The 240,747-nt window shown below is 47.5% G+C and overlaps 6 protein-coding genes and 1 long non-coding RNA gene across 15 annotated transcripts; 3 read left to right on the forward strand and 4 right to left on the reverse strand.

Moving 5' to 3' along the window:
• Positions 1–15,827: 15,827 nt before the first annotated feature.
• Positions 15,828–31,692, reverse strand: SLC16A1 (solute carrier family 16 member 1). The gene is made up of 5 exons (XM_052814843.1): positions 31,599–31,692; positions 21,751–22,008; positions 18,422–18,565; positions 17,011–17,874; positions 15,828–16,713 (listed from the first exon to the last, which is right to left on the reverse strand). The coding sequence occupies exons 2-5, from the start codon at positions 21,965–21,967 to the stop codon at positions 16,436–16,438; spliced, it is 1,503 nt and encodes a 500-aa protein (XP_052670803.1). The 5' UTR covers positions 21,968–22,008; positions 31,599–31,692; the 3' UTR covers positions 15,828–16,435.
• Positions 31,693–52,299: 20,607 nt separating this feature from the next.
• LRIG2 (leucine rich repeats and immunoglobulin like domains 2) lies at positions 52,300–78,752 on the forward strand. The gene is made up of 18 exons (XM_052814604.1): positions 52,300–52,528; positions 59,079–59,150; positions 59,649–59,723; positions 60,222–60,356; positions 60,883–61,026; positions 61,161–61,304; positions 61,915–62,058; positions 62,321–62,464; positions 65,233–65,313; positions 66,157–66,228; positions 66,368–66,436; positions 67,858–68,021; positions 69,225–69,545; positions 70,476–70,757; positions 71,384–71,833; positions 72,917–73,066; positions 74,365–74,646; positions 75,297–78,752. Exons 3-18 carry the CDS (start codon positions 59,653–59,655, stop codon positions 75,524–75,526), a joined length of 2,883 nt encoding a protein of 960 aa, XP_052670564.1. The 5' UTR covers positions 52,300–52,528; positions 59,079–59,150; positions 59,649–59,652; the 3' UTR covers positions 75,527–78,752.
• Positions 78,753–88,109: 9,357 nt separating this feature from the next.
• Positions 88,110–97,416, forward strand: LOC128154461 (uncharacterized). Of its 2 annotated transcripts, XR_008239345.1 has the most exons (4): positions 88,110–89,217; positions 90,338–91,043; positions 95,029–95,316; positions 97,085–97,416. It is a non-coding gene; the product is annotated as an uncharacterized LOC128154461 (long non-coding RNA). The 2 variants fall into 2 exon arrangements; XR_008239346.1 differs by lacking the exon at positions 88,110–89,217 and having other exon boundaries at positions 90,122–91,043.
• A 14,820-nt stretch (positions 97,417–112,236) lies between these two features.
• MAGI3 (membrane associated guanylate kinase, WW and PDZ domain containing 3) lies at positions 112,237–187,390 on the forward strand. 2 transcript variants are annotated; one of them, XM_052815693.1, is made up of 21 exons: positions 112,237–112,654; positions 150,394–150,510; positions 152,294–152,413; positions 154,615–154,824; positions 156,135–156,306; positions 157,165–157,244; positions 159,386–159,443; positions 160,428–160,522; positions 161,159–161,347; positions 162,814–163,422; positions 164,478–164,509; positions 166,651–166,804; positions 167,404–167,495; positions 169,738–169,930; positions 171,154–171,339; positions 174,914–175,099; positions 178,613–178,715; positions 178,824–178,956; positions 179,463–179,606; positions 181,869–182,007; positions 184,227–187,390. In XM_052815693.1, the coding sequence occupies exons 1-21, from the start codon at positions 112,333–112,335 to the stop codon at positions 185,324–185,326; spliced, it is 4,434 nt and encodes a 1,477-aa protein (XP_052671653.1). In that variant the 5' UTR covers positions 112,237–112,332; the 3' UTR covers positions 185,327–187,390. The 2 variants fall into 2 exon arrangements, with proteins under 2 accessions (XP_052671653.1, XP_052671654.1); XM_052815694.1 differs by having other exon boundaries at positions 178,824–178,950.
• A 202-nt stretch (positions 187,391–187,592) lies between these two features.
• Positions 187,593–199,904, reverse strand: PHTF1 (putative homeodomain transcription factor 1). 7 transcript variants are annotated; one of them, XM_052815684.1, is made up of 18 exons: positions 199,737–199,903; positions 199,616–199,672; positions 199,471–199,540; positions 198,823–198,981; positions 198,427–198,586; positions 197,508–197,633; positions 196,518–196,677; positions 195,258–195,425; positions 195,101–195,178; positions 194,087–194,296; positions 193,551–193,679; positions 192,843–193,115; positions 192,011–192,142; positions 191,726–191,812; positions 190,675–190,830; positions 190,171–190,266; positions 189,382–189,507; positions 187,593–188,964 (listed from the first exon to the last, which is right to left on the reverse strand). In XM_052815684.1, exons 1-18 carry the CDS (start codon positions 199,779–199,781, stop codon positions 188,944–188,946), a joined length of 2,253 nt encoding a protein of 750 aa, XP_052671644.1. In that variant the 5' UTR covers positions 199,782–199,903; the 3' UTR covers positions 187,593–188,943. The 7 variants fall into 7 exon arrangements, with proteins under 7 accessions (XP_052671644.1, XP_052671648.1, XP_052671645.1 ...); XM_052815688.1 differs by lacking the exon at positions 197,508–197,633 and having other exon boundaries at positions 199,737–199,904; XM_052815685.1 differs by having other exon boundaries at positions 198,427–198,481; positions 199,471–199,672; positions 199,737–199,904.
• A 119-nt stretch (positions 199,905–200,023) lies between these two features.
• On the reverse strand, positions 200,024–219,858 carry RSBN1 (round spermatid basic protein 1). The gene is given in 8 exon segments (XM_052815692.1): positions 200,024–204,748; positions 205,376–205,484; positions 206,454–206,621; positions 207,497–207,639; positions 208,078–208,215; positions 215,058–215,728; positions 219,403–219,706; positions 219,708–219,858. Coding segments are annotated over 8 exon segments (2,109 nt in total). The 5' UTR covers positions 219,825–219,858; the 3' UTR covers positions 200,024–204,289.
• A 241-nt stretch (positions 219,859–220,099) lies between these two features.
• Positions 220,100–239,617, reverse strand: PTPN22 (protein tyrosine phosphatase non-receptor type 22). Its single transcript, XM_052815715.1, has 21 exons — positions 239,425–239,617; positions 235,390–235,498; positions 234,465–234,541; positions 233,429–233,524; positions 232,986–233,024; positions 232,587–232,658; positions 232,433–232,492; positions 231,824–231,966; positions 231,240–231,306; positions 230,302–230,379; positions 229,664–229,756; positions 228,164–228,240; positions 226,571–227,331; positions 225,498–225,581; positions 225,224–225,354; positions 224,658–224,685; positions 224,159–224,239; positions 223,758–223,864; positions 223,066–223,096; positions 222,239–222,316; positions 220,100–221,601 (listed from the first exon to the last, which is right to left on the reverse strand). The coding sequence occupies exons 1-21, from the start codon at positions 239,509–239,511 to the stop codon at positions 221,537–221,539; spliced, it is 2,364 nt and encodes a 787-aa protein (XP_052671675.1). The 5' UTR covers positions 239,512–239,617; the 3' UTR covers positions 220,100–221,536.
• Between the last annotated feature and the right edge of the window lie 1,130 nt (positions 239,618–240,747).

Raw genomic sequence — 240,747 nt, forward strand, 5'->3', positions numbered from 1 at the left:
TCCTGGGAAGAAGTAGTTCATTGAAAGTACAAAGCATAAAAGAGCAAACACAAGCTGTGACATTTTAAATGAGGAGGCAGGAACCCGTCTCTGCAAGCGATTATGGAATTATAGTACTGCCGCAGTTATCCGTTAGCCAGGGATGTGCCGGGAATGCAAAGCCGGGGCGGCATGTACGGCTTCCCAGCGCTGGGGGCTGCCTCGTGCCGGGGGGGCACAGCGCCGACAAGGAGGGCTGCCCACAGGGGCAGGTTCCTGCCAGTCAGACCTGACGCCCCAGAGAGCCAAACCTCCCAGACCCACAGGGTGCCCTGAGTGATGCTCCACAGCTGGGGGGGTCCAGGGGGCTGGCTGCATTGCTGCCTGCCCGTATGCCTTCCTTTCCCAGCCAGCACTAGGGAGCCCGCAACTGCCTGAGGTCTCAGTGCCTGTGCGCTTCTCCATGCCTACATATCGATCCTCCCACCTTCCTGGCACCTGGAGCCTTGAAGCCGCAACTGGGGAACGTGATGAGGGGATGCCATCCCCGTGGGTGGGCACTTGCCTCCCTTTGGGGCACGGCTGCTCAGAGAGCAGTGCTGGGCTGCCTGCCCTGCTCCCCAGGACTGAGCTCCCTCCTTAGCCCAGCACAGAAGCCGGTGTCACTTTGGCCCACAAATGTTCTCTGGAGTCTGCAATTTCTGCCCCTCCCATCACAAGCCATCACCTCGTGGGCTGCCAAATCACATCGTGCCATGCCGTGTCAGTATGAGCAGCTTCTTGACCTTTCTTTCCTTCTCAGGCTTCAGGCGTGCGTGTTCGCCTGCAGACAGGCACCCATGCGCTCCCCCTCCCTGCAAGGCTGCAGCCCTGATCCTAAGAGGAAACGTGCCAAAAACCGGTGGTCCGGCAGCCTCGGGGAGGGGGGCTGCAGGCTGGAGCGGGACCCCGCCTCACCTCCGCTCGCTGGATGGGGCACAAGGAGGGAGGTGAGAAACACTCAGGGGTACCCGCAGAAGCCTCCCAGACCCGCAGAAGTCTTGCCCCGTGCCCATGGCAGCCGGGGGACGCAGTGCCCACCAGCCGTGCTGTGGGGCCGGGGATGCTCCATGGGGCAAGGGAGACACGGTGATAATCCAGCGTGTACCAAACCTGCTGGAGGGCCACGGCGGGGAAGAAGGTTTAAATGCTTTCATTAGATTAATGTGCTGTGGCATTTTAAATTAGGAAATATTAATGTGGAAATAATAGGGATGTGCGTGGGTTATTTTTCATTCCCCTCAGCAGGCCATAAGAAAAGAGAGGGTTGAGGGAGAGCTGCTGTCAGAGGAGTTTCCACTGCCCTGGGTTAATGCTCCCTCGAGGCTGCCGGCTGAGAGCTGTCAGGGTGGGCGGCTGGGGGAGCCGTGCAGAGGTGGAGGCACACGCTGGCACCAGAGGGACACTAGATTTGGGGGTCAGTGCCTAAGCTGTCACTCCTGGAGATTAGGAGCCTTCCCGACGGCCCCTGTCTGCCCACAGAGCCTCCCCTGCCCCTTTGGCAGAGGGTCTCTGGCTGCCCTGGGACCCCGCGCTGCCCTGCAGCCCCCTGCCACCCACCCTGCCCACCCACAGGAGTGCTGCCGAAGTTTACACCTTCCTCTTTTATTTATGACTTTCATTCCACTTTCTGCTGACTCTCTGATGGCACCACTCCAATTTAATTAAGTAAATAAATAAAGTGATTAATTTAGATGCCATGGACTCTTCTGTGTGAGCCCTGATAGCACTCCTGGCTGCAGGCGGGGCAGGAGACGTCCTGGTCCAGCCCGCCCCGTGGTCCTCCCCAGGTCCCCCCCCCCCATGTCAGACTGTGTGTCCCATGGGCTCAGCAAGGTTCTGGACCCACAGAGACCCACATGCTCCCACGGTGTGGCCAGGACTGTGGGTAATGGAGAGGGGGTTCAGGACATCCCGCATGCAAATGGCCATCCAGCATCCCAGGCTCCACCAACAGGTAGAGAAGCTGGACTGTGAGGACAGGAGCAAATAGAGTCAGTTTGTGGCTTTGTGGATACAAAAAAGACTAAGCAGCATTCTTCCACTTAGTTTTGATGCAGAGTGTTTCTTTAATACAATTCAGAGGACAATGTGGAATAACTCTGTTAGTATCTAATTATCTTTGCTATTGACCCAGCACTCCCAAATAGTTTGGCACAGTATGGGATTTTTCCCTTGATGTGTTATTTCCAAGTAGCCATGAAATTGCACAGGATTACAAACTTCCCCGCTTTGATGGAAACTCTTCCTACTCGGAGGGTTTCTGTGGGGAATAGAGACAAAATGCTTTAGTGTGTCAGTGAATTAGGAAGAATATTCCTTAGTCCAAAGAGTAAATTCATTTATTGCCTACCTCTCATGGGGCTGAAGAGGATGGTCTTTGCAAAGAGCACACACAGCCCAGGAGTATGGCAAGAGATCAGTCTCTGAGGCGCAGAAAAAGAGATAAAGCAGGTATATGGAGATAAAGCTAATTAAATTGAGATTCATGGATGCAAAAAAAGACTAAAGAAGGTACCTTTTATCTGGTGATGAGGGCAGAGGAGAGGGACTGAGGACACCTGGCTTCTAATCTCAAGCCTCCCCTTAATGTGTTATGTAGCCTAGGGCGAGTCACTTAATTCCCTTTTTTTGCCATTTAACCCTGCACTAAGATAAACCATCCAGCTATTTACATGCTCTGCAGCATTTCTGAAACTTGGAAATGTTTGGAAATGTTTTGAGATCCCACGTCATTGTACAGGCACTGGACAGCCAGGACCACTAAGTCCAGCTGTAGGCACATCCTCATCCCAGCGTGCCCAAGCACTCACACCCTTGTCCCCAGCACCGGGAGCAAACAGGAGCCTCCACCTCCCGCTCCGCCAGTTCTCTGCAGTGAAGAGATTTGGATTTGACTGCTGAGACACCTTGCATTTCTGCACCTCCTCTTGCCCTTTTGGCAGCAGAACCGTCACTAGCAGCTGTGATTTCATCCCGCGGAAGGATGGAGAGGGGAATGTCCTTTACAGCTGGGGACAGGCAGTGCGGAGCAAACCCAAACGATGCTCACTGCAGGTGCAGGTGCAGGTTCATCAGCAGGGTTTCAGGGAGAGATGCAATAATATTTATGATATTAAACTAACCTGAGGCCCACAGCTAGTGGTGAAGGTAGCAAAAAGAAGATCAATATGATGGCTAATGGATACAGAAGGGCAATTTAATTGGGTGTTCTGTTTGATAAATTATTTGTAAAGTTAAACACACAATGAAAGTATTGCAGGCCTGCCTGCTCAGGAGGTAAATGAGTCAGCCGGCACAAATTGAGCCCAGATGATTAATGGTTATAAGTGCCATTGTTTGCTAAACTGACAAGTCACCAAGAGTAAAAACAAAGCTGGAATATTTTTAATTGGGTTTTTATGTATGCCTCCCTGCTTGGAACCAGTTTGGGAGCAGGTCTTTACTTGAGCCGGGGAGTCAGCGTGCCGGGCTGTGATCCCTGCGGCACATCGCACAGTGCCCAGCACCCCGCTCGCCCGGGGAAGCTGCCACTCCTGCAGCTCCAGCACCGGCGTGAGGGCGTTGGTTCCCTCCGACCTGGCCTGACAGAGGAACAGGACAAGTCACTGCCCCTGCAAGGCTTAAAATGGAAGTATTATAACAGATTAAGTGAGCCTACGTTGCAGCGAGCATTATGCTCATATAGTTGGATTAGTGCACAAAGAACAACTATATGGATTTAGATTTCAAATTAACTTTGGAAAAAGTATGGTAGTCTGTTGATTGCCTAAAATACATAACTCACATTTAAGCCCATAAAAATGCTGCCATTACTAAAAAATGGCTACTTTGGGAATTTGAGCCCCACATAAGCCAATTAAGTTTAAATACTGACACCGTTTCCTTGCAGCTTTTCCTATAATTTAAAAATTACTCCTTCAGTTCATCTAACTGGCATTTGAACAGTGGCCACAGACACGCTGGGGCTGGACAATGCGTGATGGGCAGCCTCGTGCTGCTGCACACGGACATGTGTGCAGATGAAAGTGATGTTGATTTAGCAAATCAACAAATGAAACAAATGAAAGTGATGTTGATTTAGCAAATGATTTTTAAAAAATGCAAAAGATTCTTTCTCAGTAAGGACCAGGCAGAAGACAAGAGATGGCAGCTTTCTCCACCCTGCTTTGCTTATGTCCTAGGCCAGGACGGGAGTCCCTGGATATGCTCCTTAGCCTGTATTCTAAGCCTTATTTATGTAAATCTATCACGAAAGCATGTGTGATGATGGTGGAGAACTTGTAGGCATAAGTAATGCAGCTGCATTTTCTTTCCTCCTCTGTTTCCTGCAGCAGCAGCCACGCTTCTGCATCACAAAACCATCACCTGGAGTTGTCTCTCCATCACCTTTGGCTGCTCTTTCTTCTCCGTCCTCCTCCTTTCCTCCGCACGAGCCTCTCGTACACGCCAGCTGGGTGCTCTTCAGACACAACTGCGCCTTACCACTTCTCCGGGCGTGGGATCCAGGCCGTTGTGGTCCCGAGCAAATCAAGTGGGGGTAAAAAAGCAGTTTTACATGAGCGCCTTCTGCAGATACTCGGAAGAGGTCAGCCACCACCCTGCCTGGGACCCGGTAATTACAGCCAAAGAGTCTGGAACTAATGAAAGAAGTGACGAGGTCTCACAATGACCAAGTCTGAATGGAGTGGTTTCTGGCACCCTTTCAAATTGATTTTAAATATGAACTCCCTTTAATCCACCTCCCTATCTCATTCCCTACATCGCTGATTCCTCATCAAAGAGTTTAAATTAATTTGAGCCTGCCGTTCTCTGCCCTGTTATCTTTCCCCCCCTCATTTATGAATTTTAAATCAACTTGTTAACATCCTACTTAGTTGCATAATTTTGCTATAATAATCCATGCCCCTGGCCGATTGCATATTAATTCTGAAGATAACACATTCTGCGACCGATGACGCGACAAGCTCACGGCTGTGCTCTTACTGCCAGTGGTGGCTGCGGTGCCAGGAAAACGCCTTTTTACAGACCGGTAGCCCGGTGGCTGCCAGGACCCGGGCTACTGGTGCTTTGCCTCCCGCTCTTGCCCGCTGCTCTCCAGCCCAGACCATTCCCCACCGTGCTGGGGGCCGCAGCCCCCCACACAGCCGGCGTAGGCAGGAGTGGGGGGGGCCGTGGCGTGGTGCTGCGCAGGGACACCAGGGCCTGGGATGTCTTCATTGCTGGGCCGGCAGCCATGCTGTCCCTTCCCCTCCGAGCTGGCACACACTATCTCTATTCATCCTCACAGCCCAGAGGCTCTAGAGCAAGCTGTGATGCAGACAAGTACTGTTTCCAAGACGGAAACTGAAGACACAATCCATAAATCATTTCCTAAGGGTTATGATAATGGGTTATTGATTAATAGGGGAGGGTAGAGAAAACATGGGAAGCACTGGAGGTCATAAATCCTGTAAATTAGGTAACCCTGCATGTGCCAAGCAATGCGAGCTGCGTGCTCAGGTCCTCGCGTGGCAGCGGCTGGATGTCCTGCCTTGGTGAAGTTTTCGTTCTCACCAGCACCAGGGCCAGGTGCAGCACGGCCATCCCTGTCCTGCGGCACAGGGCACTTGCCCCGGGCTCCTGAGGAGAGGCTGCAGGAACAGCAATGTTGAGTCCCATGGGTTTTCCCACCCCGGCTCCACAGGTGAAGGTCACTTCAGCGAGATGGTCAGAGGAGCCCTTGCTCTCAGCTCCTCTGCTTTCCGACCCGGTGAGATTTAATTCCCCTCCCCTCCCACGCTTTTCTTTCATTCCTTTTTTCTTGTGCCTTTATTCGACCATGCCGTGCATTAATCCTACTTGTTCTACTTCCATGGAGATGTGCCGAGAGTGCTGGCACTTACTTTTCCTGCTTTTTGCTGGTTTTCTTCCAAATTTCGTGGCTAAAGAAAAGCTGTCCGTTACCTCCAACCCCAACAAATCGGCCAGAGGACTGCAACGAGCCGTGCGTTCCGGCAGGACAGCGTTGCACCTCCGTTGCGGAACGCACCCGCTCTTTTCCGAGGACCCGGTGCCCCGCGGCTGGCTGTGCCAGTACGGGACCAGCGACCGCCCAGCCCCGGCCCTCGCTCCGGCGGCTGCCCCGGCCCCGTCCTGCGGCCCCCCCCACGCCGAGGAGCCCGCCGGGGCCGCCGGTCAGCGCCGGGCGGTCGCCGGTACCCGGCCCCGGGAGCCGCCGCGGCGCCGGCCGCGCAGTGCCCTCTCGCGACTCCGCTGCGAAGGACCGCGGCGAGGAAGAGGAGCTGGGGCCGCCTGGGCCTGGCCCCTGCTGCCGGGGGCTGCCCCTGCCCCGGCCAGCCCCCCCCCGGGGGAAAGCAGGGGCTGGGAGAGGAGCTGGAGGGAAGTGGGGATGAGGGGCCGCGGGACCCGAGGCAGGGGCTGGGCGCCCACCTGCCCCGGCCGGAGCCTGCCTGGTCCCCGGCTCCGGCCAGCACCCGCCTGAACGGTCAACACAGCAAATGAGACCTTTTCCTTTCCCCCACCCGGCTGAAAAGCAGCTGGCCGATGCAGGGGCCGTTCACTTTGCCACCGATGTGGCGACATCATCAAGGAGCAATTTCTGGGGGTCTCGTGCCCTTCTTGCCGTTACCTCTTACCCCCTGGCACCGTGGAGATGCCGCTCTGCCCACTCACACGGGGACACGCGACCTGCCGGTCGCGGGGGCAAACAGCCCCAAGCACCGTCCTGGGACTCCAGCGCTAACCGGGCTTCCCAGGGTGCAGAACGATGGGCAGGAGATACTCCGGTGACAAAGAGCTTAAGGTTCTGCGAGGACACAGAAATGCAGGGCAGCAGGTCGAGCATCGGGGAGGGCTGGTGGCCACGATGGGCTCTGCACCTGCCGCACACACCCACGGCAGGAACATCCACAGACTGGCAGACGGGGTGTGCAGCTGCTCCCCCCAAACTGCTGCTGTTCTCCCACGCAGCTGCCTCGTAAATGCACAAGCACACCCTTCCCAGAATTGACGGCTCTTCAGCCCCTGGCACATGTGCCCAGAGGGGACAGGTCTGCTGCAGCTGCTGGGCAATACCCCGTCCCGCTGCTTCCCCTGGCCCTGGGGGAACAGGGCCCTTCATGCCGCCGTACCCTTCAGGCTGCACTGGGGGAAGCTGTGGGTGCACAGCCAGCGCCTGGCGGATCACACGGAGAAAAAGAAGCAAAAGCTGTTCCTGCCGTGGCAGTGTCCTTGCAGAACAGGGACCTCTGAGCCTGCTGGATCATAAAATGAGGCAGTGTTAACTCGGGAGAAACGGTGCCTGGCCACAGGAAAGTGCTATGAGCTGCAGCTGCCCGCGGCAACTGTCAGTGCCCTGTCCAGGAGATTATAACATGCATTCAGAAATCATTATAAATAATTAGTAAGCTGGTATTCCAGGGTGATATCCCATAATTAAACATAATGATTTCATAGTGTTTGGCTGAGTGAGAGCTAGACATTTCAAGATAATGGCTTGCTTTGCCTTTTACTTGGCATGTATTAGATCCCCATATGGTCTCAAAAGCCGTTATTAGTACAAGTGTATTTCATAACTGGGTTTGTTCTGACTTGAATGCTATTCATTACATACTTAAAGTCAAACCTGGCAAGATCTCGTTTTTAGGACAGGACAAAACTATAGCTTCAACTAATGGGAGATCTTACCGGTTTTGACACCAGATGCATCACAGAGCAGTGACGGCCACCTCAGTATCTGCCACCTGTCCTCGAAGGACGGGGCCGTGTCGCAGTGCCCGGCGCAGGACAGTGCAGACCCAAGACAGCCACGGGGAAGGGTTCAAAGGCAGCACTGCTCCTTCAAAAGCAGCGATGGCCAAGGCTGAGGCCTGGGAAACGTGTCCGCAGATCTGCACCTCATCCCGATGGCAAAGCTGAGCGGTCCTGGCTGCCCCGAGCAGCGGGCAGTGCCAATGGGAATCCCATTTCCCAGCGAGGCACTGCTCCTGCCTGCATAGGCTGGGACGAGTTCTGGGTCTTCACTGCTGCTGAGCAAATCGCCCCATTTTACTGTTTCTTCCCTTTGTGTTGGAAGAAACTTGGAAGAGAAGCTCCTAAATTATTTTACAGACATTTTCAACTGTTCCCGTAGCTCCTGTGTGTGATCTGGCCAGCACAGGCTGTTCAGAGCCATGGAGCTGCACATTTGGTGAGGATGCACTTTGAAGTGGCTGATGCACTGTAAACGTGTCTGCACATTGTGGTTGGGCTTGGAGCTGGGGCTGCCTGAGCACTTCTGCGGGGGGCTGGGACTGTGGCCAGATGTGGCTTTTCCCCCTTTAGCTTTGCAGAGGATAGAAGTGGTTTGGGATGGCGTCCAGCACCAGGCCAGGGTTTGTGCCGGGACATGGTGCTCTCACTGGCTTTTCAGCCATTTCCTAAGCTTGGGGCTGACGTGATGTAGTAGCAGAAATTGTTCTGGGTGAGACCAAGTGTTTTATTTTAAAATGTTGCTAACGTATTAGTCCCTCACTGCTCTGCTCTCTGGCGCTGGTCCCGGCCCCAGCCCATAGCCTCATCACCCGCTGCGATGTCCCGCACAGCCCCAGAAAGAATTCCCCCTGGCCTTGCAGGGAGCCCAGCGCTGCTCTTGGCTCTGCCCAGGCCATGCTCCCGCTGGCAAACGGTTCCAAAGCGTGCTGGGTGCCCCTCGGGCTGCTCCGGCCACCCTGCCACGGGCACCGGTGCCAGGCTGCATGTACATGCTGGGCAGAGCTGGGGCCCCGCAGCTGGGGTTGGCTGGTGATGCTCCTGCAGCACCTGCTGACAGTGCAGGACCGAGCTCTCCGCCGGCAGCTTCTCCTCCTGCCCCGGTGCGCTGGGTGGATCAAGGGATTAACCTCCGGGATGTCTCTGGGAAGGGGATAATCACCAGCCCGTTTGCTGCAGTTTCAGTTGAAAGCTGGGTAAATCTGCTCCCTCCATGCAGATAAAAGCAATGAAGATATCAGAGATGTGACACACCGCAGTGTGGGACTTGACTCTTCATTACTGAGTCATCTGACTGCAGAATTGATTCCATTTTCGCACGGTTTATTGCAGTTCAAAGCCTGGTTAGCTTTACCGTTTCATTGTCAGCGGGCTGCGGGCGCTCCTGAGACACACATCAAAGGAAGGGGAGCGCCGGAGGGGTCAGCGGGGCGCTCGGGCTCTGCACCCACGCGTGGGAGCAGCTCGGGCTCTTGGCCGAGGAGCTGCCGTGTCACCGCTCTGCTCCCCCGCGGCTCAGCTGCCCCACACCGGCGGCAAGGGACGGGGTGGAGGGGAGGTGGGAGACCAGCACCGCTGGAGGAGGGATGCAGCTCACTGCCTGACGGGGAGGGGATGAAAACGAGACACTGATCTGTAATTGCAAACAATTAAATTCACAAAAACAGGCTCATTCTTATGCACAACATGCAGCCTCTAATTAAATTTTAAACATGTTTCATTTTCTGTCTTTTCCCCCCCTAATTTTCCATAGAAGGTAATTAGCTATCTTTTTTTCTGCGGGTATGTAATTAATTAATACTTTGTTAATCGTGGCCAGGATCATACTGTTTTGATTTACTCGGTGTTAATCTTTTCCCAGCGCAATTACTCCCATCTCTCACGCCCGGAGTCACAGGTGCAGGCAGGCCGGGTTAACTCAGCACAGCCCTGCCCGCACCCCGGCCTGCAGCCCCCCGGGGATGCTCGTGGCTCACGGGCTGTGGGGCACGGTGGGGTGCAGGGTGCGGGTGCTGGGGGGGGCCGGTGGGGGGGTTGCCACGAGAGGGTGCTCATGCAGCTGGATCTGACGCCGGACTGCCTGTGCAGCACTGTGCATGGCGAGGCAAGGGCCTCCCGGCAGCCTCCTGCCTGCAAGCCGCTCCTGCCTGCAAGCTGCCTCCTGCCTGCACGCCTCGCAGCAGCCCACGGCCCCACAAAGGCCACCTCCCTGCAGCGATTTGGGTGGCAGGCTTGCCCCTTCCTCGGGCCGGCTCCCGCCTGCCCGGGAGCATTGCAGCGCGGGTGCGGGAGCCCGGCTGGCTCCTGTCTGCAGCACCGGCTGCCCCATGCCTCCGTGAGCCCAGAGGGGCTCCCAGCATGGCACTGGCCCCAGGCCCGCAGCCCCATCCCTCCGCTCTGGGGCTGACGGACCCACCCCAGCCCCTACCCCCCACTCCCACCACACCAGGGTTGGTTCCTGCCCGCTGCAGCACTGACACTTCGCCAGCTCTCACGCAGGAAATGTTTCTCCCAGTCTCCGGGGCCGTGTCCTGAAATGGGCACATCTTGGCACCGTACAATATCCATCATACGGGAAGCGGGGCTGGTGGCAGGCCTGGCTCGGAGCTCCTGGAAGAGCAGGGGCTTGTGCTGCGCCGTGCTGGGACCAAGCCTTTGCCCTTGCTGTGGCAGACAGCGGTCCCGAGGCAGCCGAGCCCTGAGCCGTCCCTGGCACAGGTCACCGATGCTCTGCCCCAGCTTTAATTCTACCAGCAACTGGCCCCTCTGGCTGTAAATCTTGGTGGCTGGCTCTGCAACCCACCAGCACAGCCCCTTCTCATGACGAATAGTAATAATTAAATTCATGTCAAGCCACAGAGAAACGTCACAGGGCAGCACAGCAATAAAAGCCACTGTTAAGACCCTGACAGCCCAAGAGGGATGAGCAGGCGATGCACTGCAGCCCCCAGGTGGCTCTGCTGATTTACAGTGGGGTAAATCAGCTTGTCCTGCTGCACCGGGGGAAGACGGCCTTGCGGGTCCCTCCTGCCAGGCCGGGCAGCATCCAGGGTGGCCGCGAGTATCTCATCCTCCCTCCACTGCACACCGGGGTGCAGGACAGGCAGGGTGGCAGGCACGGCTCCAGGCACAGATGGGCATTTGGCCGAAGCACCGGCCCCAGCGGCTGCGGGCACCTCCCGGCTGCCAGCGCAGCAGAAAGCCTGGGGTGCTCGGGACACGTCCAGGCCCATCATGGGGCCAGTGCAGCCTCTTCCCACCATGCACACTCACGGCACACAGTGCAGACAGGACTAGCCTGCCCACTGTGTGCCTCCAGTCGGCTTTTTGCACAAACACCTTCTTTGCCTCATTGGCCCAGAGCTACCCCAAGCACCCAGCAGGCACGCCGGCTGCAGCTCCCCAGCCCCTGCCCAGGCAACACCGCATGCCCCCAGACCTCAGGGCTATTCTCCAAGGCTGCACCTGAGTAACATGAGGACATCACAATTTGCATGAAGCAGAGCAAAGGTCTCGGGTCCACCCAGGGAAAAAGCCCAGGCAAAGTCCAGCAGAGACTGTCCTTGACAGTGTTTGCAGTGAACACAGCCCATCCGCCCCACGGGAACCACCCCGGGGCACGTGCTGCGCCCTGCAGTCACCGTGCAGCAGTGGAGCATTGCTCACCTCCCCTGTAATGGCTCCATGACACCAGTAAAGGGCTCTCATTAACAGAATATAATGTGCAGTGAAAATAATTAACGATCATCTTGTAGCAATTGATTATCTGTCTCCCATAATGCTGCTTTGCTCGTATGTTAAGGGGCTGTTGCTTTTCCCCCCAGAGTCCAGACCAGGCAGCAGAGGCTGAGCACACAACCACGGCCGTGGCCGTCTGCTCGGTCCTGCCCATCTCCCCCATGCCGCAGGCAGGGCTGGCCAACCTCAGGGCTGAACCGGGGTGCTCGCTGCACGAGTGCAGGCAGCGGTCATTCCCATGCACCCGCCTGCAGTGAGCAGGCGGCAGCCGGCAGCGGCCACGTGGACGGCACCGGCCACCCCGCCGCTTCTCCTTGCCCCTGTCCCAGCCAGGGTGGGCACCCGCTGCCTCCTGCCCAGCCGGGCAGTGCCGGCCGTGGGACAGGCTGGCCTTTCCCCGCAGCTGCCCTCCCTTCCCGGCACAGCGCTCGCCTCAGCATCGCCCAGGCCAGCACCTTCGCGGGTGGCTGGGAACGGCAGCGGTTGTTTGCAGAGCAGCAGCCCTGACTGCTTGGCCGGAGCTGCACACTCAGCAGAACCCAAATCTCCCGAAAAAACTGAATAAACTCCCCGGGCGGAGGGGGAGCCGGGCAGGGACCCAGATCCCCTCCTCATGCTTGTCACATGAATGAGCTCTGCGGCCGGGCTCCCCCCTCACCGGGAAGGGGATTGTGCCGCATTGTGGGGAGGATTAGGCCGTTTCAGGAGGTGGGGAGCATCTGTGCATGCGGGGCTGCTGCGGGGCTGCCTTCTCCCCCGCCTGCCCTGGCCCCTCACGGTACCACGGGCATCACGGCAGGAGCCTCCTGCCCCACAGAAAGGGGGAATGGGCCCAGGGCACCCGCGGGGCTGGGGTGCACTTGGGCAGCCCCCAGAGAGGCGGTGGGTGGGCGGGCGGAGGATGCCCCAACACCAGGGCAGAGGCAGCAGCAGCTCCCCAGCCCCTGCCGCTGCGTCCTCAGGGGATCACCCATTGAGCTCCCCCCACATCCCCCAAATCCCCTAAAACAGGGAAGAAGGGAAGGAAGGAGGGCAGCCCGCAGCGTGGGTCTGCCTGGCTCACCCCGGTTCCCACCGGCAGCACCGCTGTACCGTCAGCCGGCCAGGGCTGCGGCCGGCAGCGGCTCCCGGCCGGCAGCTGGAGCAACCGCCCGCTCCTCTGGGAGCCCCCGACCCCCCCCCCCCAGCCACTGCCGAGCATTTCTGGCCGGCGACCTCAGATGTTTGGGAAAACAAACTGCACGGGAATTAGCTCCCAAGTATTTCCTCAATTCTGCCCGCTATGAAGAGAATTTTATTTTGCTACCCCCCAGGAGGAAGGAAGGCGGCCTGGCCGAGTGCGCAAAGGAAATCTGTGCAATAACTCAGGGGGGCTGGCTTCGCAGCACTGCAGTCAGCGGGGGCTGGCCTGCAATACCCATACTGCTCACCCACTGCCACCAGGACCTCCTGGCCTGGGGAGTGGGGAAGCACCCATGTCCACACGGGCTTTCTGTGGCCCTTTGCAGAAGTGTCGTCTCAGCAGTTCCCAGACTGCGCTGGTCAAGCAGTCCCATGGATGGCTTCAGCCCGCAGGGTGGCCCTGGGACATGGGGTGTCCCAGGGCGGCACCTCCCTGAAGGCACCAAGGGCTGGTTTGAGCATCCACCACCTGCTCGCCCATCAGCATGGCAAAAGCAAGGGCTCCCACCAGTTACACCACACCCTATGGCTTATTTTAGCTCCTGTTCCACGGGTAGGTGACAGCGAGGGACTCTGGGAGCTGAGCACAGCTCTTCTACTTCCCAGCACTGCAGATACCTTTGTTCACAGAAATAATGTGACTAAATATAGCCCTGCTCCTTCTGCAAGCTGAGCCGTGAGGGAGGAACAGGCACAGAGACAGCCCCTGCCCAGCCAGGCTGTGGCAGGAGGAGAGGCTTGCTGCAGGGCAGAGCCTGCGCCCTGCTGCAGTGCCAGCCCTGCCACGGCGCGCAGCAAAGGCCCCCGTGCTCTGCCCTTACAAGCAGGGCAATTATACCACTTCTAGACTGAGTCACTTTATAGCCTAGTACAGGGCAAGAGCAAGTTTCTCCTCCTGAACCCACACACACCCCTTCCTCCTTCACCTGCACTTCCACAGCAGTGGATTCTAGGAGCAGTCCCACAGGAGGTCCCGGAGAGGGCACGGAGCCGAGACAGGGCTGACACCCAGCTCCAGTCAGCACAGAGGGGACAGGGCATGGAGGCCGCCCTTATAAAACAACCGAGGATTTACTACTGAAGTGTTCCCAGCCAGCCAAGTCCAAGCAGCAGGAAATTGTCTAAACATTTTTTTTTTCCTTAGAAGAGGGGTTGGCACCCTGCCCCAGCTGCGCAAGCCTGTCCCAGACGACGCTGGTTACGGTAAAGCCTGCGTGAGCTGCGGTGGTACCACAGCCCAGGGCGGACAGGAGCCCCACTGCCCCGGGGGAGGTCGGGCACCAGCAGAGCAGGGGCTGAGCACAGCCCTTGCTGCAGGGGACGACAGATGCTTTTCTCAACAGAGCACAGCCGGTGCTCGGTGGCCATCACCTGCACACCCAGAGCCCGGCAGTGCAGCCCAGGCTACATCCAAGCCTCCTCCTGCAGCCCCCACTGCTGCAGCCCCCCACCCAGGTGGGCCTGCCTGACCGGAGACCACCCCGCGTGCAGAGGGGAGCAGGCAGGGCTGGCAGCTGGTCTGTCCGTACCTACAGGGACAACAGGGGCAGCTCCTCAGGGCTGGTTTATTGCGACATGAACCTGTTGCTGCAGCTGCAGCAGACATGCCATTTATGAAAATAGAATTACTTGGCTTTACAGTATCACAGCTCAGCACTGTACAACAAAATCCTTTTGTACAAAACGCTCCGTTGGCTTTATAAAGTTACTCTACAGTATGAAAAAAACCTGGCCTGCTTTCTGTGAGGTTTCAACCAAAACAAAGCCCAAAGTGGCCCTGCAGCTGAGGGAGCGTAAAGAGAGCAGCGGCAGTGCAGGACCTGACCCTGCCAGGGGCTCCAGGGACCCTGGGACAGCTCCATCAGGAAGACCTTCGTTTATGCCCTCGTTAGGTTTCAGCTGCCATCAGTGCCAGGCCAGCAGGCAGGAGGGCCCTTGGCTGCACACAGCAGTGGCCCCGCTCAGCTCACAGAGACAGTACAGACGGCAGGAGAGTCTGCCCATCACTCCTGAAACAGACATTGAAGTGTGTGGCCACCCCCCCTAGCAATAAAGAGGGATCTCAAGGCTTTCACAGGCATCCAGTAGGGAAGGGCAGGGGAACAGAAATGTCTCTAAAACCAGAGCGCACGGGGACACTCACCTGTAGCCATCCCAAACCCCAACCAAAGCCTCCTCCTGCAGCTGAAGAGGTGGGAAAGGGGCATCTCACCCCCGCTGGAGGGGGACGAGCTTCCACAGCCAGCAGGACCTGCTCAGTGGGAGCCTTGGGGTGCTGGAGCAGTGGGTGGACACCCAGGCTCTGCCACAGCCCTGCTCACCTCTCCCCAAAACTGACCCTAAATACACATCATCTGGCACACAGAAGTGTGATTCTAGAAAAGAAGTTCAACATTTGATGAGTAAATTGTAAAAAAACCAAGTTTATTTGAAAAAAAAAAAAAAAAACCAACAAACCAACAGCCTCTTACATGATTTCTGATCAACATTTACTAGAACTTTGAGAGCCATTAACCTGCTCCACGTACGTTGAGATATTTTCCAGCACTAAAAAATAAAAAATAAATACGTACAAATTCTTTCCTCCCCCTTACGTGTCCTAGATGCGAGTAGTTAAGGCATCCACTGCCTTAAGATCTCAGTTGAACAGAAGCAAGTAAAAGAGGTTTCTCTAAGAGATAAAAGAGCAAAAGCAGAAGGCCTGTCTCAGGGATGTACCATCTCCACCCGGCCCACCCGGCCCCTCCGCTCTGCCCAGGGTCAGGCACCCAAAACACCCGTCTGGGTGAACAGAACAGCGCAGGGATGCTCCAGTGGAAACCCACCCCAAGGGGGGGACGGGCAGCACAGCCCAATGGCAGGACTGAGGCCGGCACCCCGACCCGGCACCGCCAGCTGAGCCCCCCGCGTCCGCACCCGTTCCACATCACCCAGTATTGGGCTGAGAAGAGGCACTGCCAGGGTAGAGTCGGGGGGCGGGGGGGGACCCCAGCCCTTCCCACGGGGGGCTCGGCTGCAGGGGCCGGGTGCACAGGGACTGCTGCGGCCCCGGAGCGGGCAACGCTGCCCAACGTGAAGCGCGGCCGTCCTTCTCCAACCCCAATATCCCGTGAGAGCACAGCTACAAAAGAGGGATCTTAAAGAACTACAGTAGCTAAAGTGTTTTCAAAACATACCTAAAGACCACCTACAGAGCCAGGAGGCACCGGGCACGGGAGCCGAAGACCACCCTGCCCCATGCCCGGATCTCCCCCTCCGCGGAGGGCCTGCGGTAAGAAGCGTGTGAAGCAGTATTCATCCAGGGCTGGCCCTGAAGCCCATCGTGCTTCAACAAATCCAGTATCCTGCTTTTTATGGCTTTTTAACAACAAAACTCCCTCAAACACACGCATACACCCCCCCACCCCCACCCCAAGCAGAATACAGAGCTAAAGCACGGTTTAGAGTTAAGGCTCATCCAGATTCAGCTAGATATGAAGACTGTAAGGCACGTATTAGTACATTCGTGTTACTGTTAAAAAGCCAGCCTATAAAAAGCCCCCCTGCCCCCCGACACACGAGGATACTGTGTGCGTAGCCCTGTTACCTTTGTTGAACACAGATGGAAAGACAATTCAGAGCCTGGTTAAAAATGAACACCTGGTTTAAACACTTCTCACGGCCGCCCAGCGCCAGCGGAGCACTGCCCCAGCCCCGCGCCAGGGCAGCGGCGCTTCCCCGACACTCCGGGATTGAGACCGGTCCCTCACATGTGGCTCTCCTCCTCTTTGACACCATCCTCCGCGCTCTTCTGAGGCGAGGGGGCCACGTCGTTGTTTGCCTCTTTCTGCTTCTCGGCCTCATCGATGTTGGTCTCCTCCTCCTTCCCTTCGTTCCTCGCCTTCTCCTCCGCCTTCTGCTCCTTTGCCACCAGGCGGTAGTTGATGCCCATCCCGATGAAGAGGTAGATCCCAGAGACAATGAGGATGATCCCACAGGCCCAGTACGTGTACTTGTAGTCACCGTACATGTCGTTGAGCTTCCCTGAGGGACAGAGAGGGGACAGCTTAGCGAGATACCCCCCGAACCGCTCCAGGTTGTGGAGATGCTCCCAAGAGCAGCCCGTGCCCATCACCCTCAGCTTCGGTCCTTTATTCCTCCAGCCCCCGCTCGCCCACCCGGTGCCAGGGGCTCAGCCCCCACCTCCTCAGATGCTGGGGCAGCCTCAGGGCCAGCGCTCGCCCCCCCTCGCCCCAGCCCCGAGGGCTGCCCCGCCACTCAGAGGGACCTGCCACCGCTCGGTGAGGCCGGGCAGAGCTCCCCGGGCACAGCACGCCCTACCTAGCAGAGGGGGTCCCAGAAGCACGGGGCAGCACTCCACGATGGTCACCAGGCCGACGGCGCTGGAGAACCGCTGCGCTCCCACCAGGTCCATCAGGGTCTCAAACAGGACCGAGCTCAGCCAGCCGAAGGCAAAGCCGAAGAAGCCGGCGTAAATGCAGAAGCCGGCGTAGGTGGTGGACATGGGGGCCAAGAGGTGGCACACCCCGTTGTAAATGACAGAGATGGCGAAGAAATACTGGACTCTGGGTCTGATCCACTTGGTGTTTGCCACCAGTCCCATGGAAGGCCTGGCCACCATGTCTACGAAGGCCAGGATGGAGAGCAGGAAGGCTGCAGACTCATTAGCAATCTTCTTGCTCTTTGCGTAATTGCTGAGGAAGACCAAGGGAGTGAATAGCCCGAAGAACATGATCACGTTGCCCGACAGATAGAGCAGGAAGCCCCTGTGCGTGAACAGGGAAAGGTCCAAGAACTTGTTGATGGTCTGGAAAAACGTGCTCTTCTGTTTCTTGGCCTTCCCACCGATGAGGTCTGTGCCGGTGTCACCGTCGTCCTTTTTCACCGCCTTCCCAGCTTCCTGCAGCACCTCCTTAGCAGCCTCTTTCTTCAGCTGATCTGGCTTGGGGCCTATGGGCCGCATCAGGGATCCGGCGACGCAGCAGTTCAGCAGGAGACCGCCAAGGATGAGGAAGCTGCCGCGCCAGCCAAATATGCCGAAGAAGAGCTGGTTCACGGGTGCCAAGGTGGAGAGGAACACAGGGCTGCCTGCCATCGCCAGCCCGTTAGCCAGGGGACGCTTCTTGAAGAAGTACTTGCCGATCATGGTTAAGGCTGGGTTCAAGTTAAACGCGAGTCCAAGGCCTGAAGGAGAGGAGAGACGAGGGGCTCAGAGCTCGACCACCCCCACAAGCCAGCAGCACCGGCAGAAGGGCTGGTGGGACGAGCCGGAGCGTGGGCTTTCAGTTCTGGGGGTTTCACAGCTCCATTTCGGCTGTATTGACTTCCCAATTGCACGAGCAGCACTCGGTCCCCGCTGCCGACTTGGGAGGAGGCACCAGGGCAGCAGAGAAGCCGCGTGCAGGAATTCAGGAGCCAGAAGGGGAGAACCGCCCCGGCTCGTGACAAACCTTATGTCGACTGGCAGGGCACAGGCCTAACCCAGGGCAGGAACAACAGATGCTCTCTATTCTCAGTACCAAATACTAGTCCCGTGTAGAGTCACTAGTACAGTCTCCCCATGTTATGTCACCAGGGCCATCTCTTATTAGAATATGGAACAGGAATCAGGATTTATGCAAATTCACCACAGACATGCCCTAATAATTACTGGGTCTAAGTTGCTCCTCTTGCTGCCTCAGGAGAGGACTTACCTCCATTGCAGCCCCCCTAGGGCAGAGTCATCACTTACCCCCTACGACCCCAACGCAGAAGTAGAGCTCCTCCACCGTGTTGCAGAAAGAGGCTGCTATCAGCCCGCACCCGGAGAGGCAGCCGCCAGCGATCATGATGGGCCGGCTGCCGTATTTGTTCACCAGGATGCTGCTGATGGGACCTAGGGTGTTGAAGGAGATACGCCCAGAGATGAGTTATCTTTGCACGAGAGACAAAACAGATGCATGCAAGCACACTGGAGGTTTATTGCCACAGGCTTCTAGCTTTCGCAGAGTGACACTTCACCCAGCGAGGGAATTGGGGTAAGGGGAAAGGACAGGAGGTTCAGAGGCAGCTGGAGATAAGAGAGCGACATGTGGTTAGAGCACAGAAAGCTGAGGCTTCTCCTCTGAGCAAGCTGCCTTCTGTGGGCTAAGCCAGGAGCTGCCTGGACACCAGCTGCCGCCCAGGGACAGGGGTTTGGGATGGGGTAAAGCCACCTGCCCCACGCAGTGCTCTCCTTTGGACTGGGGGCTCTGCCCTGGCCGTGGCCACCTGCCCAGCACAGGCTGGAGTCTGGGCAGCAAAGCAAGCACACAGCAATTGCCTGTCTCCAGTGAGAGGTTTCTGATCAAGACCAAAGCTGTGAAAAAAACCAGCTTCGAGGGGTGCAGGCAAAGCCCCCAAGGGCTCGCGGGAGGAGTGGCACCGTGCCGCCCCGGGGAGAAGGGGTGCTTCTGTTTTCACTGCTACCCCTGAGGCGGGACAAGCCCAATTGCTCTGCACACCCACCTTTTAAGTGCTTCATTATCAGCTTTAATCCAAAGCAAACAGTGATTAGATACTGGAAGCATGCTCGACAGATACTAAAATGTATTTAAATAAACTGAATGAACATCCATTGAATATTAACAGACCTAGTTTTGCCATTAACAGATAGCAAGGTTGTCAACATGTTATTCATGGGTCCTCAGACTCTACTTGACCTTTCTGCCCAGTTTAAACAAAGCCTGGAGAAGGTTACAGAAGCCCTGCTGCCAGACACTGCCCCCAGCCCCGTGGCATCCCACTCTCCGCAGCCGGCATGGTGCCTATGTGCCAGCCAGAGCAGCCTGTGCCAGCGGCTCCAACCTGATGCCACCAGCAGTCATGAAGGGGCCATGTCCCTGGTGCCAGTAGAGGCAGCAGCAGGTCCCAGAGGCTGTCACATCACCCCAAGCCCCACACTCTTCCCCGCAGAGTACTCAGCACTTTGCAAAACCTGTACCTTGAACCCAGCAAACATGATGCCCCTGGACAGAGTCTACAGGCAGCAGCAGCCTTTCCTCCAGGAGATCCAGTCTCGAGCAGCAGGCTCCAAGGGCAGCTAGCAGGAAGCTACCTGGCTGGGCAGCATCATGTACCCTGGTGGCAATTTCCCCCCCCGCCTTTTTTTTTTTTTTTTTTTAATTAAAAAAAAAAAAATTTCACACCCACTCCTATCTTACAGATCTGCACGAAGCACTTCTGACCAAATGTTAGCAGATCTATTTTGATTATTCATGCTGTGAAATAAGTGTAAGTAAGTAATGGAACCAGAGTCCTCCCTAATCCTAAATGTGGAGTTGAGCAAAGGGCATGAGATCATTACATCCATGTACCCTGATGGTGACTGCATGGGGCGGCTGCATGGGGCTGCAGGACATGCCGCTCCACCACCGCCAGCCCTGCCCAGGACAGGAGCTACCCCAGCTCTGCAAGATACCATCAGCCCAGCATGTTTTGCCAAAGCATAAGCGACTTTTTTTGCCTCCAAGCAAGCCCACGGGTCCCGCAGGAAGGTGACCTGGAGGACAGGGAGAATAGGATGCGCACTGTGACCGCTCCAGTGCGATTCAGACCCTGCAAAGGGTCTGGGCTCAGGCTGCAGGAGCCCTAGAACGAGTGAGTGGGGCAGCAGCATGTTCCCATGCTCCGGCAGCTGGGGGATGCACCTGGGCAGGTCTGGGGTACCTTCAGCATCCCTGCCACCATCTTACGGGCAAGCGGTTTCCAGACTGGCGAGCTGCTGGGATTTAATGGCAACAGTTCAAAGGGAGCAGGAGAGACAGTGTCAGCGTGGAGGGAGGGGGACAGGGGGACGACCCCAAGACTGGAGGAGGGAGCTCTCACCCCAGCTGCTGGGCAGCTCCAGGCAGAGCTGCCCCTGGGGCACCCAGAGGAATCAGCTCTGAGCTATTAGGAGAGGAGGAATGGCCCAGATTGAGTCTCATTAAGGCAGTTACACGGTTTACAAGCTTGTTATAACATCGGAGCAGGGAAATGTGCTGGTCGCTTCGCTAGCTGAGCGAGGACAAAGCGGAGCCTGTTTCCCCAAAGGAAAAGCCTCGTGCTTAGCCGGGCGCTGACGTCAGCTCCTTTCGATGCACAAATGCAACGAGGACGCGGGCAGTTCGCCAGCTGGGGATGGCAGCAGTACAAGCTCCGATTTGCCTCTGAAGTGGACACAACAGCAGGCTCCCAATAAGAGTTTCTTTCAGCCGAGTGACCCAGTGCAAAGCTGCGTTTGCAGGTGGGTACAAGACACCAGGGTTTGGAGACCAGCGAGGCGAGGACTGGGAATGCATCACCCTGCGGGGAGCACTCTGCCTGCTCCTCACTGGTTACAGACAACCATAAAGCACACAGCTTGGGGATTAAAAGACTCCAAGAAGCAGTTTCTGAAGGATGGGGGAGGGGAGCTGCTTCAGTTTAAGTAGTTTTGCTTTATTCTGCTCATGTCTCTACTTCCAGTGCACACTGCCACCCTCAAACAGCACAAGCTGCCTACGGCGCTGCTCGGCACCAGTGAGGAAGAACAGGCAGCGCCAGGTTTCAGAGCACTCCAGAACACAGAGCTGACCAGAAAGAAACTGGGGACAGATCCCTGGATACGGACACTGTTTGCTGGAAACAAACAAAATAAAAAAATCGATGTCTTATCTAAAAGAAAAAGACCCCGTGAGCGGGGCTCCTACATATGGCCCAGCACCTCCCCTGGCCTTCAGGCAGGCGCTGGAAGCAGACAGAGCCCGCAGCGCACTGTAACAAGGACAAGGGCAGAATTACACAAGTCATAATTCCCCGGAAAGATTTTACTTACAGCTTTGCAGAGGAGGACAGATTAACCCGGTTTTTGCATTCTGGGCATTAAATAGAATTTTTTGAGCAACTTCCGTCAAGCAAACTCATGAAGGGAAGTTTTGCTCTCAAGGAGAGAATTCCAACTTTTAACAAAGTTTCAGTTGTTGTCACTATAGCAAGGTGCAAATAATCAGACCCAGCAGGAGAGCTGCATCCTGTACTGCGACATACAAGCACGTGTACTGCTGCCTCCGGTCCACTTACCTCCTGCATACATAACAGCCAGCATGATGGAGGAGATCCACGAGACTTTGCTGCTGGACGCATTGAAGATGACCTCAATCTCTTTGAAAAACACGGTGATGGATTTGGGGAAGGCATAGGAAAACCCAATGGAGATGAAGGCTCCGATGACCACAGCCCATCCCCATCCTCCTTCAGGAGGAGTGTATCCCACAGGGCCTCCGATGGCCGGTGGCATCTTGAACCAAGTTGGCGAAGACTCAGTTGGGGTTCAAAGATCTGCAAAGGACAAAGTATTGCCTCAGCTGAAAGAATATGGCTGCATCCCAGCTCCCCGGCATGCAACGGCACAGCTCGAGCCCTGCTCTCGAGGCTGGCATGGCACCAGTGCCCCAGACCATCTCTGGGAGAGCTCATCCGAGAGCCGAGCACTCGGGGCTCACCAGCACACCGGCCTCATAACGCTGTCCCAAAACACATGCTCAGGTTGCGGCTGGCCTTTAAGAGCCCTGGCCAGCAGGTATTTATCAGCAACAAAGACGGGATACCCTGTCCTAAGCTGAAAAGGGCAGGCAACGTCCTAGCCAGCAGCAGCCAGAGCAGAGCGGTGAAGCGGGCAGGGCTACCGGCAGCACAGGGCTGGACCTGCGGAGGGTTGAGCAGGGCAGCGGCCAGTCTGGTCAGGGCTCGCCTGCCTGGGGCAGAGCCCCTGCAGCTCCTCCAGGAGCGCGATCCCAGCACCACCCCGGCACACCGTGGAATCTTGGCAAGCCCCGGGCCACCCGGAGCAGGAGCAGCACACCCAGGTTATTAAATGCAGGCACACCACGGGGAAATAAGTCCACGTGCACGAGCCAGGACACCTCCATTTCTGCAAAGAAAGAGCAGGCAGGCAGGTGTCACAGCACACCTGCCAGCCCTGAAGGTCCACGGGCTGCGGCTAAACCTAGCCTGAGGTGACCGGGGAAGGCTCCCACACACTGCCAGCGCTGCCCAGGGAGGGGAGGTGGGTCTGCCCGGAGCAGCCCCAGCCCCGGCAGAGCCCAGCTCCCCAGGGGCTTGGCCCCAGCACGGTATCCCCGACCCAGCTGCGGCCAAACCCTCCTCCCCTACCGAAAAGGCTACGGTGGGTTTCACAAAAGCACCCCAAGTGTAAAAAACAATTTGCCTTAAAAGCTCAAAACCAGAAGGGATTAGAAAACAAAATAAATGGGGAAATGTCATCCAGGCTTGCTAAAGTGTGGAATCCCCTTAGAGAGGCCGATTCGGAGCAATTCGGAGACCGGCAGGGTCAGGCTGCTCCCGCCTGCCCCATGCTGCAGCTGCCGCACGCCTGGCTCACACGCTGGAGCTGCAGTTACTCAGAAAGTAAGGCTGCTTCAGGCAGCAGAGAGCAGCACAAGCCGTCCCAGGGAGGAAACGCAACCAGAGCAGCTGCTCACATACGTGGTTTACAATATGCAAAGCAACAGGAATCACTACAGTCCCCGGAACTCCTGTGTGCCCCCGCAGATTTTAGAACACACTTTCTGAAGCCCCGTGGCCCTCCCTGGCCTCACAGCCACAGACACCCCGCCCCCCCCCCCCCCCCATATTAAGAACCATCAGCCAAGGTGGGAACATGGGGCTCCTTTTCCAGAGCCCACCCCTCGCTCTGCAGTTCTCTGCTCTGGTTTCCACTGGAATAAAAAGCCGCCTCCGAGCAGGAGAGCTGTCTCCAGAGCTCCCACGGGTCACACCAGGCACAGTGACAACTTCAAAGCAGCGTGCTGGCTCAGAGAGGTGCAACCTCCTATTTATAGCAAGCATCCATTCAGGCTCACAGCGATTACCATCTCATCCACAGCTGCTGACATGCCAGCATCTACCTGGCACGTCCCCTCGTGCCCTCGGCACACCACACAGTACCATGGGCGCCCGCCTTGTTTTCACTTGCTCCGTGTCACTTCGGTGCACATCCGAGGCCAGGATCCAGGTGTCCCCGCTGAAGCGCCGCTGGTGGCCCCGAGCCACGGGGAGCCCCCGCTCCCGCCTGGCACCGGAGGCAAAGGCGGCAAAGTTACCTGATACGGCACCGGGTCTGCCAGAGCCACCCGACACCCGGACGAGCTCAGGTGATGCCTCAGACCCACACGAGGCAAGAGGAACCAAAGCACGGGAGGCTGGTTTCTGTAAGCCGCTAAGACTGGTTTAGCCCGACCCAGACACCGATTTTTTTTCACTGGCAGAGTATTTTCCTGCATCCCAGCCAGTGGGACACATGACCATCACGAGCAGATCCCAGCCACCCTGCTGCTCCAACAAAGGAATCATTTACAAGACGCTGCCCCGGGCACGTCCACGGCTGAACTATGCCCAGGAGCCAGCGGAGCCGATTTCCTCTCTCGGACCCCCAGGCACCGCAGCCGGGCTGAGCGGCCGGTTCAACGCCGGGCCAAGCCCGCACCAGCGGGGTCCGGCTGCAGGCAAGCCCCCGCGGCAGAGCCTGCAGCCAGCACACACCCGCAGGCACCAGCCTGGCATCGGCAGTCGGAGAGGAAAGTGCCAGGCTCTGCAGAGGCTCACCAGGTACCTCCGGCCTCTCGGTCTGGGCAGCAGCCCACCCACCCATCATGCTCTTTCTGAAAAGCCATTATGAACACTGGGTTTTGCTTAACATCACTTCCCCACGTGGGCTGCACACTGGAGTTTCCAGCCACCTCTTGCTTTGAGTCATACTGAGCTTTCACAGCTTTCAGTGAACTTCAAAGTATCATCTAACTACACTGGCTTGTCCGAAACATTTTTAAAAGATGAGACTACCAGGTGTTGGCAATAAAAATGACCAGCAAGGAATACAATCTACTTGTTAGCGCTAATGAAAACTACTGGCAATAAAAGCTATCCGAAGCAAAAGCTGGGGGGTGCTGATGAGGTGTTGGGGATTTTTCCCTTTTGCTCCTGAGACACACAAACAGGTTTAATTCTTCCACCGCTCCCGAGGAGCTCGACTGCACCAAAATTACTGTGGCTTGGTTCATCTATTTGTTCTTTCCCTGCAAGCAGCATTTCTCCTCCTGCGGGTGCTCAGGTGGCATCTCTCTATAAAAGACTTTTGGCGGGTTAGACATGACCTCTCTTGCATTGCTGAGGCACAGTGAAAAACCTTGAACTGAACAAGGTTTGAGACCATGAAGCAAGATTCCCAAAGACTGACGCCAGAGGGTTTACATGATGAGTTCTGCATGCCACAACATTTTTCCCTGACTCATTGAAAATCCTTATTAAGAAAGACCAGTTTTAGAAAGCTCTTCCTTCAACCGCATTAAGGCTTCTTGCCGATTTCCTCCTTGCCCCCACACAGAAGTAGTTTCAAATGAGAGAGGAAAAAAAAAAAAAAAGCACATGTAAGGCAGCCAGTTCAATTGGAAAGCTTCCCTTCCCTTTGCAAAAAGGAAAAAAAAAACAAAACAAAAAACACCCCAGAACATAGTTATGACATTTACAGCTCTGTTTTGGAAGAGCTGCAACGTGTAAGACGTGTTTGGAAATCAAATTCACAGCTGCCAGGCAGCCAGCTACAGTTTGCCCTATTAGGAAATAAAATAACCATATTTGCAGTAATTAAGACTGATGAGACCAAATAATGACTGCAAGTATCACATCTGCTCCCCGTAAACGTCTTGACTAATCTGCAGGAATGGGTAGCCTACAGCAACCCTTCTCTGCACAGCAATGGCCAGAGCAGGAACTGAGGCTTCTCAGGCAATGAGGACTGTATCGTCTCGAAACAGATCCCACAGAAGACTAAAACCCTTTCCATCTCCTAGGTCCTATGCACAAGCACTGTTATCCCTTCTCCAGAAGGTCCCGGAATAGGAAGATTTCAAGACTTCTAGTTACATAATGCGGCAAATTGCTGCGCTTTTAAAAGCCCCGGATTGGCAGGACTCCAGAGCAGAAAGACAGAGGCTCACATTTATAAAGTGCTGCAAATGCCGCAAAATATTTCTGGGGCAAACCCTTTATGAAAGTGTCCTCACGCTGCTCCTTTTTGGGGTCAGAGGAAGACAGGACGTCCCCTGCCCACGCAGGGGGCTGTACCCGGGCACCACGTGCCTCTGCCTCCCCTCGCACATCCCTCCAGCTCAAGGCTCTCCTATGCCGGGCATACACTCACCTGGCATTTGCTGCTGTGTGAGCTTGCAAAACCCTTCCCATGGAGCAGGGCACTCGGGAGAGGCTGGCAGAGCTGAGGCTGGAGAAGGGCAGGCTTCCTCGCTCGGCTGCAGGGCAGGTGGCAGAGCCCCAGGTTCTGCTCCCACAGCCCATCACCGCCGTGGAGCCTGCACAGGCTGGCAGGGCTGTCCTGTGCCGCTGCAGGCAAAGGCTCACCCGGCACCTCGGCACGCTCCTCCTCGGCGGGCATGAAGTCCCTGGCAGCTCGTTCCAGCACTGCTGCAGCCAGGCTGCCTCCACTCCCGGCCATCTGCTCCTCCTGCGCTCTCCCAGCTCCAGAGAGGGATGTGGCGATGTCTGGAGCGGGATCTCAGCAGCCGCAAGATCCCCAGGGAGGTCTCTGCTGTACGACAGCCATTTGGGCTCCTCGTGCCTTTGTCAGCTGGACCCGGCCTTTGGCCAGTGAATGCCAACTCTGAAACACCCAGGCCAGGCAGGACGGGCACAAGGCAGCACGAAGCTGCCCCTTGCCAGCAGCACCAGACCCCGCTCCCCAAGGGGGCTCCCGCCACGAGCCCCCAGCAGAGGGGAGGGACACGGGATGGGGACACTGCTTCCCGGCAGCCTGGCAAGCACCCGTTCCCACCAGCCCTGTCCCAAAGCATTATCCAAACAAGAGCCTGAAACACATCTACCCCTCCCCACCCCAGCCTCCCAAACTCAGTTCACAGCGACAGGCTCTTCCAGTGCTCAACACGCGGTGGGGATAGCACAGGGCCATAAACACCCCCGTGGGAGACTTGTCTGCGTGGGAAGCCAGCGGACCCTGAGCATCTCTCCTGATCCCTGAAACTAAACTGAGATCTCGTACTTACTGCTGGGGAAATAAATGGAGGTGTTGGCAATCGCGAGCTGTTTACAGCCAGTAACACTTTATAGCTTCAAATTTGGCCTTTTTTTGGCCAGAAGCAAGATGAAATAGAGATTGTTATGAGCTAATGAGACACCACTTTCACCAGTTTTAAGCGGGTTTATAGCATTAAGCGCGGAGCTGTAATTCCAGCGAGCACCCATAGCCCGGGTTTAACCTGGCGGCACATGGCCTACGTGACTCCCCAGCACTTGCAAGGGCTCTGCACCAAGACAATAGTCGATTGAGGTCCTGCTCGGCCGCAGCGTTTGCTGGTGGGGTGAGGCGAGGTCAGCAGCACCGGCGGGGTTTGCTCGAGGCCGGCAGCCCGCACGGGTTGAGCTCAAGGTTTTTGTCAGAAGCGGCCCAGCCCGCTCATCACCTCTCCCCACCGGGGACGGCCAGCGCACCCTCAGACGTGCCCCGCTCTGCCAGCCCGGTGAGCTAACCCGGGCACGCAGACAGGCAGACGCCACAGGGCACGGCGGCCGCGCTGGCAGAGGCAGCATCGGCAGCTGCCCTCCTCCCGCTCCCAGCTGCACCCCGCCGCCGGCACGAGCCCCAGCCTGCAGAGGCACGGAGCGGCCCACTCACCCCGCCGGCGGCCGGCGCTCCCCGGGGAGGGCCAGAGGCCTTCCCTGGACACTGGCCACGGGTCTCTCCGGCGGCCAGAGCCCCCCCGGCCACCCGAGGATGGCTCCCAGCGCGGCAGCCGCGGTGCACGGGCTGCGAAAGGCTGCGAGCCACCTTGTGAAGCGGGATGTTGGGACGGTTTGTCAGGAGCTTTGTCGGGGAACAACCCACCAAACAGAAAGACGGGCAGCTATTTCTGCCTACCGGACAGATACCAGGCAAGGTCCCACCCTGGGCGGCCGTGCCTGGTTATTAGCACCAGTGATGCTCAGCCTGTCAGAGCAAGGACCAAGCATCTTACTGGTATGAGAAAGCGTCAAGTTTAAGCAAGCTATGAACAAGACCAAGGCAGAAAGCCTGGCTTACTTCTGTACCAGAAACTGGCTGTGGCAATGGCTCTCCCAGAGCCCTCTGACCCAAAACCCTGCAGGCGGACCTGGAGGGGTTTGCAGGTGGGTTACAAGAACGTTGTGTGAAGTAGCTCTTACAGGCATCCTCTGGGCTCAGGTCGGCTTCAACCCCAGGCACAGCACCCGGAGCCCCCTCTCTAATCAGCCCCACGAGAGGACGGCTCATCCCTGGGCAGCCGGGGCTGGCGGCTGCCCACCCTGTGCTCACAGCCCATCTCACTGCCGGCGCTTCAGCCCGGGGAGCTGCAGGGCTGTGGAAAGGCTCGGCCTTGCTGGGGGGTTTCCCACGCAGGTTTGAAGGGACTCACCCAAAAGGCACAAGTTTAAGAAGTGCAGCCCTTACAGTACAAGACACCTGCCCTCCAGCTCAGAGGTACTGGGGACAGAGCAAAGGCACTGCTGGCGATACAGCCCCAGACTCCGCTCAAGCCTCTGTCCCTCGGGGAAGGGCTTCCCGCAGCACTGGCTGTCAGCCCCCCAGCAAGCCAAGCCCCCCAGTCTCAGGAGGGGACAGGGGCCTCTCAGCCCCCGCGCAGGGTTTCAGTCCCACCCCGAGCACAAGCCATGCTCTGCCAGGGAGCAGAGCCAATCCTCCCCACACCAGTGGTGCTCGGGAACGCTCCCAGGACGTCCCGTGCCCGCCAGGAAATCCTCAGAATGAGAAAAATGTGGTACAGAATAGCATCGGCATTCTTTCACTTGCACCGCCAGCCAGGGACGCAGCCACTCCAGGTTTCAGGGCAGAGCAGCGTAGTGTGAGGCTGCAAAACCCCAGAAAGTCACAGCCATTACAATCAAACCACAACTGCCACACTCTTCCCCAAGAGCAAGAGTCTGAGCTGTCTGCTCCCAGCCACCGCCATATTATCGCTCTGTTAAAGGCCTCAAACCAGGGCTGAGGCAGTACTGGTTAAGGAGGTAGGAGACTCTCACCAACGCCCCAGCAGCACTCGGGTGACTGCGGTTTCAGGAATTAACTACAGCCCCACATGAATCTTCTTTGGCTACAGTACAACTACACTGCAGCAGCTTTAAGGGCACATTTGAAAGTGAGTCATACAGACACTACTGGTGAGAGGCTCCCACTTTCTTAAAAGTTGGTATTACAGGCTGATTCCACAGAAGGAAATAGGAAAAGCCATAAAAGTGCAACAATGAGATTAGCACTATGGTGCTTAATGGGATGCAACTCGCCTCCCTTAGCCTACGTGCAGCTTTTCAACTCCTCATAAAGGTTATACGAAATAATAGCGTGCAAGTCACTGGGTATTTTCCACCTTAGCTGCCAGATAATCAGGCCAATTGCGAGAGATAGGAGCCAACAAAAAGCACATGCAACCATTTGCACCTTTTTCAGGAACCACCTTCTGGGAAGGGGACGATGCTTCACACCTTCCCCCCCCCCCCCCCCCCCCCCCCCCGAGGGGCCAGGACGGGGCACAGGCACCCCTGTGACTTTGGGGCAGGGAGGTTTGTGGTACATTACCAAACCACTTATTTGTAATTAAGAGATCCATCACCCCAGTGATTAATCTGAGATTGATAAAGCCCCTTCTCACAAAGCCAGGGGCTCTGGGGGTTTCTCTGTGCCTGGAGGCCGAGCCCGTCCCCCACTCCCAGCACACACCAGCTATTCCGTGCACTGGCCCATTTCTCAGCCCTGCTCCTTTCCTTCTAGACACAGCCAAGAAAACCTCAGAGCAAAGACACCCAGGAGAATCAGCCAGCACTAAATTACCTCACTTAGCATGAAAATAGGATGCTTGTGCACCACAAAAAGGCTTAAGGCTCACAGAAAAGCACAAAACCAGTATCATTAGATTTCAGGTTTCTTGTGATGCAACTAAAAAAAAACCCCATCTTTTCTCCTCAGAAGAAACTTAAAGTCCAGAAACATCGGCAAGCCTTGTGCAAGGTGCCCAACCTCACAGGGCATGGTGGGAGCCGGGCAGAAGGGGCCATGCAGCAGTCGGGCAACGTGCTGTCACAGGGAAGGACACAAATCCCACCGCTCCCACTGCAGGCACAAGTTATCCGCAATTTCCTTCTGATCCTCCTGTGCCCGCTCATCCCCTTTTCTCAGGTCAACTTCCAACCCTGCAAGCACCGCTCACCTTTTTGTGACGCATTCGCGCACCCCTCGCCTGCGGGACCCCGGCCCGAGCCAGGGCACCCACCCTGGGCGAAGCACCCCGCCAGCATGTCCGCTGGGGCCCACTCACCCTCCGCAGGAGCCCAGCTGCCACCCGGCCCCGCTCAGCTCCCCGAGCACCTCATCCTGGGGCTAGCAAATACCTGCCAGTGGCCACCGGGCTTCAAACAGCACGGTCCCCGGACCCCAGGCCGCGGCGAGCGGGAGCCCCTTGCCACCGAGGGCCAGCTCGCACCGGCTGCCGGCGAGCTCCAGCGGTCCCGGCTTCCCGCAGCCCATCACCGCAGGATTGGGCCGGCCGGGCGGCAGCCTGCCTGCACTGCGGAGGGCGGCTGCGGGCTGGGGGGGCAAAAACGGGCATCAGAAGCCACCCCTCCCGGGGCTTGGTCCCGCGGGTTCCTCCCTGCAAGCGCCGACCCCAGCAGCCGGTCACGTCGCTGGAAGGACTGCGGCAACTCGCCCACCCGAGTGACTTCGAGCGCCGGAGGTCCAGCTCCTGCTAAGGGGAAACACGCGAGGGCCGGTGCGAGGACCCGAGTGGGCAGCGGCGTCACGGAGCGATCCCCACGCAGTGGCAGAGGGCTCCAGCAGCGCTCCGCACGACGGCTGCCCGGGGGGGGGGAAGGGAAGAGAGCCCCCTCCCAGCCCCTGTGTTGCAGACCCACCCTCGCCCGCAGGGCGCACTTCCCACGCGGTTCCCGGGGACCTCGGCCGGAGCCGCATCCCCGGAGCTCCCCTTCTCTTATCGGGTGCCAGACACTCAGGTTAATCGCCTCTTCCCCCTGCACCCCACCTCTATCGGGGGCCTGCAAGACGGTGCGGATGGACCCTCCCGCGCAGCCCCCCCAAAACAAGCCGGCCGTGCCTCCGGTGGGGAGCGGTCAAGAGCGGCCGGGTCCCCTCCCCGCCGGCCGCGCCGGGGACGAGACTCGCCACGGCGGAGGGACGAGCAACCCAGCGGGACAGGACAACCCCCCGCCGGCCCTGAACCCCCCCCCCCCCGGGACCCCCGAGGCCACCAGCCGCCCCCCGCTGCCCCCGGCCCATCACCCCTCAGGGCCCGCGCCCCACCGAGGGAGGTCACCGGGACAAGGGCGCGGGGCGGGCGGCCCTGCCCGCGGCGGGACCCGGCCATGGGGGGCTGCTGCCGGCGATGGCGGGGGGGGGGGGGGGGGGGGGGAGGCTGGGGGGACGAGACTCGTCCCGCAAACGGGGTCGCTCCGGGCAGGGCGCGCGTGGGACCCTCAGCCACGCGGCTGGGTCAGCGCAGGAACAAAACGCGGTCCGCCGCGCACCCCCGGGCTGGGGGCGCCGGAAGGCCCGGCCCGGCCAGACCCGCCGCCGGCGGGAAATTCCCCGGTCCGCCGAGCCCGGCGGCGCCGCCGGCTGCGCCCACGCGCGACCGGCTACAGGTACGGACCCGAGACCCAGCGCCGGCACGGCCCCGCCGCAGCCCCGCCTGCCCGGGACCCCCACGGCTGGGCCGGGAGCGGCGGCGGCCCCGGGCTGCGCGGAGCCGGAGAGCGCCGGAGCCCCGGCCCGACCCCGCGCCCCCGCCCGTCCCGGCCCGTCCCGCCACGTGGGCCGCCGCGGCGCCGGGCCCTACCTGCGCGTGCCGCCGCCGGCCGAGTGCCGCCGCCCCCGCCCCCGCCGCTATAAGGGCGGAGGGGCCGCGCCGCGCCGCGGAGGGCGGAGAGCGGAGAGCGGGTCGGGCCGGGCCGCCGCCGAGCGCCGCCCCCACCCCCACCCCCCCCTCCCCTCCCCGCCCCGCCACGTGCGCGCCGCCCCGACCCGCGCCGCCACGGCAGCCCCCGCGGGCCCCCGGGATCGGCGGCCGCGCCGCGCCGCGCCGTGCGCCCCGGCACGTACCGCCCCGCCGGGCCGGCGGGGGGAAAAGGCGGCGGCGGGAGGGAGGGAGCGCAGCCCGCCCCGGTTGCCGCCGCCCCAGCCCCTCCGGTCCCCCCGCGGGTCCCGGCCCCCGCCGGTCCCGCGCGTGTCCAGGGGCCCTTGGTGGCGGCGGGGTCGCTGGCGGGAGGCCGGGCCGGAGGCAGCCGGGGCTTGGCGCGGCGCAGCGTGGGCTCGGGGGCTTCGTGTCCCGCAAGAGTGACTCCGTGGCCCCGTACGGGTGTTCAGCCGTGGGGGGCCCCGCGGGGGGAGCAGGGTGTCCCGTCCCCCCCGCGCCCTGCCCTCCGGCTCGGCCGGGGAGCTGCTCGTCGCGCTGCCCGGCCCTGCCGCGTCCCGGCTCCCGAGGAGTCCCGGCCTGCCGCGGGAGCAGCTCCCTTTGGGTGGAGGATGCTGCAGAGGGTCTTCGTTAAAAACCATCAGCTCTCCGGTTGCCTGACTACAGTGCTTCACGTGTTCACCACAAAATTTCTGACTGTTGCTAGCCTGAGCTGGCATCCTGCTTTTCCACGGAAAAGTGACGTGCGCTGCCTGTGGGGGATGTTTCTGGTGTATCTGCGATTATTTCAGCCGGAGCAAGCCCCGTGCAGCCTCTGCTACAGACGGCTACTGCTCGCTGCCCCAAGCAGCCGGGTGCCGCGGTCAAGCTGGATGCTGTTGGCATTCCCCCCAATTGCGGGAGAAAACAGGCTCGGGCTCGGTGCCCCTTGGTGTGCGCAGGAGGCCCTTGCTGGAAGCGCATCCCCATCCTAAGCAGAGCTCCTCACCCTCCAAATGCAAAACTACCTGTGGCACCCATGCAGCGAGTCCTCTTCATTCCCCACGTGTACCAAATGCTGCACAAAAGGACTGTTACCTGGGAATGTTTTTCCTAAGCTGCTGCCTCCCACAGCCTAATGACACTAATTGTCTTCTGGGTCGCATGTCTGATGCTCTAATTTGTTTTAGAGCTGAAAGAAGTGTGGTGTAGTTCAACTCAGAGCCAAGACAGGGAAAGAAGGGAAAAAGCAGTGACACTCCGCAGATGGAGACTGGAGCAGCTGCAGAGGAGGTACGAGCCCGTTCGTATCAAAGGAAACCACTGCTCCTTGCCGTCACAGCGAGCGTGTTTACGGGTGTGCTCTGTGCATGTCAAGGCACTTAATGGACCAGGTGCACTCGATAAAAGAAGACCAGGGACTACAACAAACTCATTCACCCACTTCTGAGGCAAGACACTGTAAACCAAAGAGTGAGTGGGTGGGAGGTTTTCTTCATACGTCTGTTGCTGTGTGACTTAACAGGGAGAGGTCTGCACTCTGTTTTGCTTAGACAACAAGATGAATAATAATTCAAAGGGGCAATTTTGGATCAAACTCAAAGTGCCACTTCGCTTTGCCATTTTTTAACATCCCATCTAGGATCAAGTGCTCTGCACGGCCCGGGCTGAGTGCCACGGGGGGATCCCAGCCAGGACACGGGCTTCCTTTGAGTACCTTTGAGGAGACCCAGCGCTGCTGGGATGAATGAAGCTGTATGACAGCCGGAGACCGTGTCCTTTCTCTGGCGCTGCTGTACAATGCCCTGAGCTTGGCTGTTTTTTAGAGAAATGCAGAAAACGAGAGGGCAGGGATAGCAGAGCTCAGGTGAGCAGGGAGCTGCCGGAGCAGCGATGGGCTGGAAGGGCAGGTGTGAAGCCGTAGGACAGCACCGCTGCTGCTGCTGCTGCTGCTGTTTCTCCATCTTGTGGAAAGTGGAAAGGAGTCCCTTCTGTTCTGTGTCACTGCATTTTTGTCTCCTTTAAAAGACGGATTTAATATTAATCCCATTAGGAATTTTTTTCTTGTGAAGAAAACAGGATACTGTTTCAGGATATTGGGCAACAAAGCTGTCCTTGAAAAGCAACTCTAAGCAGCCTTGCAGTCTTGCTACTGGCTGCGCTTGTTGTAGACGCTAATCAAGTTCAAAGTCGGGTACAGCCAAACCGTTTTACTTCCAGAGTGCAAGAGGCCACAGCAGAGCAATTCACGTTCAGGTTTTCTGTGTCCTGTTGTAAACACCAAGGACCTGTAGTAATCTTAAAATACAATCACTAGCTCTGGGTTCTCTTGGAATTAATGTCTCTAGCAGGCGTAAAGCTCTAGCCCTCTCATCTGTCATGAATACGCATGTCCTGCTTGATAAGAAAGGTAACAACATGAGTCCAAATCCAGGAATTACTGGAAATCTCTTGGGAAAGTCTGTTCTTTTGAGATATCCATCCTAGCTTCCTGACTCGGCTTTGGGAAAAGGTTTTCTGAACTTTTGCATTCACATTTCACTTCAACTGAGCTTCAAGGCTTTGAGTTTACCCATCATAGCGACCTCATGACAACGGATGGGGAAGAGAAGGCGTCGGAGTGCTGTCCTCAGGGAACGTGCAGGTTCTGCCCCCGTCGGATGATAAAGGCACAATATTGTTCAGGGGTATGTTGGCGTAATGACCTCTGTCATTGTTTAGAAAATAATGTGTCTTAGGAAGAAAGTGTCTGCTGATAAGATGTTCAGAATGGCCACTAATACACCACAGAAAACCTTTGCACTTCTGGTCGTCTTTACGCTCATTTAGGTCAACACTTCTTGTCCCCCATTTGGGCTCCTTCCGCTTTTCTGTCCTCCGCCTGCCGTCAGGCTCACACACATGTCCCCCCGGGGACGCAGACCATCCCTTAGCAAGGTCGTGTCTCTGCAAAGTGGTCGCAAGTCCCCTGGGTCCAGACACTAGTGACTGCATCAGCAAGACCGGCATCTGCTGGCATAAAGAGGAGCTGAGGTTTATCTTACACTTGCTCAGCACACTAGTTGCACCCAATACATGTTACCCAATGGTAGCGGAGCTAATTCCTTGTCCAAATCAGTTGTAGGAGCACAGTGTGACCAGTGAGTGGTGAGACAAATACAGTGATTTGGGGCATGAGATGATGTGCGGCCAGCAGAGAGAGGATAATCTCACGTAGTCTCTCCCAGGAGCCCTGACCAAAGGATGACTGCCACCTCCACGTGAGCCCTGGGGAAGTGGGAGCCGAGGAGGACGGCGTGGGGTGGTGGCAGTCAGAGGCACGTGGCAGCAGGTCAGCTTGCCCCTCTCTTGCTAGATGGGAAGAGGGTAACCGTGCTCTGTGGAGAACTTTGCCTGGTGCAGTTGCTTTGGCCTGGCTTTTCTGCATCTTGCCTAAGAAAAACAAGGCTGTACCATGCTGCACGCCTGGCTCCAGCCCGCACCCCAGCAGCTGTCATAGCTGATCTTCACTGCCAGGGGAAGGATGCTTTCCTTGGCAAGCTTGCCTAGAAATAAGGGATCCTTGACTGCATGGGGACCACATAGCAAACATTAAGAGATGTCACATATATGCTGTGGTTCTCCCTTGACCCTTGCACTGTGCTTCTTCCTCATCTTCTGGGGTGAGTGCTCTCTGGCTCCTTTCTGTGGGCCCCTCGTGCTGCAGCATACACCCGCGTGTCACCTTTTACCAAGGAGCTTATCTGGCACAAGAAATAGTATCTCTGTTCCTCCTCCCTGGAGCCAGAGGAAAGTGATGCTGTTCGATGTGCTTTCCAATGCTAATTCGCTGCTCTGTAAGGACTCGGGAGGGTCTCTGCTCGCTCTTCAGGGAGCGTGGGCGCTGCCGTCCTTCCCTGCAGATTGCCATCCCTTATGTTCCCAGTGCAGTGACTCGTTCCTTCCACGCTCTCCTTCTTCATTTCCCGAGTGCTGGCCGCCTGACAAGCACATCTTGGCAGCGCCAGTCCTGTGCTCAAGTAAGCAGCCCATCCTATAGGGGCTATAGCAGGTGCTGTCGGCACCTCTGCGCAGGCAGGGGAGGGGGCTGACGTCCCCCCTGGCAGGAGGGGTTCAGTCCTCTGCCTGGAGGCAGATCTCACCCCAGGGAGCGACTGCGCCTTCGCAAGTGTGCAGGCTGCTGGGACGGGGCATCACCATGTGCTGTAGGTGACACAGAGGCCCTGTCCTCAGGGTGACGCTGGTGGATGAAGACCCAACTGCAGCCCAGCCACACTGCTGTCCTCTTCGAGCTGGGGTCACCCAAACCAGTCTGACCAGCATGAGATCCTGTTCTGCTACATACACCAGATGCTGGGATCATCTTCTTCAAAAACCTTTCTGGCGGAGCTGGGGACACCTGAGGAAACAGGCAGGGCTATCGGGTCAGGCTACGGCGGTGGGTGTACTTCTCACTGTGTCCAGCTCTCCCATGGGATCACCACTGTCCCAGAACATGCTGTTTTAATGACTCTATTCCTGTTCTTGGGGTGGGGAGGAAAAGGTGGGGGTTCTGCAAATAATTTAACTATATCTTGCACCAAATAACTTCATATGCCAATAAGACTGCCTCATCTGCATTTTTCTCTCCCTTGTATCCCTGCCCAGGGAGCCTGTTTCCACCTTATTTCACAGCCTGCCTTGCGTGATCCCCAGCTGTCAGAGGCTGGTGGCATTCATGGCCATGTCTCTTGATCTTCAAATAAGATGCAGCACCTCTCCCTCTCCACAGGATGCATCTTTAGGATCGGTTTCCACTGCTGGTGGGGCTGGTGACTGGGCTGCTTCTGGGAGGACAGCACCTTCAGTGGTCTCAGGGTAGCATCACCACGGGGATAAGCTGGAGCTCCAGGCTGCTCTCCAGCTCTGGTCCTGCTTTGCAGCGTCTGTAGCAGCTGTTTCCTTGGGATGTTGCACAAAGCCCGGCTCCTCTCTGTAGTACTTGAAATTTTTGGTCCTGCGTCATCTTGGGGGAGCTTGGGGCACTCTCAGAGGTGTGAAAAGGAAGGGAGAGGACTGCAGGCAGCCTGAGGGCCAAGAGGATTGTAGGCAGCCTGCCTTCCTCCAGGCACAGGGCTTGCCCAGCTGCCTCTGACGCCTCTCGGCCCCCGGGGTGCACTGCTCCCACCGCCCAGTTGCCCAGGGTTGCCCGCAGCACTGGGGCAGCTGTTCCTGCTGCCTCCAGTGGCCGCCAGCCCCCAGTGCTCCCCAGATGGGTGGCATCACGGGGGAGGCCCAGTGCGCTCCGTGCTTTGGCATGTGAGCGTGCGGGGTCCGGGGAGCCGCGGGGCAGGGCGGCAGGGCCAGCAGACTCCAGGGCTCTGCCGAGCGCTGCTTACGGAGGAGGAGGCTGAAGCAGAGGGCGAGCAGTGGCCAGGGCGAGTGCCACGGACCTGGGCATGAAACGCCGCACTCCCAAACCCCGCAGACGGCCTCAGCCGCTGTCAGGCCACTCCTGGCTGATAAGCGGGGCTGAGCGCTCCCGCCCTGCGGTGCGCAGTGGACGTCTTGCCTGGCGCGCTCCGCTCCCGAGCCGCGACATGGCCGAGGACTGCCACCAAGACGTCACGGCTGCACGAGTCCCCGGGGAGGCAGCGAGCGCTGAGCCAAGTGCCTGCCGAGAACAGACAAAACACAGCCCCCAGTATTTGTTCTGAAACCTGCCCAGAATTGCTTTGGCCTCAATGAGACCGGAGGATTATTTTCCTTAAGTATTTTTAAACCTGGAGCCTGGCAAGTACCAGAGGGCTGGGATTTCCTGGCTTGAGTGCACAGGTCATGGACGGCAAGGAGCCTGCTCCCGCCACTCCACCTGGGAAGCGCGGACTGCCAGCGCGCGGCTGAACCAGGACGACCAGGCTGGCAGGCGCTTGGGAAGGAAGCCACCTGCAGAGCGGCCGTGCCTGCTGCCCCGGGGCTCCATGTGTGCAGCCCCGAGGGGCTGAGCACCCGTCTGTCCGCGGAGGAGGCACCGAGCCCTTTCCCTCAGCACCAGTGCCAGCACCAGCGCAGAGCCCCGTGCCGCAGCCACTGCCCAGCCCGGGCTGCTTTGTGTCTGGGCGACTGCCAGGAAGGAAAGGCAGAAGCTGCAGGGAGGAGGTCAGGGATGTGCTCGCTTTCTCCTGCACCAGTAAAGGGGATGCAGAGCCCTCAGGTGAGCTCCTGATGGTTCAGATTGGGTGTCCAAGCAGGAGCTCCTCTGGAGCCGTATTCATGCCTGCTGAGTGAATGTGACCCTGCTCGGGGGGCCGCAGGGAGGCAGGGCGGACATTAGTCCGTGTGTCTGTTCCCTGGCAGCCCTACCCAGGTCCCCCCACCCAGCACCCTGCAGAGCCTCTTGCCCACAGGGATGGCAGCAGTGTGGGACCATCTAGCCCTACTCTCCCTCTCTGGGCTGGCTCAATACCTGTAAGTCCCCACAAAATAACCTGCCAGAGCCCATCAGGTAACGAAAAGGGAGGGAAAGGCAGCACCTGCGCCATGCCATGCCAGCAACGCCCCAGCTGGAGCAGCCGCCTGCCCCCTTCTCTGCAGCCACTGCTTTCCTGGCAGCGTCCCAAGCATGGCTGCACCAAGAGGTGTCCCAGGGCATGCTGGCACTGAGCACTGCTGTGCTCTGTGTCCCCGAGATTACTGGGCACGGGGGAGAGTAGAGCACAGCTTGGAGGAGCGGTGAGGCTGCTCTAATGCAGGTGCGTTTTTAAAATACCCTGCCATTCGCCCACAACCCCGCAAGCTGCATGAAGGCGAGCATGGGTGAAAGGAAAGCAAATGCAGGCTCTGCGTGCTGGCAGTTTCTTCGTGGCTGAGTTTATTGGTGCTGCTGTTTCAGTCTTTCCCTTGCTGGCAGGACCCGGCAGCAGAACAGCCGTGGTTTGCTCCCATTCAGCGCTGGTGAGCACACGACCTATTGTGTGCACATGTAAATACACATTTGTGCTGCTTGTTCCAAAACCCCACTTGTTCCGTTCCCAAAGAGCCAGGACTGACAATGTCAGGAAAGCCTCTGTCCCCCCAGCTTTGTTCGACTGTGCTTGTTTGGAGGAAAGATCCCCGGAGAGGAGCTCGCAGCCGCTGCATGCCCTGACAGGCTTGCTGTTGACAAGGAGCAGCCCCTGGTTGCAGGCAGAGGTGGGGGAGCCCGTGGGCTCTGCTCCCTCCCAGGGCCCAGTTCAGCATCGTTCCGGCGGAGCGGGGAGAGGAGGCGATGGGGCCCCGGGCGCTGGCCGGAGCCCATCCCAAAGGCTCGCTTGGAGCCGGTTCCTTCTGAAGTGAGTCAGGTCCCTTCCCTGCACAAACACAGGCCTAAGTCCGGCACCGCCAAAGTACACTGAAAGCTGGAGGCAGTCCTGGCCCCAGTACAGGCTTTTGGGACTTTGCCTTTTGCTGCCGCGGAGGCTGGGATTTCTTGCCCTGCCAGCAGCGAGGGTCGGAGCGGGATGCAGGTGGCTTTTCCCTGGGAAGCGGCTGCTGCTTCATCAGGGACCTGCCTGCTGCCGCGTCCACCGCTTGGCCGACCCTCCTCTCGCCTCTGCCCCGCCGGGATGCTCTGCCCGCTCTGCCCGCTCTGCCCGCTCTGCCCGTGGCCTCTCCCACTCTGCAGGTCCTAATCCTCTGTCTTCACCCACAGCCCCCTCACCAAACGCCCTCGGCATTTCTGCTGCTGCATGGCCGGCTGCACAGCCAGTCTCCAGGAGACAGTGCTGTCCGTAGTGGTGAGCAGCAAGAAGACTGAAAACACATTTAAGGAGAAAACAGAAAAAGGAGAAAACGCATTGACAGACCCCGAGTCTTTCCAATCCCTTACAGACTTCCAAGTCCACGTTACCAGGGATAAGGTTTGGGTAAATACTGCAAAGTGTCTGTTAAAATTAGCTCTTGCTGGCAAATTCAGTTCTGCTTTCTTCATGTGCTTTTTTTGTTTGGTTTACACAAACTCTGGTGGCTGAGCCATACAGGCAGGAGAAGTTGCATAAAACAATTTAATCACTCCTACGTGCAAGCCAGAACTGCTTCCTCACCCAGGCAGGTGCCCCATGAAATGTCTTTTGACCTACCTACCCACCACGGCGGCACAACAGCCCATGGCATGAATGCCGGCATAGGTGCAGGGCGCGTGCACACTCTGTCTCCAAAAAGCCTCAGAAGAAAATCCTTGCAACAACCACAGCTACCATCTAAACAAATCCCAGATCTTCCGTAAACAGAGAATGGGGTTAAATGTGCCTAATAAGCTGCTCATTCTGAATTATCATCCCTGCTCTAATAATAGCCGATAAACTAGTCTTTTGTGGGACAACAAACATTTCTGTTATTCCCCAAGTCCAGCTTCGGGATAAATAAAGCCAGCCCTTGTTTTTAAGCAGGAGGTCATGCTCCATCTTAGGATAAAGGCGCTGCTACCCTTTCCCTGGTTTACAGGCTTAAAAGAACAAAATGTATTGAGTGATACAAAAAGTCAGAGAAAATTAGAGCAGGAGCAGCTAAAGACAAGTCACACATGCTGGCATTAAGCTCCCTTCACATGTGTGTTTAGCAGATAATTTGTTATCATCCCAGTCCAAAGTTAACCTGCTGGAAAGCTGCTGTGGGAGAGTTGGCTGCATCTGCAATGGTTCAGATTTCAGTGTTTCAGCTGGGTGCAAACAAACCAAAAAACGCTATAAAAGCTTGTTTTTGATTAAACCTGTTGCTGCTGGGTACAAATACTTATTTTCTGGGTGGAAGTTCATTGGGGCACAAACACCAAAGATCATTAATCCCCGGTAAAACACAGACTATGCCCAGTGCCATGGCTCGGCAAGCAGCAGCTCTCGTGGTGACACTGCCCCACGGTTTCCACTTCCCCATCCCAAACTGGAGGGGCGAGGGAGGAGGAGGAGGAGGAGGGTGCCGGGGTTTCCTACCGCCCTCCGGCAGCCCCGGGCTCGGGGGATCTGGGCACAGGCCCCGGTGGGCCAGGGTCTCGCACCGTGGTGCTGGCTGGACGGCTGCCCTCCGCTCCCAGCAGCGCTCCCGACCCCCCGTGCGGCTCCGGGTGCCCCAGCGCAGGGGCGGCCTCCATCATCTCCATCTCCTTGGGGCTGCAGGGCCACGGCAGGAAGCTGTGGTCACGGCTGTTTTTCTGCCTTAGCTCATCTGCTATTCTTACACACCTCGGGAGGGCGAGCTGTATTTTCACTGCCTCAGAGATGGGATTTGCCTCCGTTATGCCTTGGAAAAGCAGCCGACTGTGTTGCAGGGAGCCGAGGGAGCGGAGGCGGAGGCGCATGGTCTGGGCTTACAGGAGACATTTGTCACAGGGCCAGCAGCAGCCGCAGACCCCGCTTCCAAGTCCCACGCAGCATCCCAGGCGCCAGCCCCCCCCTGCCTCCGCGGGGTGCCCTGATGGTGCTCCCCCAGCATATCTGGGGCTCAGCTCTCCCAGAACGGGCACTTTCCCTCTCGGGGTCTGGGCTCTGCCGAAACCAGCCCACACGGGGGGAGCCCAGCACCAGGGGCAGGCGGTGGGCAGCTGGCTCCCGAGTGCTGCGTGCCGGCCAGGCGATGCTGCGTGCCAGGCTGCACAGCCGCCTCTCCCCTCTACCCGGGGGGGCCATCCCCAGGCGAGAGCCCAGCCCCAGTGCCGCCGGGGCAGGAATGGCCACGCCGCCACCTGCCAAGACCCCTCACGCCCCCAGGGTCTCTGCGCCCTGCCGCAAAGCCCGGGCACCGCGTCCCAGCCTCTTGTGTGCCTCAGATAGCCCCAGGTCCCAAATGGCACCAGCCACCCTTGGCTAACTGACCCCCCCCCCCCCGCCGTCTGGTCTCAGACCAAGCTTCAGCAAAGGGACATCATCCCGGGCAGGTCCCCATGTGTCGCCAGCCATGGGCATGCCGGGGCTGCGCGTGCATGTGGCTGTGTAATGCCGTAACAAGATTACCCTGTGACATGATGGCTGTGAAATAATCCATGGTATCATTCAGTAAATCCTGGGATCCAATTACCCTTCCACATGACACCCCTTCCCAGGCACGGGGAGGCCGGGGGCCCGCAGCCCAGCGCCCTGCCCCTCCGGCAGCCGCCTGCTCGGCTCCTCCGCTCCCCTGCACCTCTCTGCCTCGGTGTCATTTAAGATTAGCAAAGTTTGCGTTGCCCTGCGGGAGCCCCGACCCTCTGCAAGGCTCTGTTGTGTTTTCTCGCCTGGCTGCGTGCTCCCCAGCATCATGCTGACCTCCCTGCCCAGCCAGCCTCGCACTCCCTTGCTGCCCTGGCAGCACCAGACCTGGTTGAGCTGGTGTTCGGATGGCTCAGGCGGCGATGCCAGCCTGCGTGGGATGGTAAGGGAGCCAGCCTGGCCAGCCGGGAGGTCCGTGGGATGTGGGAGAGGTGAGCAACACCACCCTGTTGAACCTGGCTGTGCGGAGAGCCCTGGCGCACACCCTGCCTCCCACAGCAGCACAGTTGTTTGCAAACAGTTTTCCAGGGCATTTTCCTTGTCCCAGCAGCTGCTCCCTGCAGCCAGCATATCCCTTTCTGTGAGAATAAAGCCCGGGGCACGGGTACACCAGCACTCCCCGGCCCCGGCAGCGGTGCCAGGGCACGCACGATGCCCTGCGGCCGGTTCGGCGCGCTCCACTGCAGGCGCCACAGTTGCTCTGGGCCCTGGCAGGTGTTCAGACACCAGCGCTGCTGCCAAACCAGGCAGGGAGTGTGGCCAGCTGCAAATTTCGGCTTCGTTTTTGGAGCCTTTGAATCGCTGGCCAGCTGCCAGGTTTGTTATTTGTTAGTCTAAGTATTTTTTTCCCAAGTGAATTTCAAGCTGGCGAGAGGAGCCGGGTAGAGGGAACTTGGCGGGGGCCCTTGGCATCCGCAGCGCCGGGGGAGCGGGGGCGAGGGCAGGATGCTGTGGCATGGTCCGCCCGGCCTGGGAGACCCCAGGCAGCAGGGCAGCGGGCTGCGGTGGTGCCAGCAGAGCCCTCACGCCAGGAAACCTTGAATTGCACCTCAGCTGCAGAGGGAATACAGCCGAAACTCCCACGCACGGGGCAGAGTTCATGGACCAGCCTGTCTGGAGCAGGGTCTGCACCTCTGCAGATCCCTAAGGAGGCAAGAGCCTCAGTGAGGTGTCAGAGGCTTGCGGCCCCAGGCATGGAGCCCCAGGGCGAGCAGGAGATTCGTAACACCCATTTCTGTCTGAAAAACTCCAGGGTCCCACCTGAACCAGGGCTAAGGCCATGCCGAGGCTGAGGTCTGTGTCCCGGCTGGGTCTGCTCAGCTGGATGCTGGAGCCCACGAAGGTGCACCCTGGCCCTGCACTCGGACCCCACGCTGCCCGGCCGCCCTCTGGCACGGGGGGGGGGCTGCTGTGCAGCTGCAGCTTTGTGCTCAGCCAGTTTGCACTTGCTGAGCCCAGGGGTGCAGGCAGCTCCCCTGGAAAGGCACCCGGCTCCCGCTCCCAGCCACGCAGCCACAGAGGCACGGGCAGAGCTCACGGGTGGCTCGCGCTCGCCGGGGTGGCCCTGGGAGCCAGTGGGCAGCCACCGGTGCCCTACGGGCTGCACCGGCACGCAGCTGCCCCGGCCTCCCAGCCTGTGCGAGCAGAGTCAGTGGGGATCAGGAAACAAAACAAAGCAGGGGCAATTTGCAGGGGAAGAAATTGCTCTTCCACCTTGGAAACCTGAGCCTCAGATCCATTTCGCTCCAGAGAAGGGAAACAAAAGCTTTGGGAGGGAAGGGCCAGGAGGATTCCTCCAAGGCCAGGGAGCCATGGGGCAGGGAGCTGTGGGACCAGGGATGGGACTGCAGCAGGGAGGCAAGTGTCAGCAGGAGGGAGCCTGCCGGGCTCTGGCAGGAGCAGGGCGCAGGCGACTGGAGCGTGTCCTGTTGTGTCCCCCGCACTTCCCAGCTCCCTGCTGCCTTCCCTGCCATTGTTCATCAGCCCCGGGCGTGAGGCACGGCGTGGAGACTGGCTGCCCTTCCTCCCTGCCTCCCGCCCTGGCTCCCGCCCCACCACCTTGCAGGCGATGCCCGTGCCCAGCTGCCAGGGCACGTGCCACCGGCTCCCCAGGAACGTGGGGCCGGGGCACCCTCCCCTCCTGCCTGGCCCGACACCCAGCTGCTGTGGGGAACAGCAACTGGCTCATCCCAGGATGGGGTGGCAGCAACCAGCACCTCCCCAGGAGCCAGCCCAAGGCCAGGATCTGGCCCCACACAGCCAGGGATGCTCACAGCAGTCAGGGCAAGCAGGCAAGGGGCTCTGGCGATCCCCTGGTGCCCCACTGGCCTCTCTGTTTAGACGGGTAAGCCTCCATGATCCCATCCGCAGGCAAAGCCATTTCTGTCACATTACTTCATTCCCCTGACACAAATGTGGTGGATTTTGGAAGGAGACCTTTCCGCAGAGTTGCCTGGGTGTTATTCCTGTGGCTCAGCAGCTGCCACTCGCTGGCCAGCGCAGCCATGCCAATGCGTCTCTCGAAAAGTCAAACCAAGCCCGTCTGTTGACTGTGCCTCGTAGGTTGCAAGGTTGCTCCTGCTGATGGAGCGGGAAGGATGTCAGTACCCCAGTGCACGGCGCAGTGGCCTGCAGCTCTCTTCTGGGCAGACGGTCCAGATCCCTGGAGATCACTCCCTGTGCAGGGACCCTACTAACACTCCCAGCGCAGAGCTGGCAGCTCGCGGGCTGGGCCAGCCTCACGCACAGCACAGATATCGGGCAGAGGGGTACATGGGAGACCCCAGTGCCACGGCTCCAAGTCCCAGACCAGCTTGAAAGATTAATGACCTTTTTTCAGTGTTTGCTTTAGGCAGAGCGGTCACTGCAAACCGGAGGGCTCGTGCTCCAGGGCTTCGTTCAGATAACGGTCTTGGTATGAGAATGATCTCCCCTGGTGAGGTGCAATTTGCAGAACTTGAATGGGGGCTCCAAAACTGGCTGCAAAGAAAGAGATTAAGATCAGTATTTGTCCTTTTTTTTCCCTTTTTCCTTCCTACTGGAGCAAAAATATTCCTGTTTATTGCTATAAACCCTTGGGGGCTGTACGGTAAACTCCCAGTGGGAATTACTGTCTCAAGAGATCAGAGATCCCGAGAACATCCCCTTGCCAAATTTACAGTTACTGTTAGCTCTAATCAGCCTTGTTTATCTCTCCCTGCGGTGGTATTTGGGAAACTAGCACAGGTCAAACATGGGACAGTTCCCTCATTGTTACCAGGTATCTGAAATCTCCCTTCAGGCCACACCAAATCCCTCACTGTGTGGACACCTTCCTCACGCCTTCTCCTGGAGCCTGGCTCTGGGCTCCTGCATGCCTGAGCCCAGCGAGCGTATGTGCTGCTCCTGCTCAAACAGCACCGCCGGGCAGGGGCCAGGCGAGGAAGAGCCCCCGGCTGCTCCCGGCACAGGCCGCCACGCTCAGCTCCTGCCGTCCCAACTGCGGCACAGCTCCCGCAGCCACCGGCGACCCCGGCCCGGTCCCACTCGTGGAGCGGCAGGACCCTGCACGAAGCGAGCGCCAGCGCTGGCTGCAGCCCCCGGCTGCCGCAGCCGCTCAGCCCCTGCCTGCTCCCGAGAGCACGGACGGCTGCGACGCCCGTGCGCTCACACCCTCCCTACTGTATATTCTTCCTAAGAAAATAAAGCATCACTGTCCTATTAATTATGTGAGTTCTGGAGCAATATTTTTCCCAGAGTCACCTACTGGTTCACATATTCGTTTTCCAGGCAGCTTAGCCAGTAGCCTGGCAACACGGTGACCTTATGCTCTGCTCAGCTTTGAGCATTTTATTAGCCACACTGGACTCTCTCCACCGCTCCATATTGCTGAGCCCCTCATTAGTACAATTAATAAGCCGCTTCTGTCAATTCAATCAAATGCCAGGCTCGACAGCAGGAGAAAGCTTTGGCAGATCAAGTAGGGGAGATTCTGGGTAGCACTGGGAAATTGCAGGAAACCTTTCATCTCCCCCAAGGAGCCGAACAAGAATGGAATTGTGGGATTGGGATTCTCTCAGGTCATGTTTATTTATCGCCGGCTCGTTAGTATAATAAATCAGGTCCCCTGTCACTTTGAATGAAGTCATAGGTTTGCTGGAAGGAACTTGGCAGAACACCTTGATATTATTAGTGATGGTGCGGACAAAGCCTCGTGAAAGGCGATGCCCTGGCCGGGGTGCACAGGCACCCTCACACGCACCCGCTCGTCCCTGCACCACACCGGCAGAAGGCCACCACCGGCCTGGCGAGGTCATCCCAGGGCAGAGCCCGGGGACCAGGATGGTCTCGGGACACACCGTGCAGCGCAGCTGCGAGGCGCTGGCAGCATGGCTGCAGTGCAGCATGTCCCAGGTACCTGATAGCCATGGGAAGAGATGCTTCTCCCTGCTCCTGCTGCCTGCTCCAGGAGACATGCCTGGTGGGAGACATCCCTCTCCTGGCCCTGCTCTCCTCCTGCCTGCGCATGTTGCCAGGAGGTGGCCGGGCCAGTGCAGAGCACCGGGCGGGCAGCGCAGGCGCTGGTCCTCCGCCGGCAGTCACGTGTATCAGGCACATGTGACAGCGCTTTGCCTTTCACACCTCTCTGCGTCCTGCCAGACTTTGCCCTGGCTCTGACATCGGCATGCTCTTTGGATCCCACGCTGGCTCCGGGAGTTCCCGCAGCCACAGTGCCGGAGGTGCTGGGCAGGATGCGGCTGCCGCTGCAGGATGGCCAGGCAGCAGGCAAAGACCCGGTGCGGCGCGACTGTGGTTCCTGAACGTGATCGGTCCCTGCGTCCTCTGAGCAGGACCTGCCAGCAGCAGGGGACCAAGAAGTGGCTCTGCAGAGCCTTTGGCATGACACCTCCCTCTGAACCAGGCACCCCGGCCGGGGTGAGCGGGGTGCGGTGGTCTGCTGGAGATGCTGGGGAGGTCACGGTCTCCTTGCCTGGATCCGGTGCTTTTCCACACCTGAGAGCAGGTCTGCAGGGTGGTTCCTATCCTGTCGCTGGAAGTAATGCTGGTGGCGACGAGGAAGAGCTGTGACTGGTCTGTCATAGTCTGAGTGCCCCAAACAGAGCAACATCACAGGTGTACGTCCCAAAAACGTTCCTAGAATAAACTTCCCCAGGAAATCCTTTGATCTGGTCTGATGATGAAAACGTAAATCTGAATAAAGTCAGATTTTTTAAAAGATTAATTTCCATTTAGCTTAAATATAGCTTAAAGGTTATAAAATAACAGCTCTATTTTATTGTTCAGTTTATCACAGTATTTGGTCTCCACACTGGGATAAATATTAAACTGTTCCTAATTTATTGCTCATGGACCCACTTTAGGGAGACAGTTAACTCCCGATTTTATAGTCTCTGAGCTGAGCCTGCACCACTGTTGAAATGCAGGGTCGCCCAATCCAAGTGTGTGCGACAGGAGCCTTCCCCAGGCCAACCCATCGTCCCTGTCCCATCCCCTGTGCAGCATTCCATCGGTAAAGGCCTGGGAAGCGCCTGGGGCCATGCTCACACTCATTAGCTCTCTTGACTCCAGCTGACCCATAAAAGTTGAAGGAAACAAACAAACCACCCGGAGGGGAGGGAGAGGAAGGGCTGTAGAGAGGAAGGGCTGTAGGTGTTGGCCACACGTCTGCAGAGCCAGAGTAGTGCTCCAGCTGAAGATGCTATTGTGTTGCAGTGATTTCCCAGGAAAAACAGGCCTGGAGATCTCCTTAGCATTCCTGGGCAGTGCTTGGTGACCGGGAGGGCGTGGATTCAGGGCGGGGGCAGCCCGAAGGCTGCGGGGGTGTTTGGGGCTTTTGCTGTTACTTTATGACTATGCCAGGAATGACACCACAAGCAGAGATGATTGCAAAACCGCAGCTCTGCTTCTCCAGGCTGCACTGCAGCAGCACTGCACGACGCGCCGGTGCCCAGCTCCAGCACACATGCCATGGGACCACCAATAGCCGGCAGTGCTGGGGCTTGGCTCTGGCTCCTGGCCGAACAACGGGTGTTTGAGGCCGTGCAGGGGCTGCACTTGGGGAGGCGCGCTCACACAGGCACAGCAGCTCCTTGGCCGCCGCACGTCAGCAGCTGCGGGGTTGTGTTCCTGTAGCCACCAAACCAAATGGACCTGGGGCCGGGGAGGAGACCGTGGCGGTGGGGTGTCTCTGTGCATGCTCCAAGCAAGACCTGCGAGCCCTGGCCAGGCCCATGGCCGCTGTTCTTTGGACTTTGCCACCCCTTTGAAGGGCTGTTTGCAGGCAGGGTGGCTGTGGGAACATCGGTGCCCAGCTCCCGGAGTGGGTGTGTAGCAGCCTGCTGCATCCCGGTGGTGCTCGGGGGAGGCAGCGGCGCGGCCAGTCCCCCAGCGCTCGCCCCTTCCTGCCAACCAAGCCTCACTTCTTGAGCAGTCCCGTGCCATCAGGAGGGAGGGTCTGCGGGTGAGTGAGTCCTCCCCCACAGTGCCAGGCCTCTTCAGGGCTTCTCGGGCAAATCACTTGCAACTTTTGCAAAGTCTGACCTAAATAAACCACCACCTGAGCATCCCGTGGATCCCCAGTCGCTGCCCGCTGTCTGCGTGGTAGCATGGCAGGCTGTCTGGGGACACAATGCCCTTCCTCTCATGCGCTGCAGGGGACCCTACTGCATCCGCCACCCCTGGAAAGCCAGTAAATGCCCCCTCCCTCCTTATCTCTCCTTTAGCAGCGGGGGTCTTGGCATCTCCTTAGCCCCCGCTTCCTTTTCCAGCTCTTGTTGACACAGCGGCCGTGGGAGAACAATGGGGCCAAGGGCAGCAGAGCGACACCCTGCCCCTTCCTCTGGCTGCCCACTCACCTTCCCGGGCACAGCCGGGGCACCCAGGCTCCAGCGGCACGGCCAACAAGGTGGCAGCACCAGGATGAAGCCGGGGCAGGCTGACCGCGCAGGGGAGCCACAGCCTGGGCAGTCTGGTGCTGCCCTGTCCCAGCAGCCCAGCATCAGGCATCCCACACTGCCGGGATGCTGGTGGGAGCCGTCCCAGTGAGGGGAGGGATGCAGAGGTAGCTCTGTGCTGGTGAGGAGCCTGTGGAGCCAGAACAGGGCCGAGAGGGCGACAGGGGCAGATGGAGAAGGGGCTTGTCAGGGAGTCAGGGGAGAGGGAGGTTTTTGTTGTGAGTTATTGGCCAGGCTGACTCCCTCCACCTTCCACGATAGTCGTTGGCAAGAGGGACGATATTAAATAAAGAGCTCGTTTCAGCCTGTGCTTGTGAAGGCTGGCAGGTTAAAAGACCTCCCTGATTCTCCGGCCTGCGAGGAGCAGAGGTGAGCTCGCTCTTATCTGGAGGGATTGCTGATCGGGAAGAGCCTTGCACGCTCCCAAGGAGCGGCCGGGCGCGCAGCTGGAGGTGCGGCAGATAGCGTCCGGCCAAGGTCAGAGTCCCGCTCCGAACGAGCCAGCGACGCTCCCAAGGGCTGCGAGGAGGGAGCGGAGCTGCGGGGCTGGGAGCCCAGCACCTCCCAGTACCCTCCGGCATCTCCCAGCACCTCCCAGTACCCTCCGGCATCTCCCAGCACCCCTCAGCACTCGCCGGCACCCCCAGCCCGGAGCAGCCGGGCGTTTGCACGGCCACCCCAAGACCACCCGGGCTCCTCCGCCGGGGCTCGTGTGCCATCCAGTGGCGAAGGCCCGGCCCCGGCGCAGGCTGAGCCTTCCCGCTCCGCAGCTCGGCGCCGGGAAGGAGGGAGCCGTGCCGGGCTGGAGCCTGGGGAGCATCCTCCCCGGCAGGACCCTCCGCAGAGGCTGCAGACGGCGAGGGGATGCGCTGAGCCCGCAGCGCTGCCCAGCCAGGGAGGCTGCCCAGGCCCGGGCTGTGCCTGGGGGGCCGCGGGGGCTCCGGCAGATGCCGCGGCAGGAGCCCAGGCCTCCACCCGGGGTGCTCGAGGAGGAGAGCAGCCCAGGCGCTGCGAGAGGAGAGCAGCCCGAGGGGGCCGAGCAGGGCTGGGCTGCGGCAGAGCCTCCTGCCCCTGCCATGGGGATCCAGGAGCAACCTGTGCTGAGGAGGAGAGACTCCTCATCTCAGGGACCGGGAGCTGTGCAAGTCCTTCCCTGGCCAGGAAAGTGATCAAGGGCCTCCCCCATGCTAGACCACACTGGCACTGCTGGCCGGGCTGGAAGTACCTCGAGCAGGACGGTTTCAGCTGGTGCCAGGTGTGCCACTTCTACCTATTCCGCAAGGGCTTGTGCGCCCGCTTCGGCACGGTCGGCGGGGCTCGGCCTTGGGGTACCTGGAGGGAGGCACGGGCAATCCCGGGCACGCAGGAGGTGCACTGCGTACAGCATCGGCCGTGTGTGTGCAGCTGGCTCCCAGCAGGCAGGGTGGGAGCCCGGGCTTTCACTCCTAAATTGACGCTGTGGGCGACTGCGCAGATCTCACGAGAGCTGCGCCAAACCGGGGCTGGCAGAGGGAGTAGCAGGGAGAGCTTTAAGGAACTTGGCTGGGAAAGCAGGGCCTCCAGCAGCGGCAGTTGCAGCTTGGTGAAACACAGCAGGCTCCTTTCTGCTCCGAGACATTAGAAGCAGCTCAACAATTAGGACTGGTTTCTATTAATATGCAAATTTCTGCTGCCATGGCAATACTCTTATAAATGCAAATTGCAGTGGGAGCCATTGTTGGAGAGACCTGTGCTGGGCCCTGCACTTTGTCTGAGCAGATGCTCCTAATTGAGCTCCCCCGGAGCCTGTGGCCGGGCCCTGGGCAGCCGGGGACAGCACTGCCAGTGGCCACCGTGACGTGGGCAGCAGTTTCCCCAGTGGCAGCACCACTGCGGTGCTCCTGTCCCTGCACAGAGCTCGGGCCTGTTTGCACAGATGCTGGCATGCCTGCAGCAACAGGCAGTGCAGCCTGGCCCTGCTGTTCCGTGGGAATCTCCTTCCACCTGTCACTGGCATCTGATTCCAGTTTCCACAGCAGAAGCTGTGCCCTGAGCTGCTCTGAGAAGCAGGGATGTGTGCAGCTCCCTTGGCTGGGGAGCTGGGGAGAGCACATGCAGCCAGACTTGACTTCCCCATGCAGCCAGACTTGGCCCGCAGCAGGACCTGGCTGCTGCCCAGCCTCACTGCAGGCCGCCCGGGGAAGCTGGGGCTGGCCCAGGACCGCAGGCACTGCAAGTGCCAGCACCGGCTTGCCCTGCTCACAGGCACTGCTGAGCCGCAGATCCCGACCCGAGGCGAGGCGGGATGTTTTCTCCTGAGCCTGCTTGGGACAGAGCCTCCGGCAGCCCCACACTGACTGGGCGGTCTGGGTTGGCCACCAGCTACCAGCCCGGCTGCCACAGCACCGAGGGCTGCGTGCAGCTGCACGTGCAGGGCTGCGTCAGGGAGCACGGTGCCCGTGCCTGGCCCACCCAAAGCCTGATGCGGTGGGCAGCCAGACCCTGGGAGAGCAGGGACGTCCTGCAGACGTGTCCCTTCCAGGCTGTGGCCAGGACCACGAGGTGGCTGTGTGTGAATGGCATGAACAGTGCCCGGGGCTCCCATCACTGCCCAGGCACAGAGACCCCTCAGACCCCTGCCTCTTGGGAGCAGCCAAGCGCTTCCCACCGAATCATGGGGTGGACCCACCAGGTGCCTGCGGTCCTGCTCCCCAGAGCCCTTGGCCATCCTCAGTGGCTCAGCATGGAGCCACGGCCATGGCAGCGAGCCGCTGCCTCCGGCAGCGGGGTGCGGGGGTAGCCTGGGCCCCTCGGCGGGACGCAGATGGGATGGATGGGTTGCAGAGGGCACGCAGCGACAGGCTGCAGGTGCCCAGTGGTTCGGCTGCTCCAGGCTGTGACCAGGTGTTGGGAGCAGGGCTGGGCGCTGGCGGTGCTCCGGTGTGTGCCAGCAACCGCCAGCACTGCAGAGACCGCTGCCGGGGGGGTGAGGCCCCGCAGGCCCGGCCGCCCTCGCGCTGGCTGTGGGACCGCAGCTACCGGCAGGGCAGAGCCGGGGGCCAGGGGTCTCTCCAGGCAGTGCCCCTCCACCAGTGCACGCTGGCCCGGCAGCCGCTGAGCGGAGGCGCGTGGCCTCGGGAGCCACCGACAGGCGCCCTGTGAGGAAAGGCCTCCCCTCTCGCGCAGGTTCTCCTCAGCACAAGCAGCGCGGTCAGCCGTTCGCTCACAACCCAAGCGAGCGGGGCCTGCGGACAGAGGCCCAAGCACCGGGTGAAAACATTCGGCACGCGGGGCCACGGCAAGCCTCCGCGGCGCCCTCCGTGAGCCCCACGCCCCCCCCAGAGAAGGTCCTGCCCTGAGCGATGCTGACGGCACCGCCCCGAGCGCGGAGCCGACCCCACGGCGGGGCTGCGGGGGGCGGCGGGAGGCGAGACGAGGCGAGGCGAGGCGAGGCGAGACGAGGCGAGGCGAGGCGAGGCGAGGCGAGACGGCGCGGCCCGCGGCAAAGGCGAGGCGGCAACCGCCCGCACCGCCACCGCCCGCCCGCCGCTCTGAGGCGGGGACGGGGCGGGGCAAGCACGAGTCCCACCCCCCACCATGGGCGGCCCCGCCCCCGCAGAGCTCGGCCCCGCCCCTAGCCGCCTGCGCGCTGAGGGGGCGGGGCGGGGCGGGGCGCGGCGGCCGGGCCGGGCCGGGCCGGGCCGGGCGGGCGGCGCGGGGCCGGGCCGGGCCGCGGGATGCGGGGAGCGGGGCCGGGCGTGCGGGCCGCCCGCGGGGCGCTGCCGCGGACCCTGCTGGTGGTGCTGCTGGCGGCGGCGGCGGCGCTGTGGGCGCGGGCGGCCGCCGCCGAGCCCTGCGCCGCGCCCTGCTCCTGCCGCCGCGGCCTGCTGGACTGCAGCCGGCACCGCCTGCCCGGCGGGCCGGGCCCGCGGAGGATCCCGCCGCTGCCCGCCGGCACCACGGGCCTGTGAGTGAGCGCAGCGGGCGGGCGGCGGGGCGCGGCGTGGGCCGCGGGGCCTAGCGGGCGGCGGGCTGTGCGCTAGGCCGCGGCCTAACGGGCGGCGGCGGAGGGGTGGGCGTGCGGGGCCGGGGCCTGGGCCTAGCGGCGTCCCGGCGGGGGCGTGCGGGGCCCGGCGGCGGAGGGCTGTACGAGGCCGGGGCCTGCGGGAGGCCTCCGGCCGCCGCGGTGTGGCTCTGGGGCGGGCGCGGCCCGCCGCAGTGGCCGGCGGTGCCGGCGCTCGGTGTCTGTGGGCTGTTCTCACGGGCCCGGGGCGCCGTGGGCAGTGCTGCGGCGGCGGGGGAGGAAACAAGCAGCCGCCGGCTCCGGAGCCTGGCTCGCAGGAGCAGCGGCAGCGGCCGAGTCAAAACCGCAGTAGCGGAGGAGGGTCTGGCCCCGCTGCGCCAGCAAGCGCCCGAAGGAAGGCTCCGTGCTTCGGGGTCGCCGAGGCACAGCTTTCCTGCCTTTCGTATCCTGGTACGCTACGGTAACATTTGAGAGGAGCGTGAAGCAGAAGCAGGCTGTGGTTAGTAAGACTTTTGGCAACGCCAGTCAAGCCAGGACTTAACGTTTATTTCAGGTCAGGCTGTAGGACGCAGTCCCTTATGATTGTCCTTGGAAGTACTCCTTCTGGCTCCTGACTTCGGCTGGGTGCTGTGGCAGTTCCTACTGCTTCTGATTTCCTCTGCATCCCTTTGCTGCTTTGCGACTCTGTGACTCTTTCTTTCTCCCTCAGGAAAACCATTCTGGACTCCCCTTGATGTTTACTGCCATTGTTTTTCTGAAAAAACCGACAAAAGAACTAAGAGCCACCCTTCATCTCTGCTCCCAAGACTTTAATTAGACTGTGCTAAATAGTGTTCACACGGGGTCGAGTGCGGTACGCCTTTATCTTTCCTTGGCCGTTACTGTTACAGTCACCATTGCGTTTGTTACCTTTGGCTACAGCGTACTCGGGTGGAAGAGGTGCTGAAGTATGAGGGATATCAAATCCCTCTTTTGTGCACAGGGGAGTTCTCAGGCCGTCGTGGAGTGATCGTCTTTCCCGGTTGATAGAAGTAACATTATTCCAGACCAAGAGGAAAAAAAAGCCTCTTTGGAAGATAGTATAAACATACAAACCACTGTTCAGTTAACTCCAGGCATTCCTCTAGCAGGACTCAACAGTCTGATCTGTATTAAAAACTGGGCATGTCTAAGGAAGCTTGTCACCTTCTTGCCCCTTTGTGGTTCTGTAGTTCTTTTCTTTCCCTGCATGGTAAGCAACTGGAAATGTTTAAGAGAAAATGTGTATTTCAGCACAGAAATACCACTAACTTGTCTGTGAAACTGTTCAAGTTTAGAAAGGTACGAGGATATCTTAACATTAGCACTTGTCAGGGAGGGTGTCAGTGCCTGGAAAAGTGAGTTGGCAGTTCATCAGGTGGCTAATAAGCAAAATGATATCCGTGCTGTTTGGAGAGCAAGTTTTCAAGCTTCAACAAATACTTGTATCTTTCTCCAAGCTGATAGAGGGTGCGTTTAAAACTGCTTGGCACAAAACGCAATGGGAAGAAGTGGTGCTGGCGCTGTGCTATGTTATGCAATCTGACATGCGCTGCAAACAATAATTAAGTGTATCATAGAATGGTTTGGATTGGAAGGGACCTTAAAGATCAGCTCATTCCAACCCCCCGCCATGGTCAGGGACGCCTTCTGCTAGACCAGGTTGCTCAAAGCCCCATCCTACCTGGCCTTGAACACTGCCAGGGATGGGGCATCCACAGTTTCTCCAGGCAACCTGTTCCAGTGCCTCACCACCCTCACAGTGAAGAATTTCTTCCTTACATCTAATCTAAATCTACCCTTTTTCAGTTTAAAGCCGTTACCCCTTGTCCTATCACTTCATGCCCTTGTGAAAAGTCCCTCTCCGGCTTTCTTGTAGGCCCCTTTAGGTACTGGCAGGCTGCTGGAGCCTTCTCTTCTCCAGGCTGAACAACCGTAACTCCCTCAGCCTTTCCTCACAGGAGAGGTGTTCCAGCCCTCGGATCATCTTTGTGGCCCCCCCTCTGGACCCGCTCCAACAGGTCCTTGTCTTTCCTGTGCTGAGGACCTCAGAGCTGGGGGCAGAACTGCAGGTGGGGTCTCACCAGAGTGGAGTAGAGGGGGAGAACCCCTCCCTCGACCTGCTGGTCATGCTTCTTTGGATGCAGCCCAGGATATGGTTGGCTTTCTGGGCTGTGAGCACACATCGCCGGGTCATGTTGAGCTTCTCGTCAACCAACACCCCCAAGTCCTTCTCCTCAGGGCTGCTCTCAGTCCATTCTGTGTATGTTCTCTGTTGTGGCTTTCAGGATTTTGGCACACGAAGTGTGTGTGTGTGTGACATTTTTTCTTCACTAGGACTATTCTAGCAGTTCTGAATCTAAATGAGCTATAATGCATACAAGCTGTTTAAAATTAGTCAAAGCTTAATTTGTCTCGCATGAAAAAGTCCTTCATGTGCTTTTCCCTCTTAGTTCTGTGATATCATTTCACATAACTTTGAGGACTAAAAATTCTTGTTTTTCCTAACTCTTTCAAACTACTTGCAGGTGATGCTTCCAGTGTGTGGGGTTTTTGGTTTTGTTTGGGGTTTTTGTTTTTAATAAGGCCAGGAGAGTACCTTCAGAACTTGTTTTCATGATAGAAGTATTCAGGCAACTGTAACTTCATTTTTCCTGCTGAATTACATATGTTTTGTGGATAACCTGGTGGGTGTTGAAAAGGGTAGGGAAGTCAAGGAGTTACTGAATATTTTTTGATATGTATCTTAACATTACATTCTTTAGAACAAGGGATGCAAGCCCTGTTTGTAGGGCAGTCATCTGTAGGGGGAAAGGGAAGCACAATGCTGGTGGTCGCTGCCTTCCAGTCCTGTACTAGTGCCTGACAGTGTGTTTATGTATCCTGGTAACTAGGGAGACGATGAATAAAAGTAGAATAGGTATCAGTTAATTAGTTCAGCAGGTTCCATTCGCAACAGGTTTTTTGGGTGAGCTTATGTATTTTCAGCTCAAATGGCTGGCTGCCTTGCTGCATCAACACCTTTACCAGCACAGTGCCACAGGGAGGAAGTGGGTATTCTCAGTTGGGCTGAATTAAGATCGTTCTCCAGGACTAAGTATACAGTAATCAGTTTGGTGTGTGCATTCTGTTTTATTTACTTGAGATGAATACCACTTAAGCTCATAATGAATGTTTAGATGATTTTATATACAATACCAGATGAATCTCTAAAATACAAGTTTTGCATGTTTGCTCTGTATCTTGCATAACATGGGCCTCAGCAAAAATGCAAGTGTTTCTAAAATGACGGGTTCTTGGGTTTTGGCTTTTTCAGAGCAAGGGAATTATATCTGGTTCTGCATGACAGCAGGAATCTTAGCTGTGTGATTGAACTATAAACGCAGAAAATGAGGCAATGTATTTCACTTTGTATTTAGTGATCAGTCAGTCTATTTCAAAAAGCATCAGTAACAGTAACTAGGTATAAATAATGTCAGAACTGTTTTATGTATGAACTATACCCAACTTCTTGAATGAGGACTTACTGTTAATGAAATCTTTGTTGTAGTCCAAATCTGAGTAATAATAGAAAAATACTTGCCTGGGCTTTCTAAATTAAAATCTTAATTTCTAACTTAGTTGTAAGACAGTAGGCTGGGGGTGGGGGATAGCTTAATGTTAGCAGATCCTCATCACCCAGGCCCCATGCCTGTCAGTGTTTAAGAGGCATTTGGACAATGCCTTTAATAATTTGCTGTAACTTTTGGTCAGCCCTGAAGTGGTCAGGCAGTTGGACTAGGTGATCATTGTAGGTCCCTTCCAACTGAAATATTCTTCCTGAAAGCCTTAGAAAAATCAAGTTTCTGTTTTCTTTGCATATTAATCTGACTCCTGAGATCTTTGTCAGTGCCCGCTAACCATGCCTGACACACAGGTTGGTCTGGCTCAGCACCCACGGCATGGTTTTGCTCATCAGCGTATTATCTGGACACCCTGAGGAGTGTGTTACTGTCTTCTGTGTCCATTGTCTCATCCTTCCTCCATGTTGCGCTCAGGTCCTTTGGAAATAGTGTGGCTTAGTACTCCCGGTCTGGTTAAGCCCACTGCTACCAAGATTAGTCTCCTCAGCACTGGCTGGGTGCCTGCATGTTTGAAAGATCCAGGAAAGAGTCTTCCTCTGGGATTTGGGATCAGCGCTGTCCCCGCCGCTGTGCGTGTCTGATGGCTCCCACGGGCCGTGCCGGGCTCCTTCGGCATGCCCAGAGCCCCGGGGCTGAGCCGGGCTCCAGCTGCGGTGGGCAGGGTGGATCCAGACAGACTGAGAGGGTGTCCTGAGCGCTCTGCCTCTCCTGACATGGGAATGCTGCTCAAGGAGCAGTTCATACTCGGTTGGTTTTATGTGTTATTGGCATTTAGGATGGGTTAATTACTACGTATATTGAGGGAGCAGGCCTGCAGAGTAGCGTTCAGCGGCTGCATGTGCAATGTTCTCTTGATTTTTATTTTTTTTAAATTGTAGGAACGAATAATTGTTTGCAAACCTGTTTGCTGCTGTATCTGTGTAATTTACGTCTTGATGTAATTAAAAGAATACATTAACAACCATCTGACTTGCCATGACACCCAGGATTTTAATAATTCATTGCTAGAACGGTATCTTTATTGCTGAGCCTGAGTGGAAGTTAACAACAAATAGTCTGTCAAGTCCTTGCTCTCTCCCAATAGATTCTGGTCTTACAGATCAAAAGTATATCTGGTGCCATGAGCACTGGGGTGAATAAAACCAGGTCCTGCTCAGGTTGTCTTCTGGTTAGCGGCAAGTCTTCCCTGCATGGATGGTTCTTGTGGCAGCATTAACACCCACCGATGGATGCTTGCTGGTACTTGGCAAGGGTTAAATTTGTCCTGCAACCCCTTCTTCAGTCAGGGCATCAGTACAATTTCTTTTCTTTCCCTAGTCATGGTTTTTGGGCAGCTTCGTGCCTGTACAGGTTTGACCCTTGGGGTAGTTGAAGTCGACCACAGGCCCAAAGCTGTTGCAAGAGTAGACAAGTGTGTGGGTGCCCTGGCTGCCTGAGCCTGGTTGTCAACAGAAATATTTTTAACTGTGATCAATTACACTTTACTATTCTTTTTAACAGATACATAGTAGTTTTGTTCTTAAAGGATAATTTTGTCTCCTGTGTCAGCAGAGCTGCAGCCTGCCTTATAATCTGAAGACTAGCTGTAGTAAATACGTACTGTGCTACGTCTGTAATCATTAAAGAGAATCAGTGATACAGGACCTTATCAGAGAAGCTCATCAGGAGGTGAACAGCTTTTGCTGAAAATAGCTCATTATACCTCTGTCTTTGACATCAGAATTGGAAATGGAGTGAGAAGTGTGATGCCTTGCTGACAGACAGGCACAACTAGCTAGCAGAGACAGACTTTTTGATTTAATAGGCAGTGTCCAGTTATATATGCACCTATCAGCAGTTTTCTGACTGTGGTGAGGATATCAGTCATGTTTCACGAGCTCGGTGGCAGTGACAGGCCTGTTTCAACACACGACAGCATGAGCTTTGGGGATTCGTCTCTGTTCTGCACTTGTGCCAGAAAGGCATCAAAAAGATGAGTTGGTTTCACCCTTTGGACTGATGTCTGTCCGTCCTCACTGGTATGGCTAGAACCAGGTTTCCATCACAAACATGATTTTTTTTTTTTTTTTTTTTTTGGTCATGCTTTGACTCATGTCACAAAACAGAGATAGTTCCTGCCCAAAGAGTTAGCTCTCAGAAGTGGACCTTTTTTTTTCCCCCCCTTCCTGTAACACTTTATGCACCAAGTCCAAGGCAAAAGTAAAATACTGCTTTAAAGTTAAAGCAATCGGAATAGCATCAACATCCAGTATGGGCTTTAAAACCAGATTTAACGACTCTCTTGCCCATTTAATACTCCAACTCCTGCATTTGTTTCCTATAAGCAAAACCAACTGGCACTAAAGCATGCCGTCTGTAAGCTTCCCAGCCTCATGTTTCTCTCCCCTCCAGCTTGTTTGGTAATTGTGTGTAGTGTGTATGTTGTTCCTTTAAAATAAGCCTGCCTTGACTAGTCAGCGTCTTTGAAAAGCTGGGCAGGCGGACAAAATGGGGATCGTTGCTACAGGAAACAGTTCAATAACAGGCATTTTGTAAGAAAGATAGGCAAGTATTGTCTGTAAAGGTATGATTTAAAGGAAAAATGTTTTGGTCAGGTATGATCTTTCTTTCAAGAAGCCTTTTTAACAAGAAGTTATTTGATTCAAGTAGAGAAATATAACTGTCTAGACTTTTATTGTGAGTGACCACTAGAAGAAGCTAGGAGGATTCTCTTCTTCCTTTGGTGAAGGAGGAATTGTATGTATCATAAATGTGGTTTAAAACTTTTAGGTTGAATAAAGCATACATGTTTGTGGGTTTTTTTTTTTTATTATTATTCCAGGAGTAGAATAACTTTTCTCTCTGTTCTCTAGGGATTTAAGTCATAATCATTTATTGTCATCCAACTGGAGCATTGATTTGTCTGTTCATACACTACAAGAAGTGTAAGTTGTTTTTTATGAGGATAAACTCTAAAGATATCCTACCTAATTCTAATTAGTGCGTTTCATTGCATGTCTAGATATCTGGTCTGACTTGTAGAAATATTCAGTGCCGGTTAATTAAAAATGGATGCTCTATGTTGGCAACACATTTTATGTGTAAAACTGATGCTTTGTGAGCAGAAAACTTTTTCATTAAAGATTAGAAGACCGATATTTTTAAAAAGAAATGAGAAGTGTTTGTTTTGACTAAATCGGATTCTAAATTAAAGAGAAGTAATAGTATCCACAAAAATGGTAAAAACTAGTATACTTTGCTATTAAATTGTTCAAATGATTAGTATTTAAGCTTTTAGGGAATCTCTTTTTGTCAACTACTAAGTATTATTAACATAACAAAATTGTTAAATGCATTCTGTGATATGAGTTATTTCTGCTGTGTGCAGAAGGGGGTTGCTTCTCTTTGAAGTGCCAGTAATCTTTTTTGTTTTTATTTTTAAGGAAAATGAATTACAATGAGCTAAGTGAAATTCCGTATTTTGGAGAAACAACTTCTAATATAACTCTTCTCTCATTGTAAGTAATAGCTTGTCTGCCTTTTTCTTGTTTAACAAATGGGAGAATTTTATTAGAGTTCTGCTATCAAGTTGTAGGAAAACATAGCTTCTTTTGTCTTGAAATACTACTCATCTAAAGTGCTTTAGGGAATATGTAAGCACTCTCTAAAGAAATACAAATCAGTTAGACAATCAAGTCACCCTAAATTACCAATAAAATGCAGTCAACCAAGGCAGGCAGCTTTGAAGGGGAGGGATTCAGCCCAGGGGTGACAGTTCCCACAAGGAACAGCCCAGCTACAGGCCCCAGAATTTGAATCTATTCATATGTCAAGGTGGCAAATAGCTCTTGGATTTTCAGTGTTGCTTTAGGAATCAACACTTTGAAGTGTGTGTTACATGTCCCATTTAAGAGGCTTGTAATAATGTTGATACACGGAATCCTGTAACTGTTTCAGCTGTGCAACTTGAAGGATGGGATGTTTTGATAATTGTATTTGTTGCTGGTATTTTTCAGGGTACACAACACCATTCCAGAAATAAATGCTGAGCAACTCCAAGTTTACCTTTCATTGGAAAATCTAGATCTTAGTTCTAATCTTATCTCAGAAATTAAAGCTTCTTCTTTTCCACGGATGCAGCTGAAGTACCTGTAAGTATGAGTGATCTGTTATGTCTGGGATTCCTGGCTCTACGACAGTAATGTTGAAGACCTCATCTACTCTAAGTTACTGTCTTAAAGTAGGCAGTCTTGCATGGCTTTGAACTGATAGCAGTGCCTTAACATAGCTCCAAATGTGCTTGAAATAAAATACTTTTCATACCGATCTGTATTGCATTTTCTCAAATAGTATGGAAAACAGTAACTGCTGTTGTCAAAGCGCAGGTACTTCACCCAGCAGGGACATGGAATGATTTCTGCCCATTTTGTGTAGATCACTGTTGACGCTGTCTTAACCATGTCTAACTGAAACGTGGGCATGCAGTAAAAATCAGCTCCTAGCACTGATTCCTTTGGGAAAAATGATTTAGTTTGGTATACCACCATTCAGATTTGTGATGTGACTTAACAGGGAACTTGAGTTCTAATAATAAGTGGTAGCTCTGAAGTGCTTGTGCAGCTGTGTTCATAAAATTCTCCATGTTCTGAAAGGCCTCTTTTCCTCTTTCTTTCCTAGGAATCTCAGTAACAACAGAATAACTACTCTAGAAGCAGGCTGTCTTGATAACTTATCTAGCTCACTAATGGTGGTAAAGCTGAACAGAAATAGGATTAGTGTGATTCCACCAAAGATCTTCAAATTGCCTCATGTGCAGTTTCTGTAAGTAGCAGTCTTGAAAGTTTAAAAACATGGTGTTTGCAGCTGTGTCGTTCATCTCAGTATGTGTTCTTGACTTTCACAAAGTGGTGCTTATTGAAAGATGTCTTAATATTTGAATGTCATCTTTATAAAAGGGAACTGAAAAGGAACCGGATTAAAATAGTGGAAAGCCTTACATTCCAAGGATTGGAGTCCTTAAAATCCTTGAAAATGCAGCGCAATGGGATTAGCAGACTAATGGATGGAGCATTCTTTGGCCTGGGTAATATAGAAGAATTGTGAGTATGCCTAGTCATGGAATTTCTTTTAGGGACTCTAGCTGTGGAGGGTTGTGTCCTGTATGGCTTCCCTTACATCAAGGCTGTACTGAGATATTGATGAGCTTCACAGGAAATACAGATCTGTATTTCCCCATTATTTTGGTATCATGTCTGGTTATTTCAGAGGTGGAAAGATGTTGGCTCTCTCCCGAACTTCTTCGCACTTGGTGATCAAGAATGCTTTGACTCTGTAGGTTGCTTTTTGGTGGTTTTCGTTTGCACTCCCCATAACATGGGATGGTTCTTTGCTGTGTGACTGTTCGACAGAGATAGCGCAAGGGTGTGCCATGCAGTGTTAGCAAGAGATTTTTAAAAAAGTATTCATTGAGAACAAAGATTACAGTTTTGCTTCTGCCACTGGATCTTTGCAGCTGTTGTTGAGTTACTCAGTTCTTCATATACTTTAGTTCGTTCTTTTGATTTCAGTGGAATGAATATAATAATGTATTTCAGGTTGCCTAAGGCTTAGTGTTAGTAAATAATTTTGAGATCCACAAGATAAAATTTTTGTAAATATATGTTTCATTGATTATCTATTTGGCAAATGTTTTTCCTTCTAATTCCTTAGAGAACTGGAACATAATAACTTAACAGAAGTAAACAAGGGCTGGCTGTATGGTCTGCGGACATTGCAACAACTCTATGTTAGCCAGAATGCCATTAACAGCATCAGTCCAGATGCATGGGAGTTCTGCCAAAGACTTTCTGAGCTGTAAGTCCTGGGCTGCTTTTCATTGGGGATTTTGTAATATTGCAATAACAGATTGGATAGCACATATGTAGGAAGAATGAATTACCAAAGGAAGTACTTAATTTCCTTGTTAGGCCCATGGTAATGCTGTGTATTTTACTTATATTTGTAAGTGTTCTGTTAGAGAAATTAATCAAAATGCAATAGTTAATTAAGTTCAATAGTATCTTCATAATTAATCCCCCTCTACTTGCCTTTAAAAGTGCATGTTCAATGTTTCTAGAGACTTGTCGTACAACCAGCTAACTCGCCTCAAGGAGTCTGCCTTTGTGGGACTTGGTTTATTGGAGAAACTAAACCTGGGTGACAATCGCATTAGTCACATTGCTGATGGTGTGTTTAGAGGTCTGACAAATCTTCGAACCTTGTAAGTACAGAAAACTTCTAGTGAAATCTCAGTTTAATGCAGTGAAGCTTTTGGAAATAAAGACAATGAATATTGCACCGTGCAAGCCTGAGATCAGTGTTTTGGCATCGTTGTGTGCTGTCCTGCCTGCCTGCAGGTATGGCAGGGCTGATAATCTTTTGGTCTGCTGAGATAACAGAATTCTGGCCCAGCTAAAACAAACCAACCACTTAATTCTAGTGGTGATAACAAACAGTGGCTTGGTGACGTTGAGTGCCCAGTTGCATGTCATACCAGTTCTGAGAAGGTGTGGATAGTATAAATGCCAGTTGTGGAGTGAATGGTCAGCCTGGACCTCTCTTTATTCCAGAGGGTTTTGTTAGGGTTGGAACCTCAGAAGCCAAGCGGTGAACCCTTTTGGTTGCAGAAGGTACGGTTTAGCCCACCCTGCTTGTGTGCTGAAGTCATAGGCATAGCGTATAGGAGGGGTGTAGGATTACTTCTTGCTGCCAGAGGCACAGCTCTGCACTTGCCAGGACTTTTGGTAGCAGCTGCAGCTATTGGGCATTTCTGACAAGAAAAGACGCAATCCTAGCTCTTCATAAAAAAAAAAAAGTGTCCCAAGTAGATCTGAACAGTTGTAATCATCCTAAACAATGGTAGTTGAGAAAGGAGTGAAAGTTTATAACCCCTCTGTCAGTTCATTAAATAAATGCTTAAGTAAGCAAACTTACCAGAGAGATTTATGTAAGCAGTCATATTCTGTTAACCTTAATGCAACCTTTTAATGAAATAATTAAAACTAATTTCTTAGATTTAGAGTAGCATGAAAAAGAACAAGAGCAGATTAATTAGTAGGTTTTCCTGGGCTCCTCAGGGGCGTCAACAGCTGAGAGGCTGGCCATTTGCTTCGGGGTTGGAATGTGCGGGACAGAGGGCGGTGGTGATTAACAAGGCTCCAAGCATTTGTGCCCAGCCAAGCATGAGGAGCCAACTCCTCAGCTCACACAATGAGGGGCTTTTCTTTTGGGTTGCTCACTCATTTTGCTAAGTGGTCTGAGTAGTGGAGTGTAAAAATACTTCAAACAACAGGAGATACCGTGTTGCTGTCAGATTAGTTCCATTGTTGTTTGTATAGTGGTTGTTTCAATGCTAAGGCTGACATAAATATTTCTCTGTATGTTCAGCTCCTGCCTCTATTCTGCAATGTAGCTTTAATTAACGAGAATAAACCATAAAACTGTATATTAACTACAAGGTAATAAGAGCAAAGTGGGATTAAAGGTGTATCTAAGAATAGCACTGAAGTTTTACATCTTGCTGCATTATTTACTTCATAATACTGTGAGCAGTTTGGCATTGAGACCCCTCCAGCATTCACAATCTAAAATTCTGAAGCAGACCTGGAGATAATTCTAGAAACAAGTTTCATAATCACAAGAATTAGCAATCTGGGAATAAATTTGGCATATTATTCATCTAGCCGTTCTTCTCATTAGATCACATCCATGTCAAGTACCTTAGCTTGGATAATTTTCAAAGAGGAAAATACTTAATGCGAGCAAGTATCAAGGTCATATTTGTTAAGACCTTGTGATGCATGAATCATGAAATTCTTTTCTTTTTGTCCTAAACTTTAAAGTGTATATATATTAATTGTGGAAATGATTGCTGCATGGTGTTAAGAACAAGACTTCCGTATTTCAAAGTAAGAAAAATAAGAAAATAATGTGTTACCACTGACAATGTCCTGGAGGTTGATCCCAGTCTCTTCCAGGATGTTTCTACGCTATTTACAGTCTTGCCTAAGGGAAAGTAGATACTTCATTTTTCTGCCATTAGCACAAGGAAAGAAGTGTTTATATGAGATGATGCATACAATTGCCTGTATATGTAGCTAGCCTTCTGTGTCACTTGACTTGCTTGGAAGCTCCATCAAGCTGATGCATATAATATCTGGTAAAATGCTGTACAGACTATTTTTCATTGGTCTATTTTCCTTTAAACACACTCCCGTCTGCAGGGACTTCTGTGCACAATGGTATCAAAACAGATGAAAACTGTGGCTTTGACAGAAACTCTTGGCTCAGTCCATGCCTTTTGGGCTAAAAATGCAGCTGAATTTATTTTTCCTTCTCTCTAAAAAGCATTTAATCCTCTCTGAACCATATTGCTGGATTGCTTTTGCTGTTTAGACTGCTCTTCTATGTGAGGGGCCGAAGTGCTGTGCAGAGGTCAAACAGAAATCCCATTAGCTGGTAACAAGATTTGTAAGCAGAATATCAACTTCATTCTGAAAATCTACTGCTTTGTGCCTGGCAGCTTTACACTGTAACCTGTGTGTAATCTCTTAATATGCTAATGCTATTATAAGCCTGTTACTCAGGAAGACTAATGCTGCTAGTGTATTGGTTAATTCACTTACATGAACCAACTTGCTTCAGGAGCCTCTCCCAGCTTCTGGTAAATAGTCCATCACATGACAAGTGCTAGTCAGACTGGGTCTTTCCTTAAATACCACATCAAGAAGTTGTACTGCAGAATTTGTTTGTGGTGTTGCCTGCAGCACTGATCTTGAACAATTCTGTTTTCCCTTGCATCTCTGAAATGGGATATTCATCTTCTGACAAGCTTAGTTTTATAAAAGATTTTTGAGACCTTCCAGGTGATGCTGTGCCAGAACACCATAGCTGGCCTGTACAACAGTAAGTTCTCTTCCCTAGCTCACCACTAGCAGTGGTCATGATGATGTTACAAGGCTTCTTTATAAGAAAGCTCTTCTCCTGCAGGGACTTGCGGAACAATGAAATCTCCTGGGCCATAGAAGATGCAAATGAAGCATTTGTGGGACTTGGCAGGCTGGATAAACTGTATGTATTACAAACCATTGAGATGGCAGTACTTCCCAGGCACGCGGAGTAGAGGGAGAGTGCAAAATATTGAGTAATAGTAAATCAGTGGCATGAGGCAGAAAGCCTTTCTAGTTGGCAGCTGTATTCAGTGTGTTTCCACTTGTGTGCTACAACCTCTTGATAGGGGTTTGGGTTCCATGTTCAGGAGCGTTGGATCTGTGTAGCACTGGATCACCTAGCAGCACCAATTTGAAGAAATTAAGAATAAGTATTTGACTGCATTTATTATTGAATAGCCCAGTCCTGCTGTGTGATGATTGTCACTTTCTGTGGTTCTTTAGTTTGGGTAAAAGTTATTGCTTACCAAAAAAAAAAAGCAGACCAAAGTATTTTTGAGCAAATATGAAACACTATTGAATTAACAGCTTTTTGGTACTTAGACTGCACTTTTCATCCAGTGCCATGTGCTTTGTGGAAGGCTCCATCCTGTGGAGCTACAGTCATTGCTTATAACAAACAGCTTGGTATGAGTGTGCAGTCTCAGGAACTAATGTGATTGTGACTGATTTAGGAAGTTATTGCTCCACTCCCAAGTTCTACTTATCACTGTTTCATTCTGCTGTCTTAAATTACCTTCTGACACATCTCTAACCCAGATCTCTAAGTTGAGAATGGAAAAGAAACCCTGTTCTTGGGAAAATTAGTTGAGCCTTTAAGCTCAAAAAATAGTATTGATCTTTTAGCGCAGCTAGAATTAGAAAATACTTAGTTAAACTTCATAGGGAACTTCTTTTGGGTCTTATTTGTGATCATATTGACATTCAGACTGGTTTCTGGGTTTGGGGGGGCTTTGTCTTTCAGAATCTTGCAAGGAAACCAGATTAAGTCTATTACCAAAAAAGCATTCTCTGGTCTTGAAGGACTTGAACATCTGTAAGTACTTTACTTTGTAGAACTTCTGACTATTTGTCAACTTCAGTCTTGTATTCTCTGTCAAATTTTCAAAAATTTAACTGAAGGTAGCATATGAAATCATACTTAACCATTATTGTTCTCTTTGTTTAACTTACAGAGATTTAAGCAACAATGCGGTAATGTCCATCCAAGAAAATGCATTTGCCCAGGCTCACCTGAAGGAGCTGTAAGTTCATGACAATTATTTACAGATTCTTTACAAGTCCTACCTTGTAAAGAATCCTTCAGCCATTGTAGGGTTGGCTGAAGTTGACTGAAGTGTGTCTGCTTTCATCATGAAATATTTAAAGCAATGCTGGTAAATTATCGATTCAAAGTCGGTAGCAGTATACTTAGATTTAAGGTTTGATAAAATCTGCACCTCTATTTCCTTAGTTGCAATTAGTAGAAAATAATATTTTTTTTGCAGTGCTGAACCGTTCTGTTTTTCATATCTTAAGGGTTTGCAGCAAGCTGAGCACATGCTGGCATGTAGACAGTGAACAAAAGAAATAATTAATCAGGAATCTTTCAGAGGGGTTAGCAAGACCTACATTTTGTCTTCCCATTTTTGGGGCTAGGGAAAGACTTTAAAATTCACAACTAGACAAGAATTTTTACTTGCTCAGCAGATGCTTAAGCTGCTAGAGCCTCTTGTGATCTTCAGACATTTAAAGTATTATAATGTGAAGTGACCTTCACACCCGAGACTAATCCTACTGTAACGCAGTCATCTCTCTGAGATAAAGTCTCTGAATATCGTGTAATCTGTTTTAAAACTGTTACTCAATTAGTTAATTTTGGCCAGATGGACTAAGTCTGCAAGATCTGCCAGTTTGAGGAGACACGTTTTAGGTGTTAAAGACTTTCGTTGCCTTCTCTAATGTATCTTAAAAGTGAGGAATTGTTGGTATGCATGGGCAAACAGCAGGATAGAATTGTGGCTTGTTTGCATGCCTCTCCTCTCTCACTACTGGATTCATCTAGTGGCAGATCACTTGTTAAAATGCTGGACTTTCTTCAGTCAGTCATACTTGTACATAATATTTAGGAAGCTTTGAAATCAGATGGTGGGGGAAAAAGTGACCCATCATTGTTGCCTGTTTGCAGTTCTTCTGTGGAGCAGAGAAAACAATCTGCAGTACATACCTGTATAAAACAAATCACTTTCATTCTTAAATATTTATTATCTGGCATGAAAATGAGTATTGAGGCTTGTACTCATTTCCTAATGGCAAGTATGTTTAGTTTGAGACGTAGAGCTGCTCTGCAGTGTTATGTTCCTTTTAATTGCTTTAAAGAGGGATGGGATAATTGTAAAGACAGGCTTAATATTTTTTTTAGAAGTTGAAAATCCAAGGTTATTTTCTTCAGAATTAAAAACAAATGTAAGGTTTTAATGCTGACATGGAGGGAAGGTTTTTCTGGATTGTTTATAGCCCATGTAACTAACATTTTATAATAAATACCCGTAGGCGTAAAAGAATACTGGAAATCTTGAAATTACTGAACGTATGTGCTTTAAGTTGTTTTGCTGCATGAAATCACATGTAGGAATGTGAAATACATAAACTTTAATCACACTTTTGTTTTGCCTTGTTTCTGCAGAATTTTGAACACTAGCAGCTTGCTTTGTGATTGCCAGTTGAAATGGCTGCCACAGTGGCTCACTGACAGCCATTTACAGCAGGCTGTAAATGTTAGCTGTGCTCATCCTGAATGGTTAGCAGGACAAAGCCTTCTCAGTGTGGACCCTGATGACTTTGTCTGTGGTTTGTATTTTTAATGACTTTTGATATAAAAACATGGTAACACAAGTCTGTGCAGGTGCCTTTCTGAAATCTGGCTGTAGCACTGCTGGAGGTACTTGGTCTTGGCCATGATGCATATGTGGGCCTGTGTACATCACGGGGTCTGCTTTGGAGTTCGGGATTTAGTTCTGTTTCTCTTTGCTCTGTTTTGTTGTATTTGAGCACTGAAGCTAACCTGAGGGAGTAATTCTGTGAGACTGCATTGGTTTTCATTTAGGTTACTGTTAAAAACTGGTTATGCTTCCATTCTCCCTGCTTATGAATGCCTTTAGCTTTGGAAGGGCTGTTTGACACTTCCTTATTGGTTCTTGTCCATACCAGCAAGGCTAGAGTAGTTAATACTCTTGCACATTTTCTGATGCTCCATATCTGTAATGTTTATCTGGTCTCTGCCACCACAGTTTCAGACATAAGCCTGTTTATTTTTGTAACCAAACTGTGAGATGGAAAACTGAGGGACTCTTTGCCCAGAGTCATGTGTGAAGTCTGTGGCAGGCCTGGAAATAGTCTGGTGTTCCGTTTTCCGGGTGAGCAGTCTGATAAGCGTTACTTGTGTGTATGCAATTCTTTCATTCTTTTGGTGGTAAAGGCTACAATAATCATCATGTAGGCACAAGCACCCACTTCTCCATTCTAATATTACCACCATGGTGCCTGACACTGAATGCTGTGTGTGCCTACAAAAATGTCTTTGCTGAAATAATAGGTATTGGAAGTAACTCTCATCGAGTGGGATGAGATAGAGGGAACTGCCAGCTTGCTATGCTTTGTATTTGTAGAACTTAAAGGCTCTTCAAGATACCTAAACTATCTGAAAATAAGTCTCAGTCCTCTGTAAAATAGCCTAGCTCTTCAGCTGACCATGGCTTTTGTGTGTGATCTAAATATAGCAAGTTCCAGACAGTTGTACAAAACGCAGGGCACTCCTCAAGACATGCTTCTACGCTGCTTGTTTTCAATGCTTATTCTGTACGGCTATCTGTGGTTCTAATCCTCTTTCACAGCTTGATTTCCAACTGAAAACAGCTGAATATGTGCACCTCAAGCAGGACATCTGTTCCCAAAGCTTTCTTTCTGCTTACATTGTCTTTTGAGTGAGTTTTCTTGCAATATTTATTGCAAGTTGAAGAGGAAAGTAACTAATCTTGGTGCTTTTATTTTCAGATAATTTCCCTAAACCGCAGATAAGAGTGCATCCTGAGACCACCTTTGCTCTGCGAGGCATGAATGTGACTCTGACTTGCACTGCTGTGAGCAGCAGTGATTCACCCATGTCCACTGCCTGGCGTAAAGACAGTGAAGTATTGTATGATGCAGAGGTTGAGAATTTTGCCAGATATCAGCAGCAAAGTGGTGAGGTGGTCGAGTATACCACTGTCCTGCACCTTTTCAATGTGAATTTCACTGATGAAGGAAGGTATCAGTGCATTGTCACCAATCACTTTGGCTCTAATTATTCCAACAAAGCCAAGCTGACTGTCAATGGTAAGCAATAATGGTAACAAAGGAGGAACACTTTTAACCTAAAGCTTTACCTGAATAGCTACAAGTCTATTTTTCACTAGAGCTGGCCCAAAATAGTCTTGCAAGACTGTCTTACTGGTATTTAGAAGTATCAAATATCTTTTTATAAAGCAGGAAAGAAATGTTTGGGGGTTGTTTGGGGTTTTTTTGTGGGTGAAAAGCCTTCCATTCACTTTTCAAAAGGGGCAGATATCTCCCATGCTTTCATTATAACACAATTAGTCGTTCACCTGGTTAAATGGAGGTAGAATTCTCTTAAACTAAAAGCTCCCTCTGCTGTCTCTTCAGAACTAAGCACCTTTCCCATGTGTTTGTAAAGCTAGGGAAGATTCAACTAAAAATAACCGGTGGGACTGGAAACAAACTCTGAAAAATCAGTTATGAAGTCCTTTGTTTTTAGCCATAATGATTCTATTTATTTTGGCTTGACGGAAGGGAGGTAAGAAGACAGTGTTCACATCAGTAAGTAGACCGCTGATCCCTGTTGTATCTGAGAGCGGAGGTACCTGTGTTGCTCTTGCTTGCCCAGAACAGATAATGCAGACTTGGACTGACGAGATGGAAGTTCACCTTCCCTATTACCAGGGAAGAAAAAGCATGACAAAGGGCTTAAGAAGGCTAAACCTTTTCCCTGTCTTTTCCCCATGAGAAATGTTGTCCTTCAGATCATCTTAAATGAACACTGTAGGTACTATATTTAAATTTGGAGGATAGGCTCTTAGAAATGACCGCTGAAAACTTGTGCAGTTCTTCAGAAGAATCTGCCCCTCTCTTGGGGAGAGCTATAGGTGTGTTTCGGATTTGTTTGTTTTCAGATATTCTGTGCTGTGGAGCTTTTGCTGCTTTTTCCCTGGTGCTGAAAATACTGAAACTGTGTCTCCTTTGATCCAGAGCTACCTTCTTTCCTGAAAACCCCCATGGATCTTACTATCCGCACTGGGGCAATGGCCCGGCTGGAGTGTGCTGCAGAGGGCCACCCTACTCCACAGATCTCCTGGCAGAAAGATGGTGGCACGGACTTCCCTGCTGCAAGAGAGAGAAGGATGCACGTCATGCCTGAGGATGATGTGTTCTTTATTGCAAATGTGAAAATAGAAGACATGGGAATCTATAGCTGTATGGCACAAAACACTGCAGGTGGTTTGTCAGCAAATGCCACGCTGACTGTGTTAGGTAAGTGGTGTGCTAATCTGTGCTTGCATATGGATCCCTTCGCTTCTGCAGTGGTAGTGTAGCTTATCTGTAAGTAGCAAGCTTAAGTCCTAAAGAGTGAAGTTATAGTACAAAGAGCAGCACTTGACATGATTTTTGAACAGTGAAGCTTTAGAAGCTAAGCTACTGTGTTGACCAGTGAAGTTAGTATTATCTTTGCAGGAGAGAACTGAGGGGCATATCTCAATCCAGCAGTGTAGACTAGATAGACAATTTGTGTTGCCTTGCAACAAATTTAGTCACACTTAACATGAACTATGCTGAGTAATAATGGAAGGATAGTTCCTTCTAGAGTGCAGTAATTTTTGAAGACACTGACTTGTAACTTTATGGTCATATGCAAATATAGAATTGGAATACATAAAGCAGACTGTGGCTAGCATAATTTTGGGGATGTTTGCTGTACCTGCGTTTGCTGCAGTGATCCATAGAAGAGCTGAACTCATAGGATTTCCTGAATCCTGTGTTTCATTGCTCAAGTTTAGGTTCAGGTTGTAAGAACAGATTTTTAAATATCATGGAGTGCACACTGGTGTTGCACAATGAAGTTACCTTACAATTTATTTTTTTTTCCTCCACTGTCACAGAAACTCCTTCCTTCGTTAGGCCCCTGGAAGACAGAACGGTAACCCGAGGTGAAACTGCTGTCTTGCAGTGCATAGCTGGTGGCAGTCCTGCCCCTCGCCTCAACTGGACTAAAGACGATGGCCCTTTGACCGTCACAGAACGGCATTTTTTTGCTGCAGCAAATCAACTCCTTATCATTGTGGATGCTGGACTAGAGGATGCTGGGAAGTACACATGCATTATGTCCAACACACTGGGCACCGAGCGTGGCCACATTTACCTAAATGTCCTGGCTTCTCCAAATTGTGATTCTTCCCAGAGTGGCATTGTCCATGAGGAGGATGGCTGGACAACAATAGGCATTGTGATTATTGTCGTGGTGTGCTGTGTTGTGGGAACATCCCTGGTATGGGTTATTGTGATCTACCACATGAGAAGAAAGAGTGAAGATTACAGCATCACTAACACAGGTAAGGTGCAAAAGCAACAGTCTTCAGCCCTGTTTTTAAACCAAAACACTTGTTAAGAGTGGTGAAATATCTGGATTCATTACAGATGGATAAGATTGAAGAACTGAAGATTTCCTTCTAAAATTCCTTCAGGGATTTGCTCAAATTTCTTCATTTTAGAGTTGTTTTTTTTTTTTAAATATCAAAAGTGTGTTGATTTTATTCCTAACACACTAGATTTGCTCTACATTGAGGGAAAACAGTGAAGTTTGGAAATAAATATTTGAATAACTTACAGATGTTTTCAGGACCTGGAATAATGCATGTAAATTGCTGTTCTGGCCCTGTTAGTTTTGAAATAGTGTTGTGGTTTAACCCCAGCCAGCAACTAAACACCACGCAGCCGCTCACTCACTCCCCCCCACGCAGTGGGATGGGGGAGAAAATCAGGAAAAGAAGCAAAACCCGTGGGTTGAGATAAGAACGGTTTAATAGAACAGAAAAAGAAGAAACTAATAATGATAATGATAACACTAATAAAATGACAACAGCAATAATGAAAGGATTGGAATGTACAAATGATGCGCAGTGCAATTGCTCACCACCCGCCGACCGACACCCCGCCAGTCCCCGAGCGGCGAAACCCTGCCCCCACTTCCCCGTTCCTATACTGGATGGGACGTCCCATGGTATGGAATACACCGTTGGCCAGTTTGGGTCAGGTGCCCTGGCTGTGTCCTGTGCCAACTTCTTGTGCCCCTCCAGCTTTCTCACTGGCTGGGCATGAGAAGCTGAAAAATCCTTGACATTAGTCTAAACACTACTGAGCAACAACTGAAAACATCAGTGTTATCAACATTCTTCGCATACTGAACTCAAAACATAGCACTGTACCAGCTACTAGGAAGACAGTTAACTCTATCCCAGCTGAAACCAGGACAAATAGCTATATGGATTTTTAGTCACTGAGGTAGGAAAAAAGATAACTCTATGCGAGTTGAAATTCTGGATGACATTTTTGTTAATGTGGGTAATAGTGTTGGTACTACCTTGAAATCTTCACACTTAGCTGTTAATGGCATCGATATTAATTATGCCTTGCAGAGGAGATGAACCTACCTGCAGACATTCCCAGCTATCTGTCCTCCCAAGGAACTCTGTCAGAGCCTCAGGAAGGCTACAGTAACTCAGAGGCAGGAAGCCATCAGCAGCTTATGCCTCCAGCCGGTAGCTACGTGCATAAAGGCACAGATGGTAAGCAAAGCCCTCACGTGTATTACTTGTGTTTCAGCAGGATGCCAGTGCACAGTCTAGTCCTCGTAGCTGGCGGCAGTATTGCACAATGCAGCGTAATACTGCATATTAACATCAAAGGTGACTTGTCCTAGAGTAGAATTCAGGGTAATCTGAAAATTTCCATTGATCGTTCCGAGTTTGAGGCATCTCCTGGTTTTGTTCTAGTGTTTGTTTATATTGTGCTATCAAGGCTTCTGCATTCCATGCGTATCATTTAATCTTTGGTCCAGCAATGTCTGGGCTCACATCTGCTATGAGTGCCTTTGCGTGTAGATGTCATGACTGCTGTCCTTCACGTGCCAGAGTAATATAGTTCCCTCCAGAGGCTCTTTGCTTCAGGCTTTGTGATCTGTTCAGCAAGGCAGGGATGCCATTAGAGAATTCCTAGGTTAAATGTCAAGGTAGATTTTTATGCTGTTTCTCTCCTTTGGCATCTCAAGAGTCCAAGCAATAGAGGTGGAAATAAAGTTCGCTTGGAAGATGACTTGCTGTACCTTTTGTCCTTGGCATAAAATTACTGCCTCTGCGAGACATACACTTGCTACAATTACAACTAAAGGGTCTACACTGTGTCCCTATCTTGTTTGGATGCTTTTTAAGATATTTGTGTCACTGAGTCTACAGAGACGCTATTTTTTACCATCCAAATGCTGAGGAGCCATCCAGTCCTTATATAGGCTATCTTTCAAAAGTGATCCTTCAGTGTAAGTTTTTCACATCTGTCCTGTGATCCGTTCCCTCTAGTCTGTAGTCCTACTACACTAGCATCTGTATCAGGAAGGGGTTGAGAAGCAGCTCGTCTCAATGACCACTCTACCATCTGCTCTCAGGTGTGTGGGCATGCAGGGTACAAGTCTGGTATAAGAGTGTAAGCCTATGTGGATAGGTATTCTAGTTTGATTCCAGGGCTGTTTCAGCTTGGTGCCCAAGCTGGTTGGACCTGCGTGGAACCCCTTTGCCCTTGAAACAGGAGAGCAAACATGAGATTGTTCTTGCTCATGTCCATGGTTTTCCCCTGGTCAGCCTCAGAAGGGCAGTGCTATTGAGAATTTGGATGGTGGGGACCTAGAGCATTTGTCATGTGACTTCTTCAGTAAACAGTCAAGCTGAGTACTCTGTTACCACGCTAATTGTATAAAAGCCCTTCAAACTGTACTGGTGTAATACATGATCATGCTAAGATGTGAAAGAGTCTATGGAAATCAAGCATCCTTATCCTCTTTGAGAGTATTTCGTTTTTCCATCGTGTTTATCAGGTGGTACAGCGCCATTGGTGATCTGCTCAGACTGTTACGACAACGCTAACATCTACTCCAGGACACGAGAGTACTGTCCATATGCCTACATCACAGAAGAGGACCCCCTGGATCAAACTCTCCCCAATCTCATGGTGCAGATGCCTAAGGAAACATATACAGCACGCACCCAGCATGAAACCAGTACTCTTGATAATCTCTTAGCAGACAGAGACATGTCTGTCTTCCTTACCAACCATGACAAAATAAGTGAAAAGAAAATCTCCTCCCAGCAGATTAATGGTGAGTGTCCCCTTTTCCCTTTTGTTGCTTTGTATTCCCTGATAACTCTGGCTTTCCTTGTGCTGCCCTTCACTATGGACACACAGCTAATTCTTCAAGTAACTTTAGTTTGTGGAGTAACTCATCTGTTTATTAACCACCTGTTCTCAGAACTAGCCCTCAGTTTGCATCCAGTACCCAAGAGTTGAAGAGGGTGATGTTAAAAAGATGGTCTGTCTTAATCTGCAATTCATCTCTTAAAGCTTGTGGAATGTGATCCTTTGCATGTACTTCAAGGACATCTATTAGCTAAGAGTTAAAGCTTCACATAAGAAATTCCAATAGCCCTGCCGTTGGAGCTGGCCTGAGTCTCAAAGAACTCCAAAAGATTTTTTTTTTTTTTTTTATTTTTTTTTTTGTAGATTGATTGTTTTTATATTGACTTCCTTCCAGGTAGCCTTTTTAAAAATTCACACTGAAACTGTGTGTGTTGTTTCTGGTTACTGTAACAGATTGCTGAAAAGGGAGAGCATCCAGTAAAATATGCTCTCAAAAATAGAGAAAACCTCAGACTGTTATTGCTGAGTCGCACAACTCAAAATACCTGTCTAAAATTTGAGTGTGTTTATCATGAACTCACTCCTGTTCATCTTCTAATTTTTCTTCCTCAGAACCTTTTCAGCTTCCTTTGTGGGGAGTAAACAAAGACCTAGCGCGCTCTCACTCACACTTTCTGCATCATCAGCCAGCCCGTGAGACCCCACGACCTCTTCGAAGCGAAGGCATTATTGACAGTGACCGGGAACAAGCTGCTTCACCCAGACCTTGCCACAGGTTACGTGAACATAACTTTGATTTTAATAGGACACGGAACGTTCATGACTATAGTGAAACCACGTAAGACACTAAAATGAAGTCTTGAAAGCAAATCCGTATCAACTGACTTTTTGTATTTACTACCTCAGGACTAACCCCAAGGCCAAAGATGCTTGTGTATGTGTGTCTACAATTACAGGCTGACTAAACAGAGTCAGAGTCCCTAGGAGGAGGTGGCACATGCCCTTTTTCCTTGGATTTCTGTGTATTAGAAAATGGGAATGTGCAACAGAGAACACATGGAAGATTAGTGATATCTAGAAGAATAGCATTAAAACATGCATTTTCTGATGTTGGAAGCAGCCTTTGTGTTGGTGTATGCTTTGAAAATCTCTCAAGAATGCATAGCTATTTCACACTGCATTGTCTGCTTGAAAACAAATGTTCAGGGCCTCCTCACGGAATTCCCCAGTAACTGTAAGCATAAAACTCTTGGCCAGCTTTTTGTTCCTTAGACTGTTGGCAGGCATCTGTGACCAGTCTAACTTTGGGGCTTGTTTTCTCCTATGAATAATGGACTCTAGTTGTAAATAAATTTGCATTTATAAATATTTTGTATACACTACGCATATAAATGTGTTGGCTGTAATGTAAATATATTTTTATTATGCCAAAGTATGTATCATACTGTTAGTCTTGACAGCTGCATATCAAGCCATATGGGGGTTTTTTTGGTGGGACTGAAAGCTTGTTTCTGAGGGGATAGAGTTGTCTTTGTATTGGAAAGAAGTGAATTTACTATAGGTATGTGGTGAAATTGCGCTATTGATTAATTTCATTGTTACATACAACTCTGTATGCATTAAGCCTGGCTGACCTGATTGCAAGCTGATCTGTTTCATGACATTAGCAGAATTCCAAGTTTGACCCATTTAGGTGTTGAGAGGGTCCTTAAATCTCTGTATTAGGCACCTGTCTTGTCCAGGAGAGCATAAAGCCCAACAGACCCTGCATTAACAAGCAGTGGTAACCTGTATTCGAGGCTATAGGATCCAACTTCCCAGAAGTTCTTGTAAATAGCAAACAAAAAGAACAATACAGAAAATGTTTCCTTCTGGTCATCTGGTAAAATAGCTATAAGGTGGGAGTTTTGAGGGGTTTGTTTCAGAAGTTTATCTAAGCTTTTATCTTTAAGAAGAGCCTTGTGTATGTTGCAGAGAGGTCTCCATGTATTTTTCCTAGCTGACAGTTAAGTGAACTTATAAAAAGAATGTGATGAAAAGCATTGGATAAATTGGGAGAGCATTTGATAAATGCTTAGTGAACTATACTGTGGACTTTCTGTTTCTTCTGCACAGGCAAGAGGCATATGTAGTTTGAAACACTTGTGTCCTTTTCTGTTGTAAAATATCAGGCAAAATTGTTGCCCTGTTGAACTCTCTAATAGTTCCCTAGACCTTGGCATGGCCAAAATGTTTAAATATTTGACAGGTGAGAAATGAAACGGTATGCAGGGAACCATTCAATACTGAAAATCAGTATTTGCTGAGACAGAGGAAGCGCAAACTTCATTAGTTAGTGGGATGTGCCTGACAAAATTAGGAGGAAGAACATTATAAAGACTTCCTGAAAAGTTTGTTCTCCTGGGAAAATGCACCATTGTGTAGAAGGGGTTAAAGACTCATCAGTGATGGGTTTTCAGCAAATATGTTGTGCTCAGCGCTAGAGTTCTTCAACATTATGCTGTATACTCATGCCTGAAGAGCAAGGGGCTTTCTTCCTAGTCATTGTTGCATTTTTTCCAAGCTGTAGGATATGTACTAAAATGAAAACAGCTGTGTGGTATATTTTTATAAAGACAGAAAAACCTTTTTGGACCAGCCCAAGAGAGGTATGTAAGACTTCCCATTGATCCATTCCTAGATAGAAGGGGGTGTGACTGAAGTATCAGATGCAGTCATGCAGAATCACAGCTGAAACTTTTGAGACTGTGGATTATTTGAGTAAATGAGTGAGGAAATGCTGGGAATAATGATTATTTTCCCACAGCTCTTTGGGCATGAATAATAGATCTATGCAAATGAGCAAATATTATCAAGGGCTCTTTACCATGCTCTCAAAGCAACCATGGTTGCTTTGGAAGCCAGCAGCTTTAGTAGGAAGAGGATCCAATTGTCCTTGATCTTTGGGTAAAGTAGAAAAAACACAGGTGTGAAACTCTTTTTGGGCTCTGACATCTGAAATGTTTTAATAACATACGTGCTAAAAGAAGAATCTTAAGTTCATTCCTTTCTGTTTTTATTTCCTCCAGGCTTTTCCTTTCCAGGCAGGATTTAAGACATGGTGCTTATTTTCAATCCAAAGTTATCTGTGTTGCAGGAACCCAGTACTGTCTGTTTAAATCCAGATGAGAAAGGTCATGTCATGAAACTACAGCAGCAGCAAAGTCTCATCCTTTTGGGCTGCTTGCTGCTTTCTCCAGATACTCACACAGGCTGCTGTGGCAGAGTGCCTCTTGGCACATGGAGACCCACAATTTCCCACTAGTGGGAAAATAGCACCCCTCCTGCTGCTCTGTCTCCCATCGCCATTTGGCAAATGCTTGTTACTTTCTTTCATCTCTTCTGTGGAGTTGAGCTAATACAGATTTGTCAGAGTACAGCTGTGGATGTCTAGACTTTAGGTGTACTTTGGGCACAACTCCCTAGTGCGATTGAATTCCCTTTAGGTATGTAAGATGTGCTTGGCCAGGACCAAGGCTTTAAAATTCATGCTGACTGCACCAGAACAAACTGAAGTGCTAGCTCTTGAAGCCATTTAGGAGCTAAAGCTGCACTGATTTCTGTGAGATATTGGCCTATAAAAGCTGCCATTATGAATTAGGACATTTGCATCCTTCCATGAACAATGGTATCTCTTTAAAGTCCATAAGCTGGTTGTAAATAGCTGAAGCTTGTAAGTAGGTGAACACCTTGCTGTGCTTAGCATTGTGGAAAAACTTCCGAGGTAGACTTGCAGAAAAAATCAGGTCTCTTCTTTCCCCTTTCCTCCAGGAGGTGCAGATAGGACAGAGTGGCCATTCTGCCTTCAGTAAACACAAATAGTTTCTTCAATCAATGCCAAAGTACTAACAGTACAGGAACTGGGGGTTCATAAGACAGCGTGGGCAAAACTGCTCTTGTTCCCTATTGCTATTTCCTAGTGTCTATTTATATTTTTCTCACATAAGAATGTATATTTTGTATAGCATGTGTAATATATGTTTGTCTATTGTAATATACCTTCATTCAATAAAATGCTATATACATTGAGCATCCAGTGTAACTTAGTTTGCAGATTAAATAATTCATTTTTGTTCTATGATATTTAATTTTTGTAGGGAAAAAAATACAGTAAACTTTGCTATCTGGACATGTTCCTGGGCAGCTGGCTTCAGGTGTCCCTGCTTTTGAGCAGAGGGTTGGATGAGGTGACCTCCAGAGGTCCCTTCCAACCTCAACCATTCTCTGATACTGTGATTCTTATTTCAGTTTTCCAGTAGGAAACACCCTGTACACTCTTCTGAAAATGTGCGGGTACTTCTCCCATGGTGCTGTTGACTTTGGGCCAGGAGACTCGCAGATCACTGTGCTCCCAACGCTGTCGTTCCGCTACTCAGATCCTTTGAAGTACCAAAGAGATTTTCTTTCTGGCAACAAACTGTCAGCATAAATGAGTTGGTGAGAGCATGCCCCTGCATATCTGCTGCAGGAGGGGAGGGGTGCGTGCCTCCAACCCTACCAGCTACCATCCCTCCTAAAAGCCAGCGTAAGTTTTTTTATTCCTTTGAATAACTTTATTTCTATTGCTGTATTCTTGTGCTGGTTCATGTTCTGCTAATTAATCACCTTTGCTCTTCTGCGCTCTGTTTTGTATTCTTCACCATTTTACCTGTCCACAGCTCTCAGCACTGTGTAGCTTTTCCCAAGTTAACCCGAGCTCCTGTAGCTGCCTCATCCTCTGTTCCTGCTGACAAGTGAAGTTTGCATCCTAGGAAAAGGTTCGTGAGAGCTGGGTGTACACGCAGCCTGACATGCGGGAGTTAGTCACCCGGCTTGGCGCGCTGCTGTTGATGAAGCACAGCACAAGACAGCCTCCGGCGCAGGGCTCTCCTCTCCCGGCCGTAGCAGCCAGGGGCTGCCCAGGGGACCAGTCTGGCAGAGAACGTCCCCAGATGCGGCTCCCGGGAGCACCAGCCAGCCTGCGCAGAGGCTCCCGCCTTGCCGGCAGCTGTAGGAGCCGGCTCTGCGGCAGAGGCCGGGGCAGCCGCTGGCAGCCTCGCCTTGGGTCCCTGCCTGGTTTTCTGTGGCAACGTGCGATGCGTTTGGCAGCGCTGCCTGAGTCCTCATGGCCTGTCTCTACTCCCACACGCAGGGGAGCGTGTCGTGTCTGTAGGACCTACGCTGAAACATCCAAAAAGCAAAGCCAGGCTGTAAGCAATTGTCGTTACTTCTGTTGTCTCCCTTCATAGCAAGAGCTAAAGGGCTGCCCTTTCTCTGTGTGCAGGCTCTTGACTTTTGTATTCATCAGCTCACCTGCCTGATAACCAGGGATTCCTGCAGTGCCGATACCTGGCCTTGGGTGTATCTGGCTGGTGGGGACCAGCAGAGCTGCCTGCCAGCTCAGGAGGCTCCCCTCGTATTTATAAACTGGGTTGGGGTTTCCCAGGGGACTGGAGCTGAAGCATTCATAGAGTGTCCGCAGCATTCCCCACATGCCAGCTTTTTGTATTTTCAAGCCACTGCAATTGCGGGGGGATGGCCTCAATGATGCAAGCCTGCCCCACAAGCCTTGATTTATCCAGGAGCATGAGTGTGTGAAACCCCATCCCATCCTGTGATCGTTTCAACAAGATGCTCAGGAAAAACCAGCTATTGCCTTCCCTGGTAAGTTCAGCTCTCCCTGGTTCATTATGTACATCTCAACCCTGGCACGGTGTCAGAGAACCAACAGCTATTGAAGATAAGATCATGAATAGTTAATGTTCTCAGTTACCCAAGCATATTTAAAAATTAACACTGAAGCCTGGTGCTGATGAGATTATAGAACTGGGTCATCAAAGAGAGGAAAAAACAGAAAACAATTGCATCTACCCTCGGGCTTCACTAATGACTGAGTTTTTGTGGAAGATCCTATCCCTTCCTTGCTTTAATCCTTCAGTGGTTTAAAATACTGGATACTTCATTAAGTCACCTTCCCTCCTGCCTGCCAGATTCTCCTCTTCTCCTCCCTCCCCGCAGGAGTTTGTGGCCCCTTCAGATGCGTCTCCAGGGTCTGGTCGGGCCGTGAGCACCTGCCCCAGGCACGTCTCCGCATGCAGTGTGAGAGCCTGGGCACCGCGGAGCAGCAGAGCTGATGGGCATGTCGGTGTGACAGCTTTGGTGACGCAGCGTGGCGGTCAGGGTGCGCGTCCCGGGGCGGCGGGCAGAGGGCTGTGGCTGGGTGCAGCCCTCCGAGCTGCCGCAGCCCTGATGACGTGTTCCCCCTCCAGGATCAGCCCCGTCTGTCCCTGGGGTCCCTCCAGGCTCCCGCCTGGAAAGGTCACCTCCTCTTCTGCCAGATCGAGCCCAGTGTTTCAGGTCCTTCAGGGTATGTGCTTAACAAGGGAATAAGCGAATAGCTGAGATGGAAAGAGAAGACAGTCCTTCGGTCTGTGGGAGCCCCAGCCTTGGCAGGGCTTTGGCAGGGCAGACCGGTGCCAAGGCAGCCGCGGCTGTCGCCTGTGCTGGGAGCTCTCCCTGAGCTCTGGGCTGCTGTTCCCCACACATAGGAAGCTGGAAGAGACACAGGATCCTTTTTCAGAATGACGCTAGGCATTCATAGGCAGACAAGAGTATAGGGAACAAATAAACTCTAAATCCTGATTTTTATGGCTTTTGCCCTGAGGTAGCTAACTGGGAAAACCAGCAGCAGGGAGCCGGGTTACCTCACCATGGAAAGCAGGCAGGTGCCTGCAGCCAGACGTTGGCAGCGTGGGAGTGCCGGGTCCCGACGGCACGGACCGTGCATGGGTGTCTGTCAGTGCGGGCAGCGTTGAGCATGCGAACGGGCTGTGACCACTTGCCTGGGGATCCCCAGGTGAGCGAAGACGGTTGTTGGCTCCTGTTGTGCATCTGCCTGCATGTTGGAGATGAGGTTTCCAACACCCTTTAGGAGAGCAGGTGAGCCCGTACCCTCCAGGTTACGGATGCCGAGGGAGGAGGGGAGCAGCCTCCCGGAGACCCAGCACGCGCCAGGCAAAGCCGGGCCCTGGGCTCCCACCACCCGACGTGGCTGCCGCCTTCTTTTCCTTCCCGCGTCTTGCTCAGCTCTCTGGATCTGTTCGTCCTCGCTGCACCGAGCCGGTCAGGATGGGAAATGGGATGAAACGCAGCATGGCAGAGAAGGGGCAACCTCGGAGCGTGCCCTTTAATCAAGGGCCTTTTTTTCCTGCGCCTGGGAGGCAGGTCCAGATTGGGGTTCCCATTTGCAGGGAAATGGAGCGCTATTAAGGCTTCCGTTTATCTCATTTTCTCCCAATGAGATGCTATCGATTTGCTCTGTGGAGGGACACACGCTGATTAAACTGTGAGCGTTTATTGACAGGCCCTGATGGCTGCTGTGCTTGGCCGCGTGCTGGGGGGAGCTGCCGCTGCTGCAGGGTCACTCCTGCTCTGCTTCCACTGTCTGCTGATAATGTTTCATATCAGGGTTTATCTTGCAAGCTGACAGCTGCTTCATCCTGCAGAGGGGAAGCACACCGCAATCTGTTCCCGGCAGAGCAGGGGTGGGAGAACCTTCCCACCCCCTCGGGAAGAAGCCGCGTCCTAGAGCGGGATCCTGATGCTGCACCGGACCAGGGGCCGCTCCTGTTCAGTGCCCACGAGCAGCACTGCGGCTACTGGGCCGGTGCCGTCCCCTCACTGCTCCCACCGCCCACGTCTCCCACCGCCCGGCCTCGTGGCTCAGGCTGCTCTGGGTAGGTCTCCCCCTGCATGAGCATGAGTCCGGGCGGCCGGCTCGTGCGAGGTGCGGTTCAGCAACCAGCAGCTTTTTGCAGCCGGCGGGGGCCCTGCTCCGTGCCCGGGGTAGGGGTTCTGTGGGAGGCAGCGGCATGGGGCAGAGCTGGGCCAAGGGAAGGGTTAAAGCTCTGTCCCTGGAGCCCTGACGCATGGATCACGGCTCCGTGCTCTCGATTCCAGCTCATCTCTCTTGGCAAAGGCAGATTTTCTCTAAATGAGATCCTTTTGCACATAACTCGCATGTAACACAGGGGATAACTGCTCCGCTCATCACTTTGAAGGTTCAATTTCACATTAGGTTTAATGTCTCTTCTGAAGACTTATATACGTAATTCACCCCAGCATTTAGAAAAATCTCTCACGTCCTTGCTCAGATTTATTGTTGATACCGTTTTGCCTGACGCTGGATGTTGCAGGCGCATCTATCGAACAGTGGGCTATGATTTGTGACTCGCCAAAGGGGATTTCAGGATGCAGAAATAAATGTGCCCTACTCGGTTAATAGCTAATAGCCTGCTGAGAGCGTCCCTGGCAGCATGCTTGGCTTAGGAAAGGACTGGCTGAACAGAGTGAGGAGCTGCAGAGCAGGACAGATCTCTTTCTGAAAAATTTTAATTAACTTAAAACAAATGCACAGGAAAGGGCTAGCCATTAGCTGCCTTTGCTTCCTGAGACTCATCCCTGCTAATTAAGCAGTGTGTCAGTGCAAGTGACCTACAGATAACACAGCATCCAATTTGCATTTAAATTAAAAAACATATTTTTAAAATAAAGGTTTCATTAAGCCCTGTTTGTTTGTCTTTCCAGGCATACACATTATCAAACCCTTCACTGATTTTTATTGACTGGCTTTTGGACTGGCAGCAGCTCTAGGGGTCTGGGTAGCATGGGCAGGTGCAGGCCCTCCCTGCCCTTGGATGCTCCGACACAGCTGGATCTGGAGAAGTTTTCGGCAGAGCCTCTGCTACCGTACAATGTGATGAGCTCTGCCGGCCAGAGCCCCAGCGTCCCCATCTGGGCTGTTCATCCTCGGGACTGCTTCGGATGGTGAGGGGCTCTCATGTCACTTTTCTGCCTGGTGTTTTTCCTCCCTGTGTTGTCGTTACCTACAGGAGCAGCATCAGCCACAGAGGTCTGCGGTTCCCTTGTGGTGTTCAGGCTGGGGCTGCGCCAGTGGTTTTACGGAGAGGTTTTCCCTTCACTGCTCCCAAAATGCGGCACCCGCCCGGCCAGTCTGGCTGCCCAAAGCCTTACCCTGTCTGCTGCTGCAATATTAATGAGCAGGTCATGTAATGAGTGTCACGGCCCTGCAGTGACTTATGCTAAACTGAGGGCCCGCAGCTGGAGGAAGCAGGGGCATCCAGCCTGCGAGAAAAGAGCGTTTGTCCGTCCTGCAGAACAGCGTCGTCTCTGCAGGGGCCCGGCTCCAGGGGGGACAGGGGTTTTGCACGGTTGTTTGCTCGGTGCGTGCACCATCCCGCAGGCATCAGCGCAGCAGGGATGGGGAGGGGAACCTCAGACAGACAGCAGGACGTGTTGTTCCTGCATGGCTTCATGATGCCTTCCCTGGTGAGGAGGTGTTGGGTATTACAGGCTTCACGCAGCATCCCGCAGAACCTCGCACTGAGCCGTCTGCCTGCAGCCCCCCCCCACCGCAGGGCAGCACCACCCGTCCCGCTGTCGGTCGGACCCTCATCCCGACCACTGCCCGGCCGCCTGGCCAACGCTGAGGCTCAGGGACGCCCTGTCTGGAGGTGAGGGTCCTTGCAAGGGGGTGGGGAGGGAATCACTTCTAGCACAGAAGCTGGTTGCTGGGAATCCTTCACTCGATGGAGGCCAATAGTGCACGGAAACGCTCTGGCAGCGCTGCCTCTTTACGGGCAGGCCCTTATCCAGGGGCTTAGAGTCATGTTTCTGTGTTTCTTGTGTTAATGTGGTTCATAAAACGCAGCCCGTATTCAAAAGGGGATCTGGTCTTTGCTGGGGCCTTTCTCTTTCTTACCCTCATTTTTTAATTATAAGTATTGAGGCATAATAGACATTAATGACATCTCGTCTGGCCTGAGCCAGGCCGTGCTCTGTGCGGATGATGCCCGTGGGCCGACGTTCCCATGGACAGCAGCAGTGCCGCTCGGCTCCTCTCTGGTGAGGAGCTGGGAGCTTTGGCTGCGCTGAGCAGGTTTCTCCCCGGCGGCGGCATTAATGGGATTTGAACTTCTGTGAGCAAACTTGAATTACTGAGCGTGGGCTTGAATGACATGTGGGGGACACACAAGCATCCATAAATCCAGTGACCTCGTTAAAGGGAAGATCGCCCTGCCAGCCTAACCTGGGCAGGTCTCAGTGGCTCGAGCCGTGCGGCGTTATTAGCAGTGACCTATCTGCCACGGCCCGGGAGGAGAGTGGGCTCTGGAAACTGCCCGCCAGACACCAGGAATCATTGCTGCATCCCGCTCGGCTCTCGTGGCTGCGCTGAGGTCTGGGGGCCGCCGGCGCTGCCTGCCGAGACGTGTCCCCTCTTCCCCCGGTGTCGGCTGTGCCGTCCCCACGGGGTTGGAGGTTCCCCCCTCTCCTGTGGGTTCCCCCAGGACCGCTGCCCTGTGCCTGAGTCCTTGCTGTGAGCTCCTGGCCTGCAGACCTCAGGTCGTTGAGCTGGCACAACCTGGTGGAGCCGACTCCTCTGGATACCTTTCATCTCTGTCTTTCAACGCCATCAGATGTCCTCTGGCTCGTTTTCATAGAGACTGACACAAAAGCGTCTGGCCGGTCTCCATCCCCCTCTGCAGCCAGCCTGGGCGACAGGCCCCAGCCCCTGCAGCGGCCACGGCACGCGGGGCGGCGGTGCGCAGCTCTGCGCGCGGTGCAGACCGGCGGGCGTGCGGCACCGGGTCCTGCTGCCCCCGTGATGGACGTGCAGCGTTACTTGCCTGCCCCGCTCCTGGTGCACGACGGTGCTTCTCCCTCCCCGGGCTCCATGGCCATGGAGCCAGCGCGTTGCCGAGCTGGCTGTGGTGACGCCGGGGTCTCCGTTGGGTTGGTGCCGCGGTGGGTTCTCTTGTCCTCCCTGTCCCCCCGGCCCGGAGATGAGCTCCCTCGGTGGCTGGGTCCCCGCACGGGCAGTGGTACCTGGCTGCCCGCTGCGGTCCTGCCCTCCCTTTCGGCTGCCCTTCGCTCCTCTACTGGGACCCGACAGCTTCGATTTCTTTCTCCTGGTTAGAGAACATGAGGTTTTTGACAGCTGCCTTTGCCATTATTCTTCCCTTAATGCTGTTGTTGTTTTGCATTACTGTCAAATCACATCTTATTAAAGTTCTTCCCATCCTGTCAGCGGCAGATGAGGAGCACTAAGGGATGCGTAATCTCCTGGGCCTGTCTGGGGAAATTGCCTTTTATTATTGATAAGGCAGCACCGCCTTTGGAGGACACAACTCCACCGCGTGCCGGAGCGGGAGCAGGAGAGCAGCACCCTTGGCCCTGCTGGTGCCGCAGTGCCGGCGAGTGCTCCCGGGGAGGTCAGCCTGCCCCTGGCCTGGGCAGGCGGGGAGAAGAGCCAAGGACTGCCGGGGCGAGGCGGGTGCTGAGGCCGGGATGCTCTCGATGGACACCTCTCCCGGGGGAGCTCCCTGCCACGGGAAAGGGGCTGATCCTGCCTGGAGCATCCCAGCTGCTCCTCCCGTGCATCGGAGGGGAGCGGGGCATCCGCCTCCTGCCTCTGTGCTCGCTCCCATCGCAGATCGGGATCGTGGCACCTGCAGACGTGCGTCCACCTCGACTCAAACAGGAGCCCTGAGAGGAGCGGGCACCAGGCAGGGAAGATGTGCTGTCCTGGCTTATTTGGGCTGGGGGCTGCTATGAGCAGCAGGGGGGTTGTGTATGTCAGTGGCCGTGCTCCTGCCCCAAGCAATCCCCTTGGGTCCCAGCGGGGTGTCTGGGGGAAAGAAATCTAGGTCATCGCAAAACCTCTCTCTGAATATTAAATATTTATCTGTGTTTACAGCATGTTCCAGCTCCCGGCTGCAGAGGAGGGGCAGCGACGGCAGGAGCAGCGCACGTGCGTGCGCACGTGTCCGTGAGCGAAGGCGCAGGTGTGATGGAAGGGGCAATGAGCCCCTCGGCGATTTTTGAGCCAGACACGGCTGTCCCTGGCCTGCGTGCCTGTGGCTCTGCTGCTGCGTTCAGAGGGTCTTAGCCATGCTGTGGTTTGCTCCCGCCCAAAAGTAGTGCTGGTTAATAGCCCATGGGGTAACTGGTCCCGGGAGCTGGAGGCGGAGGGGTTGAGTGGGGGGTACTGGCTGGGAAGGGAACACACAGGGAGAGGACACTGGTCCTCTGAGAGCTGATATCCCATTTCCAGGGTGGATCTTGATCTGTCGATGAGCTCCAGTTACGCTTCGCTCTATGAACAGTCGCACCTTTGCAAAGCGACTGACGCTTCCCACGGCTTGCTAAAAATTCCTTGGCACCAGAACCGTTCCTCCGGCTTTGTTCAGCTGGAGGGAGCCGTTTCTACCCACAAAGCACCATACAAAAGACCGGGCGCTGCTCGGCTACCGCAGGGCTGGCCGGCCGGAGGAGCAGGGCAGACCCAGCTCCCGGGCGTGGGAAGAGGCAGCTCCGAGAGCCGACGGGTCCAGGCGCAGGGCAGGGGGGTCCAGCAGGCGGGGGCTACCACCGGGATGGAGGCTTTGCAGGAAACACCTGTACCTTCTTCCTATGCACATTTAATACCCTCCCTTGTCAGGTAATGGCGTGATGAATGCTCATCCGTTTCCTCGGCCTCCCTCTGAGGCAGCCTCGCAGAGACCTGACGGCGGTGGGCATGGGGCTGGCACCCCTCGCAGCCCCTATGCTGCACCCCAGGACCCTCTGCAGGAGCCCCAGGACCTGCTGCTGCCCCTCATGTGTGTTGCAAGCTGTTCCCCTGCTTCGTGGGCACCGTGGAGCAGGACGGGCTGACGGTCCCTTGGGCTCATCCTCCGGCTGCCCAAAAAGGATTTGGTGGCATGATCCAGGCTCTTCACTGGCACTGAACTCGCTGTGATGCCATGAAGGTCATTCCCTTGGCGTGAGCCTCCTTCTGCTTGGCTTTGTTGAAATCCGAAGTCCAACGTGGGCCATGTCCTGGTGGCGCTGCAAGCGGGGCTGAGACGTGCCGACTCCCGGCAGGCTGTGGGGCCAGGGCTCTGCTGCCAGCGCCCTTTGGTGATGGATTGGGCAGGAATCTGCAGATTCAGCACAAGCCCAGCGAAACACTCTACTGTGCTTGTTGGAAGCCACCATAGCAAGCACTACTTTTTGCTGATAAATCTTGTTTTTAAATTAGCTGCATGTCAGACTGGTAAATAATGCATCTTATAAATGAAAAGAGCATTCAAACCCAGGCTGGAACAAACAGCCTGTGCTGCAGGTGCGGCAAGTCCTGTGCAGCAGGGAGAACAAGCGGCAGCAGTACCTGGAAGCAGATTGCCTCCTGGACTGCTTTTCAAATTGCCTTTTTAAATCTTTAGTTCCCACAACATATTCCATGAGCTTTTCCCATAAGCATAAATCCAGGAGTAGCTTTGATGGGAACATAAAGGTTTTATATGTATGAACTCAGAGAGTAGTAGGGAAAGCAGGAGGCTCCAGAGGTATCAGCCCTCAGGAGAGCCAGGTCTCTTTCCTTTCAGGAGCATTTGCAGCCATGTCAGAGCTGTCCCAGTAGGTGCCTTGCGTCCAGACCCCAGCAGACGGCTTTCACTAGACCCTTACCACCGAGATTTGAGTAGAACCGATTTTAAACTACTATTAAGAGTCCCAGGAGCTACACAGTACCACATGGTGCCTGCCTGCATGGAACAGATGGGGTTGAAGCTCCTTGAGATCTTGGATGCAGGTGGTATTACACTGGATAAAACCTCCTGTGACCCCCAGCTTTTTCTGGGGGAAACCCAGTCCTGAATGGGACATGCTGGGGAGGTCAGTCCTGAGTGCTGGAGCCCTGGCAGTGCTGGGTGCAGCCACGAGCCTCACTGCTGCGATCTGAAGGGCAAGAGCATCACTTCACCTTGGCTGCTCAGCCTTGAAAGTCACATAAAGCACTTGCGCAAAAGGCTGTCACCAGAGCTGTTTGTGGCACATCTCTGCCGCATGTGTTGGTCATACAAAGCCCTGAAGCTGTCCTGTTTGGTTTCCAGCACCCCAGCAGATGCTCTGGGTTGCTTTGGGCACACACAGCCGCAGAGCAGACCTCTTCAAGTGAAGAATTTGAAGTCAGAAAGTGGCTTGGACTCCGGAAGAGCTGGCGTGTTGCCCTACGGACAGATTTCCTCACGGCTGCAGGAGAGTAAACCTGGGGCAGATCCCAGTTTGGTTTGTGAGTCCTGTCACCATCATGTGTGCTGGGGACCTGGGACCCTTCGTGCAGCGGGAGCACCCCACGGCAGTTGGCGCAGGGCAGCGCCTTAAGCAAACACCCCGGGCGTGGGGCTGGGGCACAGGCTGGGGCTCGGTGGTTTGGTGGCAAATCTGTGCAATGCTCTGGAGGACCCGTGTCTTTCCAGGAAGGCTGGTAATGGGGGTTTCGGCCCATCCGCAGAGCTGCTGCCCATCTGTGAGCAGGCTGCAACGAGGAGAGTTTGTCAGTGATGATATTGGAAGCAATTACTGATCAGCAAGGTGCCGTGAGGCAGTATGCAGGAGCCTGCGGGATGGATGTGAAAACAGTACGATAGATTCCTTCAATACTGCTAAATGGGTAGGGAATAGTTAAGGGCTAATTCAAAATCTGAATGGTTTCCAGGAATAAACAAAATGGGATAGTCAAGGTGCTTGTGAACTGTTGTTAAAAGACAAGTTCTTCAGATCGGAGGTTGAGATGACACAGCTGCAGCTGCACAGCATCCTCCTGCCTGGCTGTCCCTCCTTGTCCAAGAGCAGTGTGAGCGAGTGGTCGTGGCCAAGTCTATGGCTAAAGGGTGGTGCAGGTGGGATGCAGACCCCACTGTGGTGCCTGGGGTCCTGCCCGGCTGGCATGGGGCTCATGGCTTGGCTGGAAACAGGGAGGAGGAGAAGCAGCGCTGAACCTCGTGGTGCCCATCCAGCCACTGCTGCTGGTTCGGTTTAAACTCTGGAGCTGATTCCCCATGAAGGTAATTTTCTGCTTCTCTGACTCAATTCTGTTCGTCTTTTAGAGGGTAATTAGCATCACTTTGGTGTTCTTTTATGCCCAACTAATTGCACCTTGTTTCAGGAGTGAAAATTAATGCCTCTCCATTTAGGTTAGTGCAGCAATTTATGATTACGGATGAGGCCAGGCAGAAACGTGTACCAGGAGTAGTGCTGCCTGGCTGGCTGGCTTGAGACTTGCTGCTTGCACTGGTGGAAAGATTTCCCATTTTATGTTTGAGCTGCTCCTCAATGCTACAGCTGCGTAGCAATGAGCCTGCAGTGGTAAAGCCGCATGCGGCAGCCTCTGCACCTCAGGCAGTGGCCAGAGGAGTGCGGATCAGACCCCAGCTCTCAGCCGGGCTGCGGGTGCTGGCAGCCACGCTGGCTCGCCTTTAGCGTCTGCGGGTGGCAGCAGGAGAGGGGTGTCAAGGGCACGCTGCAGCTGCACCCGGTTTCGGAGCCAAACAGAACGAATAGCCGTATGGGGGACAGTGACGGGGCTGTCGCCTGCCACGCAGCCGGAGGGGCTCAGTCGGGACCTGCTTTGGTGCCACCAGCAAAGCAGAAGGGGCTGGACTGGGGGTGGTGGGGGTCAGCACAGCGGGGTCCTCCTCTGGGACAGGTCACTGTGCGGCGATATGTGCTGGTCAGGTCTCCCACTGTGGTGGCATTTATCTAACATATGGCTAATTGTTCTTTACTTTTAGACAGCTTGACCAAACAAATTGTACCCACGCCCCAGACCCAGGCGCTCGGCTGTCGCCCCGCTGCAGGTCTCGCTGTGACTCCCTTCCAAAGGACGGCTGATCGACCTCCTTTCCCCGCAACGGCAAAGGCGTTTTCTGCCGTTCCTGTGCTGCTCACGAGTGCTGAAATCGCAGCCCAGCCAAACCCAACACCGAAGCCTCAGGGGACCGGAGCCCCTGGGAGTGTGCCTGGCTCTGGACGGGTGCTGGGCTGTCATCGGCAGGGCTTCAGCCTGCAAATGGTGCCCGGCAAATGCCAGCCAGACTGCGTATTTGGAGGCCTCGTTTAAGGGGCTGCTGATCAGGCATCAGTGACTTTGATAGCGTCAAGGACTAGAAAGCAAATACTTCCACTATAAGTCTTGTCTGCTTTAAAGTAGGTTATATTTTCAAAGCGCTTTAGTTCTTAGGAATTTAATATTGCGATGTCAATTGTAAGACAAGTAATTGGATGGGGAGAAGGTTGTTACTGGAACCTGAGATTAAAGGCAGGATTTGAAACGCTGTGTTGCGTGCGGGTGGGTGTTTTTGTTCACTGCAAATATGACTCTGGAGGTTTCGCGGGCAGCATTTCTGTTTGAAGTCAGCTCTGCTGCTCCGTGAGGTTTCCTGCGCCTGTGCCGTGTCCCACCGTGGCTTGAACACGAGATGACTCGCAGAGCCAAAGGTAGGATGAGAATGCATTTCCTTGCAAAAGCAGCCATGCAGCAAAGCTCTTGCACGAGGCTTCTCCAGCGCCGCCTCCCCACCAGGACCCCAAAGGGCCACTGCGCCGGTGGGGCAAGGAGCTGCGGGCCCCTGCTGCCCCCAGGTTTGCAGGGGGGTTCCCATGCACAGGGGGTCCCGGGCTCCTCTCGGCGGGTGCTCTTGGGGCGCAGCTCCCCGTGCTCCCACAGCCGTCCCCCCTGGGTGCTGTGGTTGGGGTGGCAGTGGTCGGAGGGTGGATGGGAGGTGTGAGCAGGATGCTTTCGGGGCTGGGGCTGGCTCTCCCGGCTGGCTTTCAGCCCTGCCGGCTCCCTGCTCATCCTGCGACACGAGGTGAGCATATGAGACACAGCAAGAGGCCAAGGTGGCCACTGGCCCAAAGTCTGGGCACGGGTCCTAGGGTGAACCACTTCTGTGGGAAGGGGCAGGGGCAACCGGAGCAGGCAGAGACCGAACCTCCCTCCTGCTGAACCGGCACGGCGAAAGCCCGTCAGCACACAGCACAAGGCCAAATCCCTGCAGGGACCGGGGTCTCGTCCAGTGTGCATGCTGGGGGCGATTCCCACTGGGGCTGTGCCTGCAGGATGGCTCCAGCAGAGGAGATGGCTCTGCCTGCGTGCTGCCGTGCCCAGGATGCTCATCCACAGGAGTGGTGTGTCCATGTGAGGGCGAAGCTCCAGACCTGTGCTTAATCCTCCCCATGAGTGGGTTGCTTTAATCTCACCGAGCCATTTGTATTGTGGGTTATTAAAAGCACTTGTGCCCACGCTGGGAGAGACCCAGGCTGCTCCCAGGAAAGCCTCTGCCTCCCCGCCACCCTCCCTGACTCGCTCCTGCCTAGGGATGGAGTTTCTGACATCCCGTGAACAATGTTTTCCTGGTCTGTTCCTTTCCCAATCACGAGCTGCACTAGCGTGAGCCAGCATCAAGTTTTTGAGCGGAGCAGGAGCTGGCTGAACCGCAGCTCTCCCCGCCGGGCACCCGCCAGGCCGAGCCGACGCTCCCCAGAGCCCCCAGCCATGGAGCACGGCTGCGATCCCGCAGCCACGGACCTTCTCGAAGGGGCAAAGCAGTGCCAGTGGAAGTCCCGGAGCATGGGGAATCACGCGCCTGGTGCAGTGCTCCCACCCACGGGAGCCTCATCCTGCAGCCCTGTAATCTCCCAGTGCCCCTTTGCCCAGCCCAGCTGAGCTAAGAAGAAAATGTGCTTGGTTAATGACAAGACTTTGATATTTCCAGTCCTAACCTTTCTGTAAAACAGTGGCTACCAGACAGGTGAGCTGGTCAGCTGTGTCTAATGTAGATTGATAGCGGATCAGCTTTTCTGTCTTAATTTGCTTATGACCTAGAGAATTAGCGGAGAGGATCTGTTATCCTGCCAGTGCACTAATGACTCCTGCAAGAGAAGGGCTCCCCAGGGAAGGAGTGGTATTTGCTAACCTTTCCCTGGCTCACTTTACATAATAGCACACTCCTCCAAATGTCCTCAGCGTGACTGGCTATTCCCCTTCTCCTTCATTCTGCATGGTATTTTACTTTTTAAATTTCAAGAATACTGCACAGTAAGAAAAGGTGCTGAATTCCTTGTGTCACTCATCTTCCCTCTCCGAGGCTATTCTTCAAGACGCATTGGTTTAGGAATTCAAAGGGAGGCACTTTTCATCTTCAAGGTCTCGAAAGATTTCCTGTATCCATATGTCCAGATAGAAAAGAAAAACAACCTGAAATCTGCCTGCCAATCTGCTCTTACAATACACTGGTTTTCTTCAAAATACATTGCAAGACTGTGTGCAGAGGAGAGAGACCCTTTCCAGGGGGCATTTCTGAAGGCAATTGAAACAAAGGAGCACCACGTCATGCTGAGGACCAGGCAGGACACTCGCCATCCAAATGAACAACACAACACCACAAAATATCGTGGATATCCAGGAAGTCAATGCTGGGGTTTCACTAATAAAAACTGACTTCTGGCTTTACTTGTGAAAGGAACTTGAAAATTCTCCATGATATTTCAGAAACCCTGTTTTTAGTGTAATAAACAAACAGTATTTTGCAAGCTTACAATATTTCTTAGGCTAAGGTTTAGTCACCGCAAGTGCATTTCAGCCAAGCAAATTATCTAAGAAGAAATGAATGTGAGGGCCATGGCTCCAGGTGCAGCAATCGCATGTCCTGAAGTCAAAGCCTGGCAGGAGCGGGAGGTGTCAGGATGCTTTCGGATGTCAGTCACCTTCTCGGCACAGCAGGAGAGGAGCCCTGCAGCCAGAGCTGGCCACTGAGGCAGCCGTGCACGGATCCGGGACAAAGCAGGGCTCGTGGCCGGGGGCTGCCCTGCACCTCCCGGAGCACTGGCAGGGCTCGCCTGTCCTCAGCCTCCCCCAGGAGCCCCGCAGGAAACAGGGGAGCCACAGCCAGCGATTCCTTCTGCACAGAGCCGGCCCAGAGAGCTCCTCGCTGTCGCCGGCACGTCGCCAGGGCTGGTCTGTCCTGAGCCAGGCACGATGGTCCGACGTACGGCCGATACCGACGGCTGCCATCCCAGAGCCCCGGCACCTGCCCTGCTCCTGCTGCCAGCGGTGCAGCTAAAGAGTTTGAGGGAAAGTGCTGGGGAAGGTCTTTCCTAGGATGTGATGTTGATAAATGACCCGCAGGAACCTCTGAAAAGGTTTGTAACATTCATCTTGAGGACAAAATCCGTGCTTCCCCAGGCTGTGAGTGTTGTTGCTGCATTTGTTTCAACACAGTGGTATTTGGGTTTGGGGTTGTTTTTTTAATGACAGACTTAACCTTTTGCATATTTGATTTCATGCACCGCTCAAATACCTCACCAGGAAAAATAATGTCCCTCTTCAGCTGAGTGTAAATAGGTAGCGCTGAGATTTTCTGAATTATGTTAAGTACCTTTGGTAATTCAAGAATAAACCCAAGCTGGGCCAGGACAGTGGGTTACCCAGCAAATGCTGGAAAAGAAGTGGAGTCTCATAGTCTGCAGTCACGAGACCAGGAATCCAATCTGAAATTGTACCATCTCAATTGTTTGGGCACGACTTCATGTTCCCAGGATATGCAGGTTAATGCACAGCTGGAGAGCAAGAACTGTCATGCCGGCATAAATCTGAAAGTAAATAAAACCTGGTTCTGATCTATTTTTGGTTTATGCTTTGCAGAAGCCGTGCCCGCACCATCACAGGTTATGGCAGGAGCCGGCAGACCCCTCCTGCTGACGGGTGCCCCAGGGGAGGCTCTGCCAGCGTCAGCCGGGGAGAGATGGGGTCACTCCTCCCCTGCTGCTCCTGCCGAGCCTCTGCCCCCAGCACCTCTGCATTTATCCGTGTGGCTACACATGAGCGCAAGAGCGAAGCCCGTGTCTCTGCATGTGCATGGCTCGCTTGCTGCCCATGCATGGTTCTCCATGTGGCAGCTGTCGGGAGTCTCCCACCTGCCGTGTCTTGGTGTGGGAGCCCGGAGGATGGAGCATCTGCGCTGCTGAGGATGGTGATGCAGTGAGGAAGGCCTGCAGGCATCAGCCTTCAGCTCGGGCTTCCATTGCTGGGGCTTTTTTACCTGCTAATCAGGCAGGTATTATTCTCCAGCGAGTTCAATCCTGTTTCTCTGAGGGCTGTGTGCATCCAGCAATAGGACAAAGTGGGTGATTACTTTTTGTGCTCTCAGAGATAAGAAAGAGCCTGTGAGAGGCACACAGCCTTGCTCAGAAAGGATGAAGCCATTCACAGGTTGAAGTTAAAAGAGTGTGAAGAAAGATAAGGAGCTAAAATGAGAATAAAATGAAGGTAGCAGATGCAGCGCAGACAAGTAATCAACGGAAATTCATTAGTTTGTCGGGCACAGGCAATGGGAGTGGAGTCAGGAGCCCAAAAGGTTGAATGCAATTGCTAGTGCTGAACCAGAGCAAATGGAAATTAATTCTCCTCTGCATGTCTTTGCAGAAGAGGGAACTGCTGCCCATCCGCTGTGAAGCAGAGACCGGTGTCGGTCCTCTGCTCGGAAATGGCCCTGCCCGATGTCCCAGCGCCCACGGACTAGACTCCGTGCCCCTGCGAGGAGGCGCGTGCCGCGGGAGGCGGCAGGTCAGATCCCGTCGCCGCGGGGAGCCCCATGCCCTGGCACCATCGGACCCGCCAGTGGAGCGGGCGCAGCAGACCGGGCTCCCTGCGAGCTGGTCCACGGCAAACCCTCCTCCAGGGATGCAGCACTCACGTCAGCGCTCCAGTCAGGTAGGACAAAATGATGAGAAATGAATTAACTAATTATGCTGCAGCACTGACCTGGCCATGGCCAGAGCTGGTGGGAGTTGGCTCTGCCGCAGTCCGAGGCGTTTGCCTGGGCGAGCGTGGGGGCTGGCAGTGGGGGACGGGCAGGCTGCAGAAATACAGGTGGCACAGCCTGTGCCGGGGAGGAGCAGGGAGAGCACCGGCTGATGAAGATACCAACGTGCCGCAGTGCCCGGCAGATCGCACCGGCACAAGCTCCCGCTCCCCTCCCTCCAACGCAGCTGTTCTCCGCTCGCTGCAGCAAAGCCCCCGCGTTTTGTACCCGTGGGGTGGATGCTGTATAAATGGGGATGCTGAACCGAGTTTGTCCAAGCTGCCACCATCGCTTCATGCGACAGGCATGTGCGTACATGTTCCTCAGCCAGCCAGTCTCCCTGCAAACCCACCACTCTCCTCGCCTTCAGCAGGAATCAATGTGTTAATTACCCTGACAACACAGTAGAAGTGCTAGCAGGTGCAGCTATCACCATTATAAGCTGCCATTTACGTGTGTTTTTATTTCTACAGCTTCTTGCCATTAAAAGCCTGTAATTAAGATAATTAGAACAAAGACATTTGCCTTGTAATCAGCATATATTTCAATAAGATATTTTAATTTACAGACAAAAGATGTTAACTTATTATTTAAATAATGTTATATATATTGACAGTATGCTAGTGGTGCCAGGGAAGTGTTTATAGATCCAACTCATTTAGGGTATTTATGATATTAATTTCTTTTTTAATCCCTTTCAATTTGATGAACACATATCAAACCTCTAGGAAATTACAGAGTAGATTTCGGATAGTCCCTGATGCCCAGGTAAGCCAGGGCTGAGCTGTGGGGAGCTGAGCCATGCCATGGCAAAGTGCTGCATTTGTGGTGGCTGGGATCGCCCTTGCAGGGGCCGTGGGAAGGCTCTTTACAGAGGTAGGGCTTGGTCAAGGCACTGCGTGATAACCTACAGCATGAGCTTGGGTGGCCTCAAATCTCTCCAAAACGCTAGAGAGAGAAATTCTGGCTCTGGGAATTGATTTCTCACTTTACCGTGTCAGAGGCTGTTCAAAATAGCTGCTGTCAGCATCCGAGAGTTAATGTGTGCTGGCGATGGGGCGGGAGGTGGGAAGGGACTGGCTGCCCATCCTGCCCTCGTCTTCCCCTGCTGAAGGAGCTGCAGCATCTTGCGGCGTTTCCCACACGGCTCTCCATCCCCAGCACCCAGGGCCAGCCCGGCAGGCAGCTGCCCTCGCCCAGCCTCCAGCCTCGTGCTTGCAAAGCCGTCCTGCCCGAGCGTGCCTCCGTACCGCTGGACGGGGCCACGTGAAACAGGCGGCACCACACGGCAGGCTTTGCCACGCTCCTCCTCTCGTCCCAGAAACTGCCTTTTTTCCCCCAGCAGTGTTTTTGGGAAGGTTTTTTGCAGTGACATTGTCCCCCTGAAGGTTGGTGTCACTCCAACAGCGGGTGCATGGAGCCACCTGCCTGGGCAGCGCCTGCGGCCGGGCTCCTGCCAGGGAAGGGGAGGGATGGCGTCACCGACCTCCCCATGCCGGCTGCTGGTACCAAGTGTCCGCTTCTGTTCACCTGACAGTGATATATAACACAATGCACCTACCCTCAAGGGCTCTCTGCAGCTAGCAGCCCTTCATTTCCCAGGTTTAAAAATAGTTACAGGCATTATAAACAACCTTGCACAGAACATGACTTAAAACTTGTTTTTCATCCTATCAGTGTTCCTCGTGGGAATGAACGCTCTTATCTCTTCCTTTCTATGCTTGGTTTGCTGCTCTGTGCAGGAGAGGAACACGAATAATACGGCACATCCAGCACCCAGCCTCGCATAAAGGAAACGATCTATTTATTTATTTCTGCTTCTACAATGCTCCAAGTTCTTCGGGGGCCCCAAGATGAATCAGCAGCTCAGCAGCCACCAGCGAATCGCTTGGAGCCTGTTACCTACCAGGCAGTAGCTTTCAAAAAAAATCTGCTTACAGAGGACAGAATTTGGCTCTTTCTCAAGAGCTCCTTCCAAATCCAAGGTCTGTCTGGCAGTCTCCACGTTAATAAACGCTTGCACATTAGCAGTTGTGAAGTTTTTATCTTCTGCTAAAAAGGTATGAATTATGCAGCAGGGAAGTACATGAGTTAGCGGTGTATAAATCGTTCAGCGGCACCAGCGCCAGCTCGCCCGCAGGTACGCCGTGCAGAGCTGCAACAAACCCCGGGGTGCTCCTGCTTCTGCCAGCCCAACTCCGGCTGCCTGCAAGTCGGCGCACGGGCTCCTGCTCCGGTTTGGTGCCTCCCGGTTCCCAGGCGCTGGCCTGTGAAGTCCGTGGGCACGTCTGGCTCTGCTCTTCCCTGGGAAGGGCACGGCTGCCCTGCGGCTCTGCGCCGGTGCGGAGCGCAGGTGCTGCCGGGCGCTGGCTCTGCCCTTGCCGTGCCAACCGGCCTCGCTGTGCCTGCTCGCGGGGTTTTCCCCAGCGAGAGGTAAATGATGAAATCCAGAGTCGCATGATTTTGCTGTAATAAGGCGTTTTCTGGAGCGCTTCAGATGCCTTCACTTCATCGCTGCACGTGAAAGCTCTCCAGTGATGGCTTGAAGCCTGGAAATAGGTTCTGGGTTTGAGGTCTCACCTGTGCACTGCTCGCCGGAGTGTTCTGCCCGCTCTCACCCGCGTGCTACGGCTATCAGCAGCGCTGCCTTCCCAACCTTATTTCTTAATCTTAAATCAGCTGCAATTTAGGCTTTGTTTAAAGCTCTCTGCAATAAGCTGAATGTCGCAGCGTAAAGGCTTCTTATTTATTATTTGGCAGACAGTAGGAGTCTGTTAAAAGTCCAGTTGCAAATGAGATGTGGGAAGATTGGGCTATTAGCAGAAGCCTTCCTCCTGAACAGATGAGACAGGACCAGGGAGAGAGGACTCCTGCACACCAGGGCACTGCCCCGGGGCCTGAGGGACGACAATTATCCAAATTAACTTCAGTAACATACAGGACTCTGTGCCACATCTCCCAGGTCCTGTTACACTGCTCACACCCACGCTACTCTCCTGCTTTATGCACCCAGTAAATCCTGAGAGATTTGCTTTCTTTTTTTTCTTCCTTCTTTTTACATACAGACCCTAAACAGCTACCTACCTGGCTACTGCTCTGTAAGGGATTTTTACTTGTGTAATGCATATTTTTTCAGGGACCGTGAAGGCCTGAGAGTGACTGAGATATCAACTGACACACTGAATTTTCCACTCTTGTCATTAGAAGAAATCTTCCCATGAAATAATTCACGAGTGGAAGAGGTGGTAAAGAAACTGCTTTTACAGAACAGCCCTGGCCACTGTCTCCAGGCTGCTGTGAGTTGAAGGAGAGAGTTACAAATGAGCAACAGGCAAACAGTTTTACATAGTTTTATTTTATTCTAGTGCCACTATGATCTATGAGCCATAAGAGGCAGATCTTTCCAAAGCACCTATAATAACTCATAAATATTTATGGTGCTTAATCATGAGGCAGCAATGGTGCAGAAGTGATAATACCCGACGCAGTTTCAATGCACTGGGCTCGCGTCCCTGATGCAGCCAGGACGGGTCTGTTACTTGTCCTGTACTGGGGAGTCTCCTGCTTTCCTGCCCCTTGTCCTCATCCTTCCCACAGCTGCCGAGCGAGTGTGGGAGCGGTGGGAGTAAGACCACGTGTGTGAGAGCAAGAGCAAGCATGGGCTGGGCAGGAGGAACGTCCTGGGGACACCGGTGGGTCCCCAAATCGCTCCCCAAAGAAGGGCAGGGAGAGGAGCTACCCCTGAGGACGGCTCCTCAGGCACTGCTGCCAACCTGGCTGATGGCCGGGCTGTTCGGTCCCAGTCTCCAACTGAGGTGATACGAGAGTAAGGCGCTAGCTTTGTTGCATCCCAACAGAATCTGCAGCTTTCATCTGGCTTCTCCTCCTTTGGTCCTGGCAAAACACTGCCTTCAGCAGCGAGGGAGGCCCTGCGTGTGGACACTGCCTGGGTAAGGGGCGATGATAGAGGTGTCGGTGCATCCACGGCTGGGGGCTTCCTCGCAAGGGCTTCTCAGAATCCACCATCTGCAACCGGGTGCTCTCACAGCCCTGGTTCCTGCAGCTCCCGCTATGGAGCATTGACTGTGCTTGGTTATGCAGAGCAGCAGGGCTACACAGGTCCTCCTCCCATGTAAGAAAATTAGCCTTGAATCTGCACTGTCGGCTGAGGCTGAAATGTCTTTGTTGAAATGGCAATTGAGCAGCAGTTTGGAAGTGATGAGGATGATTTGGCAACCAGTTCTTTCTGGTTACCAAGCGAGTATTCAGTTAGGAAAGCACTTTAAGGGTTTTCACGATGTCATAAACGTGCACATCCTACCCCTTTCCTCTGCTGGTCTCCGTAAGTATGGTGTGGGCCAGTTTGTAAGAGCAGTTAGCTGAACAGCAAGTTCCTCTTCTGCCTCCTCTCACCTGAAGTCATTCCCAGGAGCTCGTGTCAGTGCCAGCAGCATTGCCTCATCCTTCATGTGCTTTCCACACGTGTTACTGTACATGGCTTTTGAGAATCATGCCTTCAGCAGTAAAGAGCCTTGTCTATTTTGGGGTGTCTGAAGCCCTCTCTCAGGAAGAGGCTCTGTCCCCGTCAGCCGGGCTGCCAGGTGACAGACAAGATGCTCTGCTCATCTCGTCTCACTCAGGCTTGTCTCCCACAAAACAAACCACCGCTGCCTGCCTGCCTGTTCTTTCCCGTTAGCCTGCCATGTGCCAGCCAGGAGGCTGTGCTCTGAGAAGAAACCCACTGCTGTGTTTTCCTGTGCAAGCCAATCCTCTGAATCTGATTCATGGCACCAGGCAGCATTTGACGTGAACCTGCAGTTAATTACATGTTCTTGCTAAAAATAATTGAGTAGCCTAAGTTCTGATCGCTGTAATTGCATCCTAATGAATTTATGTGTCAACTTGTTATGTGCAACTTCGGTGTGTTCTGTAAATACCAAATTAAGTTCATCATTCAGTCTCCAGGCACCCGAAGCGCAGGTACTCCGCAGCCGACTTCACAAGCCGAGAAGAATGCAGAGCCGTCGCCGGCTGTCCTGCTCCTCGGCAGCGTTCCAGCCCCAGGACAGGCACAGCTGCCTCGCCGAAAAAACCCCGAGCAGTGGTACAAATGTGCGGGAGGTATAAACAGCACAACAAACTGCCCGTTATGGACAGCCGCGCGGAGACGGCTCAGGCTCCTCGCTGTGGGTTCATCCTTGTCCCAACTACTCAGCTGAGAGGAGGGCTCAGTGCCAGACCTCGCCAGGGACAGATCTGGGCTCTGCTGGGCAAACAGCGGGACGTGGGCTCTAGTCCCAGCCCTGCACTGGGCACGCTCTGCCACCTGCCCCGGCTGCTAACAGCTGGCGGCTGCTAGCAAAACGCTGCTGGTGCTCTACCGGCATGTAGAAGGGTTTCCCTGGACAACCAGAGAAAAAGCTACAAAATCAGAAATTAACCCAGAGAACAGAAACGTGTAATCCTATTGACTTCAGTGAGAGTTACAAGCAAATAGTGCTGTTCATTATTAATTGTTATGATTGAACAAGACCACAACCCCTACCTGTGCTCCTTGAAGGAAAAAGAAGCTTTGGCAAAAGTTACCAAAATGATGCCATGCTCCCATAATGGCTCTTTACAGAACATTACTTATTGTCATTGTTTTTCATGTTTCCACCAACTACAGCTCCCCTACAAAGCTGTGCATGTTAGTTAACCTCATTAAATCCTAAAGGATTAGTCAGCTGTTCCTCAACCACAGAACTGTTAGGAAACATCTAAAGCTCAAAGTTATGTGGCTTGGAAAGTGATTTTCTAATGCGCAAACTTCAAAGGAATTTTGAAATCCTGCAGCGTAAGGGAGAGAGACTAATGTTAATCCACTGGAGTGCTGCTTAATGGCCTGTTTAATTTTTGTCTTGATAGGTCTTTATAAGCAGCTGAGCATGAAGGCTGCCTTGTGATAAGCAGGGGTTCAGCTTCACCTCCAGGTGCCACATCCCCCTCATACTATCCCGCTCATCACACATGCATGTCCTCGTCCCCATGGATGTAACTTCGTCCCCATGGATGTAACCTCGTCCCCATGGATGACAGCACCTGCAGGTACTGGGGGCTGTGCTGCTGTGGCCTCTCCCCACCCTGTGGCTTGTAGGCAAGCAGGGATACAGACCCACCTGGGGAGGGTCTCCCCCGGGATGCTGGTGGGTGATGGGGAATACGGGGAGCCTGTGCCTGTCGTAGCTGCAGAGACGCTGGCTCGCGGTCGGAGCAGGTCCGTGTCCTGCTCAGCGAGGTCCGTGTGCTGCCAGTGCCGGTGAGTGCCCAGGGACCGTGGGGAGCTGTGCTGGGACAGGCAGGCGGCCCCTGGAGAGAGAGCACTGGGGAGCCCGGACCTCGCTGCAGGAGGGGATTAACCCGCAGGGACAGGCGCTGCCTCATGGCTTCGCACCTCCAGCTGCAGCTGGACATGCTGGGGGAGCTGCCTGCACCTCCTGAGCCCACCCAGACCCCCTGCGCCAGGGACACTCGTCCCGCTGCCCGGGCACCGCATGGCATCAGGAACCTGTCGTTGCACAGGCTTTGTGGGGACCACCCTAACTCAAATAAATAATGCTATTAACTGTGAAGTAATGAAGGAATTAAACACACTGCATTTTGAGAGCACAAAGCTCCGAAACCCACAAATTAATTAAGCTTCATGGCCCCCCTGTGAGATGCAAAGGTAATTGCTATGTTCACGGTACACGTGGGAAAAGCGAGGAAGGGATTTGTTGTAGCAGTAGAGGCTCTGTAATGTAACAGCAGAAGCACAAGTGGCACTTCAGCCCTGAGAAGCCCCTCCTGCCCTCACCTTTATCTCCTGGGGCTGACAGGGAGCTGGAGGAGCGGGGCTTGTGCGCTCCTGTGCTGTGCTGAGCCAGGACAGGGGTCCCTGGCTCTGGCCCCATCCCGCCGCCTCTCCCCGCTGAGCCCCGCTGGGCTGGGCAGAGCTGCTGCAGCCCACTCTGCCCCCACGGCGTTGGCCATGCTCTGCCGGGGCACTCGGATGCAGCAGAGTGAATCCTGCGTTCCCCGCTCGTAAGTGTTGGAGAATGTCGGTGTAATGGATACAGCCAGCAGTGCAGTCAATGAGCCAGACTGAATAATGTATTTGCTGGTGTGTTATCAGCTGAGAAACCTGTTAGTAATAAAAATACATGAGAAGAAGCAAGAGGACATGAATGTTTAACTGGACGAGGGCATCCTCTAGGATACCCACATCTCTGCCACTTAGGCTGGCCCAGCATGAGTGGAGAGGAAGAGTGCTCCCTGGGCATCAGATGCACCGAAACGCTGCCATTAGGCACGTCTGACGCCCGGAGAGCGCTCCTCCTCTCTGGCGTGCAGCCCTCGCAGCGTCTCTGAAGCACGGCTCTGCAGCCTTGCAGTGCGTGCACCGCCTCGCCAGCGTGCGCCTTGTCTTTGCACCTTTAGTGAGTCCTTGAGCTGCTTCTGCGTGTCCTTGCTATATCTTATTTCATTCACCTAAAAATGAAAGGCACCATATCATGCTGTGGAGTCCAGCAAAAGACCCTGGCAGTTGGACTCGATGATCTTAAAGGTCTTTTCCAACCTAAATGACTCTCAATGTTTCTATGATTCTATGATTCCCGACCCTTATGTTGATAACAGACAGTGCCTGAGCCAGCACGGGCCACCTACCAACAGATCACTCTCTTTTTTCTTTTCTTTCTTACTGAAACTGGTTTTGAGGGCTGACACTGAAAAATGGAGAACCATGTACTCCAGCACACTGTCCTTCACAGTGAGGTCGAGCTGAGCGTGGAAGCTGAGAATTGATATCTGTAAAACAGATCCATCAGCAAAGAAAGAAAAGTTCCTGCTTTCTGAGAGGGAAATTAATTTTGACATCTTAATTATAAGTCAGAGGAAAGGTTGGTGCTGGAATGGTGAGCTTTGAAGATTATTATATTGTCATTATTCATTAATGACTACAAAAGAAACTAGCTCTAAATGATAATGGTAAAGTATCATGGCAAAACTATGAAGATCCTATTATATTCCATTTACTCCAAAAGAGTCCTTTGCTATTAACTTGATAACAAAAACCAGAAGTACTAATCGGGTTTTGTTCTACAGTGACATGTACTGCTGTATAAACACTGCTAGGAAAAAAAGAATCTAGAAAATCTGTCTCTCTGTGTTTAGAGTAATAATTTTTAAATTGAAATAAAATAGAACAGGACTTCCAGAATTATGGATGTCATAACATAGTGGTGTTATTTTCATCTGGCCAATATGACTGGGCATAGGGAGGAAGGGAGTAAAAAAAAAACCTTAGAGAAAGGTGTCTTGCCAGTGCTCTTCAAGGAACAGTGACATTTGTAAATGGCCTCTGATTCTGACACTGCCACTTAAACATGCTGAAGACTATGGGGAAATGGAGAAACCCAATCTGGGAACTGAACATGGTGCAGTGGAAAGATGACACTTTATTTTTCAGTGTTGCACTTCACAGCAAGATTGCCATGGTAGCCATGGAAAATAAGGAGATCTTTATTTCTCGAGTGTGGGGAGGTCTAGGCGAGCTGCAGCAGCAGTCGTTTACAGCCCCACTCTGAGGGGCAGGAGGTGGCTGGGACGGGGTCCCCTGGGCGCTGCTGGCAGCACCCGCTCGGGAGCTGGATCCCCAAGAGCCCTGAAGCACGGCAGAGAGCCGCTGCCTCTCTCAGAGGGTTTTGCTGGGGCGAGCTCTCTTGCGCTCAAGCTGTGCTGGCCGTCCGGGGTGGCAGCCTGGGGAGGGCTTTGCTGGTATAATCCTTGGAGTCCCTTTTCCAGCGCCTTATGGTCCTGCCATTTGCTGAGGAGCAAAACAGAGGGCCAGAAGACTCTCTAGAGATCTCCTCTGAACCCTAGGTGTATTTTTTGCCAAGCTCTTCATCTATGTAGCAATACCTGGATGACCCCTCCCTTGAGGTGAAGTCTGTTCTGTCAGAGTGCGTTATTTGATTTCTTGTACTAAAATGTAAATTACCTTAAGCCCACAGTAAGAAGCTTATTTCAATATGAGCTGTAATTACTGCTGGGGCTGTAAAAAAAGCTTTCTTTAAAACTTTTATCAAAGTTATTTTGTGTTATTATGGCTTTCTGTGATGTGTCTGGATTTTCCAAACAGCAAATAATTCTGCACTTATCTTGGTTCCTTTGATAATATTTTTTATGACAGATCTACTGAGACTCTAACTACATTATTAACATTAAAAAAGGAAGAATGGGGACAGTCTTTTCTAAATAAGTCTGTAAAAACCTTGCATGCCATTGCTGCTGCTTAAATACTAATCATGGGAAGACAAGAAATGTATTAATCATATAGCTTTGTATAGTGTAATGTAATCAGATATGAATTATCATGTTGCTAGGAATAACAAATGCAGCCATCCTTCTTCAGCTGGGCAAGGTTTATTTGCTCAAATGAGGTTTTCTGAAATGTTAGTGCAGTTGGAAGAGATCCTCGAAGTGACAAAGCCAGCTACGTCTACAATAGCAGCAAAACAAAAGGCCAGTTGTGTTAGTCTGAAATCGCACCTCAGACACCAGGGAGCGACCCCCCGGAGAAGGCTGATGCGCATGCTGCAGCTCACAGGCAGGCAACCAGTTCTCCTTCCAAGCGCAGGAGGAACAGGAGGGGAAGGATGTGTGTTTTTCTGGTCCCAACGCTCCACTGCTCCTCCTTCGTCCTATTTTCTAGAAATAAAGAAAATTGTCAGTGTGTTGTTGCAGCTCAAATCCCCTCTCCTCCCTGATGGCTCCTCTTTCAGTAGGATTGGTGTAACTGGAGAGGGCAGGACAGCACCTCAGCCCTCCATCACTGGTTCAAATCCACCTTAGTTGCTGTCATAGAAACAGTTTCTCTCTGAAAGAGCAGGTTGTAGTAGGGCCAGCAAATAACTGTAGGACTCTCGGTGTCCTGGAAGGCAATGACTTACGGGAGTGGGCATCTACTCTCAAGAAGCTGGATTTTCCTTCTGTGTTCTCCAGGGAAGTTTGACTGTGTACAGACAGAGTGCTTTTAGTGCTGCTCCACGAGTTTGGTCTGCTCCTCCTTGTTTCCCCAGATGCTCATGCAGCTGATAGCTGTTTAGGAGAGAGAAAGTGACTGGGGAAAAGGAGCAGGAATCAGAGAGGAGCTGGGGATTACATTTATCAGGCAGATACTGGGTAGGGTTTTGGACCATGTCAGCTATCCCAAATCCCTGTGAATGGGGCTATGAAACTTGACAAGGCTGCTACAGATATTTCAGATCCTATTAAAGATGTAAAACCACTGACAGAGCTGAACCGCTTACAGATGCTAACTCAGCTGCTGGTGAAGTAGGCTGACACCAAGGAGAGAGTTCAAGCAAGGGATTTTAGTGGGTGATGATCAGAAACACACCCAAATGGAGAGAAATGGCTGAATTGATGAACATGGTAAAACATCATCAAACCAATAGCTTCTGCTGTTTCTGATAAATGGTCTCAATAGTGTACCAGAAGTAGTAGTTCAAACTGTGGTTGAATTTGATTTATTTTAGGTAAGCTCTTAAGTGGAAACATTTGCAACAGGCAATTCTGTTCCTATGAGTGCTTATGGATTCACAGACAAAAAGCCCTCCCTCCAATATGCAAGTAGACAAACAAACAAGTCTAGCTTGAAAAAGCAAGAAACCAATCCTTTGTCTCAATTCCTAAGTTGTGTGGTTCAAGTCAAAAGGTTCAACTCCTGAGCTGGCAGTAGCCTAAACAATACAGCGTACAGAAGTGCTGTAAGGAGTAAAGATTTGCCTCAGTAAACCCAGGATGCTGCAGACTTTGGAAGTGTTTGGATCTGAAGGCACACACTGCAAACCGCCTGGTCTTTGCCAGTAAGTCTCATACGCGGAGGAGAGTTGGCCTGTGACACCCACTAGCCGAGGCTGCATCCTATTACCAGCACAGGCGATTTCCAGTTAATGAATTCAGTAGGATCCATCCTCCGCACCGATGCAGGAGAAGGTGAGGAGGACTAAAGGCCTACAGTAAAAGCCTTGTGGCTACTTGTGAAATGGTCCCAGTGCCTCAGCACAGCAAAGGGGGGACATGTCCCCTTAGTGATGCAGAAGGGAGAACACCAAATGATGGTACCAGTGGAGATCGGGTCAGTTATCCCTGAGAGCTGGCATGTGCATTCATTTCCTGAGTGTGCCCTGACTGCATATACCCAGATGAATTTATGAGCAGCCTGCCACTACAGCTCCCTGCAAACACTCCCTTGGCCCTGCCGCACCTGCATCCTTACTGTCCAAACCCCTCAGTCCTGCTTGCCTCACTGAGCCAGGTCAGAGCATCCCACTGGTTTTCTCCAGCCTTGATTTTTTCTGCAAAGCACTAAGCTCTAGATCTAGACTAAAACACTCCATTACTACTTTTAGGCTTAGCTGTGCTTCTGTATGACTGCGTGACTCTCAGTTCACTGTTTGACTGGGCCTTTATCCCCACTTTGCATTCATTGGCATCTGCAGTGCTTGATCACATCACATTGCAGACGTTTCGTGTGTCCCAGAGCGAGCGGCTGAGGGGTATTTGCATAGGCTGCTTCTTTATTCACTTTGACAAGTCCTCTTAGTTCATCTTGTTAACTCTTACACAGAAAGCTACAGCAGCAACTAACTGCACTTGCAGCAGGCATATGTGGAGCAATCTCTGTAGTTACTTTTTTTTTTTATTCTGGAAGTTTTGACTCTTGAGGGTGAGCTGCACAGTAAACAGCAAAGTAGATTAAAAGTGCTTGAGAGCATATTACGGTGTGCTCCGTACATATCTGCATTACACCTGCTGATGGAAATTATTTCCTCTCTTTCAGCAGTGCCTTGTTTGTTGTTCTCCCCCCCATGCCCCCCCCTTTTTTTTCCCCCAGTTTGAGGATAACTAAACACTGCTGTCATTGTGCAAAGCAAGTACAACACAGGTCGGGGGCAGACTCATCAGTTGTCCAAGCTTTTAACCTGTTGGCAGATGCTTGGATCAAGCAAGCAAACTGTTTGGTGTCATTTTTTTTTCATGTTCTCCGTTACAGGGGTCTGCCTATACACAGCCTTTTTCAGCCTCAAGGGTGGGGTTTTTTATTTGTGGAAGGGGGGCAGAGAGAGAAGGATATAATGCTGTGTGAATGCTATTCTTGCTGGTATTGCCTCTCATTTGCGTGCTGTGGCAAAGTGTGTATTAAATACAGGCAGATTTATGGAGCGGCTTTGTATCGGTGAAGCATTCATTGATACTGATCTACACCCTGCTGGGGCTGATACATTTTCCATTCCCAGGTAAGGAGTCCAGATACCAGGGCTTAGTCAGCCCCGGTTGACACAGATCTCTATTAAGACTTGGGTTTATTCTCTAAGCTTTTTTTGAGCTTGATGAAATTCCATGCTAAGATCTGCTTGCATGGCAGCTTTTGTTCCTGTACAAGTTAATTTATGACGTGTTTAAAAGTTTGCCTTCAGATAACTGTATCTTAGGGTCACACAGTTTTCAAATAGATGATCCTGGATAAGTCTGTCCACAGAATAGCAAGTGCCCGACTTTGAGCCACTCTTATCCAACCGCGATTTGTTTATGCTTCCTTAGAGGCATGTAGCTTACTGAATAATTTGTTAACCCAGTGTGTGAGATGAGTGCTTCGGTTAGGGAGGAACGCTGTGCCTACTGCTCCTCCCTGGCAACTATTTTTGTTTTCAGTTAATGCAGTGCAGTCACCCATCACCGCTGCTTCTCCCAAAAGCTGTAACAGCATTGTGGTCAGGTAGTATCCTTGTGAGACAGCCGGAGCTCCTGTATGCCCAGTCACTGGGAGGATGGAAAATAACACACTTCTCCACATACAAATGTCTGCATGTTGCTCTGTGCTGGTGCAACTTGCTTTCATTTCACCCTTGCTGAGGATGGAATTGTTCTTATTTTGTGTGTGTAGGTGTTGCATGAGTATTTTGCCTCTGTCTGGATCTCTTCCCTTTAAGCACAGGAGGACTGATGAACTGCAGGTAGCACAGACAGTTGCATTGCAAGTGTTGGGTACTAGGAGAAGGACTTCAGAGGAGTCCAAATGTAACACCACAATTGCCTTTCTGTCCTCTCGGAGAAAGTGTGTCTTCATGCCCTAATTAAACAGCAGTCTGACATGTTTTCGCTATTTTGACTGCCTTTGAACTTTGGCAGTGTGATAAACAAACTTTTCTTCCCTGCCTACCAAGAAGTTGCCCTGCCTTGAAGCAGTTTATTTCCGTAGTTCTGATGTGGCGGAGCTCAGCACCCTGTTTTCATGGCATCTGTACATGTGCTGATGCCAACAGCAGAGACGGATGGCCGCTGCCATGGCATGACAGGTGATGAACTGCAGATGCTGGAGCACTGATGTCTCTTTGATGGCCCCTTTTAGCTCGCTGAGATTTCAAATGCTAGTGCGCAGTAAACACACAATTCTTCACACCTTGGTAGGCTGGGGCTGGTGGCGGTGCAGAGCACGTTCCTTCTGATCACTGCAAGGCTGTGCAGACACTTTACGTGTCTGTGAGCTGCAGTTAGTAATCAGAAGGGAGGAAGGAAAGCAGGATGAACGTACTCATTGTCGTGTGACATAAATGAGAATTAAAATTGTCCGTCAGTTCCCAAGCAGTTTGTTCATGACAGAACAATAAAGCAGGTCCTGTGGAGTGAGATGTGTTGTGTGGGGTGGGCTACCGCAGCAGGGTGGCCGGGGGGGGCTGCCCCGATCTCCCGCAGTGTCCACCCCTGAAGGGTGCAGCGAACCCAGCAGAGGTGACACCGGGGACCCCAGGACAGGGCCCCAGGGAGCCCTGCAGGCTGCGGTCACCGTCTGAGGGAAGCTTCACACATCTGCTGGATTTGCACGTGGTGCCAGTGCATCCACACCCCGGGTATTGAGGAGGAGACAGGGGATTAGCAAATGATGCTGAGAAAATAAATACATTCAACAACACTATTTACTCTCTCAAAATACAATGAGGCTGAAAGGTAAACACACAGCTCCAGAAGAGGATTCTTGTTCATACAATGTACAACTAACCTGCACAACTTACTGGCATTGTGGAGATGGGGAGCTTCAGAAAATTCACAAAGGACTAGGCAGCTTGCTTTGGCTTTCAAATTTATATTGAAGCATACTGTTAAAGACAACAGGACTTCCACTGAAGGAACAGCAGCTTCACAACTTGCTTTTTTTATTGGTGTTACTAGCTAGCATGTCAAGCTCAGCATTTCTGAAGCTATCCCCCATTTCAGGTGTGTAAACACAGTGGGGATCTCACTCAAGGTTTGAAAGTCTCAGCCTTCCTGAGACTCTGAAAAGACTGAGTTGCATTTTCATAAGATAAGGGACAGACAAGCCTTCTGTTTAGGGGGATGGATAAACTGCTAACCCTAGAGCCAAAAGGACACTCATCTCCTCCTTGAGATGTCCATGCTGTCTACATACGATTGCATGTATTCTCTGGAACGTCTGGCGCAGGCCACTGTCGGCAGCTCATAAATTACAGATCATGCCTGGTGTCACAATTCCTGTGTAAAATATTGAAGGTTGGTTTTAAATGATGTGACAGTGTCCCTTTTAATGTCCAGATCACGAACACCACAAAGCTGTCAGCCTTCTTGCTTCCATTCTGCAAGTGTGAAAGAAAATCTATCCCTGGCAGTTTTTTGCATGCCCATTGGCAGATAGCCCAATGTACCTCAAATAGCACCGAACACAATGAGCTAAACCTGTGCTTGTTGCAACTCCATTAAAGCCGGGGGCATTACACCTCAGATGTATTGGGAGCATTTGGTTAATGTCCTCAAACAGGTTTAGATTACATTGTTTCACCCCAGCAAGCATGGCTTTATTACAAGATTGGCATTCTTCTAACTTCTTTGGAAGCATTCTTGCTTTTTTGGTAATAGCTACGATGTAAGTCATAGACTAACAGGCCTTAGAGGTAGAGGAATCTGTAAGAACTGGAAAACATCTAGTAGCAGAAGTTATTGGTATTTGTTATGAGCAGGTTTCTTAGTGGTTTCTGTACTATGCAGAAATTAACCACTTGCTGCTATTTACCATTGCAAAACATTGCATGTTGAAATGTGATACTTCTAATGCCCTCTGTTGTGCAAACTGAGGTGAACACAGGGACACAGCAATGGAAACAAAAATCCATTGTTTTACAACTCAGCAAACATTCTTTGGACTCCGCTGATACCGTCGTCTTCATTTCCTCCTATGGAATGGAAAGAAGTATCCGAGTTATGCAAAGTCACACCTCTCTATTTGCAAACAATGGCAATGCTACACCTTCTCAGGACTCCGTTTTTTAACGCAGCCCCACTGCTCAGCAAGGACTCCAGCCCACAGGGCACAGCTGGAGCCTTCGAGACACTCCTAAAACATTGTAGATGTCAAAAAAGATTTGCAGTGGAAATTCAGCCTCTGAGTAAGAGAAAAACAATTTAAGAGGACTGGGCAGAGAAATTTGCAAATTTGAACCATAAAGCTTTCAAAGGATTAATTTTCAGCTTTTACAGTGGTGACATTGATTGTGAATGAACTTTCCTGTGGTTAGTAGTTTTTAATGTTTCATTTGTTAAACAGCTGTGCTGTGCTCCTAAATGCTGTGACTTTCATGGTGTGTACCTGGTGTGTAATCCGTACCTGGCATGAGCTAATTGCCACTGAAATCTTTGATACACAGCTAAATAAAAAAAGCTCATGCGGAGAGCAAACGCACTGGATTTGTGTTTTCCAGTCGAAAAAATGTCTTCGCGGGAATATCTAAATTGTAGCCATCGTTTTGACCTCCGCTTTGGCCCAACGTGCTCAAGCCAGCTTTGAACCAGGCGGCTCCAGTGAGGGCGGCCGTGTGGAGGGTGGTGTTCTGCCCCCGTTTAGTTGTGCAGGCAGTAAATGCAAGCGGGAAAGGTAGCCCGGAGCGAGGTGCATGGACACCCCGCTTGAGCACCAAGTGAAGGACGGTGTGAAGCACTGGGGCTGATGCAGGGAGGTACCTGCAGAGCAGCAGAGGGGAAGGCAGCCCTCCCTGCAGCGGAGGTTCTCCAGACTGCCGCCACACAGCACAGCCCGGCCGGGCCGAGGTGGGCCCTGGCTGAGGGGAGAGCCTGGCTGAGGGGGGCTCCTGGTTGAGGGGAGAGCCTGGCTGAGGCAGGTGTTGGCTGGGGGACTCCTGGCTGAGGGGGGCTCCTGGCTGAGAAGAGGTCCTGGCTGAGGGGAGATCTTGGTTGAGGGGAGAGCCTGGCTGAGGCAGGTGTTGGCTGGGGGACTCCTGGCTAAGAAGAGGTCCTGGCTGAGGGGGGCTCCTGGCTGAGAAGAGGTCCTGGTTGAGGGGAGAGCCTGGCTGAGGCAGGGGTTGCCTGGGGGGACTCCTGGCCGAGGCGAGGGCCCGGCTGAGGCGGGCCCTGACTGAGGGGCTGTTCCTGGGCAAGAGTCCACACCCAGCCCGCGGCGCGGCGCGGCCCTGGGGGGGGGCCCTGGCGGGGCCGGGGCCGAGGCGCCCAGCACGGCCGGGGGCGGAGGACACCCGTCCCGCCCGCCGCGCTGCCCGTGACGGACGGCGCAAGCCCCGCCCCGGGGGGGGCCGGCGGCGCGGTGGCCGGGGGCGTGGCCAGCGCGGCCGACAGGGCGCGGCGGGGGCGTGGCGGGGCCGTGGGCGCGCGGCGGGGCCGTGGCCGGGGTCCGGGGGCGCGCGCGGCGCGGCGCGGCGGGGCGGGGTGCGCGCGGCGGGGCGGGGCGCGGCGGGGCCGGGCAGGCGGGCGGGCGGGGCGCCGCCGCGGCGGGGCGGCAGTCGGGCGGCAGCCGCGGCCGGGGTGGGAGCGGCGGCGCGGCGCGGCGCGGGGCGGGCAGCGGCGCCCCGTGGTGCGGCATGTCCAAGACGCTGCGGAAGAAGCGGCACTGGCTGAGCAAGGTGCAGGAGTGCGTGGTCTCCTGGGGCGGCCCGGCGGGCCCCGACCCCGACCTCCTGCGCGGCGGCGCCGAGCGCGGCGAGTTCCCCTACCTGGCGGGCCGCCTGCCGCCGGGCGGCGAGGGCGCGCCGGGCCCCGCGCTGCTCTCGGGCAAGGCGCCGGCGCCGGGCGACGTGCTGCTGGAGGTGAACGGCACCCCCGTCAGCGGCCTCACGCACCGCGACACGCTGGCCGTCGTCCGGCACTTCAGGGAGCCCGTGCGCCTCAAGACCGTGCGCCCAGGTGAGCCGGCGGCCGCAGGCCGCGCCGCGCCGGACCCGCGGCCCGGCCCGCCCCGCCGCCGCGGAGCCGGCCGCGGGTAGGCCCAGCCGCGCCGGCGCCCTGCGGGGCGGCGGGAGGGCCGCGGCGGGGTGCGGGAGCGCCCGCCCGCCCGGCGGCGGCGGGGCCCGGGGAGCGGGTGCCGGGTTGGGAAAGTTTCCTCGGCTGCGGGAGGGCGCCTCCGCCGAACGGGGCGGCCGGGGGAGGGAACGGGGGGGGGGGGGGGGCGGCCCCGCTGCCGCGTGGGGCGGCGGGCGGCGCGGGGCCCCGGAGTCCCGCCCCGGCGCGGCGCCGGCGGGCGGCGCTCGCTTCCCCCGGCCCGTCGGGGACCGCGGGCCGCCGGCTCGGTCCCGGCGCCGCGGCCCGAGCCCGGGGGCGGGCGGCCCGTCCCGTCCCGTCCCGGTGGGCTCGGACGGGGGCGCCGCTGGGTGTGCGCGCCGGTCCCGGCGGGGCGAGGGCCCGCTCCCCGGCCGGCCGCCCGCCCCTGCGGCACCCGAGCGCAGCCCGGGGGCGAGGAGGCCGCCTGGTTTCACGCTGCTGTATTTCGGGTGGTTTTGGGGGGGGGGGTGACACCCGTGCGGGGCTCGGCGGAGCGGGCGGTGGTCGCCTGACGGGGCCGAGCGGAGGTTTCGGGTGACTCCGTCGCTCCCGGGAGGGTCCCTGCCCGCCGCCCTGCCCGTGTGTGCGTGCGCGGCACCGGCCGTCCGGTGAGTTCGGGGTCCGCAACTTGGAGGAACGGTCTTTCGTGGGTTTTCGTGGTATTTGTATGATGGGCTGCTCGGAGCCGGGTGAAGGGTGGGTGTTAGGTGGTCAGCACTGGGGAGGGTGGGAGCGTGGCTTGTGAGAATGCCATTGCTGTGTCCTGTTGGTTTCTAATTTGCCAAAGACCAACACCGAGAACAAGCTCTGGGTGTTCTTTTTACATAGATTTGGATTAATTTCGAGTACACTTTAATTAACTAATGATACCAGATCGTCGTGGTAAAATCTTCTTCACCGATGTGCTTGCCAAGTGTCAGGTTAATGCTGAATAGTGGTACCTGCAGTCACGTGAGCTAATGATTCATGGTGTAACGAGCTTCAGGTTTACCGCTTTCCTGGTCAGGCAATCCAGGTGTGAGCGTGATGTGTTACAAAGAAACTGTCTTTGGTAAAACCCTTTTTCCCTGAATTCCAACTGACGCCAGTATTTCTATGACCAAAGTCTATAATATTTCTTACACAGCTTCTTTGTTTAACACCTGTCTTATACTCTTTTCATCATAACTGCTGGGTTGCTATTTGACTTTTGGTAATAGATATTTAAAATCAGATTTTCCTCATTTGACCAATCATGAAAAGTCATCTTCTATATAGAAACTGTGCAGTTGGCCCTGACGCATGTCACCTATTAAACAATTTAAAAAACAAACTCACACCTTAAAAGCACCCACAGAAGCCTGGCAGGTTTTGAAACACATCTTTATTTCCAAAATTGGAAATCCCATCTGAATGAAGAAAGTAAAAAAGAACAAACAGCTGCAAGTTAAATGTAAAATAAGAGGATTAAAAAAACCTGAGGAACAAATTGTTTAAGATATAGAAAATAATAATAAATCTCTTTTTTAAAAGAGAAAGCTTTTGGAAGGTGAAACTATAGTTAGAAGATCCAAGAAATTTCTTGTGTTTACTATGGAGGGGGATAGGGGTATTCCTGCACTGGGACTTTCCATAACAGAGAGATGTCTCAAACTGTCAAGTTAAAACTGGCAGAAATGATTTAGAAGAAATTGATACAATGAATAGTAGAAAATGGCCAGAGCCACATGATGTTCGTTAGGAGTTCCAAATATGAGGTACTAAACAGCAGTGTGTTGTCTGTTCCTTAAGTCATCGGTGGTGTGGAAGGGGTGGGAGGTAGGGAATACAGCACCAATAGGAAAAGGGTCCAGAAGATCAATAGGACTGACTTCTGATGCCAGCAAGTTGGTTAAAACTATAGTTAAGAATGAAAATATTGGGCATGTGAATAAATACCATCTAATGAGGAGAGTGGGTTGCTTTTCAGAAGAAAGTCTGTTAGTTTTTGAAGGTTCTCCAGTTGGTTTAATAAAATCCAAGTATTTTGGTGTAGTGCATTTTCAAACGGACTTTCAGCAAGGTATGAACAGACTTTGAATAAGGCTCTTGCCGAGTGAGCGTTGTGCGGTAGCGTAGCTGCTGAGAGATTAAGAGCAGAATTCTCCTGTGGGTTAGTAACTGGTTAAAATACAGGAACAGTTTTCTCAACAGAAGGAAACTACCGCTGGAGTCTTGCAAAGACCTGTGCTGTTTAGCATAGTCATCCAGAACTTGTAAACTGAAGGCTAGGTTGAGTTGTAAAAAGAGAACTAGGATTTTTGTGCTGATTTTGTATAACTTTTGGAACAAATAAAACTGAAGCTTCAGATCCAGCAATTTTTCCCATACTGGAACATATTGCAAGCTTATTTACCACATCAGATGATTTTGCAGTAATTTTCTGTGTTAGACTTGGTGTCCTTAAATACAGTATTTTAAAGCATACTGTTTTTCTTGGTTGTTTTTTTTTATAAGACTGCCACAGTAGTGCTCAGTGGCAGAATTCCTGTTAGAGTATATGTAATTAGGAAAGTTGTTGACAAGGCGTTCCCTGTGAAGACCTGTGACTTTGAATTTGGCTTCCCTTCTACCTCTTGTGATCCAGAGCAAGCCAGACTTGCTGACCTTGGGAAGGCAGCTGGGAAGGTGCGAGGGGCTGTGCGGGTGGTGGTGGTGGTGATGGGAGCGAGGACTGGGGAGCCAGCAGTTTGTGGTGCGCTCATAACATGTCTGAAATTCTGAGACACCCGTAATTGCATTACTGGTTTTTAAGGTCCTGTGTTTCATGTTTTTCTGCAGTCAAAACTGTTCTCTCAGATGAACTGTTGTGTTGAAAGGCATGGAGTGCCTCTGCTAGCAGGCCTTCGTGTGCCTGATGGCTCTTCAGATTTGAGTGCTATTGGGACAGAAGTCTGAGGGGATCCAACTTGAGGGGTCTTTACCACAACACTGAGGAATTTGTCGCCTTGTCTCTGAATTTTAGGGTGTGTTTAAGGCCTTGACGCTCATGGTCTGCTGCTGCATTTTAGAAGGACAACTTTGGTGTTTAAGAGCTGGCTGCGTCTTCAAGGTGAAGTCTGTGCAGGTGTCCCAATGGCCTTGAACAGCATGTTGGGGGACTGGACTGGTTTATTTCAAGTAGCGATGTAGTCCTTCATTAAAGGCAGCAACAGCTTTAGTTGACAGCAGTAAAATCTGTCTGTGATACTTCTAGCAAGCTCATAGAAGATTTAAAATGGAAATTTCAAGATGCTGTTTAGTCTTGTTTGATAAGACACTTGAAAGATATGAATGTTAATTTGAACGCCATCTGTTAACTGCACATCGCAAATGATGGACCATTTTGTTGATGAAGAAATTTGTCCTTCCCTTTCTTGCTCTGTCCTTACTTGCTGAGGAGGGAGAACAAGACCAGTGTGCCACAGGCTGGGGGTGAGTGTCATCAGTGCCACAGCCATGTCCCAGAGGTCTGGCTCAGGTGCGTGCAGGCTAGCTGGGAAATCTTCGGTTCTGGAATCGGTAGGGGTTAACATAGCAAAGTCTGCAGAAGGCTGGTCTCAAGCTCTCTGCCAGTACACCTGGACTGATGCTGGGGATCTGAGTTGTCTAAAAGTTAGACATCCCTTTGTTCTAGTTGATGTTTGAGATTATAACCATACTTCTATTTTTGTGTAATTCATCATCCTCTTGATCAGATGAGCAAAACACCAGTACAGAGAAATAAGGCTTTTTGTGCAATGTGATATTTGTATGTATTTGCATGCATGCTAACGTAGGCCAGCTCGTCATAATGAGTGTATCTGTATTTTAGCCACACTTGGTGAGCGCTGGTTTCAAGCTAATCGCCCGCTTACATGCATCCAAACGACAGCTGCCATGTGGCTCCGGGACCTTCCCTGTCCAGTGTTGCTCGGGTTAGTACATTAGCCTTGTAACTAGCTGGCACTGCTGCAGGTTCTTTTCTTTCCGTTAAGGAAAAACTAAAGCATTTTGCTTTAGTCAAATCCATTGTCTTTGAGTGCTAAGTTCATCCTCTGAAGGTACCTACTAGTTGCATACGGCATTCAGATTTAGCCAGAAAGATGTTTGTATGTGCCCACGAGCCTGCTTGCTAGCATACTCATCGATGTAACTTTGAATGCCTTCTTTCTTCATAGCAGCATGGTAGCCAAAATACATCAAAACTAGGTTGCAGACTTAAAGTAAGAAAAATTACTGATGATCTGCAAGTTCCTTTTTCTGCAGCTTGAGTTGCCAGATACTATGTAGGAAGGAATGTGTTTTCCTTCCAAACTAAGGAGCTTTGATGAATACAGCCACTTTGTGGCAATTATTATGGTTTCATGGCCACTATAACTAGCATTTGGGAAGAAAAGGGCAGAGTCTTGCAGCTCTTCCCCTTGAGAAACACCTCCAGAGCGCATAGTTTTGTTCCTTGATTATCGAGAGAATGCATGTTGGCTCCATTGTGTCAAAACTGATCTTTAATCAAAAAATGCAGCAAGATGTAAAATGATGAAAAGTCCCCTTCAGACTAAATTTTTTTTTTATTAGTCTCAGTGCTCTTGAAACTATTAAACCTTGTTTTCCTGTGTATTTGTTTCATAGCTGACTTCCACAGTTGTGGCTGGAGCTCTTCCCTGACTGAGGCATTTATCCGTTACCTCCGGTCTGCATTGCCTGGCCTGCAGGAAGTTGCCAGTTTGTGCTTTGATGTTTTTTTTTTTCCTGGCTGGGGCACGTGGAGGACTTCCTAGCTCATACTCACAGAACTCATAGGATCTTTATTTTTTCAGTCCTTCATGCCATTTACAATACATACAGTACACCCCAGTCCGAAGCTGATGCATGTTGCTGCTTTGTGTGCGCTCAACCATAGTCTGCAGCCTTTGGACGTGACTACCTACTTCAGATCTATTGCTTTATTTGAATTATGATGCATTAGTACAGAGAATGAGATGATTGACAGGTGGATGTAGTACTCTGAAGTTCTCAGTACCAAACTAATTTTTTCGAGTCAGTATCTTTCACTAAATCAGGTAATGCTCTTGGAACTTGAGGATCTTGATGCTAGCAAGGCCTTATCTTACCAAATGCTCTCCTGATCAAAATCTAGTACAAGCTTACAAGAAGACAACTTACTGCTGGATGCGTTTCTCCTGTGACTCTAAAATTTCATGGTGATCGATCCCGAATGCCTCTGTTACCGACAGGAGTTAATGGAAATGTTTAGAAGTCGGCTTCTGCAGGGGGTCCCTTCTCTGAAGCAGAATGAATGAAAATGGTGATGACAAATACGGTGACTCAGATCAGGATTCAGCACTTGAGACATAATACTCGAAGCTGAGTATATAAGGTTCATTTACATTTTCTCTTGTGCTTGAGGTAGGTACAAAGCCTCCATGTGGGGGTAAACATTTGCATGTTTGGCAATTAAGGCAGAGAGGAGGGCATGCCGCACTCCGAGGCTGTTTTCGCAAAATCAGATGAATTCTAAATGTGCCGTGTTAAAACAGAGATCAGAGTACACACTAGGATAATTTTGCCTCTCGGAGGAAAGGCATTACCCTAATTCTGTGTTTCTCTGGAAGCTGGCAGTAGGCCAGCTCGGTGATTAAACAGACTAATGTGTTACTCTGCTTGTCTGAGGAGTTGAGGCAGCCAGCTCAGGTCCTTCAGTCCTTGATGCGTGTTAGGTGGAGGGCTGCTGGATCCCGGCATGGAAAGCTGCCCTCCGCGCTTGAGAGTGCATGGGGAACTGATCCATTTTTATACAAAAGAAGGAAAGGTTGATTCATTTTAACACACTAAGAAAAGCCTATAACATATAGGGTTGCTGTAATGAACGTGTAAGTTATTCCAGTTTCATGAAACTGGGCAGGAGACAGATGTGCAGTCTTGAAAAAGAAAACTGAACAAGAAATGCTTTCTGCTGGAGGCTGTGATTTCTCTAAAGCATTGGCAGTAGCAGTGGTGTGTCCTACAGCAGTTTGAGAGAGCTGCCTTGCACAAAAAGCTATTAGCTTGCATCTCAGATGTGTGGATGCAGAGGACTGTCAAGAACTTGCCAAGGGATGGGTATTAGTATGTGCATGTAATTTATAATCTTGTTTCTCATATTCATCTTTATATAAACATATTATTCTTGGCATAGAACATACTGCCTTTCCTTTTCACATACTCCTTTGTTTAAATTTTACTGTGATGAGTACTGTGTTAATGACTTCACCATAAATGCGCTCTAATTATTCTATTCTTTCTTGGCGTGTTAGTTTCAGATGATAACGAGGCCTCATGTGGCTTTTGCTACTGTGCTGCTTAACACCATGGTTTTAATTTGTACTTTTTTGTTCCCTTCAGGAGAGCCATTCTCTTCCCTGTACCATTTGTTGATGTGTCTCAGGAGAGATCCAGTAGAATAGTGCAGAGTAAGGCTGGCATTTACCTGCAGCTGGTGGCAGAGCAGGTAATGCAGTCAGTGTTCTTCTCCAAACCCACCTCCTCTGTGTCTGGGTCCCCTGCTTTAGGGGAGTGGGATTTTCACTAGGACTGAATGATCAAGCACTTGTATTCCAGTTATTCCTGGAAGGAAATATTTCCGATTCAGGTAGACAGTTTTGATTGAAATTCTTGCATATATGTTTATGTTGCTTTTCTATTTAAAAAAAAAAAAAAAAAAAAGCTTAGGTTTACATGCCAGCATAGAACTTGTTTAAAATCTTTGAAACTGTAATTTTGCCACTACTCTGCAATGGCAGGAGGCTTTCTCTTCTATGTGAATGAAGCCAAGAATGAAATAAACATGAACCTTTATTAGAAGCCATGATTTCAACAGCAGATTTCATCTTCATAATTTTTGTCTAGGTATTGCTTTTGAATTCTTGGCTGGCTTTAATGAAATGCTATTCAGTTGTAGAAAATAGCTGGTTTTTATTGCTCTTAGAAGATAAAATTTCCTTAATTTTTTTACAAGAATTTTCATTTTCCTTTTATAAAACAAAGACACTTTAAAACTAAACTGTCTTTTTAGAAAATTCCTGAAGTAAACAAGCTGTGCTTGTATAACTTGCTATGCACCATGCTCCTTTATTATTGAAACATCTGCTTCAAGATACTTTTCAGCTGATAATTCTTTAAAAAAAATCTTAAAATATAACAAGGATTGTGCATTCAGATTGACAGCTGAGAAAATTACGTTAGTTTTGATTGTTGCTCTGTTTTAAGGTCTTTGAATTAATTCTTCTGTTTCTTGTTTTTAATTCATGATGCATCCTTTTAAGAAATATCTTGTCGCATTCATGGGCTGTTAGTTAAATCACATCTTATTCCCTGAACAGGAACAATTTTCTTCTTCAAAGTAATAGTATTCCTGAGAGTACTAGATTTGGATTAAGAAAAATATGAGCTCTTTCTATTTGAGAATGAATTCCTTATTTAGTTCTGCTGAACAGAAGGTGGGGGGAAGATGCAGTATGAAGATTGCAGATTTGTATTGATCTGTTACACCATCATCGAAACCAGAATCCTAAGTAATTAATCTTCTCAGTTGCTAATTAGTATTTCAATCTTTGTTAAATTAATCTTTTTTTCGGCCCTCAGCGTGTCACAGTGGGAACAGGAGCGGCTCCCAGGTGACATACCAGCAGTAGTTGAATACTATGGGCTGGCTTCCAAGCTAATCATTTTTAAAAGCAAGAGCATATACTTTTGGTGAAAAGGGGAGTATCCTAGGAAGGGCATTTGTCAGCGTAGTATCAAGGAGACTGTAAAGGCACTAATGGAGAAAAGGGGATTGCCACTGTGGGTGCAACAAGTCGAGGGATGCTGTGGTTTACGTAAGTTTTTCCATACTGGCTGTTAAAACCTATGTACAAGCTGTCCCTCAGTGCTGCTGTTTAAGATGCAGATATGGGTGGTTGCATGTAGCTGTGCTCTGTGATTAGTTTAGGTGTAGCTTTCAGTGTGAAGTACAATCATAGCAATCTTTTGTTCATACTTATGTTGCTGTTCTTTTTTTGTCATGTGCAAATGCTTTGTGTTAAAGTAATGATCTTATGTGGAAACGTACTTTCATTTGCAAAGCACACCAAGGTTGTTAGACATAACCCTGGGCTTTCTCTAATGGTGAGCTTTTAAAGTGTGTTTTCATAGCTACCTTTAAAATGGTTGCTTAAAGGTACTTTTCAATATATGTGTTTCTCAAGCCTGTAATTTTTCATGAATTGGTTGTTCTCAGCTGAATGTAGCTTCTTCAAATTGAAAATCACTAGCGTGTTTACTGTCCGTCCTGTGTCACTCTTCCCTTGCTGAATAGGAGTCTAGTTTGTATATCTTGATCTACTGTAAATTATTTTACTGAGAGACTGTTAAAAAGTTAATTACTTTAAGCTCTGGATTGGCGTATCTCTTCAGTTACCTATATAAACAAAAATGTAAAGCTTGAATTCTAGTTTTATCAGATCATGGTACACGTGAGTATTGATTTTAACTGTGTTCTGCTTCAGTGCCGTTTCATTACTGACTTTTGGTAATAAATACAATCAGACTAACAGCTGGTGTCTTATGAATATGGATTGTGAATGCGATAAAAACATCAGAAGTATTCTGGTTTTTGGTGTCTAGAAATGCATTATTTCTATCTGCATGTTAATGAAGTATTCTTTCAAAAAGGTGGTAAAGGCAATCAACAAGGTTAATGTGATTGTGTGCATTATCTGTTACTAAAGTTGTCTGTTCTTAAACCCACTGTGTTTGGATATAGAGAAGGTGTATTCTTAAAAGTCCAGACTAGTATTGCCCTAACATGACAACCTAACCCAAAATCCGACTACAACAATGGTTGCATTGTACTTGTACAAAAACGGGTTTGGTGGGGCTGGGACCATCCGGGGCCATCTCTGGCACTGGGTGTTCAGAAGAAGCCGGTAGCATCACCTTGACTCCGCTGTGGCGCAGGTGCCTGAGCTGACACGCGTGGGGCAGGTTGGATCCAGTGGGGAATGTGGGAGATGTGAGTCAGAAGCTGGTGTTGCCAATTTATGCAAATAATATTAGGGAGTACTTTGAGGATGACTGCTCACCTTATCTCAAAGAGACAGAAGTAGAGCAGATGCAAAGAAAGAGATCACCAGCCTGGAAAAACTCGTGTGCAGTGAGACAGAGAAAGGTGGAATTACAACACAAAGGAGATAAGTACGAGGAATGGGAACATGCAATAACAGTACAAAAGAGCGGGATTCGGAGTTTGTTGCTCCTTCTCTCACAGTACAGGTACGAGGCTGTAACCCATAGCAGATAATCCGTGATGGCAGGAAATGCGTCTTCAGGTGTGTGATGTGCCGGGGCAGTCCCTGGGGTATGTGTTACTGCTGGATGTCACCTGGGCTTCTCAGGTGAAGCGGGGACATGGCAATCCTCCCATCCTTCCTTTGTCGAGCTATGAATGTATATACTTGTGTATATATTTATATACAATAAATATATTGAGGATGAGCTTGGCACAGACGCCTTTGAAAGAGCTCCTGTCGCAGCGGAGGGTCCGGGGCCTGCTTGCAGCCGCTGGGCACTCGGGGCTGGTGAACGGAGCGTGCGTGGGCTGCGTGCCTGGGGAGAGCTGTGCCCCGTGGGCAGCCTGTTCAGCAAACTCTGGCCCGGTGGAGCCTGAAATGTTTGATTTGCAGGGTGTGTTGGTCATTTCTCGGCTCTAATGTGCCTCCCAGCTGTTCGGTGTGCCGTTCGACACAGGTGCAGCAAGCTGTCCTGCTGGGCATGGCCATCCCACTGCGCCCTCGCACACACCGGCGTCCAGCGCGGTGTGCTGCAGGGCTGCTGCTGCGGTGCAGGATGACTGCCCAAGGGCTGCTGCAAATGCTGCGATAGAGGAGGTAACTGCAGATGTGAGAGAGAACCCGGGTGTTCCCAGGGTTGATTTATGAAGCTTATTAACAATAGGAGATGAAGAACTGGAAATTGGAAGTAATTTTTTTTTTTCTTTAAAGAAACCACTTTTCTTGAGAACAGTCATTCAAACACCTGGAAGATGTGAATTGGGGTGATGTTTACTCCATCTTGGATTCTTGGCTTGCAGATTTACAATGTTCAGTAGCTGTCTGCAGACTATTAGAGGTTTACATAAAAACACTTTCAGAAGTTTTCAACTCAAGATGCATCATAGACTAAACATCATAGTCATTTAAAATTAAAAACAAGCTCCCTTCCTTGCCCACCCCACTAAAAAACCACATGCATTTTTAGGCGTTCACTTCTTTGTAGTGCAAATATGAATAAAGATCTCATGTCTTAGAAATAAAAATGAATGGTTGGTATGTTCCAGTGTTGTTTACCTCCTGGTAATCAAATGCAGTTTGAGTTATACATCATCGGCCAGTTTCTCTGAGCTATAAAGAACACCGAAGGCCATTTTGAATTTTAAAAATGCAAGTCCGGAGATCTGTGCAGTCATCTGCCAAAAATTGCTCTGAAAACAACCATCAATACTTGGTGGTTTAGCCTGTGTATCAAGCTTTGAATGTAGAGAATATAAAGGATTGTATTTAGTGCTGAGTTTCAACTGAAATGCTCCTGTTGCCTTTGCCAGAGTTTTTTTTGATAAAATGTTTAGAGAAATTAATTTCCTTTGGACTAGGATTGTTTTGCAGTTGTATTTTGAGAGCAATTCAATGTTCACTATTAAGTTTTGGGATTCAAATTGTGTCTCTCCTGTTAAGGACTGTTTTAGCATGCAGGCAAGCATGTAGCATCCGATTTGGGAACCATTTTGCCAGGAGCCATCTGTTTGCCCTTCAAAAGGGTTAGTCAAGTTTTGCATGCTCTGTGGCAAAATGGGGCGTACTGGTATGGGGGAAAGGGGAAAGGCTGTGACCAGCCTCGGGCTTTGCCTCCGGGAGTCCGTGGCAGCTGATTTCTTCTGCAGTGCTCTGCTGGAGTCCGCTCCAGCCATGGCATCTTGCCATCTTCTTGGATCCTCCTTTCCCTCGGCTTGGAGAAGGTGCAGGTCTCCCAACATGCTCTTCTGCAGCTTGCGGCTGGGTGGGCAGGAGCGTGAGTGCTGGGCTTCGATGCGGAAATGCTGTGCCGCAGTTGTGGTGGGGTAAGAGTTGGCTGTTGGTGTCCCCGGGGTCCTGCTGGGTGCCAAAGTGGAATGCTGGCAGGTCTGGAGTGCCGGTGGAGAGAGCTATCTCGGCAGATCCCCCTGACCAAGGTGGGAGTGGTGCACAGTGGCATGTGCACCCGTTTTGTGCTTAGCTAGAAGAAACATGTTTTAAAAAAATCTCCTTTCATGTTGATGAAAGAACAGATGAGAGGAAAAAATTCCATCTGACGTGGCTGCTTAATTACTGTTTGATATGGTGATGTAGTTTATCAAGTTAAGTTTTTAGTGGAAATAGTGTTAGGGTAGAAAGTGGTTTTTGCTCTAGAGCAGTAACTTTCACCTTGTTTGTCTGAATTTTCCAGTGTCACCAAGTCTTGTGTGGCAAAACTAAGCCCATTTTTAATCTGTCTGTTCTTAAATGTTTTGTGAACACTGTGGGAGTTATTCAGGGCATCTCAGTCTTCAGTGGCCGCAAGCTGAGACCCACTGCTGTGGGGTGTCTGACAGCGGTGCAGCCTCTGGTGATTGACCAAAAAGGTTCCCAGAAAGAAATTTAAAATATGGCCTGAGGTATTTGATCTGCAATTGAGTAGTTCTTAGAGTATCTGCAAGTATCTCTTTCTTAACTCATGAAATCAGGCAGCTGGGTGAATTCAAATAATTAAACCAGTTTTAATTCTTGATATCCTAAGAAAAAAAATTACCTGACTTGGTGTTAAGCAAAAAGAAATTATTCTTGTAGGTCATTGAAAATAAAATTCCTGTGGTGGTGAAGACTGGTAGTAAAAGTTGTAAAGAAATAGACAAAGCAACTGATATGCAACTTTGTGCTTTTGTTTTGTGTGATGTTTTTAACAAAGTTAAAATGAAGTATATATAATCTTTAGATGACTAGGTGGTTTGCTGTCTAATTTAGTAAAGAAAACCTCTTTAAAAAGTATTATATCTCTTAAATAGTTGCTGTAGTTGTAGCCAATGCTTAGGAAAAAGTAATGTGCATAGTGTCTTGGGGATGCATTTTGGAGTCTGAAAAAAGCAGCACGTAGTGGGGGAGCTGTGTCCAGCATAACACTTAGTGAGTTTGGGTAGGAAAAATCACTCTCTTAAAAACAAATCGAAACAAAAGGTAGAAGTACCTGTCTTGATATGTTTTCCTTTTCCCCGCAAGACTTTTTGGAAGATCACAACAAAAGTATAACCAAACTAGAAATAGGGCTGGTTTATTCTGTTTGGCACATTTCTTATGTTTGCACAGCTGGTGGCCTACCAGCTTTTTCCTGCAGCTGACTAGAGAGATGCATGTGTGTAAGTTTATTTCTTCTTTTCCTGACATTATTAAAAAACAAAACAGAAAACCATTGACAAATAATTTGAACTCGGTGTAAGTCAACATGCTGATTAAGTATTTCCCTCCTGTGCTAAGTGATTTGTATGAAAAAAGCTAAGGACACAGGTGGATTTTTAAATCATTTTGACACAGTTTTTGCTCAAATAGACAGCAACAAGAACACCCAAACCACCTAAGCTGTCCCACCCTCTTTAAGATTTCATTGCCAGTATATGCAACTTTGTTTTGTTTATATGCCAAGTTTACTGTGACCTTCTTGCAATAGACAGAAGCAGAGTTTGCTGGTACTACTCATTAAATGCAAGAGGATTAACATCTAAAACCACAGAACTATCAGGAAATAACTAAGCCCTAAAGTTTTAGGTTTGTGGAAATGATTTCCTCCTAATGCATGTACTTGGGGGGAATTGCAGAATCCTGTTACGTAAGAGAGAGGCAGAGCCCTATATTAATCCCAGGGAATGATGTTTAATGGCTTGTTTTGTCCTTTATTGGTCTAAAGAATTCCTCAGAAATCAGCTGACCAAAACTGCCAGGGAAGTATTTTTACCTCTGTTGCTGAGACTGTTATTGCTCAGTAATTTCATTAATCTTCTTTGCAGTGAGATTAGATTGTAAATGCTTTGGTGCAGGGAGAACTTGTTTGTGAAAACTGCTTAGTACTGTGGGTTCCATGGAGTCAAGTACCAATAAGTAATCAAAAATAGCGTTCCATTGTTGAGCAATATTTTGAAATATTTATTGCCTTGTCTCTGTTTCAAGTTGACAGTGTTTCCTTGGCAGATACATTTGTAATATGGACTTTAATGCATTGTGTTTGGTATATACAAAAAATGCTAATGACATAAGTTTTAAGACAAAATTGCTGTGGTTTTATTTCATATTGAGAGTTGGTCCCTATTGTATAAAACAGTTCTGTATGAATAAATAAAAATTGTCCATTGTTCTAGATCTCTGACATCTTCAGATGCCACTCATGCATGTACTTTTTGTTTTAAATGGCTTATTATAGAAGCATTAATATGCCATATTTATGAATAAAATACTTTAAAAATGTATTCACTGATAGATAAGGTATATGCAGCTGGTGGTTGAACTATACAGAATAGCTGAGGTAACAGCTAACTGGCTTAGGCTCTGTCCTCTTAGAATCTTGAAAAAGACAAATGGTCATGCCCTTGACAGACCTATGTACTCTTATTAAACCCTGTTTTGTGGCTTATTTACAGGCAGCAGGAAAACAGTTTTACTCAATGCAAGGCCTGAAGTATCGCTCATGTCATGGCATTATGGACTACAGCAACTTGCCTCTAAATTGCAGGCTTTCCTATCTGCCCTACTTACTCAATATAAAAAAAACCCTAATCCTGTGGATTTTATTTCCCTCTCTGTAGGACAGCAGTGAGTAATTACTTTTCTCTGGTGAAGGTAGAGATGCTGGAAAAGTTTAATTAATGCCCATTAGGAAATGCTGCTAGTACTTAAATGAATTCATTAGGCCAGGGTGCTTAATGTTCATCAAAATAGCAAATGATTACAGTGGACTGAACGTTGTTTACGCTGTACTGTGTATTACATCTTTTTGTTCTGCTCTGTTCTGCAAAATATTTCGGGATATGTGGGTCTTCCTTAGCAGGGGACATCTTTCTTAACCCCTATGTAAAGTGTAGGGATTCAAAATGAGGTTTGGGTTTAGAGTATAAATCTGCTGCTTTGTCACTGCGGAATAGAGTAACCTGAGGGGAAAAAGGTACGTTTGTCTGCTCAGCCGTAAGGACTGCACTGAAAATACTTCACTGTCACTTAGTTTTGGTAACTGAATAGCCTTATTAATATGAATCTTCCATATTAATCTTTCTACCTTAGTAAATAACTTGCACATGGTAGTGAGAGTGTGGTGACTGCTTGTCTCCTCCTCTAGGGCCCCTCTGTTGTACAGAGGGTGCAGGTAATCCAGATGTGTAAAGAATAATGTCACTGTAAGCTCACATGCAAATGCAGGTGCCATTTTGGGTGTTGTTCAGACTGATTTGTCTCAGGTGGTGAGTGAAGTTTAAGGGTATTTTTGGAGGCAGATCAGAGGGTGGGTGAGATGCCCTGTGGTCAGAGCTCGGTTGGCATTTGGTGTCTCCCCGTCGGCGGGTGTTGGTGAGCCCTTGTTGGTGTCAGGGTCTGCACTGGGTTTGGCGGAACATACAGTTTGTGGTTTGAACCTGGAGGTACAAATATTTGTAAATCATGGGTACTTGTGTTGTTGAAACAATGTTCTTAGCATATTTTTTAAACATAAGCATAGATAAGTGATTTGCATAGTTCTTCATTTAAAGCTGTTTTCCTGTAATTAGCTGTCTGCCATCAGAACTGACAGTTGCTTTTTAAAGAAGCATTGGAAGCGTTTGTGCTATTCAGATGATTCCTTATCCCAGGTACTGAGAATTAGAACTCTCTGGAGACTGGAGAATGCTGTTACTGTGCTGTGTTTTGCATAAATTTAATAAACTTTGGCCATGCAACAGTCTGATTTTAGCACAGATTCAGTAACAAAAAAATGGCGAGACAGGTGTGTCTGTTGGGAAGCGGGAGGGTATTGGCTTTCTCTTGTCTTTGCAGAGGAAGGGAATGTGGAATGAACGTGAAAGTTGCTTTGTGGATAGGCTACTGTTTAACCTGTGGTGCTGAACACTGCTTAAAATGGAATGATTTTCATCAGGCTGCGGTGGCCCTTCTGGGGGCAGTGGTGGCCCCGAGGATGGGATCCTGGGGTCTTCGTTAACCTTTTTATCAGCCTGTATTTGTACACAAGTGCATGTAGTATATCCACAGGGAAGTCCTAAAGTATTCAGAAACTGCCAACTATTCTCTATTTTTTCTCTCAGTTAAAAGTCTACTAAAAATAGGATATTCTTCCATTCAGGCATCAAGCTCTGATACGTAATGTGAAGTGTCATGCTGTAGGAATAGTAAAAGGGTTTTTACCTGAGGAAGTTCTTTCTGTGGACTGTGTTTTTTTTTTTCTTATACTAGGAGAAATACAGCAAAGAGAAAAAAGGACTTAAATCAGTTTCTGCTTTGTTGAATCACCTTCAGGGGGCATAAAATTTGTTGTTCTGAAATTGTTACTTATTGCCTCTTGGCAAATACATCTGACCTTTTTTTTTTTTTTTCTAATTGAACTATGTTCTTGGAGGTCTGTTGCCTTTCCTGGCGTGTGTGGTTGCAGAGATGTTGGGTATTAAGGAAATGGCAAAGAAAAACAATAACTCTGTTCTCAAAAAAAAAAAAACCAAACCCTAGTTCTTTGACAGAACTTTCTATCTTATCTAAAGAATTTGAAATTGGGACATGAGAACTGGGCCCTTTCTTGAGGCTGCTTGCAGTGATCTGGAAAGATTTAGTGTTCATTGTTACCTGGCAGTACAAGTTTTATATGCAAAGTGTGAGGCTTTTCTTATATTTAACAAATATGTGAAGATAAAAATAAGATCTGCTTTTTGAAGTAGCAATGTGCATCTGATACAAATGCAGGAAATTGAAATGATGCCTGCAGACTTAGCTGGACCTCAGTGCTACTGCAAACGCTGCAAAACAAATTTAGAAGCAGAGGATATTTGAAATTTTGCTGTTCAAAATTTATTCTTAGCCTGCATGCTGGACATGCTTTTATTTTTTTTTTATTTTTTTTTTTACAGTAGTAAATTATGCAGTCGCCCCTTTCCAGTAATACTCGCTCCTGGCACAGCAAACCCTCCCGCTGCACACAGTGCACAGGGTGCTGAGCTTTCGGAGCTTACCAAACACGCACAGCATTGGTTTCACCTGATTGCTCTGACAGTGCCTTCAGGAAAGCCCCGTTAGTCTCTTATTAAGAATTTAAACTGGCAGATAAAGACAAGCTAATCTCTGTTTCATCGCATAATTTATTTGAGCAGCAAGACGTCTGGTTTCTTTTCTTTGCTGTTTCTGTATAGCTGCCAATGGGGACTGAACGGTGAATTTTGGAATTTGAACGGTTTTGTTTAGTAACAATCAGGTGCTAGCTATGTAATGGCTACCCGATTCTGACTCGATATGATGAGTAAAAGTAGGAAGGAACTTGACTACATTCCAGTCACGGTTTTGTGAGATGATGAATATTGTTAGGACAGGTACCTGCTCTCAGATTTGCTTGATGTAATTCTTATGACCATAGGTGCAGGGTAGTTTTTCATCATCTAGCTGTATGTTTTATTATGTTGGTAAGTTAATAAGTATATCATATACTTGTATTCAAATGAAAAAGGTAACCTTTTCAAACTCTACCTTCAGGTTCATCCGTGTGTCCTGGAAGCAAGGAGAAAGGAAGCATTTTAATAAGTATCTACAGTGGGTAACAAATACCTGTTCTATGAAATGCTGTGCTCTGGCGATAGTAAAGCATTTCAGAGAGATTACTGCAGAACCTATACGGTCAGACAAGGATGACAGAAAAGGGAATGATGCAATAAATACAGGACAAAACTACTGTGCTGTCAGTTTGGGTTTTCCTGTTGGGGTGTACATTCATAGCTGCCTTCTGATTGATTGTGAATTGAGAACAGAAATTAGATTTGGCTTTGCCTTCAAAGCTGTCTTTTTATTTGAAGTGCTTTCTTATGAGAATTCCATTTCTGTGTCAGTCTTGAATTTAGTGAGCTCTTTAAGCAGATATAAATGAGTCCAGCCTTTGGAGACAGCTGCATAAAGATGATGACTGGCAAGCTTCCTGAGCCGAATGCACCACAATCCAAGAGCTAAGCGCTCCAAATGTGAAACTTTTATTATTGTAACTGGATTATCCTTTCTGACTCCTAGTCTATACAAATGTTATTATTTTGCCTATGACATCTACCTTGTGCCGAACTTCCAGGGGCAAAAATTAAACCGAAAGCAACTGGTGAAAGTTAATCACTGAATCTAATAGAGTGTCATTCACACAGTTGTTGTAGACATCTGCTGAGGAGCAGTTATTTTCTGCCCTGTTCTTTAGACGCTGATTCTTTTTCACTGCTGCTATGTCTACTTTGTGGCGATTTATTGTACTTGGGGAAGAGAAAGTAGGTGGCTTGGAAGCTGACTACAAGTGAAGTGATACGTGCGACTTGTATCTGACTGCAGCAATGGCAAATGAGGACTTTCTAAAATCAGGTTGGTTTTAAGTATGGTTGTACATGGCTTACATAGGCTTGTTTTTATGAGGGAAAGCACAGAGTAAAAATAAAAACGGCGGTTACCTTGCTATGAAGTTGCTGTACTTGCTTTTTCTCTCTGCTTCAACTAGTTCTAGTTTATATTATGTTTTAAAGTAGCAGAAGAAGTTTGTTCGGAGGCTAAAAATAATTGGAAATACAGCTATTGTGTTCCCCATACAGAATGACCTCTCTATAGGTGAACAAATGCTGACATGTGCCAGCTAGAACTTAATCTGCTGCAGAATTGACCTGTGGTGTATCCTTAGAAGTAGCATAGGTGGCAATGAAAGAGTGAGTTTTCTTTAATGTTCAGTAAGTTCTGGTTATGAAAACCAGATTTATCCTTTTAATGAATAGGTTATTTGTCCTTTTTTAATCTGCCAATCTCTCAAATGCAGATGTTCCAAAAACTTTATTGCAGAAGCATTTCTTAAGATTATCTTGTAAAAACTTTCTTTGGAAACTTTACAGTTTTCTTTTTTTTTAAGCTTCTTTTGATAACATTTAGCAGGTAAAAGCACAGAGGAGAGGCAGCAAATACATCTTTTCAAAGTTGCTCAGTGCTGTCAGGTTCTGCTGGCGAAAGGAGCTAAGCGGCTTTGGTCAGAAGATGGGCAACTGTCTGACTCTGCGGTCAGTCATCAGGAGGTGTTTTGGTAAGCGCTTGAGAAGTGATTGCCAGAATACTCTATAAAATGCAACTTCACGCTGCCGAATTCAGCGTGAGGCTGCTCTTCTGTGTAGCAGTTCTGATACAGTCGGTGCTGCCGGCAGGGCATGCAGCCAGAGCTCATCTCCGCAGGAGAGGTGGTGAGCTGGGCTTCGGGAGGGAAACTGGTTGGAGACGCGTGACTCCAGGAGTGTGCATTATTCCCATTATGTTCTCTGAAGTGGCAGCAATCTTTAATAAATGCCTTGCAATGAGGAAATCGGAATGTCTCTTATGTGTTTCATGTCTGGTCTAGATGGGCTTTCCATTCTGTAAGAGACATGGGTTCATTATTAATCTGAAGGTTTATGTTTTAATAGCTGTTAGTTACCAAGTTCTTTTTCCACATACTGACATACTCTGTTGAGGCTGTTTTCTTACAAACTACTGATAGCTACGAAAAAGAAATGCTGAAAAGCAGATGTTGCATGACCAAGTACCCAGCTGTGTACTAACAAAATGAATCTCATGGTGATTAGTTAACAATTCCTTGGCAGTCAGAGGCATATGTAAAACAGTAAACACAGCATGGGGAAATAATAATAATAATTAAAAAAAAAAAGGCATTTTCTGAGCTTAAAACATTGACAACATCAGTTCAACCATCTGTGTTGCTGAAGAGCTGACTGTGTTGTGGGTATGTCATACCAAGGTCAGTTGAACTGACTTAGAAGTCCTTAACCCTTTATTGGTAAAAATATAACATTTCTGTTTTCTAAGCATGGGGTGCATTGTAATTTAAATGATGTGAGAGCCACACAGTGGATGTCTGAACTTAAACTGTCAATAAAGGAAAATAATCATTGGTGCTGTGGAGTTTTTACCTGCTTAGCCGACAGCAGCAAAGCACAGGAACTGACAAAAAAAGACAGGGAGCCATTTAAAGTTAACTTTTAAAGTTTAAGGTTATCTCTGTTACTGGAATGGAGTTGCCATTGTTCTATCTATGGGTGAGTGCGTGCAAAGGAGGAAGATAAAGATCATTATGACCTTCTGGCTATATAATTTAGAGCTGCGGCTGCAGTTAAAACAGTCTGCCCTCTGGAATAATTCTCTTCTGCAATGCCTTTTTTTTTCCCCTCACATTAGAGAAGTAAATGAGTATGTGCTAGGCTGTGAATACTGTCATCCTTCCCTTTTTACCCCGTTCAGTGCCCTTCTTGCCCCTGCTGTCCAACAATACAGCACAACCGTGTTTTTCTGACCAGTGACTCGTCACAGGTATAACAGTTTGAAGAGTAGGTTTGGAAAAAGCTTGTAAGTTGTGAACACTGCTGTTTAACACATGGGTATAAGGGGATTTATTAGATCAAAGATGTATTTACAAAACACAGAATTAACATTTAGATTCCATAGTAGCTGCTGTGGCGATACGGCTGGTTTTAGACATGTTTTCATGCAGACAGATGATGGGACAGTGCGTGGATTTTCACATTAAATGCTGGAACTGATCCATGTGTTCACAGGGTGGCTTTGTGAACTGGACATGGCTGCAGTGCTGTGCACAGCCCCGTGGGAAGTTCCCCTGGGTGCAGATTTAAATTGAACCAGACTTGGTGCATAGGGATGTGAGGAATTCCTGAAGGGGAAGAGTTGTTGACAGGGGGTCGGTTAGTTGGGTTTCGTTTTGTTTTGCTCTGTTCACTGGCTGTCGTTTCTGAAAAAAGCTTCTTCCATGGTTGAATTGGTTCGGTCCTTGTTTATACATGCTGGATAATGTTAGGATAGTGCAGGAACTGACATAAAGAATAAAAACATTATATTTTCTGCAAGACATTGGAAACACTTGTCTGATAATGTAACAAGAAGTGTAAGGCTTTTAATTGTTATAATTTTGTTTGGGTTTGTCATGTGCATATAATCTGCATAAGGCATAAACCTCTCTACCAAGACATGGTTTCCGTACTGGGTTTAGCAGCCTTTCCTGCCTCCCAGCATTTGTACTGATGGTGCCAGTGTTGTTCTACAGTCAGATTGAGGAGTTATGTTTTCCCCTTGCTGTTTGTCTGATTGCCGGATGGCTGGGTTCAGGTTTTAGCAGCCTAGAGATGTGATTATGCATTCAGAGGCTTTGACAACCACCTATCTTAAAATACTCTGGGATAGTGGGGTTTTTCACTCAGTATTAGGACTGAAAGTATTGAGTACTATGTCTCTTCTGTATTGCTACTCTGAATGTGTTGTGTATATATGTCTGCACGGGACATGGGCTAAGATAATTTACAGTATCATTAAGGACTTTTAAAATGTAAGTAGGCTTTAAACTTTCTTAAGTAACTTCACGATGTTAGAGCATATGCAAATAATAAAACTTAAAAACTTCAATATATATCTGTCCTGTTAATTTTTACTACTGCTTACAAATACTGTGCTTCTGGGTTGTTTTTTGTACTTCAAGAATATACTAGGTTGCCGAATAATTGAGTCTGTATTATGTTTCAAGCAAAAAATAATTTTTTTCTATAATCCTGGCAGTAAATTCTTTGGTGAACTCTGATCCAGAACACTGGCATTTATGCAGACAGTAAGTTTCTGCCCAAGGAAGTAAACTAATTTAATTATATTATGAAAAACCCAATCATTCCCTGTGAAATATGGTTTCTTGTCAGAGGTCAGAAACATGTACATGGTATACAGCATATGGAAAACAACAAAATATAATGATACTAACTGTCTAAGGTTCTTCAAAGTAGCTATTGTCTAAAAAGCTGAGCTGTGTGTCCCTTGTTCCCAGGAAGTGCTAAGGTAAAAGGCACAGCTGTAGGAAGGTAGCTGTTCCTGTAATAATATTTTTCCAGGTTAGCAACTTTGTGATGACTGACATGGTTAGACCATGGGCTTTGCTCCTGACACATTACAGGTCTTGCTCCACGTATACCCTTTAAACTGCAGTCTGCTTCATTTCCTTAACCTGTTCACAGTATTGCATTTCCTTCCGTGTTTCCTTGTGTGTCGGTGTTGCTCATCCAGCAGCAGCTCGGTGTCTGTGGGGATGTGTAGCTGGTGGAGAAGAAGAGTCCTTATATCGGGACTGGTGCCAGCGTTGCCTCTTGCGGTGAACCATGTCGTGGCGCTGGCCAGAGCCCAGGGGCCAGGACGTTCTGGGTGATGGCTGAGCCTCAGCATGGCTCTTGACTAACCTGCATGTTTGCGTGTCTTTTCCTCTTTCTTTGCCACTTGCTATTAAACTAAATCAGTACAGTAAATATTCAAATAATTCTCAGTTCGGTAGATGCTTTTTAGGGGAAAAAAGCAAGTATTGCAATGTGGACTCAAATGTACGCAGTGCGACTGAATCTCTTTAATTTTTTTGCTGCTACTAGTGTTGCCCTAGAGAGAAAATAATTTTGAATTAGCTTATAATAATTGTACTTTTTGGTAAAAAATAAAAACAGGCGATTTTTGTAGGAATCTAATAGTTGAGCTTTGTTCTTAGAGTGGAGTTGTGTCTCTTTTTGTGATCTTGTGTGTGCTTAATCTGTAGGATAGGAATTGTTCAACTGTTCGATTTACTAAATGACTTTTAGTTCACCGACGTGTTTTTCTGAGTCCTCCAGGGTCCAAACACTTTTATTTATGGAACATTTTAGAATGGGAACAATAATGAAGCAAATTTTTTCAGTAAATTGGAAGGCTTTGGTATCTATATCCTCCTGTAAATTTAAAGCTACTGCATTGTTTTGCATCAACATAGTGGCTCCTACTTTATGCTGCAATTTCTCTGCCTGCATGACCATAAAAATAAATTGTGAACAATCGGTTAGGACAAGAGATGTAATCAGTTAAAGCCTAATGAAGCTTATACTTCAGAGCAGGGTCATCTGCTAAAATATTACGTTGGCTGAATCGCTGCTCCAAATGGGTGGTTTCATAATTGTGTTTCAAGTTAGGTTGATAATACACTCTTTTATCTTGATGATAGGTCGTTAAAGCCAATCTGCCCTCGGTCACTGCACGTTTGTTGCGCAGACCTGCTCTCATGGAGCAGGAAGGTTGAGGAGCCTGTCTCCGTGTTGGAAGCCTCTTTGGATGAGGTGCATCCCACCCTCTTTGTGCCCCCCCATGCTACTCTCTGCAGCGTGTCAGGTGAATTCAATTGGTTGGCACCCATGTTGGCAGACACGGGCAACAACTAGCTGAACGTTTAAAAACTTACTCAAACCTAGTGCTGAACAGCAGGCAAAAGCTGTTGGGTCCCCTGATGCTCAGGAGCGAGCTCAGGCAGGCGGGTGCTCATCGCACTGCTCGCAGCAGTTTCTGACCCCAAGTACCTGTCTTACCTTGCTCCTCCTGGAACGTAAGTAACAAGGAGTATGTCAGCCTCAGCTGCCTGAGTTTGTTAGAAATTTAAATTAATATGGAAAACTGTGGAGGTGAGCACACCATTGCTTCTGACAGCCCTTCTGTAGCTTTCAGTGGTGATGACTTAACACCACTCCCACGACTTGCTTTGGAGCTTGTGGATCGGCACCTTCAATGCAGTTGTGCCGCGTTACCTGCTCTGATCTGCCTTGCTGTGGGGCTGAGTTTCTGCTGTGAAGAGTTGTGATGGGATGCTCTAGGACTGCCTGGGCAATTTCAGTTCTTGCTTGTACTTTGCTAGGAAGAAATTGAATCCCAAACACTGAGCAGTTCCTCTTTGCTGGCATCTGGCTCTTCACATTTGCTCCCCTCAGAGAAAGCACTATTTCATATTTAATTGAAAATCCTGGGTGCCATAACTGAAAATAAATCTTATTAAATGAATAGTGATGAAATAATAGGATATGCTGTGCAAGGGAAAAGAGAAATTCCTTTCACTTTTAATACTACATGATGATTAACTTAACACATAGGGAAATGTTCTTTCCTTACGTGATTATTTCAACAACGGCATGCCGTTAAGATTGTAAACACAAGCTTCCCTGCAAAATTAGGTGATAGCAGAATTGTAGTTCACTGAGTGAAACCGGTGAGATTAATGGCTGTGACAGATAAATGTGTGCTCGTTCTCCATGGACAAGGTAGGAGCTTGCTTGTGTCTGAGGATGTGCTTTGCTGGTAGCTGAGCCCTGTCTTGTAGGTAGCTGGGATGAGTCTCCTGGCTTTTTTTGTACTTTTCATCTGTAGATATAGTGCCAAATAAATGATGGAAAAGACACGTGACTGACATCTTCGTACAGGTGAAAGAGAATTACCTTATTTTCTGAATTGAAAGGTTTTTTTAAAGTATTTTGAACAATGTTGGCAGGTCTTGAATTATTTTTTTTTTCTTACGTTTAACTTAGTGTAGTAACACTGTGAGTTGGGTACACTTACTGTCAAACTGTACAGTGGATGTTCAGTATGTTCTCGGAGGCATTCTGAAGAAAACTTTAAATCTTGCAAAATTCCTTAAGGATATAAGTTAACCACAATTGATACTAAATGCTGTTTTGTAGGTTGTGTTTTGAGAGAAAGTCTTTTTCATATTTTATTTTTATGAAAATTGTGTGACTTAGGCAAGCTAAAAGTTGCAGTGCTGTTTATACCAGCACTTTAAAATGTCAGCGTTGATACTTTTCTGTAACAAGCTTGTTTTTGCTGAGAAATGCACTGAAAAATGTGAGGAACATAAACCTGTTTCCTTCCAGCCACGCTTGTGCAAAGAGCGTATCTGTGAGAAGAAACACTGTGCAGCCTTCGCGCTTGCTGCGTGGCATGTGTTCCCGTGGGCACTGCCCTGGGCTGTCTGCAGGGACTTTTCTGTTTCTTACTGGAGCACTGCGGTGCATGCTGGTGTGCCCCCGATCCTTGGCTGTTGTAGCAGGCTGAATAAAGCATCTCTTGATGCAGAATTGCCATGTGAACTCTGTATGAGTCAGGCATTAACATTAGTCATGGCCAGTGCACATCTGGAGTTACAGGGATTTTGCTGACTGTCCATATTGTGTAGAGTGCTGGGGGGCTGTGTGTTGTTTTCCAGTTAAACTTTGAGGTGTCTCTAATCAATACTGCTGTGACATGGCACATCTGTTAATTTGATCAGAGGAGTGCTGACCTAGCACGTAGATGTTGGTGTTTTCCTGGGAGTCTTTGGGAGCGTGGTGAGGCATAGCTGTGTGATCTGCCGCTTGAATTTACTGCTAAACTGCCTCTCTCTGGTAAAGCACAAGCTATCGGTTGGGAGTGCTGCAGCCAGGCTCTGGGAGTGTTGGGATTTCTCGAGCTCCTTGAAAAGCTTGTTTGAGAAACCCTAATTCCTTCATAAAAACTGCATAATGATTCTGTTCCTCAGAGCAGGATTTGCTCCTTTACCTGTGTCCGGTGCTCAGTGGGGTCCCTGCCCTGGCTGGAGCCTGGGGGGTCCTGTAGTAAGTGGGCGTTGAGGAGCCCAACAGAACTGGGTGCACAAAAAGCCCATCAGTGATGTTTCCACGTGGGCCAGTGTGTGGGAGTGAACTGTTGTACTTGAAAACAATGCGAAGCAGAGACGTTTGGGATGGGTCGGGTATTTGAGAGCCCAGTTTGCTGTTGTGTGAACTTGGTTTATGGGTCCAGCTACAATGGACCTTGTGCTGCTGCTCATGGACACAGCTGCAGGATGCCTTTGCTGTGAATGTTTTCTGTTGCCTCTGTTGGTTGACCATCCAGGAGGTTTGTTCTGTTCCAGGGGAACAGACGTACAGCATCTTTGTGAATATAGTATCTTTGTCAGGCTCCTACTCTGCTAAACTCCAGGCCGAAACAGGTTAGTGGGCCTAGAAATTATGCAGAGCATAATTGCATGTTTCGCTTCCTATGGAAAGCAGGCTAAAAATAAACCTGTCTATCATTTGCATAAGTTCTATTCTAATCAAAACACTCCAAAACAACAAAAAAAAAAGGTCTTGGCATGTGAACATGTACCCTTATGCTGGGAAAACAGTGCCAAGTCCCAAGCAGATTAAATCGCTTGTGTAATACAGAGCAGCTGCAAGGACATTTTTCTTTGGGGATGTGACTGAAATGTGTCATTCTGTAGAACTGCATGCTGCTTAAGCAATAAGATATGCTATGTTATACATACAGGGGTGTCTGAAATGTGATGCTATGTTAGGACAAACACAAGGGCAGACAACTTTTGCCAAACACTGCAATAGGTTAACTTGCAAAAGTACCCTGTGTGGAATCCCTTGTTGGGGTGGGATATTGAAACATTACTTACTAAATGTTATGCTTGATATTTGCACATTAGCTGCTGATTATGGAAGGGAAGCATTAATATTAGAACAGGTTTGGGACTCAAGTAATATTTTGTTCAGTTGTGTATGTTAATTGTGCTTTCTAGACCAAATTGGTTTGCTGTCTCAGTAAATTGTTTTCTCTCGTGTGAATAACTAAAACCTCACATTGTAAATTTAAGGGAATGAATGGAAAATTGTTTATAAATTGGGAAAAACAAGCCATAGTTACCCCAAGGAAAATCACCTCTTGTTCAGGTTACTTGTCTTTGTTTTGGAGCGTTCTACTTCTATGTCTGTTCAATTAAGAGCAGACTAAATGATTTATGTATTGTTATAACCTATGACAACTACAGAGGACTCCGATTTCATGGCTCCAATGTCTGTATTTGACTTTACAGTATGAGTGTTGCAGTGACAGATACTACTCATGCCACGCAGCCTCTGTAGGTGTAGTGAGTTGCACAGTGATTAAAACTCAGCAAGGGATTGAGTGCCTAATTAGGAAGCCTTAATAAAGTGCTATTATTAAAACAACCCTGTATTTTTATTTTTTTAACATGTTTGCATATTACAAATTCTAATTGTTGTTCTGATCCTTTTAGATTGTTGTAACACACTCTCACACTCTTTTAACACGTTTGAGCCCATTTGCGTGTTGCTGTACAGGCACCATCACCTGCATGGTGGTTCGATTAGATCATATTCTGTCCTGCTCAGTGTGTTTGTATTCACCTACTGTCACGATGTCAGAAACCTGTTGCCTCTCATGCTTTACATTTCTCTCTTACTTTGAGAGGCATAGTTCAATCTTGCAAATCTACATTTTGTTTTGTGTTTCAAGCTCCCAGGCTGTGCTCAGTGAGCTTTCCAGATATCCCTGTAAATCCTTCTCTTTGTCTTAAACCTGGCAGTGGCAGAGGCTTACAGGGTGCAGTCTATCTGGATTCTTGTTCTTTATCATCAGTGCCAACACATCTTACCTGAGAGAGAAATTGTGCCATTTTAGCGGATGGAGTATTGTGGGGACTGCTACAAAATGAGGAGGACAGGGACAAGCAGAGCGGCGGTGGAGGTGAGGAGAAAGAGCAGCTACAGCTGCAGCCAGATGAAAGGATGCCTTTCCCTGCTGACCTGCAAGAAGGACAGCTTCATCTGGTGTATCAACAGTGATGTCTCAAGGGTGACTTTCTGCACAGACACTCTTCACTGACTCTTCCCCCCCAGCCATCGTAATAGTATGAAAATACAAAATGCTGTCTGTGAGCTGAGAGCAGAATATATCTCTTCTTTTAGGTACTAACCCATGGTAATTAAAACCAAATTCTCTGCAGTGAGTCTTGGTTGTTTCAGCAAGTTGTAAAATACTTCATCTTTCCCGTGAATTAAGTAGGATACATGCTGCCTCCCAGTGAAGTATGGGGAAGAATCTTGAGAAAAGTAGAGGATTAAAATATCTCTTGAAAATATAGCAAGTCTTTATAAATAGGCAAAAGACTGTTGATCTGTTCAGTGCTTTTTTTCACTTCTCAAGAAAATACTAAATCGGAGAGAGGAGAGGAAACTCTTCATATATAATATAAAAGGTCAAACTGTTCTCTTGTGGAAAGTTCTTTTGCATTTTTCTTCCCTACTGTTAAGTTGAAGGAAATGGTTATGTTTGCATTTTATTTGAAAGCCATTCATTATTTTAAATCACTTGAGTTCTACTCATATCTCCTTCAGTATCTGATCTTATATCAGAAACAGCTGTACGGTTCTTTGTGCCTTGCTGTTCTCCTGTTTAATAATGGTACATTAAAATACTTGGCGTTATCAGAGAAAACCCTACCCATTGGTAAATCTCCTGACTGTACTCCCATGGTTAATGGATTTTTTGCATGTGCAGTGTATTACTGTAATAATTTCTGATACTAGCATGCTTGAAGCTGGCATCTGGAAATTTGAACTTACTCAAAGATTTTAATTTTAAAGATCCCTAAGGTTGTAGGCAGAAAGTGTATTAGACTATGCAAACTTTTTTGCTACCTATGCATTGCACAAAACCAACTTAAAATTATGTCTGCTGTCATTCCACAGAAATCATGCCTAGGCTGAGAATGTCTATAGGTGTAATGAGATGCAGAAAAGAAAAAGTAGCATTTGGTGAAAAACAATGAACTGTGTGGTCCACCAGTAATTGCCAACATTTCTCGTTATCTGTGTGTACTAATCTTTTTGGTTTTTTACATGTATGTTTTGTTTCGTGTGAACCCCACTAAATGTATATACTTTATTTTCATGAAAAGATACATACCTGTTCACAAAATTGTGCTCGGCTCTAATGGAGGTTCTTGTAACTGAAATAGTATTGCTGCAAAATGCTACTTGTTTTTGAGTCCAGTAGAGCCTTTATCTGTCACTGTCCTACATATGGGTTTCCAAATGCAGCTGGTCTTAATTTACAACTTTTTCTGCAATTCCAAAGCAGTGCGTGTCACTGTCCTGCCGTGTGTTAGCTGGCCGCAGGCGCCCTTGCGGAGATGGGGCAGTGCCCGAGGAGCAGATCGGAGGGAAGGGGCAGCTCATCTGCTGGGAGCTCTGCGCTCCCGCTTCTCCAGCCCTGGCAGCCCAGGGCTTTGCACTTGAGCTTTACTGATGCTCTCCTTGTTTGGTATGTGTTCTGGCATGTGAGCTAAATGCTTTTACTTTTAGGTGAAGAAAAGCTGTGTTTGTTGTCCTTTGTGGTTAGATGGGAGCTGCCCTCCGTGGGTGCAGGGGAGTGTCCACCCACCTTGCCCACAGAAGTTCTGTGCTCTGGAGCTGGGGGGCATGAGCTCAGGGTAGGTGGTAGAAGGTGATTCTTTCCTCTGTTAAAAACCTCTGGATTTCACAGTGCTGGATCTTTACTCTTCGCTTCCAAGATTCAGCCTACTATGATGCATCTATTTGCAAACGGCAGCAATTATTAGTTGGGTAACAAGCGGTTGTTTTTATGTACCAACCAAATGGCTCTGAAAGACTCCATCTAAATGCCACCTGTGTTCTGCCAATATTTTCTTTCTTCTTCCTTCTGCACTTAAACAATAGATTTTTTTTTTTTTTTTCATGGTAGATGAGGAACCCAGCCATGGATATTCACAATCTAGAGGCTTCTGTTACAGTTGAGACTGCTGTTTCTATACTGCCAAAAATAAAAACTTGGAGGATTGCATACAGGCTCCCACTGTTTACATTTCATCTCCTGTCCTTCTCGGCTCCAAGTGTTTTTTCAGAATAAACAATGCATTATTTGCCAATGCTTTTTTTATTTCTTAAAGATTGTTTGGGGATATGCCTTCCAAAGCATATTTTAGTTATCTTCAAAACTTGAAAGGCTTTGATGATGAACTTCATAAGCAAACACAAAGCCAAATTATTTTTGCATAGGTTTACCAACAATGGGCTTGTTTATTGGTAGAACATTTCCAACCCTGTAAGATTTCAAGGAAACAGTACAACACAGTATGCTGTGATGTTCAAGAATGCGGACTGAGAAACTTTATCTCCCTGAATCAGTCACCACTTTGACTGAAGATCTTAAGGCATTATCTTGTAAAGGCTTGTGTTGATTGCCTCTTTGATCATTTTTAGTAATGAGCAATGTCCTAAATCTGTAGGCTTAAAAAGTCAAAACTCGGAGTTATTGGTGTTTTCTAAGTGTATTTTGTTATTAACAAAAATAAGATCCCCAAAGTGAAGTGGGATGTACATACTGTAACGAGGCTTGTGGCAACCTTGTTTCTTAAATTGGGATAAACAGTTTTTCATTTATTTCAGAAGTACTGTAAAACACACTTCCAGTATTTTGAATGCTATGATGTATATGATTTACTAAAACTGTAGGGCTTATCTCTACCATAATTTCCGTAAATAAGAAATATTACCAAGAATTTACTGGACAGCATATAACAAACTACAATTAAACAAGCCTTTCAAAGTAAACCTTTCTAATATCTTTCACCTTTCAGCTAGTAAATGAGTCTGGCTTAATGGATTATTGTAGCTATGAAGTGCCTTGAGATTTTTTTCTGTACAGTAGACCCTATGTAAATTCCTCTATGAATTGTTCTGTGTCTATCATGTTAATGTAATTAGATGAATCTGACATACTTACCCTTTACTTTTTCTGAATTTGCAGAATGTCTTTAATGACACAGCCATAGTTCAGGTACATAAAAGATCCTTAATTCAATTTTCTTTAAAGAAGATTGACACTAGCAACATTTAGCCGCTTAACAACCTTTATTTTACAGCATGGTAGTTGGCAAATGCTCTGCACCATGATTTCTCTTCAGTACAAAGAAACAAGATTTGCTATTGTAGTTAAAAGTTTACAGGTTAGTTGTTACTTGGAGGAATTAAATTCCTTCCTCTGCTGCTTGGGCAGGTCCTGCCACTTGTCGGTGAGGTCTCCTCCAGTCCTGCTTCCTTCATTCTATGCTGATGCTCTGGGACTTCCCACCTGTGCCAGTTAGTCTTGTGTCATTACTCTATGCCTTGGAGTATTTGGTAGGGATTTGTAACATCAGTCTCATAAATGTAGCTATTTACATAGTTCCTCAATATTAAATGTCCAGTTCTTGGATGCATTGCACAGGAAAACGGTGAGCAGGACAGCTTGAGAGTATGCAGAGCAGGTAGGGTTCACCGGCAAAAACCTACCCTGAGTCTGAATGTCCCCTGAGTATGTATCTCCGTAGGACATTGGCACGCAGGAGGGTAATGATTTTCATATGGCTAGTGTTTCCTAAATACCTTTATGTGATGCAATTAAAAAACATGGTAAAATAAAGCAAATGGATAGCAGTCTCTTCAAGCTTTCAGAAGGCTGGGATGTGCTTGGCAGGGCTGTGTACAAAAGCTCATCACAAAGGAAGAACAGTGTAAAGGACTTCTCTCGAATTGTCCTTTGCCTGAAAGTTTTGATAATTTCTCAAATACTTTTTTTTCCTTTGTTATAACATGTTTTCTCCAGATGCTGAAATAACTTCCAGAACTGCACAACGAGACTGATTTGGATTTTCCCCACACAGATGCCATGCGAGGCTGCATCTCTGCCCCTCTCTCCTTTCCATGCTCGCTCCACTTGTTCCTGAGCCTCTTGCTCATCGGTGTACGTTCATCACCTAAACCTGGGCTGTCTCTGCTGTTCCCACAGTCGTGTCACAGCTGATGCTAACCCTGTGCCAGTGGCTCTAGTCTGCAGAGTTTCATGTTATCTAAGATTTTTTGGGGGAACACTCGTGTAGCTTGCTGAGTGCAGCATGGCTTAATAAAAATATCTTTGCTGTCCCTGTCTGCAGAGAATAAATTGACTGAAGACATTTAGTAGAGGGAAATTCGCACAGCCCAGCAAGCTTTAGTGAGAGTCTGTTAATGAATATTTGAAAGCTTTTGTAAGACCTCTTACCGAGGAATACAAAAAATATATATTAAAAATATTTTCTCCTTACAGCATTATTCTGAATCATAATACCTCCTTTGATACCTATCTGTATTCCCAAATAGTTCAGTTCAGTTTTGTCTGTGCTCATCACCTTCTCCTCAGGACTTTCCATTCTCTCACGAAGCAACTTTCCCAAGACATTTCCTGATTCTCCTTCTGCTGATAACAGCGTTGGTAATTTCAGAAGAGTTTGGTTCTTGATGTTTGTTGGTCTACTCTCAACCCAAATCTCTACAAATGATCCTGGGTTGAGGGAGAAGGTGAGAAGTCTGTCGGTGTGGCCAGAACAGATTAAAATATATTTTTGCTCTTTTTTTATGCCCTTTAATAATCTAAAGGGGGCGGGGGGGGTATTTTGTCTTTGTAAAATACATCATTCGTGTTTCGCATCCAAAAATAAGTTTCTAAGGTATTTGGCTCTTCTCCCATGGTTTGTTCTGGGAAATCAAGTTTCATTCTTTACCTCGTCTGTTCTGTTCATTGTCAGGGGAAAAATCTATGTCTTGTGACAGATTGCCGTTTTTGGACAAATGTCGCTACCTACCAGTGATACAGCAAATCAAGATGCCCTTACAATATTTGAGCCAGAGACCTGCCCACTATGGCCCTTTGGAGAATCTCTGCTGAATTAGTCAACGGTTGGCCTTTTCTGATGTCGGATCTGGCAATCAAAAGACGTGATTAATTTAGACTTTGGGAGCGGAGCAGTGTGGACCTACTGCTGTTTGAGTCTCATTAAAAGGCAAACGACAGAAGCATACATGTCACATTCCTGAGATGATTATCTGCTTTTGGTCTTTTGAACATCCTTGCAGTGACTTAACTCCAAAGCAGCTGGTAATCACCAGATGGCATGTAGGTGCTTATTGAGCCCTGTGGCCTGAACACAGTGATTTTCTTACTCCTTATCTCTTAGAAAGTAATGCTTCACCTGACAGTGAGCTTGATTGCTCTTTGAAGAAGCAGCAGTTACCTAGTGAATGAGCAGAAGTTACCTTGAGTGGAGATCGGTGGATAACGGGACCAGGATCTCTGTTTCCAGGCAGATTGCTGGCCCATATGTGGTTGTCATCTCAACCTACGGCCTGAATTTTCCTGGGGAGCTACTCTCTGTAACAGTCAGACCCCAAACGTAGGTTCTTGCATGTGTTACCTGGAAGAGGGACAGGGAAGTGTTGAGTGGGAGCATGTCCACCGAGCCCTCGGTGGGCTGTAGCACGGGAACACGAGCTGTCGAGCAGTGCTGTCAGTCTCAGCCATCCTCGGCGGTCCCAGGGCTGCTGGCCCCTTTTCTTCTGTGAAAGAAAAGCAGACTTTTGCATAGTAATCCATCGATGTTTCTGCCCCACAAGCTGAGGAAAACCACACCTGCTGACTGCGTCAGACATTCTCAAAATGTTGCTGTCTCTTTCTAATTTAATTGAAATAATTTGAACCTCCCACGTGTTTCTTATACTGGGAATGTAGGTGTGTATTTGTTAGGTGGGCAGCATCACAGTGCAAGTACTGGAAGCTGTGTCACTTGCTAGGCTCTTCTATCTTTTCTGTGAATACGGTGATTCTCTTGCATCCTTTTAAAAAGAATTTGTGTTCAGTGAATGCATGCGTTTGGATCTGTAACTTGTGTTAAATTATCATATATGAGTAGTTGCTGAGGAATATCATAAAGTTAATGTGTTGCACACTAATTACAACTTTGGTTTCTTAATGCAACGTATCTGCTTTGTGTAGCTGAACGTTTCTTTAAACAGCTTTTGCTTAGTCACATCACAGATCGCTTAATCTTACTTTATGTATTGCTAGCCTAGTTTTAATTAAACAGTAACTGTTTTCCACTTGATCAACCCCGATAATTCCTGTTTTAGTTAGCCACTTTTGAGCAAAGCCATTTAGCTGTCTTATTAGCCCTTAATGTGTGTTTCACGTGGCATTTTCACATTCTGGGTTGCCTTTTGCAACTGCGGCTTATGTAACACATCACCCAGCCGAGTGTAACCTTGGAGGGTATGGAGTTCTGTTTACACTTGTGAAACTCTGAATGTACGTGATGAAATTCTGTTTACGCTTGTCCTCTGCTTTGTTTCCATCGAGAAAACAAAATTGCGTAGCAGCACCTCATCTGTGCTTTTTTCCTTCTTTCACGCTTCAGCAGCCCTGTGTGCAGTAGGGCCGAGGGCGTCCGGGGAGAGCGGGCCGTCGGGTGACAGGAATTTGGGAGCGCGGTTCAAACTCCCCAGGCCCATCTGCATCGCGGCCCGCTCCGGCCCGGCGCCTCTCCCCGGCTCTGCTGGCGGCGGGGCGGGCCGGGCCCGGGGCCCGGCGGCGCCGGGAGGGGGCGGCAGACTGCCGCGGCACCGGCTCCTCGCCGCTGCCCTGCCCGACCGCTCAGGGGCCGCGCCGGCTCGGAGACCGGCCGGCGCGGGGGAGCGGGGCCCGTTCCCCGTCGCCCCCGTCCCCCCCGAGCCCCCCAGCCTTGCCCCTGTCCTGCCCCAGCCCCGGTCCCCCGCCGGGGACACCCCCCTGGGCAAAGGCCTTGGCTGCCGCCCTGCCTGCTGTGAGCTTTTGAGGGTTTTTTCACCCTTCGGTTCTCCAGTGGAACACACCGGGACTGCGGACAGGCTTTTTAAAAATTTACTCGAGAACGAGTACTGCCCCATCCCTGAAGTGTTCAAGGCCGCGTGGGATGGGGCTTTGAGCAGCCGGGTCTAGCGGAGGAAGGTGTGCCTGCCCACGGCAGGGGGGTTGGAACGAGATGGGCTTTAAGGTCCCTTCCGACCCCAACCGTTCTATGATTCTATATCGAGGGAGTGCAATTCCATTTTCACAGCTGGTCCCTTAAAACATGTTTTGTGCTAAAGGCTACAGTGAAAGTGTAAGCCCTAGTAATGAATTATATAGTTTAATAGGAAAGTAGTATGCTCTTAATAAACTGCTACTTTGAAAAATTGCTTTTATAATTAACAGTGAAGTATTTTTTGAAAAGTTTGAAAGAAGAACGCTGTGTAGTCATTCATTTGCCCGTCAGCATCGCAGCTCCTTATTAGCATATAGATGCCACTGTCTCTAGGAGTTGTTGGCATGGAAACTTCAGAATATAGCTCCCCACATAGTGCAGTGAATAAGATGTGCTGTGCCTCTAGAAAGTTGCCACCTATGTCTGCCTGCCTAAAATGTGCATCAAAATGAAATGGAGAATTTCCGCATGGTCTTCAGAGTGATTTGTGGGGGATGTTGCAGATGGACTCCATGTACTAGCAGCATTAGCCAGACGTACTTGTGACATTATTTTGCTGTGACTTATTATTGGGCAGCAGCATAAAATCTTCACAGATTGAATTCTTTAAAATTTATTTGCATGTTTAAACTTTGAGCTTTGCTGTTTCACCAATATTGCTAATTTAGAAACAGCCGCCTTTGTGTTGAATTCTAGTAGTACCATGGCAATACTCATCTGTTTGCAATTGCAATGCATATACTTTAGCAGTTCCATGACAGGTTGCGTGTATAAATAGCTATCTTTGTCCTGCTTAGGTACAGCAGCAAAGGCAACTTTACTGTTGCAGTTTATGGTGTGATGAGAGATGAAAGCCACTACCCCCGTTTTTTGCAATGTCTCTGTCACTCACTCTTGCCTCTGTCCTTCACAGCGCTGTATTTTGCTGCAGTGGTACTCAAGGCTTTTTTTCTTCTGCAGTCACTTAGTTTTCTTTACTGAACTGCAGTGTGCATATCCTCATTCTTTGTGGTTAATTTAAATTAAAACTGAAAACAAGAGGCTTGTGCCTGTTCATCTTGCAGAACCCGAATGGTATAAAATACATTATTCCTCTTGACCGGTCCCTGTGTTGTGTGTGTCGTCCTTCAGAGACAGCTCAGCAGCAAAACAAACACCAACCCGACATTTATTAGGTCATTTTGGAGAGCCTGATACATGAAGTTCTCCTAAAAGCCTGCGTGAAACAATGTAAGGGAGCATGTTCAGCTCCTGAAGGAGGAAATATCTGGCTTTTGCATAAGAACAAGCTCTGGAGGTTGCCTAAAGCATCCTTACTATTACTTTATTTTTCTGCTTTCCAATGCACACCATTCTCTATGTGACTTTCTGTCATTTTCTCTCTGCCTGCTGTTTTGTTTGACTTTCTTCTGTTTTCCCCAGGCAATCCTTTCAATCTTCAATTTAGTCATCTTGGTCTCAGAGTATAGTCCAGTCTTCAAGGTTTTAATGTTAAGATTAACCCCTCAGTGTTGGCATATCCTTAGCAGCAGCTTTGGTTTTACTTTTTTTTTTTTTTTTTTTTTTGGACTGAGTTGATACTTATTGAAAAGGGTTTATGAGCTTTTAAATTTTAAACCATGAAGAGGGTAAGATCAGTGAATAAAGTCTCTATCTCTAATTCTACATCCAGTACAGATTTTTACCTCTTGCCGAGTTTTGTCTGATGTGCAGCGCTCGGAACATAGCTAACAACCAGATTCATCTGCCTGAGTGAAATATGTGTGTATTGATCTGCCTAAGTGAAATATGCTTGTGTTGTTAAAGTGCAGTGCTATAGATCTGGCTTTGACACGGAGATGGATGGACCATTTTAGTGGTAAAACATTTTTTAATGTTGAGAAACCATCTTGTCTACAAATAATAAAGTGATTTGTAGTAACAAATGGAAAATATTTTTCTTGCTGGAGATTACACCATTTGTTTTTATTTTCTGTGGCATGTTTTGCTCATTATGCTGCAGGAAGCAAATCCAAAGTTTTATAAAGAACAGCTCATGATGGCAAAAGAGGGAATTGAGCTGGGGGCTTGCTGTCATAACAACAGAGAGCGTCAGACCCCGGGGAGCTGCAGAGTTACTGCGAGTTTCGTGTTTGGGAAGGAGTCCGGGGGCCGGGGGGTGCTGCTCACCCCACCCATGTTAGTGGGAATTGCCGTACCGTTTGTATAACTCCTGGAAAGCAGTGAGGACTGTACTGCGGTGTCATCTCAATGCTGTAGAATGCTTTTTGTGTTTCTGGGCATAATTTTTAAATAAATGACAGTGTTAAAGGAGGGTGAGAAATGGACTTCATTTGAAGCTCCGGGCTCCTGTTAAGCAGGAGGTGTGCTGCCTGTGTTCCTGGGGGCATGTGTGGGTGTGTGGTGGGCTTTTCTTTGCTTGGGGGCTTAGGGTGGTTTTGTTTGGGTTTTGGTTAATTTATGGACAGCACAAACCTCTATGAAGAGAGGGCTGATAGGTAATCTTGGTTTTGCTTTTAAATACTTTCCAGCAGAGGGAAGAGGGTGCAAATTGAAACATGGTTTGCTGTTAGTGAATGGTGGTAGCTGAGTTAATGTTTGAGAGAGAAGTATAAGGTGTGTATCTGCCCTTAACTTGGCAAAAAGGGAAGGGAAAGTGCAAACTTGCCAAAACCAAAACATGCAACTGACTTTGCAGCAGTGACACATGGTTGGGAAAACTTTGTTAGTGGTGGAAGGGTTTTTTGGGTTTTGGTTTGTTGGGTTTTTTCCAAATTTGACACGTTATGTAAGTACAGTAATCTCAGTTTAAGGTGTAGGTGAGCTTTGTATTAAGGCTGATGTGGGTCTGTGCCCCGTTTCATTCTCGGGCCTTTTGAGGTAGTCTCTTCAGCAGCTGGTCTTAGCAGGCTTCAGAGGCTCCTGTCAGAATCACTCCTATGGCAGGTTTATACATTTGTAACTTGTTGCTGACATAATTTAAAAGGAGCAGTTGTCTGTTCCAGCTTTTGTTCCCACTGTTGTGATACACCAGCATATGCCTGCTACTGGCCATCTCCTAGGTTGGGTATTGAAGACAAAGACTTGAGTCTTTTTCCCTAAAGCCCCGACTGTTCTGCTGTAGTACGTAACTTAAATTTATCAAGGTCACTGAACCCTATTTAATGTGCTTTCTGGGAAGATGACAGGGTACAAAAGATTGGTTTGTACCCTTCTGTCAGAAGGATGAAGCGCTAGTACAAGAGATCAGTTATTTGTGTGCTGAAGGGGCCGTGGTTATCTAGTGATATGACAGATTCGCTAACGATGCCTGACAGAAGTATTGCAAAGGAATAATTGTAAAAAAACTCTTTCCTATAATGTAGTGTTTTTAAAAAGAAAATATTTCTTTTTTTATAACATCAAGAATGCAGATTCCCATGTGACAAAATACTGAGTTCAGGTGCCTGGCCAGTAGGTGTAAATTGAATAGAAAGTATTCTTACTATATTTTGAAGCAGTTTCCTGGCTATAGAGACTTTTAATTTTGGTAATAGATTTTGTATTTTAATACTTCTTATTGATGTCCAAACAATTCCAGAATATTGTCACCGTCTTGCTTGGGAGACACTGAGGTTGGATGGTTGTTGCTCAGCTGTGCTTAAAATCACCGTGCCAATTTACAGCAGCAGAGAGTCAGGCTTTGGTAGTGTAGAATGGCTTTTCCACTCAGGTCATTGCATTTAGAACAATCCAACTCTTTCTGCTGCTTTCTTTTTTTGAAATGTTTATAGCAGTGAAATGCTGTTCTTGTTGTGAGATCCTGCTTAATTTTTACAAGTTATTCTTGCTTGTTGTTCTTTAAGGAAAAGTTATCAACAAAGACTTGCGCCACTACTTGAGCCTTCAGTTCCAGAAGGGCTCGATAGACCATAAACTCCAGCAAGTGATCAGAGACAATCTCTACTTGAGAACCATCCCTTGTAAGTATGTAAAGATCAGCCTCATTTGATCTGTTCCTGCTAACCGTCACATAATTTGAGAGCTTTGAATGCCTTCACTCTTAATCTGGTTTATAGTTTTACCTTGCATCAGGAACTTCTGTAAATGACTTTGCTAGAATAGTTTCGTATCTTAAGTTGCAATGAAAAGGTACAGCCAATATGGACTGACAAAACAGCAAAAACTTCAGAATTCATAGCTCAGAGTGTTTTAGTATTATCTGTGTTTTACCCTTCGGAAGTTGTTCAGTTGTTGTTGTTAGAATAACCACAGCTGCCATGGGAAATAAATCTTCCTCAGCATGATCAAGCAGTGCAAACACGTCCTGATTTTTGTCAATGTATTGCAGAAAGAGGAAACTGAGACCTTGAGAGGGTCATGTGAATTAGGCAGAGTAGCACAGCTGGAAGGAGAGTTGCAGGAGGGTTGCAATGGCAGAAGGTGCAGGGGAACTGTTGTTCGCTCATCTTGAGAAGACCATACAAGGAGGTGGTGGCAGGAGGGAGAGTGAATCTGTGGCACAAGAAGAGGAGGAAGGAACAGCGCATGGACAAACTTTAGTGTCACAGCAAGAATTAATTAGTGAGAGAATCTGGATGGACCTGTCTCATCAGTTATGCCAGCCCTTCTGCTCTTGAGCATCTGCTAGCATCTTTTGGTCCAATTGACGCAAGTGTTAACTTGCCTTTAGCGAGGTGCCTAAAGGTTACTGCTCACATGAGTGGACATTTATAGAAAGCACTGTTCAAGGTACAGGACGCTCTTACAGCTGCCAAATACCCTGTCGTTGCTTCTCACCCTTCTGTGCCATTTTATTTCTTAATTATCACAAGATCATCCTTTACCTTGTCTCAAAGGTTCATGGATTAAAAAGGCTCATCACCGACTGTATTTAAATATTCATTGCGCTAAAAACTTACAAGTTTGTCAAGTAACATTTTTGTAACTACCGTGCCCAAAAGTTTGTGACTTTCTTAAAGGATACTAATAGTGAAATGCAGTTTATTTACTAGCAGCTCTTGTTCATGCTGCTACCTGAAAAAACTGACATATGCCTTTAAAATGCTATTAGGTTATGGGCAGTAATGAATCAGTGGAGTCCTTTCCAGGAGAGCTTTAATTAAGCTATTATAACTATGGGAGACCCATATTTATAGACATAACACTTTGAGAACTTCTGCATTAACACAGCAATTTACTGATTACTTTGAAAAAGCTTACCTACAGCCAGGGTTTGGAGTATAGCTGAATTACGCTCTGAATTGTAAGGTTAGAAAATAGTTTCTGTGCCCAGTTATGGATTTGGTGGCTCAAAAATCAAATGTGCTTAGTCATGCTGACCTCATTGCAAATTAGTGAGTTGATACTGGTGGAAACAATGGAGACGTGAAGCACCTTTATAGCTGTGTTAAAATACCACAGCTGTTAAACAGCCCCCCAGAATCACAGACTGCAACTGCCTGGCCCAGGTGTCATCAGCTTCCATAGAAGTAGTTTTTGGTTCACTGAGCATAAGAAAGAATTCTCTCTAATTACCTCGCCCAGCCTTTTTTCTCCTCCTTCCTCAATACAACTGTCGTACCTATGTAATTTATCGGCCTAGTTTTTATACGTTATTGTTCACTTGCTCACCAGTGTTCTAACTCTTATCTTACTGGAGTGACATCATCATTGCATAAAGATTCAAAAATATATTGTTTTTACTGAATTGTATAGCAGGCAGCACTTAAGTATCTTACAAGAGTGTTTTCTCTGTCTTTTCAGGCACTACAAGGGCTCCCAGAGATGGGGAGGTCCCTGGGGTAGACTATAATTTCATTCCTGTTGAGCAGTTTAAAGCACTGGAAGAAAGTGGAGCCTTGCTAGAAAGTGGAACATATGATGGTATGTTGATGAAGTTTAATGGAATGGGGATACCCAGTACTCATGTCCAGTATCTTGGTCTAAGTGTAGCTCCTTATACCCAGGAGGTGCCACTTTTCCCGGCCATTGGTGGTCATTACACTAGTAGACTGGCAATATTAAGTCTATTTTTAGACTGAAGAGGAGTAGTGGTCTTTTTTTAAAGCTCTCTACTAAATCACAGGTTTTCCTTTCAACCAGTCTTAATGCCATCTGATTATTTTCCCTATTGCATTTTTGAGGAAGCATTCTGAAAATGTTTGTCTATGCTTGGTACAATTTTGTTTTAACAGAATTCAGTCAATTTTGTTTAAACCTTTGAGAACAGAGCCATGTTCTTCTCAGAAGTGCACATCAAAAGGACAGGAGGCAAGGGCAATTCTGATACAACAGGGTAAAAACCAAGTATTTTGCAATGAAAAATTGAACAGTGCTAGACCAGATTGTCCAAATCTGTAGCAAAGTTGGTTTTGTTAAATGTGATGGGGAAAAACATTGTAATGAAGGTAGTGAACCGTCAGGAACTGGTTATCCAGAGGAGTCATGGAGGTGCCATTGTGTGATGGGCTTTTGCTTTGCTTTGGTTAGTTTTAAAGGGTTTGATGGCAGTCAGAGATAACTTCCTCACATCCCTGTACTCTGGGGTGGGGGGATGGACTGAACCCCCCCTTTTGTTTAAAGTGGGAGGGAGGAGAGACCAGTTTGACTGGCTCAGCCCTGGGATGTCTTGCACTCCTGTGGAGTGTGCCTGGTTGCAGATGAGTTTCAAGTAATGATTGCCTGGTTTCTGCTGCTTTTTACTATTGAATGACTTACCTCTTGACACTGTGAACAGAAAAAATTGCAAACATCTCACCTTGCTTTTTGTATCCAAGTTTATAAAACCTGAAATATGATCTGGCTAGATTTTTCTTCAAATACATAGTTGTACTTGAAGGCAACCAAATTACAACCAAATTTTCAGAAATGCTGAGCATGTGCAGCTTTCATTGATGTTCAACAGAATTTACCAGATCATAAACCTGCCTGATTTTTACATATGTTTAACATATATTTGATTAAAGCAACTTTAAGCATGCATCTAGAGGACTTCTATATGGTAGGTGGTGGTTTACTGGCACTTAAGTGTTTTTGATTGATTTCCCCCCTGCCTCAAAAAAAAAAAAAAAAAAAAGTAGAAAATTCTGTGAAAGGCTCTGTACCTCCTTGTTTACATGTCTCGTATTGTCTGTTAACATGGTCCTGTCTGGAAATCTCCTAAGCAAATTTAGACTAAACTAGCACTTCCTCCCCCACCCTTAGCACCTCTTTATCTGGCTGTCACCACTTTGAGCCTCACCCTCACTGATATTTTCAGAAGGGTTTCTTATTTATTTTTTTTACATGGTCAAAACCATATCCAGCCACCAAAAGCTACCCCAGCAGGAATTCTGGGAAGTTCTCCTGCTGTGTGCTCAATTCCCTAATAAAAATCATATGAGCAGTCAGGAGAGAGGTCAATTGCTGAAATTCTTTTCCAGAAAACAACAGATGATTCCTAGTCTTTGTGTTTTAGACTTAAATAATGAAGTAAAAATCTGTTCATTTTTCTCAAGTACAAATCATTTTTAGATGAAGCTATATTAGCAGCTTTGTTTAGCAAGCGTATTGTCAGTAGAAAATTGTAGGATTGTAACTTTAAAAGCAATTATTTGTAACTGGTTTTGTGTAAATAGATACTTTGTTTCTGCACAAAATTAATTTGCTTTTTGACTTTAGTGTGTTTCTGTTGCTGCATATTACTCTGTTAATCAGTTAATCAGTATATAGAGTAAGAACAATTGATTTTCACTGTTTTGCTTCTCTCAGACTGTTCCCCAAGTCTCTTTATGGAGCATTAGTGAATTCCAGGCAAAGTAACAAATCTGTCTTTTTCTTTGAAAACATGTGGAAGGATAGAAATTTTGAATTAAATCTATTGGTTTTCTGATGTCCAATAGCATCATTGGCAAAAAGACAATGTAGGAATAAATAGGTTTTGACTGTTGAATGGTTTTTGATACTGCTGATGTCTTCTTTAAGAAATTAAGTTACAGTTCAGGTCTTTCGCCAAAAACACTTCACATGGGCAATAAAACGTTCACTGCCAGTACTTCCAGCACGTATCAGTGCTTTAGCGATCTTGATTTCTGTCTCATTGTCAGGTAATTTTTATGGTACTCCGAAGCCTCCAGCAGAGCCCAGCCCCTTTCAGCCTGATCCAGTGGATCAAGTTCTTTTTGACAATGATTTTGATACCGAATCACAGAGGAAAAGAACCACATCTGTCAGCAAAATGCAAAGGATGGACAGTTCTCTCCCTGAAGAGGAGGAAGAGGAGGAAAAGGAAGCAGTTAACGGCAGCGGAGGGATAGGTTGGTTGACAAGGGGAGAAATTCCCTGAAGTATTGTATGAATGGATAAGAAGTATACAAAAAACATTCATGCTTGCTTGAACCGCTTCCTTAGTTTTGGTAAAGTTTGAAGGCGTTTTTCTATTCAGACTGGTGTTTTTACTTGATTTTGAAATTATCTTTTAAAAAGAAACAGCTGTTCTCCCAGCCAGATGTGCAATTGCATCATAAAATGCACTGCTCAGTAGAGAACATGTAGTGCTGGGTATTGGCCAGTTGCATGAGGAGGAAGGAAAAATTTATCCACTCTTCAAATCGTGGAATCCTTTGCAGAGTATAATTCATACCCTGTAAATGTTATTGTTTAATTTTGAGGAGATTACTGAATTTGTATGCAGGAGATTTTAGTGAAGCGATTGGTTTAAGGGGCAACACTAGCTCATACTGTAAAATTTTCACATGATTTTGGTTAAGGGAACTATTGCACAACGTGAAAGTGCCTGAAGGGGAGTTTATGGAGAGGAATAAAGCAGAGTGCGTTGAGACTGCACCAGTGTCCAGTCGGACCTTTCAAAGATTGGCAGGATGCCCTCTTTCTTTCGCTGTCATGGTTACTCATCTCGAGGGGGAAGAACTGGTGGTGGAGAGAAACTGTCACATTGCATTTGCAGATGATCCTCTGTGTGACTGTTTAAGACAGACTTATATTGACCAGACCTGACCTAATCTTGCAAGCTTCAGGGCTGGCAACACCGCAGCACAGAGCGGCCCGGTGGCCGGGCTGGTTGTTAGGTGAAGGTCATGGACGTCGTCATGTGATGGAGGATACCGAGCATAACCTTGGGACTGAAGGGTGGAGGCTTGCATTTGAAGTTTTCTGCAGGGGTTTTTGGGAGCATTTTCTTCTTGTGGCTTGAGGGAGAGTGGTGTTTGTTTTATTGACAGTTTGGGTCTTCTCTACATTTTACTCTGGTGCTTTGAGGAATATTGGTAGGATTCAGGGGTTTTTTTGCTGGCATTACAAACACTGTTCTTTATGTAGGAACGGCAAGAAAGTGTAGTGAACTTTGATTTCTGCCAGCGTTGATTTTTCAGGGTAGGGTCAGACACATAATACAAGGCTAATTCTGTTTGGCAGGGGAAGAGCAGAGTTCAGTGTTTTCGTGTCAGCTTTTCAAAGTTCACAGCTGAAAAAAAAAGAAGTGGAAAAATGCACATCACGTGCAGGGACGTGTTTGACATCCACTCATAGCCAGATTAAGAGGGTGGTTCTTTGTGAGAAACAACATAAACATCTGACAAATAGTAACACTTTCCCTGAACAACTGCAGAAAAAGAAAAACATTCAGATTCTCCTGACTGGATGAAACCTGTTCCCAGCTACAACCAGACAAGCAGCTCCATGGACTTCAGAAATTACTTGTCAAGGGATGAAACTCTGGAACCACTGCCTAAGAACTGGGAGATGGCCTACACTGACACTGGCATGATCTACTTCATTGAGTGAGTAGACTGACACCTGTCAGGGGTTGGTATGCCCTTCGGAGGGGAGAAATGCTGATGGGCTGCAGTCTAGGAAGCTGCCTGCTGCTCTTACACCTCTCCTTCTGCTCTTACCGCTCCTATTTCTCTATGACATTTAATCTGTTCCTACTGTTATGTTCCTTACTGATAGTCATCTGTGTTGCATACTTGTACGATTGCCATCAGACAGGAAAGCCTTATGGTTCCACATGTAAAGTCAGTTTGTTTGTAATATGAGTTTTGTATCTCACAAAATACAAAGCTGGGTGGGTATTGCTAAGTGAGGTATAACATCATTTAAACCTTCACTATGTCAAATTTCTGTGAAATCCAAGAACTTGTTTATTCTTTCTTCACTGCTTGTGTTCCTTGGCTGGGAATGCATGCTTAAAAATACAAATAGCACAGATTAAAGCACAGGGTAGGAAAGTAGCTCATATGTGCACATGTGAAACAGCCTCATTTATGAATTCTAAGGCAAAAATGAAACAGAAGCCTTACTGAGAGTTAAGCATAAGAAGAGGCTAAAAATACTTTTTCCTTCCAGGTAGAAACAGCTGCTATTCCCACATGAGCTCTCAGGGGCAGGGGAGAGTGTTTGTACCTCTAACATTTCACATCTGTCCTGGAGAGTCTCCAGTGTGCTGGTACCTCTAAGCATCATTGTTGCCTTTTCTTTTTAGCATTTTATGATGTGACTGAGACACAAATAAAGGTTATATTATCTAAAGGCTACAGTTTGCCTATGGTGGTAAATATTTAAAAGTTAAAGTAAAGCAAAGTTTCTTCAGTCTGAGGGAGTTCTCTTCTTTTAATGGCATGTGTTCTGCTCCACAGTCATAACACCAAGACAACCACGTGGCTTGATCCGCGGCTCTGTAAGAAGGCCAAAGCTCCTGAAGATTGTGAAGATGGAGGTGAGATGTTTGGAATTCATGTGTTACCTGTGACTGATAAATGTCTGAGTTTATCACAGCTGGATACAATCCATTACCGCTGTGGTAGAAGCTTTTTCCTGCTACACGTGGCTCTGGAACAGGTGGTATAGTGCTGAGTGTCCCTAGTTTGGTGGCAATAGGTGTTTACATAAGACTGGGGAAGTCCATAGTGTATTTTCCCTGGAGCAGTAGAATCTGACTGAATCATGGGTTTATCTGCATTCCTGAGAAGAGAATGAGATATTTTGTTCTGGTAACTATCATTGCTAAGGAGAAAGCTGCATACATTATTGACGATCTCACTGGAAATTGTTGTGCGGGTGGAATATGGCAGGAGGAAAAGGTCCATAAGTGTTAGAATATAGGAATAATAAAGAAGATACAGCATAATACCTCTTCCTAATGATACCAATTGCATGTGACATGATATAATATTTGAATGCATAAGTAGGGAGAACAACCTGACTACTTTCAACTCTTCACACTGTTGCTTCAAGACTTACAGGTCAGGTTCATGACTGGCCCACAGACAATTCCTGCAACCGTTTCCTACATAGTCATGCAATTTAGTCAGCTAGAAAAGAGTACCAAATAGCTCTGTCATTGGCAAATGCCTGACATATAACAAAAGCTGAGGCAGACTCAGAATAGCCTGTCGTCTTCCTAAATCGCACAGCCTAACAACCATGTATTCATAATGAAGCCAGCTGGAGCAATGGACGCATACTGCTGCTTATTAAACATACGTGCAGCTCACCACAGGATAAAAAGAGCACTTTAAACAGAGAGATGCAGGATACCCAAATGAACAACATTTAAATTAATTAGACCCACTGCGTCTTTTGTCAAACCCTGTGGAGTGATGCTGGTATTAACAATTGGTAACATGCTGTCATATGCTAGGAAAATTCCTGTCACTGTCAAACTTAGGGCAGCCTCAAACAAGACTACATAGCAATTTTATCCTTAAAATGTCTAGCTACCTGACTGTACCCATTATTATAATATTTAAATTTCCATGGTCAAGATAACTAGAACAGTAAAACTAGAATAATTGGACCTTTGTGCTAACTGCTTGTCACCTTCAGTCAGTAATGATCTGCTGCTGGGGCACCATCTTACCAGATTCTGAATTTGCCATAAAAAGGAGCTTTTCACATGTAACTTTCAGTACCTATATAAAACGTAATTTTTTTATTTTAGACCCCTAATGTAGGGATGTCCAACGCAGTCCAAGCCCGAGCCACTGTCAGCTAGCTTGCTGCGGCTGCAAGAGCAGTCAGGCTGCAGCAGCACAAACTGCATTTTGTCATCTTGGCAGGCCAGGCAGTCTGTCCTGAATTGATGCGGCCAGACCTAAACAAGTGCTAGCTAGTTTTGCGGTGTCTTACTATATTGTAAACATCAGGGTGAAATAGCCTACAATGGTGGGGGCTCTCATACTCATCACATATGGCTGTGATAGTTCTGACTGAAGGTTTCTCGGGTTGACTGAAAACTGAAACATTGTCAGAATGTGACAGTGAAATATCCTGATGTTATTGAGAGAATACATAAAGGTGGTGTTACTTCTGCTAGATGGTCTTAAACAGAAAGTACAAGAGGAATGGAGATGTATGATTTTACAGGCTTGGGATGTGATACTGCGAGGCATTGATAGCTGTCTTTTGTGGTGTATTTGGGGGCAGAAGCAGTGTGACCATATATTGTGTAGTTAAAAGTCGACAACTATCAAATCACATTAATAATTTATAATTAGATTAATTTTAAATAATGTATTTTTCTTCCCCTTTATAGGTTCTTCCCCTCTTAATAGGTTAGTTTGTATCTCGTCTTTAAGTTTATTATATGTTTAAAGTGGTGTCATTTTGTTGAATACAAGTCGTCTCATCTAGTGGAACAAAGAGTGAGAGTTATAGGGCTTCAGATTCCCTGGAACAGGCTGATATCCTTTCATCAGAAGGACCAGCCTCAAACAAATGAAGGGAAATAAAAAAGACCTATATTTTCCTCATATTTTTCATGAGTCTGTAATCTGTCCTCTCGTTCGTTCGTAAGAACTCTGATATTTGCAGATAGTTTTCCACTATAATGGAGAATTTTGTTCTTTCTGATTGCAGAACTTCCTTATGGATGGGAAAAAATAGAAGACCCTCAATACGGAACATATTATGTTGAGTAAGTGCTAATTATTAATTTGACATATTTATAAACTGAGCAGAAAATAATGAAGCACTTGATAGGCAGTATGTATAGGTTGTAATGCAATGTAAGTGTTAAACATATCCAGCAGAAACAGTTCTATAACAGTGAACACATGGTGCATACTTCTGAAGCACTGGCATGTGAGAAGATCCATGGTGTGACCTTACTGACTTAATGGACTGTATTTCATTTGGGGAGGGAAAACAAGTAGCAACCAAAGTAATTTATTAATGGGAATGAGCTGATGTCATTTTTCTTAGCTTTAACAAAAATGGGGTCACTCGATTTAAGAGTGGCACCTGATAACTATAAAAGAGCAAAAATAACTTGTATCTCATTGCTGTCTCCAAAGAGCCAAGTAAATAACTACTGAACTGCTGCAAGAGCTCTTTTGAATCTCCTTCAGGTCAGAGTAAATGAAATCTCTCTTTAACCATGGAGAAGAAAATTAGGAGAGTTGAAAATGTTAGCTTCAGAGAGCAAGCTAACATTTTTTGACTTTGCAAAGCCAACACAGGTGTTTAAATTCTGCTCAAACTTACTGGTTTTTTTCCACTCTGCTGTACTACTCTAGCGTCTACTATTAAAAAGGTGATGTCTGAGTTTGTAAACATTATAGGTAGATGGAAGCAACACATAGGGTCAACAGAAAAAGCAGGTTTTCTCAGTTCTAAACTATTACAACCTTTTGAAAATTTGCAGAGTGGAATGAAGGTATACTCTACCTAATAATTACAGGAAGTAAAATTGTGTTGGTTCTTAAAGTAAATCAAGTTGTTGAAAGAACAAAAATGCTTTCAGTGTTGATTATGATAGTTTATCATTCATTCCTCCACGGCATTTGTCTGAGATAATAAAAAATAGTATTTGTAGATGTATCTTTTGTGGTTCTCTTTTCTGTGAAATAGGCAGAATGCATTCTGCTGAAATCCTGACCTACCTTTTGTATGTCTACAGTCATATTAACCAGAAAACTCAGTTTGAAAACCCAGTATTGGAAGCCAAAAGAAAGAAACATCTAGGACAGACTGATGTTGGCCCTTCAAAATCAGGTATCGCAGAATATTGTGTTCTTTGTCACTAATATCTTTATCTGCAAGTATGCATCATAAGTAACCAATTTTGGAATTCATCAAGGCATTAGCCTTGTCTTTTTGCTGGCCGTTGTGGTGTTGCCCTCCCAAATCCACAGTGTTTTTTGAATGATTTTTTTTTTAATGTTAAAATTGAACTGAGACCCTAAGACTGCTTTAAAATAATTTCGATCATTCTGAAGCTGGTTGTCATAAGCAGTTTTTTGATATATGCAGGGTTAGAAGAGCCAGCTGGAAGATGCAGGTAAAACCACACCTTGAATTTTTATGCTTTTGATCTATTTTAAGCTTGGTATTCAAGGGTTAGAGTGTAATACTGGGAATTATAGGTGGGAGCTTTAGTTCCAGCTCTGTTGGAATCTGTACTATGGTCTTGAAAAAACTCCTAACTTTTCCATTCACTTAACTGAGCTGTGAAATGAGTGTAACAGTATCTTGCTTGCTTTACTCCGTAACAGTGCTGCAGAGGTTAACCAATGTTAACCAAACAAATCATTAACTTGTATGACACCTTAAAAAACAACCAACCAACCAACTTACCAAAACTAACCCTTGTTTCCTACCTTCACGTCTCTCTATTCCATAATTCAATAGGACCAGAGAAGTCTGTCTTCACTAGAGATCCATCCCAGCTTACAGGAGCACTTATACGGACATCGCTGAAAAAAAGTACAATGGGATTTGGCTTTACAATCATTGGAGGGGACAGACCTGATGAGTTTCTCCAGGTGAAGAATGTCTTAAAAGACGGACCCGCTGCACAAGATGGGAGAATTGCACCAGGTCAAGTACTAGTTCTCTAAACTTCCATTTCCTGTGGTGCTTTTAGAGAATGCAGCTTCTGAGGCACAGGAGGTTGGATGACTCTATCCACTGACTCTGAATATGAACACCTCACTAAATGAAACAGTTTTCAGATTTGTGAAAGGTCTGTGCAGAGCAGTGGCTGAAAAGGAAAAGAAGCAGCGTTCTAGATACAAATGTACTTTAAGGACTCTTCTGAAGATTTCAGTAGTTCTGCTTTAGCAAAGACTTTTGGCTTCATGGCTGTTTACAGAATGTTTTTTTTGTTTCTTCTCTATACATAAAGTAAAAATAGTGTGTTTGAATCCTGGTCTGTTTTGCCTTGTTGCTGCCAAAAAACATAACACCAAATATTAAAATTGCAAAAAACCTGCAGCAGGAATGAGCAAGCAAAGTTATATGAACTGGACAAGTGAGGAAACAAGAGGGATGAGAATACCTGTAATCCATGAAGAATTGCATGTTTTTCAATGTTATACATTTAAGTTACATATAAGCTTACTGTGACATATGGTTTACATACTAGAAAAGGCAAAATGGTTCTTTACATATCATGTAAAGTCTCTTACTCTTCAGGTAAGAGTAAGAAGAGTTCATGCTTTCGATGATATAATACTGTTTACTTACGAAATGAAACAATTTCCTGTTTTGTTGCAGACCTATTGTTTGAACTTGTTTGTATGCAATTCATTTTCCTCTGTAAAAATGAAGACGATCCTGCAGCATTGTGTTGTGGTGCACACACACGTTTGAATGAAAAGATGTATATCTATTCCTGTTGTAGTTCATGTAATAAGAGAGTTACTGTTTTACTGATGCCCAGGCATTTAAATGATAAGACGTTTGCTTGCTGGGAATATTGTATTGCACATGCAAAGTTTCATGATCAAAAGGATGCAAATTATGAAACAAGGTTTCAGGATCTGAAGCCTACTTCCACTTCATTTTGAAAATACATGCTTAGCCATGTGTGGCAACAGTGTAAGAGTACGGAACGTGTGTGGGTGCAATCCTAGCTTATGTTCAGCCAGTCCTAAAATAAACATATGACCCCCTCCCCAAAAAATCCGATTTATTCTGGATTGAGTTTAGGATGCTGTACAATATGAATTAAAGTAGGAGACATCTGCGTGCAGTAGTATGCGTGCACTACTTCATCTCCTGTGGCTGTAGAGTATCATTTTTTTAAATCTGCTGCAGATTAAACTTTATATATTTAGCATACTGTGTGTCTGAGATGAAATAGAATAAATGCAAAGAGGAAATCCCTTCTTTTTGGCAACAGATAGCCAAGAGGTAATAGCCCAGCCACCATTCATTATTAGTTTTGGAGACTGAACAGTGATTTCGTCCAGTTAGGCTTTTGTTCTGAGTCTCAGAACACAAGACAGGTGTGGATGGTTTCGTTTCTGGTTTTGACACTGTTGAACTTTCTTTTGTAACAGGTGATGTCATTGTAGACATAAATGGAAGTTGTGTCCTTGGCCATACCCATGCAGATGTTGTCCAGATGTTTCAGCTAGTTCCTGTCAATCAGTATGTGAACATGACTTTGTGTCGTGGTTATCCTCTTCCTGACGACAATGAAGACCCTGTGGTAGATATAGTGACAGCTACGCCTATTATAAATGGACCGCCTGTGACCAAAGGAGATGTTTGTGTGACCAGCCAAGATTTAATAGCAGGAACAGTTGTGTTGGACCAGAATGGAAAAATGGGCCCTATGTTGGTCAATGGTCGTCTGAATGGCCCTTCCATGGATACAACTGAGCAGAGGATCTCTCTTGCATCTTCAGGAGGCTCTCAGCCAGAGCTGGTCACCATTCCGCTAGTCAAAGGTCCTAAAGGCTTCGGGTTTGCCATCGCAGACAGTCCCACAGGACAGAAGGTGAAAATGATTTTAGACAGCCAGTGGTGCCAAGGCCTTCAGAAGGGGGACGTAATCAAGGAGATTTGCCATCAGAACGTACAGAGCTTGACACATCTGCAGGTAGTGGAGGTACTGAAGCAGTTTCCAGTAGGAGCAGAGGTGCCGCTGCTTATCTTAAGAGGAGGTATGTATGTGAATTTACAGTTGTCATATATGGTTATATGCTTTTTAAAAGTCCTCTTTTAGTGCAATATCTAAATGGTGTCCAGTCTTGACAGCTATGTAGCAGCTTATTATGTCTCTGAGCCATTATGTTCTAAGTTTAATTTATACCCCTGAGTGTTTGGGGTGAGAGCGTGTTGCTAGGGTTTTGGTTGGGATTTTTTTGTTTGTTTGGTTTGGTTTTTTTTTTTCCAAAAAATTTTATGATATGTTTATGCACTGTCTCTTCCAAGTGTCTAGGGAGTGGTAAAGCAAAAATGCGGTCTCAAGCATAATACAAAGCATATGATGGACAGAGTTCTCTGAGGCTTTACAAATGTATTCCAGTAACTGTTAGCTGTAATGGACAGGTGATTACAGGAGACAGAAAAAAACAGCTGCAGTGAGGTGGAGCTGATCACTGGAAATACCAGAAAAATTCTCATTTTTGCATTTGCATATTTATACATCTTCATTGACTGTCAGTCATGGATCAGAATGTGTCTTCTCCCCAAAAGCTGACCAGTAGATAGTGTGCGTTTGCCAGAAGGAGCTGAATGAATTATGAAGCAACATGTGGCTGCTTAGTGTCCCTTTAAGCTTCTCTTGTAGCCCTGAGAGTGTCACTGCAAACAGTCACCGACATTTGCAAAAATCTCCAGATCTTCTTCTGTATAAATGCTACTGTTCTTTAATCAGCTAAGGAAATAATTACATTTCTTCGGTAGCAAGTGAAATTCCTCTAGACAAATTCACAAAGTCTCCGTATCCAATGAACTGATGTGTGATTTGGTTGACCAGTGTCTAGCAAAAAGAGAAATAGGTATTTTTCATTGTTGTACAGCTAGCAGTTCTAATTTGAGACGTCTGTGAAGTGATGTTTTTTGTCAAGTGAACATTTATTTTGAAATTTAAAAAAAAGACTGAATAAGCAGTTGTTATTTTTAACCCAGGAGCAGCTGATTATATTGCCTTAATGCTGTTCAAACTTCTGGTGACCTAGTATTGAAATTGCTTTCTACATTGTATTTTCTTCAGGTCCACCCTCACCTACTAAAACTGCCAAAGGGGTGAGTATTAGTGATGTATTTAAATTTGTTTCTGATGGAGAATATTCAGGGGTTTTTGGTTGCAAAACAGACTCATAAATATGGTCTACTTAACACAAAAGATTCCTTTGAGTTGTTTAATGGCGTGATGGGTGTGTCTCTTCTTACTACTGAAGAATCAAGAATGCAGTAAAGATCTTTTATGACAATGGATGTATTGTTGATTTGTCATGATTTTAAATATGACATTGCCACTTAAGTTCTATCATTATTTCCTTTTTTTGCACTATACTGGAAGTTGCTATCTGTGCATGCTTTGACCTGCTTTTGTAGTCTCATCTCCTCTGGATTTTAGTCCCTGTGATAATCTGCAAGATGAGTTATCAAAACCATGCTTACTCAGCTGGTACAAATTCATCGTCTTAAGTAACTGCTGTCAGAATACCCATTAAAAGGGAAACAAAATAGAGTTATCTGTGTTTTTTCTTCGTTGCTAATTACCTGTATTAAAGTTAAATGGGATTTTTAAAGGAAATTTATAACAGTTTGATATTTATCAATCCTTGCGTAGAATTAACAGACTGGTTAGTACTTCCTTCTTAAAATGCTTGCTTGAATCCTTATTTTCAGGAAGTCTCTATGTAGCGGTACATTTCTAGTTTGATACTCATTATTCCTAGAAGTTCAATCTGTTGGGGTATCTTATACCTAGTATAGCTAATACATATTAGCTCAGTAAAGAATTGTTGGGTTTAATAAAATACCCTCTGATTTGATAATGCTGATAATAATGCATATTTTTGTCATGAGCACTTTTATGAATTAGGCTAGTTGGTGAACAGAGCTGTTCCTTTAAAAATGTTTCTTGTATAGAAAAAACTATTTCATTTTAGGAAAACCCCATTACCAGGATGTAGATGTAGCTTCTATCTTTGTCCTGCTGTTTGATTATTTAAGTCGTATCCCAGCAGTGGGATAATGTGAGCACACAAGTTCAGTGCACTTGAAACAGACTGCACTCAATAAGATTTGCAGATTCGGTTCCTTGCAATTGTGCAGCTGCCCACACTAAATAAATCGGTGCATAAATCTCTGCAGTTTGAGGACGCAAGCCTTGTCAGTGTGGCTCCCATGTCAGTGCGCTCTGTGCAGGCATGCTAAAAATACTACGGACTTGGGGACTGGCATTCCAGCACACATGCAGTAGCAACTTCCCATGGAGCACTCGATGTTCAGTGGCATTAAGCAGCATGGCAAAATAGTTCAGTTAAAAAGGGCAAGTTCTTGTGTTTGCAAACTTGCAAGAAGTGTCAAACTGCTAAATTGCTTGGAGGGGGTTTCTTCCACTCTTCATAGAAGGGCATATCTAAGTCTGTTCTGCTTGTGCTTTTGTTTAACATGCACAGATGCATGCACACTACCATGTTACAGTTTTCCAGGTTGGGTTTCAGCCCAGAATAAGTATTTGGAGTTACTTTAGTGCATAATGGATTGGAAATTAGGGTGAGTGGCCGCAAGGATGCTTGGTGTCCTTTCTTCATGAAATAGTAAAAGGAGTGTTGCAGCTATCAGATCATAAAAGAAGAATGCAAATACTGAATTACTAATGCCTCACCCTACCCAAGTGTATTCCTCCTGTTCAGTACTTGTAATGCCACTGGGATACCTGCAGCAAACAACCTGATGTTGGGCACACCTCGTGCTCTTATTTGGATGTGGTTTGGCTGTGGGCAGGAGGCACTGCCTGCGGAGCAGCTCTCACCCGTGGTGGTGGACCGTGGTCCAGAGCCTGGCGGGTGCCTGCAGAGGAATCTGTCTCTTCTCCAGACTTGACTGGTCCTGCATGCCCTGCTTCATCTCACATGTCTGTAACCAGCAGGAACTGGCTAGCTTTACCCATCTCTGAGTATCAGTCCCTTCAAACCCCCTTTCTAAGCCCAGTCTTCAGTAGAAATCTGTGGCCTGATGAGGGAGACTTTAGTAGTCCAGTCAGACACATACAGTGGAAAAGCTATGTTGAGTTGTAATATTATTCCCCTATTCCCTTGTGTTGCCCTGCATTTCACTTCTGCATGATGTTCTTTGTTTTTGTGTGCAGAAGTACACAAGTTCAGTTATGCTTTTGATTTAATATGCATTTTGTGGGGTGGTATCTCTTTCAGAAGGACAAGCAGGACAGTTCTGGGAGTTTGGAAGCTGTCGGTGATCCCATCCCACAGCCAATGCCATTTCCACCCACTGCTGTACGACCAGGCTCTCCTAAACTGGACCCTTCGGAAGTCTACCTGAAGTCTAAGACTATATATGAGGACAAACGTGAGTATATCAACTTCAACTTGGAAATATTCAATTATGAAGGAATTTTTTCCTTGTCATATGTGTGGTAAAACTACTGTGACTTTCGTATTGAGTTTGTTAACCTCCAGTAGATCAAACATTTTGAGAAATGTGTCAGTCATACAGAAACTAGAAAACTGTGGAACACCTTTTTTTTAAAAAAAGATACAATATGTTTCAACCATTATTACAATAAAACAGTTAAACACAGAAATGGTCTCAAGGATGATCTAGTTCTGAAGTACACTGAAGTAGACCTGACCATTTCAGAGTTTATAGAAGGTAGCTCTGAGTTGTATTACAGACTGGCTTTTATCCTGGCCCACTGTACGAATGCAGCTGTGATTTCTCCTTTGGCATTTGTCAATCTATCCTTTCCTTTTTCAGCCTTTTCTTGAAAATTTATTTTTCCATTTTGGGAAGAGAATGTCACTGAAGATTTGACTGTTTGAATTATTTACTGTATTTCTGGTTACTGCATTCAGTCAATAAGAAGAGTCAGAATGCACCACCAAAGCATAAACTTTCAATAATCAAAGATAGCTCCTTACATGTTTTGAAATGTTACTTTGTCTTAGCTCCAAACACAAGAGATTTGGATGTTTTCCTGCGAAAACAAGAGTCAGGCTTTGGTTTCCGGGTGCTTGGAGGCGATGGACCAGATCAGCCCGTAAGTGAAACTGTTTACAGTTACCTACATGTTATCTTACAGTATTACTATTGGAATGACTCCTACTCTGTCATCCTCATTTCCCTCTCGTTCTAAAGAGTTCAGTGATGGCAAAATTGATCAATTCAGTAATTGCCTTTTAAAGATCAAGAGTTGATTCAGATTACCTTTTTTTTTCCTCTTTGTGGCTGACTTTAATCTGCAAGGCTCCCATGCCCTTTCCGCTATCTAGAGTCTGTCTTTGGCAGCGGTTTTCTGTGTCAGGCTGGTAATACTGATGGTGTTTCTGTAGTTGTTGCTGTGTCTTGGGAGCACTCAAAAGGGCAGTGCTGGCGCCCAGCCTTTGCCTGTTTCCACCTGATCCTGATGGTGGTCTTGGCACAAAATGCGCCCTGGCAAAGCTCAGTGCGCTGTGCACGTTGGCGCGTGCTGGGGAGCAGATGAGTGGAAGGAAGCGGCTGCTTACCCTGCAAAAATTCTGTCAGGCTGTTCTTTTGAATGCAGCCCAGTGAAATGAGGAGAGATTTGGGATTGTGTTGCAACCCTTTTTTCCCACCTCTCCCACTGAATTTTTAAAAATGCATTTTGTTCCGTCAGTCATTGTGGTTTCTGGTGGATTTGTCTCAAGGAGACAAGTACAGCCTTTCCAGTGCACTCTTTCAGGCTTTTATTTGCCTTGTGTTTTTCCCTCTCATCTCAGAAAATACAAAATGTGGTACTTCAGGATTTTTGTGAAAGCCTGGAAGCAGAACCTGTTAAGACTGGCTTCCTCCTGCAAATGGATATTGGTATTGTTTTGCATTGTAACTGGCATCAAAATGTAGCTCTGATGTTTGCACAGGAGGAAGAATACTAGTTAGAGCCTAGTTTGCTTTAACCTGGTCAGTGACTAGAGTTCAGTTATGATTTTAAGTCGTCAATGTAGTTGTGTTTCCTGGCCTCACCCTGCAGAGCTGTTGCAGTTGGACTTGGATGACTCTGCTTGAGAGGTCATTGCCAAGGAATGGCAGAGTTGGAGGCAGATGGGTAAATGCCAGTGCAGAAACCCCTGGGTAGACTGTCCCTCTGACGGCAGGCTTTAGGAGACTTCCCTCCATTTCCAAAAAGGCAAAAATTTTTCTCTGGGAAGAAGTGCTAAGACTTGTACTGTATGTCAGGGGCCATTCCTTCAGCTGTCAAGTTAAGAGGAAAAGCTTTTGGAATAGATACTCATAGATTGTTTTCTGATTACAGTTAAGGAGTATGTTTTTTTCCATTCACAGCTGTGATCCAGTGCTAGCCTTTTTTTTTTTTCCTCCTTTAACATGCATTTAAAGAAAAAGGAAGAGCAAAACCAAAGAATTTTACTTCTGTGCACTTCATAGCATTTGTGGTGTTTTGTTTCTATAACAGCCATAGCTGTTGGTAAGTGTCAAGCTGATTGTCGTGAATGCTGTGCACAGATGACGTGCCCACCATTGCTTAACCTCCAACAAGTACTGGCTTAATTATTCTTAATCTTTCATTTAACCTGAATGTTATTCTAGCATGTGAAGTAGCGTGTAGCATTCTTATTTGTGTTATATTTAGTAGCACTTTGAGGTGGGGGTAGACAAAATTGATAAGGGAAGTGTAGCTGTTTGAATTCATTATCTAATCACCAAAAGCTGTGCACTGAAAAAACTTGAAGCGTGGAACTGTCTGAGCAGTTTTTCAGAAGTAAAACTGAGTTCTTTTGAAAGCTTTTGCTTCTTCCCCAATCACTCTGGCCTGGTCTTCATAAAAAAAAAAAAAAACAAAACCAAAACACCCCAAAAAACCCAAACCAAAGCAAAAAAACCCAAACCCCTAGAATAAGTAGAACGAATGAGAGGCTTTCATTTCAATAATGTCTGGGAAATCATATGTTTGTAATAAGTACATAGTGCATGCTTATGTCAAAAGTTGGGCTTTTTAGCAAACTGAAAAATATGCTCAAGAGATAGCAATGCTTCCAGAATTCACGTAAATAAGGATTAAAAATGCCCCCAAACTTTTAAGTATTTACTGAATGATTTGAGCCCCCAATTTGTATCCACTGAGTCAGCTTGTGCTAAGTACACTCGCTGGCTGTGTTTCTGCTAGAATTGGACAGTCAGATAATCTTGAAAAATACCTTCCCAAAAGCCCTCATCTGTCTGGATTCACCTGGATTCCAACCATTACGTGTTCTGATGAGTTCATGTTCTGCCGTTCAAACCCCCTGACTCTGCTCTGCTGACAGATTTATATTGGAGCCATAATCCCATTGGGAGCAGCAGAAAAAGACGGCAGGCTTCGAGCTGCGGATGAACTGATGTGTATTGATGGGGTCCCTGTTAAGGGGAAGTCACACAAACAAGTTTTGGACTTAATGACCAGTGCTGCACGGAATGGTCAAGTGCTGCTCACAGTCCGGAGGAAGATCATCTTTGGTGGTATGTGTCTGTCTGTCTGGAGAGGGTACTGCAGGACACAGATCTGGCTAAAGGAACGCTTAATGTTTTTGTAATCAAATCAATTAAAGCTGCTCTGAAACTCATCAATTATTGCACTAGAGCTGAGCAGCCTGAGATTCAGGAGGGTCAGCTATAATTCTGAGTAAGTGGAGAAAAGCAGAATTTAATAAGCTGATGCTTTGGTGCTTGCTGGTTTGCACTGCTCACACAGGTAAGGCTCTGAAAATTATGATGGCAGCGGTGTTTTCTTCAAACCTTTTTGCAGATATTCGTTAGAACAGCCACTAATGCTATGCAAATGGAGTAATAACACAATCTCTTTTCTGTACAACATGCTGTATTCTCAAGTCTTTTGACATGTTATGAGTAGCAAGAATAAGTGCATTCAAACCAGAGATGATGTAGGGCAGCATCTTGTGATTCTGCTGTTTTAGATCACTGTCCAGATTGGCAGTGTACAGATTATTGTCCTTGACTCGATGATGCTGATCATATGAATGGCAGAGCTGGGATGGGGTTCAGGAGTACTGATAAGTCCCCTGTGCCAATTAGCAACCAGTATTGCTTTTCCATTGCATTATTCAACCATTAATTCTGAGTACGTACAAGTAAAAGGAAAAAGTATTTTTAAGATCAGTTCTCAATTTCTTTAAGATGCCTTCTGATAGATAGGCTACTTCAGTCCCAAAATGTTGTACGTTTCCTAAAGGAAAGCCTGGCTTCAGTCTTCAAACTGCCTTTTGAAAAATGTTTCCATTGTTCCAAGTAAACAGTTATTCCTCACTTAAGATAGCAATAGTTGTAGTTTGTAGCGGGATCTCTGCCGTAGGTCTTGTACTTGTAGCATGCAGAAAAGCCATTATGTTTTTGGTTTTGTTTTTTTTTTTTACTATAAGAAGGTGTCAGATCGCTCTGACAGAGTCTGGGTACACACTGCCAAGTCTGTTTGGCTGTGTGCAGCAGGCTTTCCTTGCATAACTGTGCATACCTGTGTAGGACTCTGGGCTTTCGAATGCTTTGTCCTGCATCTGGTTTCTATTTGATCCAAATTGTATTGTTAATAAACTCACCCCTTACTTTCCCAGGCAGGCAGTGTTTCCTTATGCTGGCACTGATACTGAGATGTACAGTTTTGTAGTAGCTGCTTGGTAAAAGAGCAGTATTGGTTTTTCCTTATTTGTGGTTTGTCTGTTACCTGCAAGGGGAAAAGCAACCGGAGGAGGAGGATTTGCAGCCTGTCTTGACGCAAAACGGCTCTCCCCGACTGAATCGGGTAGAGTTTGCAAACCAGCAGTCCCCAGAGGTCTATGATGTCCGTCTGCAGCGGAAGGAAAATGAAGGATTTGGCTTCGTCATCCTCACCTCAAAGAACAAACCTCCTCCTGGTGGTAAGCGCCATGTTCTGGTGACATTGTCACTGCCTGGCCTCACTGCATCGTGTTTGTACCAAAGCTGCTGCTGGCATTAGCAGGCATGAGCAGGGCTGCAGCTTCTTCAGGGATTTCTCTTTCTTTGAAGTGCTGGTGTTACCTACACAGCGCTCTGTGTAGATACACTCGTCTTTCATTCACGCTATTTCACAGCCCACCTAGCTGAGGCTTGGTCTGTCTTGCTTCATGTTTATATTCTTTTTCACCCAACTCTGACATAAGTGGGGAGCAGAGGGAAAGTATATCACACGCAACCAGCCTGTACACAGGAGTGTGCACTTGTCACAGGGCAGTCTTCAGGATGTGGATAGTTGTCAGGCTGTGGTGGTGATGTAGATTCTCACAATGGAAGAATAGTTTCAACCTTGGCTTTGTATTACCTAATCAGGCAGAATTTCTTATTTTGGGGATCTGAGACAGTAGAGACTGCAGTACTTGGAAGAAAGCAATGAAGCTGTTACTGTCAGACAGATAGGGTGTTTGTCTAGAAAGACCATCATAAAGAAAAAGTAGCATGCTCTGGTATTATGGTTCTGATATATGGACATGGCTTCAGGCATAGTTGTAAAGATAAACAGCAAAATAACCAAGGTTAAAAGCAAAAATAAAAAGAAATATTGTGAGCAGAAGTGAATGAGAGAACCTCTTTGGAGGAAGCCCTGGAGTCTCAGTCAATTAATGGGAAGATCCGCGACTCCCTGCACAGGAGCAGGTCTGCTCTGTGTAATCAAGTGCATTTGTATTCCTCATGCTGATGGCTGCTACTTACCTCGTAGTGCCAGGTAGAGGCTATTGAATATTTTTGGCATGAGGGAGCAAGTAGGGTCAACTTTCTGAGATTCATTCCCTTTGGCCATCAGGTATGGGTTATCTGTGGCAGCCCTCAAAATACAAGCCAGCTCAGTGTGTTCACCCACAAACGAACTCAATTCACTGACATTAAGGTACAGATAACTCCTGAAATCCTTACTCAGTTCCTTTAGTTCCTTAGTGTAAATCACCCTTCTGAAACTTCCTCAGCTGGTTCCAGACAGACATAACGATGGCTTGAAAGTGTGTGTCTCTTTTTATTGAGCCTCAGACACTTTCTTCTGTTTTTCCACTTCATTTTACTGCACAAAGAAAAAACAGCAGGAGCACAGAAAAAACCTGATTCTAAATAACATTGTGCTGAATTCATATGATATATATTTAGAGCGTGATGCAGTCTTGGCTCAGACAATACCTTTTCAAGAATGTTAAAGCCAGCCGCTCTGGAAGTGCCTGGCGTGGTGGGACGGCGCAGTGGCAGTGGTCCACGCTTGGAGCTGCTGTTGGGTTCCCATGGCAGCAGCAGGGCAAGCTGTCACCCTCCTGTGCATGATGCTCCGCAGATAATTGTGTCCTGTGTCAGAGTGGCCATGGGTTGATGGTGTGTTGTCTGGTCAGTTGGATATTAAGAAAAAGTACTATAAGCAGAATTATTCTATAACATTGGTATTCTAATATAATATGACTGTACTACAAACAATGTTTTTGTCTGAGGATCTGTTGCAGATCGCTGTTTATTTGATACTAGAACTGAAAGGAGAAGACAACTGAAACCAATTCCAGTGCTGAAAACATAAGCCCTGTGGTCTGGGCTCTTTCTAGCACACAGGAAAAGAGATGCTACTGCTTCCACAGGCTGTGCTGTGCAGAACTTTTCGGTGCCACAGTTTAACATGAAGCTACTGTGTTGTTCTAAAGCCAGGATATTTTAAAACAAGTAATCAGCAATTGAGTCTGCAACCCTGCAGTGCTTTACTCTTCACAGTTGGCTCTTAGGTTTATAGTACTTAAAAAAAGTCTATTAAGGGAAGTGTAATTAAAATTTAAACTCATGGTAGATGCTAGAAGGCATCAATGTCTGTTCCTTCACAGTAACTTCTGTGTGCGCTAGCTCATTAAAACAATCCTTGATGGCTTTTTAATCTTGGTTGGCTGATGACACTGTGAAAGTGTTTCAGATTTGCTGTCATAGTTTTGAAAAGCCAGCTGGTAATCCTGACAGGGGCATAATGTTCCTCACCTCTCCGGTCCCTCAGAGAAAAGCATGTTTGGGAGAGCAGCAGCTACAGAAAACAGGTATCCATCAAACCCACTTCAGGCTTTGGAGGTGCAAACAGGCTTTTACATGAAGTACCAGGAAGAGCATTTATGAAACACATGGAGGCCAGTCTGGAGAGGTGTTTGGAAATAACTTACGGAGCAGCAGTGCAGCAGTTCCTGTGCCCAAGAGCCCTTATGAGGGATTTGGGAAGGACAGGAGCCAATTTTGCTGTGCTTTCAGGCATCCAGATGAATGAAAGGCTGTTTTAGACGCATGGAAAAGCATGCTGACTGATGTGCTTTGATGTAATGTGAATCTGCTCTGTTGAGGCCACGTCAGCAGGCAGGCAGCTCAACGAACCACTCTTTTGCCCCAGGTTTTGGTAGGCTTCTCCCATCGCAATGGTATCTCACTGGCTGCTGAGTGCCATCTGCAGTGCTGACGTTCGGGTCAGCAAACCGTAAAACAAGATCTCTCCCCGAGCACCAGCACGGCTCTTGGCGGGGAGAGTGCAGGAGCTGCCGGGGCCGTGGTTGTGCTCTCCCATGGGAGAGGCACTGGAGGAAGCACCATGCTGGAGTGGATCATCCCTCCCTTCATGTGCCTTTTTAGTTCTGCTCGTTCCTGCATCTGTGTTCTGCTCTGGGAAAGTAACTAAAAGCAGTCGTCTTTCCTTCTGCTTCTCATAAAAGTCCCTTCTCCCTGTTTTGTCTTTTCTGGCCCCATTGCTTTGGCGTCTAGAGGAGCCTGTACACAGAGCAGAGTGTCACTATGGGACGAACTGAGGAAACCAAGCCAGGAGAGCTAGCTAAAATTCAAGACAATTATTACAGGTGCAAGTTCATCTCGGAGAGCAGGAATAGGGAACTGGTCTGTGCAGAGCTGATCAAGCACATCTTGCTGTGCTGCCTGGGTGTGCTGAGGGTCGCTGCTGAAGGTGCTCACCAGGTTACTAAGTCAGTGTCTGGCAGAAGTTTGATGTCCTTTTGAAGTGTATTTAAGGCTTAATTTTTGGTTGCAAGGAGGAAGAGATAACCCATGCATCCAGATTTCTAATGACTCTTAAACTGGGTGTCCATAACTGTCTGAGTCCACACAGTGCTCCAGGGTCTATGCGTGAAATGGAAAACAATACATTGAGTGGCAAAACAAACTGCTTCAGAGAGCTCCTGGGACATGTGGCCTTACTCATCCCTTTGCAGATGTGACCCATTTCCTTCCCGTGTTTCCCTTTAGGCACAACACCTTGTATGTGACAAGGCCGTGCTGTCAGGCCTTCGTGTTTCCATTCACTCTCCTGAGTGAAGGTTTCTTTGTTACTTGCAAGTTTTTCTTGTGCTAGCAGTGCCGCCCTTTGGAGCAGGAGCGGTCTCTGGGATGTCTGTGGCAATTCTGGGTCTGGGTGATACTTATCTGACACGAATATTAATCGTGTTGCTGTCCCTGTTCTTGATTTCCTAGTGATTCCTCACAAGATTGGGCGAGTTATAGATGGGAGCCCAGCTGACCAGTGCGGGAAACTGAAAGTGGGAGACCGCATCTCGGCGGTGAACGGTCAATCCATCGTTGAGCTCTCACACGACAGCATAGTGCAGCTGATCAAGGACGCAGGAAACATGGTGACTCTGACTGTCGTGGCTGAGGAAGGTAAGGAGGGTGTGCGGCTCCGGCAGGTGGATGGGTCCTACCACACTGCCAAAGCCTGATGTTTGTAACTTCTGAGGTTAATTCACTTAAAGTGGAGTATTTTAAGATGTTTGGAAATAAAAAAAAAAAAAGTGAAGCTCATCTGTTTGCTGTGGAAGAGCTGAAGGCAGGTGGGGTAGAGAGAGATGGCTGCCAAGGTGGTTATACTGAAAAATAAGATACAGGTATTAACAATATGATGCAGGGTAAGGGAAATTCTCATGGTTTTTCATGTGAGAGACTGCTGCTCACATGGAAACGTGTCCTGTCCAGACCTTGCATTCAACCAAAGGGAAATGACCTCTCCTGGGGGAGCTGTAGCAGACATGGGATGATACTCGGAGAGAAAAATCTTCTCGCCTCTGGACAGTGCCTGTCTCTTGCTGCTGCGGTCGCTGCCAGGAGCTTTGTTCCAGATGAGGCAGATACCCCCAGGATGCTCTGGAGCGGCTCTGCTGGCCAGAGGTAGGGTGCTCTAAGGCCGCAGGGACACCTGCTTTCCAGATCCTTTCCATTTAGGCACTCAGAGTTTTTCCTTCCTGCCATGTTAAAATACACAAATTGCCTAATGCTGCATCCCTGGGATACAAGAGAAACATCCTGTAGTTCTGTCTGCCAAAACTACCCTTGGAAAAATGGTCACATTCCACCATGAAAACCTTGCTCAGGGTTTTCCTGCAGAGCCTCCCGGGCTGCTAGCAAATTCTTCACACGCAACTGCCATGTCATCTAGGCAGCAAAGTGAGTATTTGTGACTGCAAAATCCCATCTTTAGAGACCATATTTTTAATGAAAGCTCCCATGCAACACTGCATTCAATATGGTATTGTTTCTACACAAACAGTTCACTATAAATATGTAAAATCCAATCATTTGAAGAGAAAAGCTGTTTTCCAACCCTGCTTATCACTGCATTTTTCTGGATTGCTGCTTGTGGGTTTAATTAAACTTGCTATCATTGTTTTGGCAGAAAGTTGGCTTTCTTCACCTTTTAAATAATAAATACCTAAAGCCAGAATGTGAATAAAGCCAACAGATGATTCTCTAATTTCATGTTCATTGCAAATATTTAACATGCTATCTCAGCCTGTAATACAGAATTTCAAAGACTTAATTTTCCTTTTTGTTAATGCTTGAAGCAGAGATACTTCTATAAATTGTTATTTTTCTATTAAGATTTTCATGTTTATCAAATCTAATTCTTTCCAGTTTGAAGGGACACACCTCAAAGCAGTTGCCCAGGGCAATGTTTGTAATGCAAATGAAGTTCGAGTTGATTGCATTAGATCTGTTTCTCTGGGGCTCTTAATCAGCTTTGTTTTCAAAATAAGCTTTCTGAGCATAACATTTTTGTTCCTTATTTATGCATGACCTTACCTGGACTCTGTGTGAGAACTTTTCCCACTTCCTCAATTACAGATTTGGAGACAAAATGTAGAGATAAAACAAGAACCTGAGGAGAATCAACAAAGAGATTTAAAAAAAAGTCTGTAGCAGGTGATAAAACTAGACTGAAGAGACCAGTTAGAAAAAACGTGTGGCTTAGAGGAGCTGGAGTTGGCGTGTTTCAGATGTAGAGAATTTTGTGACAATGAAGGAGAGAGAAGCAGAACCTGTTCCACTGAAATGGGAATATATCACCACTTTAAAATTCTCCTTGATTTAGCTGGAGAAGTACAGTTTAGCTCACAGCATAAGCCTCCCTACAGCAGACTCCTGTAGAAGGCCAGAGTGGATGTGAATTAGTCAGGGCTTCAGGCGTTTTCCCCACTGGGTTGCAGGGGGAGAGCTGAGCTTCACAGAGATGGTTCACAAGATAGTGGTTAACACTAAGGAAGATGCAAGATGCAGCTCCAAAGAGAAAAATACCCATTTTGCCAGAAGCTGTTCAGCATCACACAGCATAAACCCTAATAGAGTTTGCTGTTCCCCAGTGCACCATCTTCAGTGCTGTCCTCTGAGACTGGCAATGAAAATACTGCCTTGTACCCCTTCCCTCTCCCTTCTAGCTTTCACAGATGTGTGATCTTTGCTTTTCATACAAATAAACGAATTCCACGTCATGCGCCAGAAGACATTCTTTAACATTTTTCACAAAAGCAGGAGCCTGTCAGCTTTTGTCATGTATTAGCTGGAAACACAAGAGAGCAGGCTGAAAAGAGAACTGGAGAATTTGTACAAACAGATGGCATTTTTCTTGCCTGTGCTTCTAAATTAAAACTCTGAGTATAAACCAGGAGTAAAAGTTGACATTTTGTCTCTAGAGAAAAACCTCTTTAGGGCATGTCATAGTAATAGCACCAAGCAGTCCTGTGAAGGACTTGGGAGGTCTTGCACACCTGAGAAATTCAGTCTAGTAATATGTATTATGTTTTCCTTCACTTAAGTTGCTTGAGCACTTTGTATATTTTACTGGGGTTTGTTTGTTCGTAACAGAGAAATGTAGTAATGTGACGCACCTAACAGAGGACTGGAACATCTCTAGTTTTGGTGCTTGGGATTTTTTTTTTTTTTTTAACCCTTGTAAGGAAAACGCGTTTATTAGTTTATAATTCAGCAAATAAGTTCATCTTGGGCCACTACTTGCCATTTCAGGTTCTAGCTAAGAGGCAGCTTTTTGCGTAGACTATGGTTCAGTACTCTTAAGTAACAGAGACATTTTGTATCCTGAAATATGTTTTTTTCATAAATGCACTGGATTTATTGTAAAGTGCACAATTACTGTATTTTGCGTGGAAGGGAAAATAATCTTAAGCTATTTTAAAAGATTTTATTAAAATGTCATTATACTTTATTTAGCCTTTGGGAGAAGGCAAAACACTAAAATTCTCTTTGATAACGTGTCAGTGAACTAGTCCCTCCAGTGTGGTTGTGGGACCAGTTCATAACCTTTCCTATAGCTGACTGGTAGCAAACTCTCCATTGTGCCTTAAATGGGTTGACAGTTTCCCTCCATTGTTGGGGTATTCGCCTCTGAATCCTCATTGCTCCTGCAGATCCTCATTCTCCTCTTACCTTTAAAAAGGGTTATGTTCTCAAATGGACATTATTCTTCATCTCTTAGAAAATTTTATTATATTGAATATCCGAACCAACTTCATGGATCTGACTAGCCCTAATCCCTTCTGGTCTTCATCACCTTGCAGACAGTCTAAAACCCTTCTGGTCATGTCTAGTTCGGTTAAAATTGTGTTGTTTTTCTGAGGAAAAGCAACGTAGGTAAGAATAAAATTCCTAGGAATTTATTCCATGGAACCAATGAACTACACTTGGGTTCCTGGCATATGGTGTTAGAACCTGCAAAATCATCTTTACCTTGTGACTGTGGTGGGCTCAGCTCAATCTGAGATGCTGCGGCAGTAGCATCCTTAGGAACAGCAGACACAGCACTGATGGTCATCGTGGTCTCGTGGTGAGTGTGCCTAGCTTTATATTTGGGAAATTCTCTTTGTCGATTTTGTTTGAATTTATTAGAACACCGTGGTCCTCCGTCAGGAACAAACTCTGCCCGGCAGAGTCCAGCTCCACAGCACCGACCACTGGGATCAGCACAGATCAACCCTTCCGGCGCAGACAGGTACAGTGCTTTTGGATTTGGCAAAAGAAACTGAGAACAGCTAGAAAAGCTTGACCAGAGGGGTTGTTAATGCAAAGGTAACATCCATATCCTTTTACCTCTGTGTAGGGGAGCTATGGAAAGTGAAGCTGGAAAAGAAGTTTCAAATAGTTACAGGCTTTCCTGGCCCGAGCATAAGCACTTGACGCAGTCTGATGCTGGTGTTGCTTCAGTTATTGGTAGCCGTCATTCCCAGGTACAGGTAACCGTCCAGAGGGTGCGGAGACATGCAAAATAGTCGTTCGTCAAGACACTACAGTGACATTGCCACAGAGTATTCAAAAGCAGAACAATAAAACATATCCCTGTCAGACGTGGGTAGAAAAGTTGCATATAAAAATGCACTAAAGTGTTTCACAGAATGTTTTTGCTCATGTTCGAAATTTTATTATCTCCTTAGTATAGTGGAATGCTCATAATTATAAAAGAAACAGAAAATGCTTGCAATGGGGCTACTACAGACCCTTTCGCAAGGTTTCTTAAAGAAATTTCATGCATATCTAAAACTTAGAAGGAAAAATGTTCTGTATGTTTAGACTTAGAATGAAACCATTATATGTAGTCATACATGAGTTGTGATTAATTCAGTTTAAATCATGAATTGCACGTTTCTCAAAATACAGAAATGTGTGAAGCATTTCTCCAGAAAAACAAATACTTAAATCTGCCTACGAGTCCTCATCTTTTTTTCTCTGACTTCCTGCACAGAATCCTGGCTGTTTCCCAGTAGAGCTGGAAAGGGGCCCTCGAGGATTTGGATTCAGCCTTCGAGGAGGAAAGGAATACAACATGGGCTTATTCATCCTTCGACTTGCTGAAGATGGGCCAGCTGTCAAAGATGGGAGAGTACATGTAAGTTTGTCTTCTCTAATCAATTTGTTGATCAAGTTGGCCTTTTGGCATATTAATTCACCTACAGTGGCAACAAACTTTGTTCTTTCATGAGTGCAGGGTCCCAGCAGGCAGAACAGCATCAGGACAGCTGCCCTTCTTCAGCTGTTACTGTGCAGTGACAGCAAATGCTGTGGCGGTAGGCTTTTAAAAGGAGAAATATATGAACAGCTCTGTCTGTCCTAAATGAACTGTCCATCCATGCTTGAGTTACAATAATGTACATGTCCCAGGGTGTAAGCAGCAAATACTCAGGATGCTTCAGGAGCCCGGACAAGAAATTGCACAGTGGAGCAGAAAGCCAAAAGGAGAATCACTGTCCAAGTTAGTGAATTGTAAGGAATGTTTGTGTGTACATTGTGCTATTGCTGTTCTGTGCAGTGTTTGAAGATACAAGCCTAACTTTTTTCAAAGCTTATTATGTTAATTCTAATGTTTGTGTAAGGAATTCACTTTCAAATATTGTAGTAAAAGCAAAACATATGGGTACAATAGCAAAGAACAATGGTAGATGATACATGAGCATCTGTGACTACTGCCCAGAGCTGAATTTTCAGAGGCTGGAGCGTGAAGCTGAGCCAGGTGCCCGTGAGATGCTGTCCCCATGCAGTCCTGGTGCTTCGCTGCACATACAGCCACGGGCACAAGGCTCTGCCTCCTTTTGTGCTATAGCTTGCAGAATAGGGCTGACACAGATTCTTGCTGGGACTACTGTGGGGCTTAACTGGATGTGAAATTCTAGGTATTGTTAATTTTTATTATCCTAATTCTTTACAGTAATTAGCTTTTTTCCCCTCACGCTTGAGAGACTAAATGAGTGTAGTGTTTAGTATGAATATTTTCTCTTGTATTGCTTCTTCAAGTGGTGTTACACTAAGCTCCAGGGCTTTGCTTTCAGGGCAAGAGCAACCAAAAGGTTCCCAGCTGACTGCACTCTGCTTCGCATAGATGACCTGTGCCAAGGCAGGGGTTGGTGGAGGGACTGCAATAGCAAGAGATTGCTGAAAGCACTCCAGCTCCCACACGTTGACTTTCACTGCAGACCGTGGGTCCTCAGCAGTCTTGTGTAAAGCCCCCTCCCACCACTTAGCACCTCACACCTCACTGTGCAGGGGATGCGTGTATGCAGGGATGTGTTCGCTGCGGTGGTGGATGGTCGTGTCCCCTGGGGAACGTGAGCCCTCCGCAACTCGTGGCTGGTGCTGGTGGCTGTGGAGGAGCAGGGCTGCAAGTGCTGTGCTGTGTGTCCCCAGCAGCTCGGAGCACAGAGGGGCTGCACTCACCCAGCATGGGGTTATTCACAATTTCCATGTCATTCAGTTTCTCCCTCCTCAGCTGGAAAATGGTGTCATTTTCTGGCTGTACTTTAGGACAGTGAAGAAGAATTTCTCACCCAGTTAATGGCAACTGAGCATGACGGGAGGCACGACGTGCGGTGTGGAGCGTCCTGTCCTGTCCGATGAGTAACCAGCCAGTGACCTTCTTTGGCAGAGAGAGTTTATTTGACAAAGCCCGGGCAGTGTCTTTAAACTGCTGATTTTATGCACTAGTGACATCCATTGGCTGATCTGTGTATTGTGAAATAGGTTTCATGACCCTTTTTGTGGGGTGCTATTCCAACCCCTTCCCAGCAGCCTGCAAAGTTAGTGTGAACTGTAATTACCTGCCCAATATCTCTGTAAGTTGCTAATTGGCCTGAGACACCTTAGTACTGATAACTGCATAGTGGTGATCTCTCCTACCTGGAATAAAAAAAATCCTTTCCTTATATAAAACCTGTTCTGCCGTGACAGTATTCAGCTTTGCATTAAGTGTAGAGAAGTTGCTCTGTTACTTACCTGGTTAGTGTGACTTTAAACAGGCACATGGTGCCAGGTTTGATATGGTTTGTCCATAAGCTCCCTCCATATGATAGTCCAGAATGAAAATACATTCAAGCATATGGCTCTATCTGTCTCATCACTTGTAAATAAAGAGAAGATGTGTTTAATCTGGGATCTTTTATTGAGCTGGCTGAGCAGATGACCTGCATGAAGAGCTCTGAACTGCCAGAGCATTGCATTGTGATCAGCAGCCATGGAATGGTGTTGCTATTGCTGAGTGGATTTTAGCATGAGAGGAAAAATAGAAGCATTTACCTTTATTTTTTTCTTTCTGAATTAAAAATTAGTTTATGGTGTCAGAGATTCACAAAGACTAACCCGGTTGCTCTTTTCTCATCAGGTTGGTGACCAAATTGTTGAAATTAATGGAGAACCCACCCAAGGAATCACTCACACACGAGCCATTGAGCTGATTCAGGCTGGAGGGAATAAAGTTTTGCTGCTGCTGAGACCAGGGACTGGCTTGATACCAGATCACAGTACGTCATCTCAAGTGCTGTTTCGTTTTGAGGGGTCATGGCAATGGAGTGCAGTCTGATAAGGAGACTTTGGTGCTTGTTCACTGAAATAGTTAGCAGTTTCCTTTTTGAAAGCTGTGCAGGTGTTCTTATTTATTTTAAAATGTAAGAAATATTTTTGGTAAAATTAACACATGACAAGTACCTAGGAATATTATACAGTGTGAAATTACTGCATATTTGTAATTGTAATAAGTTTCTCAGCTCTGTGCAAGCTAATCAAGTTTTCCTATACAAATGTGATAATTAACACTGATTGCCTTTTAATTTAACTTAAAATTCTCTGTGATGCAGTACTCAGTTCAAAATGCCTACATTATTAAAAATATTATTTGTACAGGTTTACTTCACTGTTTTAGCCTTCTAAATTATGGAATGCTTTTTTTTTTCAAAGCCAAAACTTCAGAAAGCAGGGATTGAGACAGCTTTGCACTCAAAATGGATTCTGTTTGTTTATAAAGGTGTGAATTCTGCATCTACAACAGGAAAGCAAAAGTGAGCTGCACCCCCCCCCCCCCCAAAAAAAAAAAAAAAAAGGACAGAAAAGCAAATGCTTGCAGGACCTCTGAGTTCAGCTACAGAGCACAGAAATTATGATTTTGAGTCTAACTTAGGAAATGTTTTGAAACTACAAATCAAAAAAACTTGTGGCTGTGGCAGTATTTTAAAGCAAAGAACACTTTTTCTCCAAGTACACGTTTTAGTCTTTTAACTCTTGATGCTGACACCAAGATTCTGATGGTAAACTTCTTAAATTGTAGGGTCACATTTTCTGATGAAGAGTTTTTCAATAATAGTGACCAACCGTGAGTCTATCCTTTGTAAATTTTAAAACACACAGTTTGAACTACCAAATAGTTTGTTGTGTTCAATCATTTACAGGCAGCAACTGGCATCCACTCAAGGTGTAAAATCTGCTCAGAACTTTCTCCATTTCTTTCCTCCAGAGAGCTAGAAGATGGCCCGTAACATCTTACTGTTCCAACCTGCACAGCACAGTAAAATTAGTGAATTAGCACATGGCACGGAAACAGCCCATCTGTGAACTGCAAAGTCTGTTCTGTGCCATCTTGCTAGATTCCTGGCTGGCTGGGTTTGTCTCTCACTGAATTACCTTGTCATTAAGGGTGAAAGTTAAATACAGTCTTGCTTGTGTTCTGATGAGCTTCTGTTGAGGTCCTCTTTAAAATTAGCATTTACAAGCTAGAAGAGAGGGAGGCAGTGTGAGGGCACCTCCAGCTCTCTCCTTACTAATAGCTATTTAAGCTTGGTATAATTTCAGCAGTGATAAATGGTGTTTATCCTGCACTATGAGGGCTGTGCAGTAGTTGCCTGGAATCACTCCTGGCCCTCTTGTTCATGGAAATCTCCTGAGTCTGAGGTAGAAACACAGAATCATAGAAGAGTCTGAAGGAACCTCTGGAGACCATCTGGTCCAGCCCTCTGTCCAAAGTGCAGCCTGAGATTAGGTTAAGCAACTTATATTAGATGAGCAACGGTGGAGAGGGGAAGGGTTTTGTTGCCTCTTGTCTTGCTGTTAATCATACATTTCTGATTGAAATCTTGCTTGCTGTACTCTGATTTTGGTATGTAGTTCTGGGCTTTTTCTCTTCCTCCTTCAGGTTTGGCTCCTTCCAGTCTGTGTCCCTACGTGAAACCTGAGCAACATTAAGGGCTTTCAGTGCTTTTCTTGGTTTTTCCTTAAAGACTTGGTAAATCTGCATGTCTTGTGTTTCATCTCTTCCTATTATTAAAGTGCAAAGCTATGAATAACCTCAACTTTTCACTGTTTTCAGTTTCCTTTTAGCATAACAGTTTCAGTTAATTTGGTTTTCTTATATTAAACAATGTAGGTCAGGGACTTTCTATTTTGCAATTTTGCTGTGTAGGCTCTAAAGTTGTGCTGATACAAGATGGTGTCAGTCCCGCAGGGATCATGCCAGCATTCTAAGCACAAGTTTTTTTCCAAAATCACATCCTTATGGTGGTTGTAGGTTGCAGAACAATGCAATATAGAAAACTGACTAAGACTTCAAGAGTATGCCACTACATAGTCTGTTAAACTGAAGATTTCATGTAACATCCTGGAACCTCAGTAGTATGCACGTTTCTAAAATATTTAGTGGGTTTTTGTTGTTTGTTTAAGTCATTTAGTCAAATCTCTCACTGTTCATTTCCAGGTGATTGGGATAGTTATAATCCATCTTCGTCAAATGTAATATATGAAGAACAGTCACCATTATCTTCATCTTCACATTCTGCTTCCCCATCTGAAGTGTGTTATTTACCAGTACCAGGAGAAGCTTTAACGAGAGTTCAGCTGTCTGAGAAACTGGAACAAGCAAAGAACACTGTGCCTGAAAAGATAAGCACTTTAACTGAAAACCAGTTTGAGATGAAGCCTCAGTCTTCTCCCCAGAGAACAAAGAACAGATGGGAATGTCCCTCCAGCCCTGGGTTTGAAATCACAACAGGTAGTTTGGAAGTAGGGACCAGAGGAGACAGATCTGCAAGTCCAGAAAAGTTAGTGGCTGCTGAGGGGCACCTTCACACAGGATTCCATGGCCCCAGAAAAGGGGACCCTGAAAAAACCTACAGCAATCTCTCGCATAAATCTGACAGTTCCAGAAAGAGTGAGAATAAACCCACAGAAACCGGGATGAACAATAGTAACAAAAAAGAGTATTCCAGTGGAAAGCAAGGAATGTCTGCCAGTCCCCAAAAGCATCTCAGTAAGCAAGGAAATGTAGAAAGGGTAGGCAGGTTACAAGAATATCAGAATAGAACAACTGGTGGTGGTAAGATGACTGTTGAGCAATTGAAAGGTGGAAACGGTAAAACAGGCGTCACCAGGAAAGACACGAAGCAGATGACTTCTGGAAAGATGGAAGGGTGGTCTCCAGAACGACAACATGCAGCATTTGATGAGAATCATCTTCCATTCAGTGACTCTAGGAGAAACACATCTGAAGATGAAAAAACAAAGAAGTCAAACTCTGGAGAGCCAAGTTCCAGCAGATTCAAAACTTCCAGTCTTTCCAATATTCCACTGCTTTCCATGGAGAAACAAAGAAGGCTAGAAACACAGGAGATGCTTATGCTGAACAGACAACACAGAGAGAGACACACGGAGCTACCCAATGAAACCAAAGATGATGGAATTTCCAAATCTGAGAATAGTTCTCCAGTCAAGAAAACACCAATAACTCCTGGACCTTGGAGGGTACCAAGCGCATGTAAAGTCACCCAAACAGCAGGTGTGGCTGAAAAACGGGTTTGACACTTTTTTTTAGAACATGTTTTAATCAAGTTTCTAATACTGGTCATCTAAAAGCATTGTTTCTTTTCACGAAGTTGTCATTTTTTTCAGAAACTGGTTAGAGGGTGGAAAGTATTTGATTCATTCTTAAATTATCTAAGCTGCATGAAGGACCTTTTGGATTGCTTAAATGAAACTCTTCCATAAGCTGCTGTCCCCTTGTCCTTTTGAAGGCGGTGTTCTGCTGCTCTCAACGTTGCACTGCTACGGCTTTCTCAGATAGTATTGTGAGTTTCTGAACAAAATTATTTAATGCCTATATTGCCAATGTGATCATGACTCACTTCTTGTTCTTGTGCCAAGTTAGCTACTGTATCCAGTCAATCTAATCCTTCTTGTATGTATTCCAGTCACAGAAAAGGCAAGGTTTTGTTTGAAATGGGTATTTTCTCAGGAGCATGTTGCATGTTTACATAAGGAAATACACATGTTCTTGCTGGTTCAGTAAAAAGATGGGTGAGTTGGTTCTATCAATTCTAGGGCAGCAAATGAGCCCGTTGCTGTTCAATTGATGTTTTTTCTTAAATTTTTATACCTAATACAGAATTGTGTAGATAAAAATTATATTTGACATAATCAATGTTTTGTAATTTTGCTTTTTATGAACACAGCAAAATTGCTTTATTTTCTTGATTCATAAGGATGCTTATAACAACTCTTTGCAAACATGTGTCTGAAAAGAGAAAATTCTAGGTTCTGTTAAATAACATAATTCCTTTGGTTTCACTTGTGGCACTGTGTCATCCTTAGCATTCTTTGTAAACATAAGCAATGAGTGCATATTTATTTTCAGCCTCATTGTAGTGCTGTATACTGAAGTCCCATCTTTACTTAATGCTAGTTAGGAATTGGATTTTTTCCCTGTGTAGAGATAACAATTGACCTCTAGGACAGAACCAACTGCCATAGCAGCTTCTTAAATGAAGTTCTTGCCTGTGTATATTAGAAGTCTCCCATATTTTACTTTGAATGTGTGATCTGTTCTAAGAGTGCTAAATAGGATGATATACAGGGTACATGAGACTTAATATCTATTGTTTGGGCTAGAATACCTGTTTTTAAAAGAGGAGTGTTGCCATCAGAATTTACTGACACATCAGTCCTACAGCTGTAAGAACAGCAGACTGCATAAATTGAAGGGTTTTATTTTAGTCATGGTTCTAGTGATGATTTCCTGACATGTTAGGTTTTTAATGAATGCAAAAAAGTGGTAAAAGGAGCCCACTGGTCCAGATTGCAGAAGGAGAGAGAAGTGTTAAAGGTCAAGCTTTACTTACTCATGTTAAAATTCAAACTAATATGATTTGCTATTTGAAAGTGAAAGAGTGAATATTGCATTCTGGCTTTGAAACATTTAATGTTTTTAAAGCTTAATGAAGCACAGTGAATCAGTTCTGAGTTGAATTCTTTAGAAGTACTGATGACTACTCAAACAGCTTTTTAAACAAAGACTTTGAAAATTAAATAGGCTTTAAAGCAGATCTGAACTGTGCTCTGCTGCTTGACATTGGATGATCCATTGAGATTTGCTGTGTAGCATAATACGTACAAATACTCCGTGTTGTGGAGTATGACTGTGAAAATATTTAATACTTTGAAGTAGCCTATGTAGATATTAACCATGTATTCTTAACAAGAGATTGTTTTATGTTGAGTTTTATGCACTTGCCCTAACCACTGAGTACAGTAACAAATTTCAGATGTTTAATACAAAGATGAATTAGCACCACTGAAATTATTTCCCTGTCATCAGCTACCCCTGTATTTTTTCTATATGTTAATGTGACCTGATTTCATGTCTTACCTGTCTGTGATTTCTCCTTCCATAGAACTTGTATCTGTACTTACTGTATCAGATGACTTAGCAATGTGGCCTTGGAATGCTAAGCAATGTATGGATGTACTGGGTGTAAATGTTTATATATTGTACAGCACCTTTATACATACTTCTGAGGTTCTGACTAGAGAGAGACCTGTAAATCGCTCATTATTTTTTATATAGATATTAAAAAGAAACTCCAGTTCTTGGCCTGTTGGTTCTGCACTGTACAAAACAGATTCTTGGTTGACTGTCAGTGGTGTGATACTTTGAACAGCTAAATCTGACCCAGGTTTTACCCACAAACATAATACTCTTCTGGAAAACAAATGCAATTTATTATTGGCAGTTTCCTTGACTCTGTTCAAATAACAGATGTTGAACAAAGGTATTATAAAAATCACCAAGTCATGTAGAAACAGTTGTTAATGATGAAATATTTGTACTGTAGGTTTATTTGTACATTTTGATATATAAAATTGTCATCTCCTTTTACATCTTACAACTTTTCCTTGTACAGAAAATAGCTGTAAACAATTTACTACCAAAAATTCTTATGCCATCTTACCCCTTATGTGAAAGAATGAAGCTATGAAAAGTTCCTCAGTTTTTGCTTTTTTTCATTACTAATAAATAGAAGATAGCAGTCAGTTAAGGAAAACAAGCTTTACAGATGTCATTAAAACATTTTTTCTGTCTTATGCCCTTTCTAAACATTGATCTACTTTTGGGTGAGGAAGTCTTTGCTGCATCTCTACCACTGAACTGATTCTCACAACAGATTTCTTCCTCAGGCATTCCAGTGTAAGGCGCTGCTGCAGTGCAGAGCTGCAACAGCTGCTCAACACCACTGAGCAAAGCTGGTTGTCAGAAGGGGACACACTGGGATGCCCTCAGGACACAGCCCAGGCAAAGCATAACTGAGGTGTTACAGGGAACAAACAGAGCAAAACATTCCATAGTTGATAAATGCTTTACTGGTAGCAGTGTGTCTTGTGAGGTTGTTCTCATGTAACTAATGCTTTCCAGAAAATGATCATCATTTATTTGCAGAACACCCAACATAAGCCAGCCAGCAGGAGTCTGTTATATTGCTTAACTGTCAACATGGAGGCAGAATTCATCTTATGCAGACCAAATTTCACTGCTTCCTGCAGTAGTTCAGGATAAAGAGGCAAAGCCTCAAGCACACTGAGCTTTTAAGAAACACTCTTCAGCACATTCAGATAAATGCATCTAAGTATTACCAGTCTGAGCAGAGCTCTGAAGAAGGATGCACAAACTGAAAAATTTCAGTGTAGCTCCAGAGCTCTCTGAAAAAGGATGATGCTAACTGAAACAGGAGGGCTGACTTATCACTTGTCACATGCACAGGATTCAGGCTTTACAGAAAGAAGGCACCTGCAGCAATCACCAGTGTCCCTCCAGTAGGAGCTCTCATATGGCTTTCAGTGTTTGATGCCCCATGCAGTTCCATCTATTTTCAGTGCCAGCTTCTAGTAGTTGACCCCATTAATTCTGTTTTGCTGTGTATGCATGCCATGGGATGACTTCACTGATTAGACCAGCTTATTCTGTATGTTGTAGAACAGTAAAGCAGAGGGAGGGCTTTTGATACATACACTGAGAATCCGTTCAAAAAATTGTAATTACAGTTTTCCGTAGTTTGAGAGCACCTCTGCTTTTTGCTCAAGCTATTGGTTATCTTCTCTGGTCTGTCTTCCTGGCAGAGAGGGCTGAGCGCTGATGTTTGGTCAGTTCACGGTTTAATTTTCCATAACTGAAAAGAGATACTAAGAGTTAGTATGGTCTGAATGCTTTTCATCTACAGGTAAGACAGTCTCTTTTGCCCATCATGCATTGAATGCTCTGCTCAGCGAGCTCCAGGTGTGAGCCACAGGAGGACTGTGTCTTCATTCCCAAGGGAAAGAACCCAGGATTCTGACTAACAAACAGCTTTAAGTGGGCACTGAAGACCTGAACAGGGCTGAAATTTAAGTCAGCCCTGTCCTCCCCCCAAAAAACTGGCTCGGGATGGAGAGTCATTCAGCATGGTCTGTTCTCTGACTTACCATGTAGAGGGATCATAATTCAAACCCACAACCTTTCTTGTGCTTGGGTGGGAGGAATTTGGCAATGGTACAAAAGTGACCCCTACAAGACATTTCCTGTTAGTTTGCATGGGAGTTATACTTACTCTGATATTGAATCCTAGAAGATCACTTACAACACCTGAGACAGCAGAGAGTATTACAACACGTGTTATGTTGTAGATTAGTGGATTCATGGTCAGTCCATACAGCCTAAATGGAGTATCTAATTCCTGCAGTAAAAGGAAAAAGTCCATTAGCATTCATCCATACTAGAAGCACTTAATCCTCTGACTTTTAGCTTAGTACTGGTGCTCTGGCAGATGTTGCTAACCATGCACTGCCTCTGTATCCTTTCTTAAATGTATGTACAGAAGTTCCCACTCTATTTCAGGCCTCCCAGCTCAATGTTTTCTAACAAACCAACAGCCATGCTGAATCTGCATAGTCCCCTTTGTAGCAACACTAGCTGCATAACAAGAGCTTGACACAGACTGTAGAATTTGTCTAGACTAGTTTATGTGACTTAGACTATGCTCTTTCATTTCCAAATACCTACTCTGCTACTGTCAACAAGCTTCAACATCGAAGCTGCTGAAGGAGAACAAGATTCAAGCAGTAAGGAGACATGCTACGTTCATACTAGCCTCTCCTCTCACTTAACTATGATTTATGTAAGTCACTACTAACCAAATGTTTGCAGCACTAATTAACCACACTGGTCTTCCATTGCTTGATCTTACACCACAGCTATAGAAGCACAGAAAACCTCCCTTCTTAGTTAGTTCTCACAAACCTACCTAATCAAGAGACAAGAGAAATGGGAAGAGCAAAAACACACAGTCATTGCTTCCATAAAATTTAGCAACTGTGTATTTTTGGGGAGAGTAGCTTACCTTCAGTAGCTTTGTAGATAGTTTCAAAACATTGTTTACTAGAGACAGCTGTTCTTTCTTGTTTGGCTTCTTCTCCATCTTTAGGTATAAGTTTATCTGTGACAGAGACATTACAGATTGGATGTTAATATTCCAGCACTAGCCCCCAACTAATTTCCAAGGGAAATTAGAGCCATTTTTTCCAGTCTACTCTCACTCCTAAAGAAGTGATGCATCCACAGACAGGAACTTAGCAGTGAGAATATCATTCTTTTTCCAGTTGACATGGCTAACGTGTTAACCCAGAGACAAAATAACCTGGAATTTTAGAATTTGAGTCTGTCCAAACATTTAACAGCTTGCCCTTCCCCAGCTGTAGAGTGTTCTGTTACCTTCTGTCCAGCACAAGGGTTGATCTCTAAATTTTAAAATTTTATTCCAGTACTTTTTAAGCTGGTTTGAAATGCAGTAATTATATCCAAGCAAGCCACAAAGCCAAAGGGAGAATAAGCTAAATGGAGATACCTGCTCAGTGAGCAAGATTGAAATATTACTGTATTTCTTGTTGGTTTCAGAGCCCAAAGATGCCAGACGTAGTAAAAAAAGAAGTAGTGCTGCCTCCCAGATCAGGAACTCCCAGTTGTAAGCTGCATTCAGAAATGTTTTGTGACCCTTAAGAACCTGTATTGAAAAAAAAAAAAAAGTGCCAATGTCAATAACAAGTAACATGCCTGTTCTTGGGAGAAGCGCAATAGCATTGCCCTTACTCCTCTTCTGAACAGACATCCATCCGTGCTCTACAGCTACTGACAGTTTTTCCCTTGAAGTGAAATTCATTCATGTAACTAGGTTAAAGGAAAAGGTCTGGTTTCCAACCTGGGTTTAGCCTGGAATTTGATTTTTTTTCTTTCTACTTAGAAAAGGACACTTGTTCTTCCTCTTTCCAATTAACAGGCAATAAGATGTCATTCCTTTCACATGTGCTTGTCCCACTGGCAGCCTCAGACCACCACAGCCAGGCTAAGCTGATTCTGCCTTTCCCAGTATGTACTCACTGGGTCTGATACAGCAGGACTAGGATTGTCATTACTTCCTCCAGAAACCTGTGGCTTCTTACAAAAGCAATCACAGCAGTGAGGCTCAGTATCTACTAATCATCAGTCTTACTGCTACCGCCACTGCATCTTCATGGTACCAAGAACTTGCCTAAACATTATAACTAATCTCTTGCCAAAACCAAAGAAACCAAGAAAAGTTCCAGCATTAACACTGCTTACTATAACAGAAGGTTTAGTGAAGGATTAAAAGTTGTGAGTAATAGTTATTGACCTGCTTTTCAACAACAGTGGTTAAAGAGGATGCTACAATTAGCCCTCTTAAGATGTCCTGTGAACATAGAGAATGAGTATCTATTACCCACTAAACATTACAAAGCTTTTAAAAAATGCAAACCACTCCATGTTACTTTGGAGACAAACAGCTACAGTTCAAGCACTTTGTAGGTTGGCAAAAGAAAATCCTCCAGTAGTTTGGGAGTTTTCCACCTACTTCTTTAAAAACAAAGTTAAAATCTCACCTGGGCACAGCATATAAAAGCAATTGAAAGAGCCAGTAAAAAGATTGACGATACAACAACATCCACAGATCGCTGCGGGCCTCGCCTCTACAGAAACAAAGACACTGAGTCAGGTCTAAGGCTTGGATGCAGAGCTGTGAAGTCAAGGCTCACCACAAACAGCTGTAATTGTTTAACAATTCAAGCAGTGCTGTCTGAAGTGCCAAACAACAGTGAGGTAAAGTACATGTACCTAGAGACTTGGTTACACTCTCTGTAATAATCAAATCTTGGATCAGAACTGACCTTTAGATAGGAACGAAGGGATAACCAGATCTTAATGTTTTCTACCTTCTTGAGTCTAAAGTGAGGAATTTCGTATTTCCTGGCTTTCCGAGCAGATGTAATGTGACTAAAAAGCTTGGCAAACAAAAACCTCTGCAAATTAAAAACAAAAACATACACGCACAAATGTAAATAATTAGTCTAAACCAAAAAAGATTGTTTGGGATTACTTAGTGGTAACTGGCAGAAAAGGTTAGCCTTGTGGCACACTGAGGGAGCCTAACAGGGGACCTCGGTGCAAGACCTCTCGGATAAATAACCGAAGTCATCATGGGATGGCAGAGGTAGAACTGCTGTTGCTATGCACGCTTAGCCACAGAGCTCTCGCTAAAACAGTAACACCAGCCTGCCTACCACACAACATTTACAGCCACTTCGACAAAGCTACTGCCCACAGTCATGAGGGAGCTGAACACAATGCAGCCAACTATCTAATGCTCCATCTTAGAACAGGCCAATTAAGTAGGCTGCTGCTTTTTCCCCAAACAGCTCCATGTTGAAGCATTCACTTCCATGCAAAGTGCCATTTCAAGATGTTAAAACGTTATTTTTCCCTTGGGGGCAGGGTAAGAGGGGGAGCACAGGGGTCAGGAAGGGTACTGACAGGTTTAAGTTTGTGACTGATGAAGAGGAGTCTTACCAAACTCCCCTACCTAAACTTCTCAGACATCTTACCAGCTTTGACACCTGAGCTTGCTAAGACATGCTTGTCTTGCCTGTGTCTCAGGAAGCATGGTTTTGGTAGAACACCTGCCTCAGGGTTCATGAAAGGGAACAGCACATTTAAACCTACCTGTTTGTATGTCCTCTCAGCAACACACATCATGAAGAAAAACATCCAGGTTAAGCAAAGTCTTTCAAGGAAGTTGATCGCAGACAAAACAATGACAGGGGTGCTAGCAGGTGCTCCACAAAAGATGTGCAAAAGCTCCTTCAGAGAAATGGAGCACAGCTGCTCCAGGTTATCTGTGCGGAAGAGTCTGTAGAGGAATGGTAGGAACGCTAATCCAATGGTGATGACGTTTCCCAGCATTTGATACCCCACTCCTTGCTGGTAGGCATTAACCTGGAAAGCAGGAACAAAAATAGGATGATTACCTGGGGTTTTGCATCAAGGAAAAGGCATGCTGTTGTGACAGCATTAATTCTATCAAGCTTTCAGTTCCCCTTCCCTTCAAAGGACATGGCCTAAAATAATTCCACCCATTTCAGTACAAAACCAACAACAATCAATTAGTCAATAAATAAAACCACCACCTTCAGCACACTGCAGAGACACAGCCAACAATAATCAGCTCTGATTAGTCTTCAGCAGGACCTCCTAAATTTTGGTTTATGCAATTTTTAAGTAAGAACATTTGGGACAACTGTATTTGCAGTTGAGGAAGGACCAGTTTTATACCGCACCTCATATTTGCATGTATAGCTATTTTCATGTTTCTTGGTGGTGGTTTTTTAAAGTGTGAGGGAGAGAGGTTGCAATGCCTTACAGCCCTCTTACCCTGCTCATGATAATCCCACTGATCTCCAGCACAGACATGTCCACCTTCTTACAGTCATTCCCTTCCCAGATCAGTGCACTCACTTTTGCAGATGCTGGACTTGTATTCTGCAGCCAAAACAAATGGTTCTATAAAAGAGAAAAGAATGCGAAAGGTGTATAATCTATTTCTGTCCCGCTATTAAATAATGCTTTTTCCTAGAAAGTATTTAGATTGAGAGGGGGATTCCAAATTTGTCTTTGGGTGAAATATTTTGTTTTGGGATTGCAGTGGTCCAGATAATACCAGTGGGGAGGAGGGAGTTGATCACTGGTACTATTTAGATCATTCCAGACTTCCATGTGATTAGCACAGTTGACAGAATGGGCTCATCCAGCATTAGGTTGCTCACATTAGACCAACAGCATTCAGGTGTGTCTCATATTAGTTGGGCAGGGGGGAGGGGGGAAGAGGGGCACCTGAAACAGGGAAAAAAAGAGAGAGGATGTGGAAATCTTTCACAGTATTCTCAGCTACTGGGTACAAATCAACAAACCTGCTGGAAAACGTCTTCCTTCAAATCCCGCCTGGTACCTCTCACAGTCATTTCCTCACTGTCGCTGGTGCAGGACGAGCGACACTCTGGGCCATGAAGCAGATCATCCCAAAGCATGTCTTCTGTCTCAGAGTCATGGCGAGTACTTTCTGAGTCTCTCCGGGTCGCACTACAGCTCCGGGATCCCACACTAATGCAGGACCTCGAGTCCTTTGAAGCAGAGCAAAATTTACACAGCACAGCCCTGCACCATTTGCAGAACCACCTCCTCCTTCCCCCCAGCAATCGGCTAAATCAGCTTCCAGGGGCAGCTGAGAACTCCCAGTCACACCCACCTGGTGCAAACTGTTAAGAACAGTATTACTCAGTGATAGTTTTTGCAACCAGCATTTCTAGGCAGGAAGGCACACAGGTAGCATTAGTTCCCCCCTCTATTCCCAACTTTACAAAATAAAAATTGGCATTCATTCTAATGCAAAAGTTTTCTGGCTTTTGCATAATCTATTTTAAAATTTTATTCACATTTTATATTTATTTATAGATTTTTATATTTATAATTTGATATTAATTTATTTTATTTCTACTTTATTTTCAGGTGGGGGGAGTGGCAGGGCACAAGATAAAGTAATGAAGTGAATGAGTATGTATCACAGAATAGATTTACTCTTTCATTTTAAAATCAAAATTTATTAGCCTAAAAGCTACAATGCAGAGCTGCCTCCCAAACCACAAGAGCAATTGTAGCAATTGAACATGAGCAATTTGAGGCAGCTTGGACCATACTACACTGCCAATAGAGTGATTTTGTTTGTTTGTTTTGTTTTTGTTAAAAAAAAGTAGCCTACTCACAGTTGTGAACAAAGTTTACAAGCTGCAAACAAGCAGGGAGGGAGGCCACACCTTATACCTGAAGACGCAGAAGCACTATCATTTACTAATGGTCTGTTCTGATGGGGAGGATGCCCCTGCACTGGCCAGGCTCAGTAAAGCCGTCTCTTGAATTTATAACCATACCTGACTATATAATGTAGATTCTAGTTCAGATTCCACGACACTATCAGAGTCTCTGGCACCTTTCAGGGCTTGCTTGACCTGCCAAAACAAAGGAAAACCAGCTCATTATCCACAGCAAAAAACTGTGTGGAAAATGGCATAAATTCAACATGAGTACCTGTGAGACAGCCTGGTTCAGAGAAACAAGAGGCCTCTTCTCTTCATAGCTATTGTCACTGGAAGCCCCTTCTACATTCTGGTGTAACAAGATCCGTTGTACCATTGCTTCAGCATCCTCCTCACTTGAAAGCTCATCAGAAACGCCCCCTCTGTTGGTGCAGTCATCCTAGAAATACAGCAGTCAAAATAAGACGAAGGCACCAATAAAGGACCAGCCTGAATTGCATCAAACCAAAGGTTCAAAGCCAGTCCTGCTACTACGCTGGCATACACAGTAATCTCTTATTACCTGCAAAAGCCAGCAGAAGATGATCTCCATAGAATATGCAGAAACAGAATCCAACTTAGCATCACAGAGACATCACAAATTTTAGCTCCTTACCCCCACCCTTGCCTTGCCACAGAGGTAATGAGAGGGAATCTTGGGCAGGGTGGAGTTAGATTTGGGGCAAAGGCAGGAAGAGGCGGCAGCAGCAGCTGTCAGCTGTATCTTACCAGCAACCTCAAGCCCAGGAGAACAGATGTGTCTACAAGCTGGTGGCTAGCAGGCACAAAATCATGAGATGTATCCCGCTACACCTAGCTCTGCTCCTCTCCAAATGCCTAGAAATAGAGAAGTTGGGATGGCATAGTACTATGGTGTCCCACACAGATTCTAATCTAAGTTCAGTTCTTCATGTGGGAGTTCACACCTTACCGACCCAGAGGAGCCTCAAAAGTAACTCCACAAAGCTTTATGTTTTAGAGATTTCAACAGAGGTCACGATGCTTTAGTTCTGTCTTTCTCTCTCCCAAGGAATGTTTCAGTCTTTACTTTCCTGCCTCCCCTCTGAGAGGATATTGTGGGGAACTGTTTGCAAAGTGAATTATTTTACACAACTGCTTTTAAAAATTGCCAATTTATGTATTTTTAATCATTATCAGCACTCTTCCTTAACTGAACATCTTGTGATCAGAAGTCTCTACAACTAAATGAGCGCTTTGGTAGAACAGACATTTTCCAGGATTATCTGTGTTTGACATACTTGACTATTCTAACAGATGAAAAGATGCTGACAGTAAAGTATCAGTAGCATGTCAGCTGGTCAATCCAGAAGTAGAAAGGGTTTTTAAGGTTTCCTATATGCAAGCAAAGGTTAGTAGAAGAAGAGAGTATCTTGTATTAGATCAAACCATACAGTTAAGTATCAACAACCTTTTGGGCACATAGAGAATATACTGAAATTTGCAACTTCAAATGGATCTTTCCTGCCAGTACCTGATGGCTCTTTTCCTCATCGGAAAGTTTATTTTTCTCTTTGAAGTGCAACAGCCTGTATTCGGATCTGGCATGTCTGTGTTTAATGCCATTATTCACAGCATTCACACCATTTTCTGTCTCAGTCCCTTTCTCAGCTACCAGCTTTACTCTTCTAATCCTATGAGAGAAGATACAATTAAATGCTTTTATGTCAGAGAAAAACTCTTTGAGGAAAACATCATGGTCTCTTTCACTTGCCACACAGGTACAACATTAAACACCATAGCTAAGGGAATACATAATTGTCGTCTGCTGACAGGCTCTTTGTGTCCTAATTCTGTTGAAGAGACTTTTATCTGCTTCACTCTCACTGGGTGGTTCTTTGTAACGCTAATAGCATCTTAAAACTTCTAAACCAAGAGGAAAATTTTTTCTTATTATTATTTTGAAAAAAAATAAATAAGAGCAATTCAGAAGACAAAAAGTCCTCATCAAGAGAAAGGACCTGTCAGTTGAAAACTCATCAAGAAACTCACCTGATAAAACGGTAGAAGACAATGAAATATTATCCCAAACAATCTATCCTCCTTTTCCTCGAGTTACTTTTAGAAAAAGTAAGGTGGTAAAGTGGGATGACTATCCAAGCAACTTAAACTAGAAGGCACAATTGCTTCTGGAAATCAGGTAAGACATTAATATAATTTGAGCATACACATTCAAGAAAGGTCGCTTACCTGATAGATAAAAATAAGCTCTGCCACTTTCAGCAACTCATCTAACACTCAGTTTTAGCTATACTGTGAGATATGATATGATCTCCTAATAAGGACATACTAAAAATTCACGAGGAATCAGCCTCCTACAATACCAAGAGTGCTTTTAGTTCAAAAGAAACTAATTGGCAGACTTTGGGGATGTCAGTGACAGTATATATTCTGTCTTCATTTTCCAGATACCAAATTGTTCAGTGTCATTACAAATACAACAAACCCAGTGAAGATCACATACCTCCTTCGGAAAAGCATACTAAATAAATTGTTAAGAATGGATGCAGATTCAGACTGCTCTTCTTTACTGTTTTTGTCAGGAGAAGACCAACTGTTCCCATCGACACCCACAGATTTGCGTAACTTCCTGATTTTTAAAAAAAGGAGAATTAAATTTGCATAGCAACCTGCTTTTAGGTCTTTCTTAAAAGATCTCAATCAGATCTGAACAGCTTTTTAGATGCTATTTTTCTTAAGTCATGCAGACAAAATGCTTATTTCCAAATAAAATAAATTGTATTTGGATTAACAGAATTTATGCATATACCCACAGGACACCAGTACATCACTAGTAAAGGATGCAACAGACAAAATCTGGACAAAATCTTTGCTGTAGAAATCTAATGGAGGCATGACCCTATCCACATTCATCATCTTGTGTTCAAAAATGCTGTATCAGTGTTTAAACTGACTCAGACACCTAACAGCTAAATATTTAGTAGATGGACTGTAACATCTCCCACATGCACAAACAAATTGCCAGCAATCTCTGTCATCATTTCCCTCTTCTCAATACACATCAGCAATTCCCTGCAGTTAATGCCAAAGCAGGATACTGGACTGGTTTGAAAAACCTCGAAGAACCCTTTCTGCGCAGAATGCCGTCCTCTGGCCACAAAGAGAAACTGTATTAAAAAGCTATGTTAGAAAGAGAAGGCCCAACTAGCAACTAAACCAGACCTATCACACCCTGGTAAATTTGCAGCATTTGTCCTGGTTATGAGAAGATTACAAACGAGACAGAAAATACTCATTTTCACATTTATGGTTAAATAACATTTACATAAAAGCAGAACAGAAGATATTTACCCGTTAACTTCTACCATGAGCAATCCATCACATGCTTTGATGACAAGAAACGAACCCGTTACCCCGCTCACCTCCTCCGCCTGCTGAGTCCGTTGTTTCCTGAAGGTTTGTTGATCTGGGTGGACACTATTTGACAGTGAACAGTTCCCATCAGCAACATAAGGCACATTGGTCCCATGACTTCACTCGCATTCACAACAGGCATCATGAAATACAACACAACTGCTATGACTGAAAAGGACAAAATTGTATCAAATGCAAAAATTAAGAGCATGGCCCAGTTCTTCCGTCTTAACTATTTACTTTTACTCTGTTTTATAATTTCTGCAAATACTAGTACCACACATCTTGACATCTACATTAAGTAGGTTTCAGATAGGATCCTTACACTTTAGGTTATGGACTACAAAATGATGTCACATTCCTTGCAGAAAAAGGATTGTGGACAGACTGCTGCCACCCCTTACCTTGCATAATGTAGAGCACCAGGAGCCACATAAAAATACGCTGGGAGGTAACCTGTATCCACCACTGGCTGAATAACGGAAAAAATACAACTCTCACAATTCCCTTCCGAGTTAGCGATGTCCAGGGAATTTCAGGCTTGGCTTTGGCAAATGTAGAGCCTTGGAATGAAAGGAAAAATAAACAAGTCATTAATCGTGAATTTCAAGAATTTCCTTACTTATGACTTCCTCTTTGGCCACGAACAAGCCCTGTCAGAAGGCTGCAGTTCGGAAGGGTGACAGCAGCCCAACTTCAGGCACTCGTGCGGTCTACACAGCTCCAACAGGCGCGTCTAAAAGCAACCTCCCGTCTTATCTCGGCGCCCTGGCTGGTGACCCTTCCCTACCTACCTAAGTCTGCTCTCACCAACCACTTCCCACTACTTTTGCTGAGCCACCCTGAATTCCTCCCGCCTCTGCTTTCAGGTTTCCAACGCTCCTTCTGCGCCAGCGCTAGCAAGCACGGGCACCCTGCCCCGCTGCTACAGTCTGGGGCTTCAGCAGCGCTCCGTGCTGCTGCTGCTGCCAGAAAGCTGAGCGACTCGGGCTCCACAGCCGGAGAACACACACCTGGCCCGGGAGCAGGCTCGCCTCTCGCGCACCGCTCACCTCTGATTAAATCCACGTCGATCAGGTCCGGCTGAATGTGACCCTTCTTCTTAGGCTTGTTTTTGAAGCCCTGCGAAGCCGAAAACAAAGGCCTGTTAGCCGCCAGGGGAGCCGAGCCCGGGCTGCGCCCGGCCGCCGCCGTTACCTTCATCTCGGTCTGCTCGATGGACTTCTCCCATATCTGCTGGTCGTAGGCCCCGATCTGGAAGGAGAGGAGGCTGAGGGCACGGCCGGGCCCGCGCCCGCCCGCGCCGCGCCGCACTCACCTTCTTCTGGTACCAGGAAATGGCATCCCTGTCGCGAGAGGCCATGGGGCGCCGCGGGGCGCAGGCGAGCTCGGGGGCGGCCCGGCCCCGGCCCCGGTACCGGCCCCGGCCGCCGCCCGGGCCGCTGTTACCCTGGAGACCGCCGCAAGCCCGGTGCTCGACTGCCTCCGCCTGCCGCCGGCCCGCCCCCGCCCAGGCGGCACTAGGAGAGCGCCGAGCCCGGCTCCGCCCCGGCCGGCCGCCCGCCGCCGCCGCGGCCCTGGAGCAGAAATAAGCAGCCAGGCAGGTAAAGGACAAAATCAGACTTTGTTTATTAAAAAAATACTTTACAGGAAAAAATTCTATGCATTCCGTTGGACTATTTTACAAAGAAATAGCTTAACAGTTTGACACTGGTGTACAGTCAGCTACTGACAGAAATGCACTGCGTTAGAGTATTCACACAGAGGCTCGGGCGCTTCATCGCCGCACTACTCATGGTAAAACCTCTTCGAAACACTTGCTAATGTCAATAAATATACTAAGGCCGCACAAAGCAAACAGTCTTCCAGGCAATTGTACACGTCCTCTGTAGGCAGAGACCTTAGATAAATTAAAACCACAGAAAAAAATCATAGCTGCCAATCAAAATCAAATTAAATCACAAAAACAGCAATACAGAAGTCTCTTTACATGTTGTACAAAGAAATCAGAAGCATATTTATTTCTCTCAACACTTGGAGTGCCCCGCAGACACCTCCTCAGCCCCTCCGCCATCGCCCCAAGGCTGCCACGCGCCACCGGGCTTCCTCGCCGGGCAGCACGAGAACACACAGGACGAGTTTTTGGGGGAGAGAGGCCACTTTTCTGGAGTAGAAATGAGCCTTCCCCTCTCCTCGCACCCCTTAACCAAGTACAGGGCTGCCAACACTTAGCACTCCTCGGAAACTACAATTCCAGGGCTTACGCTCGGTTGATTTGGCCCTGAAAACAGCCAGGCCACGCCAGATTAAGGACTTGAGCTCACGCCTGTGGGAAAAGCTCTGACAATTAGCCTTGTCCAGGGGAACTAAACTGTAACATACAGGAAAACTGACAGAGCACAGTAGAAAGCCCTTCTCCTGTACGGCAAGATCTATACCTGTGAAAAACGTTGATTATGAATCCCCTGAGAACACTTCACCGAGTGTCCCACCTTCCTGGAAGAGAACGTGTCAAGTATCTGCACAAAATGACTTGTAGCATGTCTAAAGGAGAGAGGAAACTGAAGCGAACTGGTATTTCATATCTTCAAATTGCATTTTGCTAGTCCACTTCTAGCACAACTGAGCTACTCACCTTTATCCCAAGTGACACTTTTAAACAACAGCACTTTATTTAAAATAGAAGCCTCAGCCTGAGTTACGTATCTCAAAGCTGATCACTCTTTATAGACAGAGCGCTTGGTCAATTAGCAGTCGTCCCCAGCATAAAGCAGGAGTGTTTTCTCCTATCAACTGACACACATATCACAGGGCAGAACCTCATAAATGGATAATTGAGGATTTACAGTGACTGACCAGCGCATTCATATTTAAGAACTGTTCTGTTTCTATCCAAGTACTACTGAGAACTGTTATAACCCATGAAATTCGCCAAAGTTTGATTATCTCATTATGTAGGCTGTTTTATGAAATCTTAGAGAAATTCAAACAGCCAGCTATTTAAGATGAGAGACATTCAGAAATATTTACTTGGACCTACCCAGAGATTTGTTTTGCTCAGCAAACACTAAGTGGCTTGAACTTGTTACTTTATTTCTAAACAGCTATAGCTTATAAAAAGCAGTATTCCACATGTCTTGTTCTGGAAAACATTTGCATCTTTCACATCAAGGCATTGTTCTAATTCTGCTCTGTTGTTTTCAGTCCAACTGAAGCAATCTTGAAGCAATGGCTAGACAGTATAGTGATCAGCTTCATAAGCAATCCCTCTCATACTTTACATCCAGAATTGAGGTGGAGTTTGAAAGTAGGATGTCATTTTGGTTAAAGTGTACCAAAGCTAATGATGTATTTAGGTAACAGATTTTTATAAAGTTTGCTCCTCTCTTCCTCAATCTTCCAAGCATGCTAGAACAGCATCAGCAACATTCAAGTCATTTGAAGATACATTTCTGTATTTAAATCTGGGGTTAGATATTAAGTTAGTAATTGAACGGAACATAAAGAGAGCATGATACTATTGATCATGTCCCTCCATCCAAAGAGATAAGTCAGAGCATTTTCCAGGTATTCAGGCTGTAGTCACAGATTTCACTAAAGCTACAGTTTTGAAAGCAATGTGAGCCACTGTGGTTTTCTTCCTTTATCCATTTGAAAACATGCTATTAGAATTTACAGAGGACTTCCAAACTGATTCCCTCTTCGTTCTATTTCAACTTTCACTGTAAAGCAGACAAGTTGGTGTATGGGGGCTCTTAATCTGTTTATTCTGCCTTTAAAGTTATGTTTGCAGACTCACTGTAGTATCTGCAGATTTGTCAATTCCTGAGTGATTGTACGCAGTGCTGGCTGTCCAAGAACAGCCACCTTATTGATGTACCTCTACTGACACGACCAAAGAATAGCACATGTGAGAAGTGAAATGGGCACTTGGAAGACTAGCAGACTTTGTAAAAAGGAAAGAACACCCTTGGGTAATATGATCCTTGAATGTGAAGGGTGAACTGAAACCACTATTGCCTGTGAGGAATTTTACTTTGCACAACCCTTAAAGCTATGAAATTCCTCTCAACATAAAAAGTGGAAAAAACCCACCAGAGAACAGACGGCTCATTTATGAACCAGTCTGGGTCATCTAGAATTTCTGCTAAGATTAAATTACAACCCTGCATGAATCACATTACTTTTCATCATAAAAGCTTTCCATTCTAACACCTTATTTACACAGATTACTAAACAAGTCACTACCACTTCAATCTGTAAATTAGTTTTAAATTGAAATATTTCCTAGTCCTCATTTTTGTACCGAAGACAATACATACATACACATAAGGAGTAATACAGGTTCTAACTAATCACTGCAGTATCTTCTGATGATTATTTTTCTATCAGTTTAAAATAGTGACCTCTACACTGAGGTGCTAATATGTATATAAAAGCCTACACAAACAATATTGCACAAAGTAAGATTTATAATAGAGTAACATATTTTAGAGACCCTTATAAAGAGAAGAGTAACAATTGATATTAAAAAGATGCATCCAGAACTAACACAGCATCTTTGCTTTTGTCTAGTCTAACATAGTGTTTCAAATCTTTCCTACCCCAGTGAGGATTAGAACAAATAGAAGTTATCTGGAAACAGCTTAAGTTGCACCAAAACCCAACTTGTACTCTAAATGTGGGGAGGGGGAAGGGAGAGGGAGAAAGGGACAGGACTCTTCCTTTTGATGACTAGAAAGGGCAGTAATAAATGGGGTGAGTGAAAGTCAAATACAGATTACACGTTAACATCCAGAAATATTGAAATATTGTTTAAAAACTGTCAATAGCTGACACTCTACGCATTTAGCATGTGCCACTGATTTTTCCACAGTACCTGGGCACCCAGAAGCTACACATGGAAAAAGCAGTCCAATGCCGTAATACTTTTTACTGTGAAATAGTTAATACAGAACTTCCTAGAATAAGGACAGCCTTACTGTGTAAGTCAGTTATCAACTCAACGCTATTATATTAAGTGCATCAGTACAAGGGAAAGTGTGGTTCCATTGGACACATTATGACCTGATCAAAACAAGCTGCCAAGTTGGTTAGTATTTTAAAGCCTTAAAGTGCTCAAAGATAGCAGTTTCCTCCACAAGACTACCAATAGGTTCTCTAATTTTGACACTAGTATTAATCATGTTCACGGAAGATGTATTTTGGAAGCAAAACCCTCCCATCAAACAGCATAAGCAGTGCTATCAAAAGTGTTAGGTCAGTAAGTCATTGCATTTCAACGGGATCAGACACTTTCTTCAGTTAATTTTACAGATCACCTTTGTAGGAACTGTAAGGAATAGAGATCAATTTCTATAGCTTGTATATAAACCCAACTTGTATATAAACCAACATGTCAAGTACAGACATACCAAAATTTCACAAATCATCAAAAGTGCTGTGCGCTTTTTTTTTTTAAGCAATTAAAATGAGATGGGAAAGTCACTTTGCAAGTCTTCTACAAAAGCATCACTTTCTGGTGAAGATTAGAGATGAAGTAAAAGTAGGGAAGTAACACTGACCAATGTAGTTCAATCATTTTATGTTCCTGGAGGAATTTCATTCTGACTTTGAGGAGATATTCAATACCTCTTTACTTAAACAGAAAGAAGTGGTAGACCACTATTACAGGTTGTACTAAGGGGTTAAAATACAACTTGAATTTTGCATAATCTGTGTAAAAAAGATATGCTTGACATTTTGGAATGTCACCTTTCTTTATAGAATTATAGGCAAGATTTCTCCAATAAAACATAAGCCAGTTATAAAACTATAACTTCACATCAAAATTTTAAAAAGTTGTTAAAAAAATGTTTGATTATATACATATCACACAGAAGAGCCTGCATGATCCTGTGGATTGTGTTGCTGATCAGACTCTATTTTAAAACCTGGAAGGGGCTGGGCCACCTGATCTGGTTGCACAAGTCCTGATATTGAAGAAGCAGAGGAGAGCACCCCTGTTGTAAGCTGCATTTCTATACCTGGTTCTTCAGACTCTTTTTTTACACTCACACACTGGGGTTCACCTTCTGACTCTGTCTTTCCAGGAACACTACTGTTCAAGCTTGAATTGCTTTCTGCATTTTCAGAAGTCTCCCCCGCAGGGTGATATTGTTTAAGTCTTATGTGCCAGGCTAAGCTGCAGACTGCTGACACTGTTTTGAACTGATGAATGACATTTCTAGGGATGAAGTAGATGTCATTGTCACACAACTGAATTCTAGCATAGCGAATGCCTTCCCGTCTCATTTGGTTTAGTTTGGCTTCATCCACCCATTGAACACACTGAGAGAAGCAAAGATGGTAAAGTTAGTGGTATACTCTGTTTAGAGCAAACAATTCAGTATCCACCTATTTTCAACGTACTTCATGTCTAAATCAATGTTTCTGTTTAACAGGTAAAACTTCAAATTTAGATGAGAATTGGACTTTTAAAATATAATTTATCTAATGTGCATGTCTTAGGAGAGGACAATGAACAGTTAAGAGCATTCTACAGTTATAGTTGAAAACAGTAAGTTCAACGTGAGGCTGCATTGTTTTGGCTGACAGGACTGAGCTTAGATGCCTTCACATCCTAAGAAAACATCAGTATATTAGAAAAAGCAGAAACAGGCATACATGACTTCTTCATCAACTTCTAATTGTCTCTATTGCACATTATCATGACTCACAGCACAAATCCCAGCTTGGTGGAGTGGAAAAGCAGTTGGACTAGACTAGATGATCACTGTAGGTCCCTTCCAACTGAACTATTCTATTCTGAAACATGAGAAGGGAAGTTGCCCAAGAGAGCTGTGAACTGAGGGCCACTGAGGATACAAAAGGGCTGGCTATACAGTGAACCTGAAAACTGTCCAAAGCTAATTCCAAAATGCTAAGAATGAGCTGTCACTAGGGAAAATTCAATACCTGTGACACTGGAGGTTCATGCAGGTCCAGCTGAAGTCTCTGCACAACATCAGTGAAATCTTCAGCATGAAAACAAACCACATCTTTGGTTATACGAGGCTGGTCACTCCTAGAAAAAGATGAGAATTCCAGGAATTTTTAAAGAATTTGAGTTATAGATAATTATAGGTCTTTCCAGCAAAATTTTTCATTGAACCAACGACCTACTTCAGTTTTACACTGCACACAAAGTCTTATCACTTCTCAATACTAGTATTATTTTGAAAAGGAGGTATAGGTCACAGATTTCTCTTTTTTTTTTTTTTTTTCATTTTACTTCTTTCTTGATGCACACACAACAGAAGTGATGTTTTCGTGGACAAATACTATACCGAAATGTCCGAGAACTAGGTTCAAATTGCCACTATCAAAGTTCTCTGTATGTTCTAGGAACCACAATTTGCCTCAATTCTTCCAATCTATAATAGAGTATTATTCTAATTAAAGGAAAAATGTAAAGTAATAAAGTAACTCTGAAGCCGAAGCAATGAAGAGCTGGGTTTTATTCAAGGGCTGTGAATCAGAGTAAGGAAATTCTGGCGCCTTTTATTCATATGAATATCTAATGATATTGCTAATGATGCTATCCAATTTCTACTGTAATTGCTAGAAATAACAGCGATGCAAGCCTAGTTTCTGTGCAAGGTCAACAGCAATGTCCTGGGTACATGAAATGAGAAAGCACTGTAGCTGTGAAATTGAGTTCTTAGATTACTGTTACAGAAGTTAGCGTTAATATACCTATTCAGGAAAAGACAATCACAAATGATGGTTCAGGCATGGTATCTTAGGCTTATTTTGCATGTCACTAAAATTTTCTGCAAACTGCTTTTACAACTTTTCTACTGCCTCAAGAAGAGGGAAAAATAGTAGGTATACAGCTTGTGTTTTTCGAGCTCTAGACAGCATTTATCTCATTACAGGGTTTAAACCATTTCTTTGACTAGGCTTGTTTTCCAAGGAATTTTCTTTTTTTAAGAGAGAAAGTGTTCAGAATTACCCCATCCTACTAGAATAGTTGCATTTCAGTGGCACTTACCATTCCCCAAACTGTACAGCCTTCAGAACACCTACAGCAGCTGTACTCTGCCAGTCAAACCCTTGACCCACATGATCAGCATGAGCTCTTGTTCTGTCTTCAAACAGAACTTCACGGGGCTCACTGGTCCGAGGTAGGTACTGGAGATTCTTTATTTCGTTCATCGACCTACAACACGACAAAAAAGACATACTAAAAAACGTTTCAGACTACTCAAAAGTAAACACTTGTATTAAAATAATCTTAAAATGTTCTGTGCTGCAGGCTTCAAAATCAAAGACCAGAGCACTTCCCTCTGATTTCTTCTAGGCGTCTATTCAACAACAGATCGAAACAAATACAGCAAAGTACAATTCAGGTTATGAGGTCAAACTTTATAAAACAAATCCTATCACCAAAAAAACCCTTTTTTGTTCACTTGTGCTGAAAGAATTCTCCCAGGCATTTAATGGTATGTGAAATAGAGCTATTTTAGTAAGATACTGAAGTTTAGTTATTTGGGAGTCTGTCCAAAAATTCTGCTTGAAATTACAATTAAAATATGCTTTCAATTCTTTATCTCCTAAAACTTGTTCTACAGCATACTCTTTCTGAAAAAGACAGTAAGTACATACATATACCACAATATTTCCTGAGAAGGCAGACTGTATTACAAGTGCTTTACCACTAACATTAAAATGTGACATGAACAGTTTAAGGATCTCTGCTCTTTTAGAGCATTTCACCTGCCCCCCCCCCCCCCCCCAATTAGTTCTTTCCACAGAAATAAGATGAATAAAAGAAGTCTCCTGAAGGATAATAAAAAGAGCTTTCAATCTAGGACATATTACTATGAAAAGTGGTGAAATAAAATAACTATCACAAATAACATATTTGGCTTATCCACTGAGCCAATTTGAAACAGAAATTAAAAACTTAAATCTGTGAATCAGTCTTCTGAAGAACTAGTTACACATAAAGTACTTAGGTTTTGTTCTCAAATCTAACACAGGCATAACTGCAATGTTTTACCTTTAATAACGGAAAGGAAAACAAAACATTACCGGCGCCGTTTGAATGGCGATTTTGGCATATCAGCTGTTGGGATCATCTGCTCTCCTGGTCTCACCCACATTATGGGACCATCATCACTTTGTGACCTGCACTGAAGTCTGAGACTAGAAAGAGTACCCCAGGGCAAAGTCATCTAAAAGAAAACAAAAACAAAACAACCCACAAAACACACATAACACAAAACACTGGGTGAGATAGAAAAATTAAACGATGCCTTTGGTAAAACTGGTTCAAATTTGCTGTCAAAAGAATTGCATAGAAACTAAAATAAGTTTGAGAGGTAAAATGTATTCCAAGCTAACTTTATTGAACTTAGTTTATAGGAAGTAGATGATTATGTTGTGCATACATATGATAAACTGTATTTAATTTTTTAGTTATTTACACAACTGTAGCTACCTAATTCAGTACCTTTTGTTTGGACACAGGAAAGAACATACCTCAGTAGCCTAAATAGCATATCAATAGAGAAAATACTTTATGGTTTCTAATTACTTAGGAAAAAATGAAACGTAGTAAGTGTTTAATTATCTATAGTGCTTTAAACAAAACACCACAAGTTACTGCTTACTCTGAGAAATGGAGATTCTTCTAACATATCTAGAAATTCTGGGAAGTAGTCCCCAACTTCTTCGTCCACTGCTCCAACAAGACTGATCTGCCGCATTGGTCCTGCTCTATAGGTTCCACAGCAGTACGTTCGATTGACCTGAGTGGCAAAAAGGAAAACACAATACCACCACAGCTTTAGTTCTGTTACAAGAGATTAAAATTGATTAATATAATACACTAGACCACAGATGAGATGAATCTTGAACTCATCTACGCAACTTATCTACATCTATTTCATTAGAGATGCCTTTGGGAATATGCACAGAGTCCGACCACTTAGAACAGATGCCCATAGGTTATCCCAAAAGAACTCCTGTCTGTATTACTGATAGAAAATACTTCTAAAGTTTGAATAATAGGAAGTTAGTATTTGATTAATTCAGGAACAATTCAACACTTCCAGGCTGACTTGAGAAATCCATCACACAAAGTTTCACTGTAACTCAGTCTTTCACCAGCAAACTTAAAGTCTCTACTAATTTGTGCAGTTGACTGTTGCTTCTACATTTCAAACTGTATGCTATTGAAATATATGTGCTTTCTTCATTTCAGTCATGTCCTAAAGGTCTTTTCCTTATGACTGTAGTGAAAAATCTAGGTGTCCTTCATGCAGCAGTTCTGATAATATTGCTACAGTGTATACAAAAAACTGGACAAAAAATTGAGGAAATGAGAGGTCTAGCTAGAAATCCAGTGTCCATGTACAACAATTTTAGGATTACTATTTGCAATATAACCTGCTGACACTGCTGTGGCCAGAAACACTTTAATCTCACTTACAGCTTTTTGACATCCTCTGTAGCAGAGACTGTCCCACTTTCCCAGGTCATCTGGAAACTTTTCTTGCCAATTTCCTGTTCCCAGAGGAGAACCACTGACAAGACTCCAGTGTTCTCAACTGCAGCTATAACATGCCATATGGCCACAGAGTAGGTTGTACATAGATGCTGCAGCTATTCAATCTTAAAAGATCATAAATTCTGCCATAATTAGTCTGCTTTGTATACTTGATTTGTCTAAGTCCCAACCTTCCATCACTCTTCAACAGCCTCTCTACATTCATCAAGTGGTTCTAGTGGTGAAAAACTACAGCCAATCTCCATGGCTAAGTGGTGGGACAGGTACGAAGGACACAGGGTTTATAGCCATGTTCAGAAAGCGTAATACCTTTTCTAAGTATGAAGGAGCTTAGTTTTAAGTTTTTTAGTTTTAAGTTTTGCAGTTTAGCCAACAAAACAGATGTAGTTAAACTACTCCATGAAGTTGTTAAAGGTAAATTAGGAGACTAATAAAGCAAGAGTTAGTTACTGCTGCAATTTTATCCTCTAGCAGCAACCACAGATATTTAGCTTCTTAATTATAGGAGTTTAGCTTACTCCTATTTCCAGAGTCTTCCTTTCTTGAGCTTTGTATATATGCAGTTAGCAGTTCTGCATTGATTGCACGCACATTTTAATTAAAAGCTAAGTCAGAGCCAAAGACAACTTCACATACAGCTTTATTCCTCAGCCCTAAGCCAACTACTGCACCGCATCACCTCTACCTGCATGTGTAGAAGTTTGTATCTTAAGTCACTCACAGAACTTCTGCTTGAAGTCCATCAAGACCAGCAGCAGCCACTGAATGAGCGCATACTAACTTTCTGGTTTTGACAATACAGATTTTATGAACCAGGCACTATCTTCAGAGGCTGTTAATTCTTCTTGGCTGTTGCCCTAAGAGAAAGTTAAGTCTCCAAATCCTATTAGAACATTACTGGTAAAGGTTCATATCTAACATCAGTAAAGTGGAACGATTTCACCAGCTAGCTAGAATGCAATTCAAAGCAGTAGTATTGGAAAACCATAGCATTAATCTAGTTCTGTGCACCTACAGGAGAACTAAGGGCTGAAATGTTCTTGTCCTTAAGCTAGTTAAACTCAACTGCTTGGTACTATTAAAGCAAGTGGAGACAGACTACTTCCAGATGAGATTTGTTCTATTGAAGCCACCTGTTAAGATTCACTAGTATTTCACAGGTGTTTGTCACAAGTTAAAATGAATTGCAGTTTTTCCTTGTAATGTTTTCAAAGGTAATGAAAAACTAGAAGCTTTAACTTTATTTTTTTTTAATGCACTGGAATCCAATGAAAAAAACAGAAAAGAATAAGAGCTATAAAGGAGACACTACAAATACTTTAGGGAAATCTTGGATTTCAATGTTTTCCCAGTTTTTAATAGAACTTAAAGAAATATATACACTTGAGAATTAAAATCAGGACATGTTTACACTGAAAATATGTACCAACTCATGGCAATCCCCAGCAGGCTGTAGTATTCATCTCAAGCCAATCCCAGGGGAAGTAGTCTACTAGTTTAATATGCTGTAAAAAATTCTTTCACATAGTTTCTCTCTCATCTTTAATTCCTCCAGAGCAGCACAAATACTAATACCACTGCTTAGGCTAGCAGTCTCAAGAATATGGAGTATGCCAAGACCTTGTGTGTAATAACAAGCATGTTCATGACCATCTAAAAGAACAGGCATCTTACTCATGGGACACTAAACCACCCAACTATGAAGGAAGACCAAGCAACCTGCTTGCTGCACCTTCTTGCAAACTACTTTGACCTTTCATTTGCCAAGTGCTCTAGATGCACTCTTAACAGCTATATTAATTTAACAGCCATATTCTGCACCCCTCTTCGGGGAAGAAAGACAAGACTATGAAATACCTGAAGTGACTTTGTTATATCCACTAGGACCTTTCTAAAAATTTCTTATTTTTGTTTCAAGCTCAATTCTTGTTTTAGCCTGGGTCATTCCAGTTTACATGGCTGTCAGAAGTTAATAACTTATTACCACAGCACCATCATTGCTATAATTTGTTCACTATGCTTCTTTAAAAACATTACTGGATAATATGAGTACTAACTGCCACTAAGTACATGATCTGATCCGTACAATCTCTACTGCTGTAAAAGGACGATCAGGCTAGTAAGACCACTCAGGTGTCCTGTGCCCTTTCAAAATGCCAAACAGCTGTCACTACCCTATGTATCCCCTACACCATACAGTATCACACTAAAAGTGAAGTTACAGGCATTTTTAAACTTAGCTCTTCAGTGTTCATGGAGACATTTTATAGCAGCTGAATGATGTGCCCATCAGTGTTTCACACATAAGTGAGAACAGAAGTAGACAGCATCATCCTGTGGAAGTTACAGATCTGGTATTTGCATGTTACTGAGATAAATCAGACCCCTGCCTCATGAAGGGTTAAGCAAGCAGTATACCTCTGTAGGGTAGGAAGAGGACATACAGATGAGGCACATTTGAGACAAATGAGGTTACATTTCAGAAGTTTCTCTCTAGTTTCAAGAAAAGCATGAATCAGTTGTCAGTGACAATATTTTTAATATGTTAAATCAGCTACAAAACCAACCACACAAACACTTTACTACAAGGAAGCAAGCAAGAATACAAGCAGCTTTATTTACAACAGAAAAAGGAAGGGAGGACAGTGTGACATGCCATTACAGCAAGGGTTATGTGTTTGACAGGTATTTCAGTAAGACCATTGGGCATTATTTATATATTTATTTATATATAAGTGATAAACCAAATTAAGCTTGCAGTACAGATGCACAATCTCTCTATTTTATACTTTGACAGCTTCTGCTAAAAAAAAAGAAATTGCCCTTCCAGAATAAGAAACCTTTTTCCAGGAGTAAAAAAAGTTAAGATTGGATGGACAACCAAACAGTGATATGATTCATTAACCAAAGTTGTCAGGAATAGAGTAACCTTTTCTGACAGTACATTGCAGGAGTAGTAAAACTTACCCTATTATCACCTGTGGGCTGCTTCTCCCACCTTCTTCCCAGAAGCAATAGCAGCTTATGCAAAACCTACTTCCCTCAACTCTTTCCTGGCCTGTTCCCAGAACCCCCACTCCTTTGTGAGTTTAACTGTTCTTTGGACCATATAGAGAACTGATCAGGCAGTTGATCAGTTTCTTCTGGGGAAAGAAAAAAAAACAGGAGTGGTTTTTCAAGTCTAGATATATTCCAATTCACAGAGCAGACCTAGAAGCAGTTGTACTGAAACAACTGACAGGTAAGAGTTCATTCTAGCTGCACTGCTAAGAACTTTCAAATTGAAGTATGCTCTTATGCGAAGAAAGCTTACAAATTACTGTTCAGTGATTTGAGTCTTGAAAGCTCTTAATCCAAGCAAATAGCTCCAAACTAAAGCTTCGCTTTAGCACTAAGGTATTAGAACAAATGAGCCAGAGCCAATGCAGGCAAAAAAATCCAGAGAACACTGAAGCGTAATTATTTTTAATATACAGAAACCAAACAGTTATACTACAAATACACATTGGAGTGCCTTGTTATAAACATTCAGCTTACATTGTCCTCACTGCCCTGAGTACAAAGGAATTCACCTTGCAAGGGAGTTAATTATCACTAGATTTTTATGAAGTCTTCCAGATTAAAGAAGATTATTATATGTCCTTATTTTGAACTGGAGACACTTCCTACTAAAATTCAGTTTGTCTGAAAAGGTACACAAAACAGCTGAATATTGTACAAGTTAAAGGTGACATTAACTTTCAGGTAACTTGCAGTTTACAGATCAAATTTTGATTTCTTGACACCAAGTCTCCAGGACTCAAAACTATCTAACACTCAAAATCCCCTTGCCACAGTATGGTTCAGTACAGCAAACAAATTCATGCATACAGAAGGTTCAACCTAGAACACAGGTGACTTTTAACTGTGTATCTTCAATTAAAAATATCAGTATTACAGCATGCAATACTGTAACATGCTTAATCTGCTAAGGCATAACTATAAAGTGCTTTTGTCTTGTACAATTTCTCATACAGGAAGGTCCAAAAGTGAAGCTTAGCCAGCCTGTTTATTCCTGAAGAGTGCTGCCAAGGAATAGCAGTAAAATAGCCAGACTCATCCTCCCTGTGCTCTCTTAAGCAGTGCATTTTAGCCTTCTCTATTTAAAGATAAGCTAGGTTTTTGCGAGCTAGTTTTAGCAGCATGCAGGAACCACAGTTGAATCCACCATCAATTTAAATGCGTCTCCTTAAACTAGATACTTTACCATCATCTATATTCTCTGAAGAGTCCCGTTTCAGCTGTCTTAAGAGTTGTGACAACTATACTACTATACTTCTCTATGGTTGCTCAGTGTAAGAGCCACACCAATGTACTTCAGCCAGAGAACATTAACCAGGTCATGCTAAAGCTGGGTTTAGAAAGGTGTTTTAGACCAGCTGAACCTTATGTCATGGCTCCATCAAGTTTAGACGGTACTTAAAATAGAATTGAAATACCAGCACAGACTATAACCCAGTGAAGTCTCTCATTTGTTACCATACATTCCTCACACGTATTTATAGTATAAGCTATTCATGTTCACAAGATGGGGACATTTACCAAGAAAAAGCGTAACTCTTAAATATCCAACTGACACTGTTCAGCCATTTTAGGGGGTCATCACATGTACTCAGAGTAAATTAGAATGTAATCATGATGTCAAAGAACATAGATAAATCACTAATACAGAAGACTTTAAAACCTAACCTGTGGACAAGTTTCACATCTGCAGAACACAGGTGTGTACTGTGCAGAAGTGTTCTTGCTGACAGCAGCAGTTTGTATGCTCATCAGACAGACTGGGTTTGGAGTACTATGTGCTCTGATGCAGCTCCATCAGTGCAAAGAATTACTTAAACCAAGAAAAAGAAGTTGGTTTAAAGTGCGTGCTGCAGCAGCTATTCATTGTCAAACAAATTCATAAGCTAAGTGTCAGAATTACCAATTTAATGGTATCTATGATAAATGCTGGAAAGTATTCAGAGACTTCATAAGGTTGTGGTAACTTTCTGTAAAGCAGTAAGTGTTTTTCCAATGCAAATCTTGATTATAAGCATTCGGTAAACTCTGGAGAGATCCAGATAATGCATCTACAAGCACTACCATTTCAAAATCTGTTACTAAAGAAGGTCTGTTCCAATAGTACTGAAGTGCACACCACTACAGAATTTCAGGGTTTTCCTTCCAACAGGTGAACCACTAAAAGTAATTAAGATCTTGAATAAAAACTTTAAAAGTAATCAGCAGTTTGAATCTGTCCTCAGACTATACTAAGCAGGAATAGGTTTTATTCCATCTGAAACAGATTTATCTAAACTGTAATGTTGCTGTATGTTCATAGATACTTCTAAGCTTGATCACAAAAGTCAAATGCAAGGGTTTTTCATATGCGAATCTTGAAATTGGCTTAGTTATTACTGTTGCATCCATTTAAGTTACATGGAGATACAGTTTGAGAATTTAAGATAGTTCAAGCCTACTATAAAAACCAAGGTAGTATTTAAAATTAAAGCCTTTTTCAAATGCACTTAAGATATTCTAAACACCTTTGAAGTTGGAAAGTTTAAACACCCAACATCAGCTACTGATAGAATTAAGATGTTAAAAAACCTTATTTGTTGTGAATGATATACTGAAACCTGAAAAGTAATGTCATTGCAAAAAACCAACCTAGATCCATCGAACAGAAAAAGCAGCATTAGTATTTGCAATCTATACAACTCTTAATACAGACTTGCCTATTGTTTTGAACAATTTCAGTGTTCTCCCAAGTTTAGAAGATAGTTTAGACTGAAAGTCTGCAAGATCAGCGCAGATCTTTCTACAGGTCACAGTTCAGTGTCTGAAATATGATTCACCAACTACCAGTGGGCACAAAAGAGCTTTAAGCAGAAAGAGGAATAAACAGCACAGTAGCAGTAGTCCCAACATCATCTTTTTTCATCTGCAAAAAACCAAAATATTTGTGCCTCACCTATTTTAGGCCATCCCTGCTCTGGATTAATGAGATTAATCAAATCTAGGTGTTGTGCAACTTTTATGCTTTTAAACAGTTCTTACCTGAGAGTGAAAATTTGAAATTGTTGTTGTTTCAATGTCCTTCTTGCCCAAAATTTCCATTTTCACTGGAGTGTTAGGAAAGTTAAAAGCAAAGTAATCCAGGAAGTCTGGTAAATAAGCAGCTGCTCCATGTACTATGGCTAAAGCATAGTAAGCTGCATTTTTATCATTTTCACTGAATGACAACGCAAGAAACTCTTCTGCAAATCTCTCCATCTCCACTGGAGACAAAAATGAGAGTTCATCCATGTAAGCATGAAGGACCAGAGCACCACCGTTGGACTGATGTTCTTCATGAATGAAGTTACTAAATTTAGTGCCAGTTTTCAAGAAGCTGCTGCGAACAGAATGCTCCTGGTGTGTCACAAATGGTGTTTGTACTCCCTGGGGTATTCGATATTCCTGCATACCCAAATTCAGTCTGCAGAGTTGTTCATCCTTCAGATACCTGAAGGATTCCTTGTTCATTTCTAAGTTATCACACTGTCCTTGAGACAGAGTCTCTTTGTCAATGCGAGTGAGTCCAGCACACACCGTCTGCACTTCTTTGTTGTACATCTTCAGGCGTTTTCCCCTCATATCTTCCCGGTGTTTCTTTTTCTTTTTTTTCTTTATCTTCTTCATAATAAGACTGTCAGCTCGCTGGGTTTTGCCATTTTCATCTGGAGTTTCTGGCAGCAACAACAGAGATAAGATCAGAGTTCCGCAGTTGCAGCATATTCACCCCAAAAGAATTAAGACCTCTCACTTGCTAAAGCTATCTATTCCCAGGAAGACTGACCAATAGTAATACCTGGACTTTTGACTTACAAGACTTAAATTATACAACAAAAAATGCAGTACATCTAGTTATTATGCAAAGAAAGCCTTGAATTAAGGAATACTCCCAAAACTCAAGCTTAATATTTTAGAAGTATTTCCATTTTTAATAGATTTATTAGAATACCTTTAAAAGGAATCCATATTTCAGAACATCTATAATTAAGTACATTAATAACTTCTGACATTCAAGGCAGTGCCATGGAGCAGAAGAGGATAAACAAGTATGCATAACATTTAAACATCAAGACTTTCATGACAGAACACTTCCCTGATTTTGGATACACAATATAGAAGCAAAACAGTGCAGCTGAAGAGATACCAGCATTATTGACATTTAGAGGTAAAAATACTTTAAGCAGTTAGCTTTCCAGCCAAAAACAAATCCTAGGCTGCTGATCTTTGGTATTAAAGGATCCGAATCATCACATCCACATCTTCAGCTATCTTTTGCTAGTCTTATAGTTAACCATTCAGCTAATTCAGAGCTAGAAATTAAGAGGTTGTTGTTTGTTTCTTGGTTTTTTAAAGTTAATCAACCTGCAAAAGGCTAAAGGCTGAGAGATAAAATACGAAGAAGTAGTTCTGTTAGGTAAAATGTAATAGTTTAATTGCTCATCTTTTAGGAATAAAAACTAATTCAAGTAATATTTTAGCAAGTGACAATGGTAATTAGAAAACTGTTAAAAAACTCAATTGCCAAGACAAGATTTTAATCTGCCTGAATCAAAGAACTATTTTATGCCAACAATGCACATAAACTTCTAAGAGCCATATTACCAGGATAGCTATGGGGATCAGAACAATCTGCTGCTGAAGGTAACATCTGACTAAAAGATGCAGCAGCTGAAGTTTTTCAGTTTCCCACAGCCCATGACTTTGTGCTAACAAAATTTCCTTTCTTGGCCTGCTAAGCTATCAAATTTGTATTCCCTCTTTATTCTCTTGCAGCACTTGAAGAAAAAAACATGTTACACTGATCTATGAGAATAGGTGTAATGATAAATACATGCAGCTTCAAGTTATTCAGTCTAACCACAGTATTTAACTGTATCATTACTCATTTGGTCTCAGAGCTCTTTAGTAAAGATGGTTGACCTTCGTAACAGCCTGGTGTAACGAACAGAATTACTCATGAAGCAAAGAAAGAGTTGATTGCTTAATACTAACTTCATACAATTGTCTTAGGACCTGAAATACAAGTTTCCACAGTACTGCTGCTAGCCTTTACAAACAGCAAATGCCCTTATTTTTATATTATAGCTATGGAAACCAGAAAAAGAAATGCAGTATCACTTGTTTTGGTAAGTCAACTGAAACAGTTCTTGGAATAAGCTTTTCTGGAAGTCTCAGAAGTTAACTGTGCATAAGCTTACTCAATCACTAAGCTCTCAAGTATAGATACCGCTTTACGAACTGTAATGAACATACTAATCACACAAAAGATCTTTGTTCTGGTGGGACCAGAGATTCCAAGCTGAAACTAAACAAGAATTTCATGCCACCACTGAGTTGTTGGGAATACTTCCCTGTAGATGTTTCGAAGTTAAGACACCTTTAACAAACAAAAATTATTTTAAGCATTTCTAATTTTAGGTATAGTTTCAAAACCTCAGACATGCACTGGTTTTAATTCAAAGTATCTTCCTGTTTGAAGATATTCCCTAATAACAGAGATACAGCTAGCACACTCTGCATTTTGGGACTTCCAGTGAACACTGGTCTATTTTCAGGATAGAAGCTATCCTGACCACTGCTGTATCCACTGAACACAGCAGAGTCCCACTACTACGGTGAGAGTAACCTCTGTATTACATGAACCAAGACAATGACATTATGGCAATGCCTGACAATCTTGAAGGAAATATAGTTTTAATTATTCCTTTAAATAAATGGAAAGCCTCCAGTACCTCAAACACAAAGAAAGCTATAGCCAGGCCATCAAACCGTGGACTCCCACAGTGAGGTAGAATAACAGCAGTGCCAGTAACTCAGCTAGTCTAAAGCTATTAGACATCACATAACTGAACACACTGGTATCACTTTTAAAAAGCAAAAACAGGGGAGATGTTCACTATCACCTGTGGCCAAAGATAAGAATAGTAGAGTCAAAGAAATAGGTGGTTTAGATTATAAATAGAAATAAAATCTGACAGAGAAGGACAGCAAAAGAAATCCAGCTACATCCTGAAACCCACTACATACGCAGTCTAGGACAAGTAGTGAAGAGCTTCAGACTTCCAGTTAGCAAACAGCTTTCCTCTGCAAATTTGGACTTCAGATGGTAATTTTAACAGCGTTTAAGCCCTCATTAAGAGAAGGCCTCATGTGATTACTGGGTTAGGACTGACATACAGTGACACTCCCAGTCTACCAAGACATACTACTTCTGCAGTTTTATCAACATTTATCAAGCTAATGTTTGAAATTTACAGCCCAGGAGCTTTTATAGTCATTATTCACAGTGGTTTAGAAGCATTAAACAGTAGCAAAAAGTCTCTCCCCATAAAAGTTTTGCCCATTCTTAAGACAGTACTATCTAGAGTTTACACTACAGAGTTAACTTTTGTAAGCGCGTGCATCTTTGGTTTCTTTGGCACAATACCTTTACATATACTCCTGAAGTACAATTCACAACACAGTATCTTTACTACAGCAGCATTTACAATTGCTTTTCACCTATGTTGTCCTCACCCTCACCAATTAGCTTTTCACTATCAAATTTGTAAGCAGAACCAAAATAATCATTTGTACTGTTAAAAAAAAAAAAAAAAAAGACAGACGACGACCCCCCCCCAGTCCAGTTTTGGCCTTGCTGTCAGAGAAATTGCAGGGCATTTATTTAAAAAAAAAACAAACAAACCACAAACAAAAAAACCCCACAAACCAAAGAAACCCCACACCAACAAAAAAACCCAAAACAAAACAGCACCTTCTCAGTTCTAGCGTATGTTAAAGCAAGCACAGTAGGAAGAAAGCTTTGCTATCCAAGCACTTGCACGTTGAACCCGCGACGAGGGCGATGCTGAACAGCAGCACGACTAAGAGCAGTAGCACCAGAGCGCCCGTTCCGGGCACGGAGAGCCCGCGGCTCCGGTCCCTCCGCCACACGCCGCCGGGCTCCGCGCTCCCTCCCAAAGTGGCAGGAGTGCCGTGCCCCGCCGCGGCAGGGAACAGCGACAAGGGCTACTGAAGCCACGGTCCGCTCGCCCTACCTCGCACACCTCCACACGCGGCCACGCTCGGGGCTCCGGGAGCGGCGACCATTCTTCTCCGCTCCCGCCTTCGCCCCGGCGGGCGAGGCCGAGCCCCAGCCGCGGCTCCGCCGCCGCCGAGCCCGGCCGGCCCAGGAAGGCGGCGTGCGAGGCCGCCGCCGCGGGACGCAGCGGGCGGGCTCCGCCGGGCTGCCGGGGGCGAGATCCGCACCGGCCGAGCGACCGCCGGGCGCCCAAGGCGGGCGCCGAGCCGGTCAGCCGCGCCGCCGCCCCGCTGCTCCCTCCCCCCCCTCCGCCGCCCCGCGCCTCACCTCGCTTGCTGGGCCGCCCGGCTGCCCCGTCCGCGGGGCTGCCCCGCCTCGCCTTCTGCGGCTGCCCGGCGGCCAGGCGGCCGGGCTCGGGGCCGGCGGCGGGGCGATGCCGGTGGTGGTGGTGGCGGCGCTCCTCGAGCGCGGCGGGCGGCGGCAGGCTGAGCGGGGAGAAGGTGAAGAGCCCAGCGGCGGCGGGCAGGCCGGGCAGGGCGGCCGGGGGCAGCGGCTCCGCCGGGCCGGGCCCCGCCAGCAGCTGCTGGCTCAGCCGGGCCCGCTTGCCGCCCGCCGCCTCGCCGGGGGGGGCCCCGCCGCCGCCGCCCGCCGCCGCCGCGAGGCCGGCCGGGCCGGTCCCCCGAGGGGAGCGGGGGCGGCTCCTCCGGGGCCCGGGACACTGCGCGCACCGCAGCGACCTGCGCAGCCATTTCACAGTCTCCCTCACACACATTTAAATGGCCCGAGCGCCAGGCGGCACTGCGCAGGCGCCGCGCGGCGCCCCCTGGGAGATGTAGTTCGCGGAGGCGCGCCGGGAAGTGTAGTCCGCCCGCGGGCGCATGCGCGGGGCCGCGGCAGTGCCGGCCGAGGCGGCGGGCGGTGCGGGGAGCGGGTCACGTGGGCCGGCGGGGGCGCGGGAAAGCTCTGGGTCATCCCAGATCCGCGACTGCGTCATCGCTGGGGGGTGCGGCGGGGAGACCGGCGACCCGCGCGCGGACCCGTCAGTACAGCCGGGCGTGCAGGCCGATAAATGAAACTTTTATTTTTACGGCATTTCCCACACGTCATAAAACGCTTCCTCGGCTAAACACGCGACCGCTGGGCTCTGGTACGACTGCCCGAGCAACGGCGCCGTCGAACCGGGGACGGAGGCGGCCGTCGGCCGGCCTGGCAGCGCTGGGGGCGGTTCGGGCAGCACGACCTGGCGGCCGGCCGCGTGAAGGCGTCGAGGCCGGCCTCCGGCCTCCGGCCGGCCCGCTTCGCCGGCCGGTGTTGGTGGGTTCGGTGCAACGCAGAAGCGACTTGCAACGGGAGTGTCGGTTGGGTAGGGTCGTCTGTTGGCTCCTGCGGCTGAGGAAGCAGGTGGCTTCGGCGACAAGTAAGGCAGGCTCCTTCCGGGCCGTATTAGCCACTGCTCCAGCAAAAGCAGCTTTAAACCAGCTTGAGTTCTCTCTTCGGGTCGTTGTCAGTAGATTCCTCTCTTGACCAAATCCCCCAAATCCCACTTTGTTTTTCTCTCTCTACAGGAAAAGTCGTATACAAGCAGTTCTCAACATCTTTGTCCCACCCCACTGAGGATATAAATAGCAGAGGAATCTGTCTAGAAACCTCATCTTCTGAGATACCCATCTGAAATTTTGTGCTGGAGAGTCACAAATCCTTAAAAACAGCATTGCTTTAAACATACAATGATATTTTGCTTGCTGTGGTGGTGTTTTTTGTTTGTGGGTTTTTTTTCCAGGTAGCGAAGGCAGTTGGGTCAGCTAATTCTGCAGTCTGTTACACTAGTTTAGTTTCTATATGAGCAATCACCATCTTAGTCTCATTGACCAAAAACCTAGACAAATTATCTGATTTGCTTAGATGAAAAAAATTTAAAGGAAAATTATTTCTAAAGTCTGAGTAGCTAATTCTCTTTTAGTCCAAGTAATGTAAACATTTAAGGATGTGCACGTCTTTGATTGTGGTAGACCTACACCTGCAAGTGAAGTTACACAGATGCTGGGTCTGCACGATCCAGAGTCTTGTTCTGCTTTGGTCTGCACTGTTGGCCCTCCATATCATTCAATAGTTTTTGCTAGATCCTATCACCAGTTTGCACTGCTTTGTTTCAGAAAGCTCAAATCCATCCTTTTGAAGTGAATGTGTTCCAAAACACAACAAAAATATATCCCTCCTTAGGATAAAATATCTATTCCCATTTTTAGTTTCCATCCTGTTGTAAATTAACTGAAAGTGCTTAGTTGCTGGTACTTTACTTTAAAACTTTAGTTGGTGAAGAATGTGCAAGTAGTGCCTGAGCTGCAAATATCATGCAACAGCTTTTGATGTATTTATTTTGATGGAAACCTTGCTGGGGTGAGCACTCAAGGTGTATCAAGAGGACTTCACAAATCTGTAACGCCAAATCTATAAAACGTATCTAAATATTCCATGCTGGTGGTGGATTTCTTGGTCCTTTAGGTTTTGAAAATCGATTTGCAAAGCCTAGGAAGAAATAATTTTTTTAATGCACCAAATTCTGTATGTTATAGAAGTTGATTATGTAATTCCTCAAGTTAATGTGGTATTTGAAATACTCATAATTTCAATTCTTTCCCAAATTTTAAGATGTAGACTTAAAGCAACATCCTGTAGTTGTAAGTCAGCTGGTGCAAAAACAGTCTATCAATGTGTCTGACAAATACTGTCATTATAACATGAATATCAAGACAACTAGATTTTTTTGCCTAATCTAATAAATGACTACTCTTTAGTAGAAGAATTTAAAACAGAAAACATGGTATATCTCCTCTGCCATATTACACAACATAAAGCAGCGACCTAGTGGTAATGCTACAGCTTTGTCTTTGTCTTCCACTGTCTCTGTTGCCACATAAAGGCTTTCAGATACAGGAAAGCCAAATACACGCTTCAGACTCTTCACACACTGAGAAACGTTTGTCAGAGTAGGTTTCAGGGTTTGTGTTTTCCATCCTTACTTGTTCTTTAAACAGTTCATGAATAAAGTTGTAAATGTGTAAAAAATAATAAGCATTATTTGTTAGCATTCAGCCTGGTACCTACATTTAGACTTTCAAAAACCAGGTACTTCCTACACCAAAACACAAAGAGAAGAACATACCAAAGTGAAGGAAAGACGTCGAATGGTTTAACGGGGCAGATTCTGATGGTTTTGTCAGTGAAGATGGACTACAGATGCCTAGAAATAAAAAATTAGGCTGAAGCAGTTAGTCACTAGGATAATTCCCTGAAGAGCTGGACCCGGACACACCTATGGGAAAACACATACTGCCACATGCACGATGACACTAGGCATGGATGCTATTTCAGCACAAGACAAAGTTAACTACTGTCCACACTAGCAGAGCTTGAATGCCTCACAGTTTTAACAACATTATTTGCTCATAGCAGGGAGCAAGCGTACTACTGCAGCGCAATCCTCTGGGACAATGTTTGCTCAGAAGTGCTTTAAACAGTTTTTAGCAGTCCTATTTTCAAGATAAGCATTTTAATTTTAGATCAAAGGGAACTTAATGAGAAACTCCTTATTTGTGCTCCAAATAGACTGGGCAGAATCCAGGACAGGGCTCACATTCCCCACAGCACCCCTATCCCCCATTTTTAGAGTATTTGTCCCACAACACTGGTTTGAACAACCTGAAGAATTTGGTAGTTTGGGTACACTGGAGCTATCCCCAAGGTACCCAAAGGTCATTAAAGGGGCACCACAGCATCCTTGTGATACTCCTAAAACAACTATTACTATCCAGATGAGATGATGGTACTCAGCTAGCCAGCACAGCTCTCTATGTCCTACTCCAAAGTAGGCAGGCGTGCAGGGCGTTTCACATTTGACGAGTTCAGATTCTTGAAAATTCAACCCCACATATTTCTTTATATACTTGCTTAAAGCCATCAGGAAGATGCACATTAGCCTGAAAGACTTACTCTTTCTCACATTTTTCAGTATTTTCAAGCTCTGTAGGAAAAAGAAAAAAAAAAAGGGAAAAGAAGGCTTTTGCGAAAAAATGTAGCAAGCAGTAAATCAGCTACTATGATTAAAGGGAATTCACTGATAAATATACACGTATCACATCTCATAAGAAGTATCATGCCGAGCAGCTGAGACTGAATGCCGACTTCTGCCATTCGCTTTGTCTCTGGCTTTTTTCTAGCCAGCCTGAGTGCCTCCAGTTTGCATTATTCTTGCTCTTTTCCTCAAAAGCTTTTGTGCTCAATCGTAACATTCCGAAGTACAATTGCTCATGAGGATAGTTAACGGGGGCCACAACAAGAGGAGAGTGGTGATGAGTAGAGTCTGTCCCATACGGGAATTCAGACTCCACTCAAGCAACTTTTTCCAAGAGGAACTGGCACTTCAGGTGGGCAGAGTGCCGAGGCGTAACCATTCACGCAGGTATGGCTGCGTTACTCTGTTCCTAGTGCAGACAGTGGTTTTGTTTGCAGTTCTACAACAGAATATTTCTATTAGTCTTGTTTCCTTGCCCTAAATATGAGTGGTCTCAAAACAGGCAATTTTCACAAGGTTAGCAGTGAGAAAGCGATAGCTGTAGCTAGAACAATCTCTTCTTCTCACCCTCTCACATTTTCAATAGCTCTTTTTGTCTTGTTTCTTTTACCTTGCTTCTCCTGAAGCATTTCATAGGCTCTTTTGACGATGTTTTGGAAGCATTGTTCTCCAAGCCTGGAGGACTCATTGTAGAATGTCTTGCAGCAGGCTGCAGACCTGGAAACATACATCAGAACATTTTCAGTGGTCATTCAAGAATCTTACTGCTTTTTTCTAAGTGCTTTGTTGTTACTTTTCATTTCCTCTAATGCAGCAATTCTAGAAATTTCCAGCAGGTCCCCTAGTTGTGTTGACTTTCTTTATATCTGCTGAACTCTCCAGCAGTTAAGTCCTGAAGCACTACTGTTGGTAATGCTTTGAACAAGTGGGCCACGATCTCCTCACTATCTACACGTTTAGGTGTAAGTACAAAATCTCAGTTACATGCCAAGAAAATAACTCCTCACTTACTTGCTCCGTCAGCAAGAACAAATGACTCTGGGGTTCTTTCAGGAAGCGGGGGAGGAGAGTTAGAGCGATCCCGGGTTGTCTCTAAGAAAGCAAAGATAAAAGACTTAGCTACCTAGCTTTAAATATCTATATCTATATCTATATCTATATATCTATCAGTTTGCCGAGAGCTCCACAGCACTCTAACCGGCATATGTCAATCATCTCAAAGGAAACACACAACATGCAGCGAAAGATGTGACAACCCTCAGCCTGAGGAGGCTGCAAGGAACATCATCACGTACAGGGTGAGACAGGAGCTGATTAGGAAATATAAAACTACCAGTTCATTTGGTTGCAGAACTGTCTAGTTCTGTTTAGCTGCAGAAGCATTTAGCAACACAAAATTTCCATTGGACTGAGGACAGATCCTAAAGACATTTACTAAACATGGTAAAGCAGCTTCAGTAAAAAGCAGACCTTATTTCCAAAGACAGATTATCCCAGCATTAACTTATACCTGTTTGTGGCCTCTGCAGCTTCACACTCTGGAAACAAAAAACAAGGAAGGTATTTGAAATTCCCACAACCAAATGTCATTCTCTTGCACAAAAGCAAGCCAGAGAAGATGAGGAAATGACGTTCCGTGCAAACGCCCTCCCCCACACACCTCCATGCTCATGTAATGGAAGATAGACCTACGCCTTACTGTTTCACTTTACAAAGCTATAATTCAACTATGGGATGATCAAGAGATGCGTAAATTTTGTTCAGCTCCTGCCTGTTCCACAGGGCGGTGTGAACCTCAGTGGTCCGCTAACTTCCTATCTTCATTGTCCTCTAGAAGAGGGACAATATTTTTACTACCTTGTATGGGATTTAGGACCCCCAAAAATAATGTTTGGAGTAAAGTAGATGTTGATAAGGAGGAGCCTGACTGAGACCACATCTTCCTCCCAGTCCTGAACCCTGAACTAGTTTACGGAAAGTAGACAGTGTCAAAACTAGGGTCTTTCTCACAGAAGGAAACATGATAAGGAAATCAGCATAGTGGTGGGGATGGAGAAGAGATAAAAAGCCACTTACCTTACATGGTCTCAGTCTTGCTGAGTCATTAAACATCTCTGAGTGAGACTCACCACTCCACTCCAAAGAGGTTCCGATATTTGCGTTTCTGGCTGGAAGCTGAAAATCAGAAGTGACCAGAGGAAATTGTCCTAGAAAAAATTGAACAGAAGAGAGGTCATTTCTCATCCCAGGCAGCCAGAGCAAAGGCACTGCTGGATGCTACGATACCACACAAACATGGGAAAGAGCCCTCAGAGCACTTCTCAGCCCCTGCTTTGTTAAATGCACTTACCAGATTCACTGGCCACAATAAAGGACTCAGGGGTTCGCTCGGGCAGGGGCGGAGGATCGTCATCATCTGGCTGTGGCAGGGTGGCTAATTGGGGAGACATGGACAGATTACCTGCATGGCACAACACAGCAGGAGAACTACAGACCTTTGTAGAGACTCTGAGAGCTGACTGCTCTTGCCCCACTGTGCACCAGAGATGATGGTTAAACACCTCCGAACTGCAGTTGAAAATCCAAATAGTCCTCAGCACCAATTCACCTGCTGCTAGCTACATGGCCCCAAGGGCAGACTTCCAGCAGCGTCAGCAGCAGAATTCCCATTGCACAGAGGAAAATGACGAGCATACCCCCAGCACACAGCCAAGCTCACAGCTGGCGGTACCATTGCTGCTTGGCTTGTGCTGCAACTCCCATAACTTTCCGAGGGTCTCTAGCATCTAGATAATGAGCACACTTTTGTGACACTGAATGCTGAAGGGCCTGAGCAGGACAAAGCTGAGCAAGTGCCAAAGCTGCAGACAATGGGAAAAGTCTGACTGGGCCAGGACTGACCAGACCAAGGAATAATTCTACCTTCTCCATGTGGCGGGTGATGGTTTTAAGGCTACAGATCTGGGCAAAACACTAATGTTGAAGTCCTGGTTCTCTCAGTCTCAGTGGGATGTCAGCGTCCCCCTGCATGACACTCTGCAGAAAGGAGTAGGTTTTGACCCAGAAACTAGATCCTCAGAGAAAAACATTTCTAGGAGCTTTCCAAGTGCTTCTTGGAGCACCCTGTTCTAAGAATTGGTCAGCACCAATCCCTGCCTTCTTGTGAGAGCCATACCGAGGTGACATAGTAGTCCAGAGCAGCTGTGTAATGCGAAACCCCAAATCATGCTGTCCTAAAAGTGTTGTTTATTTTTATGGGAAAAATTTAAGGCAGGATGAAATGAGCGCAAGGATGAAACCAGTTGCTCCCTCAGAGCAGCTACAGCCCTGCCTGGATGCCAACAGACAACACTCGCCACCCGCTCCGGCGTGCCGCAGCCCAGAGAGACCAAGCCCGGCTTGTTGCAGTGCTGCACCACTTACTCGGGGAGGATATCCTCTCGTCGTTCAGCGGGGGAGCGTGGTGGGACACAGGCCTGGGTGGTGGGGAGCTGGCCACGGCAGGCTGCAGTGGGGCACTCGCAGCGCAAGAAGGGAGCCGTGCATCCTGCCCCTCCACAAAGCACTCAGCAAACACGGGGGACACGGGGTCGTCTGGAGAGAGTGAAGAGAAGTAGGGGTCTTCTGCTGAGCAGAGGTAAGAGTAAGGACGTTGCCCATGGTTCCTGCGGCTTGGGGGGCCGTCTGCTTCTCGGCTCAAGTGCTTCAGCTCAACAGGGGAAAATCCATCCTGCTTCTTCACCTGAAAGCTTGAGTAACAGGCATGTGGCAACTGTGAACTCAAAACGGGCTTTGCATCCCCTCCATCCCATTCCCAGCCTTCTCCCCACTGTGCCAGCACAAAAGGGGTCGATGCAGTCCGTGTCAGAGGTGCTCTGCCATGAGGCCCTCTCCTGCCTGCTCCCTTCGGTTCCAGGCTCAGAAGCAGCTGCTCAGGAGAGATGCTGTTGAACTCCAAACTGCGGTGTTTCTGAAGAGCGTCCCCAGCACCCTGCTTCTCAGCGGCAGCTGCCTTTCTGCAGTTGATGAAGTTCAAAGTGCCAAAGGAGATGGCCTGTCTGATGGGAGGGACTCCACATTCCGAGCTGTCGTGTACTCCCGTGGCAGACAACGATATCAGGGAAGCTTTGCTTTGTACCACCGGAGGAAGACGTTGATGCACATCCTGTTCCTCTTGCTCCGAGCTGCAATAAAGCACCGTGATGTGAAGTCAAAGCCACCTAGTACTCAGAAATCTCTGTTAGCCTACTAACAAGGCCCTACAACGTTGCTTCTAAGAGCAGATCCAGGAATGTAGAGCCTGATTCAGCCTCAAGCAAGGAACACAGGGAAGGACTGTGCACCCTGGTGCCCCAATTGAACATCATTAAATGGTGAACAGAGGAAGGCCCTTTACACAGGTAAACTACACTCTCAGCGCAGACTGTACCAAAAAGCAAAATTATTTACAGAAAGCAGGCACTGCAAACCAGAACATGCCCACAGAAAGATCCCACCACCCTCTGAAGCTGCCCACGTCAGGCAGCTAGACTCCTCAGGCTTGCTGTTCCTAGAGCAAGAGGCACTGGCGTGGCAGGTGCAGATGAAAGATGGTACCAGTCGGGTTGCACCCTGCAGGGTCCACAGCTCCAGGCAGAGGGCTGAGATGAACCGGCACTGGGGTCTCTCCACATGCGTGAGCTTGTTTTCATACTGCCCTGCGATGTGTTTTCAGTTCATGTGTGAAACACTTTATAAGCACAGTATGGGGCAGAAGAGGGGGACAGATAGTGGCAGGCAGGGAAGAGGCTGAGAAGCAGTCTCAGGGACAGATCAGTGGGAAGAGCAAGAAGTATGTTAGGAACAAGTGTGAGAGTCAAAGTGGGGCTCAAGGGAGGCTGCAGATCCTGCTGACAAATGAAATGCAACATTCAAACAGAACTGTGTCACAAAGCACACATTAAAAAATGTGTCTTCTTGAAATCGCATGAGTGACTGAAAATACTAACCCAGGGGATACCTGCGCTATGGCCTTACCAGGTTAGTAATCTCAGAGAATAAATGTCTTCCACTGGAGTCAGAAGCGGCTTGGCTACAGGATGCCTTCTTTGTACCTAGTGAAAGAAAAGGTTAGAAAACAAGAGTGAGGAGGAAGAATGCAAAGAACACAAACATGCTATTTCAGGAGTGGGAATTTGTGCCAGCTACCTTTAATAATTTATGCAGTTTGGAAATTACAAACACCAACTTGAAAATGCCAAGCTGGAGCTGAAAACTGAGGACAAAACCTCCTGAACAGCAATTCCCGTCAGCACCTTTTTGAAATGAGAGTACAGCAAGCCACACAACCATCCAGCTGTTCCAAACACCTGCAAAACAGCCTGCGCAGAAAACTCTGCTTTCGGGACCCCATGTGGCCTTCAGCCTGGCAAGTCGGGCACTGGTTTCATTTGTGACACTTCGGCATATGACCATCCCCCATGCTCTGCTACGTGCTTTCAGAGGGCAGTGTGGTTTAGGTGGGCGAGAGGTTTGGCCAGGAGCTACAACACCACATCCGGACCTGAACCATTTTCTGCATTTTGGGTCAACCTAGTCTTGCATCTCCTTTGCTGACAGACTGTCCACAACACATAGAAAGATGCTCTTTCCAGCTCTTTTCCCACTCAGCTCTCACTTGGAACATCCTGCAAATCCTGTCGCAAAACTGAGGTACGAGTCCCATCGCAGGATCCTGTTCCCAATTCTTTAGACAAAAGCTTCTGACAAAAATAAGCTAACTGTAACCTTTTAGCCTTTGCCTAAGAATGGCAATGCATTTACTTCAGCCGGATTGCAAACAGCTACACAGGAAAGGTAAGGCTCATGCCAGCAGTCACAGAAGAACAGCAAGAGCAAAGAAAAGCTTAACCATGGATGTTTTGTATGTTCCTGTTTATATGCAACTTCATACTGAGACCACATTGTTTTTCCTCAGAGGTGTATCAGATTTGAAAGACTTTGACATGTATTTTCACAAGATATTTTAGCCTACTTTCTCCCACAGTCCGGCTGTAATACTAATTACCTCATTAGAATACCACCATGTTGCAGACTAACACTTATAGCCATATCACCTTGTGCACCCAAGCTTCCCAACCTAGACTGAAAGTCACTCTGTTGCTTGCAAGCACGCCATGAAGACAAGTTTCACTGGCACGTACACATGGAAATCAGCTGCTGCTGTAGAAAGTTGGTGCTTTTCTATTCACTCATTACATTAAACAATTATGAAAGTATATAGAAAATGGTTTTGAGACCAAAGCAAATTTAGCTCTCGCTTGGGGCCAAATCCTGTGATAAGCATTGCACGTTCAGGGTAACAGCTGGATTCTCATGGGTTAACTTGAAAAGAGGCTCAGTTTGGGCACCAAGGGTAGCAGAAAACAAGGGGATTCATTCCAGGTCTGCAGAGGAGACCTCTGCAGTAGGAATCTAGGTTAGACTTGGCATGCCCAAGGCTGCAAGAGGCAGTGTGTTTATCCTGGGGACTTTTACCTGTGAAGCAGCAGAATCTTCCTGGGCATCAAGTGCTTTAATTTGCCTTTTGAAGAGCTCAATCACCGCATCATAAACCAGCTCATACTGCTCCTGCGTTCCAGACAAATAAAACAGACATGAGAGCCAGCACCTGCAGTACTTGCAAATGGTCACCTGTTACCCAAATCACAGGCATCAGCCCTGAGAGAAGCTGCCACTTTCCGGTCCATTGGCAGGGTAAATTCTCAAAAGCAGTAGAAGCCACAACCTTCAAAGGGTTCAGACTGAAGCATTTGGGTTTTTTTCAGGTGCACAAACAACGCTGTTCTGCATTGAGCTTCCTCTTCAGTTTGTCTCAGCTGTGAAGAGTTCCCACTTTATTTCTTGGACAGTCCCTTGTTTCACAGCATTAAGCATTCGATAAATCAGACTGCAAGCACTAAGCTATTCCAGCTGTCTACAAGGAAATGGTCAGCTACCAAATTAATTTCTGCAAAATCATTCTTCTGTTCAGAAAAGGGACCTTACAGAACATCTATACACCCTAGTTCCCAGCAGCACAACCGCTCTGTGTTTCCTTACTGTGAACTATCCTGGGGGAAAGCTGAGGTGCTAGTATGAAGAGTATACCAGTTGGCGAAATTTCCCAAACATACCTTGGTCTGCACTATGGAAGGCCTTTGCGTGCGCATTTCCTGGATCAGACTAAAAATACTGAAGTTCACTGGAAAAATCTTGCAAGAAAGAGAAAAGACAAAAAATTACAGACAGGTCTAATTCCAAGCAGCTTCCAAGTTGTGACACAGTTTAGAGCAGTGTCTGAAATTTTGGCCTGCTATTGCAAGAATTTTTAACAAAGGACCTGCTTAAAGTGCTATTTTTTATTACGAACCAGCTTGCCTCCTCCCTCCTGTCTTGCGCTCCACAGAAAATACCCTTTTTATAACAGCATTGGTAACAGCTGTGAACAGCACAAAGGACAAGACACTGATTTCCCAGATCCATGGGTTCAGGGTTGCTGTGGTACAGAAAGCAGCCACTCCTCCAAGTCCCAGCAACCTGCTGCAAGGCCAGAGATTACTTTACACATGTTTTTATTGAAGAGGCAGAGTAAAGCAAGGTGTTAGTTTGGAAATGCTGGATTTCTGATGCTTAAGTGCGGAGAGACGAATATAGACAGTAAAGTCGTATTGAAGACTGAAGGACAGCACAGAGCCAAGCTCCGTGATCTGAAGGTCCTGCCAGAGGGAGCAATGGGAGGGAGGATTCTGCCCCATCAGTACAAGCATTGGGGGCTATTTGCATCGGGATAGGGAGGGGAGCAGTGGCAACAGAGAGTGCATGGATGATGCAGAGCCTAAAGAGAGAGAAGCAGCACAAACTGGGAATGGGGTATCAGCAGTTTGGCCCCCAGCGTTCTCCAGTCCGGCTGCGAGGAGTTCCCATTCATGGCTGTCATCTGAAATACATCTGCATGGAGTCAGAGGAGGTGAAAGGGAGAGTAAGGGGAGAGAGAAGGCGAGGGAGAGACAGAGAGATGCAGCACTGCTGCACGCAGGTGCTGTTCGAAGATGCGAACCGGGCTGACACTCACTCCGTCCTTCAGCAGCTTCTGGGTGTAGTCGATTGCACAGATGACTCCTGTTCTCCCGCAGCCGGCACTGCAATGACAGTACAGCAGGGTTGCTAGTAGAGGTCAGAGGATGGGCACGCTGTGTTCTCTGACAAGGATATTTGAAAAAGATCCACAGCCTCCTGTGACCCTGCCGTCCCGCACGGCAGAGGGTGCAGACCCGGACGATTCCCTTGCTGCTCCTGCTGAAGCTTCACCTGCCCCACGTAAGGCTCCACCTGCCCACAGCTCTGCCGCAGGCTGGAAGGCACCTCTCATGCTCCTGTGAGCAGTTCTCAGTCCTTCTGTGGCGACTAGCCCACATGTGGACATGCACAGTGCTGGTGGTCTCTCAACTACATGTGCTATTGCTGGCCTGCTGCTACCTGTCTCCTTTCCTGCCACCCAGCCATGCTAGCTGTCCTCAGAGGATGCTTTTGCCAGAGGAATTCCTACGAGAGGAGCTTGGCTGCAGGCTTGCACCGGCTGCCACCCCTGCTGCGGCCGCTCGGGAAGCGGGGGCCGGGGGCCGGGACCCCGTCCCTGCTGGTGACCGGCTCACCCACCTGCAGTGGATGCAGATGGGGACACTGTCGTCCGGCTGGTAGCAGCGAATCTCACCGATGAGTTCCAGGATGGGGTCGATGGACGAGGGGACATCGTGGTCTGGCCAGTTTTTATAGTGGAACTGGTGGACAGTGCGGATTTCCTGCAAGAGGAGAAGACTGCTGGCAGGGTCCGGGGCCGGCCCACAGCACCGAGGGGATGCTGCTGCAGCTCCCGTGGGTGCTGACTGGGCCGCCGGCACGGCAAGGGGAAGCTGGCGTGCTGCAGACATCTCCAGTTCCCGTCTGCATCGGCAGGCAAAGGTTAGAGGTGCAGTTTGCAGCTGTTCCTGCTACAAAAGAAGCATTGCCATTTTATGACAGTCTTGATGTTACCTGTTGGCCTCACTTACCCAGGGTCTCATTTGCCACGACTGACAAACAGCTTCAGAAACTGAGATTTGAGTTAATTAATTTTTTACTTTCTTTGTTCCTTCAGCTACTGTCAAATCCAAAATAGCAGGCTGAGCAGCGTAAAATTTTCTGCACAAAGTGTGCCATATTTTAATACGTTATTTATATAATAAAGCTAGCCCAGATGCATTTTCTGCCTTGACCTTTCCTACTTACCTCATTCAGGGTCACCTTTAAAGTCCTAATCACATACTCATTTTTCTTCTCTTCAGTGTCCTGCAGAACAAGAAGTTAGAGTCACATTTTCTGCAGATGACACGAGTTTCCAGTGCACGCGATGTGACACGGTGCTCGCGGCCCCTGTACTCACGCAGGCGACGGAGAAAGGACCACACTGCAGGGGAGAGCTGCCTGCCTCTGCCCAGTACCGCTCGCATTTCTTCTGTTGTGAGAAGCAGGACATGTTTGGTTATTCACCACCAGCCCACCCGCACTGCCTCCTGTCTCACTTATGCTGGGAGGAGGCCCGGCTCTTGCTGCCAGCCAGCTCCAGCCTCCCCTTTCCTGGAGCCATCATTGCTGGTTTTTCTCTTCCAAAGAGGCTAGCTGTACTACTGGAAAAGGTTTAAGAATCTGCAGCTGGAGGCTCAGGAAGCAGCTTGTATCAAACAGAAACTCGCTGTCGCTAATGAGATTTAATAAAAATCTGCATCTCTCCACCTTGCTCAGGCACTGTCACAGCAGAGGCCACCTCTGACACGTTACTCACCTTTCCCATTTCAAACTCCATACAAGCCATGACCACAATCTGCAGAAAGAAAGTTCATCAGAAAAGTCTGAACACAAGTTTCCTATCCAGGCAGTAAAATCAAACTCATCACTTGTGCGTACTTATCAGCAATGAGCAAGTTCTGTGGGCTGCCTTCCCCAGAGTCCCAGACTGCTGGGCAAATCAAAGTTGGACATTATCCACAGCCCAGGTGCGAGGACCTTTCCCACTCAACTCAGAGCCCAAATGCAGAGACAGCCACGAACAGACTCCTGCCTCGGCACGAGTGTGGAGGAGGCTCACGGGAAGGATGCGGGGCACACACAACATCTGGAGTAAAACCCTGACACTCCCACTGTCTGCTTAGTCAAAAAGGACTTATGACTGGCTGTACGGATAACTTTTCTTTTTTTTAAAAAAAGGCATATAAATCTGCACCTTACCAGGACTTCATACTCCCAAATCATCCTCCAAAAGTCAGTGACAGTAGTGGGGAGAGGACCCTGCGTTGCAATGTATGCTCTTGGCCCATAGACACCCTAAAACAGCATTCAGATCAGACATGGAGACATATTTGCATAGTTCACTAGCAGAAATAAAGTCATCCCTCCTTCTGAATCTTAATTCTACCCAATGAGCCCATTAAGGACTTAGAATGGCTTTTATATAGTTAAAATTTAGGCACCTAAATTAAATTAAGCAACCAGAAACCAATGGTGTGCAAAGCTGGGCTTGAGGCGAGATCCGCTCCCAGAGACCACCAATTCTTGCAGTGCATTTGGGAGCTTGGAGGTGCTGTTGCAACAGCTGATCCAGCTCTGCAGTGTGCAGCTTGGCACATCTGTGGCTGTTGGCCAAACAACAAATGGTGATCCCCTTATGAAGGTCTGTTCTTCTGCAGACAGGTTACACAGAACAAAGGAAACCTTCCATCTATCCATCCATCCATCCATCCATCTATCTATCTATCAATCAGAGAAGGATCATGAGCACATGTCCCAAAACACATGGAGCTTCTGTTGGAGAACCAGCCCGCGTTGACCTGCCCTGTTGCTCACTGCTGCAATGGGTCTCAGCTGTGCTGCAGTGCAAGGCTTCCTGCCTGTGCGTTGGTTTCAGGCAAGGCGATTCTGGCCACAGGCAATTTTGCACCACTGTCACCCACCAAAGGCAATAATGCTGACAAGGAAGTCAGGGCTGTGAGCCACAGATTGTTCCACCACCCACCCCAACAAGAGCACACGCCCCTTGCCCTGTAGCCCGGTGCCTCTGTGCTGCAAGGGGTGTTTCTGAAGGGCTCACTGATTGTACACATCTTCCTTACATCAGTTATCCTCGAGCACAGCCCAGAAACTACTGCATGGTCCTTTCACTCACCAGAGCCACAGGACCTGCTCCTTCTGGCATAACTCAAGCAGGCAGCGATAACAGCTGCTACAAACACCTTTGCATGGCAAAACACCACGAAAGAAGCAATACCTTGATGAAGTTGGCGTTGATGTAATGAGAATCTGCATCTGATGTAATCAGGGACAACTCCACTCTGCTGTGGTCAACTGCAGGCACAAAAGCAGAAGCAGCAGCCATTACTGTTTGTCTTTCATGGTAGGTGAGCTCCTCAGACTGCTTTGGGGGAGCACGTACGTCAAAGAACTCATCCCAGAGCAGATGAGTGGCTGTGCAAGCAGATAATGCCTCCTCCTGCACCTACCAATAGCCCTGCACAGAATTGCCACTGCCTACACACAAGCAGCAGACAGGCAAGCTTGCTTTCAGAGCGGTGGTGAGGGCTTAGGCAAGAGCTGCAGATGCTGCCACTACCCCAGTGCAACACCAATCTCATCCTCTGACCATGGAGGAAGCCAAGTCTAAAATCACCCTGCATGCCGTCTTGCAGGCTTAAATGAGGTCTGTGGGTTTAGATTTTTTTTTTTTTTTAAGCTAGAATGGACAAAAAGGACAGTCTGCTCTGATCCTAAGACAGACTCTCCTTTGGAGACTACTGCATCGAGCCGGGACAAGCCACAACAGTTTTTGCCTGTAGTCTGCTTTGTGCATCATGGAGACATCTTTGTCCAAAGCCATTCTCTACAGGGCCTTGGAAAACAGGTGGTTACAATGCTACCCAGAAAGCTTGCAAGGATAGTCATTAGAGGATGTGTTTCCTACTGAATAGAAGTTCTTCTGTCTGTAGAAAATACGTGCCAAAGTCTTCCAGAGCATGCACTGCAACAGTCAAAGATACAGCCTTAAATCTGAACAGCAGAATTCAAGGCCAACTGACAGCCAGTGATATGCTCACACATAAGCAACTGTGCAAGCAGATACTGGAGGATGAGAACAGACTCGAGCTAGGAAAAAAAAAAAAAAGGCTGAATAGGAACATTTGCCATTTCCAACCTACAGGGTAAGATGTCCTTGTATCTGTTCTTCTTGATGTTCTCTTGTTGCTCAGATGCTGCTGTAGGGTAGATTTTATCCGATCTATACTTTGTTGACTGCCTTTTCAGCTTCTGTGATAAAAGAATGGAACAAATTACAGCAGATGTGCTACATAAAACACACTGCTAGAGAGTACATGTGAAGGTCTCTAGGGGTCAGGTTCACTACCACAAAGCAAGGTCTGTACCATTAATTCTTTCCCGAGTGGCTTTTCTCAAGGTACTCAGAGCAAGAATAGAGACAGAAGCCACCTGAGAGCCCCAGCACAGGCTTCTGAAGAATGGAAAGTGTGTGCTGAGGCAGTGCCCACGCGAGGCTCGGGCATGTAGGCTTCTGAAGTGAAATGATGCATTTATACAACACATAAAGCATCACCCTCACAAATAAGTGAGACACAGGGGAATTGTTCTCAGCATAAGTGGCACCCAGATAAGAGGAGTAACAATGTTAAACCACTTTTACAAATGATATCAGAAAAGACAGGTAAATCAGTTGATTTTTCTCACTTTGGTAAAGATGCTGCCATCTGTAGCTGCAAACAGCAATGCTCAAGCCACTAAAGGAGCTCACGCAATTGGAGCAAAGTAGCTACATGCACTGATGAAAGAGAAAGGAGAAGGAGTCCTAGGATAGACCCTTTGGGGTATGAATCTCTCTTCTCTTTCATTTCCAGGGTAAAGCTGCAGCACTCCTAGAGAGTTCAAGCATCTTTTTCTTGCCAAAGCATAGAATTTTATTTCACTGACATCAGCTTCTAAGTAACAGGCACTGTTTGTTACCATCAACTTCAAAAGCACCATTCTTGCTGTATTTTTTTTCTTTCATAATTTTTTGTCTACCTAACCACTCTTCTTGACACCAAGGGGTGCTTTTGATTTAAAACAAAAGGCCATTTCTCTAATCTGTGTCTCTATGGTTTCACACCCTGAAGGGCAAGTCTTCCTTTCCCACCACCCTGGAGCCATACTTTCACAGCCCTTCTCCTGGACATCACTGCTGGGGTCCAGAGAACCAGGCTGACCCAGAAGAACCCTCAGGATCATATGCCTTTATGAAAGAAAGGTGTGCAAGAGTGAAGAGCAAAGGGAAGGGACCACTGGCACACCTGAGCTGCAAGGTGAGAGCGTTTCACATGCCTCGTGTGCGCCTCACGGTGACCTGCCTGAGCTGCTAACAGAAGTGGGAACGGTGGCTCAGTAGCTCACGGCGTGGGGAAAAACAGCCCACTGGTCTCAGGGTCGCCGAACCAAAATAGCTCCGTGGTCAAAGGGGTTAGTGCTGAGGAGGTGGCAGTCCCTGCTGCTGGCACCAGCAAAGCCCTCCCTGGTGTGCTCAAGCGCTCGGAGGCTGCAGCTCTGGCATGACAGCACACGAGCAGGAATCGCAGGAGTCCTGAGGGTTTCAGGGCCCCGATTTTTGAGCGCTCACCATAAATTGCTTCAAGAGTCAGGTCACCAGTGACCCTCCCACGGGAGCTCATAAGCGTTTGTGTTTCAGCTCTCCCAGAAGTTCTCATCCAGTTTTGAGAATCCTGTCCCCTGTCTTTCCTTGCTGCAGACCCAACGTATTAGCAACTGCAGGAGAGCTGCAAAACTCCCCTTGACTCCAGCCTGCTCTAGACAAGCACCTGCTAGGACATGAGACCCTTCAGGGCCTGCATGCATTAAGCTCCAGAATGATGATATTTGCCAAAAGGCCACATCAGGAGCTGGAGGGCTTTGTAGCTCATACGTACTTGACCAAGCCAAGCAGCCCCTTAGCAATACCACAGATAAAAGGTGTATACAGCAATGCATATCTCATCTCCGCAGCACTTCTGTGCACAGATATTCCAATTCAGATCCAAGTCGGAGTTGCTGGTTTTAACATTAAACTGCACTTTTAAAACCCTAAATTCGGCTGCTCTCCAGCCACAATACCACAGGAGTCGCATCTCCCTGACCTGGATGGAATGAGTCGGGAAGAAGGCACAGGAGGCCCAGTACAGTCCACGAATCAAGAACATGGGGGCAGGCACACTGTGATAAAAGTTGTAGGTGCAGGATGATTTTTGTAGACTACACATCCCTGTAACCTCCTGAGCTCTTCTGGTGTTTGTTGCATCCTCTTCCTGCCTCCTTCCAATGCAGCCCCAACTTCCAGGGTAAGCTTTCGTGGAAGGGGCATCACTTAGTACTGAAGCCAGTCTTCTCATAGCTGAGGCTCTGAATCACCTTACTTTTCTGTCCCTGCATAAACTGACATAAAACTGCTTGGGAAATGCCTACATATGAGAAAGCAAGCGAGAGCAGTAAGGATCAAACTCTGGCTGTGAGACTGCACAAACAGAAAAACGGGACTCTAAAAAACCCCCTGTCATTTACAGTAACACCACCACAATTTGCATGTACAAATGCTTGTTCACACAAAGAGAGGGGAGGCATTAGGGTGGAGAAATAGCATCAAACATTTCTACCGAGTTTGGAAATGCAAGCCTGTTAAGACTTCTGCATTTGCAAAAGTGGCCAGCGACTCAGGCCATCCTGGGAAGATCTCTTTCCAGTACAAGAGGAAACACAGCCTTGACCACTTCTACCTGCCATTTTGGTCACAAAATTAACTGTACATTCGGCTGCTAGAACTAGCCCATGCACCATGGCTCGGCAGCCTACTACCTTGCACAGCACAGTACAACCCCAGCACAGCAGTGAGAGGGGGAAATTCAGCAGCCTGTGACAGCGCTTTGTTCCATGGAACAACAGACTGTCACTGCAGGCTCAGATTAATCACTTCCCTCCAACCCAGACACCTGGAAACCAAGCACTAAGCTTTTCCCAAGTGTTTGAAGTGCCAGCCTTCACTGGTATGACAAAGCAGGGCTGGATCTCGTGGGGAGTCCTAAGTAACCCCTGCACCTTCCCCAGAGACCACTGCCTGCTGCAGCCCTTGTCCGGGGGGATAGCGTGGGGCCAGTGGTTATTCTGGTGTTTGAGGCATCTCAGATCTTACAGACATACCAGTTTTACCCTTCCCTATGTCTGCTAAAGCTGGGCAATGCCTTTGCTTCTTAGAGCAGCCCAGACAGCCTGCCAGAGCAACCTTCCTTCAGCTGATACATCAACAGCCGTTGCCAGCCATCAGCTTTAACTGTGAGGCAGTGGATTGCCATCTAAGATGCACCCCTGCCACCCAAACAAAGAAAAAGATGTCAGAAAGATCACAGATTGGGGCACTGCACAGATCTCAAGCAGCTCGATGTTGCAGAACACAGGGGAAGGTGAGAGCCATCAGCATTTTTTGCTAGTGTTGCCTCAAGGGAGCAAGAAATTAATTTCCACGAGGGGCCAGAAGCACTGCTGGACATAGAGCACATGCACTCATTGCAAATGGATGCACGAGCCCTTCCACATAACCTAGCACAGTGCTGGAGGCTGGAGAAAAGGCCCGTCCAGCTGCTCAGATCACTGTCTCCTCACACCTTGGGCGAGGTGCCCGGTGTCGATGAGAGGTACAACAGTCTTGGGTCCACAGGGCATTTCTCTGAACGCTCACTCCCTACTCTGCAGGTGGTACAGGGGCGGGGGGGTTCTGTTGAAATGAAAAAAGGAAAAGCTATATCAAGTAGCAACTAGAGATCCCTGGCAGGAACACGTGTTATATCACAGATATAACACATTGCAATGGGGAGAAGGGGCAGTGGCTCCATATTCCTCACTCTACTCCCAGTTGTATTAGCAGGCAAAGTGAAACTGTGTCTTGACAAGTACATTCGCAAAGCAGAAAACAGGAAGCACTTGGGTAATTATTTAAAAAGCAGTTTTACTTTGAATGCAAACTATTAAATTACTCTTCTGTCTTTACATTCCTTTTACCTCAGTTAACTCCTGTGTCTCTTTCTGCTGTAAAATTCATAGAAAATCTTACTGTCACGTGCAAATCATGTCCCCGTTTGAGAAGCGACTGAGCAGTTCCCGTTAAAATCAACTGAAACACAGAGCTGTGCCTTAAACAAACTTACCAAAAACTCGTCTACAAACTCTTCTCGGTTGAGCTTCTTGCCTTCGGCCCTTTCCAGGTTTTGCAGCAGAATCTCCCTTTGGTCCATGTTGCCGGAGACCGAGCGTGACTGGCCTGCCGAACCTGGGAACGGACATGTCAAGTGCGTGCCACAGCGGAAAGCACCAGCCTGGAGAGCACTCGCGGCAGGCTGTGGTTTACTGACTTCATCACAAGTCTTAAAGGAAATTAGTACGCAACAGATATTGCGGTCAAATAACAAAACAAAACACACAACCTGGGGCCCTAGCACCTCCTTTTAAAACCACACACACTTCACGTGCGATGCACGGCAAGGGTAGGCAGCACTGGGCTGGGCAGGAGCCTCGCGGCAGGAGCAGAGCTGCCCCGCGTCCCTCCAGCATGCCCAACTCTTTCCCCATGCACTGTGCCACGAAGGTGGTCACATGTTGGAGACCTGGAGACCAGACCCAAGCACCCCGACACCCAACTTCTTTAAGCACCATGTCCAGCCACCACCAGCAGCATGGCCCTGCCAGGCCACGGTCCGGAGGGGCAAGCACGGCAGGCAGCAGCTGAGCCACGCGTGCCCACGGGCGGCTGCATTTCTCTACCGGGCGGTCGGGGCGAAGGCTTCAGTCTTGGAATGTGCTGCGACTATAGGAGTCCCTAAACTGGTGTGCAAAATCCACAGTCCCCCTTCACACTTAGAACTTTGCCTGTTTTCCACATTAACTGCAAAATATTTTGAAGGAATACTTCAGGCAGATGCTGAGCACCTGAACCTGGCTTGCACGTGTTACTCCCCTGAACTGCATGACTGCTGCTGAACAGAGAAAACCTATCAACATGCTTCAGGTCAACCCTTCCAGCCATAATTCCCCACATCTGGCAGCTTGTGCCAAAAGAGAGCGTCAAATCTGACTCCAGTAGACTATAGAAATCAAATTAATTATGCCAGCCTAATTCACCTCGCTCACTCTCGTTAACACTCACAGGTACTCTAAAAAAACCCCATAGGACAAAGTGGAGGTCATTCCGGAGTGGGAAGAAGATGCAGAGAGCAAAGTTCTCGAAGGATATCCATTTTCTCTACTTGCAGAAGTGGGGAAAACTAAACTAACCAAAACTAAAAACCACCCCCCAAAAAACCAAAAAAAAAAGGTATGGGAGTCACAACCTTGATCTATCCAATATCTCACATTTTGCACAAAGACTTCAGATTAGCTGTACCAAGTCCGTTTCTCTTTCTGATTGTAACTAGAGTCATTAGATGTATTCCCCTTTTGTGTTTTCTTGCAGATCAGGTACAGAATAGCTACGA

This window comes from Harpia harpyja, chromosome 19 (assembly GCF_026419915.1).
Source record: "Harpia harpyja isolate bHarHar1 chromosome 19, bHarHar1 primary haplotype, whole genome shotgun sequence".
Classification (NCBI taxonomy): Eukaryota; Metazoa; Chordata; class Aves; order Accipitriformes; family Accipitridae; genus Harpia; species Harpia harpyja.

Bases quoted from the DNA above. Each gene is read 5' to 3' on its own strand.
- PTPN22 (XM_052815715.1), bottom strand. From the start codon at position 239,511: ATGGACCAAAGGGAGATTCTGCTGCAAAACCTGGAAAGGGCCGAAGGC. The intron at 235,499-239,424 runs GTAAGTTTGTTT...CTTTTATCACAG, and splicing joins AGTTTGTAGACGAGTTTTTG to AAGCTGAAAAGGCAGTCAAC. The intron at 228,241-229,663 runs GTAAAAGTCCCC...TTCTTTCACTAG, and splicing joins AAGATTCTGCTGCTTCACAG to GTACAAAGAAGGCATCCTGT.
- LRIG2 (XM_052814604.1), top strand. From the start codon at position 59,653: ATGAATTACAATGAGCTAAGTGAAATTCCGTATTTTGGAGAAACAACT. The intron at 61,305-61,914 runs GTGAGTATGCCT...CTAATTCCTTAG, and splicing joins CTGGGTAATATAGAAGAATT to AGAACTGGAACATAATAACT. The intron at 62,465-65,232 runs GTAAGTACAGAA...CTTCTCCTGCAG, and splicing joins CTGACAAATCTTCGAACCTT to GGACTTGCGGAACAATGAAA.
- MAGI3 (XM_052815693.1), top strand. From the start codon at position 112,333: ATGTCCAAGACGCTGCGGAAGAAGCGGCACTGGCTGAGCAAGGTGCAG. The intron at 163,423-164,477 runs GTATGTATGTGA...TATTTTCTTCAG, and splicing joins GCTGCTTATCTTAAGAGGAG to GTCCACCCTCACCTACTAAA. The intron at 164,510-166,650 runs GTGAGTATTAGT...TATCTCTTTCAG, and splicing joins CTACTAAAACTGCCAAAGGG to AAGGACAAGCAGGACAGTTC.
- PHTF1 (XM_052815683.1), bottom strand. From the start codon at position 199,781: ATGGCCTCTCGCGACAGGGATGCCATTTCCTGGTACCAGAAGAAG. The intron at 193,116-193,550 runs GTAAGAGGGCTG...CCTGCTTTCCAG, and splicing joins GTGGGATTATCATGAGCAGG to GTTAATGCCTACCAGCAAGG. The intron at 188,965-189,381 runs GTAAGTATAACT...ATCTCTTTTCAG, and splicing joins TTCTAGGATTCAATATCAGA to TTATGGAAAATTAAACCGTG.
- SLC16A1 (XM_052814843.1), bottom strand. From the start codon at position 21,967: ATGCCACCGGCCATCGGAGGCCCTGTGGGATACACTCCTCCTGAAGGA. The intron at 18,566-21,750 runs GTAAGTGGACCG...TCAACACCCTAG, and splicing joins GGCTGTTATGTATGCAGGAG to GTCCCATCAGCAGCATCCTG. The intron at 17,875-18,421 runs GTAAGTGATGAC...CCTCTCCTTCAG, and splicing joins CTGCGTTGGGGTCGTAGGGG to GCCTTGGACTCGCGTTTAAC.